General features: G+C 34.5%; 1 long non-coding RNA gene across 1 annotated transcript; it reads right to left on the reverse strand.

The window, feature by feature from the left end:
* Window positions 1-257,388: 257,388 nt before the first annotated feature.
* LOC139701708 (uncharacterized) lies at window positions 257,389-260,031 on the reverse strand. The gene is made up of 3 exons (XR_011704239.1): window positions 259,943-260,031; window positions 258,114-258,139; window positions 257,389-257,452 (listed from the first exon to the last, which is right to left on the reverse strand). It is a non-coding gene; the product is annotated as an uncharacterized lncRNA (long non-coding RNA).
* Window positions 260,032-288,358: the final 28,327 nt, after the last annotated feature.

Below are 288,358 nucleotides of genomic sequence, written 5' to 3' on the forward strand. Positions count from 1 at the left end.
CCATATGTATTTCTTCTTTTGGAAAATGTCTATTTAGATCACTTGAAGGTTTATTTGGGGGGTTATTTGGGGTTTTTTTGTTATTGTTGTTAAGGTTTTTAGTTGTTTATATATTCTGAATATTTCCCTTATGAAAAGAGCTGCTAGAAAAGATTTTGCACATTCTGTAGACCCTCTTTTCATGCTCTTCATTCCTTTGCTGTGCAGAAACTTTTTAATTTGATGCTGTCCCACTTATTGATTCTTTTATTCCTTGAGATTTTAGAAGTCTTATTAAGGAAGTCAGAACTAACATACGGCTCAGCTACCTCATTTCTTGGTATTTATCCAAAAGAACTAAACTCAGCATACTGTAATGATACATGCATACCCATGTTTATAGCAGCAGGATTCATAATAGCCAAGGTTTGGAACCAGTTTAGGTGTCCCTCAACAGAAAAATGGATTAAGAAAATGGTGGTATATAAACACAATGGAGTTTTACTCAGCCATAAAGAAGAATGAAATTATGCCATTTGCTGGCAAATGGATGGAACTAGAGAACACTATGCTAAGTGACATAAGCTAGACCCAGAAAGTTAAGAGTTGAATGTTTGCTTTCAAATGTGGAAGATAGAGAGTAAAAGAGGAATTTAAAGAAAAGGATCTTCTTATGAAAAGAGAAGGGATACTATTAGAGTAAAGGAAGGGGATTAGCATAGGGAAGTCCAGAAGGGAAAATATCTACAAATTATGTCCATGTACAGATATACTACATGGACACACACACACACATATGCACACACATATATTTATAATATGTATATATACACATGTAATTGTGTTTATACATAATTATGTATATAATTATAATGCACTAATTAAAATAATAATAGAAGGGGATTGGTAGAGTAGAGCAAGTATATTAGAGGAAAAGAGGAAGGCAGAAAAAGGGAAGATACTACACAATGAGACTGATGAAATGATGCTTTGTGCATGCACAAATATGGCATAATATATTCACTGTGGTGTAGAATTATAAGGCACCGATAAAAATAATTTTAAAAATGCAAAAACTAAAAGGCAAAACCTGAAAAAGAAAAGAAATTCACTATGGGAAAGATGATGAAAAACTACATCGAAAGTATAAACAATTAGGCTGGAATTCACTGTTTTTTTTTCTTGGTTCTTTTTAGATATAAATGACAGTAGGATGCATTTTGACATCATTGTAAAAGCGTGGAATATAATTTGTTCTAATTCAGTCCCAAGTACTTCCCATTTCCCTCTCCTCCTCCTTCCCCCTGTTCCCTTACCTCTACTCTGCGGATCTTTCTGCGATTTACTCATAGTTTTTTTTTTTTTTTTAATTTAGTGTCTTTTTTATGTACATGATGGTGAGATTCATGGTGGTATATTTATGTGTGTACATAAAAATATTAGGTCAGATTCATTCCACAGTCTTTCCTTATTCCATCCCTCCTCCCTTCCCTTCATTACCCTTTGATCTTTCTTCTATTATTTTTTAATCCCTTCCCCCTTTTTGATTAGCTTCTACATATCAGAGAAAACTTCTATATATGAGAGATTTTGTGATTGGCTTATTTCACTTAGCATGATACTGTCTAGTTCTATCCTTTTACCTGCAAATGCAATAAAGCTGTTCTTCTTTATGGCTGAGTAATACCCTATTGTGAATATATACCACAATTTCTTCATCCATTCATCTGTTGAAGGGCATCTAGGTTGGTTTAGTAGCTTATCTACTATGTACTGAGCTGCTATAAACATTGATGTGGCTGCATCTCTGTAGTGAGCTAATTTAAAATTCTTTGGATATATACTGAGGAGTGAGACTGCTGGGTCATAAGGTGGTTCTATTGCTAGTTTTTTGAGGAATCTTCATACTGCTTTCCAGAGTGGTTGAACCAATTTGCAGTCTTACCAACAATGTATGATTGTATCCTTTTCCCCATATCCTTGCCAGCATTTTTTATTACTTGTATTTTTGATAATTGCCATTCTGACCGGAGTCAGATGAATTCTCATGTAGTTTTAATTTGCATTGCTCTAGTTGCTAGAGGTGTTAAACATTTTTTTCATATATTTGTTGACCATTTGTATTTCTTCTTTTGAGAAGTGTCTGTTTAGTTCTTTGCCCTTTTAATAACTGGGTTATTTTGTTTGTTTATTTGTTTTGGTGTTAATTTTGTTGAGTTCTTTTTATATTTTGGATATTAATGCCCTATCTAAGGAGCAGGTGGTGATGATTTTCTCCCATTCTGTTGGCTCTCTCTTCACACTCTTAACTATTTCCCATGCTGTGAAGAAGCTTTTATACATTTCTGAATAAAATGTATGACAAAGGAATTCTGGGTAAATATGAGGACCAGCTGGTTTTCCACCTGCCAAGAGAACATATTATGAGAATATATATAGTTTTAATACTAGCTCATTCACTACTGTTACCCAAATTCCCATTTGACTGGCTCAAAGAATAAACTTGATTTTTTAAAAAGTATAGATGAATGCTTTCTGTTTAATTGCAGCACTGTTACATTGTCTGATTCTTTAATTAAGAATTGGTTATTTGTAATTTATACAACTAAGGAAGAAAGCTGTCTCCAGTTTCTGTACTTGAGAAGTGAAAAGACTAGAAAATGTGTGAAACAGAACCAGAATACACACACACACACACACACACACACACACACATGTTTTGAAGAGTATAACAATTTCTATTAGGCATCTTTATGAAAATATTGAATTAAATAAAATATTTATGAATTTTAATATCAAACTTAATTATATAAAATCATTTGGAATATTTAATATGAAAATAGAGAAAATTACTCAAAGACTAACAGGCTTAACTATTATTGTAAATGCTTAGTGTTCTATAAAGGTCAAAGCACAATATTTTATTTCTGAGGTAGCTGCAGTATGCATGAAACAGCACAGATCATTAAGTTTTGAAGGAATGAAACTCATGTAATAAATGGAAAAAAAATACTGAGGAATATATCTGCTTACCCAGTGGACCCATTTATAGTGCTATAGTTTTATTTCTGAGTGGAGGGTGGTTGGAACAAAATACATTATTTCACTTTGCTTTTTTCCCCAGATCCTAGAGGGACCATTACTTTTTGACCAATTTTAAAGACGGTTTCCTGAACTGGGTAGATATATATTTTTATGTCTCTTTGAAAGGGCACCGTGTATAAAATTTGCATCTAATGGTGGTGCCAGCTACATGTCAGTGCTGACTGATCTTGATTGAGAACAATTACAGATGTTGGTCCGTTCTCAACAAACTGTGAATTCACCTTCTTCAGAGTTGGTGCCCCTCCAGTGCAGAGGCTTCTCCAGAGCACGTTGTCCTCTGAGGACCAGATTCTGTTTGTCATTTTCATTTCAGAGTTGTTATTCTCAGAAATTGATAAACATATAAGTTTTAAAAGTTATTTGAAAAGCTTGTGTTGGCAAATTCTTACATAGTGCCTACTTTTCCTATCTTCACTGGCTCCAAAAGTAATTTGAAGCTAACAATATGCCTCAGTGTATTTGCACACTGTATGAACACAATCTTACAAATTGCAATACTCAAGTGATTCTTTCAAATTGTGACAAAAATCAGAAATAGCAAAATGAGTCACATGCTCAGATTGGGTCACTTTCTCTTCCTCCACAATAATGTTACTCTCAATTTTTTTTAAAAAAATAGACTTCTTGGTTAATATTTTAAAAACTTGCAAAACTACTTTCTACAAATATTTTTTTATTTTACCTTTCTATAAAAACATTTGTCATGGATGATTGAATCAATATAAAGAGAAAAATGGCATATATAAATTCAGCTAAGTCAATATCAAATCATTGCAATTTTAGTGTGTCAATCAATCTTAGGATGTCTTTGGATTAACATGAACAAAATACTGATGATCCACAGTTCTCAAGGATATTAAAGTGGAGCAAGAGCTATCAAATTAAATCCAAAATTATTTTTTTCATACCCCAATTACCTGACTTAGATGTTTAAAATTAATGACATAAATTATTTAATAAGGGAACTAGATTCTGGGAAAGTTTTGGTTAGCCACATACCATCCAAATAATTACCTTTTTATTTGATTGCATTTTAAAATAAAAATGAAAAAAATTATGTCTGGATATGACAAAATTATGCAAACAAAATGAAGAAATGTTGTTTAGTGAGAAATCATCTTTTTGATAATATGTTGATAATATGTTGTTATTATTTCTTAATAAGCTGTTCATTGGGATTTTGATTAGGATTGCATGGAATCTGTGTAGTTCTTTTGGTAGTATAGTCATTTTGATAATATGAATTCTGCCTATCCAAGAACAAAGTATTTCTTTCCATCTTCTAAGGTCTTCTTTAATTTCTTTTTTTAGCATTCTGTAGTTTTCATTATACAGGTCTTTCACCTCTTTCATTAAGTTACTATGCAGCCTCAATACAATCCCAATCAAAATCCCAAATGGCATTCCTCATAGAAATAGAAAAAGCAATCATGAATTTCATCTGGAAAAATAAGAGACCCAGAAGAGCCAAAGAAGTCCTTAACAAGAAGAATAAAGCTGGTGGTATCACTATTCCAGACCTTAAACTATACAACAGAGCAATAGTAACAAAAGCACCATAATATTGGCACCAAAATAGACCTGTAGACCAATGGTACAGAATAGAGGACACAGAGACAAACCCACATAATTATAGTTATCTCATATTAGACAAATGTGCCAAAAACATATATTGGAGAAAGGATAGTCTCTTCAACAAATGGTGCTGGGAAAACTGGAAATCCACATGGAAATAAAATTAAAACTATCTCCCACCATGCACAAAACTCAACTCAATGTGGGTAAAGGACTTAGGAATTAAACCAGAGACCTACACCTAATGGAAGAAAAAGCAGGCCCAAATCTCTATCATGTAAGATTAGGCCCCAAATTCCTTAATAAGACTCCTGTAGCACAATTATTAAAACCAAGAGTCAATAAATGGGATGGATTCAAACTAAAAAGCTTCTTCTCAGGAAGAGAAACAATCATAATAAAGAGCCTACAGAATGGGAACAAATCTTTACCACAAGCACATCAGATAGAGCACTAATCTCTAGGATATATAAAGCACTCAAAAACCTTAACACCAAAAAAAAAAAAAAATCAATAAATGGGCTAAGGAGCTGAACAGACACTTCTCAGAAGAAGATATACAATATATAATCAATCAACAAATATGTGAAAAAATTTTCAACATCTCTAGCAATTAGAGAAATGCAAATCAAAACTACTCTAAGATTGCATCTCACTCCAGTCAGAATGGCAGCTATGAAGAATATAAGCAACAATAAGTGTTTGTGTGGATGTGGGGGAAAAGGTACACTCATTCATTGCTGGTGGGACTGCAAATTGGTGCAGCCAATCTGGAAAGCAGTATGGAGATTCCTTGGAAAACTGGGAATGGAACCACCATTTGACGCAACTGGTCTACAGGTCTATTTTGGTGCCAATATTATGGTGCATTCCCAGTTTTCCCAGTCTATACAAAAAGACTTAAAAACAGCATACTACAGGGATGCAGCCATGTGAATGTTTATAGCAGCATAATTCACAATAGCTAAACTGTGAAACCAAACTAGATGCCTTTCAGTGGATGAAAGGATAAAGAAACTGTGGTACATATACAAAATGGAATATTACTCAGAAATAAAAGAGAGTAAAATCATGGCCTTTACAAGTAAATGGATGGATTTGGAGAATATAATGCTGACTAAAGTTAGCCAATCCTAAAATACCAAATGTCGAATGTTTCTCTGATATTAGGAGGCTAATTCATAGTTGGGTTGGGAGGGAAAGCATGGCAGGATTAGATGAACTCTAGATAGGGCAAAGGGATGGCAGGGGAAAGGAGGGAGATAGGACTAGAAAAGATGGTAAAATGAGATGGACATCATTACCCTAAGTACATGTATGAAGACATGAATAGTGTGAATATACTTTGTATACAACCAGAAATATGAAAAATTGTGCTCTATTGTGTAATATGAATTGTAATGTATTCTACTATCATATATAACAAATTGGAATAATTAATTAATTAATTTAAAATAAGCTCTTCATATTCCCAATATTAGCTATAGCAATAATTATGTTTATTTCAAAATATGAAAAGATTAAATAAAATACTGAAAATGAACCATTATATAAGATAGAGAACTCAACCTATTTTATATCTTTTGTTCTCAGTGATAGATAGTAATCTTTAAAGGCCTTAGAGATTTAAGGAAGTTTTTCACCAATTTGAAGAATGTTAACCCTTTAAATTTTATCATCTATGTTAAAAGCAGAGCGTAGTAGAAAAAGCAAATGTTTGGGAATTAAAAAGACAATTTTCATGGCCTAATTACCTAGACAATTAACTTCTTTTAGCTTCAATTTTCCTATGTTCAAAGAAGAGAGAATATCTCCCTTATGAGATTCTGAAGTTTGAAAAAATAATGTTATGGTTTAGATGTGGTATTCCCCGAAACTCACATGTGAGACAATGCAAGAAGTTTCAGAGGAGAAAGGATTGGGTTGTAAGAGTCTTAACCTAATGAGTGAATTAATCTCTGATGGGATGAACTGAGTGGTAACTGGAAGCAGGTGGGGTGTGGCTGGAGGAAAAGGTTCATTGGGGGCGTGGCTATAGGGTATATATTTGTATTTGGCAAGTGGAGTCTTTCTCTGCTTCCTGATGTGAGCTGCTTTCTGATGATGTGAGCTTCTTCCCTCAGCCACACTCTTCTGCCATGATGTTCTGGCCTCACCTTGAGCCAGTAATGGAGCCAACTGTCTATGGATGAAGACCTCTGAAACCGTGAGCCCTCAAATAAACTTTTCTTTCCCTAAAATTGTTCTGGTCAGATCCTTTACTCACAGCAGCAAAGAAAGCTGACTAAAACAAATCATATATGTAAAACTCCTAGGACAGAAGTTGGGGCATAATCAATATTAACTAGATTTACTATTTTGTCGATGTTTTGTATACGTGTGTTCTGCATCGTCAATTTACTCTGTAGGCAACAGTTCCTGAGACTGCTAATAATTTTCCAAGTGTTAATATTATCCCTTTTATAAAATAAAAACATTAACTTTGAAAACTAATATTTATTTTCATCTTTGTATATCAATAAATATATTTTGAGTTCCCAGCTGATATAAAATGCTGTATTAGGCACTGAGGCAGCCACAGATGTGAGTCAGACACAAAATCTACCTTGTTAGAACTTGGAGTGTGAGTAAAGGCAGAATATATGTACAAATATAATTGTCATAACACATGTGAGAGAATAAGCCTACCTATTCGAAAGCAGAGAGTATATTGCATATTTAGTGACCAGGAGGAGTTCTTGCCATCTGGAGAAGGGTTTAGAGGTATCTGGTATGTGATTGAAGGTTTGCATTTGACCTTCCAGCAAAGCTAATATATCATCCTGAGACATTAGAGAGATGGGGATTCCAGAGAGTGGGCATGGCATAAGTAAAAGCAAAGTAATTTTTGCTCTGTGGGGACTAATAAGTATGCTTATCAATTTGCTCCAATGTTAGGAGACAATGAAAAGGTTAAGAGGTTGAACAAAGAGACTGAGATCAAATAGTCTATTTCAAATAGAAAATTTTGAATATCTTGTAAGGATTGTGGACTTTTTTGTTTTGATTGACCAAATACAGTGCTTCTTTGTTGTTGTTGTTTTTATTGACCTCTTTAGATATTTAAAATGACTCATGAAGCCAGCTGTGGTGGTGCATGCCTATAATCCCAGTGGCTTGGGAAGCTAAAGCAGGTGGATCACGAGTTCAAAGCCAGCCGCAGCAAAAGTGAAGCACTAAGCAATTCAGTGAGAGCCTATCTCTAAATAAAATACAAAATAGGGCTGGGGATGTGGTTTGTTGGTGAGTGTCCCTGAGTTCAATCTCTGGTACCTTTAAAAAAAAAAGATTCATGCAAAATAACTCAGGCTCTCCCCTGGGCCATCTTACCAATTATATATCACAATTCTAACTTAGTCTCATGCTTTCCTTTTCTTTGTCTTTCCTTATTCCCCAGTTTCAGTTCATAGGCTTATTCTCTAGGTACAGAACCAAGGTTAGAGATAAAGATCAACCAACACTCTGGTATCTGAGTCATCACCACTTTATCTTTTCTCAGGACATCTAATTCATAAATACCATGTCCATGGAATTCATTGGTCCAGTGAAAGTAGAAGGACAGAGATTCTGAAAGGTGTCCAGGAGCATGCTGTTCTCAGCGTGGCGAAAGATGGGAAAATATGTGTTTGGAGAAATCAGAACAAAACACATTTGATATGGTTCGCGTTAGTACTTTTGTTTTGCTTCCCAGAAGTGACTGATATGATATTTTGCCAGGCTCAAATGCCTCCAATCAGACTTCTAGTTAAAGCAAAAGACATATATATTTTTTTTAATCAGAAACAATGATGCAATGTGAAAAAAACACTTAACTGTTCCATGTGTGCATAGAAGGTCTAATAAATGTCATTCTTTGCACTTGAAAAGTCTGGTCACAGAGGATAGATTGAGAACACCAAGAGTTCATAATCATCTTTGCCTGTTGCAAAGGATTTCAACCTGGCTGCTCATGAAAAGCACTTGGAAGGACCTTGAACCTACTGAGCTGAGGCCTCACATTCATAACAGGCTAGTGAGTTTTAACCCACATCTAATAGAAAAGTCCAGTCAGGGTTAAGGTACATTCAACCATTCCAAAGCCTCTTGTTTTCTTGCTGAGAACCCTCAGAGCTAGAGGCATTAAAAGATGTGCTCAAACTGCAGATTAATTAAACAAACAAAAAAACTTGGGCTTACAACACAGTACTCCTGAATCCCAGTGTTTTTCGGCCAGAGTTTGTTTCTTTGTACATCATGGAAATTTGAAATTTATTATCTACTGATTTCTAGCATTAAAATTTTAACTGAGGTAGTAAGGCAACACATTTATGTCATCTATTGTTCTAAGTAAAGGGAATCAAGTAAAAAACAAAATCCCTGCATTCAGTGAGCTAACATTTGGTAATAGAAAGGAGGAAGGAACGTGAATAAGAAAGTAAGAAAATAAAGCAAGAGTGACATGAGGTGGATGTGTGGGAGGTGAGTTTGGGCACTTTTGTACAGACCTGTGCTGGATGCTTAAGGCTTACTAGCCACTGATAGCATAGAGATTCAAAATGATTTATCAATGCTAAATGATTGAATTGAGGAATGAATAAATATCAGGAAATAAATGTGGAAAGAAATCTCATGCCGAAGGTTACATTTGTACAAAAAAATAAATTTGTGAGAGAAATGGTCTCTATTAATCACTTCACTAATCCTGGAACAAATAATGGAAAATACTAGAAAAAAATAAACTTAATAGATAACAAAGGGCAATGTATAAATACTTTGCAACTGCATGAGTAGCTTTCTTCCTATGATGTGTGTGTTCTGTGCTATACCTTGAGAATTTATCCAATTGAAGATTCCCAGATTATCTCTACCATTTCTAATCTAGGGATTCTAATGATGATGATCTGTTCTACTTTGAGACATTCTACCTGGATGACAGGGAAGTACAGGAGAAATTTAATGAGGTAAAAAGATGATTGGATTTTCATGTTGTAAAGAAGAAGCATAGACAATATATTGGAGGCAGAATGATATATTTTTTGATAGGGAAATTATAGCAGTGCTCTAAGAAGGAGGTAATAAAGGTCTTTACTAGTGTGGCAGAGGAAATGAATAGAAAGTAGGAAATGAGAATTCAAAATTTTAAAGAGCTAGAAGTGTCAGATGACAGGACTTTGGAGCAACATTTATATTAGTATGTAAGGAAGAGGGTGGAATAAAATTGTTTGCAGCACTCTGACTTGGAAAATTGGATGCAAGGTATCATCAGTGAAAAGATGAGTTCAGGTTTGGACACACTCATTTCTAAATGAGTTTCAGCTTCACCTTAGCAGTCAATTGTATGTATCAATCTATGCCTCAGTAGAAAAGGGAGGCCAAAGGCATTGATTGGAAAAAAAATCAATATATATGTATCACTTGTAGCTCATAAAGAAGATCAAGAAAAGTTGATGAGAAGAATAGAAGGCATGAAAACTCAAAGGAGATATTTCATGAGATAAGTGCACAACTGTGATAAATAAGCAAAGGAGTGAAGTAATATAGTTTAAAATTACTTTTGAAATCATTGATGAACTCAGTGAGAGGAGGAAGGGTAATAAACTGAATGTTGTGAATTGGCACAAAAAAGATTAGAGGCTGTGTCAACAAATACGTGTGTAGATAAGAAGGTGGGCTTTTCCTACACACACTTTTCTGTTGCCATTATAAAAGTTGGTCTTTGTGTATACATGAACTGACATATGAATAATATGAAGAATGCAAGTAATAAGAAAGAAAATGAGAATCATGGAACTCATAATCTAATAGAATAGTCTATATTTGTATACAAAATTAATGGGCTCATGGGTTTGACATACTTTAAAAGAAAGGCACAAACAAATTATAAAGCTTATTTTCAAAACTTATAAATCCAGTTTCCATTTGTGATCAATAAAGACAAAAAATACCCTTACTGATTTCAGATATGTAAGCATATACATAACGTATTTTACAGAATCATCAAAAACTTTAGAAAAGAAAAAAATAGGGACTGATGCATTTCAAATATCTCAAGAAGAAAAAAACATAAATATTCAGAAAGTTTTGAAAACATGAAGGCCTAAGCCTCCATAAACTTTAGCACAACATTTTCACATCTTAACTCTGGTATACTGTGACATGTTTCAACAAGCTTTCCTCTTCTCTGTAAATCCCTCCAATCTCTGCTTCAGGATAGGAACAAATTCAGCTCTCATATTTCACAACATATTCCTATCTTTTAATAATGAATTATATCCTAAAACGACTCATGATGGTAGTATTGTTCAGTAAAAAAGTCAATGCTAAACACAGTTTTAATTTTAAATTGTCTAGTAAATTTGGTCAACAGGCAAAGCACATTAAAAAACAGGCAACACTAATTTTAATAATATTTTGTTTATCATCATTGTATCCAAAATATTATTTCAAGGAAGACTCAATACAAATAGCATTAGTGAGATATTTTGTATTCTTTTCCCCTAAACCTCTAAACTCTGTTTCGTATTTCACTTTTACAGCCCACCTTGATTTAGATTATCCACATTTCAGGTACTCAATAGTCACTTGTGAATAATGGCTGCCATATTAGATGGTGAAAATTTAAAATATTTGCTGTACAAACTATGTCTCTTCCGTACAATCCAAACTGAATCTTAAAATTGCATAATTTTTACCCAAGTCAAATAGATTTTTCTGATTATTTTGCTGTAAATTGCCCTGAGTAGATGTTTTGAGAAGATTAGTCTTTAAGAAAACAATAATTTCAACATGGTTACTTAGCATGGCATATTCTAGGTACAGGTCTAGGATATAGGGATAAATAACCTACTTCTGCCTACATAATACCATTTATTACATCCAAGAAGATAAAGCCTATGTATAACATTTGATTTGCATGGAAGAAATTTATGATGGTACCTACTAAACCATTACTTCCAAAATGAAAAAAAATCAGCAATTTAAACACAAGTGTTCAGAATATCTGGAAAAAAATGGCACAAATTTGGCAAGATTTTCTGAAAATGATAGGTCTTGAGCCAGGTTTCAAAACATGGAAGAGATATGGTTTGGCATAAAATAGAAAGAAGAAAATTTAGATTCAGGGTAAAAAACTTATAAAATCACGGAGATGAGGATGAGAATGCATGAAAGAACAGGAAGACAATCAGTGCCTGTAGTGGACTTAATGAAGGAAAAATGATATAAAAAATGACAGAGATTTAGACAAAGTAGGCATTTTTCCTTGCCTTGAATGGAAACGTAGTACTGTTCATGAAAGACTATTTAGAAGATTAAAATATGGAAATTTTCCTGCACTGTTGCCTTGAATAAACCCTTGGTGGAAAAATCTCATGCCAAAAGCAATATACTTTAAAACAAATAAATATCTTTCAGGACTTCTGGAGTACAGCAGGAGGCATCTCCATATTTGTCCCACCTCCTTTGGTTTTGTATTATTGTACAAAGATAACCTAGAGATATGAGAATAATCTTTCACAGCATATGAATAATCTTTCACAGCATCAACTAGATGCTAGTGGGCAATCTGTTCATCCAAATCAGAAAAATTATTAACCATTTGTTAAACATTTCTGCTTCTAGGATTTTATAAGAACATAACCAGACAGATCCACATGGAAGTGTGTATAGGGATGTTCACTGTTTTTATAGCAATAATGAATACCCAACATTTAGTTATTAAATAGATTGGTCCATTGATACTCTATGTGCTTTTATAAAAATAAACACCATATTTTCAAAGATCATTGGATAATATAGCGATTTACTTAGAATTCAATTCTTAACTTTTATTGAAATATAGTCACATAAATTGCATAAGCATTAAAGACACACTGGATGGATATTTTTGAAGCATTGAGACACCTTTGAGTCAATACTAATGTCAATAAATAATATAAACCTGCTCACCAGAAGGTCCACCTGTGCTTCCTTTACCTTTGTTTTTAACATCATAATTTAGGGAGTTTTTTTTGTCATTTTCACATTGTTATAAATGCAGTTATGTGGAATGTGTTCTTTTCTGCCTGGATGTTTGCTATTATGTTGTGCATATTTAATTCATGTTTTTGCCGGTGGCTTACTTTCTTATCAGTGCTTAGTATACAAATACATGAACATTCAAACTTTTACCTCTCCATCCTATTAAAGGGCATTCAGGATGTTTTCAGTATGAACTATTATGGATAGTGTTGTAAGTAACTTCTTTTTTTTGAAAATTTAAATTAAATTTATTTTAATGGATACATAAAATCATTAAAACTTTACATATTAATAGGGTACCAGTTATATGTATGTTTCTATATTTTCATTGTGTGAAGTTCAAATGAGGTTAAACATTTCTCAAACATTTATTGTTTCTTTATGTTAAAACTCAAAATCAATATTTCTTCTAGCTTTTTGAAATATACCCCACATTATTACCTATAGTCTACCTTTTGTGCAATAACAGCAGAATTTCTTTTTTTTTTTAATTTATTTTTTATTGGTTGTTCAAAACATTATAAAGCTCTTGACATATCATATTTCATACATTAGATTCAAGTTGGTTATGAACTCCCAATTTTACCCCAAATACAGATTGCAGAATCACATCGGTTACACATCCACATTTTTACATAATGCCCTATTAGTAACTGTTGTATTCTGCTACCTTTCCTATCCTCTACTATCCCCCCTCCCTCCCCTCCCATCTTCTCTCTCTACCCCATCCACTGTAATTCATTTCTCTCCTTGTTTATTTTCCCATTCCCCTCACAACCTCTTATATGTAATTTTGTATAACAATGAGGGTCTCCCTCCATTACCTTGCAATTTCCCTTTTCTCTCCCTTTCCATCCAAAGACCTGAACAGACACTTCTCAGAGGAGGACATACAATCAATCAACAAGTACATGAAAAAATGCTCACCATCTCTAGCAGAGAAATGCAAATCAAAACCACCCTAAGATACCATCTCACTCCAGTAAGATTGGCAGCCATTATGAAGTCAAACAACAACAAGTGCTGGAGAGGATGTGGGGAAAAGGGTACTCTTGTACATTGCTGGTGGGACTGCAAACTGGTGCGGCCAATCTGGAAAGCAGTATGGAGATTCCTGGGAAAGCTGGGAATGGAACCACCATTTGACCCAGCTATTGCCCTTCTTGGACTATTCCCTGAAGACCTTAAAAGAGCGTACTACAGGGATACTGCTACATCGATGTTCATAGCAGCACAATTCACAATTGCTAGACTGTGGAATCAACCCAGATGCCCTTCAATAGATGAATGGATAAAAAAAATGTGGCATTTATACACCATGGAGTATTATGCAGCACTAAAAAATGACAAAATCATAGAATTTGCAGGGAAATGGATGGCACTAGAGCAGATTATGCTTAGTGAAGCTAGCCAATCCCTAAAAAACAAATACCAAATGTCTTCTTTGATATAATGAGAGCAACTAAGAACAGAGCAGGGAGGAAGAGCAGGAAGAAAAGATTAACATTAAACAGATACATGAGGTGGGATGGAAAGGAACAGCAGAATTTCTTATTGGTAAATGTAACTTAGTACTCATTAATCAACCTTTCCTCACCCTTCCCCTTCTTCTTCATGCTTTTCCATGAATTTTTGTGTGGGGGTTCTGTTTCACTACTTACTGGCCATATGAGACAGAATGAAATTGCTAGGTAAAAGAATATGACCAGCTGGTGCACTGGCACATGCCTGCAATCCCATTGGCTCAGGAGGATAGGGCAGGAGGTTTGTGAGTTCAGAGCCAGGGTTGGCAAAAAGCAACTCATTGAGACCCTGTCTCTAAATAAAATGCAAAATAGGGTTGGGGATGTGGTTCAGTGGTCGAGTGCTCCTGAGTTCAATCCCCAGTACTGGCCCCACCCAAAAAAAGAATATGACCAGATTCAGATTTTATAGCTACTGACAATGGTTCTTGAGTGATTATACCAATGTTTTGCCTGCCAGCCATCAATGAGAATCCTGGTTACTCCATATCCTTAATATACATTTGGTCTTTTCTGAAATTTCATTGAAATGATGTTGGTGGGTAGGAAATTGCATTTTTTGTATCTTGAATTTCCCTAATAGCTATTGGAGGTGACCATGTTTTAAATGACTTATTAGCCATTGTGTAATCAGTCATGAAAAATTCCTGATCAAGTCCTTTGCCAATTTTTCTACTGAAGTATTTACTTTTTCCTTGTAGATTTATGCATTCTGAATATGAGCCTTTTGTTGAAAATGATGTATTATATATTTTTTTCTTTTTTTATTTCTGGCTTTTTCTGTTTAGTGGCATTCTTTTGCATCAACCACAGGCTAGGCAATTAGAAATGGTCACAAAACTTCTAGGGGGCTACTCATTTAACGCTTTCAGAGGGGTATAAGTTATGGTAAAATAGGAAAAAGCAAGTATAGGTAAGCACTAGAGTCTCAAGAAACTTCCAGATGCAGCTCCTCAGCATCCCTTCTGAGTCACACAGATACATTGTCTTCAGATCATAAACTACTAATGAATGGGTATGAAAATTTGTGAAGTGCCAGGTTCTGAATTCAGAGCTAAACATATAGCATTGATTAAAATAGACAAATTCCTTATCCCCGTGGAGCTTATTTATATTCTAGTTGATGAAAGAGAAACAAATATCTGAACAAATAAATAAAACAAATTGTCAGAGAGCCATATATAAAATGGACAGAAATGAATTGGTATAATGGGGATAGGGCGTATTTGCTGTGGTGGGAGGGAAAGGAAAAAGTAAAAGAAGCCTCTTTAATAACATGACATTGAATAGAAACCTTAAGAAAATGACAGAACCAACAATATAGTTACATGTGGGAAGACTTTTCATGGAAGCATAAATGGAAAATGCAAATAACTGCAAGAGCATGCAAGGAAATTTTGAAGGAAGGCAAGTGTGGTTGGAATAAAATGATCTGGGGTGAGAGGGGTGAGAATCACAAGAGGTAAGTATGGAGGAAGAGCAATCTACTATGTAAGACATAGTAGTCATGGTTACAGCTAACTGAGGTGGAAAAACCATTGCGAATTTAGTAGAAGAGTGACATGATAGGAGATAATGTTTTCCAAAGGAACTCTGGCTGCTCTTTTGAGAACAAATTTCAGGAGGGCAATGGTGAAAGTAAGATATTCACCTGGACTCTTCAGAGAAAATTTAGGAGAGAGATAATGTTGCTTTAGATTCAGTGGTCATGGTATAAAATGCCTTAAAGGGAAAATAGTTGCATGTTAGCAAGGAATTGGAATCACCTAAGAAGGCAGTAAATGATGACTTCTAGGTTGTTAGAAGCATAGAATCACTGTTTCTTGATGTGAGAACCATTGTGGGATGAAGCTGTTTTAGGAAGAGGGTTGATTGGTGGGATTGAGATTGGTTTGGAATCTGTCAATTTTTAACCATGGATGACCAATAGGTTTAATTATTTGTGAAATACTTCATTTTGAAAGGATTATAAGGCCTTTTATAAATAATATATGCTTTCAACTGAGACTTCCATATGTATACTGGAGCCATGTTGAAAATTGTTTTTCTGGTAAAAATGTCTTGAACTTTAGTTTACGTAAGAGTTAGGAAAGTTAAAGTAGTTAAGGAGTGGAGTATTTTTGTCACATTCTCAGAAAGGAGAATTTTCACTAAGTGTTCTCTAGCTGACACAAGTGATCTTTTCTGCTTTGAATTCACGAAAAAAAAAATAGAAAGAGGAATAGTAGAGAATTAGGGGGATTAATTTGAGGGTAAGAAAAATCCCACCACTTCAGTTTATCAGGTAACTGAATTTAAAAGTGTAACCAATGATCTGGAATATCTTTCAATAACCAAAATTCAGTGATTTTCTAAGAATCATTTATATAATATATCAATTTAGTGTAAATTAGAGCTGTATTTTTCTGACATTTTTTTTCTTAAAATTGTATTTGTATATATTTGAAAGTGATTCTAAAACCATGCTTTTTTTCTTTTTCTCTTCAAGATTCAGTGACTGTAACTTGTACCCATTTTGGTTCATTCCCTATTCCTGGTGAATATACAGGATTTTTCTCACCTGTCATGTATTATGTTTCAGAATAGTTAATATTTCACAAGAACATAGGTGTTTCTTCCTTTTTTTGTTCTTGAGTTTTATGTGTATTCTTTTACAGTGAATGTTTTTAGTTTCACTATATGTATTACTTTAAAGAAAGCATTTTGTTTAAAGTGTAACATATGTTTCAATGGCTCTGATCTCTCAAACTTATATTTTTGGCAGAAACATAGTCACTCATCTACAAGGTGCTAATCATCTGCATTTATTGAGTTGTTAATTCTAATTGTAGATAGAGTACTAGAAGATAAATAAGTGAATAAATACATTTATAATTATGAAGATACAGATCTCAAAAATTATAACATTATCCCCAGTCATCAATATATATGCTGCCTAAATAAAATAGGTATTTATGTCCTGTATTATTTTTAGCATTTTCTGGTCATCATTGTTTTTAAGTTCCTCATTTGAATGTAAATATAAAAAGTATATATATATATATATATATATATAAATTAATGGAGTAGCATGTGATGTTTTGATACATGTATGCATTGTGTAATGTCCAAGAAAGATAGACATAGTTGTCTCCTCAAACATCTATCATTTCTCTGTAAAAATGTTCAAAATCTTTTCTTCTGATTTTTTAAAAATTTATTCTAATTTGTTATATATGACAGCAGAATGCATTTCTGTCATGGACCAGCCATGGGCTGTGTGTGTGAACTATGAGTATTTGAGTACATGGGAGGACTGACCTGATGTTGTGTGCTCTTTGGGCCATGCAACACACATGGGCACTTTACTCTCACTCTGCCTTTGATCCCACCCAGCACCTGAGATGGGTGTGACTTGCCAAGGGGTCAGTCAATCTACTGACCCCGAGACATCAGGAAGCTAGACTCAACCCCCTGAAACCTGACCCTTTGCCTTATTTGGAAAGAACATTTCATCAAACCTCCCTTTGTGTGCCCCCCCTCCCGCTCCATATAAGAATAAAGAATTCAGGTGGCTCTCTCTCTTTCTCATGGACCCCTAAGGTCGAGAGCTATCACTGGACCCTAAGAAAAAGGTATTTTCTGTCTGTGTAATTATTTCATTATAACACAAATTCACCTGGAGTGACACTGAATATAGAGCACAGTTTTTCATGTCTCTGATCATACACAAAGTATAGTCACACCATTTGTGTCTTCTTACATGTACTTAGGGAACTAATGTCCATCTCATTGCACTGTCTTTCCTTCCTCACCCTCCCCTTTGCCCTATCTAAAGTTCCTCCTTTCCTTCCATGCTCCCCATTATGGATCAGCATCCTTATATCAGGGAAAACATTCAAAATTTGTTTTGGGGGGATTGGCTTACTTCACTTAGCATAATATTCTCGAACTCCATCCATTTACCTGCAAATGCCATGATTTTACTCTCATTTATTGTTGAGTAATATTCCATTGTGTATACATACCACATTTTTTATCTATCCATTCATCTACTGAAGGGCATCTAGGTTGGTTCCACAATTTAACTATTGTGAATTGTGCTGCTATAAATATTCATATGGCTGCATCCCTGTAGTATGCTATTTTTCAGTCGTTTTGGTATAAACTGAGGAGTGGGATAGCTGGGTCGATTGATGGCTCCATTCCAACTTTTCCAACGAATCTCCATACTGCTTTCTATATTGGCTTAACCAATTTGTAGTTTCACCAGCAATGTATATGTGTGCCTTTTACCCACATCCTTGCCAACGCTTATTGCTGTCTGTAATCTTAATGGGTGCCATTCTGACTGGAATGAGATGAAATCTTAGAGTAGTTTTGATTTGCATTTTTCTAATTGCTAGAGATGTTGAACATTTTTTCATATATTTGTTGATTGATTGTATATCATCTTCTGAGAAGTGTCTGTTCAGTTCCTTGGCCAATTTGCTGATTGAGTTATTTGTATTTTTGGTGTTAAGATTTTTGAGTTCTTTAAATGTCCTAGAGATTAGTGCTCTATCTGATGTGCATGTGGTAAAAATTTGCTCCCATTCTATAGGCTATCTATTCCCCTCACTATTGTTTCTTTTGCTGAGAAGAAACAATCAATGAGGGGGATAGTTTGAATCCATCCCATTTATTGATTCTTAATTTTAAATCTTATGCTATAGGAGTCTTATTAAGGAAGTCAGGGCCGAATCTCACATGATGGAGATTTGGGCCTACTCTTTTTCTGTTAGGTGCAGGGTCTCTGGTTTAATTCCTAGGTCCTTGATCCATTTTGAGTTGAGTTTTGTGCATGGTGAGAGATAGGGGTTTAATTTCATTTTGTTGCATATGGATTTCCAGTTCTCCCAGCACCATTTGTTGAAGAGGCTTTCATTCCTCCAATATAAGTTTTTGGTGCCTTTGTCTAATATGATAACTGTAGTTATGTGGATTTATCTTTGTGTCATCTATTCTGTACCATTGGTCTACTGGTCTATTTTTGTGCCAATACCATACTGTTTTGGTACTATTGCACAGTACTGTAGTTTAAGGTATGGTATAGTAATGCCACCTGCTTCACTCTTCGTACTAAGGATTGCTTTAGCTATTCTGGGTCTCTTATTTTTCCAAATGAATTTCATTACTGCTTTTTCTATTTCTATAAGGAGTGTCATTGGGATTTTGATTGGAATTGCATTAAATCTGTATACTGCTTTTGGTAGTATGGGCATTTTGACAATATGAATTCTGCCTCTGTACAAATTTCAAAATAATTTTTAATTATCTTCTGTATTTCTATAGTGTCCATTGTGATATTTCCTTTTTCATCATGTATGTTAGTAATTTGAATTTTTGCTCCTTCTCTTCATTTGCATCACTAAGGTTTTATTATTATTATAATTTTTTTCAAAGAAGCAACTTTTTGTTTTGACAATTTTTCTAATTGTTTCTTTTGTTTCAATTTCATTGATTTCAGCTCTGATTTTAATTATTTCCTGTCTTCTACTGCTTTGGTGTTGATTTGTTATTCTCTTTCTAGGGCTTTGAGATATAATGGTCAGTCATTTATTTGTTGACTTTTTCTTCTTTTAAGCAATCAACTCCATGCAGTGAACTTTCCTCCTAGTACTGCCTTTATAGTGTCCCAGAAATTTCAATATATTGTATCAGTGTTCTCATTTACGTCTAAGTATTTTTTAATCTCTTCTTTGATGTCTTTTGCAACCCATTGTTCATTCAATAACATATTTATTTAGTCTCCAGTTATTGGAATAGCTTTAATTTTTATTTTATTTTATCATTGATTTCTAATTTTATTCCATTATGATCTAATAGAATATAGTATAGTAGCTCTACATTTTTGTATTTGCAAAGAGTTGCTTTGTGGTATAATCTATGGTCTATTTTAGAGAGGGATCCATGTGCTGCTGAGAAGAAAGTGTATTCACTCACTGAGGGATGAAATATTTTATATATGTCAGTTAAGACCATGTTATTGATTGCATTATTGAGTTATATAGTTTCTTTGTTTAGTTTTTGTTTGGAAGATCAATCTAGGGGTGAAAGAGGTGTGTTAAAGTCACCAGAATTCTTGTGTTGTGGTCTATTTGACTCTTGAACATTAAAAGAGTTTGTTTGATGAATGTAGTGCTCCATTGTTTGGGAGCATCTGTGTGTATATGTGTATACACACACACACACACACACACACACACACACATATATATATATATTTATAATTGTTATCTCTTGTTGATATGTGGTTTTCTTAATCAGTATGAAATGTCCTTCTTTATTCCTTTTGATTAACTTTGGCTTGAAATCTACTTTATTTGATATGAGGATGAAATCACTGCTTGTTTCCACAGTTCATGTGAGTGGTATGTTTTTTACCATCATTTTACCTTCAGTCTGTGGATGTCTAGTCCTATGAGATGAGTCTCTTGAAGGCAGCATATTGATAGGTCTTTTTTTTTTTTTTTAAATGCAATCTGCCAGTCTGTCTTTGATTGATGAGTGTAGGCCATTAGCATTCAGGGTTATTATTGAGACATGATTTGTATTCCTGGTCACTTTTGTTTATTTTTGGTATTTAACTTGACTTGGTTTTTCCTTTGATTGATTTTTTCTTTAGTGTAATCCCTCCCATTTCTGCTTTCCATTGTTGTTCTTCATTTCCTCCTCATGGAATATTTTGCTGAGGATATTCTGTAGTGCAGGCTTTCTATTTGTAAATTCTTCTAACTTTTGTTTATCATGAAAGGTTTTTAGTTCATCATCAAATCTAAAGCTTAATTTTTCTGGATATAAGATTCTTGGTTGGCATTTATTTTCTTTCAGCAGTTGGTATATGTTCCAGGATCTTCTAGTTTTCAGGGTCTGGGATGAAAAGTCTGCAGAGATCCTAATTGGTTTCCCACTATATGTAATTTAATTCCTTTGTCATGTGGCTTTTAAAATTCTCTCCTTATTCTGTATGCTAGGATTCTAATATTGTAGTATTTTGATTTGTTTGGGGCACTTTCTTCCCTTATTTTATCATGTTGTTCATGTGTGATCCCTTCTAGCACTGTGGATCTGAGGTGTTACAGTTTTTACCCCACAGGCTTATAGTGTTCTTGTGGGGTTCAAGTAATCCTCCTTGATAATGTTTCTAGGTCCCAGCAAGTGTCCCAATCTAGGATTGTCCCAACTAAAGATGGCAACAAAGGTGTCCCAAGATGAAGGCGGCTGCTTGCAGAGATAGGGTGTTGGGTGGGGTTGGGCCAGGTGGTGGCTTTGTGTGGCACTTGGTGACATGTTCAGAGATGTAGCTCTGTGGCATGCCATGTTGTGGCTGGCAGCTGTCTCCAGACTCTGTCCTGTATCCCCAAGGGTATACTACTGTGTGTAGGGGAGTACATTAGTGGTTGCAATGTCTCAAGATGGAGGTGATGGGGGCGGGGATCCCCATGTTGTTGGTAGATAGGTGTCCACACAGGAGTGGTTGCTAGAGTCATGCATGTGGGTAGTGGCCAGGTATCCTGTGTGGGAACAATGGCCAGGATTCTTATCCAGGTTGGTGGTCTGGGGGGTCCTGTGAGAGAGTGGATGCTGGTGGTCTTGCTTGGACACAGAGGCCGGTGGTCCTGCATAGGTGAGCCCTGCACTGATGCTGAGGTCTGGAGACCTGCACTGATATGGCGGCTGGGCTTCCTGAGTGGGAGCAGCTGTCAGAATCCTCTAATAACTCACAGAGAAACAGTATTCCCAATACTAGAATCCCAGGTCTCAGAGTGACACAGAATGCAGCCTCCCACTAGCCCACCATCTTGGATCCCTTGCACTTCATCTTTATAATTCTTTTCTATTCACTATCATCTGTTCAATGTGTGTAGAAGAGTTCATATCTTCCCTGAATTTGACTAACAACAAGAGCTCTAGGGGCATGTGAGCCCTTAGTGCCTTAGGTAAAATATATTCAATGCAATCAAAATGCCCAGGTTAAAATCTCTAAGGGAGAAATTTATACTTGTTACTGGAGAAAGGCAAAAGCATTCAGAAAACCATCAATAGCATTTATGCAATGGCCCATGCAGTTTGAAAAGGCAAGTAGAAAGGTCTTCATTGTTTCTAGGCTAGGGCATCTATCCTCAGCTCAAGAACCTTGACATATCTCTTTCCTTCCTCACAGAACCTGATAGTATTTAAGATGTTAAACTAGTCCTAAGTTGTAAGTTAGCAGAGACCTCAGCTAACCAACAATTAACCCTGTTCATACTGACTGCTACATAGCCTACTCATCTGCTTCCTTGCATGTATTCCCTAACTATTGAGATATGCTAACTTTATTATCCAGTGAAAATTTCCAATCATTGTTATATTATATAACAATTGTTATATTGTGGATTTATTTATGGAAAAATCATTCCACATAGGAAAATCCTACAAGAAAATAATTCAAATAATTATTCTATTCTCTCTTTCTTGAAGCTAAGCAGAGAAAAATTATTTGGGACAGTATTTATTTTTCCCTGAATAGACAAACCATCTCAAGCAGAATTTATCTTTATTAAATTTTATTTGTTCTCTTGGCATTGCTATATTCCTGTCAATATTTTATAATTTATTTTCCTTCTCATGTTTCCAGTTTATTTTATCTATTTAGGTTTACTTAGCACAAGAATCAATTTTTACTGTTTTATATTTCAAGTTAGTATCTGAACTTTATATACACTATAAATGACAGGGAAGTTACTTCAGGTTTACATTTAAAGGTCATTTTGCCAAACAAGAAGAAAAAACTCATGTTTTTAAAACCACTTTTTATGTTGTAAATATTTAATTTCAGAGGAGAGAAGTGTTCAATAATCTTTCCTTCCCATATTTTTACAGCTGAGTTTTTTGCACAGGATTGATTAAAATTCTCTAAGTAGAAGGGAAGCATTCATTAGAATTGGATTTTTTTTAAAGAAAATCTTAATTTTGTGATATCTTAAAATTTTAATCCTTAGACCAGAGGTGAGAAATTAACAAGTAAACCATGACTTTAAATCCCAAACAAAGTAGGACATGTCATTAGCAAATGCTCTATGTTCATGTAGATTAGATAAGCATGGTAGAAATAGAAACTGAATTACAAGGTTGTAGAATTAGAATTTATGTAAAGCAATCTTTTCACCCAAATTATGCATTCTTTTAATAGTTTTTGTGATTGATGATCATCTAGGGCCCTCATGAATTCTCATGAGGTCAAATGACCAGAAATGGCTCATTTCACATGTGGATAGTTCTAGGTCTTAGATAGTGTATTCACAGAAGATCTCCATTGTTGTCAGCTTATACCCACATGTACTATTTTCAATATTTCTATTGACATATAACAACTGTCTCTCAACATCTGAAATGACCAACCAATGCTTTGTCTATATGGTCACAACAGGTGTTTACTATGAACTGCAACACTCATGAGGACGAGCATACTGAGTGATTCTAATGTGAGAATAATCAAGACATAATAATCACCACACAAGTCAAGCCATGAAGTCCTTATATAACCCAAAAGATGCTCACATATCCCTTCCAGTCACCCTCCTCTAGAGGTAGTTACTATTGTGACAGGGTATGGAAGAATTAATTCCCTTGCCTTTCTTTGTAATTTTACCACTTACCCATGCTTCCCTAAACATTATGTATTGTTTTGCTTATTTTTAAAGTTTATTTAAGTAGAATAATTCTATTTGTATTATTTGCAACTTGATTATTTCACTTAACATTATAGTTGTAAGGTCTGACAATGTTATAGATTAGTACTTTGTTCATTTTGGCTGCTTTTTACTATGCCTTTGTGTGAATATACCACATTTTGTTTGGTTTGGTTTTTCCCTGGAAGCCAATAAACATCTTTGAACCTTGCTCTTGAACTTTTAAGGGTATTCCTTTCTATAGGATACAAACTCAGTAGAGCAATTTCTCTATCATAGGTCAAATGCACCATAAATTTTGCTTGATAATGCCAACGTATTCTTTATGGTAATTATTCCAACCTACCATCCCACTAGCAATGTGTAAAAGTTCCATTGGCTCCACATCCTCCTCAAATTTTGCTAATCATTTAGATTTTTTCCCCATATATGAGTATGATTTTAATTTGCATATCCTTGGTGATTATTGAAGTTGAGCATATTTTCATCTATTTTGGCTGTTTTAGACTTCTTTTTTATGATATACCTCATTCTTCTATATGATTCTTTTTTATAATTACAGCATTTTAAAATGAGGACAATTCTCATTTTCCTGCACAGTTCTTTAATGTTTGTTAAATTATGTAGTTTTCTAGGTCACATCTTCCATATGTACTATATAATTGGTTCCTTCCTTAGCATTATACAGAACTGAGGATGAAACTTGATAGTCTTTATGTGACCTAAATAATGTAAAATAAATCCACGTTGTTGGGTCTAGATACTGTGGAAAAGAAATTCAACATGGAATTTAGGCACAGGCAAAGCTTTATTGGGGGTGGGTAGTGGAGTGGGTTTCTGTTCAAACATGGAGAATGCAGCATAGACCAAGAGTCAGCCTTGCTCAAGCAAAGGACAAAGGCATAGAACTCTTTTGGCATTCACAGGGGAGGCAGAGTCCCATGCTCCATCATCACTTGCAGAGATGGGGTATCGGCTGTGCCTGCTTTTTGCTTCCTCATGCTTCTTTCTGCATTAATGTCTCATTAATTTCTTTGGTATCTACCTAGGATACTGAAATTTTCTGTGCTAGTATGGTAAATGTGACTGTGGGGTACTTGGATAACTATTCTGGGCATGTGTTTGCCCCTAACACTGTGGAATTTGTCCCTTATCCTTTAGGGAAGTCTCTGCTATTATTTTCAGAACAGGGCAGACTATTATTTCAATGTATTTGATATTAGTGACCTTGTCTGTCTGATTTTCACCCCCTTTTTAACACATTTTTGCTGACCACATAGTCTCAAAAGCTGAGCTGACTTCTCAGCCTCCCATTTCCAGATGTGTTATCTTAATTTATGACCCTGAAGACTAGTTCTCTTCATTTAATTCCTAAGTTTCTAGTGTGTCTGTTAACCCTAGAAGGCTGAGAGCTATTTTGATTTTCTCATTTCATTCTGAAATATCTAAGAGATTTTACTTCCTTGAATTGTTTTAATTTTTATTTTTCAAAATTTGTTTTAATTAATTATATATAACAGTAAAATGCACTTTTATACATCATCTATTATGGAGTATAATTTCTCATCCTTCTTGTTGTACATGATGTAAAATCACACCAGTCCTATATTTATATATGTAATAGGATAATAATGTCTGATTCATTCTACTATTCTTCCTCCCCGCCCAGATACCCTTCCCCTCCATTACTCCCCTCTACCTAATATAAAGTAACTCTGTTCTTCCCTAGCTCCCCCACACCCCAATGTGAAAACATTTGGCTTTTATTGTTTTGTGATTGGCTTATTTTGCTTAGCATGATATTCTCCAGCTCTTGAAGAAAAATTTGGCAAATGCCATAATTTCATTCTTCCTTAAAGCTGAGCAATGTTCCATCAAATATATATATACCATATTTTTTATATTCATTCACCTCTTCAAGGGCACCTAGGTTTGTTCCATAGTTTAGCTATTGTGAATTGAGCTGCTATAAACATTGATGTGGCTGCATCACTATAATATGCTGATTTTAAGTCCTAAACTGAGAAGTGGGATAGCTGGGTCAAATGATGATTCCATTCCAAGTTTTCTGAGGAATCTCCACATAGCCTTTCATAATGGTTGCACCAATTTGCAGTCCCACCAGCAATGTATGAGTGTACCTTTTCCCCTACATCCTTGCCAACACTTTTTGTTTGTATTCTTGATAATTGCCATTCTGATTGGAGTGAGATAAAACCTTAAGAGAAGTTTTGATTTGCATTTCTCTAATTGCTAAAGATAATTAACATTTTTTCATATATTTGTTGGTCAATTGTATTTCTTCTTCAGTGAAGTGTCTGTTCAGTTCCTTAGCCCATTTATTGATTAGATTATTTTTTATTTTTATTTTTTTTTGGTGTTAAGTTTTTTGAATTCTTTATGTGTCCTGGAGATTAAGGCTCTATCTGAGATGCATGTGGTAAAGATTTTCTCCCATTCTGTAGGCTCTCTCTTCATGTTCTTGATTGTTACTTTCTTCAGTCTTAATGGGTGCTGTTCCCCCCACCCATCAGGAGGGCCCCCTGACTGCTTTAGTTCTAGTCCTCTTAATCTAAAGAGTATACTTCTATTATTAAGCTTAGAATGGCATTAGCACTTTAAGCTGCTTCATTAGAATGTTATAATTTGTTGCACAAGACTGAAAGCCAGTGTTCTTACAGTGATTTGAATAGGTGAGTTAATTTCTCCAATTCACTAGGATCAATTAATGGTTGTTGTATCCACCCTAAATAAACATTGAGCAAAATTCTTTTATCCTTTATTGAAAGAATATATTTGAGGCATGATGTGTTAAGTCAACTTTTCATTACTTTAGCAAAAATACCTGACAAGAACAACTTAAAGGAGGAAAAGTTTATTTGGGATCACCGTTCCGGAGGTTTAGTCAGTGGTTGGCCATTTCCAATGCTCTGGCCAGAGGTCAGGCAGAACATGTAGAAGGGTCTGGTGTAGAAAAACTGTTCAGCTCCTGACAGATGGGAAGTGTGTGTGTTGAGGGGAGCATGCGCAAGAGCCACAGACAAAACATAACCATAAGGCATGCCCCCAGTGATCCACTTCCTCACTTTCATGCCTACTACTCAGTGATATGTTCAAATTATTAATCAATCAAATGGATTACTCCACTAATTAGGTTATAATCCTCATCATTCAAACATTTTACCTCCAGCATTAACACAAGAGCTTTTGCAGGGGACTCCTTATATTTAAATCATAACTCATGGGTATTTCTTTTCTCTTTGGTCAAGAAGAAAAGTCAGGAGAATTAACAATTTTGTGGCATGTAAAATTTGAACAAATATTAATATGAAGGTAACTGAGTCCCACTGTAAAATTTTTCATGTTATGGCCAAAAAGGCAAGCATTTTAGGCAAAAGTGATCATACTGATTGGGGACATAACTCTATATTCTCTCCAAATATGAATTAATAGCTTGAAGAAATATGTTCCATGGGATGTAATTACAAGTTAATTTCAATTCTCATCCTCACAGTAAGATTACTCTGTAGGTTAATATCAGCCTCAACAATTAAAAAGAAATTTAGTAATTCATTAGAAGCCCGTCATTTCTGTGTCATTTTCTAGATTTAACAGTGATTTGTGTAATTAATATGTCACTTAATACAGTAATCAAACTCTAAACTTCTTGACTATTGCTTGTTATAAGACCCAGTCTGATCCTGCCACCCCTGAAAAGGGAGTGCAGATGGCAGATTCTTTCTTTCCCCACCTTATGAATTAGCTCTTCCTCTGTATCTTTCCAGTAGTGATTATTTTACCCCTTTCAGGATCAATAAGTAAGAAGAAGTGAGAGATTAAAATGAACAGGAATTTCTTACTTGGCTTGTAACATTGTGAATGGTTGTAATTCTCTGAGTTTTGAATATTCTTAGCTGATATTGTCTTATGCAACACTTTTTGTGAGTTCTTTGAAGACTCATCATATCAGGCAGCCCTCCCCTCTGACTCCTTTGATCCCTATGATACATTCTCCACTGGTGGATTACCCAGTGGTCCACTTTCCAGTTTTTCTCTTGGTTTCTAGTTGACCTCCTTGGACAAAGTTATTTTAAGAAGTTTTCGGTTGGACTTTCTTTTTTATGCGCAAAAATTCTCTGGAATGTTCACCTTCAGCTCACCATTAGAACTACAGGGGCCAAAGTGTTATCTCAGGAGTGGGGGTGAAAATATTCCTCAGTCAAACTTTAAGCTTCAGGGGCATAAATGAAACCACTGTACTGTGTTCATCAAACTTTCCATCTGGTACAAATGAACTAAATAGACATTTCTCAAAATAAGAAATTTAAATAGTCAAGTACATGAAAAATGTTCACCATATTTAGCAATACAAATCAAAACAACAGTCCAATTAGAAAGGAAATCATCAAGCATGCAAATAATAATAAATGCTGGTAAGAATGTGAGGAAAAAGGAGTACATACCTTCTTGCAGGATTGTAAATTCGTACAACCACTATTAAAATCAGTATGGAGGTTCCTCAAAGGCTAGGATGAAAACATCATATGACCCAGCTATACCACTCCTCTGTATTTTTCCAAAAGAATTGAAGTCAGCACAAGATAGTAATATATGCATACGCAAGTTTATAGCAACACATTTCATAATAACAAAGTCATGGAACTAGCCTAGGTGTTTGTCAACAGAAGAATGGATATAGAAAATGTGTATATATACCAAGTAGAGTTTTATTCAATCATAAAGAAGAGCAAAATTTTGTCATTTGCAAGAGAATGGATGGAACTGAAGAGCATCATATTGAACAAAATAAGCCAGACTCAGAAGATCAAGGGTTGTATTTTCTGTCTCATATTTGGAAACTAGAGAGAGAGAAAAAAAAAAGATGTCATGAAATGAGAAGGAAGATTAGGGATGGGGGTGGGAGAAGGAAAGCAGAAGTACTGGGAAATTAAATTGATCCAATTATGTTATGTGCACGTACACACGTCACAATGAATTCCACTGTTACATGTGATCACAATACACCAAAAAAGTAAGTAAATGAATGAATAAATACCTCTTCGTGTGTCCCAGTGAATCTCTTCCTTGAATTTTGAGGTAGAATGTCTTAAGAGTTCAAACACAAATATGATTAAATAATTTTATTTAAACAGTCAGAAATAAAAACACATTGTATACTTCAGCCTATTATCCAACAAATATTTTGTGACCACTTGTTAAGTAAGACAATATTTTAGGATCTGGAGTCACACTTGGAAATAAAACAAAACAAAATTCATGTTATCATCAAGCTGTTTCTAATATGGATAGCAAAAAACTGATAAATTAGTAATTCATATAGCATGTTAGAGGATGATAACTGCTAAGAAAAGTGAATGCTCATTTTTAAAAATTAAGGGAAATAGTAGGTGGAGTGACCCAAAAGATCTCATGAGAGACTGATATTTGAAAAAACAAAACAAAACAAAAAAACTTGCAGCAGATGAAGGAGTAAACCATGCAGTTCTATTCATGAGAAGAGAATCTCAGAAAAAGTAGTCAGACAGGGCAACTTCCCTACAGTGAGAGCATATCTGACTTTTGTGAGGGAGGCAGGGAGAACTCTGTGGTTGGAAGGGAAAGAACCCAGGAAAAGTAGATGGAGATGAGATCAGCAAGAAAAGGCTTTTAAGGTCTGAGGTCTTCATTGATGGGTTCTGAGAGGAAAAAATGGATCATCTGGTTATAGGATTTTCTGCAGGATGTTTCTGCCTCCATGTGGAGACTTGTCTATGAGTAGGGAGAGGGTAAAGGCAGAAGCTGGACACCATGTCTCTGTAGTCTAATGGCCAAGAGATGATAGTCTTGAAAAGAGGAGGTAATGGTAGAAGTGGTAAAAGATGGTGAGAATTTAGGTGTCAATTGAAGAAAATCTGACAATAATCACTGATGAATAAAGATTTGAAGAGCAGAAAGAAGTCTAGGATGAATATAGGTTTTTAGCCTGAGAAATTGCAAGAAAAGATTTGTCTTTTTCTGAGGTTAGAAGACCAAGGGAGAAGCACATTTGGAAGGAAAGAACAGGGGTTTAGTTCTGAACATGCTAAGTTTGTGATGTTTAATTTTTATTTATTAATTTTATTTATTTTTTATTTTATATTTATTTATTTATTTTATTAATTTTATTAGAGCTATCAATTGTGCACTTCCACATTCATGATACTAAAATATGAATATTTAAAGAGCAAAAATAATCCTGAAAGGACAATCCAGAAATAAAAAAAAAAAAATTAAAGGAAATTCCAGAAGCACACAGTAGTTCGAAGACTAAAAACAATGAGTATTCCTTATTGATTTCTTCTGTAATTCTTTCATAATTTAGTGTCAACCAAATTACAAGCTGTATGCTGTTTAGTGTAATTCAAAGATGGATAATGTGGTTCATGTCTGAAGGGAATTCATACTCTAGGAAATGTAAGAATAATTATGTATACTGTAATTTATAAGGGTTATAGTAGGATGAGTGTTTCAAGTGCTATCTAAGCCTGACAGGGGGGGGCTATCATCTCTGGTTGAGTGTCCATGGAAGAATCACAAAAGAAACAACCTTTTAGTTTAGTCTGACAGACCATTGTTTTTTCAGCAAATAAAGACAAGAATTATATTGTCTTTTGCAGAAAGCAGTTGAGTTAGGGTATGTAAGACTTGCTATTCAGAGAACAGAGTGCATCATGGTGGATTAGAGCACAGCCTGTGAGCAGGGAAGACAAGAGGGGAGCTGTTAGAGTATCCTGGAGGCAGATGGTAAATCACACTTTCTCCTAAAGAAATGTACTGAACACTGAAATTTCAAAATGCTCCAGAATTGCTAGGAGCCGGGATGATGGGGGAGACCTGGTCTCCTGTGGTCTCAGCTCTCCAGTAGCTCTTATAAAATCCCTAAGTTAAGGACCAAACTAAAGCTCAATGACACTACAGTAGATAATATGGGAGAAAACTTGCTGTGACCAACTCAACTTTAACCACAGAATCAGGAAAGTCACTGCTTCTGTCCTTATGAAAGCAAATTCTGTGGGACTCACTGCTGTTCTTGGCCTTCCAAGGCTGAAAGGATGGCTGAATGCCCAGTAATAATCATTAAATAAAGCATACATGCTAGTAAATCCTCAAAACAAGTATTTGTTTGGTTTCTGGAACAAACTCCTTCCTTCCTGGCTTTGGCCATTAGCTTCATTGGCTGAAAAAGTAACTTTGAGAAAAAAAAATGTTGTAGGAGAACATAGCAGCCAGACTACTCTGTTTACCAGCTAGTTAGCTATTCAGTAGCTGTGCAAATTTCCATAAATTAATTATCCTATGTGGGCATTCTACAATATTTAAATGAGTTGTCTAATTTAAGTAGTAACCACATCAAAGGTTTTCTGTGAAGTCGAAATCAGGAAATTCACACACATACATATTGGCCTGGAACACAGTAAATAGGAAATAAACGTGGGCTATGACCTGCTTGCTCCTCAAAGTACATTGCCTGACTCTCATGTTGAGGAAAAGAGGAAGATCCTTTTGTCCTGTGTCCTCTGTTTCTTTGATTGCTTTAAAGAGGATTTATTCAAGGGGCATTCATGACTCCCTCATGATGCTAGTTCAGGAATGGCTGAGTTGACATATCTCCTCCTTGTGGAATTGGCTTGCTAAGCAATGGAGAGGCTGTATGTAGAACATTTCCTTTACGTAACACACCCCTACGAGCCACAAGGGCTTCCAGATCTTATAACTTAGTTCTGCGTAAAAGGAAAGACATAAAAAAGACAAAGGAGATTGGAGCCAAAGAAGAGGAGAAAATTCCAGGCAGTGGTATGGTTCAAGGAAATTTTTTCATTTTGCTTTCTGAAAATATGGACTGATGAATAATGATCAAGTAAAAAGCCTCTGAGGTTCCAGGCAAAGTGCCACCCAGTGTGAGGGGGGACTAAGCAAGCAAACACAAACAATCAGAGCAGCAATCTCATGCTTTATATTTTTAATTCAGTTTTAGTGTGGTTTATTTATTTATACATATAAATAAATAAACAATATTTATACGTATAAACATATATTTATACATATAAATAAACAACATTTATTTATTTATATGTATAATTAATAAATATACATATAGGAAATACAGTAAGCATCTTGTAATCTCCATCATGCCATTTTGGTCGAAAAATATTTATGTAAAATGTATTGTTTTATGAGGAATGCCATTGGGATTCTGATTGGAATTCATTGAACCTGTATAGTGCTTTGGGTAATATGGTCATTTTAATAATATTAATTTTGCCTATCCATGAGCAAGGTAGATCTTTCCATCTTCTAAAGTCTTTTTCTATTTCTCTCTTTAGGGGTCTATAGTTTTCATTGTATAGGTCTTTTACCTCTTTTGTTAAGTTGATTCCCAAGTATTTTATTTTATGAGGATATTGTGAATGGGGTAGTTTTCCTCATTTCCTTTTCAGAGGATTAGTCACTGATATACAGGAATACCTTTGATATATAGCAGCACAATTCACAATAGCTAAACTGTGGAGCCAACCTAGATGTCCTTCAATGGATGAATGGATTTTAAAAAATGTGGCATTTATACACAATGGAATATTACTCAACACTAAAAAATAATAAGATCATGGCATTTGCAGGGAAATGAATGGCATTAGAGCAGATTATGCTAAGATAGCCAATCCCAAAATATCAAATGTCGAATGTCTTCTCTGATATAAGGGGGATGACTCAAAATGGGGTAGGGAGGAAGAGCATGGGAAGAAGATTACCTCTAGATAGGGAAGAGAGGTGGGAGGGAAAGGGAGGGAGAAGGGGAATTGCATGGATGGTGGAAGGAAACCCTCTTCGTTATACAAAATACATGTATGAAGATGTGAGGAAAAAAAAGAAAAGCGTTACCTTAGATTAGGTAGAGAGAAGTGATAGGAGGAGAGGTGAGGGCATGAGGGATAGGAAGGATAGTAGAATGAAACAGACATTATTATTACTGTGTGTATATATGTGACTGCATGGCCAATATGATTCTGCAACCTGGATACTCAGAAAAATGAGAAATTATATCCCATCTGATTCAAATGTATGATATGTCAAGGTCATTGTACTGTCATGCGTAACTAATTAAAACAAATAATTTTTTTTTAAAAAAGGAATGCAGTACTGATACATGCTACATGATGGATGAATATTGAAAATATTATGCTACAGTGAAAGAAGCCAGGCATGAAAGATCAGATAGTCAATCATTCCATTTATATACAATTTTAAGGATAAGCAAATTTATACTGAAGCAGAATGTAAATTTGTGGCTGCCGAGATCTGGGGAGGTGAGGGAGAAGTGAGGACTACTAATTGGGAGTTCTTTTGGGGCCTATGAAAATATCCTAAAACTGACTGCAGTGATGGTTCCATGATATTGTTCATATACTAAAAACTATTGAATTCTTCCCTTGTAATGAGTACACTACATGATTAAGTGAATTGTATCCCAATAAAGCTGTTGGAAAAAAAATAAACATTTATTTATATGTATAACTAATAAATAAATAATTTAAATATTTTAATATAGATCTAAATAAATAACTAATTATATATATATATATATATATATATATATATATATATATATATATATATACACACACACACACACACACACACACACACACACATATACATACATATATTAGTTGTTGATGGACCTTTAAGGACCAAACTAAAGCTCAATGAAAATGCTTATTTTATATGCAGTGCTAAGAATTGAACCCAGTGCCTCACACATGCTAGGCAACTGCTCTACCACTGAGCCACAACCCCAGCTCAGTGTTTGTTTTTTTTTTAATTTAAGTTTGGATGTGGTACTTCTGGAAGTGAGAGATTGATCCAGGATTTATGCAAGCTGTATTTTAATTTAACAAAAAATATTTCAGTCACTACATTACATTAATTTGATTGCCTGATTTTAAAATTATTTTTTAATTTTCTTCAGTTTATTTATAAGATGGAGTTTAATAAGCCATATATTCAAATTATTCTGAAAAGAAATTACTGTCATTCTGGGTTTTTTTTTTTTTTTTTTGCTTCTTTTAAGTTATCAGATTGCTTTACTTTTCTAATTGTAGGAAGTCTGTATCTGCCAATAATAAGAAACAGATTCAATTTACTATATCTCTTTGAATTTGATGGTGCATAAATATCAGTGTCATTATCATTCCTAAAATGTTACTAGATTTTATATATTTATATTTTTATTTAGATATTTTAAAGGAACACTCATTAAATCTGAATATACACATAAGTATACATAAGTGGAGGCTGAACACTAATGTTTGGCCTCTGCTGGACTGTGTTAGCACATACAGAGACAAAAGGAAATAGAAAATATAGGGAAGAGAAAAAGTAAAAAATCTAACAAAGATTCCAAAGGGAATTGAAAAAACTGAAAAACAGAAAAATGTTAAAAATATACAGTAATGTTTTCTAGAACAGTGGAACTAAATAATATTTCTTCACAATGGAGAAAGGTCATAAATGAATGAACAAAAATATGTGTGTAGATGTACCAAGATACAATTTCAGAATACAAAGGTTGAAGCAAAGCTTTCAATAAAAATAATCAGGCCACCTACAAAAGACTGCAAATCCAACTGGTAACAGACTTCTGACCCTCTAAGTTCTAGAAGACAACAGAGCAGTGTAGTCAACATTTTGAGGAGATTAGTTTTTCAACCTACAATTATATGCCTAAAATATGTAGCAAACTACCAATATAGTAAAATTTTAGATAGAAAACAAATTTTTCAGAGAAAATCCAACAAGTTTATCTGCCTCAAGACCTTTCTTCAAAAGCTATTTCAGGATATACCCTGTAACATGAGGAAATACAGTGAGGAAGAAAGCATACATTTCATAAACCTGTTGATGTGACTCAGGAGACTAAGGAAAATTAATTAGGTCAAAGGAACTTTAATGAGAGTTTCAGGGGGAAAGGAATAATGGCAAGCCTTAGTGAAGAGTATTAAAGGTATTTAAATGTGTGACATCTGGGGGAATTATAAAGCAGATGATATAAACTTCAGCAATCTAAAGCTACAGCATAATAGAAAGTCAAGCAAGATGGCAAAATTTCATCATCTTTTATTTGTGTGACATAATTAATAATATCTAAAATAAAATACTGTGTTATAAAGGAAACATAAACTCAAGTTCGGGATATTTTAAATGTGTGTGTGTGTATACACATACAAAAATATGCAAACAGATGCATACAGATGCATACATTTTTCCTTTTTTAGAAAGATCAGTTAGTCAATGACAAGTATGTAGTGAATAATTAGTGGTAAGTTAATTAAGTTTCAGTCAAGATTATTTTCTCAAGTACAAATAAAATTAAATGAAACAATTATATTATCTAGACCTAGGAATCTTTCAAAAAAAAGACAGGATATCAAAAATGAAAAGAAAAGTGAGGCCAGAAAATAAATAGTGTGTGTTGGCCCCAAATCTTCAAGAAAACACAGTTGATTACATGCATGCACAGAAGATTCTTGAGAAGTCACGGAAGCTTTGGAACTGTGTAAAAGGAGGAAAAGTATGGAAGATCCCTGGATTCTTCTTGTTGTAGCCCCTCATTGGTCAAATTTTGTTCCATGGGGTATTTATCTCCCTGTACTTCCATGTCTGTTGGGTCAGACCTGGACACCGGCAGAGCTATGGATACTGCTTCTGTAGGTGTGGTGCATGCAGCGCTGTAGCCAGGCTTCACCTGTGGGGAAGGTTGAACTAATCAGTGAAATAGGAGATGAGGATACAGTAATGGCAGTGGCAATTGAAACTCTCCAGTGAGCAGGCAGCTTGTGGCTAGGAGCTTGTGGAAATACTGTCAGCAGAGAAGACATGTCAAAATAGGAAATATATACACATTTGGAAAACATCAACCACTACCTCCTCCGTGGTGTAAAGTGACTATTACTGTAATTGACATACCTCAGCTGTGATATTGTCCTGGCGAATTGTGCCATAGGGAGAGTTCAGCATCTGAACATGCTGCTGGGAGGTTGAGTATTCTGAAGTTGTAGTTGCCATCTCAGACTTGGTGAGAGAAAGTCCAGGTTACGAATTCATGTACGGTCTCCATTCCTGTACCATAACCATTCTTTTCAGATGCACCTAGGTTGACAAAGAGAAAGGCTTGCTGATGACCAAAGAATAGGTCATCTTGCCCATCTGGCTGTTGAAAGCCTTTGCTGTGATAAATGTTCTCCAGTGTGCATTAATAGGAGACAGAAAGTTTGTATCATTCACATAGATCCATCTATAGACTTGTTTTTCAGATTGCCTTGCCCTTGATTTGGGGGTCATGTGCCACACTCTGACTAAACAGACAAGTTATTTACTAATGTTCAGAAGTCAGAATATGTCTTTGCCTTTGGCTACTTCTTATATACAAAGTGGATGACCAAGTTTACTCTTTGTATTCCTACCCCTGTGGAGAATTTCTCTTTATTGCTTGCCTTTAGGGCCATCCCAAATTGAAGGGTTGTGCAATAGCAGTCCAGGTGTGGCAAGTTTCAACATGACATCTGATTTGCAATGTCAACTTATTCAGATCTCTTCTTTGACTTTGGATGTTATTGACTTCATCCAATGAGGCTCTTATAGAGGTCAATTGGAGGAGGAGCACTAATACCACAGAGGTAAGTAACATGGAGCCTGGACTACTTGCCCATGTAATTTGCCTCTGTCTTTTAATATTTGCTTGAGTCTGATATTCAAGAAATGTCATGAGCTGCCACATAGGAGCTGAGGGTCCCTAGCTTCCAGCGATGGAGATGTGGAGACTGATTTCCCTGCACTTGGAAGCAGGTGGATCCCCATCTTGGCTCAGCAGGGGAGTAAGGCTTTGGGAGTGGGCGTTATCCAATGGGAGTAGGCTGCCTTCCTGTACCCCTGTAAATACTACCCCTTACCCTTTTTTGGATGGAACGTTCTATTGAATGGCTTCCCTCAATAAATAGGGCTTCAGAACTGCTCCTCTCTCTATTTTATCTGTCTCTCTTGCTTCCCTTATGGGAGCTGGGGCTGAGGAGCTGTCACTGAATCCCAAGAAAAAGGTATTTTCTCTGTCTTTTTGTGATTATTTCATGCCAACCCACTTCACCTGGAGTGACCTTGACTGATTTAGTCACCTATCGCAACAAAGAAACACTTCCATTTTACTGTGAATTGCTACTACACTTGACCTTATGTCATGGGGAATTTCTCCCCCACTGTTTGTCCTTCACAAAATTTAGTTCCATAAGACATTGACACCCCCAGAAACATTCTCCCTGGATGATGGGAAAGAGAAAACATTAATGTGACTAGTCAGGACATACATGATTGTGTAGGCATGATGGAGGGCCAGTCCAAACCAGGTTCTCAGCATCATTCTGGAGACTGAGGCTGATAGTGGTATCAGGAGATGAGACAATAGTAGCTTCAGCTAAAGTTATTCACTGAGCTAGAAGTTGAGATTTGGTGGAGATGAGTGGATATGGAAAGACAAAAAAAAAAAAAGAGTTGGATTTGGTCTAAACTAGTAAGAAATTATGCACATTGTATTTCCATTTAAAAAAAAAACTATAATCTACTCACAAACACACTTGCTCATCCATCCCACTCATCCATCCATCCGTCACCATTTATTAATCATAATTTTATTTGTAATTATCCATAGAAAAATGTCTACAATGATTATTATTGGTATTTATTTGCTTCTTGAGATAACTTTACAAAGGGCAAATGGGCTTGGGGCAGTAGGAGGGAAAGTTTATTCTCATTTTATATGTTGTATTGGTTAAATTGCTCTAAACTTTTACAATTATAAAATTCATTTAAAAATTTCATCAGAATAAAGTATTGGGCAGAGAGATTTGGTTCCTCTTTTCTTTTATGGAATTAAGAATTTAAAATAACAAATGCTATGCAATCTTTAAACATTAAAAAGAAATATGCTACATTAAGGAAAATTATATATTTTCTTTCTTTATCTTTTCCATCAAAATGTTGTCTGTGAGGCAAAGTTGCCGCAGTCTGGCTGGGCACAAAATCACGAGCCACTCACAGCCTTGTAGATTCAAACAGCAATTCTTTATTCCCGAACTGTCACCGGCACTCTACACACACGTTCTGGGCAAAATCCACACTCTCCACCGGGCTCTGAATCCCAAATACTCTCCTAATCCCACGAGAACTCAAAGGGAACTCAAGGCGCCTGAGGCAGCAGGATACGCCCTATTTCCAGCAGGAATCACCTTAAACCTGGAACCGCCCTAAACCCTGATCCACCCTAAACCCTGATCCACCCTAAACCCAGATCCGCCCTGGTCCTTGAGGAAGGTCACTTTCATGCAAAGTCACTGCAAATGACCTGGGTCCACAATGGAGAGTCCTTCCTCTAAGCAACATGGGGTAGGCTGACAAGGAAATTGCCATGTGTCGTACCTACTTAGCTATGGCTCTCAGCACAAAGTGTTGATTGACTGTCTTCTCAACGCATGCTACAGTATCAATTAACTAAAATCAATATACAGAATTTTAAAACAACAATTAGTAATGGTGCTGCATATATTCGTTATTATTATTTCTATGCTCAAGTTTAAAAGGACAATTAGGTAAGTGAATATACTTGGTTTCTTATAAAATGATTAAATAGTGATCTTTAACAAACTTAAACTTAATTAGCAAGGTCTGTTTTCATTATAAAACTTATGTGTTTTGATTTTAGACAACTAGACTATTTTGTCACATCAAATACTCTTGTTCTTACCAAATATATTTACTTGCATCTATGTGATGATATTTTGCAAAAGAGTACAACTATAATCCTCAGACTTTTGCACGTGAAGGTCACTTTGAAGGTTTCTGTAGCCATTTTCTACATTTTGGGATGCATAAACTTGCTTTTTTTGTCTGATAATTTTCCTAGTCATCATTAATGAAAATAGCAATTAGATGGTACTTTTAGGCTAACCATCATTATCATTCTAATAATTGTCATTATGGTTATTATCACAATTATCTTGTCATCAAATAGATATGTTGTCAATCACATTTTCATAAGTTTTCCTGGGTTTTTGCAGAGTCAAGTTCCTCACTATAATATTTCACTAAATTTCACTTCTCCTTCTCCTAGGACTTAAGAAAGTTATAGGCATAGAAGTTTTCTTAGACATTAAATTCATGCTTTATTTCCCTAAAAGCTTATAATGAAAAAGAGAAAACAACACTAGGCTGGTTGTAAAACATAAAAGTTTTGAAAGTAATATTAACAGTACAGAATAGATGAAGTCCTTGTTAGGCAATACATAATTTCACAAAGAGTAATACTAGATGAATTATTTTTGAAAGAAAGTAAGTAAAAATAGAGATGAAAAATCAGGTAACATTTCTCTTTAAGGAACTGTATTGCCAATTTTTCCAATAAATTCTAAGAGAGGAGTAAAGACCAATAATTTCTTTTGTTTCCTTTGTTTTTTGGGGGTGAGGCCACATTTGTCCCCAAATTATTATATTGTATGACATATTTGCCTAGGAAATAAAATGATTCGTATAGCAAGCATTTATTTGTCCTTAAGTTATTTTTCAAATAGTGTGTGTATGTGTGTGGGAGTGTGTGTGTGTCTTTAACAGGGCAAAAAATTGAGAATTTTTACTGAGAGGCAGAGGTATAATAGCCATCCAATACTAAAGTGTGGTTCCTGCAGCTTATGGCAGTAGAGAAGAAAGTTGTGTTCCTTCCCTCTGATTGTGAATCAAAGCTGCATGAAATACAGAGACCAGACTCCTGGAAACAGTATTGATCTGATAGCATTTAAAATCTTGCTCAAACAATTATTGAAGAGATTGAAGAGCCACCAACAAAGAGAGTGTCTGACCCGGACTTCGGAAATACTGTAGCAAAAAGAAGAAAGAGAAAGCAGAAATTGCTTGCCCTCTCAATAGAGGTGCAGTTGGTGGGGACAACAAGGGAGTTTCCCAAGTCTAACAATGCTGCCTACAAAAGAAACAGTCTACTTGAAAAATCTACTATCCCTAGGAATTAAACGACATTCTTTAATTGCACCAGTCACATTTAATCTTTATTTTTTTTCCTTTGCCACTTTTGACCCTCTTTCTACTCTCTCTTCCATAATACCTGGGTAGAAATTCTGGTCTGTCAGCTTCAGGAGGAGAAGAGAAACAACCTGGGAGGAGTGAAGGACACCACATTACCTTCTCTCACTGTAGCCAGCTCAGCAGACCCCAGCCAGAGAGGGGAGGAAAATGAATGAGTTCAGAATTTTTATTATTTTTTGGCACTGGAAATTCTCTTTACTGAATTTAGATTGCGGTTAGTAATGCTAATTGAGTTTAGAATTCTTATTACCTGTGAGCAGCCAAAAAATGAGACTGCTAGGGCTGGCAAAAACCTTTCCTCTCCATTCTTTACCTATTAGAAGTGTTAAAGGAACATTAGGGGACAGCCATAATTCACTTTTTATGATTGCATCACTTGAAACTGATTTGTGAACATGCTGCTGTAAATACACACAAACACAGAATTGGAATTAACTTGCCCTTTGATATTAGCTTGAATTCTGTATCTTACTGTATCTTCCTGGGAGAATTGGTTGGTTTCACCAGCTGGCTGGTAACCCACACTTTATATCTTCATGATACTTCTGATGAAAATTAAAATTGTAACAAGGACTAAGACTTTTAACTTTTGTCTGCATCTCTACCTGCATTTTGCTCTGAGTGTCCTTGTAATCCAGAAACAACAAGTTATTGTCAGCCCCTCAAAGAAGACAGGGCTATGGATGCAGGTCCCACTTGTGTTCCTGGGCTATGGATGCAGGTCCCCCTTGTGTTCCTCGTGTAGCCATGATCATTAAAGATCCTTTCCTGATTTTCACCATTACTTTCTCTGGTTTTGATTGGGGTGATGGCTACAACTGATTCACTAGACCTCCAGGGTTCAGCACTCTGGTCTAGCATTCTGGTAATAAAATTTGTAGCTGTTACAGCATATCACTATAAAAAGACCTGCATTTAAATATAAATGGAGTTTTACTATTCAAAAAATGTATGGATAAATTCCAATAAAGTTTCTAGCATGACAATTCCAGAAGAAGAAATTTATTATTCATTGGGATGAATCTAAGAGTAGACAAGGGAATATCATGTTTTGCAGGGTAACCTATAGACCATCATTTGTCACTGTGGATTGGTCACAGGGTCTCTCCCCTTACCTTATAAGGAGGTGCTTATCAAGCTTGCCTGGGATGCTCATATATACTTAGCAGTTCAAAACTATGGCATTACTAGAAAACTCTGCTGCTTTCATCAATCTCCAGACCACACAAATGAAAAATAACACGTGTAGAAATTTGTTGAGCAGGAAAGGATAGCAGTGCAGCCCTTCTGTGCTCTGTCCTAATTCTTCAGAAAAGCAACTTTTGATATGAATCTTTTCTACCTTTGTTGCTCTTTTTTATTGTGAATCCATTTTCAGTATAAACCCTCACTACATCAAAGATAAAAGCATGTCATTAGAGGCATGATTTCCTTGGTTTCCCTAGCAATTCCATACAAAGGGCTGGAAAATGATCTTTGCAGGTAGGTCATCGGTCACAGGCAAACACAGAGATCATGTTGAGCAATGGGTCTTGATATGGAGTTGAACACCATCCTACAACCTGAGGGCTTCTAAAGTTCTAGGTCACCACATTAGTCCACAGAATCTGAGTTACTTTGAAACTTCATATATAATTACTGTTCAATAAAGTGTTTCTTGATCTTCATAGTTCCATATGTTGTATTTTATCCAGGGTTCTAAAAATACAAAGAGAATCAAAAGATTGTTGATTTTCATTGGCTATAGTTTTCTCAATTCTGCTGCGTGTTTCAAACAAACAAACAAACAGAAAATGGCCAAGGGATAACATAAAAAAAAGAAAATGACTGGACTTTCAGAAAGGCAATTAATGTATTATTTTTCTTTACTTTTTAAAAATTAAATATCATTTATTTGTTATACTTTCTATTGAATCTCCTTTTCCATCCTGGGAAGAGACAAAATTAAGAGTCAAGTGTTACAAAAGGCAGCAGTGATGGAGGTGGGAGTGAGAATCTGTTAGTGCTGTAGTATTGCATTTTCTCTTCACCCAGAGTGTGCTAAGGAGAGCAGAGAGGACTAGCAACCATAGTTTGAGATCAGGAAGAAACTCTAACACCTCATTGTCAAGAGTCAAAAAAACTCAATAACAACTTTATGCATTATATTTCTTTTTAAGCATTTTAAAAAATTCTGATTATACCTAAGTATAATACTACTTCAGTTGACTGGATATTTCATTGTGCTGGTACTTGAGTTAATAAATGTTCACAAGAATTGAGATTTTGAATTCCCCAATAGCAAAGGGACACTATATTTTCAAGCTTACATGATTACTAATACTGTTCCTACTAATGATAAGCTTACTATAAACTCCTCAACTATTGTATAGATATTCCAATAGCCTTGAGAAATGCCAGTACATTTAAAGGAATAATTGGGTGATGCAAGTCAAGAGAAAAAACACTCGATGTTGGGTAAAGAAAGTACGACCAAGTGCAAGAGTAAAACAAATATTCTTAGTGTAGGCTCTAGCCATGAAAAATAATGACTTGCAAAATATTAAGCAATATGAGAAACACTCAGTATGTGATTACGTACATTACATGATATTACATATAGATACTATAGAATACACTTTATAATAATGTAGTTTATGTTAATAATATATAGTTACATAACAGGGTTATATAATCTATATTACTAAAATTATTAAAATAATATTTTGAATATATTATACATTTTATAGTACATAATGTAGTATAATACATATATACTATACATATAACTTATATACCAAATATAGTATATTTATGTTAGTGAATATTGTACATTACTTGACATATATATTTAATGTTCACATTGTACTACTTATTTTTCATCACATAATATGTGACCTTAGACAAAGTTGTGCTGTACAACTTCTCAGTTGTTTTTGTGTATGTGTATACATGTGTACTATACTTATAAATGTGATTTTTTTGCTGTATGGTGGAATGGCAGATGATTTTCATTTTAATATTTCCACTATGTCAGCTTTTTGATGATATGCTTTATTGCTCTTATAATTATCAAACAGAATTCTAGCAACAATGTTAAGGGGATGGGGCAAGAAAACAAGGAAATGGAAAGAATTAGTGAAATTATTCAAATGAACTTGACTCCAGAGATGACACAGTTGCTTTGCTCCATTAATCATGATTTACCCAACACACACACACACACAAATGCATATATAGAATGTATGTGACCTATATATCACACGTATGTAATATGTAAACTATCACCACACATTTAACCATAAGAACTAAAACACTATTTGTTCTCCATCATCTATCTGTGTACTTCTTCCCTAGCTTTTTCCTTGGCCTATACTAAATAATTAAATGCTAATTTGATATGTGTTAAAAATACTATACATGAGTAATTTTTATTCTGAAATTGTGTTCTGGTGTTTGTGTTCTCCAGTTTATGTTCGGTTCTACTGTGCATCTGTACTGGGGCAGAGAGCTCTCACTTACTTCCATCACTATATGCTACTCCATTTATGAGAATGTTATAAAGCTTTGATCTGCTCTTCTTGGCTTTGGTTGGTTTATGTGGGCAGGCGGTTCTCTAGAGTGTAGACTTAGATGTATATAAGTGTGCTTGTTTAATTAAATGCATTTTAAATGATACATAGAAATATAGCACTGTACATATTGATGAGGTACCATGTGATGTTTTGATACATGTATACATTGTGCAATGTTAAAACAGGTTAAAAACATCTTCCTTAACATTTGTTATTTTTTTATAGTGAAAACTTACAAAAATCCTCTCCTATCATTGTTAACTATAATTATCCTGCTGTGAAATAACACATCAGAACCTCTTGATCTACAGAATTACTTTTGATTTTTGGTATTTATCTTTCTTAGGAAAAGTTTCTTTCCTCATTTTTATTTGAAATCATGAGTAGGCATTGAATGTTATTAAAAGCTTTTTTTTCATTCTATTGAAATAATTTTTTTCCTTATTTAATCTGCTAATGTAATGAGTAAGAATGTAAGATCTTAACAATGTTTAACCATCCTTGAATATTCTGGAAAAAAAACAACTTGATGTGTTTTGTTTTTTTTCTTTTATCCATAGTTGACTTCAGTTTCTAAGATTATGTTTGAGAATTGTTGTATGCATTTCGTGGAGGAGGTGGTTAGGATGCACATTTTATTCTTTGAATGTTATAGTCATGTTTTTACATAATGCATGGAATTTGGTAAAGAACATTTCCTATATTTCTCTTGTCTGAAAAGAATCATAAGATTAACTAATGATGGATTGTTTGAGAAGGATTACAATTCAGCTATAAAACTATGCAAACTTGGTGTTTTGTTAGTGTAAAGGGTTTAATCAGATTAAATTGCTTTAATAGATATAAAATTATGGCCTTAATTTTTATTTTTAGTCAATTTTCTGTCATATTTCAAACATTGTTATTATATTATTATACTTTTTGTATTCATTAGGATTCTTCAGAGGAAGAAGGGGGGAGATTTTAAGGAATTGGCTCCTGTGATTATGGGGGATAGCAATTCCAAAATTTATAGGGCAGGCCCAGCCAATAGGAAACTCAGCCAACAGGAAACTCACAGTAGCAGATTTGAACCCCAAAGGTATAGATCAAGCCAGCAGCCTGGGAACTCAGGCAGGATTTCTATGCTACAGTCTTGAAACAGAATTCCTACTTTTCTGGGAAACAGTTTCTATGTTTAAGGCCTTCAACAGACAGTATGACACACAGCCAGGTCGTCATTTATTATTAGAAGTCATCTGATAATAAATGGCAGTCACATCAGCAAAACACCTGTGTAGCAACTTCTGGACTACTGTTCAGGGAAACAACAAGATACCATACCAGAGCCAAGCAAACATATGTAATCAAGCATCGAGGTAGTCTATTATATTTTTAGGCAGGGGAGAGGAAGAGTGGCTCTGTGCATTGTATCATAATATCACTTCCTGTGCTTTTTCTTGTTCTTCTTGATTTTTGTCATTAGAAGTTTGTCTATTTTATTTATCTTATATTAAGTAAATAATATTCTTTCTCTCGTTGCCTTCCTCCCTTCCTTCCTTCCCTGGGTATTGAATCCAGAGACACTCAAACACTGAGCTATATATCCAGCCATTTTAAATTTTTTTTATTTTGAGACAAGGTCTCACTAAGTTACTTAGGAACTTGCTAAGTTGTGAACCTCCTGCCTTAGTCTCCTGAGTTGCTGGGATTACAGGTGTGTGCTACCATGCCCAACTAAAGAAGCAGTATCTAAAGAAATATTATCCTAAAGAATATTTTTTGGCCTTCTAAGTACTGTTCAATATTTCTAAGTGGTTTTTTTTCGATATCTAAAATTATCTCTATTTCTATTTTTGTTGATTTAATTCTATTATTCTTCAAAATTTCAGATAGATATGTTAATAACACTTTAACCTTTCTGTTTTTTGTAGTATAAATATTCAATACTATGAATTTCCTTCTAAGTTTTACTTCTTCTGTATCTTACAAATGATAATGTATAGTGTTTTTATTATAAAATTATTTCAGAATAAATTAATTTTTAATTTGACATTTTAAATACCATTAGTGTTATTTCATTAGTATTATCTTGCTTGATTATATCAAATATGATCTTCAAAATAAATATCATTGATATGATTTGAATACAATGCTCCTTCAAATTCATATGCTGAAAATCTCACCCACTAGGTAGGATATTAGAAAGTAAGTTCTCTGGGATATAATTAGGTCAGCAGGGCAGAGCCCTCATGTCTGGGATTGGTTCTCACTCTAAACATTCCTTCATTTAAATTAGCCTTTGTTAGAGTAAGGAGAAAGCTCTCTATTACGAATTGGGCCCTTGCCAGACATTGAACCTTCCGGTGCCTTGATTTTTGGACTTCCCAGCTTCCAGAACAGTAAGGAATAAATTTCTGTTGTTTTCAAGCCAGCTGATTATGGCCTAAATATACTAAGGTGATAATCTTGCCAAAATGTAAGGTTGCTATTATAAAGTGGCAATTGGGCTCAGCATGTATTGTGTGTCTATTTCCTGCATACTGCAATCTTCAGGCTGGGACTATGGTGATGACAGACCCATCTGGTGAGCTGTACCCTTGGGAATGACTGTGGTTCTGGTGTTGCTGCTAAAACAGCCTTCGCTATCTCTTCTAATCTAGAGAATGAGGGCATGGTTCCATCCTCCAAAGATGAGTAGTACTACCAAAATAAAACTGACGTGGACTAAAAATAAAAGTTGCTTAAGAGGGCCTACATGAAAAGAGACCATGACCTGTTCTCCTTCTCCTCTATTATTTCATTTTGAAAAAAAAAATTTTTGAAAAAAAAATTTTTTCTGTGAAAATGGTAGGTAGATATCTACCAATAGATGGTTTTAAAATTTAAAAATTTCCAAGGGCTCATAAAGAGATAACCAGAGGTATATATTATGGTATGGATATGGGTTGTCTCCCCCAATGTAGCAATGTTTGGAGGTGAAATGATTAGATTATGAAAGTTGTAATATAATCAATGGGTTGATCCATTTGATGGGCTAATAATTTGAATGGATTACTGAGTGTTAACTTTAGGCAGATGGGGCATAACTGAAGGAAGTAGGTCACTGGGGACATTCCTTAGGGATTTTATTTTGTCCCTTGTCACTGTCTCTTTCTCTTTTATTCCTGGCTGCCATGAGCAGAGAAGCTTTCTTATACCAAGCTTTTCCACCATGATGGTTTGCCTCACCCCGGACCCAGAGCAAAAGAATCAGTTGATCATGGATTAAGACCTCTGAAAATGTGAGCCAAATATCTTTTCTTTGTCTACTCAGTTATTCTTCTCAGATATTTTGATCACCACCACAAAAAAACAGACCATCTCAGTACATATTAGGATAGTGTAATTTTAGTAGCAAAAAGCTTTATTCTGCTTCCCCATGTCATGGTCCATCCAACTACCTCCAACCCCAGCTCTGTGTCCTTATGAAATCATGTTGATGTCTAGAACAACAATGGGCTATGTTCTAACCTATGTAAGTCTACTTTAAAAAAATGTATACCTTGTGTATTTGAGGATTGTATTGTGGATTTCTATGTGGTGGGAGAAGGGAAAAATCCCCCATGTTACTGGAAGCCGAACAGTATTGTTATTTTCTTTTTTAATACCAAGACTTAAATGAGCCTTGGAAAAAAGATCCTTATAATTATGTTAAATAAGAAAAGCCATTTTTATTTCTCTCCCCTAATCTTGAAATATATATAATCATGAGCTGCCAACACATACACACACACACACACACACACACACACCCAGTATTTTTATTGACTAAACATCCATTGCAGTGGATCACTGTTCAGTACTGCACAATCACCCTCCTCTACTCCACTGATCTTTCTTTTATTTGCTTATTCATTTATACACTGGTGCTTTACGGATGTACTGTAGCATTCATATACATACATAATATAGTGTGATCAATATGATTCCACATTTTCTCCTTTTTCAGTCTCTCTTTCCTCCTCCTCAATCTCTTTCCTCTACTCCACTGATTCCCCTGCTATTTTCATGGGAATCCCCTTTTTTATTTACTTATTTCTCTCCAGAAAGCATTCAACCTCAGACTTTCTGTGTCTGGTTTACTCTACTTACCTTTTGTTTTTTTCAACTGATCACCAATCTCTCCAAAAATATTTCATACATGTCAAACAGAAACATTATAAGCATCTGTACCAGTTAGCATTGTTTTCAGCAGCATATAATGCAAAACTCAAATTAAAGAGGTTTTAAAATGTTAGAAATTTATGTTGTCTTATAGAAATTATGGAAAAAATAATTCCAAAGTTTGACTGGCAGTTTCAATTACACTATGGAATATAATCTTTCTTTTTACTCCTTCTATTCTGCCTTAACATATTTCTATGTCAAGGATACCTCATGGTATGAGAAGACAATTGTGGCTGCAGAAAATGTATCTGTATTCCAGGAAGAAAGAATGTGGAAATAGGAACAATTAAGGAGGAGCATACTCTCTTTAAAATAAGTTTCCTATATCCCCTGTCTGATAGATTCTACTTATATTTCATTGGATGGGAAATGTATTCCTTTATTTAATTATTTTTTTGCATTGGATTAAATCAGGTACTGTTTGTAAGAGGTGGATAATTGATATTGGGCTTGTGTTACGTAGCTTTTCATTATTGATAAAAACAACTTCAAGAAGTAATGATTTATTTTGGCTCATGGTTTCAGAGGCCTCTGTCCATGATATTTTGGCTCCATTACTTTAAGGCAGAACATCATGGAGGAAGGGTGTGGCACAGGAAGTCTGATCAGTTCATAGCAGCTAGGAAGGAGGGGGAGGGAGGAAGCCAGAGGTAAGGAATACCTAATTGGGGCATGGCCCCTGTAACCTATCTTCTCCACCATGCCGCTGTCCCCAATGGTGTCCACCACCTCCCAGTGGTCCTTGCAGCTATGATTAGATGAATTCACCAATGAGGTCAGAGCTCTCAGTTTCCAATCACATTCCCTAAGATCCCCCCTGTACATTGCTGTATTGGGGACCCAGCCTTTAACACATGAACTTTTGGGGGACACTCCAGATCCAAACCATAATAGTGAGTAACGAGAAGTGTCCACCTGTGCATCAGTGTATTGCTGTAGTAATAATTATTCAGACCATTTTTATATGATATTTTGCTAGTCCCTAAATCTCAGTAGTTTCCAGAGACAGCCATGGTAATAGAACTTGGACTTCACAATGAGGAAACCAATAGAGCAGTCGAGGGCCTGCTGGGCTCATGGTCCAGATACATGTTTTACAACTCCAGGATGTGTGCACAATCATCATCTCCATTCTGCAGATGAGGGAAATAAGGACAGAGAGATTTACTTCTCTTTTTCAATATGATGACTTCTCTTTTCCGCCCTCAACCTTCTCCTCACTAGTGTGTTGATTGTTTACTTGAAATCTTGAGTTTTGTGGAGCGCCTGTAGAACTGATCAATACATTTACTTCTTGGTATTTTCCTTACCATGACACTTTTAAAGTTTGAACCTTCTTCTCTTTGACAAGTCATCTATTTTTATTCTATCCTTTATCTATCTTGATGGATTTTGGTTACATCGAACAGACTGCTTACAGGTAGAATTTGTGATAGGTTTTGAGTTGGGTTTACCCTGTTGTTTTTTGAGCAAACTTTGAAAGAATGGTGGAGAAAATATACCTGCTTTTATTATCCTCCTTTGGAAAGCCTATTTCGGTTCCAGTTAAAAGATTCTCAAGAAAGGACCATTTCCCTCCTCCTCCAGCCTTTGACCTTTAAAAGCACTCATTGCCAACCTGTTTTGTGTGGGATGAAGAGTGCCAGAAACGAAGACTCAGTTGGCCATTTAAGACTGCAGTAGTGCCAAGACCCAGTTCTACATATCACAGTGTCATGGTATCAGAAAGCTATATATATTTTTTGCCACCCACAAAGGATTCAAATTTATTAAGGTGCTGTCTTTCTTAAGTTTAATCACTTAGTATTTGCAAAACTGCACTGAAAGAGATTATTTGGGAGAAAACGAAAAATTTACATTCTTCTTTAGAGTCATCAAAGGCTACTTTAGAGTGGAAATTGTTAGGAGCAGTGAGTTCTGCCTCAAACCCTTTTGATTCTAAGAGGTAATACAATTTTCTTTGGTGTCTCTGTATCTGCTGTAGGTTCTTGTCTCCTCTTTTAACTTCTCTCTTCACGCAAAAATGTTCTTTCTTGCTGCTAAAGAAAATAGCTAATAAATTTACTTAGAATTAGGTTGTTTGAGCTAGTTATTTTTCCTAAAGCTATTTGCATTTTAAAGATAATCTGGAGAGAGAAAGCAATGGTTAAATGAGACTACATATTAAACTTGAAGCACAGAGAAAGATAACATGAGGTAGGGGCGGGTCTTTGTGTTCTGGCAGGCTGCTCACTGCAAAGCTCTTGCAGAGGGCAATCATAATGTCCTCAGGGTGTCACATCCTAGGAAATGAACACAGCTGAGCCAGTACCTGGAGATGCCATGTAAAGTGGGTAAGAGTTGCAACATAATATCTTTAAAATTCTTTCAGAATTTTTTTCAGAGCAAGTTTATTTTTAATAGGAGTTATTAGAAATCAAAAGAAAAAAAAAAGAAACACAACTTTAGGGACTGCTTATAATTCAGCCTGTGATTCCCCATAATTCATTCCCGAATTTCTCTGAAACAGACTGTATATCCTCGAAGGAAGCAGTAAAACATTCAAAAGTAGGACTTGAAAAGCTCACCCATTTTCTGAGTTTGTGTTCAGTAGCATACAGATGAACACAAAGTTTAAAATTAGATTCTGTGCATTTCTTTAATCCCACAATAACCATTCCATTGACCTGTTTCTTGGCAGAAGTGTATAGTTATGAAAAAATATCTATCCTTAAGATATAACTTTATTACAGGATGCTTTTACGTATATTATGGTACTGAGTGAGATCATTGGAAACCCATTTATGTTATCTTCTTCTGTGATTTTGATTAGTATTTTCACATATAACAAAAGTGATAACAAGTGTGATCCTTGCAATTTTAAGTGGTTAAGCATTTTAGATATTTTCAAACCTAAAGTTAAGAGGTTTTGTTTTGGTTTAGTTTGGTTTGTACACAGGCAAACTATTTAAGTGGAATTATGGTAATTCCTGTAATTTCTGTTTTGAGGTAATGCTTTAAAACTACTGTGCTCTACCTGCAGGGCTAACTCTAAATTTTGACCAAACTCTATTTTTTATGGATAAATAAGACAACTAACAACTAACAACTAACAACTAACCCAGTTGGCCATATAAGACTGGGGCAGTGTCCATACTCTTTCCTAGACATATCATATTATCAAAAAATTAGAATGCTTATACTGTTTCATGCCTGCTTTTCTAGCTTTACATTTCATAAGTATTTTATTTTTGACAATAAACAATGTGGTCATCCTGTTAATAAATGTCATGGTAAACCAGGTACTCTTTGTTTATCAAGATCTAAGTTGATTAAACAGGTCAGTAATTGTCCATTCATTTTAGTCCAATAGCTCCATAGGAGTGAGCCGCTATCAAAGGTCCCAGTGGGTCAAACTGTGCCACTTCCACTCTAGCTCTGTTAGCTAGTAACACTTAGCTCATCCCTGGCTTTCCAGTGGGTGTTAACAACAGATACAAGATGTCAGCATCTACAAGGCAATCAGAGAGTTTATTTCAATTGCAGGATTTCTCACTTTCATCTGTAGTCACTACAAGATTTCTTTTCAAGAATGCTTGTGCTGTACCTGTAAAGGAGGTGTTTAGGCCACCTTGCGAGATGTTATTATGACCCCAGCAAGCAGGTGGTAGGTGGGAAGTCTAATGTCCTCATCTCTCCGAATTTTTGTTTCTATCTTAATCTTATTTTCCATAGACCTCTGATGAGTTCAATGAACAATGAGACTTCCATATATTTGAGTTAAGAAGGGGAGTTTTTGATAAAATTAACAATATTGACTAATAAGATTTAATTTAAAATTATATTCTTCTTCCCTTAATCAAGTTTTACTGCTATAAATATATAAATATTTAAATTTTCTTAAGGTCAAACTAAGTTATGCTGTGGTGAAAAAGTCCTATATACATATGCATGTATATTCACAAACATCCATATATAGACATAGATGTACACACACACACACACACACACACACACACACAGATGTATATGGCCCACCTGAAGGATTATGACTTTTTCTGGAAATTGTTGGTTTTGTGGCAGAGAGAGAGAGAGAGAAACAGACAGACAGACATGGATCAGATCACACAATTGCTCTCTGAGCTTCTTCTGGGAAGCTGTACAACTCCAGTTCTGCTCATATTCCACCTACCAAATTAAACCAAATGACCAAGTCTTAGATCAGTGGGTCTGGGGTGTTCTCATTCATTGCTAGAGGGCAAGGAAATATTTTAAACAAATATACAACCTACCACTATCCTGTCATTATTTTGGCATACAAGTTTTCTTTTCCTTGGATTGACATTGTAGTTGGCCTCTGTGACATGCTGGGATCTGAATACTAAATATAGCTCTAGAGGAAATTAGATAGTAGTGGTCTAGCAAGAAGATAATTGGTGTTTTATTCCAAGGTGATCTGTGAGGTCATTTCAGTGCTCCAATAAAGCAAGCCCCCTACTGAGAATATGAGGGGATATTGCAGTTTGGGTATTTAGAATTTATTAACCTAATAAAATTATTCAAATATCAAATTCTACTTTTGTGGGTAACATTTTTTTTTTAAACCATCACTTTCACAGAGGAATCTAGTGGGCATGTAGATTTAATCTACTTCGCAATTTATCTTCTCACTGGATAAGATTTTGCCTGATCTTTGCCTTTGATCTGTTAGTCCTCTAGCTAATGCAAGAAAAACATGCATTTAGAAGAATCACAGACATTTCTTGGTTCTCTGTGCCTTGAGCCAAGAATTTAAAGTCACGACTCTGTTTTGTTTAAAATTTTTATGCTATTCCATATCATTGAAAATAATGCTATGTAATCTTTCAATTTGGTTTAGTTATCACAGTGTGCTATGGAAGCTGGCATCTAATTGGTTAGAGTTGAATAATTTTTAATAAATGTTGTAGTAATACTTTCAACACTGGGCAACATGAACTAATCATACATCGCTCTATACTGGAAAAAGAGACTTGCTTTTAGGCCAGCCATGTCAGTGGACCAATCAATTTCCCATCCTTGAGAGTCTGTTACCTACAACCAATTTTGGTACCAAGTACTTTTTCAGGAAGGTAAAGATAAAAAAAAATTTTTTTGATTTCAGATAACAGAACCCACCAGCAACTTTAAGCAGAAGAATGTTTAATATGGAGAAATAAATATAAAATTATTGAACATCCTAGACAAGCAAGCCCTAGATGGGCCCTTGAACATTATTTCTAGAATTATACTTCAGACCAGGGACACAAAGTGAAATTTCGCCTTTGCTGGAATCAGGAAATTTTCATCCTAACCTTTGGTTCTAGGATCATAATATCTTAGTTGCACGCAAGGATCAGGAAACCACCTCTGGAACTGTTGACTCAGCTGTGTTGCTGGAACATTCTAATGGCCTTCTACTCCACTCAGTGGGATTAAATCCAAATATAATATGAGGCCACCATCTGCAATTCTGTAAGGAAGTCTGAGAAACCTTATGCTTTAAATTCTAATAAAGAAAAACTATATAATTAATTAATAAAATCCAATTTTCAGTCTTCACAGTGTTACCTATTGCCTTTTCCTTTTTTTGTTTCTTTTGGAAAGATTATTTTTGACTTATTGGTCTTCCTTTCTAGATAATTAAAATTGCTCTCTTGTTGTTCTTAATGTATTTTATTTTTTATGATATGTTGTAACACTATTGTGTCCTATCTAGGTGTGAGTTAACTTTTATTCACTCTACATAAAGCTCATTATGACTCCTGAATATAAGGATTTATATACTTCAACAGTTCTTAAAATTTTTCATTGAATTACAATCATATTTCATTATACATATGTGTGCATGTTACCTCTCTTCTTACCCACTCAGTTATTTCCTTCTGAAACTCCTATTAAATATATATGCATATATATATATATAACATTTCATAACCTTTATATCTCTTAACCTTTCAATCTCTGAATAATTTATAAGAAGTTATTAGTAGTTTGTAAACTACTGATCTCAGTAGTGTTTAATTTGCTATGTAACTCATCCATCTTTAAATAATGAAAGGGAGTAACTTACGTTACTTATAATTTGAATTTCTGTTTTGGTGGTTTGCAAAACCTTCAGGCATTTTTCCATAGTTTCATAGTAATACCTCTTTGTAAAAAGAATGTAGTTGTTTTAAATAAACAAATAATAACCCTATGCTGGTTCTATTTTCTGGAATTCCATAGAGAGCATAGTGGGTCAAATGGTGGGTGACAAAAAAGATACTTGTTCCCTAACCCCAGAACCTGTCAATGTTACTTTCTTTGGATAAAAGAGTTATTGCAGATTTAATTAAGTATCTGAATTATTTTGGTTGACCCAAAAATACACATAGAAGGGAGGGAGGGAGGGAGAGAGAGAGAGTGAGTGAGTGAGAGAGATAAGAAGAAGAAAGAGGAGGAAGAGGAGGAGGAGAGGGAGGGGAAGGGGAGGGGGAGGGGGGAAGAGATGGGGAGGACAGAGAGTAGGTTGATCTGGCTTCTTTTGAAGTTGAAAAAAAGCAAAACAGACTTTCCTTAAGAGTCTTTTAGAGGGAGCACAGCCCTGCCTACAACTTCAGACTTCTGGCCTTCAAAACTGAGAGAGAACAAATTTCTCTTGTTTTAAGCCACCATCCTAGTGGTAATTTATTACAGTAGCCCTTAGAAATTAAAAATGAAGAGAATCTCACCTTGGTTGATTTGTTTCTGCCTCTTCTTGCTCATGGCTGATTCCTCATATACTTTGTTCTTTTGAAATTGTGACCTGTTGTTTGGGAAGAATTTCATATGTCCTGGCTTGAGAATATGCTCCTTGTGAAAGGACCCAAGTAACTATTCTGAAAGCCTCAGTAGTATCACTATCCTGAACCAATTTTTTAATGTGAATATTTTATACTTTGGATGTATGGTGGATCCAAATAGTAAAAATGTGAACCTCAGACAGGATAAGTAGCGGAGTTAATTATGTATTTGCACAGGAATATTTCTTTTCTGTCCTGGGTATCACTCCTGCATTAGTTAATTGTGATTATCTTTCACCCAGGTAGAGCTGCTCTCCAGTTTTTGAAGTCCAGAGGCCACATCTTCAGCTCTGACTTGGCCATAAACCTCCCTTTCATTATTTAAAGAGATTGGCACATTCCCACCTCCACCCCAGGCCTGTTCTGCTTTAGTCACGGAATTTAATATCCTGATTTTAGGTTTTCTTTGCTTTTATCAGTTACAGAGCTTAACATCCTAGTTTTGTGTTCCCTCTTTGCTTTTAATCTGTGGTGGTTCTGGACAGTTATACAGAAACAATTATGCTTTTAAAGGACTAAATTATACATTATACACCATTTCTAAGTAATTTGTACTAGGAAGTATAACAACTGGAACTTAAGTTGAAGTTCAAAATAGAGACCCAAATTTTGTGTATGCCAAATAAATATTAATTCATTAGAAAAGTTTGTAACAGAGACCTATAACAAAGTTGCAATTTCCTTCTTGTGATTTTGTGCTATTGCTTTGCAAGATGTCCCACTAAGGAAAAATGGCTGGAGGGTTTATGAAATTTCTCTGTATTAACTTGTGCAATGCATGCAACTCCAAAATCAACTCAAATGTCAATTTAAAACATAAAAATAAATAAAAAGAACATTCATTGAGTCACATATGAGTTTATTTCTTTTCATGTAAAATAAAAAGTAAGACCAGATGGAGGCAGCTTAGAGCTTTATACTTATCTAGGACTTAGATTGTTTTCAGCTTTCTCTCCATAATTTAGGTATTATAACCTTTGGCCTCAAGTTCCAAATTTTACTTCAAATAACATATTCATTTTCCCAGAGCAGATTAGAGGTAAAGAGGAAAATGGCACACCTTTTTCTTTTCAAGGCTATATCCTAAATGTTGCATATATTATTCTCTGTCCCTTTATATGTCTGAGGTTAGTTATATGACTATACTTCTTGGTAATTACCTGAGAACTGTAGCTTTTAATTGAACAGCCAATTTCCTATCTTTAAATCAATGTTTCAGTTCTGCAGGAGAAGGGAGACTTTTGGTGCTTCCTAGAAGATTTGGCCATGAGAATTTCTAGATTATGCAATTTACATATCATCTAAATTTAAAAATTTTAATGCTTATGGAACAATGTAATTAAAATTTTAATACATTTTATTTAACATCTGAGACTGTGAGGTCTTTCAGAGCAGGTTTTTCAGATTACATTGTTCTACAAGCATGAATATGTCCATAAATACAGGACAAAGCACAACATGAAATCCTGAGTATGTGTCCTCATTTGTATTATCAAACAAATTCTTCTTCATTGTCATTTTATGCAGCTCAGGAGTAAATCTTATTGGTTGATTATATTTTCTGTGAAAATGAAAAAGTATAATTTAATGAAAAATGACAAGAATTAATATTCTGTTAATACATTATTTTATTATCTGGCTTGGAAATATTGAAAGCAATAATTTTTTTATTTGTTAAATTCTCATTTTGTATATTTTTTCTAATGATTTTACCAATAACTCTAAAGGAGAAATCTCAAAAGTGGTAAGTGGTATAAAGGGTATTATTATCTGTTCTTTAAACTTCTGAAATTTTGTTAAAGGGAGGCAGAACAAAGAGAAAAAAGTAATCTGACTATGAGTTAAAAAAATGTATGTTTAAAAGATGTTTAAAAGTGTGTTAAAAGATGTTCTGTTTTGTGATTTAAAAAGGATCATACTTTATTTCACACTTATTTGATATATACTTTTTAAAAACTTGTGAAAATTTCAAGTTAAATAAGACAGAGTCCTTTCTTTATGAAAGAGGAGTAGTGTTTTGGTAAAATTGGCATCATCGTGACCAAAAGACCTGATGAGAACAACTTAGAGGAGGAAAATCTTATTTTGACTCATGTTTTTAGAGCTTCAGTCCATGTCAGCTGACTCCATAGCTCTGGACACAAAGTGGAGCAGAACATCATGGCAGAAAGGTGTGGCAGAAGAAAGCAGCTCAGGACATGACAACCAGGAAGCAGAGAGAAGCTCCACCCACAGGGACAAAATATAAACCCAAAGCCATGCTCCCAGTGACTGACTTTCTCCAGTCCCTCCCTGTCTACAACTACCACCCAGTTAATCCATACCAGTGGATTGAACCATTGCTTAGATTAGGGTTACAGCTTTCCTGATCAGATCATCTCACTGCTGAACATTCTTGCACTGTGTCACACATGAGCTTCTGAGGTGCACCTCACATCTAACCCATACAAAGAGATAAATAATGCAGACAAATTAACATGCTATCATACAGGAAGCAATTGGAGTCTTATTAGAGGTGCAGATTAAATACTGCGGTAGCTATATTTTTCAAAATAAAAACCACTCCATAGAAGATGAGGCATTATGGCTGGAGCTTGCGGGATGGGAAAAACCTGATGTGATTTTACCATTAGAAATAAAATTTCTGCAATTTGTTATGTAAAGTACTAAATCAGCCAGTATAAAAACAATTACAGAGTTTGGGGGGAAAAAAATCCTTCAGTTAAAGAGCTTTGCATATATGTTCCAAGAAATCATAATGATCCAAATCCTGAAAGCTTCAAATTACCATATTGTGCACGTAGCATTGTTCTTCAGAAATAGAGATTTGTTTAAAAAAGAAATCTTTTTTATTCCTTGAGACTTTAGCAACCTATGTGATCATTCTCTATGGCAACTGAAGGGAAACAATAGTCAAAGCAAAATTTGCATCCTGGGAGAAGTGGAGGAGTAGTAGGTGTATTTTCTTTCTCTATTGGAGTAGATCACTCCCAACAAGTAATTCAGGTATTGTGCCCTTTCAAATGAACTTTCTACACATGTTCTTTATTTTAAGTTGGAGTATAATGTTCAAAGATTTAGCAGATTCTCGAAAGTTAACTCAGTCACAGGAGCTGCTACTTAATCTACCTTGGCCTCCAACATGACTTTTACTCAGAGAAACATCATCTCACTCTCCCAAACGTGGATACATATTTTCTGATTGATGAATGGGAAGGAGTAGCATCCACAAATCTCTTTCTTCATTAGCTGACTTTTAATATCAGAAATGAATGTGCTTTGCAATTGGAAATATTTTGTTTAAAAGAATACTGTATTTAATATATTCTATACATTTAATGTATGAAAGTAAGTTTGCATGAAAATAATGCTGCTGGAACAGAACAAAATCTCAGAAACAAATTCTCGAGAATGACCATTTCTTATTTTAATACATACTTTACCCAGTGTTATTAAAATACATTTTATTTCATTAATTTAAATTTTATTGGATTGATTTGATGCATAATTTGATGCAATATTCTCAATGGAGTAGTCTAAATTATTACTCCTTAGGCTCCTAGAAATTGTACATGTATTTTTATCACTTGTAAAAATAAAGATGTAAGTCATTATATTTTCATCAAGATATATTCTAGCTATGATGTTCTAAATTCTATGAAAACAGTTCCATAATAGCACTTTTATATAATATTCTTGGTCTAGTTTCTTAATAAAAATAATTTGTAATTTTCATGATGCTTTAAAAGATTTCACAGTACAGCATTTTGTATATTGTTTAGAGTTAAATAAAACATTAAAAATCTGAAGAATTTAGTGAAATTAAAATAAACTTTATATCTTAGGAAGCATACAAAGTATAAATGGTTAAGTAGGAATTATGTGTGTAGCCTTCGCAAATGGCAAATAAAATAATATATATATAATTTACATAGATATAAATATATACATGTACATATTATAGACTAATAAAACCATTGTGGCAAAACGTTAAAAATGGTGAATGAGAGTAAAAGCATATGGGAGATATTTTTACTATTCTGTATAATTGCTCTAAGACTAAAATTAATTTAAAATCAAATTAATAAATAAATACTAAAGAGCAATGAGATATCTTGGTTCAGCCGCCCATTTACAGGTGATCAAACTGAGGAAGAGGTCAGGGAAGGGATGTATTTAAGATTCTGAAAACATCAATGACAAAGCTGGAAATGAAATATGATTTATAGTGAAGGGCTTTTGTTCTACGTCAAGCTTTATCTAAACAATGACCATGACAGTCAGGTAGGGGAGGCACTATTGTTCCCTTACAGAAGGAAAATGGAGGCTGGGATGGTTTAAATCACTCATTTTAGGTCATTTAGTTAGTGATAGAGCTGGAATTTTCACCTAGTATTCCAAATTCAGTATATTTTACATTATGCAATTGATCAGTGTATGCATATACAATATAACATGCTTCTACTGAAAATCAGGATAAAATAAATAGTTAAAATTTTCAAGAGATTTGTTTGTTATTTCTTCAGAATGTATCAATACATACAGACATAGCAGAACACAATACCATACCTTAATATTCATTGAGGTTAATCAGTGATAGAATTAGGGTCAGATTTTGGGGGGTTTTGCATTCTATTCCACACTTATTAGGAACTCATGCTATTTAGATTATGAAGAAAAGTAAAAAAAATAAATAAATAAAAGTGAAGCTACCCAATTACAAATTCTAATTTTTAGCTTATTGGAATTAATTCCAGTCCAATAACTTGTTTTGACTTTAGTGATTCAGAGGGAAAACTCAAAGAACTGGATCAAAAACTTTGTAATACATATATAGGATTTTCTCATTGTTTTGAGTTTAAAGAGAACAAACTTATTTTCATTTTGTGTCAGAAGAGTAGTCATCATTTTGGAAACAAATACCATTAGAGCCAATGTATATTTTCTCTGTTTAACATAAGTTTCCCCATCATTGTATTTTCAGGTCCTTCTAGATTTTAACCATATTGAATTAAATAAACTCTATTAAAGATCTCTAAGAACAATTATATTTCAATGTCTTATACCTAGCATATCAGAGATACTTAATAAGTGCTTGTGAAATTGCAAACATTATAGGTATACACAAATATGTATGTATATACACATAGATGCCTACATCATCAGTACATCAGATTCAGGGTAAGGTAACAATTAAAATAACCAACATTTTTTTTTTAAGAAAAAATTGTATTAGCACTGGAAAGTAGGCAGAGATAGAGGAAATTCTAAATTCTGGTAAATATAAATTCAACCAATTAAGATATCTAAAGCTAACTGACATATTTGGCTCCTATGAAAAGTCAAGCTTTCAGAAAGTAGACAAAAATCACTCAAAATTCCACTGAATTGAGGTAGAGAATAAAGGGAGGCATTTACAAATATTTTTGTCTTACCAAAGGCAGATTTGCTGGAAAACAAGAGGATGTGTAAATGATGGATAAAAATAAATTAGGCAAATGGTAACTGAAAATAAGGGGACAGGAAGGATTGTGGGTCTGCCTTATATAGTGAAAATTAAAATTATTATTATTCCTACACCAACAATAAGAAAAAAAGACAGAGAAACTTCCAACTTATGTGTTTCTTGAACCTGTCAGGGAACTGAGGTTGCAAAGTGACCAAATAGGATGAAATCTAAGAAAAGATAGTTCCTCAAGTTCAGCAGAAGAGGAAGAAGAAGCTGGGAGTCATATGAATGGGTAAGGAGAATTCAGATTAAATAATTGAATAAATTGCTAATTATTCTACGTAGTAGTTTGAGAGTATACAATTTCTGGGAGCAGAAGAAAAAAAAAGGGATTTCATACCCCAAATAAATAAAAGGATAAAAACAATTAGAAAAAATAAAAAATCTAAAAGTAAAAACAGAAAAATAATACACAAAACAAAACAAAACAAAAAACAAAAGTTGTTTTTTTTAAAATGATAGTCTAGTAAACAAGAATAAAAAGACATAAATTATAAATATTAGGAATGAAAGGGGTGACAAAATTATACCCATTGGAAACACAAGAATATAGAGAAATACTGCAAAGAACTCTTTGCTCACAGATTTGACAAGTAGATAAAATAATGACATTCTTTGAAAGACATACACTACCCAACGTCTCTCAAGAAGAAATAGTTGGCCTGAATAATTTATTCCAGCCAAAGAAATTTAATTCATAGTATAAGATGTCCAATAAATAACACTGAAGTCTATTTGGCTCCTCTGGAAAATTCTACCACATATTTAGGAAATACAATATTAATTCCATACAATCTCCTGCAAACATAGGCAAATGTATAACAGATGAGAAGTTGATTGTGTGGGTGGCATCTGCAAGGTATCTGTTTCTGTTTTCTTCCTGAAGAACTTGGGAGAAGTTATTTTGAGAACCTGACACAGTGTTTACTATGGAATTTGGGAAAGAAAAAATTAATGGATATATAATATAATTAAACCTTTATATTGATGGGAAAAACAATACTTGCCAAATCCATTCAGTTTTTTATCATCTTTTCCTACCTTCTCCTCAGAACTCCTGAGAATAAATTAGCACACACATAAGTAAATGTGCATTTAATAACCAATAGCATCTGAGCCCTGGATATAATTTTTGCCAGTATTGTTCTTCTGATGTCTAAATATCTTACTTCCTAATTATTACACACACACACACACACACACACACACACAAAATCTTTAACTTTTTTGGTTGAATGGATGAATTTTTTGAACAGTTCAAATTTTCTCATTTTGAAATTACATAAAAAAAATTAACTATTTTGCTGTCTACATATCAATCAGGCTACATGGTCATTTGTAGTTTTTAGTATGCAGTAATACTTTTGTAGATAGGAATTCTATTTTTATCAGCAATCCAAAATGAAGCAATCAAAATTCTACATTTGCAATTCCCACATTTCCCCACATTTGTTCATATTTAAAAATATGAATATATTTTCAAAAAATATATTATGATTAACCCAAATGAAGTTTGAAAAAACACTTCAATCCACATGTCTCTCATTAACAGGCAGTACAGAGAACTTCTCTTCTGAATATATGATATATTTTCTTCTTAGTTACATAAAATGTAAAAGCTTTTATAAATACAAAGATTCAAGTGAATTAACACTCTTGCTATTTGGCTGTGGTTGCTTTGTTTCCAGAAAATGATTGAACTGTTTTGAACTTTTTTTTTTTTTGTATAAAGAATCAGGATTGCTAGCTTAAACATGTACATAGAGCTATTTGTACATTCAGTTGGGAAACAAATAATCTCACTTCATAGAGGTCAGATTACTAATTGCAGAATATTTTAAAATATATCTTGATAGTGCTATATGCTTATCTACTTAATGATTTTGATGATTATAACAGTCAACTTCACTTTTTCAGTGGTTATAATTAATGTAATTTTCCAAAACACATTACCAAAAAAGTGAGTAGAGTTATGGATTGTGAGTGTTAATATTTTATATTAGTTATTTGATCACTTTTTAAGTGATTTTTGGAACCAATTTCATATTATTAGTGGAATTTGTACTGAGTCAGATCAAAGCCTGAAGCATAGCCCTATTAGATTTTGAGACACACAAAGATGATCCTCTGTTTTATCCAGTATTTAGGATAATACCAGGGTATTAATGATACAAAAAAAAATAGTTCTCTAATAAAATATACCACTGTTTTATTTTTGGAGAATTAAGTTTGATTTTTAAAATTATCCTTTATATTATAAGCACTGCTTTTGTTTAAAATTTAATGGTTACCACACTTTTGTCATCTTTTCTGTTATGGAAATAGGTGGTTATCTAAAATGATATATAGTGGTCAAAGTATGAAGAATGGATTTTTTTCAGAGAAAAGTCAATGGATTTTGAAGGAGAAGACTGAACACTGTAATATAATGCTGAATATGAAACAGATTTGATGGTGAAGTTGAGTACACCCTTCCTAAACTTCAAAACTCCTTTAAAATTTCTACTTAATATCTGATGAATTTTTATTGGGCAAAAGAGTTACTGAGTATCTAGATATAGGTGAGTTATTTATACCGCTGAGACTTTCTTGCTATCAAAGCTACTTCAAAATAATAAATAAATTTCAAATGCCCACATGAATAGCAAGGTTATGACATGTAGTTCTTCATATTTTCTTTGCCTGATATATGAGATAACCTGTAATCTAAATATTTAATATTTTTCCTGATAATTAAGCCATTTAGACTCATAGGAAAGTAAGAGTTGCCAAATCCATCACTCATTTTAGTACCCTTTCCTATCATCTCTTCAGCACTCCTGGAAATAAACCAACACATGCATTTGAATGTACATATAACTGAAAGTATTGAATACTCAGATTAGTTCTTCTAACCTTCTACCATAACCACAGTAAGACTAAAATTATTTAGTGTTTATGTTTATGAGCATTTGCCTCAAATATTCTTTTGTATGCCAGTCTCTGGTTCAAAATCTTCCTTGGATTTTTCATTACATATTTCTGTTTACAAAATCTGGCAAGTACAAGCATGGAATTTGGTGTATTATGATACTGTTTCAACATCACAGTTTTCCTCTCACTTTGGTCAGCTTAGGCCTCCTCAGATCTTCCATGTGATATGTATAGATTCTATAGAAGTCATAAGCACATGATCTTGTTCCCCATAGTTTACTACATATTAACACATGCTCTAGATATTCTAATTTTTCATGTTTTCTGCAGATACTAGACATACTAATTCTGTCTCATTAATATAGCTGAAACGCATCTAGTAGTCATGTTATTACAAACATTGCATTGCTGCTTGGTACTCTTGCCAGAAAAAAAAAAAAAGAGAGAGAGAGAGAGAGAGAGAAAAGAAAAAGAAAGAAAAAATGTAAATAATATCTACTAACTTCTCCCCTGAAGAGTATCATGAGAGTTCATAAATAGAACTTCCAGAGAAAGATGTAGTGCTTAGAATTATACAGGGAAAAAAACAACCCTTGTATATAAATGCAATATATCATTTTTATAAGATGCGGCAGCCTAATGAAATAAATGCAATGCATTGTACCAACACATTTCTTACTTGGACTGCATCCAACTCACCAAACACAATTAGGACTTGAAATTATTATTTTTTTGTTACTGTAAAATACAACAGCTCGGAACTCTGCACAACCCGGACCCATTTTGAACTCTGTCCAGTTAGATACGGAAAGTGCGAGACAGTCCTCATAATAGTATGATTCCACAGGGATGATTTTCGCACAGGGTTCCAATGTGTTATTTGGGGTTCTAAACACAAAGCACTTTGTGCTTCTGCTTTGGTATTGGCTGTGGTTATTTCTACAACAAATTCAAGGTTAATTTTTTTCAAGTTTTTATCACACATCTTACCAATGAACAAATCCAAGTTTCATAAATGTTCTCTTTCTCTTCTGAAAATGTCATTCCTTCTTTAGTCTTATTTATCTCTTTCCTTTCCATGTCAAACTTGTGAAAGAGTAAGTCTTCCCCTACTACTTTCATTTTCTTGCCTTCTAACATCTGATTGAAGGAGAAATACCCTTGTTTTTGCCCTAATTTACTAATTCAATTTTCTGGAATGTCACCAACAATATTAAAGATAAATCCAGAATTTTCTTACATTTTGTTTGTTTGTTTGGGTACTTGGGATTGAACTCAGGGGTACTAAACCACTGAGCCACATCCCAAGTCCATTTTTGTATTTTATTTTGAGACAGGTTCTCACTGAGTTACTTAGGGCCTTGCTAAGTTGCTGAGGATAGCTTTGAACTCACCATCCTCCTGCCTCAGCCTTCTTTGCTGTTGGGATTACAACATTTTGTTTGTTTCACTGGCCTAACTTTCCTCTTCATATCTTGGATGGGTTTTATATAATACTGGTTCTGGTCTGCTTTCAGATACATACTATTTTCCATTATACTTTACTTCTTTTCATGAAGGTTTTTATTGTCCCTTTCTATCCTTCCTATATCTGTTAAGCATTAATATTTTGAGTAACAGTTTCACAGAAGGCTTAAAATTCTACCCTGTTCAAATTAGAACTAAAAGTATTTGTAGGCCACGTCTTTACATCCATGAGCATTTGCCTTTACTATTTCTTTTTCTTATTCCACTTCTGTGTTCAAACTTTGAACTTCATTATATCTTCCTATTTCCAAAGTCAAGCTGAATACATAGTGTGTAACAGGCATTCAAGAAATGTTTATTTGTTGGCTGGTCTTAGTACAGTGGTGTTTATAATTAATCGACCACCCCCCCACACACATGTTTGTTATTTGTTATGTAGATCAACATTCCTCTGATTACCAAGCCCTTATGTTTCCATTTTTCTACATTGCTTGTTCATTCAGCATCTCAAACTTCCTACCAGTATCACAATACACCAGAGGACTACATTCTAATCCTCTTTTGTGGAAAGCACTTAAGTATTTTTTTTTCTGTAATTAAGTGGGAACCTAGCTCAGGGGTGAAATAACTGACCACAGAATCTTCTGAATGAATAGCTGTTCTAAATTGTCAATGCAAGAGGTACCACTGCATCTGCTCCTGGCTCTCTGCTGTCCTCCAGTGGCTATATGTTGTATTCCCCTTCCTGGAGTATGTGTGTGTGTGTGAGAGAGAGATGGGGGTGGGTAGTACTGGGGCTGCAATCCAGGGCAGCTCTACCACCCCCGGCACTTTTCATTTATTTTATTTTGGCACAGGGTCTCACCAAGTTGCCCAGGTTGTTTTCCAACTTGTAAACTCCCTGCCTCAGACTCCTGAGTTGCTGAGATCACAGGGGTGTGCCCTCATGCCACACCTACCTGGAGTGTTTTGAGAGAACCCAGGCTAGAGAAAAACCTAGAATGTTCTGTTTCCACAGACTGGATTAGCATTGACTGAGCTAAGTGGTAAGAAGAACTCATGTGGCCTGTGATTGAAAGAAAAATCTAGAAAATATGAGTTTGTCACCAATTAATGGTCCTGTCGTTGCCATTTGAGGCAAGCTGCCTGGAAACCCCAATCTCCTCCTCACTCCTTGGTCTTTGAGCAGATAGTCCCTCAGTGTGGTTCAGGATGTCAGTCAACCTTCTTCCAATTACAGCTTGTGAACAAAATCTCTTTTCAATGTCCTACTACATTCAAATATCCTCTAAGGGTGGCATCAGGGAAGAAACTGCAGGGCCCAGGATAGTGGGAGTGGCAAGGAAAATTCTGGAGCCAATACTTTTTCATCTCAAAATCTCTTGAACTGTGATACTGTAAAATTCTTACGTGTTAGGGACTACAGATCAATTAAAAATGATTTCTATCTTAAATTGTGCCATAATATTAAGAAATCAGCCTATTCTGTTACAACTCAAGAAATATAAACATGAATATAAGTGTGTGTGTTTTCTGGACAAATGGTTTGATGATTGAAGGATCTCTTTTGTTTTGTTTTGTTGGTTTTGTTTTAGCAACCAGGCCTTTCACATGAAGTGGGGAAAGTTAAATCATGGAAATGACTGCCATCACTAAGGAGCTAAACAAAACTTGATGTCTCCTGGAGTAAGTGGAGTATTGCCCAAATTCAATCTTTCTTTTCTTTTCACGTGCCCAAATAGTCTCACAGATTCCATTCTGGGGGTAATATAGCTATAAGATTCAATGTTAGGTTTGGAATTTATCAAGACATTCAGGAAAATGGCTTAATTTCTCACAGTTGATAATTTCTTACTTGATAATTTAACATAAACATCCTTTAATAGACTGTTGGAGAGTGGAAGTAAGAATCTCAAAAATATTTTGCAAAAATAACAGAAGTTTTAAGCAATATTTTGAGTGTGGATAAAGGTTATATGTATGTGCATGTGTGTGTGCATATGTGTGTGTTTGTGTGTGTCTGTGTCTGTTTAAAAATACTCTGTATTGGACAAAAGAAAACTACTTTGGGGACAAATCTCTCATTATCATGGAAAGAAAATTTTAATTTTATATCACATGAACTATGCACTGGAAATCTCTCTGCTCCCTAGAAGGAAATACTAATCTGGATGCCTTCATACTTGTACTTTAAGACACCTTAAGTTCTTTCCAGATGGGAAAAAAGATGCATGAGCTGGAGGATTGAGGTTGCTAAGTCTAAGGTAGCTGCCACTTGGAAAGGTGATAAGAAGTCAGGAAGTCTGGATACTGGGTATTTGATGAATATCTGACTACATAATCCACATGCTAACATTGGCAGCAATATAAAATCTTAGACCATTGACAATGAGACCATGTGCCTTTGAGAAAATAATCTCTGGAGAAAAAATATTTTCCATTAAATCAAGGTGATGGATGCCAGTGAACTAAGATTTGATATATTTTTGGATATTAAATCTTGTCTGTAACTACCAATTATTTTTATTAGCTTATCTGCTAACTAAATATGCTACAACTTATCATAATCCCGTGGGATCATTTATTTAAAAAGGGAAGAGGATCAAGCCAGTGATTGCTACAATAGAAAAAAAAAATCAACCAAATGACTGTTTTACAAAGATTCAATTATTAATTTTGTCAGCCTATATGCAAACCTATTTACCGAACATGCTTTATTCTACAATTCCTTTGTGACAGGTTTTACAGTCTTTGTTATTCTGTTTTCAAACAACAAAATGTAAGATGTCATTTCTGTCTTTCTCACTTCAGTCTCCCATCAATATATCTTTCTCTTCTCACCCACAAGCCCAATTGTGTTTAGAATGTAAAATAAATCAGGTTTTATTTTTTTTTAAGTTGATGAGGCTTTCATACAAATCAGTAACTGAAGAAAAGAATAAGCAAGAAACTTACATGGCTGCTGAATTTCCAAGGGCCTCCAGGAGCCTGGGAGTGTAGGAGTAATGTTTTTGAAATGATTAAATGCTAGAATGTCCTCATGCATATAATAAACAATATTATTATATAAATCAATGTTCTATAGCAGAGATAATCTTTTTGTTAGCTGACCTTTGAAGAAGTGGGAACAGGATTGTGAGTCATTCAGCTTGAATGACATATAATTTCTCTTGTTCTTTAAATTATAAAAGTGATTAGAACAAAAATGACTTGAATTTTCTGTTTTCTGATGTATTAATAAAATAATTTATCTGTTTTCAGTGTTATAATCTAATTATATGCAATAAACTTCCCCAAGGATTAGAAATAGCTGCTATATGCAATAAATAATTTGCCCTTATTTATAAAAACAAGAACATAGGACCTTTTTACTTATCTCTTATTTCAAGTACAGAACTTAACTGCAGTGAACATTGGTTCAGAAAAACTTTGAATACTAGTGTGTCCAAACTAGCATTAATTTTAAAAACACAAATTCTTCACTTTATCCTTGGGTACAAGAAAGTAAAGATGGTGGAGTCCAGTAGAAATCTGTTCTCATTTAGAGTGCAAATTGAATAAGGAAATTTAAGACTCTATTATTGCTATAATGTAATGCTGAATTTGAAAAATTAAGTGAAGTTGCAATGAAATAAAAAGTGTAAAGGAAGCCAGGCTCTCCTTTAGTTACTGTCTCTCAGGAAACATTAAGAATTATAATAAATATGGACACTGTGCATACATAGGTATAGAACAGATTTCAGTAGATAGAGTGAAGAGAGTTTTCATTTCAAAATGCATCCAAGGTCAAAAAGGGCATAATAAACCAACACTCTAGTTATAACTTTTCCTCAGCATTCCTTTCTCCACTTACTTTTGTCACATTAATAATTGCCCTTTGTTTTGCTGATATGATTAATCTTTATCATCTGCTTCTATTATGTGGTGAAATCCCTGTGACTAAATCAAATGTCAGAAAAATAGGATGCAAATTGTCAGTATTATGCAAGATAATGGAGACTCACAAATATGAGTGTGTGTGTGTGTGTGTGTGTGTGTGTGGACAAAATAGGCCCCTAACTTGTAAGATTGTGTTGTAAGATTAAAACACAACTTGGTTACTTGGGAATTTTATATCACATACAGACTCCTACAAAAACAAAATAAAACAAAATAGTATTCAGACTGGTTTCAGCTGTTTTAATTTTAACACTAGATCATTTGTGATATTTCTAGCCATCCCCCTACCTACATGCTTTCCTCTTCCCTAAACTTAGTTCACAAGTCCTGATACCAGCTTGGGCATCAGAATTGAAAGAGTCCATTTCACGTGGTTGCAATTGCTGATGTGTGAGTTGAAAAATCAGCCTACATACCATAGAATAGTTCTCAACTGTAATTGTACATAATTTTTGGAGGAAATTGTGCCAAACATCAAAAGCTCCTACTTTATTCATTTTTAAATCCCCATGCTCTCGTCTCAGAAGGCATCAACATTATTCTCCTTTGCTCTCAGTTCTGCTGTTGACATTTCTTGTTTAAATTTTAAGCCTACCAGGTCACCTTGAGAACTGCTCACCAGCAGAGATTTTTTTTTTCCCAAAGAAATTTATCCCATGGTGACAGCAAAATGCCACAATCCTCAAAGCCAAATTCTTTAAACTAAGCAAAACAAAGCAATCTCTGTGATTTCTTTTCTTACTGTGAGTTTGATGGACTTGGTCTCCAGACACCAAACTGATTCTCCTCTGCCTTTCATCCTCTTTTTAACTACATTGCACATGTCACTAGATCGACTGCCATGAAAGACGGACAAAAGTCATGCTTCTCCCAAACTAATTTTCAAGTACTCATAGAAACTTTAGGCAAAATAATGGTCTCTTAATTCATCATCTAGATTGTGGATCACAAACCAAAAATATGCAGCAAGCCAATATACCATATTCCCAAACTAGTAGAAAATATTATGGTCATGGGAGGGAAGGAAAGTGATGCTTTATCTGTGATTTTACTGTTCCTCTTCCTACTCCTTTCACCGTGCTTTCTTTTCTTCCCCTTTTCCTCACCACCAAGTGGACAGCAGATGGGAGGAATGTTTCAGTGGCTGTGCACAAACATGGAGGTTACAAGAGGGCCCTAAAAACTGTTGTCTTCCCTCTTTCATACATTCTGTATTCTTTCTGTCCAACTTCAGCCCAAACCTCTCCTGAGCCAAATGATATTCAGAGGGACTGGTTGGAACAGGTACATTCAAATTAGGTGCTATATTAGGTGTTCTATGTGTATCAGGGAAAAGACACAGGACTTTCTACTATGGCACAGCTCCCTGAAGGAATGATGGTACTCTATGATTAGCCAAACAAAAAGCAATTACTTCTATACCAGAACAAAATAGAGTTTATAATGGCATTACAGAGAATTCAAGTGGCCTTTGAAGGGAACATTATTTTGTACAGAGGCCTCAAGAGTGTCAATAATAGGTGTTGTTAGAAGTTCAGACTCTGATGTCAGATAAATCTTGCTCTATTGTTTAATTACTGCTTCATCTTGGGCACTTCACTGAATCTTTGTGTGTGTGTGTGTGTGTGTGTGTGTGTGTGGTACTGGGGATTGAACCCAGGGCCCTGTGCATGTGAAGCAAGAACTCTTCCAATTGAGCTATGTACCCAGCCCTGATTTTTTTTAATGAGCTACATCTTTCTTCCATATGCAAGGTGCAAATAAAAATAATATCTACTTCATAAACCTTTCATCGGGATAAAATGAGATTATGAAACCTTGCATATAGTAAGCACACAAAAAATTTTAATAAGTGTTCAATCTTCCCTCAGGTGCCTGCTCCCAAGTTATTACTCTCTTCTCCACGGAGGTTGCTACTTTTTAGGGAGATAAGTTGAAGACACTGTTCATGGGTTGACCTTTTGGAAACTGTGGAACCAAAACCAGTGAGTATGTTAACTTTGTGTATAAAAGCAAATTATATAATCACTTACTGCTAAGTACTGAATACAAGAGTGGAGGAATACAATAAAAAGCCAACTGAAACAAAAAAAAAAGTTTGACATGGTGATTAGTAGAGGTAGTATATATCTGTTTTGAGAGAAAAATAAAATTTATTAATATAACTTACTACTACTTTTTGCATAAATTGAATTTTTATGAATTGTATGGAATATAAGTATTAACTTAGATTTTATTTTAAATTTTCAGCCTTGTGGCAAATAAATCATCCCCATTCTTCATGGTCCCTAATGAAACAAAAACAAGAAAACAAAACCTAAAACTTGGAGTCAGACTCCATCTAGGTGAAGCTCTTTTTATTGTACTACTGTGTAACCATTAGGCAAACTATGAATGTTGTTTCAGTTTCCTCATGTATGAACTGTAGTTCCTAGGTTTTGTAAGGGAACAAGGGTAGGACCTAAGACCAAACAGAGATATAGAGCTAAAGAATACAATAACTGAAGGAAAAATTTCAATTGATGGGGGTCAATAGCAAACTAGATCAAGCAGAACAAAGGAGTAGTGAATTGCAATAGAGGTCACTGGAAACAATCCAATCAGATGAACAAAATAAAAAATAGTGAGGGAAGCTCAAAGGAATTATGGAACATCATTAAATGAACCAATATATGCATTGTAGAATTACCTAAAGAAGAACAGGGAGAGAAATGAGTTAAAAGCTTATTTAAAGAATATGAAGGAGGTCCTGGAATTTGAAACAACATGTATCAAACTGCAAGAATGCTATGTGAAATAAGTCACACAGAGAAAAAAAATGATCTCATAATATGTGGAATATCAAAAATACCAAATGCACAGAAGCATAGGGTAGAATGATGATGACCAAGGGTAAAGAGGTAAGAGAAATGATACATTGATCAAAGGATGCAAAATTAAACTTATGTGGGTTATGGCTAGAGGTGATGCACAGCATGAAAGTGTAATTTCTAGTATATACACTTTATGAATCGTGCAATAGGTAACCTTTAGGTAAAGTTGACTTCTATGAATATTCTTACAAAATCTACATATTAAATAATAATAACTAACAGTAACAATGAATTTTGTAGATAGCACTATGAAATGCTTTCTACAAAAAGCATTATTTCATATTTGTTATCTTCACTATCTTAACAATGTCTTATAAATTTTACACAATCAATCATGCTTCCTGACTTTTAAACTCCCATAAAAAGCACTTTTTTTTCCAGATCTTATGGGAGAGGGATTTTTGCATCATTCTGTCTGTCTGTCTCTATTTTTCTCACTTTTGCTTGTCCGTGTGTGTGTGTGTGTGTGTGTGTGTGTGTGTAAGAGAGAGAGAGAGAGAGAGAGAGAGAGAGAAATATTTTGCCCCTGTAGGCCAATACCAACACCATTACAAATGAAAGCAATTTACACTGGTAATTAGACAATTCTCAAACTACTTTCAAATGATTTATCTTGTTGGATGCATCTGAAAATGTTAAATAGCTCATATCCCATCTAGAGTCAAACAAGTATACCATTTGCAATGTTCCAGGAGGCAAGAAAACATGATGTGTATGTGATTCTAGTCATGGTCAACATTGGTCATTTGGCTGGGGATTGGGGTAGAAACTAAAGGAGAGAAAACCTCAAGGTGCTTTTTGCCACTCAGAAATTTGAGTCATATCTAGTTTAATGCTATTACATTTTAGGTAGTTTCAAAAATCCAATCTAAATGCAGTCTCCTGTACCTTGTTAATGTTTTCTTATCTGTTTATAGGCTTATTGAAATGCTGGAACTATTGTTGATGCCTGATAAATTTTCAAACTAAGAGGCCCATGAAGTTAAGGTCTAGTAAAACACTGTAAGGAAACTCTTATGCCTGTGAAATTTACATTCCAAAGTGCTGATTACATTCCTTCACTTAATGAAGGAACATTTCCACTCAAAGTTTCCCACAAGAACTGCACTATAAATTCAATAAGCACAAACTTTAAAATATCACTTCTTGAAACTGGTAACATAAAATATATCAGTTGATGTTTGCATATAATAGGGTTAATTCTGCATTACCCTTTCTAATGGAGAGGAGAAGGGACAAGAAAATATAGAACTGAGGATATTTAAAACACGTTAAATTCCATGCTAAAATTTTTTGAATGAGCCATATTGAATTAATTAGATTTGAATCAAATCCTAAGAACTCACTGTGAAAGTTCTGGTCCATTAGAATATACCTTTAGCCAGGTTTTGTTTATGTGTCTGTTTCTTCAAGCTCACAATTATTCCCATAGCACTATTAAAAAAAAAAAAAAAACTCAGAAAGAAAGAAAAAAGTAAATCAGCCCTCCCATCTCCCTTCCTAGTCATATGTACTTGTTTGCATATTTCTAACAGATATTATTGTAACCCAAAATGGATCTCTATCAACAAGTTAATGGAGCAAATAAGCATTTGTGTTTGTCACAGAGTTTATCTTCTGTTTAGGGCCTTCCATTTTATGCTGCGTTTGAGTATGTATGATTTCAGGTTATCCTCAAGACAATATAAAAATATGATGGGAAATTTTTGCTTTTCTTTGTTTTTTCCCACCACAAATATTGACAGGAAGAACAGAAGCCATAGCCAGTCACGTGCAGCTAAAAGAATCCAAAGGGTCTAACTTCTAGTGTTCTACTCTTTCCTTCACCTTATGCTTCTTTCAACTATATTATCAGACCTATGTATAAATAATAATATCCAAGTTTACATGTATCATCCAAAATATTTTTCAATCAAGCTCAATCATTGTTTTAACTTTATTTCTCAACATTATTTGAATCATCCACTTCAACCCAAATGGTGTAGCATCCTGCCCTCTGCTCCTCTCTGTGTTGACCTGCACATGAAGCAAGCCATATATCCCTTCTCCCTCCTGTCCCCAAACCCAGTAGTGTATTCCCATTCCTCCTATGCCCAGCTGTTACCAGGTACCTACTTACTGCCACAGAACCTGTATACGAACCTCTCAGCAACAAATTTCTTCTCTGAACTTTCATTCAGTACCATTTGTACTGCTCATTCTTCATTTAGAAGACACTTTTTAAGATTTCTCCTGCCATGGCTTATGATAGTATTTGCATGCATGTATCCTAACGTGGATAACTTCTTTTTTTCCCAAACCTTTCTTTGCTGAGGAGAGTATATGTTCTACCTATTCTTTTTAATGTGGTGATTTCCCCATGGTAAGTAATTCTCATATTTTTTTTCTTATTTATCTGGTTCCTCAAACTTAGGGATAATATTTTCACTGAGTTATGAAAAGAAAAAAATAAATGAGCCTCTCATCTTCCTTTCTGTTCATATGCACTTGAAGAATTCATTAAAGAATGAATGCAAATGTCAACAAAGTAGGTAAATCAAAGTCTAAAGCAAGATTAGGTGAAGATTCTAGCAAGTCAACTAACCTTCCTGATTTAATAGCATATTTTATAGTATTTCAGTTAAATATATATAATTACAGAGATTTATAATATTTATAGTATTAATTTATAATATAGTTTATTAATATAATTTATGGAAAGTTGTTTAAATAAGCTGTAAGATATATAAGCATAGTGATTGACAACTTTTTCCATAAAAATTACCTGTTAAGCACTAAACCTGTGTTAATCATGCTCTTGCACTGTTCCCAAGATTGACCACACCCTAATCCCCCAAAACCAATAAATTTGTTACCTCCCATGGTGAAAATGACTTTGCAGATGTGAGTAAGTTAAGGATCTGCAAATGGGGAAATTATCCTGGATGACCCAGTTTGGCCCAGTGAGGTCCCTTATAGTCTTCATAAGAATGAGGCAAGAGGGTCAGAGTTTGTAAAAGGATAAATGTTATAGTTTGGATGTGAGGTGTCCCCCCAAATCTCACATTTGAGACAATCAAGAAGGTTCAGAGGAGAAGATTGGGTTGTGAATATCTTAATTCAATTAGTGAATTAATTCCAATTGGGATTAATTTAGTGGTAATTGAAATGGTAGGATGTGGCTGGTGGAACTGGGACTTGGACATATGGCTTTGGGGTATATATTTGTATGTGGCAAGTGAAGACCTCTCTCTGCTCGCTGATCATCATGTGAGCTGCTTTCCTCTGCCATACTCTTCTGCCATGCTGTTCTGCCTCACCTCAAGCCCCAAGAAATGGAGCCAGCCTTCTGTGGACTAAGACCTCTGAAACTATGAGGACACAAATAAACTTCCTCCTCTACAATTGTGCTGGTTGGGTCTTTTAGTAGCAGCATCTAAAAAGCTGACTAAAACAATATATGATAATGAAACCAGAAGTTTGAGATGGAGGAAGAGTTCACTTATCAAATAATACAGGTGTCCTCTAGAAAAGAGAAAAGACAAGAAAATAGATTGCCATCTATTTGTCTGGAGGAAACATCTAACATGTTGATCCTGAACTCTAGAATTGTTAAAGAGAATAACTATGTTATTTGAATCCATCATATTGGTGGTAATTTGTTGAGGTAGAATTAGCAAGCTGATGCAAAGATTATGAAGACATTTTCTTTAAAGTCAAGACAAAATTCAGATTATTAACATAGACATGCTTTCTCTCCATATGATTAGGTTGTTACTATGTGGGTCACTGACATTGAGATTCCAGTACTTTGTGCATGAGTTAATCTCTGCTCACACATAAAATGTGCAAACATAGATAGAACTTAAAAGACTTGGGGGTTTCTAGATTAAATTCAGCATCACTGAATAATACTCATAACTAAGCTGCAATTTGGGTTCTCTTTTTCTTCATTCATTTCATAAGTTCTATGAAACATAAAGTAACTCTTGTTACTTATTAAATGTACAGTGACTAGGTGCTCATGGGCTTAGGAGCAATTATGTTTGGTATTTCCCACTGGCTTCTCTCCTCATAGCTATTATTGTTACACAAGTTCTGTTAAAGCTGATAAGAAAATGCCTAATTAATGACTGGCTTTTATTTTCCTTGCATGATTTTATGATTGTCAAATTTGCTCAGGGAATTGACACAGTGATAAAAATCCCAAACAAAATAAAACAAATTGAACATACTTAACAGTGGATGTCCTACTGAAAAATAACCTCACAATTTAAGTAAACTCCCCTCCCTTCCCAAGGAAAATATGAGCTCATATGTGTTTTCTCCCATTGAAGATTTACTACTGTTTGAGTTAAATAAATTGTGCAAATACAGATAGCAGGATGTTACTCAGCCATATAGAAATGGAATTGTAGATGGGAATATATTGACCTCACTGGATAAATGCTCCTCATAGAAGACTATGTGCTGAAAAGCTCATTGCAAAGCTGGTGATAGAGCATCGGATACTAATTGTTTTAGTTTTCAGACTGCTTTACATGGAGAACACCAACAATATTTAGTTCATGTGGATTATTATCTATTGATAGCCATTATAGATTAAAACAAAAATATTTAATATATTTATTAAATCATTTAAAATACCAACCAGGAAGCTATTGTTTCTTTCTATTAATAACATATTTTATAAAAGTAATTATATTTTTAAGATGGATTTAGCGAGAATATGATATTTTATTTTGAAGATCTCTTTAACTAATCTTTTTTTTTTTTTATAGAGGGCATCTGGATTCATAAACCTGTGTCTGCTTACTGGTCTTAGATACTTTATACCTGTGGAGGATGAGAATGAAAAAGGAATTGATATCTGAGTATTGTGGTGAAAATAGTCTTGACATCGCAAACTCCCTATGAGGATCTTGGAAATACTCAGAGGTTCCCAGACACTTTCTAAGAACTGTGTGCTGAGTCTATTTCTCTCCTCACCACCACCTCTATTTCCTTAGAAAATTTTTGAAAAAAGTTTTTACTCCACTAAAATATAATTAAAATATCACAATGTAATTACAGCAATATTCATAGTTTACATTTTGAGTAATTACTGTGATCCAGGTGCTGGGTTAAACACTTAAAATCAGTAATTGTTCAGTTCTCACTGAAGTTCTATGAAGCATGTAATATCATCGCAGGTGAGGAAACCTATTTCACAGAGGAGAATAAATACCTTGCCATTCAGTATGTAGTAGATTTTACTCTGGCAGGATTTGACTACAGCAAGTCACACACTGAAACTCATGTTTTATGTAATATTTATGAAATCTAAGCAAAAATTAGATAACAGAACAATTGAGTGTGTGTGTGTGCGCACATATGCTTGTCTGGGAATGGGTGGTATGTATTACTTCATGAATGTGGGTGTTTTTCTCTTTGCATATATAAGACTTTTGATGGCAGAAAAATGCCCAAATAACTAAAGATATTCCAAATTCTGATCAAATACATATTAGTGTTTTAGTGTAGTCCCTTTTAGTGTAGTCCCTTTTTTTCATTAATATAAAAACATTTTCCCCTTTTACATTGTGAATGAAAAGGCTTCATACTTAACAAAGTAGAAACACAATACAAGTAGTTATTTACTTTTCTGGAAGAGTTTTTAAAGTCCTATAGCCAAAGGATATAAATACACTAATAAACACCTTTTTAATTATTCATTATACAGTGTTATTTCTATCTGTTTTTTCCAGTGAAAGTTTTTATTTGGGAAATATTTTTTAAGAAACTTTTTCCAGGAAATTGATTAATTAAATAATTTTGAATACATTGTTTATACACTTTTGAATATATCTAAATATACTATCAAGTTAGAATGGCAATGATTAAGTTTTATAATTACAACAGAAAAGGGTTGACTCTACTGCAGGCCTAAATATGGGGTCTAAGTCAACAATTCGTGTATCCTCTAATTAATAGTTCTTGTGCCACGTGTTGATGTGTATTTTCCTTTTTCTGAAATAAACATATGCATGAATTATCAGACTTATGAAGGCATTAGTGAATAAGAAAGGTGAAAATCAGTCTTGATAAAAATTTAATATATCATAAGAAAGAAATATATCTAAATACTTTAAGTAGTATAACTACTTACTTTACCTTAATTAAAGTAAACTATTCTCTCGTATTTAAAAAAAAATACTTACATGTATCTATAATAGTTACCCTGTTCATTTGTACAGAAAATTGTTTATTAGAGCAGGTCAAAAAATTAAAAGCAGTGAAAATGAAAAAGAAAAAATAATCTAAACATCAGGTTTAAAAAAGCAACAATATCAAAACTTTGTATTGATGGCTAGATATACAAGGATATTTGAAATAAATTTCTATTTCAACTTGAAACAAATTATAATTCAACTTTAGTATTGAAATTCTGAATTTTCCTCTCAGGAAATCAATATTTTACAATTCTTTGCTCATAATATATAAGAATAAAATTAGTTTAAAGGTTTTTATAAATTCTTTTATTTTGTTGCTAGAATGAATTATAAGTTTCATGTTTATCAATAATCTGACAAAATATTGAAAGTAAATGATCTTTCTGGGTCTTTATAAAATCATCTTGTCATTAAAAAATATTTCTGTTACTAAGCCTGCAAGATGAAGTTGGAGATAAATGTTTAACTTTTTTTTATGATTCAGTTTAACCTTTGTGATAATGAGTACAGCATTTGCCTGTTTTATTAAGGATTGCTTAAGAAAGGAGAATGAAAAATTTAGAGACCTACAATTTTATCTTCACTTTGACTAGTATCTAGCACATTTGCTCCCACTGATGACTTTCACCATTATTAGTCATATAGAAGCAAAGATACCCAATTACAATTTCTCCCCAGTCTCCTTCTGTCTTTCCTGCATGCCTCCAACTAATGAACTAATGCCAATGTCAGTACTCAGTCACACTCCAGATTATATGTGATGCAAGTCATGAGAAATAGGAGAGTATGGCTTGATGAATTACACATCTATTGTCTGCTACAAAATCACCTAAAACTAGACAAAATTCAGATGTTTTCATCCAAATAAATTTTGTGTCTCGAGTTAGTATCTTAGTGTTCTATTCACTAATATAGTTACAGAATTGTGTTCTAGTAAGAGAAAACAATCTGGAAATTATTACTGAAAGATATTTCAATAACTATTTCAAGGCTACAGAAGTTACAGACTTCATAATCTCATTTCCTTGCTTTCAATGAATAGAATTATTATGGCATAACCCAGATCTCAGTTTTTATTGAACTGTATTTCATTGATAAGTGTTACACAGAAGGCATTCCATGAATCTTTACACTTAAAAAATGTGAAAGTATTGACATTTATCCTAGAACTTGATCACCTCCTGTCCATTTGAAGACAACATTGTAGAATTGTCCATTTGGTGACAACACTGTAGAAATGACACACCATTAGTCATTTTTTCCTAAGAATTTTGGTTTTAAAAATGAATGCAATGTACATTTATATATAATAATCTTTTCATTCTAAAGGACAGATGTTTTGAGGCTCTTGTTTGCTATCAAAAGAAATTGAACTTATACTAGTTTCAGAAGCGGAAGGTAAAGATATTGATTAAGGTCTGAAATGTCTAGGAACAGAGTTGGCAACAAAGACTCCTAGACTCTGAATCTCTCTTTTGCAGACTTGTGTGTTTGTGTGTTGGCCATTTTCTCTCTTTTTGTCAAGGTGAGGAAGGGGGAGGGAGAAAATCTCATGCTGATAATTCCAGGCTTATAAAACTCAATGTTCTCCATCACAGAAGATGAGAGTTTCTCTCATGCAGATTTCATACAGAAAGCACTGTGGTGGGCCTCACAGTGTCTTATGTCCACTGCTGAATGATTATTGCAGCCAGAGGGAAAATGCTTTGGCTGGCAGCCCACCAAATCCACGTGGTCATAGAAGGCTAAACTGGTCAAGAATAAACAACAGATTCTACTACAGCAACCTTGTATTGAAATGGTGCCTTTCTCCTGAGCAAGCTCTAGCTTGTTCAGGCTTTCCTGGTACTGTGCTCTTTCCCACCCACTTTCCCCCTGTGTTTGTAGGAAGCCAATTGTGTTAGCTTGAAAAGCTTTTTCAAAGGAGCTCTCCACAATGTCTGCACTTCATCAGCACTTCCTGTTCCTGTTTCAAGTGCTTTTCCTACACAGGCTTAGTAACAAATGGGGTGGGGGTGGGGGAACAGTTCTTAAGTGTATTGTAATTCTCAATTATTCTGTGAAGATTGAAGAATGTTTGAAAAGTTAGAAGTGCTGCATTCCTCAAAATGTTTCTGTTAAATGAAGAAGGAGTCCTCAAGAGTATGAAAATCATACTTTCAGATAAAAAGTCTTTCTCAGGAGATGTTTTAGCTTTCTGTACATGATATAATTACAGGTTTAGTAGTTTTATATTTTTTTCCTGTGTTGGTATGGTCCAATTCAATCTATCATTAATTAGTACATACATTTGTTATGTAATAATAACAACAACAACAATAATTTGAGTGTTACATCTAGGAAAAACCCTGTTATAAGACTTGGTTCGTGAAATTATGGAAGGTGGAAAGTCCCAAGGTCTATAGGATCATTTGGCAAGCTGGTGGCCCAGGAAGGCCAATGGGCTTCAGCTTGAATCTAAAGCAGGAAAAATCCAATGTACATATTTGAAGGCAGCCAGGCAGAAGGAATTCTCTCTTGTTCTCAGAAGGATCAGACTTTTTGTTCTATTCAAGTTCTTAACTGATGGTTGAGACCCACACACATTATGGAGGGCAATTTTCTTTACTCAGTTTACAGATTTAAATGTATATCTCATCCAAAAATACCCTCATAAAATAACCAAAATAACATTTGAGCAACTATCTGGGCACCATGTGGCCTAATCAAGTTAACACATAAAATTAATTATCACAGTATACATGCCCACTGTCTCTGATTTCCTTTCTATGAAGTGGGAATGATTCCTCACTTCCAATATTCCAAGTTTCCCAGATGGTTTGCCAGAAAAGTGGAAAAAATAATATAAAAAGTACTAAATATTTTCCAAGGAAAGCAGCAGCCTAAAACATTCCAAAGCACATCTGTTGTAGATTCCTTGCATTCAATAAATCCATCAGTCTCATACCTACTTAAATGGAAAATAGCTCCCTTGGCCTTGTAACTCATATCACTTAGTACAAAGATTTTAGCTAGGTTACTAGCACTATAAGTTTTGAGATTTCTTTTCCAGCAATAAGTTTAATATTTCTGGTGGAGCTGAGTTCTCTGTTTTTACCACCCCAACATCTTCTTTCATCTTTATTGATAAGTGTATAAAATTCAAGGTCACAGGAGAAATTCAGAGGCCCCTGCATAGCTCTTTTAAACATATGCTTAGTTTTAAACATATGGCAATTTGCTACTTCTCCTCATTAACCATGTTAATTTGTGTCTAATGGCATATGTGTGTGTGTATGTGTGTGTGTGTGTGTGTGTGTGCACACGTGCTCTGTAACCTGTCATCCCATGTAACAGTCAATAGAAATGAATTCTTACTTTGGAGTCAGGAGATCTGTGGCTCTTCTTTGGCTCTACTGGTGAAGCTGCTTAGAAATCACGATGATGCTTTTTTTTTTTTGTACTGAAGATTAAACCCAGGGGTGCTTAATCACTGAGTCATATCCTCAAACCTTTTTATTTTGTTTTTTATTTTGAGACATGGTATCACTAAGTTGTTTAGAGTCTCAATATATTACCGAGGCAAGCCTTGAACTTATGATCTTCCTGTCTTAGTTTTCTGAGTCACTCGAATTACAGGTGTTCACTACCACACCCAGCTATGATGCTTTTTTTAAAGGTAGGTGTTTGCCTCTATCAGTCTTTCAAGTGAAGTTTTATTATGAAAAAAATAAGATTTGTTTCATTTGATGACAAAGATAAATCAGAATATTTTCTTTTACTACAGCCAATTAATCCATTGAGTTTTTAGATTGTCCTTAAATAATTTATTAAATGCAATACTTTGCTGAATCATGCTACAGTTTAAAGATTTGCTTTTCACTAATATTTACCAGTTTAGCTTCAAAGTTAGTGTATGACTTTAATTGAATATAATAGGTTTATTCTAATGCCACACATATATTGTAGGATTCTCCAGAGCTCCATTTTCATTTCTAAATAAAACATGCTTTTGATAAGTCATGGTTCTGCTCTATAAATCATTTTCCCAAGAGATTTGGACTCGTTTTATGTGTCAAAAAATAGACTTTTCACATAGTTTTTTTTATATGTGTAATTGCTTTATAAACAATGAGATATCAGAGATGAAGAATTCAAAAGATGTGGTTTATAGAAGACAAACATATGAGTGGATCAAGAGAGAGAGGTATGAGCTTGATTCAGGGATCCATGGAGCTGTTCATTCCAAACATCTGAGAACAAATGTCTACTTCTTCCTAGAAGCATCACAATGAATGCTGTTGTCTTATATTCCATATCTTTAATCTAATAATCTAGTAAATGATTTGCCCTCACTTTTTGTTGCTTTATCCTAAGTGTAATTTATCCTTCAAATTCTATTTCCCAGAATAAATTGCTGAATAATAGTTCAGCCTGGCTTGAGTTATGTGAGCTACTAATCCATTTATAGTTATCATATAAGGGAAATTTACTGACTTTTCAGAAACAAATTTATAAGAAAATTGTACTGGGAAAGAAATTATTAAACACATGTCCCAGAATAAGGATTCAAAATGAATTGGACAAGCTGGATTTTTAGTTGAAATTAATTTGGGACTTGATTGCCCAGAAACTCATATGAAAATCTGATTGTCGTTTGCACATTTCCTGTTGCTATGACTTAAGAAACTAAGTGGCCCTTCGATTTGGGCAAAAATGGGGTGATATGTCAGGTTGAGGCTTCTTTAATAAATATTTCCTTTAAAAACATATGGTCCTCTATTGCTTTTGTGAGTTACAACTTCTTCTCATACTCTGAGCCTAGGGCAAAGCCTAGGAAGTTATTTGCTGGTGGTTGATCTGGCCTTAGTTGCACTGCTTAGTATCTGGCTTTCAGATTGACATCCACCAAAATGGCAATATAAACTCAGGGTAGGTGGCGAGGAAAGGATAATCTACTCTGCCCTAGGGTGAACCCAGCTGCGTCCAAGTCTGTAATGAATCATGACACCTTTTTTGCATGCATATATGCATATACATCAATATGTGTAAGCCATATGTATGATTTTGTTTTAATATTTTACTTGAAAAATAATGTATAAAACATTTTCACTATAAGAATTCTAGTAATTATACTAAATAAGCAAAGCTCATTTTATCTTCACAATATAATTTCTGTCCTTAGAGGTATACTTCATATATCTATTTTTGTAATTATGTTTATTTTGTAAATTTTATATCATAAAAGTTTTCAAATATATAGAAAAAGAAGATTAATTTAAATATTTTTAGTAAACTTACATACATTTTACATATACTACTTATGCAATCACTACAAAGTTTAAATAATATTTTTCAAAGACTTTTCAGAGATTTATTGTTATTGTGGTAGAATATCAGTCACATGACATTAACCATTTTAACCTTTTAAAGGGCACTGCTCAGTGGTATTAAGGACATTTGCATTGTTGTTCACCATCCTTGCCATCCATCTTTAGAATTTTCATCTTCTCAAATGCAAACATGGTACACATTGAACAATAACTCTCTCTTCCTCACTCCTCCCCAAAGCATATTTTAAAAGGCATTTAAAAACGCTAGATATACTTGCAAACCTCATTCTATAACTCTCCTGATACTAATTGCTTGTCTATTTCCTAAGATAACTTCATCCAGATGTTGATATGTATCTTTTCCTAAATGATTTAATGGTTTTGCAAAGAATTTACATGAATCTTTTAAGACTTAAATACATATTTTTACTCAACACAATTTTGCAGATTTATTAAAATTAACACATTTAACTCTCCCTTAACTTTAACTGTTGTAGCATCTTCATCTACGTGATTACATAGTCTTTCTCATTCTCAATGGATGCTTAGATTTTTTTTTTTTATTTTCACTGTTACAAATAATTCAATTTACTTGATAATTAAAAATTGATCTCAGAGTTAGTATACCAATTTTCAATCATACTGGTGGCAAATGAAAATTAATGTTTACTCACTTCTGCTAACTTTTGACATGTATTTTGCAGCTCTGATGTGTATAATTTTAATTAATTAGATTTTATGTTGCTTTTTTAAGAGTAATGTTGAGCACCTTTTCTTGGTCATTTGAATTTCATGGCCATCAATTAAAAAACTCTTCAAACAGCAAGAATGCCAGGACAGGAAGGTATGATAAAAGAAATCAATGATATTTATCCTTTAAAAAATAGATGAGTTGAAGTCAGTGAGAAATGATAGTTGCTGTCATATTAAAGAGGGAGAATAGCTTCTCTATGTATCCTTTGAGTATTTTAGACAGAATGGATCAATAATCAGAATTAGAATGAAGGTAGCTTCCAATACAATTTAAGAAAAATCATCCATGCCATAAAATCCAAATGAATGTGGGTGAGTCCAAAAATAATCACCAGAAATGTTAAATCAAAAACTAGATGACCCTTTCTTCTAGAGGATTATAGATGGAGAATTTGAATGGAAGATCATACTGTATTTTTTCACTTTAGAATTACAGAAAAGAATCCAGGCCTGTAATCCCAGCAGCTCAGGAGACTGAGACAGGAGGATCTTGAGTTCAAAGCCAGCCTCAGCAAAAAGCAAGGCACTAAGCAACTCAGTGAGACCCTGTCTCTAAATACAATACAAAATAGAGCTGGGGATGTGGCTCAGTGGTTGAGTGCCCCTGAGTTCAATCCCTGTTACCACCCCTTCCTACCCCCAAAAAAAGAATTACAGAAAAGAAAAAGAGTTACAATGTTCAACAACCGAGTAGATTAGAATAATTATGCCAAGGCAAAAGTCCAATATGGTTTTTCATCTGAAAAGGATCATCAGTTTCTCCAGCTTGACCTTTCACGTGTGGCACTGTGCAATATAGACTAACAAAGTCCACAAGAACATTTTACAATGATGAAAATATTCTTTAATTGTGATATCCAGTATAGTGACCTCTGGCCAATACACCTGTGAAATGTGGACAGTGTGACTGAGAAACTGTAACTGAGCAATAGTATTTAGTTTTTTTTTTTATTAATTTAAATCGAAACATGGTTAACTACACATTTAGTGACTATTACATTTGACTAAGCATGCCTAAATATTTTCTATAGGTTCTTTCAGAGAAAAACTCCAACTTTTAGAGGTACCACGTCTGAAACTTACCTACAATCACAGAGTTTTTACTTGACTCCCTAATGTTCTAAATCTGGAATTACAAAGCAAAGAAAGCAAGGAAAACTTCCTAGTCCCTATCATCTTCCATATTTCAATGACAGTCTTGTAGATGATAGCACATGTATTTGGATGAATACACGAATATAAAATTACTGCCTTTTATGTTACAGTGTATATGTTCCCTATCCCATTTTGTTATAACAAAAAACATTGTAAGGTGGGCAAAGCAATAATTTGGCCTTTACAACAAATGAGAAAATAGAACATTTTACAATGATGAAAATATTCACTTGCTCTCTTGAGATCACATAGCTAAAGGTAGAGGCAATCTTGTTTCTGTTTCTCCATTAGTTCTTCCAGAAAATATTTATGGAGAATTTGCAGTGTGGTAGATTCTATCTAGCTTTCCATATACAACACCTAGTGACAACTTTACTAACTTCGTGGCTAGATACATTAAAGTTTGTCCAAATAATACTTGGAGAGTTAGTATGATCTCGGAACAGTTCTTCCAATTAGCTTAAGTACGTCATGAATAGAACATGGGACTGCATTATCCTCTTCTCAAGAAAATGGAACAAGTAACAGTTTTTAATAGGAAAACTAAAATTATCTAAGCATTTCTGTCCTTCTGCTGGGTGCAAAAGAATAAGGAATAAATGAGAGAACTCTATAGTGCTTCAGATTCTTAAGGGCCTTGAATGTTTCTTAGTCTCATCAGAGTGCTTGGGAAATAGTGGGAACTTAATAAAAATGTTAAATGAATGAGTAATTTTTGCTTCAAAGAGATAACAATCCAGTGTGAAAGACGTACTTTAGCCATAATAGCTTTCAATGAGAAAGCCACAAGTAGCTAGGAGAATCGGTATGCTGCACTGTCCACTTAAGTTTTCGGTACTCATTAGGGATTACATCTGACAAATCCTAGGAGCACATACATATACAGTTTCTCTGACCACTATTCTTTAATGAACTATGCTGTTTCCAACTCTAAAATCTTCTTCCTTCATTCCTCAATATGGTAAGGGCCTCATACCATTCCAACATCTCACCGAGAAGCTCTTCACAACACAGTAGGTATTTGTAACCTGTTTTTTTTTTCATGCCTTACCTTTGTCAGGTAGCTAAGAGGAAGTAACTGCTGTAATTAATAAACATTTCCGTGGTGAGGGATTAATTCTCAGTGGTATTTTTATTGGATGCATTTGGTCATCAATTACTTTGAAGACACTTTTGACATTTTTTTGATGGGAACACTAGAAGTCCTTCTCAGAGCCCCTTGCACCTCAGGATCAACTGCCTATCTTGCTTTGAGGCCAGCTCTGGGGAGGTATTAGGAATGGCATGTTTTTGTTGAGCTCCATCTAATTCATAAGAATATCAATGACTTTTTGTCCTATGATTTCTCACTATGAAATGAGAATCTTATCTGAATTTAACTTCCCAGAGCATGATTCAGATTAATTAGATAATGGACTATTCCTTCAAAGGCTTATGATTAGTGAAGGTCTGTGTGGGAAACCCACACTCTTCTATCACCAAATGCTCAATTCACAGATAATCGCAATTGTTCTCAGTTAAGACTTTGAAGTCTTTGATTGATTTCATCAAGGACTTAATCAAACAATAGTTGTTGATATCTTTGTGTTAAATTGAATTAGTCTTTAATTGAGAACTTATCTTCTTATAGTCACACACATTATAATTTCTTACTTCATGAGTATCTCCAAAGTTTATTTCCCAAGAAAGTAGAAGATTTTGTCAGTATCTAAATTCTCCAGATGTGTGCCTATTAACATTAACTCACTCAACATATTCTTTCTGTTTAAACATGAACACGGTTTTAATAGTTATTTTATTTTGTAGCTTGTCTAATCTGTTTGCAATGCTATATCTCTTATAGAATATTCTCTAATTATTTCATAGTTTCTATATGGCTATCATTCTTTCTATAGAAATTTTTAAGAGATGGGGGTCTAGTTAATTTAACCATTTCATTATTTCATGTATACAAATCTCCTTACTGGGGAAAAAAATCTCCCATTGAATACATTTTGGTGGAACACAATGTTCAAGGGGGTCACATAGTCCCAATCCATACCCTCTTATAACTATAAGCAAAAAAACCCAATGTTTTGCCAGTCAGATCCTTGCCTGGAACACTGAAACTGGGATGGAATTAGGAAATAATTTAAAAAGTTATTACAGTGTTGGTTGCATTTCATGACCATAAACAGTGGTAGAATTAAAACTTCAGAGGAAGTAGCAGGCATTCAGGTGTAGTGGGGTCATCACCAGATTATTTTTGTGGTGATTCTGAACATATACTGACTGCCCTCATCTTCTTTTTTATTCCTGAGCCTGATTCTCTAGTATGCATGTAAATTTTATGAGCTACTTTATATTCTTCCAATGTATAATATTTCTGCTTAATTCAAACTTGGGTTTTGTTGCTTGAAACCAAGACCAAGCCTGAGTCACCAAGTGATTCTTATCAGATACACACTATAGATCTTGAAGACACAGATTTGGATACACACTATGTATCTTTTGACCATGTGGAGTTTAAGATACTTCTTACATTTATGTTTAATTTATATTTAAAGTAAGACTTTCCATAGATTAAAAAAATAAATAATATTTAGTTTTAGTTAAGTAGGTTATATTCTAGACAGTTAAAGGCACATGATTTCTCTGTGTTCGGAATGCTCAGAAGCAGCCTTATGACCTCAAATTGATAACTAGAGGATATATAGAAGTGTCTAGGCTGTGAAGACAAGATAATCCCTTCAGTATGTATCAGCAAAAGCCCTAAATATGAATGGAATTCTGCTAGTTCCAACAAATAGTTAATGTCTCTCTAAACTGAAGCCATCTATAAAGAAAAATCCTGATGTGCATTTGAAATATTTACTTTTTTCTAGGATAGAGATGGTTTGAATATGTTCAACAATGGGAAAAGTAATTACTTGACCAAGGAGTAAAAAGTAATTTCTGCCCCTGATAAATACTTTCCTTGACAGTATTTACACAAGGAATATAGTAGTTTCTATTGAAAATATCATTTCAATAAATCCCTCTTAGAATTTTCTCCAGAGACTATTGCAGATAATTACTTAAGGGTAGTCTAATTGTCTGTATTTAGATTTGAAAATTTGAGGTTAGAAAGAGCTTCCCTGATTAGTTTATGTCTTTCAGTTTCAAAATGTAGAATAACTCTAATATAATAGAATATATTTTTCAATGTCTTTAAAAGTGATTTACTATGTGGCGTGGTGGTGTGCACCTGTAATTCCAGTGACTCTGGAGGTGGAGGCAGGAGGATCACAAGCTCAAGGCCAGCCTCACCAACTTAGTGAGACCCTTTCTCAAAATTTAAAAGGTGTCTGAGATGTAGTTCAGAGATAAAGTGCCTCTGGGTTCAATTCCTAGTACCACCCCCCAATTTTTTTTTCTTAGTAATGGACATAACTCTGAAGATATACAGACAGGCTTATAGCTTATACAGAAGTCTTTCTCAAAATGCACAAAATTTAAAAATTAGATGCATCTGCTTTGTTATCCAAGTTTTGGAAAACACTCAGGGCCACTGCTTTAGCATAAGGACAGGTAGCAGGCCCTGATAACTGAACATGTACAGAATAATCCTACATTCTTTGTTGAAATTTGAAGCCAATTTTTTTTGCTAGTTCAGTCAATTACAGATGGAGCTTCTGAAATAGTTCACAATTAATTTAAATCAATGATTTAAACTTTATGATGAACCATAAAACACGTAAATGTATATTTGTTGTTCTTTTCCTTGACTTCGCCTACACTGATTGGAGTCTTTACCCTAGACTTTTACATTTGGCTCATTCATATCAAATTCAACATCATCATTCTAGACAACAATAGCAACAAAAAAATCAACATTTAAAGTGTTAAAAAAGTATATAATTTATTTACATGGAAATAACAACTCCATTTCTTTTTACACTTACGGTGTATTGTTCTGTATGGTATTTAATTGAATAATGCAATTATAGGATCAGGTACAATAGAATAGATTGATTTAATAATAATGCAATTGATTATTAGAAAACATTCATCTGGAATTACAGTAACAGTAGGGTGGAGTGTTTTTAATTTACAACTACAAGAATACAGTGTGCCACAGATAACTGTCAGTGTGTTTTGTAGATGAAACTGTCACTCCACTGAGCAAAACAGAGGTGGTTAATAGAGATTAATCTGCATCAAAATAGTTAATCAGTATACTAGTTAATCATTGGGTGGAGGAACGTTAGATTTGAGTAACATATATACTGTTGAAATAAAATATTAAATTTTATTTTGCATTTTTTAGTTATTGAAAGTTAATTACAATACAATGGGAAAACTACCTTGTGTTCTTCATTACCAATTCTTTGAACCCAATATGTGCCTCAGTTTTCTTACCTGTGAACTGGAATCAATACTAATACCTACTTTCCAGGGTAGGGTTACTAGGAGGATGAAATGAGTGTATATGTATGTATGTATGTGTATATATATATATAAAATATGGTGAGCAGGGCCTGGCAGTAGTGATTACCAAAGCTGCCCTGTGGTATTTTGCAGTGCATGGCGCATGAGGCTGTGTGCATTGGCCTTGGAAAGTGCTATATAATTGTTACGTATTCCAATTTTTACAGTTATGAAAACTAGAATTATGAGCTAAAGTAACTTGCTCATGGTCACATAGCTCTTCAGTGGGAGATTAGATTCCAACTCATATGAATCATGCTTTATCACCTGCCATTGTAGCTAGTAATGATGTGCACCAGTCTCATGACCAGACTCTTGCTAAATGTCTGTCTTCTCTCCCCAGAAAGGATAGGATTGTTCACTCTGCCATCATGAGAGAATAACAAATCTATAGGACATCACAGGAAATTTTTAAAAGCATAAAGGTAGATTTTTCTGTATAAAGGTAGATTGCAGAACATTTTCTGTAAAGTATCCAAATGGTTCTGAGGAGTATTTAATACTATAGTTTGATTTTCTATAGTGGATCTATATATTGCAGAAAACTATTTTGCAAGTTAACCACCCCTGTCATAGTTTTATAATTTAAAGGTGAGAATATTTTCTTAACATTTTTAAAATAGTTCATCTTTGTTTAGATAATGCTACTTTTATTAAATTTCATTGTCCTTTCAGAATATTACAATTTATTTTTGATTTTTCTTGAAATTGATGTAAAGAAGAATGCCTTCTCTCTTATCTCCAGGAATTTAATGCTCAATACTTATAACCATTTCTTATCATATATTCTTCCACAAATTTAGTCTTTTCTGCTTCTCTCTTTACCAATTTACTCTAGAGCTTCAACTTTCTTCCTTCCTATGTCCTCTTTGGTAACATAAGTCACTGTTTCTTTACTTACATAATCTTCCATTCAATAAAGCATTGCCCAATCACAAAAATACTGTCTGGTGGTAGAGGGTTCTTGCCCCTACAAATGGCCCCTGGGCATCTCAAAGCTACATTTAGTCTTTGCTCATATGGTGCTACAGTAATTTTTAAGGACTTTCCCCCCACTTTTTAAGGTTCCTTTTCTTTAAGTTTCTCTGTAGTCACTTGGCTTCACTTGTAAGTGGAGCCAAATCAGTGGGTGAGTTTCTAATTATTTCTCTTCTGAGCTTCACCTCCTGAAGAGATCCTAATGAACAGTGAGCTGACTCAATCAGACAGCAGAAAAAAAGAGAGAGGCAGAACAAATTTCTTGGCTAATCCAATTACTGGAGGATTCTGAAGACCAGTGCATTCAAAATGTCACTATGGAGATTCATAAAAGGAAATGATTTCAAAAGAACATTGCAGTATTTTGTGTAGGGAGTGAATGCTTCATATGGTGATACTTGTAAGTTAGCAATGCAACCTAAAGTGGTGACTTGAGACCTTTTAGTCCTAGTTCATTGAGATGTGGTAGAATAAGACTTGGGCAAGTCAGGCTAACTACCAAAGGGACCTCTCCACACACTGAAATTATAATTCCCTGGGTGCATATTGTTTCCTGAGAGGATAATAACTTGGAGATAAGGTCCCTTCTCCCATCAGTGGCCTTCTTAAAGAGTCCCTGGAGTCTCCAGATCCTAGTAACTACTCCTGCATGCAGCCCTTTCAGGTTTGGAGGTCAGCCAGTCATGGGGAAGGGCATAGTCCTGTGTGGTTTCCCTACATGATGCCAATATTTTAATAAGCTCTACTTTAAACTCCCCTTCAGATTATTCATTTTGAATGTGTTCTACCTGCCAAGAACTTGACTAATATGGCTGGGTTTGGAGTAAGACTCACCTAGAATTCTGGCTTCAAAATTCTTTGATCAAGTTGTTTAGCATTTTTGTCAACTGCTTCATCTGAAAGCAAAAATAGCAAAACCTTCCTCACTGTAATGAAATGAGAATAAATGAGGTTATGTAGGTAAGATGCTTGACATATTGTTTGGGCATAAATACTTAGTACATTTAATTTGTCTCTCTTTCCTACCTGCATGTAAGATGAGTGTACTACAAAGAAGTGATGGGCCAAAGATGATTTTTGTCAAGGAAAGGAAAGTGTCAGAAATCTTCTTACTCTTCAATATAATTATGGATGTTATTAATGAAGTCTTTGATTTTTTACTGCAAATAAATCATTCTATTATTTATAATCTCAGTCTTTAAGGTTGTATGTTTGTGAGTGCAATAATAAAGAGAATATGAATCTGTAAGTTTTGAGTGTATGATAGATGTTTAAATTACAAAAAGAAAGCAAACTTTTGTTCAAACAAAAAGAAAACACAGAGCAAAAAGCTACAGCTTCTCATTGGTACAAATTATTCTACTCTCTTCACCATAGGTACATGTTCTCTCTCTCTCTCTCTCTCTCTCTCTGTTTCTCACAGTCACAAAAGTAAAAGTTATTGTTTGGTGGTAAAGGAATACATGAATAAGATCCTATCATATAAATTGTGTCCTGCTTTGTTCACCAGATAATTATCTTTTTCATTTCATAAACATAAAGATATGATCTTTTAAAAATTGGCATAGCATTCCAAAATATAGATGTATTTAAATATACATTTATTCCTCTATATATACATATTTTCTCAGATGTTCACTGATAAAGACTGATGTATACTATAGTTTTGTATGAAAATATCATTTTCTGTAGTATAAATTACTAGAAATTCTTGGGCAAAGGTACAAATGTACTTTAATTTTTTGATTGACACTTCCAAATTGTGTCCTTAAAATCCTGTGAAATTATGCTTCTAATATTAGGGTACAAATGTGATCGTGTCCTGTACTTTTTTAATCATAAATATAATCAGTATTTTAATTCGTGGCTATTTGAGGGAGCAATTGTATCTTTTTGTTTTAAATTCCATTTGATTATTTTGAAGTATTTATGAACTATGTTTAGTCTCTTTCTTAAATGCATATCCATGCCCTTTTCCTCTCATATTTGTATTGATTTATAGGAGAATTCTTTTTCCATTATTTATGCGGAAAATTTTTCTAGTCTATTGCTCACTTAGCTTTTGACTTTGGTCATGGAATATTTTGATACAAAATTTTTATATCCAGACTTGCCCAGTATTTTTTAGAATTCTACATTGCATGATTTTTTTTTAGGAAATCATTTCCTGAACAGATTTATTTAATTGTTTTAAAACTTTTCCTACATTAATACACTTTGAAGCCCTAAATAATTTCCTAAAATCAATTCTGTAACCTTTACTATTGTTCTTATACCTGATGGCAGAGTGGCACAGTAAGAAAGCAGTAGACTAAGAGTCTTTGTGTTGTTTCATAGCAGATCTTTGTAAATATTGATTAGGTGATTTGAATCTGATGTGCTCTAGTGCAAACAGTCAAGAGTGTGTTTTAACCTTAAATTTGAATGATCTTGATAAATTGTTCCATGTTTCTGCTATTTTTAAATTATTCATAACTTGATTTTAAAATGTGATTTTCCAATTAAGCTTTTTGCTCAAAAACAGTGTTTCACAGAGTAATAATAGAGGTTATCTGGAGCACATGGGCAGCATATGGAAAACATCATAGTTGTTGCTGTCATGCTCTTTTTTTAACCTCTAGGCAGTCTCTAAGGCATCTTTGTTCAAATCTCTAAATTCTCAGAGCCTGTTTTAAAATGACCTATAATATCCAAAATCAGTGCTAGGGGGCTTTGGGAAGAAGGTATTTGAGTTCCATTTATATCAAACACCAAAATGAGATTTTAATCTTTTTGCATGTTTTATGATTACGTAAAATAGTGCAGAATATAGAAATGTAGTGTATATGAATAAAATATATTGTAATATGTACTTTTGGAGGTCAATTTTAGGTCAGAGTTGTAGACTGTATATATTTGATGAATTACTCTATGCCCATTTCTGTATTAAGTACTATAAAATTAAAGAAAGAAAGAAAATATATAACATGTGTACTCTGCAATGAAGGATAATTTTTGCCTCACTAAAAAGTAATCAGAGACTCCAGGGTACATAAGTCAACAGAGTTGTTCCAAATATCTTTAAAATGTCTTTTTAGATGCGGACCATTTCAGAACACAACAGTATAGGAGATTTAAACAGGAGTTTGTAGGTGGTCTGCATCTTATAATCTCAAGAAGGTTCCAGAAGGAAGGAAGAACTAGGAAAGGTAAAGAAACTGTCAGGAGCAGGGAGGTATGCATACACCTGAAAATTGACATTGTACATGCTTTGTCTTCAGGGTGAGGACAGATATAACAAATAGCAGAGAATAAAGGTAGTTCCTCAACTTGGATTCTTTCACATCCCTTCACTGAAAAGGAAAATCACTTTACTTGAAACTCAAATTCAATTGCATGGAAAGAGGTTTACTTTTTCCTTGAATTCACATGTTGTTTAGCTCCTAAGAAAGACATTTAAGGACACAGTCTGTATGTAATCAGCATCACTTTTCTCTCTTAGAGGTAGAGATTCATAGGGTCTAATTTAAGGAACTAGATTGGAGAAGAAAGATAAGATACATAATACCAAGAATCAGAATAAGTGTTTCTAATTTGGTTTTCGAAGACAAAATTTTACTGAGGCTTTGAACTAAGTATAAAATTTCATCTGACTTAGCTTTGATAATATGGGGTAAAGTTGATAAAGCCAAAACTAGGGTTATGCTATAAGAAGCAAATTATTTTTCTCTATAATTGTCTTATAAGATGTTCAGGATTTAATTCACTAAATGAAGCAGTACTTGATGGATCTCATAGAGGAAAAGAAGATACCATGGATGATTACATAGAGGTCTCTGCACTAATCTGCCTTAAACCTGACCTCACCAGCACTATCATCTCTACAAATACTTTTTTAGCAATTTCAGTAAATAAAAAATGTTTTTTCCTTCTCTGCCTGTAGCATTTAACTATTTTTTTTTCATTGCCATAGTACAGCATTGGTTTCCTGTTTTAAAACATGTGAGAAGTTTCATCATAAAATCGATCTGGTGCTCTGTGGGAGCAGGAACTGAGTGGGTCACAATGGCACTCCAGTGTGCTGACTCTCCTTTATCCCCCATTGGAGAATTTCATCTCTTAGCTTGTGAACTCTTTCTATATAGCCTAAATAAACCTGGGGGAAAACATGTGGATACCTGAACCCTTGTGTATTTTGTTGAAAACAGCTTTGGCTTTTCTAATCTAAGAAACCCAGGGATCCCTAAAAAATGCCAATTAAGAGTTAAACAATTTGAATAATGATTTCTGAAAACTGCACCTCAAAATTATTAGGAATAAAAATACTTGTAGTTTGGAACAGAAGCAGCAATAGATAATCTTAAAATATAGATTTGCCCTAAACAAAATGTATAGGATCTATACATTCTTTTCAGAAAATGATAAGGCGACCTTTATTCATCAAGGTGAATAATGTTTGGGCATTTTTCATCATGAAAAGAATATAAGTTTTAGGGAAACTTTTGGGGAATCACAAACCTGTGATATATTCTAAGAAAGGTGAACATTAAATATGAGAGTGGCGATTATTGAAGAAAAGAGCTGTCAAAAAATTAGGGTACAACATATCCTTTCCAGAGGTGAAGGAAAAGGAACCTCTTGGTTCAGAAAAAGACATGCTTTTTCAGCGGCAGAAAAACACATGTAAACAATTATTTTTGAATCTACCATGTAAGCATATTAAGGAAACAAACAAAAAGCTTTAAAATCAATTGCTCTATAAGCACTTGAGCACCTCCCTTAATTCTATCATCAGCTTGTTAGAATTGGATTTATCAAATGTTCAGCTCAAATAGACATCTTAAAATGGTGCTTTGAAAAAAAAAAAAGGTAACATCTACCCTTAAGTATCATTTAAGTCTGAGCAAATTTTGGATATATTTATATGTGTTGGAGGGTAAAGAACATGTCAGATCATAAATGTTAATGGAAGAGATGAGCATTTCATGTTTCTCCCATGGAGGTGCCCTACTGAGAAAGCTCCTATTAATACATGGCTTACCAAACCTGGCTGCATATAAATCACCTGTAAAGATGGGAGTTTAGAAGACCATTCCTGGGATCCACAGAGGAAATCATAATTACTAGGGTGTAATTCTGAGATATCTATTTTAAAAGTTTCCCAGGTGGTTCCATTGAAGCTGGACAGCAGGCCAGCACTCATGAACCACCTTAACTAATATTCCAAGAGGCAGGTGCCCCATGGAGACCCTCTAGCCATACATTGTCAAAGCCAGACCACTATTCACCTAGATCTTAAATCTTCTTATGGGCCTTCTTCTCTCTATAAAGTTTATAACCCCCTCAACCTAGGAAAGAGAGATGTCTGACAGGATTCTCCGAGTTCTCTGGGTTTCTGTAGATATATTACTAAAACTGAGAGTAACCAATCTTTTAATTCCTAGTTTTTTCTGTTTGGCAGATGAAGAAATTGAGGCACACATATCTAGAAATACGTCTGAGGTCAGTTATCAAATTATCAATCAATTGGGAGGTAAAATTCAAATTTTTGCCTCACCAGACTGTGCTCTTTCAACATCAATATAATGACAATCAATTTGTACAGAATGTTACATTAGATTTTGAGTGCAGCATGGAGGGAATCATACAAGGTTTAATAATATGACATTGAAATAAAGTCATAACAAAATAATAACATAATATACAAACTGCAGACTACATTAAGTATTATTCTACTTGGCAGATTTCTTCTCCCATCTTTGGGATGGCTTCATGGAATGATACCACTTTCACATTTTTGTTCTAGGAAATTCTTTCTTTCAATGTCAGTTCATGTGGTCACTCCCCTTATCTTAATATAAGTCCTTTTCAGAAGCAGATGCTACATTATATACTTTCCCTCCACCAGTAGATCACATGGAATTTGTGCCACCAACCCATCTGTTTTCTCTTTTAATTAATGACTAAATTAATGAAAATGGAATTGTTTCATTACGGTTACAGTGCTGACTGCCCACAAATTTAAAAGCTGTATTATGATGTAGCTCAAAGAGATCCCTACATACATCAATTAAATACCTCCTACTTTATGTTTACATGTTTGTATTTTACATATAAAAGGAACTTACAACCATTAGCATTTTTTTCTCCTTAGGCAGTCACCAGTAGCTATGTTGACTTTGGATAAATAGTTAAACCCCAGCATCATATAATTCTCTAAGTCCTCTTTCAATACTGTGAGGAGTGCCATTTCCCTCTGTCTAGGTCTGGTAGCAGTGTACAGAAGGTGAGTTGATCTGCATTATTGTTTTTTGAAAAGACTAGCTAATAGTTATGTTAGTAATTGGTAAATGCATCCATACCTTTACACTGTGGCCACAAAATTTTGTAAAAATGCTAATATTTTATATGACACACAACTGCTAAAACTTCTCCAATAACATAAAATTGAAAAAGACATTCAAAAGACACACTGAGCTTCCCTAACCACCAGGATTGTAGACTTAATGGTAAAAGGCAGTAGCAAGAACATCTAAAGAATGAGGTTTACAGTGGAAAATGCCCTGTTACAAAGAGCTTGACTTCATCTTCAATGTGCCTCCCTAATCAAACAATCAGAGGAGTTTCTGTTTCTGTTCCCAGTTTCTGTAGCAACAATTGAAATCTATTGGTAGGCTCCTTCATTTACATCTATTGGAGATGAAGTGATAAAGTCATGTGGCATGCAAACCCAATAATTCATAGTGTCAGCTGGGCTATCTCATTTTGTGTAGGAAGGCAGGGTAGAATATAAATTATCTTCTTTTAGTTTGAATTTTGCCTTTTTTTATTGAACTTTTAAAAAAATAAATGACAGCGGAATGCATTACAATTCTTATTACATATATACAGCACAATTTTTCATATCTCTGGTTGTATATAAAGTATGTTGACAATTCATGTCTTCATACATGTACTTTGGATAATTATGTCCATCACATTCCACCATCCTTGCTAACCCTCTGTCCCCTCCCTTTCCCTCCCACCCCTCTGCCCTATCTAGAGTTCATCTATTCCTCCCATGCTCCCCCTCCCTACCCCACTATGAATCAGCCTCCTTATATCAGAGAAAACATTTGGCATTTGTTTTTTGGGGATTGGCTAATTTCACTTAGTATTATCTTCTCCAACGCCATCCATTTACCTGCAAATGCCATGATTTTATTCTCTTTTATTGCTGAGTAAAATTCCATTGTGTTTGACTTGAAGTGAGAAATAGCTGTTGCTATCCCTCCTTCTCTCTATAATTTTCCACTTGTCTACTTGATTTAAATTTGATTTCACATTGAAGATTTACTTGCCACCAACTTATCCCATTTATAATATGATTAAAATATCAGATATTACTTGCTTTCTTCTTAAAAGTGGTAGATGTTTAAGGTCAGCTTGATTCTTAAGGACACTCTGGTGTGAGCGACATACTCTACAAGAACACTATTTTTATGTTCTTATTACCAGTTCTAACTCAGTTGCACAACTAAATTTCCCTATAATTTTTGAGTGAGCTCTACCATTAAAGAAACTCATATATCAAGATAATGTCACTTGAGAGTTCATAGACAAAACCGATTTACTTGAGAGCAAATCCTAGATAATGGCTTTTATGGAGTTCATTAAACACAGCAGTAATATACATGTGCTGAATGTGCACAGACACTGCACTAAAAACACAAATACCCAGGCAGAAGAAAGGAATGTTCATTAAGTACCTTCAAACTGAGCTACACACACTTCTCACTAAATTGTTACAATTACTAATTATAGGTGTGTATGTGGCATATATAACATGATATTTGCATTATTTATCAATCCTTTATCTCAAGGATTTTGATAAATATCAAAATATCAGAAGGAACAAATTATTGCCTCAACCCTGTCTTTTCTATTAAAAGAAATAGGCTTTCAGTTTGCTCCCAGGGGAGAACTCACTCCACTCCAGTGGCCACCTCCCATTACCTATTAGTAGTAAATCAAAGCCTGACCTTATGGATAATATGGGTTAGAGGCTGGGGAGACTACACTGAGGTGGGCAGCAGGCCTGAGGCATAGCTAGATGGTGAAGGCAACAGCAAATGGGCTATCTACCTCAGTAAACTGAAATTGTTTTCAGCATTTATAATTTTCCTAATAAGTATATGAATATAATGTAATTGCATTCTTTATAAGATAGTTAAAAATATATTCTTAAAAGGTTTTTAATGGGGTACCAAAAGCTGCAATGAGTTTCAAGTTGTTGGATACCCCTCCCCTTATTTTACTGTTGTGAGCATATCTGTGTGACTGCTGGGAAAGTCCCACATTGAGGTCCTTTAGGAGAATGTGGCTTGGGATGCACAGTGCTCCTATTTGCTGTACTGGGACTGAGACCTTATTTTCACAGACCTATTTTCACTTGGTGAAGAGTCAGGAAAGCCAAGGAAGTATCTATTTTGTCTGCCTGGTGTTTCTGTTGTCCTTTCATTATGCTATTTGACATCTGTCTAGTGATTTTCTTGAATTGGTTTTGATGGCTAATTACAGAGACTATTCAGTTGTTTGAAATCTTATCTTAAAATAGATCTGCTCATTTCTACTGCTCCACTGTTTATTCATTTCTCTACTGACCTATCAATCATGATGTGCCTGGGAATTATAACACACTGGCTTTTCCAGTGGTAAGATATATGGGTAATGCAGTCTGAAAACATGTCTGATGCTTGTTGTGGTGAAACAGGTTTTATAGCCAGCTCTAGCTCTTGAGGAAAGAGAACAATCTAGTTGGATTGAGTGTTAATTGAAAAATCTTCCTACTGTTATGAGTACCATACAAGTTCCTTACACAACACTTCTGAGTTGCCACACTCTCTTGCTCCTTTTCTTTCTGAACTCTCTTAGCTCCCTCCCTCTCCTAACCACTGATCTTTGTTTTAACCTTATATTGCTACTTCCAAAGGGTATTACTTTTTATCAGTCTTTGCTTCTTAACATGGGCTCCATTGGAAACTGGAATCTTCAAACATTCAACTGCCATTGGACGTGAAGTTCTGTTAAAATGTTAATTTGTTACTGAATAATTACAGAACATCATTTGGCTATTTTTAACATATATTGACTATCTAAATGTGTATTTGCTGTGGATCTATTTATCTGCATGCTTAATCTTCACAATATGCAATATGGTTGTTGAATATTTTTAGAAAGAAAAAATGCAATTTATAGAAAATGCGAAATTACAAGTTGTATAACTCATTTTTAACTGATTTAAGTTCATATTTTTACAGTTTCTTAGATGCTATCAACTTTTATTAACTCTTGACAGTATTAACAAAAAACAGATTTTTGATAGTATGGTTCCTGATTTAACTGGCAATAATAATGGTAGCATGTGCTATTTTATTAAAATTAAAACCCTGAGAAAATATTAATGGCTGCTACATGGCATTATATGGATTAAATCTTAAGGCAAGTTATTCTCCTGAGGAATGTGTTGGAAGGAATCATTTGAAGGTGACTAAAACGGCATTGTAAACCTCTCATGAGCAAGAATTGTTCATATGTGGTAGTATTTAAATGTTATTGGAAACTGCCACTTTGCACAGTTCTAAACTGGAGTTAATGACATAATAATGGAAATATTTGGGTCATTGACATATGAAGGACTGGTTGTAAATGACTGAATACACATTTAATTTGCCAGGTTCTTTTTTATGATTAACATTTTTTTTAGGACCTCACACGTAGTGTAACATAGTGTAACATGGCACCATAGGTGCTTCCTACCAATGAAATACTGGGATTCTGGTTATCAGATTATTTGAAGATATTTACATACCATATGCGTAGTCAAATGAGCAGCTTCTGGAACTAATGGAAAACATGCCATAAGTAATTCTTTCTTCAGAATGAAGACTGTTATTCCCTTCTAAGGAATTTAATTATTAGTATGACACCAAAGATCAAAAATAAATTTAAAAAAATAACAATGGAAAATTGAGGATCAAGGAAATCATATATATATATATATATATATATATATATATATATATTTTTTTTTTTTTTTCTTTTAAACAAAATCCACCTAATAAAATACTTAACTCTATAGTATATAATAAACTACAGATATTATTACTTTTAGTTTTGTTCTCTTCTGGGTAGAGTTGTTTTTTTTTTAATTTCATAATAAGTATACTCCATAGACAACTGTGCTATCAGGACCCAAATTTTCTACAAATACTAAGGAGTACATGATATTAACTAGTACTTTGAAAGAGATGGACAGAGTAGAAAAATATTCAGGGATATGATTAGCACAGAGTAGCAGGAATGTTAGAGGAAAGAAAGAAAGAATCCAACTGCATAGTAGTTGAATGAATTCAAGAGGTTGAATCCAAGAAAATTTTGAGGCAGGGAAGGGTCACAAAGGAATCAGCAATAGGGTTCCAGGGAGTTGCCCAACATCTGGCCTGGTACAACAGTCAGGTAACCTGTGTACTACTCCATTGTTGACTCCCATCCCATATTTGAGAGGTGAATTAGGTGGAAAGACACAGTGCTAATGGTCTAACTTTGTGTACTCCTTGATTAGGGGGATGAAGAAGATTATTAAGTCTCAGAAGAAATGCCAACAAATGAAGGTAACATGTAAGAAAGGAGCAGGAAACAAAATAAAAGTAAAATAGAAGCAAACTTGATAGGATAATCTCATGAACAAAAGGGGTAGTCAGCAATTCCTAGTGTCAAATGCTACCAAGATCCAGTAAAATGAGAATCTTTAAAAGGATAGTAAGTTAGCACCTAGGTAGAATACCAATGAAATTAAAATTCATATTAGGGGTTTAATGATACATGGAAGAAAAAAGAAGCAGTGTATTTCTCACTGTTTTTCCTGGAAGTAGATTTGCAGAACTTATGATAAATGGCCCAAATTGTTGGAAATCTATTCCTTATGTAAGCGGTAAACAAGGATGAATAAGTCAGAAAAATTCCAGAAAGCTTAATGACAACAAATTTGATGATGAGGTACAAAGTACTTCCTCCACCCAACACATAGGTCTTGGAGTGACATGTTCATTCACCCATAACCCACAAAACACACTTAATTTTTTTAAAAAACAAACAGAAATACACATCCCAGGATGTGATTTACTTGCAACTAATACTATATCAGCAACTCTTCAAATCCATTATGAAATAAGTGAGAGTTCTATAATATCTGATTGAAAACCTTTAGAATGAGATTATATTTAAGGATTCAATTTTTGAAGGGGAATTTTAGAAAGATAGTGTGATATATGATAATATTCACATGTAATAACACCAGGAAAGGCTAAGCATGACTTTAACTAACCACATTATCATTTCTGCAATGGCATATTGTCATTGGGTGGGATAAAGTCTTTTTTTACCAGCCTCATTTCAACTTCAATTAGTTTTTTTTTTTTTTTGTCCCCAAAAGAGTTTGGGTGCTACATGAACAAAAAATTTAGGTTTCAGAACTTTCTTTGTCAGTTGGGTAACAAGGAAGTACAATATTACCTGCACATTGTACATGAGTAAACTGATCCCCAGGAAGGAGTGCAACTTGTTCAGAGCTGACAGGAAGGGTTTTGAGCCCCAGCCTCTCATCTCTTTACTATACTAGGTACAGTGGATATGGTTCCACACATGCATGTGCTTATAGCGTAATGGCCAAAATTATTATGTTTCTCAAGATTGTAACTTCACCTGCATTACCATTACTGTATGCCTCTTAAAAATGCAGATTTCATTACCATTATGTATTTTGCCTCTTAAAATGCAGATCACAAACTCAACTGAATCATAATATTTTATATTCCAGACATTTAAAACACATTATAGGTTGAAAACCAGGACTTCCAGTTTCTAGACTTTCACATAAAAAGATTGGAATTCTTAACTTCCATGTTCACAGTAAGAAAAATGGATACTGACAGTAGACAATAAAAACATTTGTAGCCAACAAATATAAAAGAAATTGATACTCAAAATATCTTTTAACATACTTTGAAGTGATAATCTCAGTAGGAAGAGAAATAAGTCCAGAAGAATGCTGCAGTGAAAATAAAAGTAAGGGTGCAGAAATATTTTAGTGAAGTTAGTTGTTTCATAAAATAGAAAATAACAAAGAGAGAGAGGGTACTTCACCCATAAAACTCAGAACAAAATTTAATATACATTATTGGGGGATTTTATGTCCCTCACCCCCTTTAGATAGTCATAGTAATTTTACAAGAAATTCGTAGTCACCATCCAGCAGCCTTCCAAATCACTGACAGGATCACCAAGAGCATTTCCATTCACTGAACCACAATTTCTTTAAGGCTTTTCCTCTTATGTTTTTCTCTTTAAAAGTGGCTTTTAACAAAACCCATTATTAATGTTTTCCCACAAGTTCTTCGGGGAAGATGAAATAGAATACTTTCTCCTATTCTTCCCACTAAGTACACATAAAATTCCTGGACATTTTATGAAAACCAATATAAGTAGACTAAAAGTTGAAAAGAAAAAAACAGATGGGTCAGGACCTTATGGCCTGAGAAATGGTGCAGTAAGTTCCCCAGTATCTCTGGTTTGGTATGGAAAATATAGCAATGTCAAAGGACACAATAAAAACAAAACCCCTGCTCTCTCTAGCCAAAGGGCTGGAGGAAAGGCAGCATAACGAAACAAAACACTTAAATAATATTTGTTCCATTCCATCCAGACACCAGAAAACCAAAACAAAACAGAAAACAAACAAACAAAAGCAACCTATAAACCTGTACCTCCATCCTATCTCACCAATGGACGCAGGACAGAAACTTCAATTTCTCCCCTTCTCAGGCAGTAATGCTGTTCCCTGCCATCTTACAAGGGTAGAGCTATGTGTGGCAAACAAGAGAGCCAGACAGGCCTTTCATCCCTGCAGATCAGCAATAAACTTGTGATACCAGTGGAGACCATGTGTAGGAGGCTGAACTTAGACTCCCACCAGGTGGCAACAACATACCTCTCCTCATCCTTGTTGGGGTGACCTAACATGAGGCTTAGTGGAGAGTCAGCAGTTTTACCACCTGCAATTAGTAGAGAACATCCTCTCCATTTTCAGAGCCCACATTAGGAGTGTATGCTCCACATTATGATTTTAGGAGCCCACGTGAGAAGTGCCTTCTTCCAGTGAAGGTGGTATAAGTGGAAGCCGGTGTTATTCATACCAATAACAAAGATCCCACCACAGCCCAGGTGTCAGTGGAGCCCAAGTGGAGAACCTGCACCCCCCATCCCTTAGCCCCACACAAGAATGAAGCAGCAATCCCATTCTCCTGGTCCAGATGTGTCAGAAAAAGCAGCCAAAATGCCACATTAAAATTAGATTCAATCACAATGTAACAACTGAAAATTCAGATCTCAGCAGAGAAATTACCTATCATGCCAAGAACAAGGAAGACCTGAGTAATCCACAGATATAAATGTTGAAATAACAGAGGTGTTATAATTATCTGACAAAGTTCTGTAAATAGCCATAATAATAATGTTTCCAAATGAGAAGTTAGGAACATGCTTGAAACAAATTAAAAAATAAGAAGTCTAAGTAGACTCATCAAAGAAATGGAATCTATGAAGAAGAATGGAATTAATGAAAAATATAGGGAAAAAAGTTAAGAACTAAAGTAAAAACAAACAAACAAAAAACCCTCAATGGAGGTACTCAATAGCAAATTGGAAAGGAGATAAAAAGATTCAATGAACTTAAATTAAAAAAATAGAAATTGCTTATTATTAATAACAGCAAGGAATAGACTGTAAAAAAGTAAAATAGTTCCTGGGACAAGTGAGACTATAACAAAAATATAACACTTGTGTCCTTAGGACCACAGAAAGGAGCAATGAAAAGGTGAGACTGAAAAATATTAGAACAAACAGTGACAGAGAATTTCTAAACCATTGCACAAAATTGAAACCAGCTGAATAATAAAGTTGAGTGAATGAACCCTAAACTATGTAAACCTAGAGATATCCACACCAAGACACATCTTAGTCAAAATTCGAAGGACCAAACACTAAGAAAGTTTTGAGAAGAGCCAGAGAGAAATAATTCCTGTCACTGAAGGGGAAAGCATTTGGAATGACAGTTGACCTCTAAAAAGAAACCATGGAAACCAGAAGGTGCAATGTTTTCACTGCAGAAAAGAAGCACGGGTCTGGGGGGGTGGGGGGGAGAGCGGACGGAGGGGCGGGTGCAGGGGATAAAAGAACTACCAACACAGAATTCTATGCTATTCAAAAATTAAGAACAAATTCTACTTTTTTTTTTCAAGAACACATACATCATCCTGGTATCAAATATCTGGTTTTGATGTAGCATTATATAGCTCAGAGACAACAATTTAGGTAGGGATCCCAGGTAGCATGTGAATGAGATCTGTCTGCACTATCATGCAACTTCCTATGAGCCTATCATAATATCAAATGTTTCAAAAGTTTCTTAAAAGTTTAATCAATTAGATCAGCCATACATTTAGTTTTAGAGGTACTATTACCATGTCTCATGGATTCAAAGACTCTAATTTATAGAAGTTAGGTTATAAATCCATGCATCTGATGAACATTCTTTAGCACTCCAACCCCAGGAAGATATGTAAGGAAAAAATGAGTGCTTCATTATTGAGAAGGATTAAAAAGATTCATCTCCTAGAAATTCATATCAGGACTTATATTCAAAAGTCTATCTTATGAGATTGCTTTTGGAAGAAACTGATTTTTTTATTGTTTAAATGTATATTTTTGAAAGCAAGTGCTAATCAACACATGGTCCTTTTGATTGTATTTCTAAGATAAAATAACTTTGAAATAGCTAAAGCTATTCCCACCTTGATGATTTTAGAAAATAGTAATATTTAGTATGTTTACTGCTATAAACATGCAAGTTTCTTTGTAAATAATGGATTATTTAATACCTTAGTGGTACAATATTGATATATCAATTTGCAGTTTGCAGCAAACCTGTGGTTTAGATGCTGCATTGCTGTGGGTGGCCTCTCCATAGACCAGAAGAACTCTTCTTAAAACCACTTTACATTGAGAAGTGGTCCTCCAGGCTCCCATAAAAGAAAAAAAAAATTAGAGCATTTCTTGGAAAAAGAATACATCATGTAAAAAACCAGAGAGAACACAAAATCACAGAAAAGATTTTAAAGAGAAAATGGTTCCTTGAATGTCAGGGGGGAAAAGAAAAACTCAGTTGTGAAACTGGAACATGTAGACAAATGCTTTCCTGGCCTTATATTTTCTTTGTAAATTCAAAAGCTGGAGTATTTAGTTGATCCTCACCATAAAGAAGCAATTGCCTTATAAAGCTATAACTGAATTAAAAACCTAAGGAGCATAATTTATGAATCAAGTATACTTACCTTCTCCACCCCAATCTATGTGAGTTTATCTAATGAAGATGTTGGTACATTTGCTGCTATTGTGGCAGAGCACAATAGAAGAATGTGTAATTCAGATTGCATTCTGATTCAATGAAGTAGAGGAAACAATTGGTGCATCTATTTTAAAATACATTTTACTATTGCTATATATTCTCATCATCACTTGGAAGTCAATAGCAAATAGTTTATATGAGCCTATTGAACTGAAATGGTCCATGAGTAAAACATTTTTGACTCATATAGATTTATGTTAGTAAACACATTGAGAGAGGCATTTAAAGCCCGTGGATCCAAGGACCCACCACTGAGATTTATCAGCATTAAGAGAGTGCTTGAAGGGTTTCAAACACTGCGAGAAATAAGTTATTTTATGGGATTCCACAGCCTCCACCTTGGCCACTCTGTTTGACCGTGGAAAGTAAAATTGTTGTTAGAAGAACTCTAGTCTTTCTCAAAGGAGATAATGGACCGTGATAATTCCAGCAGTCTTTCCTATGCTTTTTGATAATCTAGCAGCTTGATAGGAAAAAAGTAGACTTTTAACACACAATTTTAAAAATATGAAATATAAATTGTTATGTTCAGAAAATTCTTAAAATCTTTTCTTTGCTCTTTGTCCCAAATCATTATGCTTATTTCCCCAAATATAAATTCTGTATTTGTAATAATGCTGACTACGTACATAATATCATTTCAGACTGATATTCTAATCACAATTATCATCACTAGTTTTACATTTCAAAGAACCACTTTTAAGAGAACCAGTCATTTATGTGATTGAGGAATAGTATAAAATATCAGAAAAATAATGATGAATTAAATTGAACAAATCTAAATAAAATCATGCAAATAAAATGAAAATGTGTATGCCCTGAGATAAAATGTATCCTATAAGTAAATGTCATGAGAGGACAAGTTAGTCAATGAAGCTGCAGCAATAAATGAGTAGATGTAAAGAATATAAAAGACATATTAAGTAGGATATGCCCCAAAGAGAAAGAGAAACCATGATATTTTGGATGGCTTTGCGTTTAACCTTGATTCCAATTAAAGTCCTTTTTATGAAATGCTATCAAAGACTAAGTCAATATATCAGAGTGCACTAACAAACATGCTTACATTTGCCAATGAAATATGTGGTTGTCTCTGGTAAATCAAGTTTTTATTTTAATAGTATGTGATAAAACTTTTCAGTACAAAGTAGATTAATTAAATGCTAAAGATGAGAAGAGACTAAAACCAAATAATTTCCTTAGAAAGGTTAAAAATAAAAAAGAACTATAGCATAGAGTACATTTAACAAGTTTAAATTAGATGCAAACACAGTGATCAATATTATGCTTGGAAGAAATGTAGAATATATACTTAAAATTATTTTATCAATTAATTTTATAGTCATCTGCATTTATGGAATGCTATCCTTGGGATCAGATTATATACAATTAAGATAGGTGACACTTTATATGCTAACTTATAACTAAGATAGATGACACTTTTATGCTAACTCATTTCTTCACAGAGAATGGTTTGTGTCAATGATTAATTTTGAAAGAAAAGTGAAAACAGTCAACATGATCAAAATTGAGCCACTGTGTAAATAAATAAGTATTATGGTCAAAGAATTGAGCAATGAATGTGTGGCAAAATTGTCACCCAAAATATTCATGTCTGAATCCTTGTTACATATCAATGGGTTCCCACATATGCAAAAAGGGACTTCTTAGATGTGAGTTGAGCTGGAGATAGCTTACCCTGATTTCCCCATTCTCTTATCAGCTCAGTGTTATCATAAGGATCCTGGCAAGAGGGAGGCAAGGGGCTGAGTCAGAAAACAATATGTGGCAAAAACAGAATTCAGAGTAATATTTTGGAAGGGGCCATGAGCCAAGGACTGTAAGCAGCCCCCTCAAGTAGGAAAACTTCTCTTCTAGAACCCCCAGAAGAAATGTGTCCCTGCATATATCTTGATTTTAAGTTCAATAAGATTTGTTTTCAGATTTCTGGCCTCCAGAACTGTGAGATAATAAATAAGTATTGTTTTAACCACTGCATTTCTTCAAATAAGTTACAGGAGCAATCAGACAATAATTTGTATGTAAGAAAAATTTCTGTGCTAGCTACTTAGGGAGCAAGGCTTACATTACCTTTTGAAATAATGAGAACATTGAAATCCATCTGCATGGCACTGCCATTGCCATTATCCAAGGGACACATCATAACATATATTTTGCAGAGCTCAAGCCTGACACTTCAAGTGTAAAATACCAACATTTTAAATGTTGAGGATAGAATATTAAGATTTATAAAGACTAAATTATAGAGAAAGTAGCACAGACAGTGAACCAGTCTCTTTTAAGATATTTGATATTCGTTATCATTCATAGAAAAACAAAATCACCTACGTGATTAGGATACATTGTAAAAAACCACATCCAAATGCAGTGACAGAGTTGAAACACATTGAAAAGCCAAATGACAAACTACAGAAGGACTGGGAAATAAATTGACACTACCTATTGTGTTAAAATATTGTGCTATATAGCGCTCATGAATATTGTATTCTCTGAGCAATGTCTGTATTATATCTGGGTATATATTGGAGAGAAACATGTATAGAAATATCTGTAGAATATTCTGAGATACTTCCAGGCAAGCCATAACACCAACACTGAGGCTTTCCTTCTCATGGGAATCAGGTAGTATTAACACTCAAATTATTTCCTCTATTAATTTATTTATCAGTACTGGGAATTGAAGCCAGGAATACTCTAGCACTGAGCTACATTCCAGTCCTTTACATATTTTGAGACAGGGTCTAATTAAGTTGTTGAGACTGGCCTCAAAATTGTGACTCCTGAAATTATCAGGTTGTGCAACTCTGCCTGGCTCAAGTTAATATTTTAGTCAGTGAAAATTTCACTTCATTTAGCAAGACATTGACATATTTTAAAAATCAAACAATAGAATTAATAATGCAAAACATAAATTTTCCAACTTTTTGAGAGTGCTCCAAAAGTACTTTCTTTTGGGAAAGGCGGGCAGGTACCAGGGATTAAACTCAGGGTCACTGAACCACTGAGCCTCATCCCCAGCCCTATATTGTATTTTATTTAGAGACAGGGTCTCATTGAGTTGATTAGCACCTAGCTTTTGCTGAGGCTGGCTTTGAACCTGTGATTCTCCTGCCTCAGCCTCCCTTAGCTGCTGGGATTACAGGCGTGCGCCACCGTACCCGGCTTTGAATGTACTTTCAAATTTTAAAAATCATAAGAGCATTACACACAATTTGAAAAAAATGTAAGAAATAAAACTACAAAATCTCTAGAAAAAAAATGGAAGTAAATGTCCATGACCTTGAATGTAGAAGTGATTTCTGAGATATGACACTGAAAGTATAAATGACAAAAGAGAAAAATAGATAAATTAGATCTCATCTAAATTATTTTACATGAATGGACACCATAAATAAAATAAAATAAAGTGAATGGGAGAAAATATTTACATATAATATCTATGTCAAGGGACTTGGTTTTAGAATGACTATAAAAAGACACATAGTGTAATTTTAAAAATGGACAAAGTATGTAAAATGCTATGCTCTAAAGAGATACATATATTTTCAAGAAGTGCACAAAAATATGCTCAATATCACTAGTCATCAGGGAAATGCAAATCGAAATCACATTGAAACACCATTTCACATCCTCTATGATGACTATAATAAAAAAAGACAGAGGATGGTAAATATGGGTGAGGATACAGAAAAATTCGAACACTTAATACTGATGAAATATAAAATAGTGCAGTCACAACAGGAAATGATCTTGCAGTTCCTCAAAAGTTAATATGAAATAAACACTTGACCCAGCAGATACACTCCTAACTGCAAACCAAAGACATATGAAATATAAATGCATGGGAATTTATACACAGCTATACATAATAGCCTTATCAATAATAGCTAAAAGTGGAAACTATCCAAGTCTTCATAACTGATGGATGGATAAAACAAATGTGTAATATCTGCACAATGGAATGTTATTCAGCCATAAAAAATGAAATTCTGATAATTCTAATAGATACTATGACAGATGAGCATTAAAAGCATTTTACTGAAATCATGTAATCACAGAGAACATATGTTGCATGATTAATTCTATCTGAAAAACTTGGAATGGGCAAATTCATGGATTAAAAAAAGTAGATTTTTGATAGGGATAGCATAGGTGGAGGGATTGTGGTAAAAGAGTGGGTTTTTTTTTTTTTTTTGCAAAGATAAAAATATTCTAATATTGACTCTAATGATAATTGCACAATGAAGTATGGGTGTGTGGATTGTGTTGAATGTGAATTATGTATTGATAAAGCTATTACAAAAAATGCATTGGAATCATGTTTTCTGGAGATATATGCTCCAATCTGCAATGAAGATTTCTAGGCCTGGTGCTCAGCTATCTTTCTGAACTTCCCTTTGCTGTTCCACTGAGCATTTCCTTCTCCCAGTGGACCTCCTACATCATGGGCCCCAGCTCTCCAGTGGACTGCTGAGAATGAGTTCATAGATCTACATTTTTAAAACATTTGTATATTTTTAAAATGTGCTAATTTCATTCTGATACTTAATGGATAGTTTAGCTGAGAATCCGTAAGTTTTCATGTCATTTTTTATTTAAGATTTTGAGACAATTTCTCCATCAGATTTCAGTTTTCAGCAACATAGTAAAAATATAATTTTGTTTGGGTTCTCATCTCTATTGTTCTTTTTTCCTTCTCCAGAATCTTTCAGAATCTTCTCTTCATTCCTCATGGAAAAATAGGCTTTTTGTGTGCGAGTGTGTGTGTGTGTGTGGGTGTGTGTGCATGTACTTGTGTTTGATCATTCATTGTTCTGACTGTTTTGTCTCTTTATTGGCTTTTTCTATACAGAAACTTATGTCTTTCAACTCTGGGAAATACACTTTAATTTTTCTTTGATGGTTATTCTCAGTAATGACCTATCACTGTTAGTTAGGAAGTAGAAGTGAAATGCAATAAGGAAAATTAATTGGAACTTGGACAATACCTCAAGCTATCTACTGGGCAGAGTGGATAGGGAGAGAAGTCAGATAATAGGTACCAAAATAAAGTTAGCTAAGAGGAATTATCTCTGATGTCCTACAGCACAATAGAATAACTATGGCCTACAATAATTTATGACATATTTCAAAATACCTAGCAGAGTCTGAAGTTTCCTGACTTGTAGAAATAATATTTGAGAGGACGGAAATGCTGGTCACCCTGATTTGATCAGGTACATACATGTATTGAATTGTCATTCTGTGCTTCATAAATATGTAAACATTATTTATCAATTTAAATGAATGTAAAATAGAGGAAAAAAATCTAGATATAAATTCCTTAGTGACACAAATAATTTCATCTCTTTCATCAATGAGAAAAAGAGTGTTATTTTAAGAAATATTATCATTTTTAAGAGTATTCAATAAATCAATGGTTTCTGACTGTTCTGAACCTGTCTGTGGAGGGTTTGAGTTTGAGAAGCGTGGATAACTAGGGTTTCACTGTTTTCCAGGGCTTACAATGACCTTTACATAAAACACAAGGTGTAGCCTTGCCTTTGACTAATGGCAAGAATTAAGACTGAATTTTAATAGTGACTATTCTTTATTGAGAGTATTCTGAGCAGCTAAAATTAACATGTGTGATGGACATAACCTCAGATGTAAATTAAATTTTTATCTAATTCTTAACAAGACCAGCAAGTACATGCCATGGTTACTGAATTTCAGCAAGGGATTCTAGAGATGTCAGTGGCTGAACCTGTATTTTGTGTTGCTTAATCAGAGGATTAAGGCCTCTCTCTTGGGGTCACATCTGATAATAGCTCACCTGGCTTGCTGACATTCTGTTAAATCACAAAAGTTCACTGACTTCTTTTGTCTCGTTGACCTCCTTTGTACTGTGTAAGAAGCAAAATTTCAAATGTTATTTACCTCATGGTTGAAAAGAAACTTAAAATTCAACTAATTTAGGAACTCAAATAGCCCACAGAAAATGTGAGACTTAGAAATTATTCTGTTTGTCATCATTGATATACATGTGCCAGATCTTACAGGCCACATTTAAACCCTTCAAGAGCCTTGTACTGTGATAGTATCTCAAAATATTTGAAGGTCCTTCTGTAAATTGGGACTACTCCCTCTTGGTCCCAGAATTTCAAGCAAAGGAGAGAAAGCAGAAGGAAGCTGGGATGCTGTCATGTACTTCCAGTTTCCCGGAGAGGGCAAGTCATATGGAAAAATGATTTCAGAGCATTTGGAATGATTTGCTTTAATCTCAGTACTGGACCAAGTTAAAGCATCGGTTGCAAAATTTAACAAACTGTGGCCTCAGAAAGTAATACGTGGAGTTGTGCTTTCCCCTAGTAGCTATTTTTGCTCTTTTTTTTTTCCTTAAACAATACAGTGTGGTATTCTGATCCTATTTTTGCTTGTGAGTGAATCCCATTTCTAATAACCAAATAGAAATCAATGGGACCTTTCCCACTTGATGGCAATGCCTAATGAAGCTTCTGACTTGATTTAACTACAGGTCAAGCTGCAGTGTGTTGGGAATACACTTTATATAAACTTTATCTTTGTATGATAAAGTATACACTTTGCACTAGCTTTTGTAGCCACCAAAAATGTTGACAATAAAAAATACTTGTGACATATACACGTGTTACATAAGACCTTGCTTCTGGTCTGTACCAACTGGGCCCAGGTTCCTTCCAGATGACAAGCACAGCTTGCTGTTTAAATATTGAATCAATAACTTAGAATGTAGTCAGTGCATGTTCTCTTTAGAAATATGGAATTTGTATTGCTTCAGATGACAATAGGCTGTTAAGACTGAGAAAGCAAAAATGTGACAAAAATACACAGTGACTCTTCATTCTCCCAATTCGTTGGCAGAGATACAAAGATGATAGAGGCCTGTCTCTAAGTCTCTTCATTCCCTTCTGACAAGATGGCTAAGGAAGTGGTAGTATGAGGGTAAAAATCTTTTGGAGGCCAAGGACCTCAGTTCATTTTTAAAAAATTTAGGCCAGTTCCTTAGCTTCTCTAAGCCTATTCATTTAGTTATAAAATTGAAATTTCAATAAACATGAAATTATTGTTAGAGCAGCATAAGATAATACAGCACATTAGATACTTGGGAAGGATCAACAAATACTGGATTTTAAAAGGCAAGGAAACCAGAAAAACTGATGCAAAAGACACCATCCCAGGAATCACAGGATGCCTACCTTTGGCACTGACCTATTCTGATACTTTTTGTAGGTCACTTCACACCCCTGAGCTTTATTTCCATTATAATTAAGGAATTTGGTGGCAACTAAGAGAGATCCATCTAAACTAGTTCCAATCAAAAGAAATAATTATTATGCCACCCTTTGGAAGGATGATACTATTACAAACTCAAATTGATATCATGTTAAATAAAAGGCTACAGTGTATGTGACTCACAATAATGGATAGAAATTCTTTCTGTCAATCCAGGGCAAGAAATGTACCCCTCCTTTATGGGGCTGGGCCTAGAAATTCAGGACATGGGATAATTTGTCTTAGGATTTCAACATCTTTCCTCCACTTCTCTTATACTTTTGCTACATTTTCCCCCTTCCCCTCTCTTGACTATTTTTTGCTTACTCTTCATAGGCATGTTTATTCCACCATAAAGGGATCTCACAAAAAAGAAGAGCAGTAGAGTATTATGGTTTAGATATGAGGTGTCCTCCAAAAGCTCATGTGTAAGACAATGCAAGAATTTTCAAAGGTGAAATGATTAGACTATAAGAATTTAAACCTAATCATTGGGTTAATCCACTGGTGTGAATTAACTAGGTGGTAACTATAGTCAGGTAGCATGTGACTGGAGGAAGTAGGTCACTGGAGGCAGAATTTTAGGGTTTATATTTTTGTCCCTAGTGAATGGAGCTTTCTCTCTGCCTCCTGATTGCCACATCCTGAGCTGCTTTCCTCTGCCATCCCCTTCCCCATGATGTTTTGCGTCAGCTCAGGCTCAGACCTACGGAGTCAACCATCTATGGACTGAGACCTCAGAAACTATGCGCCCCATATAAACTTTCTCTCCTCCATGTTGTTCTTGTCAGGTCTTTAGGTCACAGTAATAAAAAAGTTGACTAAAACTCAGAGTAAGTAGAAAAGTAGAAGGCAAGGAGATGAGGAAAGGGGGGTGGTACTGGGGAATGAAGTCAAACAAATTACGCTATGTGCATGTAAGACTATATCACAATCAATTTCACTTTCATGCATAATTATAATGCACTATTTTAAAAAATAAATAGATCAAAGACCTGTAGAGAAGGGGGCGGGTTTCACAGGGAGGAAGGATAGGAGGGAAAGAGGAAGTATTGGGAAAGGAAATAAAGCAAATAATGTTGTGTGCAGGTATTAAGATGTCACAGTGAACCTCACTATTACGTGTAATTATAATGCACTCAAAACCAGCAAACAAAATCCCTTGCTACTCCATTACAACCACAACATTTCAATTGCATCACCCAGCATGGAATGACCAGTGTCAGTCACTTTTGTCAAATTATTGAAGAAGAAAAATTATTTTATTTTACCATATGGACTTGTTTTCTTTGATTGAGTGGTCCATCTTTAACAGCAGTTATTGACAAAACATAGAGTTGCATGGAGATGATTTATAGTATAGAGGTTTGCCTTGTAGGTGAATGAGTTAAGTTACACAGAAAATCTTAACATACTTGTATATCTAGAACATTCTCTTTATACATCTCGTGAATGAGATAGCACTGTGAATGTTTAACATTATTTATTGGGTCATGAACCCAATTAGACTCCACTGATTTTGTTATTTGTGAGACTTTATGTTCATAAGCTGAATATTAGATAAATGCAATCACCTTGAGAAAATAAACCATAACAAATAAGCTTAAGTTTAGCTTTGACCACCACCACCCTAATTTTTCTTCTCTAAGTAAGGAAAACATTATCATTTGGTGTTTCCTTCCTGAACTTTTTCAATAAGTTTTCATACATATATCTGTATTCAGGAGGAAAATGTATAAAACTTAAATTATTTAAAATGATGTAATACATCGTTTTTTTGTGTTTTTCACGTCTTCAAAATTTTCCCTTTCAATATACATATTTGTCAATCTTAAACTATACATGTAGTACAGTGTTTTGTTTATATGACAAATTTCTGGAATAATAAACTTATAAAAAATAAAAAGAATTTCTTTTTGGATCATCGTTTCAAAGGTGCCAGACAATGATTAATTGATTAGCCCCATTATTTTGGAGGCTGTGGTAAGGTGACATGGTGGAGGAGAAAGCCTCTTACTTCATGGCCAGAGAAAAAAAGAGGAAGGGTCTGGGATCCTCTTACCCACTTAACCGGCATGGCCCCAATAGCCTGAAAACTTATTACCAGGCTCTACCTTTTCAAGACTCCACCACCTCTTAATAGGGGCTCAAAACTTTAAAACATGGAACTTTGGGGGACACTTACCCAAACCATAACAATACTATTCAGATGTAAGTTTGTACTATAACTTGTTTAACCTTCATCATATTGATAAACATATCATTTTAAATGTTGCTGAAAATAATCTTCCATAGAAAGCATCTTTATGAGTATGGAGTATATAACTTTGGACAGAAATGGCTCCAATGCAGTGGTATCAGTTTCCAGTCTCAACAGCACTATATGGAAGTTTCTGTTGCTTCACCTCTTCACCAGTACCTGGTGTTGTCTAATTTATCAGTTTCTTGCCTTTTTAAATTGGCTTACAATAGCTTCCCATTGTTTAACATGTGTTTGCATAGTCACCACTGAGATTGAAATTCTCGCCATGTTTGTTAGCCATCTCAGAATTGCCTGTTTGTGTCCTTTGCCAATTTTGCCATTGAATTGTTTGGTCTTTACTAATTTATTGTTTTGTGAATAGTCTCTGTATGTTCTGAAAAAAAAATCGTAAAGCCATAATATTTGGGGAAGATAGTTTCTCCCAGTCATTACTTGAACTAGAACTTGAAGTTTCCATTGCAAAGCTTTGAAAAGTTCTTATATATTTAAATATATTTATTTTTCTTTCAGTATGGCCTTTTCTTTTTGTTAAAAATTACTCACTATTGCATCACACTTAAGTGACTTTAATAATGCATGAACATTCCAACCTCTTTCTAGTATAGCTCCTGGTACTATAGAGATTGGAAAGATAAAAGTGCCATTCCCTTGGTCGCTAGAGTGTCAGTGCAGATTAACTTCTCTTTATTAAATACACTTGTGCAAAATCTGAATTAGAACTGAGTTAAGCAGGGTGAAAGGCAGGGCAGGGGGCATCAAAAGTGAGAAGGTTCTGAACCAGCTGCTTACTTTCTTAATTAGGCAAGAAATCTATGCATTGTGACAAAAGTTATCTTTGTACCTGCCCCACAGGATGGTTTTATGAGTCATCTGGAAGTTTTTCCTATAGTCTTTCTATTGTGAGTCAGTTATTATCCTCTGTAAACTCCTTTCTATTTAAAGTGGTATGTGTAAATTTTGCTCTCTGCATACTAATACAGAACAATGCAGTTTATAAAGCTGCGTGTGCAGAAAAAACACTTTCAGCATCTTATGTCTCATCTATTAACCTGTTCTGTCTGCTCATTTAGTTGACTTCTGGAGCAAAGCTGGACAGGCTACCCTGGAACACTTGGAGAACTGAAATTAAAGGAAGCATGGAAGAATAAGTAATGATTCTAAGGGGAGGAGAGATGGATGCCACAATAGATATCACCCACTAGCTCTGTTAGGACTCTGTTCATTGCTTACTATTGGTCTGGTTTCCTGAGCTTTCTAGATTTAATATTTTCAATTTGTTTCTTAGACATTTTGAGACAGAATATTAATTAATAAATAATAAAAAGCGAGTTCTTTCTTTTGAAAGTTTTTACTTCGTTTCCTTTTATGGTATTGCTGCTTGGTCTAGGATCTGTAGAAAAATGTTAAATGGCAATAATATCAAGTTATAATATCTACTGATAATTTTAATTGGAAAGCTATTTATAATTAATTAATAACTTCAATATTTGCTATAATTCTTTTGTAAACCCCTTTATTAAAATAAGAAAATACCCTTAGGTTTTGAATTTGCTGAAAGATTTTGTTTACCAATGAAAGTTTAATTAAATCTATTTAATCAAATGTGTTTTTTTCTAGTCATATTAAAATCATGTTTTTCTGCCTAAAATGTGAAACAATGAAGTGTTACCAGACTGCTAAAATAATTCTTAACTTCCTGTCAGTTTTTTTTAAATATAACATTGCAAATGTAGTTAAAATTCTGGTATAATTCTTCCCATCTGTGGTTATCTTCAGCTGATCATCAATACAATGAGTTGGTTATAAAGGGAAGAAATTTAGTGACTTTCTAAGCAGAGGGACTTGCCCCTTTGACTGCTACAGTGAGGATCTGACTATATCAGTGTAACTGAATATGCTTTGAACAACTGCAGAGGTCAAGTGACAATGACATCTCAAACTGAACTACAATTTATTTTATATTTACAAAAGCCACATACCATTTTGCCCCCAAAAGTTAAAACCTACTTGTTTTGTAGTAATTTGTCATTAAGACTCTTTTTAAAAAAATAAATTTAGTGAATTCATGTCTTTTTGTACTCTCATGTTGATTGGATTGCTAGTCTGTGTTTATTCTCTTCTGGAGTCCAATATATCACAATGTTTATCTTCACAAATGTAATAAGTAATAGATATCGTTATGTAACCAGAACCACACATAGAATCTTTAAAATAGCAGTTCATTTAGACTTTATATTATCTGGAAATCAAATAATAATGTTATTATTTATGGGAAAAGGAAGCATTTTAAAATACATTAATTTTTAAACTGTAATGATTTGTAGGTGAAGGAAGGCTAAGCTGATGTTTTTTCCTGGGGATGAACTATTTTTATTTTATTTTCCTAATCTCACTCATTGATTCACTGCTTGCAGTTTACAATCAGCATAGATGCTCTAAATGCTCAGTGAAGTACTGCCGCAGTCTGGCTGGGCACAAAATCACGAGCCACTCAAGCAGGAACAAACTTGATTTCCAAAACTCCCGTGAATGCCACGCACGCGGCCTTCTCCTGGGACACACTACACCAACAGGAAATCCCTCCTCCGGAATTCCCTCCTACCGCACTTCCCCAACCATTGGGAACTCTCCAGTCCCGCAAGAGCTCCAAAGTAGCAGGCAGAGGTGGACAGCAGGCGTCTAATCTCCAATTGAATGCACATCTTAACATAATCATTATCATCTCAATTTCTTTTTTTTTTTTTTTTATTACACAAAGCCCATAGTTTTTATTAGGCTTCACTGTTGGTGTTATACATTCTCTGGGTTTTGACAAATATACAATGATGAATATCCACACAGTTCTGGTGTCACCTTTCAACCAAAAATGCCATGCGTCATTCCTACTTGGCTATGGCTCTCAGCAAAGTACTATACATGTGAAGTAAAGGTAAAAATCTTATAGTTAGATTTTGCAAGTTAAAAAAGAAAAAAAAGAAGAAAAAGGCCAGAAACACTTTAGTGCCTGCATTAAGCTTGCAATTCCAGTAAATGTCATTTGAGCTATGGTATGAAAAAGAACAAGATGTCCATGTCAAAATAGCTTCTTGGCTTACATGGGTAAGGCAGAATTTTTTCCAGAGCATTTGCTTTATTCCTATGAAAACTTAACAGAAAGTTATAGCATTCTAAAAAGTTTCCTCCATTGGTTAATGTCTCTGTTAATATGACATGCAAAGGAACACATTATGGTTAGCTGCCCAAAAGGTAGAAGACACCATGAAAATCTTTTGTGCTTTTGTGAATGTACCTGCTTTAAAGTCTGAAGAACCTGAGTTCCCACTAGGATTTGCTTAAATTTGGGAAAAGTTGCCTAATATTTATTAGACTTAGTTTTCTGATCATTAAAGTGAAAAAATTAATACTACTTCACATACTACATATTGGCATCCAAATTAGAAAGACTATATTGGGACAGTGTTTAATATAGCATGTCACAAAGTAGTTATTCAAAATTGTGTTCTTATTTTTAATTGTTCCTAGGGCCATTCTGTCACAATCTTACCTTAAAATATCACAACATACTACTACTACAGTAACTCAAAAAGAACATAAACATTAACAATATAACATAGCATAGTCTGCATTTCACTTTTGTTCCTTCAAATTAGCTATTAAGACCTATCATTTTTTAATCATGTACTGTGATTTAAGTGTTTATTAAGCACTTTATAGTAGTATATCATGAAAGCTTCTTGATAGTACTGTGAGATGCTTGCTATTATGACAGGTTCACAACTAAGAAAACTGAGGTGTAGGAAATTAGATAAACATTTTCATGTCATATAGCTTAGGTGATGTATCCTTATTTATGCCCAATCTGGCTACTCCCAAAGTTCATGTCCTTAACCAGTATGCTCCCATGGTGAATGATCTTTTCTGGTGAATGATCCTCTGCTTGATGTGAATTTTTTTAAAGGTTGTCTCAGTGCTAAACTAATGGCATCTCTGTCTGTCACTATTTCATATGGTGAGTTTTCTCCTAAACAAGACCTTTTCAATCAGAAGACACATTATTTGAGATAACAGGGAGGGAAGTGCTGAATGAAAAGTAGAGAATATGGGCAAATGGAGTGTGCCACTCAACCCTTTTTCCAGACACTTTCTGTACTCATGTGACCAAGCAGGCTCTATCCTCACTATTCCATGATAGCCCTCAAATTTCAATTCACATTAACATAGTTTCTGTACTTCATTTCTCTTTCTGAATCTACAATTAATATTTTTTCACAATATTGCCTAATACTGAAATTTTATTTCTGATTTCATTAACTTTTTTGAAGAAAACTCACAGTTAATAAAATTATGTGTATTTACCTTAAACCTCCTCCTGTTTCATCTATTCCCAGCCTCATGTGTAGCAGAAACCAGCCTCAACTTATTCCTTAGCTGCTGCCAGTTCTACTCCACCTCTGGGCTTGAACTTTCCATAATAATTATTCACAATTTTGAGTCATCCAGTAAAATAATATACATTTTCTTTTATCACAGTAAAACTTAGCAGAAGTTTATACAGATCAGTAAACTATTTGTGGTTTGCCTTCTCAGTGCCTTTTAACCATGTAAACAGGAGATCACTGGCTCTGAAGTCAGAGAATTCTTATGAATAGTTTGTTTTATGAAATTATATGCACCCATGTTTGGGGCATAAGTATTTACAATCATTATATCTTATTGTTGGATTCCCTTTATGTACAGGTAATGACCTCCTCTGGTCATTAATAAATTAGGGCTTGAAGTTTGCTTTGTCAGATAGAGAGTACAATCAATATTAATATTAGAAAGTGTGAAAAAATTGTGTGTATAATAATGAGAAAGAAAATCTGCCAACCATGTACTGAGATATGAAGAACTGATAATTGGATATAACAGAAATGCAGTCATGGAAATTATTAAAGACATTCATCAAATAGTTTAAATGGAACGATAGAACATAAGTTACAGTACAATGATTTGTGGTATTAAAGAGAAAAATTGGAGGAAGTTATAGTCTATAGATTAGATTAGCCATCATTAAGATTGACTAAGAATAAAAAGAGAAATATAAACTACAACAGGTAGAAATGAAGTTAAGTATTTTAAAACTATGGTAATATAGTTTTCATATTTTCAATATACCAAATATGTACCCGTGTAAAATTTAAGAAGTATAAAAGATGATGTAGTGAAAATTAAATAGATCACTTACCTAAAATTCATCCATTAATTTATTCTACCCAGAGTTAATCTTATTACTAGTTTCTTTCTTGTGTATCCTCCAGAATGTTTTAATGTTATACATTTATGTATTTGTGTATTGATGTTTATTTTAACACAAATAATAGCATGCCACACATACTCTCCTGTACGTTTTACAATTAGCAGTACATCTTAAATGTGGTTCTGTATTAGCTCATATTGATTGTAAAATGTTTAATGCATACTTGATTTTCAATTGATAAATGTTTAAATAATTTAGATAGCTTATGTCTTTATAACTTCCATTTGAATTTCTCTTGTTATTATTCAATGCAACCATCTTTTTAGGCCTATAAACCACATATTTAATTTTGTTTGAACTTCTATAGATTGTTGGCACTTTTAAAACTATTTTGTATGGCATAGATATATTAAGAAAATTATTCTTCTGTAATAAAATTTTTGAAGTTCATAACTAACTAAATTGAATCTTTGTAATCCTTTATTTTTTAGGCAAAGTCTCTTAACTCATTACTATGGTTAAATTTGTATAATTTCACTACTTCACTGCCTCATCCAGTTTTAGTTGATATTATTTTTCTTAGTACATAACCTTTTGTTTTATGAAAACTTCACCTCCAATATGTTACTGATCAATTTTAAATGATATATTAACTTCAGATTTAAAAGAAAATTTTGTCTCTGATGAAGCCTGTGTGTTGGAATTATCTGAAACTTGGTGATCAGCCCAGGCTAGGGGGCTGGTGCATCGTAAGACATAGCAGGCTGTTGCTATTGACCATGGTTTGATCCTCCTTTAGCAGTTGATTCTCAGAAAAAGCCAGTAGCTGTGTGGTTTCTTGTGGCTCTCTGCATTGTTGTGCACCATCTGTGGTTCTTCACTTTAACTTGGTATAATGCTCTCTTTTTTAAAAATAACATTTATTCATGATTGACATAACCTACAAGAGTCAATGATTTAAACATATGCCCCAATGATTAAAGGTAATGTAAACAAAATAGTATTTTTAAAGGCTAAATAGTTTTCCTTTAAAAAAAATCAGGTCGATGTACCAACGGTATTCTTATCTTCTCCCTATTTTTCCTTTATGAATAGATTATTTTAAGTTGGAAGATCCTGAAGCGCTTTTATATTTAGGGGGTAAAAATAATATGGAGGCATAAGTAATTAAAGAAAAATTTAAAAAGAGGAAGAGGAAGATTGATGGGGTATCTTCCCTTTGGTGGCAGAAAGGGAAAGAATCCAAGGCAAAGGCAGAGGCTGGCTTGAGCAGGATGCATAGTACTTCAACTTCTGAGACAGTAGGGGGAAATGTATAAAGATGGGATTAAGGTAAAGATGACCTCTGAACTGGATGGGCAAGTGAGTGGGTATTTCTTGCCTAATGACTATATTTTATGAATGGAATAATATTATCTGTTGAAAGAAAACATGGGGGATATAAAAAAATTAAGAAAAACAACAGTATTTATAGTAGGTGCAGTTTTGAACTATTTAACTACCCCTAGCAAAGATAATAGATCTTGACTAAAAATACTATTATGTGGATGGTTACAATTGCATTTATAAATGAAATAAATAATATCAAAATTTATTTATCAATTTTTAAAAATTTATGACATTTTAATAAGTGTGTTTTTTGATTAATACATTAAATTCCAAGCACTAGTAGTGGGTCAAATAACTAACATCATTTCCAAGAAGAGGTAAGAAAATTATATTTAAACTATCTGAAAAACTTAAGTAAAAATGGCTATAATTTTTATTGGTGATAGTGTCACATGACTCTCAAAAAATATCATTATACATTGTACTTTCTTAATTAAAGGAAAATGCTAAATGTAAAAGTTGTTGAAAGGAAGATGTAATATTTTTCCCATTCAATTATTAGTTCCAAGAATTCTGGTTGGGAAAGATGCAGAGGATTTCTAATAATTAAAAATATTAGAGACAATAAATTTGGAATGGTGCTAATTCTTGAAGTTGCATAATTTCTATATGTATAGTGATCTATATAATGGATTTGGAATTTCAAATGTTGGATTAACCTGAAGTTCAGGTTTCAGTTGAGAGTACAGTGGGATCTAATTTGCAAGTGAGTGAAGTGTAATAGGGAGAGAATAAGTAAATTGAATACTTATGGATTCTTTGTTGGATGACGGAAAAGGATATCAGTAGAAAAATTATAAATTAGAGAAAATTTAGTTGTAAAAAGGCTAAGAGACTCAGTGAGTCTGAAGTAAATCAACAGAGTTCAAAAGTTTGAATGATATGAAGTTAAAGTTGCATTTTTAGTATTTCAATCTTAAGTGTCAATAGTCACACATGCTGATTAATGATTTGGTGAGGGAGATCAGTTGAGTGAGAAAGTTCAGTAATTTGATTGTTGGATGCATTGCCTGCATGGATATGTAAGAGTCTAAGTATGGAAAAATTATAATCCGCCAGGTATGAAAATTATCATATGTCAGAGGCAGTAGATATCAAGGACAAGATGGAGCACACATGGGTTTCATGAAATCTCAAGAAGGTATCTCTTTTCAGTTTTGAGATATCACTGTTTGAAACATGAGCTGTACTTGCTCACTTTTATTTATACTGTAGCACATAGGAAATAAGAAAATTAAGTAATGCACTATGAAATGAGGCAAAATAGTAATGAAACTCTTTTACCTTGGGGTGCTCACAATATGATGAAGGATGAAGACTGATAATCAGAAAAATGGCTTTAAAAAGTGGAGAGTGCAATGAGGACCCAGAACAGGATTGCTTAAACCTAGTAATCTTATGAAAATATAATGACTCAGATGTCTGATTACTCCAAATTTCTGGTGGGTTTGGGACTCATACAAATCTAATCTCACTTTTTCTTAGGAAGAGAAGAGTTTATATTCACCCTAACTGAAAACAAACTCCAGATGTGAATCATTCCTTGCAAAAAATATTTCAAAATATGGCAGTTTTGATTCTGTATCTTTATTCTTGAAGCAACATGTCCTTTAACACATTTCAAATTTAAGTAATACCCAGATATAAGTAAAGACAAAGGTGACAAGGAAGTGAAGAACAAACATTTAATTAGTATTGGGGTAAGATAATCCAGACTTAGAAAAACAAAGGAAAAAAAAATGGTAGGCCTATGATTGTTACAGGAATATATGGCTGAAACACCTTGGTGTGAACATTTGCACACTTTGGGTGGGAATGTAAGCTAGTCCAGCCATTATGAAACGAATATGGGTGTCCCTCAAAAACTTGATAATAGAACTACCATGCAATCCAGCAATTCCACTACTGGGTATAAACTCAAAGAAAATAAAATCAGTATGTCAAAGAGGCATCTACTGGCTCCCCATGCTTATTGCACCACTATTCACAATAGTCAAGAAATGGAAACAACCTACATGTCCATCAACTGATAAATGGATAAAGAAAATGTAGTATGTATACAGGTTGGAATACTAGTTAGCCATAGAAAGAAAGATACATTTGACATGTTTTCACGCACATGTGGGATCGAAAAAATTGATCTTATAAAAGTTGAGAGTAGACTGGTGATTCCAGAGACGGAGTGAAGTAATTGAGGAGGGAGGGATAGGGAGCAGTTGATCCATGGATACTACATTACAGTTAGATAGGAATAAGAGGTTTTGGTGCTATTTTATAGACAATGTACTTTTTCAAAAAGCAAGTCTTGGCAAGGCGTGGTGGCACACACCTGTAATCTCAGCAGCTCGGGAGGTGGAGGCAAGAGTTCAAAGCCAGCCTGAGCAATTTATCAAGGCCCTAAGCAACTTAGCTTGTCTCAAAAAAATAAAAATAAAAAGGGGCCGGTGATGTAGCTCAATGCTTGGGAGCCCCTGGATTCAATCCCAGTTAACAAAAAAAAAAAAAAAAAAAGAAAGAAACAAGTCTTGTTGTTGCAAGTATATATATGTGTGTGTATATATATATATATATATATATATATATATAGTAATATATATATATATATATATATATATTACTTATTTGTATGTGCATATCATTTAATTTTTTATATCTTTTATTGTATTCCAATTCTGACCATATGGTAATTACTCAAACATTTTCTTGATTTAATTATGTACTTTTCATTTAAAAATAAAATTGAATCATGGCTTACTGCATGCATAATTGAGCATAATCCTTAATCATTTTTATTTCCTGACATACTTCTAAAGTGATAATACACAGGAAGGAGGCCTTGGCTCTGTGGTGGTTACTAACCCTAGTCAGGAAAGGAGGTAGAACCAAAACCAGGCTTCCGACTCCATTCCGACTCCATTACCTCTTTCATGTAGTATTTTTTATTACACAAAGCTAACACAGTTGCTCACTTATAATAGCCATTTCATTGTTAAGGGGAAGCATCTGAGAATGTAGAAAACATTAATCTCAGAACCAGAAAATAATAAATGTCACTGGCTTTGTGAAGAACCAACCATGCAAAAAACCATTTAAAAAATACTACAAACTAGATGTTGATAACAAAAAGCTAGATGACTCTATTAAAACTTGCCATATGCTTTCCAAATACACAATGAATAATCCCTCTCTTTTTGGCATTGATTTATTTGGAGCAGTTTAATATTTATGCATGCTTAAATGCATACCCACATAAATATGTACATGTATATATAAATGAGTATGTGGTCTTATATATGGAATTTCTTACAACTAAGTTAAATTGATCTCCATTCTTATTTTCTTTCTTCCTTTCCTTTCTTCATCCTCCTCTCTCTATAATATATATAACTCACAGACTCGCCTTATATGAGCTATTTAAAATGGATAGCAAAGCTTGACTTGTAATTTTATTTTTCCTAAATTCCATTATTATAGTTGGTAGTTTGTATATTATATTATGCATGGAATGTTTGTCTCCCACAAAATGCAAATGCTGAAACTTAGTCCCTAAAGTGATGGCATCTGGAGGTAGGACATTGGGAGATAATTAAATCCTGAAGTCGTTAGCCCTCATGAATAGGATTAATGCTTGTTCTTTACTCCTAATCCTTAAAGGTTGAAACAGGAAAGTTTGCTTCCTCTTTCCTCTCTCTTTTATGTGAGGACACAATGGGAAGATGACCAAATGGCAACCAGGAAGCAGACCTCAGGAGACACAGAATCTACAGGCACATTGATCTTGAGCTTCTCATTCTCCAGAATTTTGAGAAATAAATATTGTTATTTAAGCCACTCAGCATTTAGAATACTTTTATAGTGTTTGTGTGCATGTATGTTTACATGAGTTTATATTGAAAATAGAACTTGGAAGAAAAATAGAGTGATAAATGACACTTAAGATGTGCTGCTCATCTAATATGAGACCCCCATTTGAACCTAAACTTCCACCTAAACAAAACCCTGTCAAATGCAGCTAAACACTATTTTACTGGTAGTTGTTCTTATTATTATTAGTTTGGGATTTTGTATTGGTTTTTACCCAGAGACCCAAACCATCCATTATCTAATGTTTCAATGAAACTTAAATGACACATTCTAAGTTCTTATATCCACCCCAAACTGAAAAGGACACCCTAGTCCTACATCCCAGACATCATCTTGACCTCAAATTTCATCCCTGGATATGACATCACCTTAGATGACTCACCCTAACCCAGTGTTGGAGATGACTTCAACCTTTGTGCCAGAGATGACTTCACCCCAGACACTGAAACGTCTACTCAGTAACACCCATGGATTGATTGTATCTCCTAAGGCAGAAAATGGAACCAGGATATTTTTTTTTTTACTTTTCTTCCTGAACTCACTATTTACTTAGTCCATGGTCCTGGTATGCTTCTTGTTCTCTTCAACCCCCTCACTTCTATCTCCAACAAAAACTCTGGTACAGCTCACTAAAACTAATGGAAATTACTGCTTTTCATCTTGTGTAACCATATTTTCCCTTCCAGTCAATAGATTTCCACCATCCACAGAATTACCTTACGTTTGAAGCATAATACTGAAGCAGCAAGGCATGGTGAATTCTTATAATTTTATGTTGATATCCACTTTAAATACAACTTTAATTTTCTCATGGCACAAGAGGGGCTTTGACACATTTGAGATAGTTTCCACTCCCTACTCCCCAGGTCCTCCATATGGTCCAACCAGATATATGCATTGTACAATTTTTACCTGTTGACACCTTCCTATGAGACAGCTAGATACAATCTATTTGGTCCCACTGATCCCCACATCTGTCTTGAACTGTGAAGCTACATTACAGTTATCACATCTTAGTCACAGCACAACCTCCTGGAACTCCTGTCTGCTTGCTTTAAATTCACTATTTAAAACTCCCCCGTGGAAATTTGTTTGGAAAATGCTCTGGACCCAATAAAGATGCTGGTCCACACGTCCCTGTCTTTCTCCATGCATACCTTGACCTCCATGTGTCCTCTGAGTTTGCCATTCTAGGACTTGTAAGTTATAAAATATTTGTGTACATCTCGTGTCTCTCCTAATCATTGAAAGAGGGCTCATCAATTTAAAGATTGTAGATTAGGATATTCTTGATAAAAATAATATCATTATGCAATATCCAATTGCATTGCAAAAGCGCTAACAACAAAAAAATTTAAATCCAGTAAAATATATGCTTTTCACAATACAATAAAATTCTGATTTACCTAGAAGTAAATCTGAGAGGAGGAAAAAACTTTGAAATAAAAAATTCTGACAGCTGCTTGACAATTTTTTGAAAATCCAAATAAATTGATTTACTGTGTATCTTCACTGTAACATTTAATACTGTAAACATATAAATGCACATTAAGTGGAAAATTTGAAGACATTTGAACATATGAATATTCAAATACAATCCTAATTTAATTCAGAGCAGATTCATTTCCCTGTTCCTTGACAAAGCAATCTTAAAATGTATTTGGGAATATAAAGATCTATTAAAAGGCAAGGAAACTCCCAAAACTCTCAGAAAATAAGTTGTCCCAAGAGCTTTCAAGAATTATTACAAAGCTAAATTAAGGCAGTGTGCAATGGTGACAATTAAATAAACTAACAGCACCCATTAGAGAGTTTAGACATAGACCCTTCCACATGCAGTTGTGTGATTTATGACATGGTTAGAAAATTAATGGGAACAAGACATTAATATAAATAATGCTGAGTCCATTAGACATTCACATTTTTTTAAGAAAGAAAAGAAATTTTATTAGCCCTTCACTCTATTTCCCAGCCCTCATCCCCATGCAGAATGTAGATATGTAAATATGGACGATGATAGAGACTGCTCTTAGTGACAACATAGGAAGAAAGCATTTTCTAATTTAGACAAATAGAAAGCTTACTCTAACAGAAAATCTTATAAATGTGAGTACACTGAATTTAAAATTAAATATGTCCACTAAAAATTACTAATGTAGCAAAACAGCAAGCCGCAAACCAGAACACTGTGACAGACTTTTATAAATATGATTCCACATTTTATTAATTTGTCTACATTCTCTCACAAAGCTTCCTCATCCAGCCCCCTGGGTTTAATGCTATCCCTCTGTTGATTCACCCCCAACTTTGCATTTCTACCCCAACTCTTTCACTGAGGTCCAGATTTGTAACAAGTTGCCTATTTGCTGTCCATTCTTAGGAGTTTAATAACCATCTCAAACTTAATAAGGAAAGAGCAAAATAAAAAAAAAATGTTTCTCCATAAAATCTGTTCTTCTCCCACATTCCAGTGTCAGTGAAATATGTCACTTCCCAGATCTTTCGGAAAGTCATCTTTTGTTCCCCTCATAAATTCATCCATCCACAATCCATCAACACTTCCCAAATATATTCTAAATTTGCCTACTTTCTTGCATCTGAACATTTCTGTGGGGTGATTACCATACTACTAGAAGTTGCCAAGATATCTTGCCTGGACCACCATGACAGTGTAATAAATCTTCTACTTTCTTCCCTTGCACTGTTCTGCACATAACTGTCAGAATGGTATGTTAAACAAGAAAACAAGGCCTCCCCTTTCTTATTAATTCCTTGTAATGGCTTCCCATTGCATTTAAAATATTAGCCAGACTTCTAACATTGGTCCAGAAGAATCTGCATCGGCCCCTGTCTTCTCCTAATTGATCTCCTTCACCCTCACTGTGCTCTAACAATTCTGTCCTATCTATCTCTATTTCTGCCATATTTATGCCTAACTCGGGAACTGTTTGCCTATTAATTTCACTGCCTGAAATATTTTACTTTGTGTCTTTGCTTATAAACTTATATTTACCAATAACATAAGCATATATAAATAAGGAAAAAATAATAACAAGCAGTCAGTTCTGGACAAGTGCTTGTAAGCTATGCTGCAGTTTGTTTCAACTAGTCTTCACGCCTATATAATCCTCCTTATTGTTCAAGGGTGAACTGCTTCCTAAGTTCTTCCTAATGCCTAAATTATGGTACCTCTTATACTTTCTTCTCCATTTATAATGTATTAATATAATGCATTATAATTTAATATATTTATAATGTATTAATATAATGCATTGTAAACCATCCCAGCAGATTTTATAAGCAATGTGAGCAGGTACTCCATATTCTTCACTCTCCTGACACTGTTCTAAAAGTTGTCAAATTTCTTCAGTTGAGGCCATGACTTCAAAGTACCTTGTTAAAATACACAAATAAGTATTTATTAAGTTGGGAATAAGACACCTTGGGTCATCAAATAGTTACCACATTAAAAATGAAGAAATTGACTTGGATGATCTTACCATTCCATTTCTGCTCACCCCAAGAATTATAGTTGCCTTTAATTGCACCCCTTCCGGACTTGTTCTCATCAGCAGAAACCCTTCTTTTCAGGCTGGTTGATAATATTTGGAAAAATTTCTTGCTACTGTGACATATTGCTTTCCCTTCTTCCTCATTTAAAACCACTGATTAGCAAGAAATTAAACATCAGCTGATTCAGCTATACGTACAAAGATGCTGAGAGTGCGGTACATGGAGGAGGTAGAGTTTTATAAGCTAAAGACAGAGGCCTGGAAGGCCTGAAGGTAGACTAATTGTGATAATCATTTCACAGAACACATGTCTATCAAACCATTACATTGTACCACTTAAGATCATACCATTTTAATTTTCATTTATACCCCAATAATGCCTCAATAAAGTCAGAGAAAAGCAACAAAATAATAAATAAATGAAGCAAGTCAACAAACTCTCTTCCTCCATACACACACACACACACACACACACACACATACACACACATACCTCTCTTTATCTATGTTTCAAAAGAGGGCTAAACAAGAAGCTTCTTGAAACAACTGGGGGTCAGAGTTGAAAGAAAATAATGCTTTGTGATTTGGGGTAGGGAAAATTAGTAAATGGTGAGTTTTAAAGAACTTGGGGAGCCTCAGTGTGCGATGGAGAGAATAGCTCTACTTACGATCTATTTTTCATTATCTAGCTCAGGCTCTGGCTTTTTCCACCATCCTTCCGTCTTCTGTATTTTCTGTTTCCTTCTAGATTGTGTTAATAATGGAGGAAAACGGCCCCCTTAATGAGCACACACGTCTCTCTTCCTATTTTGTTTACTATAGTCTCTGCTTCCATGCTGAGTCAAATGGCAAACTACTGAGTTTCCTGGTAACTTCTATCATTATTCATGAAATCCTCCTCCTTGGTTTCAAAGATAGGTTGTCCAAATAAAGCTTCCTTGTTTTTATAATCATGATTTGGCATATAATCTGTTCAAATGCAGTTTAACTTATAATTTGAATTATCACCCAAAGGGAACCTTCAGCCACTAAAATGTGTGTATTTTAAACATGTGGTCACAGATGCATGTGAACCACTTCTCCAAACAACTGTATTTAAAGCATTCTTCTTCACCAGGTGTATAGAGTCTTTCCTGTTTCCTGAACCTCTGCATGCACTACTCTTTTACATGTGTCTGAAGCTAAATTTCAGGCTCCTCCTTACAACAAAGTCTGGGATTGATTATCTCTTGTTGAAGAGAAATTAAGAATCCTTCTTAAAGGGTGAGTAATTAAGCATCCTTGTCTCTAGCATAACAAGTTTCAAGGCAATTTACTTTGCTTGATTTTTTTTTAAGTCTGGGAATCTACCTAGAATACTGCTTCTAGCAGTGGGCTGGGAATGGGGGAGCCTGTTTTAATGACTAGAGTTGTTAGAAAGATTAAATGTATCAAGTCATGTGTTTCACAACAGTATTTTTTTAGATAGAGAGTGCTCCTGAATATTAGTTCATATGATAGCATATGATAGCATATGCTCCTGAATATTAGTTCATATGATAGGCTTGGTGGTTGGCTATCCTTGGTGTTATGAATAATTTTCTAATTATTTTGCTTTTGGACCTAAAGTAAGTTAAGTGAGCATAAGTCTTTGTTCTTCAGTGTTTTAAGGGACTAAAGATTATACATTAAAAATATACATAGTAACATGAATTTTAAAAACACAAGAAACAATCAATTTATACTTACTAATCACATAAGCATATATAAATAAGAAAAAAAATGATAATAAACAAGCAGTCATTTCTGGACAAGTACCTTCAAGCAAGACTGCAGTTGAACTATTTTATACACCTACGTATTTCGTGACTTTTTTAATAACATCTAGTACCTTCCAAGATGCTCTAGGAGCATCCTGTCCACTATCTCAGCATTAGTAGCCCCTGAAGTAGAAGGAAAGATCCTTAGTTATTTAATATTGTTCTAACTGGAGTGCATGAATATCAGCTGATGCACCTGAGGTCAGGTGAGGCTGGATGCCCATAATGTTTGAGTGATGACATGAACCATTGTAGAGGCTCTTAGATTGCTAGATAAGGGGTCCAAATGGTGAGGACCATGTACATGTCCACTGTATATTAACTAGGGATCTACTTCTTGATATTCTGAGTATGGAAATATATATGATTTAGGCAAACTACTAGGACAGATGTATCTTAAATTCCATAATTTCCTGTGCCCCTTTACTATGCTTTCCAAGCCTCATACCCTACACTTTCATAATATCTGCTTACTTGCAAGTAACACCTTGATTCAGAGGCTATTAGAACTGTAGAGAGTCATAAAAGTATGTGTGTTAGTTATATGTTACTATAACAAACATATGAGATAATCAGCATATAAAGAGTAAAGGTTTATTTTAGCTCACAGTTTTAGAAGTTTCAGTCCATGATTGTTGTCCTGGTTACTTTAGACTGTGATGGCTCATCAAGACAGTAAAACCTGTGACCTCGTGAGTAGGTAGCAAAAGAGAGAGGAGTGGGGACTGGGGTCCCAGGACATGCCCCTAGTGACTTAAAGATATCATATTAGGTCCCACCTCTTAAAGTTTCTACCACCTCCTAATAGCACCATGCTGGAGACCAAGGCCCCAGGGACCTTTGAGATACACTTAAGATGCAAACTATAACAGCATTCAATACAATTTCCACATGTTGTGTATGAAAAAATTTCCCAATGCTTATATTACTAAAAAATAACCTCTAAATCCACCTTCTTCTCTTCATTTCTTTCATGAAGCACTCATTATTTTAACAAACAACTACCATGATGTTTTAAGTATTATCTCTGCACCAGACTGTAGCCAATTACTGTCACTAGAATTTCCTTACAAAGAATTCCTCATTTCCCTACCAGATCATATTATAGTAGCTCTGGTTCCCCAAATCCTTGAGTGAATCAAAGAAGATAGTGTCATACTTAGCTTTGATTATCCTGGGAAAATTTATTAATTTCATAAAGTCCTTGAGATCATGAAAGCAGTCAGTGCCTCAAATGAGTTCTCTTGCTGGGACCATGGATAAGCCTTTAATAGGCCCCTCCCTTCCCCCACTGTGAAGGGCCATGTAACATTCCAAGAAGTGAAGTGTTATTTAGAGAAGCAATTCTGAAAGTGTGACCCATTCTCAGCTCTGGTTTTATTTTTGGTCTCATCTATTGACCTCTAGAACTCTTCTTTCCTAAGTATCATTTGAATGCCCTTCTCTGACTCCTGGTATCCCTTGGACTTTGGACACCAGACCACCAATTCAGGATCATAAAAATTGTCTCTTACAGACATAAATAAAATACCCAATTTTCAGAACATTCTTTATGCATTCTAGAATTGAGATAATTTTAAGAGTAAATGAGTGAAGGAAAAGAAAAAAAAAGAAAGAAAGGGTAAACTATTCCAGACTGAAATGTAGAACAGGTCCAAATAGGGCTAGAATATAGAAAACGAATATTCATAAAATTCATTGTCCCAATTAATACTGATTGAGTCTTAAAATATGATTTCTTCAAGTTCATATAACTGACCTTTACAAACTTCAGTTTTAAAGTGAGAATCTTTGTTAGTTGATGTTCAAGTTTATTATTAACATTTTTTTTAAACCAGGGCATTATTGAATTTATTTTGTGATTTAATATCCTAAAATAATGTCTCTCATTAAAATGTATTATTAAAAAGCCAACTAAAAATAATATGCCTAGTATTTCTGGAAAAGAAAATAATGCTATTTTGAAGCTTGGATTCACTTGAATAAAATCTATTTGTTTTAATTTCTCTTTTTCTTTCTCTATAAAAGAAGAACACAGTTCATAACAATATATTTAGTAAATAGTACACACTGATGTAGATAGTCTGTCCTTATATCCTCCTGTATCCCCCTTTGATTTCACCTGCTGTCATAAAAATTTATTTTTTCCTGATTTCTTCAGGAGTTTCTTACCTCTATGGAAATGCCATTGCCATTATAGAACCAATTCCCAAATTTTATATAACTAATATCCCTCTTAGTATTCTGTTTCCAGATTAGTTTTCTGAAACATAATTCCTTTATTCTGCTTAAAAATATTTTCTCCAAAATGACTTCTACTTGGTCAAGAAATAGAGGTGAAATATGGTGGCTATGTGCTCCATAGTAAGGAAGCACAGGTTCAGTGTGGTTGCATAATCATATTACCCCTCATTCTTACTGCATGCTTTGGCCAACTTGCCTTCCCTCAAATACTCAGGGTCATTTCCCATTTGTGTTCAGTGGTTTACAGCATCTTTGTGCCTGACAGGCATTAACTCATCAATAAGATAAAGATTGTCTCCACGATCAATCAAATGCAATGCTGCTAGGAATCTCACTGAAGTTGGCATTGTTTTAGAATTATACTAGTCAGGATTATAGTTTCTTTGCAGAGCAGGACTTGATATAAAAGCTCTCTGATTTACAAATCAAACCTAGTAACTTCCAGCTATAAATGAGGGAACATTACTTTGCAGGGCCACATGCAGGTGATTGCAACCAAGAACAGCCTAAAGCAAGATGGAGGTGGCTTTAATTTGCCAAGTCAAGTGGGGTTAGGTAGATATTGCAAGCTCCCTGTGGATAGGCTAAATGGCATACTTTTGTGGGCTTTGGGGCAGGGTACAGGGCTGTCCCTCATTGTGTCTAGCTCTGGGATGCTCAGAAAGGGCACATAGAAGCCAGAGCATGACAAAGTCTGATAAAATAATTAGTGTGCACAAAATCAGCTGCTCAATAAGGAAAATGAAAGTGTCTATAACCAGGGCCTCAAAATTGGATCAAACAGTGTTAATACAACAGCAAACAGAAACAAAGCAAAAACTAAATCCCTTATATCAAGTAAACCTGACTTCAGAGATGGTTTGATAGTACTGTTAGAGTTCCAAAGGCATGCTATGTAATGTCCTAATTTTATGAAATATTGCTAGATGGCATATTTGCCTGTCATCTTTCACCCAGTAAAAATCTAAAATACTGGAAGTCTCTTTCTGCCCTGTTGAAACTGGCCCTGTCACCCTGCTTCAGTTACTGGTCTCCAAAATGCTATTTAGACTATTCTCAGGAGAAGCCTCTGAATGACAGGAGAGTTACAAGGACTTTCTTCCTATTTCCCTACACTTTTGTGTGTGTGTGTGTGTGTGTGCGTGCGTGTGTGGTGGGGTGTCACTATGATGTTTTTTCTTTTCTCTTTTTCCTTCTTGGCCACCATCATTTTTCCATCTCACTGAATTCCTCCTGGGACCTCCATGCTCCTCAGCTTGTCAAAGACTCTTTTTAGTATACTCTTAAATTAGGATCTTATGCCAAAGGAAAGAAGGAAGAAGGACAAGAAAAAGTCTGGCAAGGAAGGAAGTGCTCAGTATTCACAGAGTATTTATTGAGGATTCTGGACAATTTAGGAGATTTTATCAGATGTTCCCCTGGCTGGATTTTGCACTGATTGAAATTGTAGTATGCAAAATTACTAGGACCATTACCAAAATGATGATTTTAAGAGTAAATGATTTAATACTGAATTTTCTAAATATTTAATTCTTTTTATAAATTAGATTTCATTGGTAAATTTAATTTTACAGATACTCTAAAGAAGTGTTAATATGATCCAAATGGGTTTTGGTCTAATATATACTGGAATATGCTATGATGAAAAAATTTCCAGCAGACTTAATAAATTTTTTTTAAATTAGTTATATTGGAATATAAAAATCAAATCTTACTCAATTTTTCAGTTCTATGGAGCTGGTATATTTATTCTCTTTTTTCCTTCACCTCACTTTCGGGTTTCCAAAGATTAGCAACTAATCCTTAGTAAATTTCAACTCATAATTTCCCCACCGTCATCCAAAAGAAGTTTTGAAATGATTTTTTCCTACTTGATACCTAATTCAGAATGAGTTGGAATAGTATGAATAATTTTCTGGGATTGACTCGGTCTTATTATTTAATAATTTGTCAAGTCCCATGTTAACTCATTTTATTCTCATCACCTCTCTGTGGCCATGTTTGGCAGATGAGGAAACTGAGACTTAGAGTCTAAGTCAAGTAATTGCTTCAAATTTTATGCCTACCAAATGATGAATCTCCCATTCAATCATGGATAGTCTGACCCTGGGATCCATAAACTGAACTTTTATCTATACTTTATTCTTTTCTTCACAAATACGCTAATAACTCATTGCATTTTTGAGTTGGACTAAATGTATAAATAGCCATGAGAAATTGATGTATAGTTATTATATTCTCCTACAAATTTTTATATATTTTGGAACCTGATCCATTTGCACAGGAACATTTTTTTTTTCTCTAAATTTTTTCCTACCGTGTTCTGATTATTATCTTACCCTAACCTCTCTTTTCCTTAAACTCATCACTTCTACAAAGCCTGTTCTGTTAAAATATCTCTTGCATATCTAAACTCTCTTCTTTCTCTATAAAACACAATTGCATTTTTAATATAATTTTAACCGAGTTCCCCAGCATAATGATTTACACAGTGGCCAAAAGAGGAAATAAAATAAATACACATGAGACCAAAATACACAATCAAGGTTACTCTAGCTCAGGAAACTTGGATCTACTTGATCATCTCCAGTATCTTTAGTCCATGTATACAGGACACCACTGAGGCCTCCAGCCTACTGATGTGCCTGCCATAAATTTGTTAGACAAAAGGTATTTTTTCATTTTCTCTGTCTAAAATCCAAAGTTATGCATTTAAAACTCCCAGAAATAGAATCTGTATGTGCTATCCTTTTATATTTAACTCCATTAAATTAAAAGCACCTACTAGCTAGCTAGTTCTATATTTCTCACAGTTAGCTCTAAGAAAGGGTTCTCCAAAATCTGCAAATATATTTTGATTATGAACATAGGTAAAATGTTCAGGCAATTCTCATAATTCAAGTGGAGAGACAGGTGCATTAGCAAGTACTAAATTTAGAAACACTAGTTCTAATGATATGAAATATAGAAAGTTATGTTTATTCATTAATTTTGGGTGTTCTATGAATGTGATACACTTAACTGGACAACCCAAGAAAAAAGGGAGTCACACCATTATTGACTTATGTGATCATGCATCTTGCAACTGATAGCTGGTAAAACGAATGTAATATATCAGAGAGTATATTTCAGTTAAAAAATTACATGGGAAATAAGTAGACTTCTTCGCTGCTTTCTCTATTTACTCAAGTTTTTATATTCTAAAGTTAATAACTATTTATTGAACTTACTTGATAAAAAGTGGAAATGACTAAAAGTAGAGATGTTTCTCCCTATAACATGTATAATGTAATATTAAACATCAAACTTCTTGTGTAAGTCATATTTTCATTTCTGTGACTAAAATATCTGACAAGAACAACTAAGAGAAGGAAAAGATTGTTTTGACTCATGGCTTTAGAGGTTCAGTCTATAGCTCTCTAGCATCAGGCAGAGCATCATGGTGGAAAGGCATGGTGAAGGAAAGCTACTCAGCTCATGTTATCTGGGTAGCAGAGAGAGAAAGGCGGAGAGGCCACAAGGATAACCTTTCCAGACATGTCCCCAGTGACTTACTCTTCTAGCCATGCAATACCTGCCTGTAGTTACCATCAAGTTAATTCATTCAAACTAGGGTGGACTAATTATGTTATCACTCTCATAATCTAATCATTTTACCTCTAAATATTCCTGTATTAACACAGGAGCTTTTGGGGGACACCTCATATCCAAATCATAGCATTAGTCAACCAAAGAAATAAGTAATGCATCTATTTTCACTCTGAATATTTATATTAATAGGATGAACCCACACTTTTAAGTTCTTACCTATTCACATAGACTTATTTGCTTAAGAGCACATTCATGCACATCACATCATATACATCACCATATATAATCATTCTTCCAGTTGTCTTATATTTAACTTCATATAGTAATTGTGAATTTTTAAAATTTACTTTAAATTTACTTATTGTAAAGTTAACTCTGGGTGTCCTGGTTCTTCTTTGTCTCTATCACTGACTATAACACTAAAATGTGGACAGCATACATGCACTAGCACTTTGTACTCTATAATGTAAATCATAGAATGATGTTTGGTGAATAGAACCTGAATTTGAAACTCCACAGGGCAAGGAGTGAATTTGTGATTCCTTTTCCTCTGTTATTTTAGTCTGAGCTTAACATAGCAGATAAAGGAAGTGAAGCATAAGGAGAGCTGAGAAGAATCCCATTTGTTCTGTCTTGAGTAGCAGAAAAGTGAGCACCTGACAATCAAAGGGAGTGTGGAAACCATTTGGAGGTTGCTGTTCCTCCTTTTCTCTGTTCTCTTATACCTACTCCCCAAGAAATTCCATGGTGTTGATCAAGCAGTGGCAATACAATCATCCAGGTGCCTAAACTCTATTTGTTCCATGAAGCTCTAGGTCCAAGAGGACTGGATGTTCTTTATTTCTTTTCTGTATTTGTCTTCTTACCTCTTAACCCCCAGACACTGAAACAGCTGTAGAAATCCATAGCAAAGTAGGACAACAATACTCCAGCCTTTCCCTTAGAGGAACAATAAAAGAGCTCCAGAGAACTCAAAAATACTGGGTTAGTCATGGAGTGAGAGGAAGGAACTTCAGAAGGTGCATCTCCAACCTGCCCCTGCATGGATCTGATTCTATGAAGCCTATCAAAGGCATTGAGAAGTGAATTAACAGACAATCAGCTATGTGCTGTTGGATATAAACAAGATCTCAGATTTTCATTGCATGCTATTGGAAATATCCAGATACAAGACAAAATTACTTGGCATATAAAAAAATTAGGAAAATCTCAACTTGCATGAAAAAAGGCAATAAATAGACTCTGGCATCAAGTGGCACAGATATCGGATTTTTACTACAAAAGACCATAAAGTTAATACAAAAAAAATGATTAAATAAGTAGTTGTGAACACTATCAAAGCCAATAGAAAAATTTAAAATTTTATCCAATAAATACAAAATGTTCAGAAAGACCAAATGAAAATTTCAGAACCAAAAAATACAATGACTAAAACAAAACTTGAAATAGATGATCTTCAGAGCAGAAAAGTGATGATAAAAGAATCAGTGAACTTGAAGACAGATTAGTAAAGGGAAATTATCCCAGCTGAAAAAAAAAACTGATTACAACATGGAAAATAACCCTGATGTTCCATTGTCTGGTCCTCTTGGGAAATGTAATCTCAATTACTTCTTATTCCAAGACCAATTTAAGGATTTGGGAGGTTTATAGTGTTCCTATCAAATAAAAAGTGGGCCTCTAGACTTGTTTATTTGCTTAGTGGTAACCTGGCCTTGTCCCTTCTACCCTAGTAACCTTCCCTTTGCCTGGGCTGTTAGCCAAGGGTGACCTCATCTACAGCCCTTGTTTATGATGGTTTTAAACAATGAGGATCCTACCCCTCTATTTATGCCTCTAGCTCTCAGACTCCTAACTTCCATAGCTGTTTTCAGAATCTTAGGTTTTTGAATGGAATAGATATGAGTATCCTTGTTTTGTATCTTTCTGTGTCCCATTCAGCTTTCAGGTTTGCATGCTCCACTGATGTCTCAGAGGATGAAGTCCATCTTGAGGCTGAGGCTTCATAATCCCACAGGCTAAATTTATGGTTTAGTAGCAAGAAGCAAATATGCTCAATCATGAGGTGGAGTTTCCTTAGGCCAAGACTCAGAGGGTGTATGCAGAGTCTCACGTGGGCTGTGGCATCTTTGAATGTGCCTGTTTAGCTGGACAAGGTATTATGAAGATGATAGTAGAGAAATTTTCATTTTCTTTGCTGATTTTCTTTTAATTTCATAAATTCATCATTTAACCATTTCACCTAGTAGTATCTCATTTCTAGCTGGAAGGGATCATATGTCATCATAAATCCCCACAGGATGACAAAATAGAAGTACTTTAATCTTTTAAGCAGATAACCTTGCCTACAAGAATTATCTTATTACTCTCTTTAGTTAAAGCTCCTTTTAAAATCTCTGGCAAGCATTTCCCATTGATCCTTTCCGTACCTCAGCCTTGAATTTTAGGTCTACCTTTTCTGCTTTCCTCTTCTTTGTTGATCCAGAGGTCTTCAAAGACGTTTGTAATGCATGTTTATATGATGACAGCCTCAAAAGGGAACTGAAGGAGGAGCTATAAATTCTGTTGGCAGAGAAATAGCATGCCACATAAAACAGGCTTGTTTTGTTTTTCTGATCATTTTTATTCTCTGCATTTTTTTTGTCAAGAAAAAACTGTTCAGATAAAAACTGAAAGCCTGCATTTACCACATAAAAATCATTAGTGATTTCATGGCTAGAGTGTTACAGTGGTACTTAAAGAACTTCTAATATTTTCCAGTTGCAAAACACATATAAAAATCGATGTGCATCACTGGGTATACATTCTTGCTTCTGTGAATAATGTAACATATCACAGTGATAGTTGCTGATGGAAAGTGCTACAATTGCAAAAATCTTTCCCATGTTCTGTAATGATAGGTGATGTCAGCATGAGAAATGGTACAAGCACTTGCCAAATCATAGTCTTATGCAGGAATTAGATTTGAATTTCAATTTTGCACTTATTTTACTATGAAAAAAATAATTTGTGTTGTTTATGTTCTAAAAAACAACAACACATGCCATCTTTGTTACAGTTTCTGCTATTCTTGAATACAGGATACCTTATTAATATTATTTCTCTACTGCTGTATTTCTCAAACTGTGGTCTTTTGACCACATGCATCAGAGTCATCTACACTCAACCACTAATCTACTGAATTAGAATGTTTCTGATTAGGTTCATAAATCTACACATTATCAAAGTGAGAACTGCTCCTGGTGGGTAAGAAAAACACTGTTTAGAACTTATAAATATGATTACCAGTATCATCAAAATTAGATAATTAATGTCTAAGGAATAAGAACTTCCACCAAAGACTAAGAGAAAGGAAAAAATGACCTAAAATTTGGTAAATATTGATGACCACAATTAAAACTCACCTGTTAGAGCCAACAGGACCTCACTTATAATACAAATTAAACTTTACATCATGTGACTGAGGAGACTGACAGAGGTGTCTGCCATTTATTGAGCATCTACTGTGTGCTACACCATGCACTCAACCCTTTATATAAAATATTTTACTTAAACCTCTATTTCTTATAGAGTTGAAGGGGATGTAAGGTTGTTGAGTATATTATCTGTCTACTTTTGATCAGACTCTGGACCTCAGCTCATAGCCACAGTCTTTCTTTTACCTCACAGATTCTCGTTGTCTTCATGGAGGAAAGGTGGATCCCATTCAGTTATATGCACCCCTTGAAATGGGCTGCAAGTACTTACATCAAAGTTGCATTTTAACAAATGCTTGCCATCTACTTTCATTTTTCCCTAGGAAGAAAGATACAGAATTCTCTAAAATGTCATAGGATGACCTTATAGACAGACCAAGTACAAAGTATACTGTATTAAAATGAAAAGGCCTAGAAAAGTCTAGATGTTAAGCTTTGCGTGAAGAGCATGAAAAATATTGAAATCCATTTTTGTTTTCCAAGACTTATGTTTAATTTTGTGATGAAGAATTATGCATTGTGGTCTTTCTGCAGTAATTTAATTGTACATTCAGCACCGTGTAGAATTCTGGAGCAGGGAATTTGCTTGCTCATTGTCTACAGGGTTCTATTTGTGAGTGGGCTGTGTACATATGCTTCACCCAGTCATCTGTCAAACGTCCTTATATTTTCTATTTCCTACAAACCTTGTCATTTATTTAAGTTTCTATGACATTTCTAAGATCGAAAAGTTGTATCCTTCGTTTTGTATTCATGTGGCAGATTTAACCATGGAGGCTAGGTAGTTCAATCTTAGCTCATCTTAGCTTCTCCTCCCTTTCAGAAAAAAAACCCACCACCAACAACAACAAAGCCAAAACCTCTTTATTTAGTATGGCTAATCTCACATGATCCAGTCCTGGCCTACTTTTTCAGCAGCATTTCTTGCCACATTCTCAGTTCTTTATACAACAACAATACTTGAAATTCTATGAGCACATAACTCCTTCTCATTCACTCATGCATGTGTAAATCCTGTTGTATCTGCCTGAAAGTATTTTATTTATCTGTCTTAAAATTTCCAAGCACCAACTCGAATGTTAACTTCTCTACAACATCATTTCTTAACTCAGCTTCCACCTTTCAGCAGGATTGATTTCTTCCTTCTTGGTGTCATCTGTGGTCCTCTTCCTGCTCTGTCACTGACTTGCTGCTCTGCACGTGAATTGCTTGGTTTATAGTGATTTATAGTGACTTATTTGAAGAAGATACTTTGTCTGACTCTGTGTTTTTTTTTCAGAACCCATATTAATACTTCCCAATGTAAGTACCTACTGAACAAATCTCCTTTTATAAATGTTCATAAAAACTTGTACCTTTTCAATGCAGTTTTATACACTGTGGAAATCTGTTAACTGAGAAAGCACCCATCTAGTGGGAACTAGCATGGGGAATGGTTGGCAGAACATTATTCATGACTATGCCAACTTCTTGATAAAATGAGAATCAACATTGCCATGGAATTGCACAATGTCTGGGGAATGGTCATATATACTTGAATTTATTTTCATACTACCAACAGAGATATTCATTTCTTATTGCAGGCAAGGAAAGGAAGATTCCACATTTGGAAGTGATTTGCCCATTATGACTCCTGCATTTAAAATGTTTTTGCTTTCAATGTCAAATTTCATGCTCATTCCAGTTGCAAAGTATGGTTTGAATATGAAGTGTCTCCTTGAAAAGCTTATGTGTTAGGCAGTGCAGAAATGTTCAGAAGTGAAATGATTAGATTGTGAGAGATATAACTTAAACAGTGGATTGATCCATTTGGTGGATTTATAAATTGAATGGATTACTGGGTGGTAACTGTAGGCAGCTGGGCTGTGGCTGGAGAAAGTAGGTTACAGGGGGGATTGAATCTATGAAACTGTGAGCCCAAAATAAACTCTTCCTCCTCTAAGTTGTTCTTGTCAGGTATTTTGGTCACAGTGACAAAAAGCTGACTAACATACAAAGAGAGGAATTATGAATGAAGAGTTTACTGAGTGAGCTTTAAGGAACATGGATAATTTATCCCTTTTATAGTAGTTCTCAAATTGAAAATTGATTTGTGATTTTACAGGGCTATTTTTCATAAATAGCTTTTGTTTCCAAAAGCATTTTTTAAAAATGTATAACATTTCTCAGATACTGAAAGATTAGGCATAAGATAGGTATTGCCCAATGCTGCTGCAAAATATTGAAAAGACTTGTGGGAGAGAAAGGTTTGCAGTCATTTTTAAAACAACAATGATTTTCCTTTTTTATGAAGAAAAGAAAAAGGGAATGTGATAATAGATCTATTTTTTAAAATATATCCCCAATACTTATACAAAAAGATGATTAGATGATTTATTTGCAGTTGATAAAATTTTTATAGATCTGTAAGTAAAATATTATTTATATAATGAAATGGCCATCAATAAAAGACAAAGTATTTTGGAAATGTTTATATTATTGTAACTGAACATTTTTCTATGGCTATTTTAACAATAAAAGAAGGCTTATTCCTTACTACTAATTTACTCTATATGTCATTTAAACCAAAATGCCTTGTTAAATTATGAAAACTTTTGCAGCAGAAATACGCTACTTTTTCTCTACTCATTGCCTCATTTTTTCCATAAATATTCTGAATTTCAGATGCTTGAATGCATTTAAGAGGCTCTAATCACTAACCCACTTTGCAACCATGCAAAGGTTCTGGCCAGAGCTGCAGTTTCTAATACTCAGGCTCTTAAATTAAAATCATTTAATACAATTATTTTAATTTTTATTACTAAATCTATATAAAGAAGTACTGACCAAGCCAAAATGAATATGACAAATAATTGCTGCATCTTTGGTGATATACATACAATTCATTCAGCTCTAAATGAGGAAAGGCCAGCTTTCTCATGGATCTGTTTGGTATTCCAGGGGATTTCACTGATGCAATAATTTCTGTTGTCCATTTTTCTTCTGGAACATTATTTTTCTATGTCTGGATAATAATGGCTTTCAAATCCCTTGAAGAATAGAAGGCAGACATGCAAAGGAAGATGGTCTAGCCATACCTTCCTGTGTTTTCCCTCACCTCTCTCACTGTCTCCTAGTGGTGGGATGAAGTCAACAGAATGAAAATGGCTCATTTGTTGTGAAGATAATTCAGTTTTTGTTGTTGTTTTCTTTGGTTTTGAGTTTTATGCCATTTTTTTCTAACCCATTTAAATAGACTTTGCTTTTTAGAACAGCTTTAGGTTCACAGAAAGATTAAGCAGAAGGTACAGAGTCCCCAACTATTCCCTGATCCCGTACACACTGCTGCTGTCGACTCCTACTATCAACCTCCCATCCTAAATCTTTTGTTAAAAATGAACTACCTACTTTGTGACTTTATTGTCACCCAAAGCCCATAAATTACATTCTCGATGCCGTGCATTCCATAGGTTATAGCAAGTGAATAATCACGTATATCCACCATTATAACCTTATACAGAATAGTTGCACTGCTTTAAGTCTTCTCTCTACGTCACCTATTCATCCATCCCACTCCTTCATTGCTGGCAATCACTGATCTTTTTGTCTATGACCATAGTTTTGCCTTTTACAGAATGTCATTTCATTGTAATCACACAGTATATCTTTTTTTATAACTGGATAGCCCATGTTTTTAGCACTGAATAATATTCCATTGTATGGATGTACACTACTTTATTTATCCATTTATGTACTGAAGGAAATTTCATTTCCTTCCAAGTTCTGGCAAATATGAATAATGTGCTATAAACATCCATGCATAGGATTGTGTGAACATATGCTACTTGGTAAATACCAAGGAGCACGATACTGGATCATATGGTAAGAGTATGTTTAGTTTTTTAAGAAACTGCCACATTGCCTTCCAAAGTGACTGTACCATTTTGCATTCCCACCAGCAATGAGTAAGGACCTCTCTTGTTCCATATTTCACCAACATTTGATATTGCCAGTGTTATGAATTTTGGGGGCATTCTAACAGATGTGCCATAGTATCTCCTTATTATAACTTTTATTTCCCTAATAATGCATAATGTAGATCATCTGCTCATATGATTACATGCCATCTATATATCTTTCTTGATGACCCGTCCATTCAGATAGCTTCATGTTACCACCCTAGTTCGGGCCCTTAGCTTATTGCATTTGAAGTCTTATGGTTATATAAATATAGTAGTTCTGATCTCTTTTTAGGATTATTAAATTAATAAGTTGGTACTACAGAAAATTTGCTGAAAGTCCTAAAATCTCACTCATAATCTCACCATGCACAGTGATATATTTTAGCCTTGTCCATACTATCTCTGTATATAGGTAACTAGTTGACATCTCCAGCCTATCTCAGAATTTACCAACCCACGTCTACTAATTATATCACAGTGCTTTCAAAAGGTTACATGGCTCAGGCCCCATCATCCCATTTTTGGATATCAACTTCCACCCAGTGTTACGCAGACATTTTTTAATGAGATTGCCACTTGGTGGGGAAGTCTCTGTCCCCTGTTGATGACACTGGGCCTGTGTGAGAAAACAATGTTGTCCCCTGTGCTATTCTCCTAGTGCCTTCTTCCCCCTTCCTTCATGTCCAAAGCAGATATTCAAACAACTGAGAACAAATAATGCATATGGAAAGAGGTTTCACGAAAGTCTAGGGAACAATGCTAGGGGAATGTTGCTTAACATGACTCAGAGCTCCTCTTTTCTATTGAGCTTTTCTATATTCTCTTTTCTATTCTTGCACAGATCTCATCTGTACTACCCCCAGGTTCCCTCTATTCTCCAACATGAGAACTAGTCCTTACCTCTCTACATCTCAGAATATGATTCTCAACAATTTTAAAATTAATTGTTTACGATGATGTGATATTAAATGTATTTTTCTTCTGATGTTCTATTCAGGTTACATCATAAATAAATATTTTCTGAACAATTGAATATAAAATAGTAGTGGAATTATCTTAAAGATGTCCATCTCAAGTTTTTATCAAGGATAGAATTTTGGTTTTTCAGTCCTCTCTATAATTTAGTTGTTAACAAGACACCAAGAAACTACAAGTAAATTAACCTGGCTTTTTGTACTGATATGATTTTCCTGTGAAATTCTTATGTATTTTTAGAGTACTAGAAGTGGTAGTGGAGCATTGTAGCTATAGAAAAATCAACCCCTAATTAAAAAATATGCAGAAAGATAGGATTGGAGAGATTCAAAGTCAGTGTAATGAGATCTTTGGGATTATCTAAAGGGAGAACAACTACTGCTTTTTTATTTTTATTTTTTATTTTTTGCCTATTTGGAAGAAAATACGAGGTTCTCTTCTGAATGATCAAATGCATGAGTCACAAAGCTAATGAGACACTGAAGACATTTTAAAAAACAATTTAAAAAAGATTCCTAAAAGTGCTCTCTGATCTTAAATGAATGCCAACTCTTCCATTTAGGGACAGAGAGATCAGATTTAAAAAGCAACAACCTTTTTTTAAAATCTTAGTAACAAACATATCTTACTTCAGTGGCTTTCACTTTCAGTGTTGTTTGTTTTTATCAAGTTGTGTATATATGTAAATGATCCAAGTGGCTCAGTGAGTTGGTAAGTAGAAGCTTGACTGATAAGAAAAGGACCTCACAGAAGACAATGTAATACATCCTAAAGGCAGAGTTGCTGTTAGGTCTTCTCCCCCACCCCTTGTACACAAAATGAAATTGTCTGCAGTGCAATATCCAAGTGATGACTATACATCCAATTACTTCCCAAAAGCCTCTGCGTAAGTGGAGACTTATCATTTCATGAGTTCAGAGATTCACTAAACAAAAGTAAATTCAGTCAGATCATATTGTGTTCAGGAAGAGAAAACCAATTTAGCAAAATAATGCAAGGGAGAAAGGGAGCTAGGAGAAAAGGATAAAGAAGAGCAAATAAGATCAACTGGATTAACACTGTCACTTCCTTTAAACAACATCTTTCAAAAGTACAAATGAATCTTCCTGGGGAAGAAAGGCAATAGCAGCTCCCTACTACAGTTTGGTCTCTGAGAATAGATTTATATATTTAAATGCATATGATGCCCTTATTTTCAAGTGCTTTCATTTTTAACACTACTTCTGTTCTCTAGTGATACTGAAACTGTCCTATGTATTTATTATTCATCTTTTCTACAACAGTTATTATCAACAATAAAATAAAATATTCAATATATATGTATATATAAAGAAAGGTCATAGCCCTTGGAGGTTTAAATAGCAAAAACAATGATATTACTATTGATGTGGGTTGTAGGAAGTAAATATGGGTGCAGGGTGAATATTGAACTGTGCTCTGCCTCTCCATATGCAAGCTTTAATTTCTGAATACAAGACACTGACACACTCCTAAACATCAAAGGACTGATGCAGAGTCCCCTAGGAGTGGAAAGCAGGTCAAGTGTGGCTTTCTCATCATTCTGCAGGGAAGAAGTTATAAGGAGGAGAAAATACCTGCTTTGATAACTGAGAACACTGGGGATCTTCAGCCCTCTCTGCTGAAGGAAATGGAGAACAGTGGATTCCGGCTGCTGATTCATGAAGAAAAGAACTTTATGTTTTGGAAATAACTGAGAACAATGACAATACCATTTTATCTTAACATCTACTCTGCTTCTAGCAGAGAGTTTTGCTTACAGGAAATCAATAAATATGTGTTGACCTCCATGGTCACTATGCTTGAGTTATAGGTGTTCATTTATGCACGATCACTCATGGTTTTGGCCATTAGCTTGCCATGTTTCTAGAGTGCTTTGGCTTCCATCTCTTCCTCCAACTTTCATTTCTCATTCTCCTTTTCCTCCTTCTTGTATTTGATCCTTACGTTAATTATGTCAGCTAATCAGTTTGACTCAGAATCTACTGTCAGTAACTGATACCAGATGAACACTGACTGTTCTTACTGTGGCAATGAGTTCCTATGTATCATGAGACTAAATACACACATGGATGATGATGAGTCCATATAAGAAAATAAAACTATGGCCCACAAACTTTGCAACAACCAATCTAGAAAGCCAGGTCACATCCTTCATACCAATCAAGGCTTATTCAACAATGCCACCTTCCTTAATTTTTCTCTCTACTTCCTGCTTCTAATTTAGGATAACCAAAGAAAACCAAATATGCCACTAAACTGTTCATCAGTTTCCATCACTGTGACAGAATTTCTGAGATAATCAACATAAAAGAAAAAATGATTTCCGTTGACTTACAGTTTTAGGGGTTTCAGTCCAAGGTCACATGGTTTGGTTCTCTAGCCCTGGTGTACGTGGCAGTAGGAGTATGTGGGAGAGGAACTCCATTGCAATCATGGCTTGCAAGAGATCTAGAAATATTCATAAGAGAGGGATTAAGATGGTAAAGAAACACAAAACTTTATAGAATGGAAATGTGGAAGTGTTCATCATAAAGCATGTTTAAAAGAACAAAATACCCCAAACTGTACATCCTAGTGCATCTCAGTGAGAAACTTTTGTGATGGCAAAGTAGTAAGCTGATTGTCTATAGACATATTACACTCATTCCCAATTCAGAATACATTAGAAGAATTCAATCATTATTATACCATTGATTGTTATCAAGAATAGTGAGTTGAGGCACCTAGTTAATGTCCTTAACACTAGGTAAAAGTGGGAGAAAATTTTAGAAAAAGAACAGGAAAAACACCTGGTTGACTCAAGAGGCACAACATTTTATTCTATAACACCTAAAAAGAAAAGGGGACATATACAAGAAAAAAATGAAATACAAAAGCAAACAAGCCATAGAAAGCATTACAATGGTGTTGGCTTTTTTAAAAATTTCCCACTGTGCATCTTGAAATAAATTGAAATTGCATGTACTAAAGAGCATAGAAGACCTTCACCTGATTACTTGCTCAAAGTGTCATGACCAACCACAGCATTATTAAATGACAAGTGCACTTGGTTCTTAGATTGGTCTCATCAGTACAAAAGCCTTAGGTTTGATTACATTACTCCTCTTCCCTGAGGACTCAATTGGACCAACAGGCATTTTATGAATAAATAGTTGTATATATTTCCAACTGTTTCAAAGCCAGGACAGAATGGATGTATTTAACAACATACAACCTTCAGTGGTCCATAATCTTTCTTAAGTAAAGGATGTGTATAAGATGACACATGCTCATTTAATATTTCTATTAAATGAAAAGAAACTGGAAAATTTTAATTTTAATGAGTTGATTATGACTTACCTAATATCTAGAAATGTTATTGCTAGTTCTTAATGATCATAACCTTGAATTTATATGGGTTTTATCCCAGTACAAATCTATTTACATCCTATTTAATTTTACCCTCTAAAACTTCTATGAAATATATACAAAATATTTTTATCTGTTTTTTTTAATAGATTAAGAAGTGGAGGATGGGAGAAAATTAGTGTGACCTTGGACTGAAACCCCTAAAACTATAAGTCAATGGAAATCATTCCTTCTTTTATGTTGATTATCTCAGAAATTCTGTCACAGTGATGGAGAACCAATGAACAGTTTAGTGGCATATTTGGCTTTCTTTTGTTATCCTAAATTGGAAGCAGGAAGTAGAGAGAAAAATTAAGGAAGGTGGCATTGTTGAACAAGCCTTGATTGGTGTGAAGGATGTGACCTGGCTTTCTAGGTTGTTTGTTGCAAAGTTTGTGGGCCATAGTTTTGTTTTCTAATATGGATGTATCATCATCCAAGGTTACAAAGCCAGTCAGTGACAAGATCAGATAAGTCTTTTGATTATCCACGGCCTTGGCCCTCTATGCCACTGAGTTAGATTACAAAGTGGTCGCTCTGAAATATTCTAAGATTGCATTAATTTAAATTCCACACATTTATATATAAAATCCATGAAGGAATTTAAGTGTGTAGGATAATTATAACTGATGATTATAATTTGTAAAATTGTATTTATAAAAATATACTATTATTTTCCAAATTCTTTGAAGAATAGAATCAAGAATAAAAATTGAGAATCTATTTCAATTTTCAAAAAAAAAAAAGAAAAGAAAAAGAAAGCAGGATTCCCAGTTCAGATATGACTAATATCCAAGGTTGACATTTCATGATCTATATACTAGTACGTTTCCCAAGAGATTCTTAGTTCCAGGGAAATTTGGGGATCAATGGTTCAAATCATTACAAAATATCTATTAGTCTCCATATATGTATTTTTTAGCATGGAAAGATCAAACACATTTTTAAGGTAATGTTCTATATGACAAGATAGAATATAAAAAAGAAAGAACTTTCAATTGAAATCATATCTTGCAAGCAATATAAAAATATTCAAGGGCTGAGGATATAGCTCAGTGGGTAAAGTGCTCACCTCACATGCATAAGGCCCTGGGTTCAATCCCTAGCACCACACAAAAAAAAAAAATTTCAAAAGAGGAATTAAGGTGGTAAAGAAGCACAGAACTTTATAGAGTAAAGTAGGATTGTGATGCCTCAGAAGGAAAATTAGAAATTTCATAGCTGCCCTGAAGGTCTTTGAGTATTATCCTGAGTAAAAGGGAGATAAATATGATAAGGGCAGGCACATATTAGATGCTCATTAGATATTAGAGGAATGGAGGAATGAGTAAATGAATGCTGAATGAATTGACAGAACCAGTGAATTGGAAGAGTGAATCAAAGGATAGAATTTATAGGGAAATAAAATATGGTCTCAATGTCAAGATTAAAACTCTTGTGGTCAGAGCTGTCAATAGAATTTGGAACATTGACAAATTTGCTTGAATTGATTTAAAAATCAAATGACAGTTAATTTTTTAATATCATTGAAAAGAGAGGTGATGCTTCTTACTAAATGTATGCATCCTACTACTAGGAATAATAGAAAAGCTAGCCTTCAAACTAATAGTCTTTTACATTGATAAAAGAGTAAAAACCAATTTTCAACATATGTGAACAACCTGGGATGCAAATTGTTCTGGGAAAGAAAAACGCAAAAATTTTACAATTAAATATTTTTCCAAGTTCTTTGAATATGATCAAACCAATATTCACAAAGATGCTAATAATCATTATTTAATATCTGTCAATTCTCATATAAGCACTGTGATTAAGAGTTTCTTTCATATATCTCTGACACAAATACCAACCACGTCTAGAACAACTGAGGCATGTGGAGCTAGGAAGGTGAGGCCGCTTACCCACTGTCATTCATATGTTAACTTGTGGAGCAGGGATTTAAATCTCTGTCTGCTTTTTTTTTTTCATGTGTTTTTCAATTTAAGTATTTTTCCCCCAAAAGATCTTTCTTCTGCTGTTGCTGTTCTAAATCCAGTTAGTGTCATACCTCCATATTGCCCAATCTGTATCCTCTAGTAGTAAAGTGATATGCAATTTTTATCAAAATACATTTCAATGGTTTCATTTGAGTTAAATGACAACTGAAGATGGTAGAAATTGAACGAACACCATATTAGAAAAACACTTTACTAAAGTATTGTCAATTCTGGAAAATGAATACTGGCATGAAGACTTAAAATTCAATAGCAGACATCCTTGGAGTAGATGGCTTTATTGAAAGTAAGAATAGGAACTCATAATGGAATCCATGCAAGAAAGAATCAGTGAAGCCCTAGATTTGGTGTAATGGACAGATCTGTGGATGGTTAACTAGCTTTGTAAAGTAACAGTTCATCCAATAATTTGTAAAATCACTGAAATTGAAAAGAAGACATATAACTTGTTATAAAACATGGAAAATCTGATGAAGACAGAAATCATTTAAGGATTTGATTTTTAAAATAAGAATGAGATGTACTCACATATGAACATCACACCCTCCGTTCCCTGAAGCAACTGAAGCAACTAAAGAGAATTTTCTTTCACCAAGTAAATTGTCCTAAATGTTTGAAAAATCTTCTGTCATGTGAGGACACAACAACCTGTTCCTCCACTCCAGAAGATGCAGCTCATATCAGACATCAGATGCTGGTGCCTTGATCTTTGACCTTCAGCCTCCAGCACTGGGGGAAACAAATTCTTGTTCTCCATAAATCATGGTGCCAGCGGTATTCCCTTTAAACGACACAGATGGACTAAGACAATCTCATATAAATGGATCCCGAATAGTTTCACTTTTTATGAAATTCATATAAAGTATAAAATATGCATATTATTTAGTGACCAGATTGTTTTCCTCAGAATATTATTTGACACCCATCTATGTTGATGTGTATTGCTATAGTAACTCACGTTTATTGCTGTGCAGTGACTGATTATATATCATCAAATTGAATGGGATGCTACCAATTGAAAACAACCCTACCAAGAGCATACAGGAACTTATTATGCCTTTACTCTCTAAAATCTTTGAAGTCAAACTTTTCATAATCAATATGGTAGTTGTGAAAGAATCTCTAACTTTTTTTTTCAAATTGCATTTCCCTAATGATTAATGAAATTGAAGTTCTTAAATAAATTTCCTCCTCTGTAAAATATCTTTAAATGTCATTTACCTACTTCTCTATTTTATTACATGAAAATTTCTTTTAGAATTTTAGACTTTCCTTATCTAAACTCTAAACTTGGTCTATATCTTTGGTAACAATAAATGTCCAAAAAATATTATAATATTTTTTGCCCTAAGATTTGTATAGTAGAACTCAAGGCTCAAAATAAAAAAAGGAAGACATTGATAAATGTTGACCAAGCACATCATGTGTACTACACACTGGACAGGATACTCTGAGCACATTAATAACACTAGCACCTATAAGATACACTCTGCTATTCCTATCACAAAATAGTGAAACCAAAGCTTCAGAAATGAAATCTCTGCTGGTAGAGATATTGGCTTTTACTTGCGTATGTTTGATTTATTTCCAGTACATGATGCTACTTCAAATGATTGTCAAGAGCCAGTATAGATCCTCAAGAAACTTATGACTTGAAGTTTAGTTGCAGTGTTATCAATTAACATGATGTGCATCTTTTACCTCAAAGAACCTCCGTATGCACATCACATCTTCATGCTGAGTATCCATCTGTGTAATTATACCATGCTTATCCCAAAGGAGGGGAAGCACAATGTACTTCTGCATTCTTGATCCCTCTGTTAATGTCCAGTAATGATGATGGTATTTCATTCAGTTTCAGTTCTCTTTACATATATCTTAGGAACTACTTTCCTAGATTAAAATTTGATAACCAAGGACTTGAACATACTAAATTATTAAATTCAAAAACCTATATAAATTTCACATTTAGTTTCTTCTCATATCTTTTCCCCAAAAGATATATCTATTAGATTTTTCTACTCTCAAGAACAAAATTTGTGATACTGATAATGCTATCAAGTCACCTCAAAATGATAGCAATTATAAGAGCATTAAATGAACATGATTCAGTTAAAAGAACACAATAAAAAAAAGGAAACACAATGTCTTACATTCTTTTTGTCAGTGTGCCCGAGAAAGTTCTTTGACTCCTTTTAGCTTATTGTGTTAGAAATACAGCTTCAGAGTTTAGGAATTTGGTTCTTTACTTTACATTTCACTAAAGATGTGGCAGATTTTATAGATAATAAGAAATACAGCATACTTGAGATTTTGGAAAAGAAAACTTCCTCAAGCACGTATCAGGCATCAGACACAAATACCACCAAGACCACAGTCATATCGAGATTCAAATAGAAAGTACACATGTTATTATTAGGCAACTCTAGATCAGAAAAGTCACAAAGATAAATGACTTTAAAGTCATACATAATGACTTTAAAGTCCCCTCTTAAATTTTCCTAAATAGAAATGTAGCATTCCTAAAATTATGCCCTGTATTTCTGAGTGATTCCAGAGAGGGCATACATCTTATAAACCAGTTCCTAGGTGCAGTCACTTGTTTACATGGCGTTCCCCTCTCTCTCTTATTTGACTTCCTACTTCTCAGAGAGATTATTTTTGGACCTTCAGTGCTGCCATCCTTGACATTCAAACTTGTGCAAATGGGGGCATTTCAAGTGTATTACTTAGGAGAGTGTCTAAAGTTACCAACTTCCAAAGTACCAGAACAACCTGGATTCCAGGCAGAAGCAGGATAAAACACCTTTCCCATTTCTGCACCTTCTTTATTGCCTTTGCCAGCCAGGAATCATGGGCAAATCCCTATTTGCTCCGGACTTTATAAAGTCACTCTTGGGCAATTTCAACATTCCCTACCTATAAATCTTTCAATAGTACACATTTAATTCAATCCAAGGGGATGGATGGTAAATAAATTCTATTTGCACATCTCATTCTGTTTACAATCAATAATAGTCACCTTCTTCCTTCCAAATTATAAGCTACCCTTCCATGTATATGGACAAATAGAAAATAATTAGAGTTGTTTATACTAGGATGTTCTGATTATTAGCTCACTCAAAAAGCTCCATTGTATATATATTTCCCTGAAGCCTTGCAAATTGTGTGAGCCTACTTTATTTTTCTAGTTGAGAATGACAGTTGCTTGCTTTGGACAGGTGCTGGCGAAGTAAGGTAGTTACAGGCAAGTGTGTGTTGTAGTTTGTTTCTTCAGTGATAGCCATATTTCCCCATCATCATCTGTAACATTTTGAGAGTATTTAGGATGCTGGGCTACTCAAAGCCTCCTGGTTTGCTTTCAGCTACAATGTAGTTTTAGAGGTAAAACAGCTTCTTTCATATGTGATTTTCATGGGTGACAGAAATGTCATACAAACTGACCAAATGCCAGTAGCCTAGACCTACGACACCAGCAAATCAAGGGCTGGAGAGGCCTCATTAACTCCTCAGGGCCTCAAGATGAAACATATTTTAGGGTAAAAGTTACCTCAAGGATGAAATGAGGGAGTGAAATGTACAAATTCATATAGTATTGGTTACATAATTGTGAGTAGGGTGGTGGGTTCATGTGGGGAGAGCTAGCATTTTGAAAGGCTGGAAAAGAAAGTAATAATTTTATGACATACAGAAACTAAGCCTGATGTTCCCACATAATGTCCTTAAAATGTTCCACAATCCTCCTGTCCATCCTACCCATCCCAAACACACACATTTGGGTAGTAGAAAGCCCTAATAAAGTCAAAGGAGATGTTAGGAAAACAGTACACATGAAAGGTACTTAGCAAGAAAGGCAGAAAGATACTGACTCTTTTTATTTAACTGATTAGTTAATTAATGGTGCTGGGGATGGAACCCAGGCCCCACACATGCCAAGTGTGCACTCCACCATGAGCTATACCCAGCCTTGCTGCCTGCTTTTAGACTCGTTTTTGGTTAATCCTATTCGAGTCTTCCTTAATTAAATGAACACACAAACATATGAAAATGCTAAACATAGTATTAAAAGAGGAAAAAATGTCAACAGCTGAAAACATAAGAAGGTTGTAATAATTTCTGTAATCTCAGAAATAGGAGAAGAAGCTTTTTTTGTCTGATCACCCAGAAAGGATCCCTGATTTTCCTCCTCTCACTTGCCTATTATTAAAGAACTGACTCTACAGAGAAGAAAAACCAAATACTGGAGAATTCATAAAGAAACAAAAAAATTTAAATTGATTATAATTAGTTATATATGAAAGCACAATGCATTTTGATTCATTGTATATAATTTTAGCACAACTTTTCATTTATCTGGTTGTGCATGAAGTAGCATCACACCCTATATGCAGTCTTACATGTACCTAGGGTAATGATGTCCATCTCATTCCACCATCTGTCCTGCCCCCCTGCACCCTCTCCATCCACCCTCCCCTTTGCCCAATCAAAGATCCTCCATTTTTTTCCATGCCTCCCCCACCTCCATTATGGATCAGCATCCACTTATGAAAGAGAACATTTGGCCTTTGGTTTTGGGGGGACTAGCTTACTTCACTTAACATGATATTCTCCAACTCCTGCGAATGCCATGATTTTATTATGTTTTAATACTTAGTAATATTCCATTGTGTATATATACCACAGTTTCTTTATCCATTCATCTATTGAAGGGCATCTAGGTTGGTTTCACAGTTTGGCTATGGTGAATTGAGCTGCTATAAACATTGATGTGGCTGCATTATTATAGAATGCTGATTTTAAGTCCTCTCGGTATAGATTGAGGAGTAGGATAGTTGGATCAAATGGTGGTTCCATTCCAAGTTTTCTAAGAAATCTCCATATTGCTTTTCCAGATTGGTTGCACTTATTTGCAGTTCCACCAGCAATGTATGAGTGTGCCTTTTCCCCCACATCCTCACCAACATTTATTGTTGTCTGTATTCTTGATAACTGCCATTATGACTGGGTTGAGATGAAATCTTAGAGTAGTTTTGATTTGCATTTCTCTAATTACTAGAGATAAAAAATTGAACATTTTTGCATATATTTATTGATCGAATGTATATCTTCTGAGAAGTGTATGTTTGGCTCCTTAGCCCATTTATTGATTGTTTGTTATTTTGATGTTAATATTTTTGTGTTCTTTAAATATCCTGGGGATTAGTGCTCTATCTGACATGTGTGTGGCAAAAATTTGCTTACAAAATGTAGACTATCTGTAAAGAAAAAAAAAATTTAAACAAATAATTGTGTTAGTTGTTTGCTGCTGGGTAATGAGTAAATTATCCCAACATTTAGTATCTTGAATCAACAAAAATCTCATAGAGGTTCTATAGATGAGGGAACTGGGGTTTTAGCCCTAGCTGGGTGGTTCTGGATAAGGGGGTCTCATGAATTTTTATTCAGACTTTCTCCAAAGACTTTAACTGAACATGGAGGATGCAGTTTAATACTAATTTCTGTGATTGTTGGCAGGAGTCTTTCGTTTATCTTTCTTGTATTTTACTACATGTAGCAATAAAACAAATGAGTAACACTCTTAACATGTCACATAGAAATCTCCTTAGGCACATTACCTAATCACTATAGGCAGCAGTGCTGCTCACAATCTCTGCTGCTACAGAGCGAGGATGGCCTCACCTACAAGCTCTTGCTGGGAATCTTATTATAAGACCACAAGGCTTTAACATTAACAGCTCCTTCAAGGGCAGTCTTGATGGCAGGAAGGAGGTAAGAGAGAGAACCCTGCAGCTATTCAGGAGGACATTTCAGTTAGAAGCAGAATGCAGAAATGCACTAATGTGGGAGGGCTCAGCACAGCTAAGAAATAGCACAAGTGTCGCAATGTGAATGAAGCAAGAGTGTTATGAGCAGGAAATAAGAACTGGAGTAAGTAGTCAGATCAGTTAGGGGCTTATGAAGACTGTGACTTCACTCTGGTGGAGGTATACAGTGTAGTTTAATTTATAAAAGATTTACCCTGGCTGCTATGCAGAGTGTGACTGTGTGTGAGAAAGAGGACAGTGGTGGTGGTGATCAAGATAGTTAAGCAACTGAGTTTAAGAAGTCCCAGGGATGATGGCATATATGCATATTAAAAGACATTCCACATTGTATGTCATTAGGCAAGTGCACTACACACCTAACACAATAGCCCAAATCCAGAATACTGGAAACACCAAATGTTGTTGATTAAGTGGAGCAGCATTCTTTGCTGGTGGGAATACAGTGGGCACAGCTACTTTGGAAGACAGTTTAGCAGTTTGTCACAAAACTAAACATGCTCTTACCATATGATCAAACATTCATGCTCCTTGGTATTTAACCAAATGAGTTTAAAGCTTATGTACATAAGTTTCAATAACATAGAAGCTTTATTCATAATTGCCAAAACTCAGAAGCGACCAAATTCTCCTTATGTGCTGAATGGTAAACTGTGGTACATCCACAGACAATGGCATGTTATTCAGTGTCAAAAAGAAATGAGCTATCAAGCTCTGGAAAGACATGGAAGAAACTTCATACATACTATAAAATTAAAGAAGCCAACAAGAAAATCCTACATAATATGTGATTCCAAAATGATGACATTCTAGAAATGTATAACTATGGAAACAGTAAAAAGATCAATGGTTGCCAGGGAATAGTGGAGAGGGAAGGCCAGATAAGCAAATTAAAATGTCACACATTAAAGAAATTTTTCAAGAATATAATTAGTAGTTTATCATAGGGTTGTTTATAAATTTTAAAAAAACTAGAAAAAAGCTAAATGCTCAGCAATATAGAATTAAGTAAATAAATTTTGGTTTAAAAATATATTTGAAGCAGCTACTTTAAAATACATAAGTGCAAAGAATCTGGAATCTGAGAGATTCTGATTTTAAAACCTCCCAGTTTGAGAATGGTATTTCAAAGTCAAAGGTACACAGTAGTATAGTTCCTATCCCTTCAACAGTTATTGTACTGAATATCCAATACAGGTAATTTACATTTTATTCTGTGGTAAAGTAGCATAGGACAGATCCCAGATATAGAGAGGCTCTCAATTTCTTGTAGGTGTTACCTAGGATCAATGAACCTCAACTGTCCCTTGATTGATTCTGCAAGTATTTATGCCCTAACCTCTTGCAAGAAAAGGCTCTCCTATGCAGTCCCTGAAGACTACTCCCAGCACCTCCAGTCATCTGTCACCATAAGCAGTCCTCTCATTAGTCCTTTTGAAAATTCTTATCATATCTCTCACTGGGGTCAATCCTCTTTGCCTACAATGAACTATCAGCTGCATCATCAAACTATTTATTAGCTAATCATTATGTTTGCAAGGAAATATTGTCCTTGAAATTGTATATACAATTTGAGTGACACTGGAATAATTCCCGGAATGGAATTACCTATTTTTAATGATAGGCATGATCATATTATGAACTATGTCTTCATTAAAACTCTTTCTCCAATATCCAAATTAGCTTCTACATTTTAAAAATAATGTATTTATTTAACTTGGCCGGGTTTTTTGTTTGTTTGCTCTTTTCAAGTCCAGAAATATTGTTGTAGTGTCTGTTTGAAGAATAGCAAGATGCTAAGCATATTTGAGGTACTATATAGCTTGGAGGCTAAAGATAATATTTAAACTAGGAATTTGAGGCATTTTTTCTACCTTTATTTAAATAAATCAATCCTAAGTCATTGAATTCACATTCACTCATAGGGATACATTTTTAAAGGCTATTGTGATAGTTGATTGTGGGTGTCAATTTGATTGAATTAAAGGATACCCAGATAGCTCTCAAAAGCATTATTTCTCCCCCATCATTGCATTATTTACTCCAATGCCTGGGATTGTCTATGTTATGGTTTGGATGTGAGGATGTCCCCCAAAAGCTCACAGGTAAGACAATGCAAGAAGGTATGGAAGAGAACTGATTGGGTTACAGCCTTAAACTAATCAGTGAATTAATCTGTGATGTGATTAACTAGGTGGTAACTGGAGGCAGATGTGGTGTGGCCATGGGAAATGGTTCATAGTGGGAATCACTATGGGGTATATATTTGTATCTGGTGAGTGGAGTCTCTTTCTGCTTCCTGATCATGGTGAGAGTTGCTTCCCTCTGCCACACTCTTCCGCCATGTTGAGCCCAGAGGAATGGAGCTGGCCTTCCATGAACTAAGACCTCTGAAACCCTGAGTCCTCAAATAAACTTTTCCTCCTCTAAAATTGTTCTGGTTGGATCCTTTAGTTGCAGCAGTCTCTAAAACAGTCTTTTAGCATATACTTTGCTGAAGGAATACCTAGGTGGTTTGTCATTTAGTTAGAATTATTAGACTGCTCTGTGTGTGTGTGTGTGTGTGTGTGTGTGTGCGCGCGCGCGCGCGAGTGCATGTGTGCTAGTGCTATATGAGTCACATATGCACTCTCTCCCTGGAGAACCCAGACTAAAACACATTTTGGTGCCAAAGATGGGCTTTTTGTCTGATTACATTTAAAATACTAAAGACAACAATTCCAGTAATACAAACAGCACTAAAAGACTATGGCATGATTGTTTATGGAGATATTCAGAGTATCTGCATTGGGTTCTCCTAATGAACCATTGTAAGAGGCTAGGAAATTAGTGACTTTGTATATTCTTTCAAACTTTATCCGGACATGAAGAATATCATGATGTTGGCAATATCCCCTATTGTCTGTGGACAAAGCTTTGAAAGAAACAGATGACTTCAGGGCCAAGTATTCAAAAATATCCTAAAAATTTCTAAGTTTGGCCTGAAGGAGAATATTCTTTCCTATAGCAACAGGGATAAAATCATTGAAAATCAAACACAAATTCTCATCATGCAATTGCTGAAATTATAATGAAATTTGAACTCCCTGCCTTACAGGGTGAATAATATTAAAGTAAAGGTATTTATTTTGGAAGATCAGTCCCTGAAAGTTGGAATGGGAAGATATGGGAAAACCCCAATAAAACTAGAAACACATGGGTTGGGGTTGTGGCTCTTTGGTAGAGCGCTCACCTGGCATGCACGAGGCACTGGGTTTGATCCTCAGCACCACATAAATGTAAAATAAAGATATTGTGTTCACCTAAAACTAAAAAATAAATATTAAAAAATACTAGAGATACAACTCTTCAATTCTGAGGCGCCTCTTCGCAAACAGAGGTCCAGGCAAAAGGCATCCTTATCCACAGTGCTGTTAACCCTTTCACCTCTCTCTGAAGGGACTAACCCTGCATTGCCTGAGGAAATGGTGATAGTTTTCCCTGAGGCAATTGCCAAACACAAAAATACAAACTCTCCTCAGAAGCCACCCACTACTCCACTCTTGGTACCAGTCTGTCTTAGTCCATGTTGTGCTGCTGTAACAAAACACTGAAGACAGGATAGTCTGTAAAGAATAGAAATCTATTTGTCCCAGCTTAAAGGCTGGAAAGTCCAAGATCACAGTCCCAGAAGGTTCAGTGTCTGGTGAGGAATTAGTCTCTGTTGCTAAGATGCTTCCTTGAGTGCTATGACCTTCAGAGAGGAAGAATATTATGTGCTAACATGACAGAAGGCTGAGGGGCATAAAAGAGAATGAGTTCCTTCTTCAAAGCCCCTTCATAAGGGATCTAATTTCATTCACAAGGGGATGGGTGTCTTCATGTCCTAACCACCTCTTAAAGGCCCCATGTCTTTACACTGCCAACATTGACAACTCCCGAATTTTGAAGGGGACAGATTCAAACCTTAGCAGATCTTTTGGGTAGAATGATAGTGCAGTGGAAGTTTCAGATTCATATTTAATTGGTATTAATGATAATTTAATTATTCTCCAGGCACTGTGCTAGGTGTTTTGACATGGTACCTAGTTTAATCCAAACTAGCAAGCGTGATTTAGTACCTTTATTCAATGAGGAAGCCCAAAACTTAGAGAGAGAAAATAACTTTCTTGAAGCATCACAATCTCTGTGTTTAGATCCAGTTTATATTATCAACCCCAAATCTACTGCCATACCATACAGACTCACTTATTCTATGAGGATGATTCAAGCCCTTGACCTTTGCCCTTAGCATCTGTGATAGTTACCCCAGAGATAACCTGTTAATCCTATTGTGATTGGGGTTATTATTTTAGAGTGTCATTTTAGCCTTAGAATCAGGGGGACAAAAGTAAGCAACCATGTACATTTCAAAATTAATGATTCAAATCTTTCACATTCTTACAGACTGAGCTCCTTTTTTAAACAATGGATTTTTGTTGGATTTCTTAGAGTTTGAACAAAAGCCAAGACTGGAGTTTGGTTTTCTCCAAATTGAGCTATATTAAATTATATCTGTCTTCATTCTGCCATGTAATGACCTGGAATTATAAATAGTACTAATATGATTGCCCTTGTTCACTTTGATACACATATGACTACTAAAACCAACTTAAATTAATTAAACAAGTTTTAATTTGATTTTTAACCTTTTAAGCAGCACAAAACAAGAGAGAAAATCTAATTTTGAAAGCAGAGATTCCTAGGATGCCAAATCAAATCTAACCCATGTAACAAGTCAGATTTTAACTTGACTGGAGACACATTTCTATGGACCAACTTATGCCCTAAACATAGATCAAAAATGTTACTACTGTGCCTTATAGATTTGGAATTAGGAAACATTTATTGATAGGCCAAGGAATCTGGATTCAGGCTCAGGGGTAATTGCTCTGCTCCAGAATGAGCACTTATTTCCTTCACAAGCCACCTAGCTTTCCTCCCTCCTTCCTTTCATCTTTCCTTCTCTCCCTCTCTCTTTCTCCCTTTTTCATTTGTCTTTTTCTATACCCTCTGTGGCAGGAAAATTTTATAATAGGTCATGCTGTAGGTGTAGTAAGATTTGGCAAAACAGTTTAAATGATTTAAGAAGAAGATAGGTGGTCTATTAGTAAAAGTACTAATGTCAATAACAACAATGATAGTAACTCCAATAATTGTTGAATTACTACTACTTATAAGACCCTTGTACTATGTATAAGTGCTTTTAATCTAGTAAGTTATTTAGGATTTCAGCAACCCTGTGACTAAGTTATGATTATCGCCCTTATTTTAACCATGAGGAAACTAAGAGACCAGGAACTTCAGCATCTTTACCAAGGGCACCCAGGTGGATCCTGGCAGAATGAGGATTTAAAACCAAGTTCTCTGGCTCAGGAAATGCTAAACATTCTCATTGTTTAGATATAGTTTTCTAAGCCAATTAATAAAGGTGTTGTTAAACACCTTTGAAAACCAAAAGGGATCTGTTATCTTGACTCTTTCCCTGAACCCACTTACTGGTAGAGGCAGTGTCTTCCTTTCTTGTTGGCTTACTATCATCTAGCAGTTCCATGTATTAAAAAAATGCCTGTTGATGGTTGATTCTGGAGGTGCAAAGATGGTGCTTATAATGAATTAGACAGCAAACATAGGAGGTGACAAGTTCTGCCTAAGGGCAGACTGAAGATACCATAAGATCCCATAGGAGGCTCATAATCTGGTCTTGATGAGGACACACAAAGGCTCCCCAGAGCACTTCAACAGCAGTGACTTAATGAACATTTGCCACTCACTCTCCATTAGGACACTGACCACATTCACTCAATCAGCAAGAATGTACTGTGGTTCTGCTGTGTGCCCAGCACTCCCCTGGGGACCAATGCAACTGAGCATTCATAAGGAGGGAGATGCACATAAATTAATTTTTGAAAAAAAAGGTTATATATCAGGTAGTAATAAGTGATATGCAGTAAGCTAAGTGCTATGAGAAAGAGACAGAGAGATCCTGGGTGTGAATTGGTGGGGGCAATTTTACATAGGAAGCCTGGGCTGGAGTATAACTCAGTGGTAGAGCACTTGCTTAACATGTTGGAGGCCCTGGATTTAATCCCCAGCACCAATAAATAATTAATAGGGAAAACTCATATTTGAGTAAAGACCAAATTCTGAGAGGGAGGTATTCAAATATAGTGGAAAAATAGTTTCATCAAAGAGCAATGAGAACAAAAACAAAGGCCCTGAGTCAGAATTTCTGCTGTAATGTCAATCATCAGGGCCATTGGTGTAAGGGATGGGCAAGAGTGGAGGAGTGATAGGAGATGAGCTGAACCAGTAACTGGGGTCAGACCTTGGTAGTGATTTATAGAATATTTCTATTATCTATTTTATTGTTGGTTTATGTTGTTCAAAAACAAGATGAGGGATCATTAGAAGGCTGTGAGCAGAGGAATTAAATGACTTGTGTTCCATTTTAGATAACTTTACTTGTACACTGATTCCAGACTGTAGAAAGGGAAGAAGCTGGGACTCCAGTTTCACCAAAAGTAACTTGGTGAGATAAGGAATGGGGGTGGGTCAGAAATGAAGGATTTATAATTTTGAGAGTGACAAGATGAAAATAAATTCAAAGACCTTTTTATTTTACAATTAGTGAGAAAGTGATTAAATCAAATGGCAGACAATATCCTTCTATTGCCTTATGACTGCACATTTCCATAGCTACTAAACTCAGTTAATATTCACTAGGATAAGGTCATTCATTTCTCTGCCTTATTAACTCAATATTCTTGTTAACACTATTGATCCTAACCGTATTTCCTATCCCAGGAAACTACTTTTAAAAATTTTGCTCATGATTATATATTCAACTGAAAAAAAATGAGCTTATACCCTTACCACATGCTATACAGAAAAATTAAGTCAAAATGGATCATAGATCCAAATGTCAAGTTGAAATAATAAGATCTGCAGAGGAAGTGATAAGAGGAAACTTCTTCACGATCTTGAGATAAGTGGAAATTTCTTAGATAAGACTCAAAAAGCAAAAACCAATTTGAAACTTGATCAACTTTTCTGAAATGAAAAAGACTTCAAGAGATAGCATTAAAAAATGAAGACAGTCATGTTGGAAGAACACTTGAAAATTATCATAGATTATGATATGAAGTGATATGAAGAGAGAAATATATATATAATTTTACACAGAATACATAAACAATCCTTAGGCCATTTATTAAAAAACCATAACCTATTATTAAAAGAGTAAAATGCTTGAAAAGTCATCTCATGAAAGAACATATACAAATGACAAATAAGCACCATAAAAAGATGTTCAGCACCATTAGTTGCATGAAAAATACAAATTAAAACCATAGTGAGAGAACACTACATAACTGGGCAGCTATTAGAATTATTTAACTTAAAAAGACAACACCAATTTTTGGTAATAATATGGCCAGGTGGAACTTCCATATATTGCTGGTAGTGATATAAAATAATAAAATCCTTTTGAAAAATAGTCTTAAAATCTTTTATAAATTAAACATACAATTATCATAAAATTCATAATTCTACTTTTAGTTAAAACTACAGGAGAAAAGAAAAACATGTGCCCACTCAGAGAGTTGGTACATTAAAATTCATTACAGCCATATTCATAGTAACTGAAACTATAAACAATCCAATGCTCACCAATAGCTGGTAGTTGATCACAGTATATTTATACAACGAAACATAATTCATAAATACATAGACATGAAATAGTAATATACATAAAAACAGATGAAGCCTGAAAACATTATTCAGAGTTTAAAAAGTCAAACATGAAAGATAACATATTGCAAGATTCTGTGACCATGACTCTCTAAAAGAGATTAATCTATAATGGCAGACAGCAGATTAATTTTCACCTGGGTGTGGGAGTGGGGGAAGGGATCAACTGGGAAGGAGACAAATTAGGTTGCTAGACTCACAAAGAAACTATAGGATGCCCCATTAAATTTGAATTTCATGTTTTAAAAGTGGATGTTTTCTTTATTATACTTGAATCTTGAATATTCTATGAGATAAACCTATAGAAATGGATTTTAAATACAATTGGCCATGCTGACATCCTGTTGTGGGATGAAAATGTTCTAAATTTTGAGTATGGTGGTAGTTACATGATATATGATTCTTCTAAATACATTCTTATTATTTGTAAATTATTTCTGAATAAAGTATTTTTAAGTAGGCTTGTTGCTACAAAAGCTGATAGATAAATGATGACAGATGAAATCAATCACCATAACCAGAAAACATTCTCCAAAATGATTGTTATCATACTATAAATGCCAGATCTGTATACCATTGGCAGAAATTCATGCTGTCTGAAGATTACTGAAGCTCAATCCTAAAATTCTAATAACAAAGCTGACTGCACGATGTTGTTACTAATTGGGGTTCACATAGATTTTAGTTGTACTTGCAGGGTAGACTGGATTGTTGGAATTTTTTTTTTTTTTGGTAAAGACTCCAACATTTCCGATTTAAATTTATATTTTGAACTCTGACTCAATCTGCAAGAAGAAAGGGGAATCTCCATAAATCAGAAATAAAAATACAATAAAATAAAATCCCTGAATCCTAGGAGAAAAGAAAAAAGTTTTGAGTTTGGAATATATCCTGTAAGCACCTGCCATATCCTTGAATTTGATTTCACCTGGTCTTGACTTTGATTTTAGTTTTCTAGGTTAATGAAATGTTGAGAGAGATAACTAGAGCCTGCCCAGGTTGGGAGCTTGGATAATAAAACCAAATACAAGGTCAGGGACGGAGAAGGAATCCTAGAGAATTAACATCCATAGTGAATCGACTAGAATAACAAATGAGTAAATGAAACTGAATCTCAGACATACTGAGAATATGTTTAAACTTTCAACATGGGATCTGGGAGAAAGAAAACAAAGATTATCCAGGAATTTCCTAATTGTGAGTCGACTTTCACCTAGGGAGTTGAGACCAGAATCCTACTAGCTCATTGACCTTGAAAATCCTTTCCAAACTTTCAGTTTATAAAAGTGGTGCCTTGTTGAAGCAAAGGCATGAGCTCTTTGGAAAAGCATCCTGAGACCTCAACACAGACCTCAAATATTACCAGAATAAATGTGTCAGACAACATGGCTTTAGTTTAAAAACACAATACTTGTGTGAAAACATACCACCTTAAGCAATACAGAGCACAAGAAATAAATAGCCAAATAGACAAAGCCTGTAAATTTGGAGTTACCAGATGTTTATATAAAAATGGCATACTTAATATATTTTAACCCAGAACTTAATGAAGTTAAAATTTAAGAGAAAATAATATTTTTTAAAAAACGAAAAAATAACTACTAGATTTTCTAGAAATTAAAAAATAATCATAGTAATTATAAACTCAACAAATTGGATGAATGGCAGAATACACAAAACTAATTAGAAAATTGGCAAATTAGATGAAGATACAGAAATTACCAGAACGGCCAAAGATAATTTTTAAAAAAGAAAGCAGAACAGTAAAGATGTCAAAGAAATATCAAAAGCATAAAGATAAAATGAGAATACTGAACATTTTATTTTGTCAGAATTCCAAAAGGAGAAGGAAAAGAAGTCAAGAATTGTTAAAAAAAAATATTCTCAGTTTCTGGTAGCTCCAGAAATTCAAAGAAGGATTATTTTTAATTACATTTCTATCTTGCAATTGAAATTACAGTTAGGCAAAATTTTAAGATATTGAAAGAAACTACAGAGAAATTATTTAATTCATGTAAAAGTATGGTAATTAGATTAAGTGACTGTTCAAAGACTGTCATGGCAGTCAGCAAACTTTGGAATAACTTTAAAGTGATGAAAGAAACATAATAAACCTAGAACTAAAGATAAACAGTCTTGAGAATAAAGGCAAACCAAAGATACTTCTACAAAAACAAAATCTGAGAGAATTTATTACCAATGGATATTCTGTAAAGAGATTTTTTTTATAGATGTAACTCTAGAAGAATAATTTTATATGCATTTTGATCAAACTAAGAACTACATATAACTAGTACCAACTAATAAGGAAAGTACTACATACCCCCAAACATAACACACTTAACAGAAAATATACACACTTAAATGCTTGTATTAGAAAAGGAAAAAGCATAAAATGTAATTAGCAAACTACTCATGATATGAAATGAAAAATATATAGAGAGATTAAAATAACAATAACAAATGAATATAAAGAGTAAATTAAGGAAATAGAAAAATAAAACAAAAGAGCAGCACCATTAGAGGCAAGCAGAGAACCAAAAAATAAAAGAGAAAGTTAGAGGCATAAGTAACTAATAAGAGTTTTAAAAAGTTGGACAACTCTACAAACAAAGCAAGTATTATAAACATAAATAAAATTAATAAAGTATTTATGTCTGAAATGTTTAAATTTAGGTGAAATCGATGACCATAAAGTAAAAAATCACTAAATTTACTCAAAGATTTTAGAATATCTGAATTACTCTATAATCTTAGAATAATTTAGTAATGTTCTACCAATATAATAGATTTTAAGAATGAGTTCTACCAAAGTCAATGTGATAAAATCTCATTTTACATATGATCTTTCACAGACTGAAGTGGCAATATAAGAAAAGATTCTCATGATCTCAAAGTAGGTACAGACTTCTAAAAAAGTTAAATTCTGAAATATTTTAGTGAAATATTTAAACATTTACAAAATAAAAAATTAAATAAGAATGTACTAGCATTCTTTAGGAGCTGTTTTCTCCACCAATAACTGGCAAAGGATTAGCATCCAGAATGCACAAAACTCATAATAACCACTGAAATGAGAAAACAACCCAAGAGAAAAATAAAAATTCAGTAACAGAACATCCACAGAGGATAAAAACTATTATTATTTTGTAAGTCAACATATTAATCACATTAGCGATTGCCAGCATAAAAAATTATAAACATGAGGAGTAAAAATATTGTACCCACCACTCTGGCAAAAATTGAGATACCTAATTCTTTCCAATGATTAGAATGTTGAAAGCTTTGGGAATACTTCTATATTATTAATGGGAGTATGTATGATTGCATTCTTCTTGGGAAGAGCTCACATTAGAAAACTTAGAATTATCTTGTAAAGCTGAAAATAAATCTATTCTAATCCTAATATTTCACTTTTAGGTACATATCAAGGAGAAATTCTTACAATATGCCATATAACAAATACAGCATTCAAATAAGTATGGTTTTAAACCAAAAAGCTGAATTAGCTCAAAAGTTTTTAAATAATCAAACATATAAACAAAACATAATATGTTCATATATTATAATACTGTATAACATTTAACAATGAATTCTAGCATAACTCAACCTGGATGAGTGTCAAAAGCAAAAAGTAATATCAAATGCACCATAATAAAAGAATACATATTGTTTTCTTTTATATTTAAAGTCAAAGTCAAACAACAGTGGAATATTATACAATTGGGAGATTTATAAATGTAAGACAAAAATATATAGAAAAGCAAAGACGTGGCATATACTGGAATCCTCAGAAGTGCTAATAAAGCTGATTTTTGCTGGATGTTGGATACAAAGATGTTCATACATTATTCTTGATCTTGCATTTATACATTATATTCATATACACATGTATTTATAATGTATAAATGAGGAGAGTTGGGAAATTCAAGATCTGGGGTATATTTTTCCCAGGGGAAAAAGACAACAGTATGTTGGCACAGTTCCTCATTGCTCGGAGAATGTCAGTGTTTGTTCTGTTAAGAACTTCAACTGGATGATGCTCACTCACATTGTAGAGGATAATATGTTTTATTCGAAGTCCACCTATTAAATGGTAATATCATGCAAAGATCATTTTCACAGAGACATCCAGAATAATATTTGACCAAATGTCTGAGCACCATGACTCAGGGAAATTGACACATAAAATAACCATGACAATTTTGAATGCCTTGGACTCCAACTTTTGCATTTGCAGATTTTATGATTGTACTAATTTCTCTAAAATATAAACCTAATGATATTTACTTTAATATTCTACTGAGACAATTAGAAAAGCTCTAAAATTATTATTTTTTTAATGTTTGAAATAGTAAAGGGATAACAAGGTAGGGCCTTAGGAAGATCTTGAGGAGGATAGAGTTCTATCTACAGAGTGAGTCATAGATCTAGAAGAGACCACCAATATAATGAGAGACCACCTCAGAGCAGTGATAGTCAACAAAGACTGACATCATGATGAAGCAAGTGAAAATTCACTTCGTATTATTACCTTCTAACACATTGGAGTTAGGATTTTAACCTATGAACTTTGAAGAGGTGCAAAAATTCAGATAATACTGGAGACTATTTTTATAGGCTCATAAAAGAAGCAGCATGGGTATTACCTAATAAAGCCAACATATCTTATTTGATAATCAATTTAAACATTTCTAGGACCTATATGGCATTCTTGCTGCTTTAAATAATTCTATGATAAATCAAGTGCAAGAGTACGTGTATGAGAGAGATGATAAATCAAGTGGAAGCATGTGTGTGTGTGTGTGTGTGTGTGTGTGTGTGTGTGTGTGTGTCTATGTGCATGCTTGTTATATTGCCCAAAGTCTGTTTTTCTTTGGGGGTCATGTTAAAGGCAGATGATTGTAACTAATATGGGGGTCAGTGACTATATAAGTTTTCAACATTGTTATATTATGAAAAATGAGCACCCTTTTGGGTTGATTTAATAATGTGTTACTCTTTGAAGAAGAGATGGGGAAATTATTTATAGAATATTTATGAATTTATTCATCTACCTATTTATATATTCACTTTATTTACGTTTAGTTCTCCCAGAGTTAGAATAGGACTTAGAACCTAGAAAGGGTAGAAGGAATGCTTACTTTGATGATCTTAAAATATCCATTAAAACCTCACAGTGCAGGGCTACTGTTCAAAAACAATAGTTGCTATCAGTTTCCAACTGAGGCCACTTGAATTCAGCAGTAGAAATTGCAAATTGCATATTAAAGACTGTGATTTCTAATCACACTTTCCAAGATTAGAATTGGAATGGAAGGAGGTCATCTAATCCCTGCCCCTGCCATTAAAAGAGATTTACCTTAATCTTTTAAAGCAGAAAACCAATCATGTAATTCTTAAAAGAGAGTTAACTGCTGAGTTTTAAAGGTGCTTTTCTTTGATGCACCATAAGAAAGTTACTTGTTATACTGAACAAAACACTTAGCTGCAATTTACCCTCTTTTTACTTTTTTCTTTATCCTTTTTGTAGAAAACTATCATTTCCAACCTACATGTATTCCAAGGTAATTATTAAGTTATCGTTTTTACTTCTGCTACCTTTTTAACATAAATTTACTAACTTCTACATTTTCCTGCTGATTTCTTGGAATTGATCGTTCATTCACTTTAATCCTGGTGTTATTCTATTTACTGTGTACTTTATAGTGGAGAGGGAGAGACCACATAGCAAGACAGGAAACCAGAAGGATTCAGATGTTGGGCTTGCTCATTGCTCTTCTTATAACAATCCAATCTCAAGGAAGCTAACTGGGCTACTGTGAGTGATAACAACATTAGTGTTTTCTGAGGGTGCCTCTGCCAAAGACCTAATCACCTCCCATCAGGCTCCACCTCTATAAGGTTCTACCACATCAACATGTCTGTGCTGAGGACCAAGCTTTCAATGCTTCAAGGTTTGAAAGATATATTCAAATAATCAAGTCTGGATTGGTTTTTGTTGTTGAGAACTGGGAAATCCCTCCACTCCATTTTTTTTGTGCCTGAACAGCCTCTGCTCCTATAGCTTCTTCTGTAATCATGATCCTTGCTCTTATTCAGAGAGTGAAAGAATTCAAAATGTTTGTCCTTTTTCACTGACAAAATCCACACTGTAAGATGCTTTACAGACTGCTCAATATTTTTATTCTGTTAATTATACATTACCTATTGAGAGGGTTTTTCTTTTTAATCTTTTACAATAAAAAGATATTCAAGTAATCACTCAGAGGACTAGCATTTCCCATGGTATGATAAGAGATTTAGCTCTGTAATTTACAGTACTCAGAACAAAACAAAACAAAACAAAAAGCAGACTTATATTCCCAAGGAGGAAACAATCATTCTTAGAGAAACTTTATTCTCTACCTAAACTCAGGCCAAGACATGCTTTTCTTAATTGTCCCACATTTGCTAAAGGTGGAGAATTTTGATGGTTCCAATTTTATTTAGGAGATCTAAAAAAGCATGTCTTTTTGTATTTATCCATATGAAGTCAGCATACTATAGTGATGCATGCACACCCATCTTAGCAGCACAGTTCACAATACCCAAGTTATGGAACCAGCCTGGGTGTCTGTCAACAGATAAATGGATAAAGAAAATGGGGTATATATGCACAATGGAGTTTAACTTAGCCATTAAAAAGAACAAAATTATGTCATTTGCAGGAATATAGATGGAACTGTAGAACATCATGTTAAGTGAAATAGTCAGATTGAAAAAGAAAAGAGTCATGTGTTTTCTCTCATATGTGGAAGCCAGAGAGAAAAGGGGTGGGGGAGGGGGGAGACATTTTTTACAAATAGAAGAAAGGCCAATAAAGTTGAGGAAGGGAATCAGGAAGAAAATGGAGAAGAGGGCAAGGGAAGGTACTAAGGAATGAAACTGGCCAAATTATGTGAAGTGCAAGTAGAAATATGTTACAATGAATCATAGTATTATGTATAATTTTAGTGCACCAATAAAAATTTTTATGTGAGTGCAGGTTCAAAATAAAATGCAAGAATTTTTCTTTAAAAACATTAAATTAATACCCATGGTGAAAGAGAAAATTTAGAATTGTTAACCTTAGTGTTTTGAATCCAAAAACTAATTTACAATTTGTGTATTCTTTTTTACAAATGTGATTATCTTAAGCATGGTTCTTTCTCTTCTTTTCTACATTACTTATATTTTCCTTCAATTCATAAATGGAAGAAATTCTTTCTTGTGCTTATTAGCAAACAAGGGAGAATATGTATAAAATGTAGAGTTGTCATTTCTTGAGCCATAGTTTAAAATCTTAACAAAATTTCTTGTGATAGATTTTTATTCAAAATACCATTTTATAAATTACTTTAGAAAAATAAAAACAATATTTTAAATTATGGTGATAATTGAAATCTATAGAAGAATAAAATATAGGACATGATTTCAAAAGTATGATAGTATGTTTATTTCTTTATTGTGACAAGATTTATTCTATTCTAATTTTGCATTTTAATTTTTTAATCTTGTCTCTCTGATATGTCAAGTAAGGAAAATAAAGATGTTACTCACTTTAACTTCATTCCTCCATTGGACACTTCTATGAAATTCAAGAATATGTTTTAAAGCATCAGAGTAAGCAGATATAAAAAGTGGCCTCAATAATGAATCCCTGAAAAAAAAATTACCCTTTTCAGATTTTCATTGATTCTCCCTGTACACAAAATGAACCTACTTCCTATTCTTTTCACTTCAAATTCTATCAGATTTATAAATAAACAATTTTTATATATTAAATTTGTTACAGTATTTATTTTTAGGAACTTACAAGTAACACTTGTAAGAATGGAACAAAAAGTAAAGTTTGGAAAATATTAATTTTCTGTTGAAGTAAGTAAAGTGATCTCTGAAGCAGGTGCTTAATAATTCATACATTTAACCCAGCAACTATAATAGGACTATAATCCCAGCAACTCAGGAGGCTAAGGCAGGAAGATCACAAGCAATTTCAAGGCCAGCCTCAGTTACTTAGTGAGACCCTGTGTCAAAGTAAAAACTTAAAAAAAAAAAAAGAGTTGGGGATATAGTTTAGTGTTACCAGGAATTTGGGGAGGGGAATGAAACACTTTAAAACTTTGCAAAACTAAATGAGGTAATTTGTATGGAAGCAATAATGGTGGATACTCAATACATTGCAATGCTTTTTTCACTAAGTTTTCAAAATTTAATTTACTTTCAATCATAGGAACAAAGGACTATAGTTAAAAAATAATTCCAGTGCTGAAACACTCTAAGGAGGTTGCTATCCCTTTCAGTGAGTTAATTATATATCAGAGGATTTCTTGACTACTTGAAATTGGCCCAGACATCTTAGCAAGCAGGTAAAACCTCCTTCTTTTTTTTTTAATATTTATTTTTTAGTTTTTGGCGGGCACAACATCTTCGTTTGTATGTGGTGCTGAGGATCGAACCGCACGCATGCCAGGCGAGCGCACTACCGCTTGAGCCACATCCCCAGCCCAGAAATCAGGCATTTTTGATGCATTCCAGCACTTTTAAATCAAATGTTTATAAGGCAAATTAAACAGGCTCTTTGCAATAAAGCATCTGGAATATACATCAAGAAAATATCAAGAAGAGATCACTTGCATCTACCTTTGATATCTTCCAAGCTAGAAACCAAGGAATAGATTTCTTGATTTCTCCCAAGCTAAAGAGGAATAGGAAAAGGAACAGAAAGAACCTCTGATTATTCAGAATCATTGTCATCTCTTAGCAAATGAAAATTCCTTTGATGAGTCAGCAGTGACGTGTGCATTTTAATTTGTTTATATGATTGTCCCATTATATCCACACACTGGCCCAGGAATAACCACCTACTTCATCCAAGATGTAGGTGAATGTGATAGGGATATCCATACTAACATGGTTCTAGCTTGGCCTTTCTGTGTCATTTAGTCCAAATTGAATTATTCTTTTTTAAATATTTATTAGTTGTAGATGGACACAATACCTTTATTTATTTATCTTTATGTGGTGCTGAGGATCAAACCCAGTGCCTCACCCATGCTAGGTGAGTGCTCTACCACTGAGCCAAAACCTCAGCCCCCAAAACTGATTTATTCTGAGCATGCTCATGAACAAAGTAACTGAGAAGGGAGAGTTGAGTTAGGATCAGATTTCAACTGATAAAATCTCTCTGAAGATATTTAGCAATTCATATTCATATCAAGACATCTGGAAGTATGAGATATAATTAGTTTAAGCAATATATTTAAAATTTCACTATCATTCATATTCCTTACTCAACGGAATGAGAGAAGTGTACAACATGGCAATCTGGTTCAAAAAATTGCTGTGCTTAGTTTTTCCCCTGTTTCAATAAAATGGGTAAGAAGCCATGCTTTTATAATAACAGCAGAAGAGACTATCCATCTAGCTGAAAAAGAAAAAGAGAAAAAGTACTCTCAGAAGCATTACTGGAAAACTTTATAGAAAATTGGTTTTCTCTCTATTTCAGAGAAAGAAACAATAAACTTCCTTTTTTAATAAAAGAGCTACCAAAAATCTAGAGTCACTTCTTCAACAAAAAGCAATTTTTTAAAATTTTTTTCTGTATAGGTGTTAGAGGCTATGTCAAATTTTCCATGAATTTTTCAAATTTCTTTAAAATATTCTAACACAGAATCACAGAATAAAACAAAATAAGAAGATGTCTATTAAAAGACACTCATGTATACATATGTACACACAACTCATACATTAAGCAAAAATTAAATAAAAACTGCTCTGTTTTAAAGAGAAAATAGGGGACCATGGAGTATAAATGAGAACACTGTTGTTTATCTACTCTTCATCTCCCTTTCTCTCTCTTTAACTTTCTGCATTAGAAGAATCTAAAGACACTATAAGGAATGCTGTCTAAAAAAAAAACACTGGCATATCAAAATGGCTAACGAATTGGGAGAAAACCTTGTCTCCAGTGATCCTGTACAGACACACCTATGGTTTCCAAAGCTAAGACAGCATTTTGGAAAAGCAAAGGCAAATAAGTATTACTCAGTGGCAGAATTCTATAAAAGAGTTGACTAGGACTAAATTCGCAGATAGTCATAACTCATGTATAACCCATTTATATTTATTCCTAATAAATGTGGCTTATGTACAGATGGCAAAAATATTAAGAGGAAAGGACAATTGTTCTAACAGAATAAAAAAGCCTAAGAGACATGAAAAGAACATGAAATGGGAAGAAAATTACAGAAAAGCACATGATAATCAAATTGTTTGAAATCAGTGAGGAAGACAAAAAAAAAAAAAACTAAAAGTGGCAAAAGTGAAAAATCACAATGATGAACGCAGGTAACCATGGCAAAAGATTTTTCATTAGAAGTCATTAAGGCCACTTTTTCACATAGCTGTTGAGTTTTCTAAGTTTCTTCTATAGTCCAAATATTAGCCCCTTGTCAGGTGTCTAATTTTCAGGATTGTCTTCCATTCTGTAGGTTGTTTTTTCACTCTGATGCTTATTCTCTTTGCTGTGCACAGGCTCTTTATGAAGTTTGATGTAATCATAGATGATTTTGCTTTTTTGTTTCTTGTGCTTTTAGGGTCTTGTCCATGTCCATTCCAATGTCCTACAGTGTCTCTCCTGTCTTCTTCTAGTACCTTCATAATCTCCAGTCTTACATTTAAGACTTTAACCTATTTTGAGTTCATTCTTTTACCTGGTGTGAAAGGGCTCTCCTTCCATTCTTCAGCAGGCAGATACCCAAATCTCCAGGCATCATTTATTGAAAGGATGGCCCTTCAATGTGTGTTCTTAGCACTTTTTTCAAAAATAAGTTGACTGAAGATATAGGGTTATTTCTGGGCATTCAGTCCTATTCTACTGTACTTTGTGTTTGTACTTGTGCCCAAACGATGTGGTTTTGATTAGTCTTGCTTTGTAGCCTGTTTTGAAGACAGGAAATAGGAATATCTCCAGATTTGTCCTTTTTGTTCAAGATTGCTTTCACTATTTGTGGTCTTTTTGCTTGAATGTCAGTATTGTTTTTTTCTAGTTCTGTGAAGAATAGCATTGATATTTTGATGGTGATTGTATTGAATCTGTGCTTAACTTGAGGTAGTATCAACACTTTAATAATATTAATTCTTCCAATCCATGAACATGGGAAATCTTTATTTCTCTTTTTCTTTTTGTTTTATCATTGTTGTTTTGTCTTGTTGTCTTCTTCAATTTCTTTCATCAGGGTTTTGTGAATTTTATTGTAGAAGTCTTTCAACTTCTTGGTTAAATTTGTTTCTTAGTTTTTTGTCTTTTCTTTTTGTTATTGTTGTTTTGTAACTAATGTGAATGGGATTCCTTTCATGATTCTTTTGTCAGCAATCACATTACTGATATATTTTTAAAAACTTGATTTTTAAACTTTGATTTTATATATTACAACTTTACTGAATTTGTTCATTATATCTAATATTCTTCAACTTGAATATTTAGTTTTTTTTAATATTTAGAAGGACATTATCTGCAAACAGAGATAATTTTACTTTCTTCCTATTTGCACACCTGTTGAAGACTATGCAGTGGTATAATTAAAGCAGTAGAATAACATAACTATCACATTAGAATTTTACAGTCAGTTCAACTATCTTTTGTGAGGAAAAAGAAAAATAGTTTGTCAGATGCACAAGGGCTAAAAAAACATATTAATAATTGCCCTGTACTACATTATATGTTAAGGAAATTCTCCAGGAAGAAGTGAAATAATAACAGATGAAAATTTATGTCTACACAAAGAAATGAAGAGCACCAGAAATGGTAAATGTGTGCATAAGTAGAAAAATCTTTTTTTTTCCTATGTTGAATGTATTTGCTGCATAATTAAAGTAAAAACAGAGGTAAAGCGAAGGAAGATGGCCGCTGCGTACGGGGGTTGCTGAAGTGCTGAGCGTGGTGCTCAAAGCAGCGGCTTTAATAGAGATTTTGCACAGTCTGTTAGAGCTCATTTCACCGTTAATCCGTAGCGGACCACTTTGCCAAGGAGCAGGAAGAACAAAGAAATCGAAAAAGAGACGCTTGGCTGCTCAGAGCCGCCGGCGCTTTGCTCCCATCTGCTTCCTCTTTCGCTTCGCTCCGGGCGGAGAAGCTGAATGTGTAATCAGCAGTGGATTGTAAGTACCCGAGGCAAAGAAAGCTCAGTGCGCCCCGCCTTTTTTTTCTTTTTTTTTTTTGAATATTTTTTATACAGGGAGAGTTTGTGGATTGGGATTGTTGGCGGGGCTGTGGTTTCTGTGCCGAAAATCCACTCCGCGGGAGCCACCATTTGCTTTCTGCTTGCTGTCTTGATGGCTCTGTATACACTGTCCGGCAGCCGCACCTAGAGGTTGGAGCTGGGCTGCGTGCCGAGCCCTGTCCTCCGAAGGCTGGACTGCAGCCTCGAGCGTCTCGGTGGACTGTTCGCCGCTGCACCTTCGGGCAGAGCCTGCTCTGGGGTCGTTCTGCACCCCCCTGCCAGGGGACCCGTGCTCCAGAGGAAGGGGACGGAGAGCCGCGGCGGCAGCTGCTTGGGCCCCTGGGGCCGGACACCGGGCTGAAGAGCTGCGGAGGCCAGGGCGGCTCTGCTATGGTCGCAGACAAGCACGGCGTTCGTGAGCGCGGCCCAGAGACGGAGGCGACGGCGGCAGGGTTTCATTTATAGAAATCTGGACTGGAAACAGAAGCAGCAGTTTGTATAATCCCAAGAACTTGCTTATACCAGGAAGCTGTAAGGGCAACATGAATAGCATTGAGGAGATGTAACATGGTGGCAGGCGCAGAGAGATCAAGTCTCTGACATCTTCAACTGCGCGGGCATAGGGAGCCATAAACTGTCTAAATGCTGTTTGCTCAGGATCACTAGGCAATGCTGAGCTGACGTGGATCTGGGGTGTACAGGCTGGGCCCCTCAGAACACACACACAGAGCCCGAATCGGAAGCAATTAACCTCCAGTTCGCCTGCTTCGTGTGACTCAGCACTAACGATCCCGCTGAAATAATTGGCCGGCCCTTAGGAACTTACAGAGGTAAAAGCCAACCGAGCCTTCATAGGCAGTGGCCACAGGACTGAAATGGGGATTGGGAGAGACAGTCAGGACCCACCCGTTGCATTGGTCACCCGGCAAAGGGAACAAACAGTCACCATTTGCATGGGATATCACCATGGCAGAGAAATGGCGTCACGGGCGGAGGAGATAACTGCATTGAAACCAGAGCGACAGGTGTGTAATCCCCTAGTCATCTCTCTCCACACAGCAGGGAAAACTTAAGGGCCACTCCCAGCTCTCCTGTGAACGCAATAACCAGACCAAGGGAATCAGGAGTGGCGCGGGACTCGTGGCGCGGAACTCCCGGCTACCGCTCCCACCAGTGCTGACAACTGAGGTCTCTTGCACCAGCTACCGGGGGCGTGGCTACAGGAGGGCAAGCAAATTCACTGGGGGATCTCAGCCCCAAGCTCTACAAACTTAGTGTCTGAGGGAGGCAAACAGGGAGAGTGAGCCCAGGTGTTCATGAATACAGGGCTCCCAGGAGCAGCAGACCTGGCGTGTAGCCAGTATTGTGGTGAGCGCCACAGGTGAGCACGGCCTGGCTTGAGGAAACACAAGACAAGGCCCTAGACACTCAGGATTGGAGACCCGCCCAGTCTAGGAGAAAGAACTGCTGCACAGTGAATGGTTCCCACCTATTGAGAGGAGAAGCTTGGCCCAGTGGGCACAGCTCCACCTACTGGAAGAGAAGTTAATAGAACTCTAGGACTGCATTTATTATTATTATTATTATCATTTTTTTTTCTTTTCTTTTTCTTTTTTTTTCTCCTTTTTCTTTCATTTTCAATTTTTATTTGTTGTTGTTCTTTAACTTTTTTAAATGTTTCTATTTTTTTTAATTTTTTTTATTTTATTATTATTATTTTTTTTAAATTTTAATTTTCATTTTTTATTATCACTATTATTTTTGTTACAAATTTTTTTTTAATCTTTTCTTTCTTTCTTTATTATCTAATCTTTGTTATTCTTGTTTCTTTTGTCTTTTCATTTCTTTTCAATTTTCTTATTCCCCCTTCCTTGAATTCTACCTGCCTACTCTCATTCTCTTTAGTGACTTCTTCCCTTCCCTTCTAATATCTTTCCTCTCAAGCATCAAATAAATCTATAAGAGTAAACAGTAACTCAGCAGTCAAACAGAACAAGAAGAAACATGAGCAGCATTAAAAAGCAAGGAAGAAAAGGAGTACAAACAATGAAGGACAGCCTAAATATTCAGGAGGACCTAGAGTCAGCAGAAAAATGGTCATATAAAGAACTCAAGGAATACCTTAGACAGATGGAATGGAAACTTAAAGAAGATACGAGACAGCAAATTCAAACAGTGAAAGAACACTTTGAAAATGAATTACATAGACAGATAAAAGAAGAAGTTAAGCATCTTTATCAGGAGATTGAGATTATTAAAAAAAAACCAAACAATAATTCTAGAAATGAAGGAAACGATAAACCAAATTAAAAACTCAATTGAGAGTATCACTAACAGAGTGGAGCAAGTAGAAGCCAGAACATCAGATAATGAAGACAAAATATATCATCTTGAAAAGAGCCTAGCCAACTCAGAAAGGCTGGTTAAAAACCACGAGAAAAACATCCAAGAGATATGGGATAACATAAAGAAACCAAACCTACGAGTCATCGGGATAGAAGAAGGTACAGAGATTCAAACCAAGGGAATGAGTAACCTGCTGAAAGAAATAATTACAGAAAACTTTCCAGAAATAAAAAAGGAAACGGATATACAAATTGTAGATGCATACAGGACACCGAGCACACAAAATCACAGTAGACCAACGCCAAGACACATTGTTATGAAGATATCCAATATACAGAACAAAGAGAAAATACTAAAAGCTACAAGAGAAAGGAGGCAGATTACATTCAGGGGTAAACCAATAATGTTAACAACGGATTTTTCATCACAGATGCTGAAAGCGAGAAGATCCTGGAACAACGTATTTCAAACACTGAAAGACAATGGATGCCAACCAAGAATTCTGTATCCAGCAAAATTAAGCTTCAGGTACGATAACGAAATAAAAATCTTTCATGATAAACAAAAGCTAAAAGAATTTGCAGCCAGAAAACCAGCATTGCAAAGCATCTTGAGCAAAACACTACACGAGGAAGAAATGAAAAACAATAACCAAAACCATCAGTGGGAAGTGCCTCTATAAAGACAGAGGGCGGGGGGAAAGCTAACCATGGAGAAACAAACTAAATTAAAAAAAAAAAAAAAAGAAGAAGATAAATAATCAAACATGGCTGGAAGTACAAACCATATATCAATAGTAACTCTAAACATTAATGGCTTAAACTCTCCAATAAAGCGACATAGGCTGGTAACATGGATTAAAAAAACAAATCCAACAATATGCTGCCTCCAGGAGACACATCTGATTGCAAAAGACATACACAGGCTGAAGGTGAAAGGTTGGGAAAAAATATACCACGCACATGGTCCTCGTAAGCAAGCAGGGGTGGCCATCCTCATATCGAATAAAATTGACTTCAAGACTAAATTAATCAAAAGGGATAAGGAAGGACATTATATACTGTTAAAAGGAAACATTCACCAACAAGACATAACAATTATCAATATTTATGCACCAAATAATGGTGCTGCGACGTTCATAAAACAAATTCTCCTCAAGTTCAAGAATCAAATAGACCACAACACAATAATTATGGGTGACTTCAACACACCTCTCTCACAATTGGACAGATCCTCCAAACAAAAGCTGAATAAAGAAACTATAGAACTCAATATCACAATCAACAACCTAGACTTAACTGACATATATAGAATATATCAACCATCATCAAGTGGATATACTTTTTTCTCAGCAGCACATGGATCCTCCTCAAAAATAGACCATATATTATGCCACAGGGCAACCCTCAGTAAATATACAGGGGTGGAGATAATACCATGCATTTTATCTGATCATAATGGAATGAAACTGGAAATCAATGATAAAAGAAGGAAGGAAAAATCCTACATCACATGGAAAATGAAAAATATGTTACTGAATGATAAATGGGTTACAGAAGACATAAAGGAAGAAATCAGAAAATTCTTAGAGATAAATGAAAATACAGACACAACATATCGGAATCTATGGGACACAATGAAAGCAGTTTTAAGAGGGAAATTCATCGCTTGGAGGTCATTCCTCAAAAAAAGGAAAAACCAACAAATAAATGAGCTCACACTTCACCTCAAAGCCCTAGAAAAGGAAGAGCAAAACAACAGCAAATGTAGCAGAAGGCAAGAAATAATCAAAATCAGAGCGGAAATCAACGAAATTGAAAGAAAAGAAACTATTGAAAAAATTAACAAAAATAAAAGTTGGTTCTTTGAAAAAATAAATAAGATCGACAGACCCTTAGCCATGCTAATGAAGAGAAGAAGAGAGAGAACTCAAATCACTAACATACGGGATGAAAAAGGCAATATCACAACAGACACTACAGAAATACAGAAGACAATTAGAAATTATTTTGAAAACCTATATTCCAATAAAATAGAAGATAGTGAAGACATCGATAAATTCCTTAAGTCATATGATTTGCCCAGACTGAGTCAGGAGGATACTCACAACTTAAACAGACCAATAACAATAGATGAAATAGAAGAAGCAATCAAAAGACTTCCAACCAAGAAAAGCCCAGGACCGGATGCGTATATAGCGGAGTTTTACAAAACCTTTAAGGAAGAATTAATACCAATACTTTTCAAGTTATTTCAGGAAATAGAAAAAGAAGGAGCTCTGCCAAATTCATTCTATGAGGCCAACATCACCCTGATTCAGAAACCAGACAAAGACACCTCAAAGAAAGAAAACTACAGACCAATATCTCTGATGAACCTAGATGCAAAAATTCTCAATAAAATTCTGGCGAATCAGATACAAAGGCACATCAAAAAAATTGTGCACCATGATCAAGTAGGATTCATCCCTGGGATGCAAGGATGGTTCAATATACGGAAATCAATAAATGTTATTCACCACATCAATAGACTTAAAAATAAGAACCATATGATCATCTCAATAGACGCAGAAAAAGCATTCGACAAAGTACAGCATCCCTTTATGTTCAAAACATTAGAAAAACTAGGGATAACAGGAACTTACCTCGACATTGTAAAAGCTATCTATGCTAAGCCTCAGGCTAGCATCATTCTCAATGGAGAAAAATTGAAGGCATTCCCCCTAAAATCTGGAACAAGACAGGGATGCCCTCTATCACCACTTCTATTCAATATAGTTCTCGAAACACTGGCCAGAGCAATTAGACAGACGAAAGAAATTAAAGGCATAAAAATAGGAAAGGAAGAACTTAAATTATCACTATTTGCAGATGACATGATTCTATACCTAGAAGACCCAAAAGGGTCTACAAAAAAAAAATACTAGAACTAATAAATGAATTCAGCAAAGTGGCAGGATATAAAATCAACACGCATAAATCAAAGGCATTTCTGTATATCAGCGACAAAACTTCTGAAACGGAAATGAGGAAAAACACTCCATTCACAATATCCTCAAAAAAAATAAAATACTTGGGAATCAACCTAACAAAAGAGGTGAAAGATTTATATAATGAAAACTACAAAACCCTAAAAAGAGAAGTAGAAGAAGATCTTAGAAGATGGAAAAATATACCCTGTTCATGGATAGGCAGAACTAACATCATCAAAATGGCGATATTACCAAAAGTTCTCTATAGGTTTAATGCAATGCCAATCAAAATCCCAAAGGCATTTCTTGTAGAAATGGATAAAGCAATCATGAAATTCATATGGAAGAATAAAAGACCCAGAATAGCAAAAGCAATTCTAAGTAGGAAGTGCGAATCAGGCGGTATAGCGATACCAGACTTAAAACTATATTACAGAGCAATAGTAACAAAAACAGCATGGTACTGGTACCAAAACAGGAGGGTGGACCAATGGTACAGAATAGAGGACACAGAGACTAATCCACAAAGCTACAACTATCTTATATTTGATAAAGGAGCTAAAAGCATGCAATGGAGGGAGGATAGCATCTTCAACAAATGGTGCTGGGAAAACTGGAAATCCATATGCAACAAAATGAAACTGAATCCCCTCCTCTCGCCATGCACAAAAGTTAACTCAAAGTGGATCAAGGAGCTAGATATCAAATCAGAGACTCTGCGTCTGATAGAAGAAAAAGTTGGCTCCGATCTACATATTGTAGGGTCGGGCTCCAAATTCCTTAATAGGACACCCATAGCACAAAAGTTGATAACAAAAATCAACAAATGGGACTTACTTAAACTGAAAAGTTTTCTCTCAGCAAGAGAAACAATAAAAGAGGTAAATAGGGAGCCTACATCATGGGAACAAATTTTTACTCCTCACACTTCAGATAGAGCCCTAATATCCAGAGTATACAAAGAACTCAAAAAATTAAACAATAAGAAAACAAATAACCCAATCAACAAATGGGCCAAAGACCTGAACAGACACTTCTCAGAGGAGGACATACAATCAATCAACAAGTACATGAAAAAATACTCACCATCTCTAGCAGTCAGAGAAATGCAAATCAAAACCACCCTAAGATACCATCTCACTCCAGTAAGATTGGCAGCCACTATGAAGTCAAACAACAACAAGTGCTGGAGAGGATGTGGGGAAAAGGGTACTCTTGTACATTGCTGGTGGGACTGCAAACTGGTGCGGCCAATCTGGAAAGCAGTATGGAGATTCCTGGGAAAGCTGGGAAAGGAACCACCATTTGACCCAGCTATTGCCCTTCTTGGACTTTTCCCTGAAGACCTTAAAAGAGCGTACTACAGGGATACTGCTACATCGATGTTCATAGCAGCACAATTCACAATTGCTAGACTGTGGAAGCAACCCAGATGCCCTTCAATAGATGAATGGATTAAAAAAATGTGGCATTTATACACCATGGAGTATTACGCAGCACTAAAAAATGACAAAATCATAGAATTTGCAGGGAAATGGATGGCACTAGAGCAGATTATGCTTAGTGAAGCTAGCCAATCGCTAAAAAACAAATACCAAATGTCTTCTTTGATATAATGAGAGCAACTAAGAACAGAGCAGGGAGGAAGAGCAGGAAGAAAAGAATAACATTAAAGAGATAGATGAGGTGTGGGATGGAAAGGGAGAGAAAAGGGAAATTGCATGGTAATGGAGGGAGACCCTCATTGTTATACAAAATTACATATAAGAGGTTGTGAGGGGAATGGGAAAATAAACAAGGAGAGATATGAATTACAGTGGATGGGGTAGAGAGAGAAGATGGGAGGGGAGGGAGGGGGGATGGTAGAGGATAGGAAAGGTAGCAGAATACAACAGTTACTAATAGGGCATTATGTAAAAATGTGGATGTGTAACCGATGTGATTCTGCAATCTGTATTTGGGGTAAAATTGGGAGTTCATAACCAACTTGAATCTAATGTATGAAATATGATATGTCAAGAGCTTTATAATGTTTTTAACAACCAATAAAAAAAATTAAAAAAATAAATAAATAAATAAAGTAAAAACAATAGCAAGGTATTGTAATACTTAGAACATACGTAAAAGTGAAATGTGCGAAAGCATAGCACCAAGACTGAGAGGGGTTTAGGGAAGTATATTGTTGCAAATTCCTTAAGTGTGAAAGGATTACTTGAAGTTCATTTGTAACAAATTAAATACATGTAGTATTTTACACTAAAGAAAACAGTAGAAGTAAAATAATGTTATGTTTAGTAAACAAATCACACAAAAATAGCAAAATGAAAATAATAATGAATTTTAAGGGAAGAAAATTTTAGAACAAAGAACAAATGGTAGAAATACAAAGTTAATTTTTAAAATATGAGATTTAAACCTGACCATATCAGTAATATTAATATTAATTCAAAAGGAAACAACAAATTTAAAGAATTTGTCAGACCAGTGCTAAAAGTTATTTCAAAGAAACTGCTTCTGAAAAATGAAAATGACAAAAATTTTGGATATTCTATACTTTGAATGTGTCTCCTCTAAATTTTGTACGTAAAAACTATAGTGATGGCATTAGAGGTGTGACTCTCAGGAGGTAATTAGGCCATGGGCTTCTGCCCTCATGAGTGGACTAGCACCTTCCCAAGGGCTGCAGGAGTGAGCTCCCCTCACTTTGCTCTTCTGCTACGTGAATTCATTCAGTCCTTCTGCCCTTCTTCCTTTCACCATGTGCAGATGCCACAGTGAGAAAACACCACCATTGGAATAGGACCTCAAGATCCAGACCTTCTGGATCCTTGATATTGGACTTCCCATCTTCTAGAACTGTGAAAGAATGAATTTCTATTGTTTATACATTACCCAGTCTTGTGTATTCTGTAACAGCAGCACAAAGGGACCAGGACAGAGCTACACAAACTGTAAAGATGTGAATATGTAAAAACCTCTTACTTATTAATTTCAAAATATTTTTAAATGTAACTTATTTAAAATAAGAATAGTAACCTTTGAAGGGTTTAAAATATAAGTCAAAACAAAATAAATGAAAATAACACCAAAAATGCTATAAAGGGGAACATAGAAGTTGTAAGGTTTGTACTGTTTGAGAAGTGAGATAGTATTGTTTGGAGCTAGACTACAAGACTTTTAAAAGCATATACCATAAATCCAAATAAGCATAATCCATATACCATAATCCAAATAAGAACCAAAGGGCTTTAGCTTATAAGTAAATAAGGAGGTAAAAATAAAATGAGTAAATCCAAAAGAAAAAGAACCAAGAACAGAATAGAAAAATAAGTTGTAGGTGGAAATATGGTACATTTGAACAAAATCATAAAAATTGTCACAGCCAAATTGATACATACTGCAGTTTGGATATTCTATACCCTTGTTTTCTCCTCCCTCAAGTATCTGTTATTCATAAGGTTGTGTGTGTGCCTATTATTAAATAGCTTCTATCATTTCTCATTTTATAATCTGCAAAACTTCTTTGTAATATTTTAAAAGTTTAATATTTTTAATAAATGATATTTTGTCTTATTGAATTCTGCTATATGATGTTGATGTCTTCTTATTTTAAAAAATAATTTATCTTGTTATTATAAAATGTGGTTTTAATTCTATTGCATCTTATAAAAGATTTTTTGTTTATGCATTATATAAAGTATGTTTTATACACATCATGTATGCATTATTATAAATTATATTATTTATTTATATGTGATAATTAAATTATCATATATATAAAATAACCATTTCCTTCTGCCAATTATAGATCCCACTAACTTAGTTTAACAGATTTTCTATAATTTTCTAGGTCTATTGTCATAATCATGGTGAATGGAATTGTATTTACCTCATATTTTTCCTAATCATTTCTTTTATCTTTTTTATCTCCATTTAATAATAGTGGAAGTGATGGAAATTCTTAATTTGTCTGTGATTTCAGAGGATCTATCTCTAGTGTTTCCCTATGTTATGTTTTCATTTTTACAATGAGGTCTGCACATTTATCATGCTAAGGGGTATGCATCAGTTTCTATTTCCTTGAGAAATTGGAAATAGCAACCAATTTTGTCAAATGCTTTTTAGGTTGTGAGAACATAATCATATGCATGTTCTTTTCACTTCTATTAATAAGGTATATTATAGAAACTTATTTCTAATGCTAAACTTAGCTTTGCACTCCTGAAATAAATCCCATCTGATCATGTTGCATTATTTTCTTATTGTGATGTTGGACTCTTTCTTCTAATTTTCATCTTTTATTGTTATATCTCTATTCATTAATGAAGACATTGAGAATATATATGGAACATTACTGAATATAAATAATGGTTCTAGTACTTATTATGGAGCAATTTCTTTATAACTTTCTCATTATTGGAAATTGTCCATTGAGATTTTTTTTCGTTTTTCTTTTTTATCTCTACTGTGGTAAATTTTAGAAAACTCTAATTTCTTATGACATCATCCATTTAACCTAGTTTTGAAACTTACTTTTGAGGAGATATGCAAAGAAATTGTTCTGTATACATATTTTTAAGTTTTGAGTTAATAGTCACTTCTCATTCCAAGATATATTTTGCTTATTTATGATTTATTTCTGCCTGGGATTGGAATGGAGTCAATACAGGGGAAGCAGAGCTCAGAGGTAAAGCATTGCCACATATTTGGGGACCTCCAATTGGTCTATGCCTGGAACATGCATAAAATTGAAATGTTCACCACGATCAATTAATTCCCTTTTTGCCTAACCCAATTAAAATTGGGTCTTCTCTCACTTTTTAACTGAACACAGTCATATAAGAGATCTTACCACCCTCTTCTGAGTTTTTCTCATACCCCTAAAAGTGATTACACAATCTCAGCCCCTGTCCCTGTTACAGAGCTGGGGCCTTCCAAGAAACAAGGGAATAAGAAGACCCCCCTCTTTAAACCCCGATTCTTGTGAACAAGTCTGAAAGATTTCAGGCATGTTGCTCAGAGTAACAGGAATGAGTTTACTGAAAGGATAGAGAAAAGGTGATACTGATCTTGAAAGCCAAGAACAGTCCTCTCGTTCCCCTGATATTGAAGATAAAATGCTCAAGAAACACCAAGGCATGTGTAGAAAGCAGAATTTATTTAAGAGTCAGGAGAGAAGGGCAGGAGAAAGAGAGAGAGAACCTCAGAGACAGAATCTTCCAAAGAGGACCTGCACGAACCCAGAGCTGGTGCCCAGTGGGAGAGGGTGTGCCGTTTTCCTTTATAGAGTTTAGGTTTCCTTTCTTCCATGCTCCCTCCTCCTCCTAGCTTGCCTGTGTGACCAGAATGCAGGAAAAGAGCCTCCCAGGGCACATTTACTAGCAACTCCTTGTGCTGGAACCAGTGATTCCCAGGAGGTGTTGGTAACCTTGGTAAACTGTTTAGGGACAACATGCGTCTCCTGCACTCGAGTTTTATTGGGGACTCCAAAGAAGTTTCCAGAGAGTCCTGTCCAGGTCCACTTCTTGACTTTTGACTGAAGGCAAGGTGACATCAGACTTTCAAGTCCCCACTGTTATGGCAACTCTCGGTTACCCTGGTCCATGCTGACTGGTTCTAATTGGATTTTAAACCATGCATTCTTACAGATTTTATAGTTAGATTTAATCGTGCATTCTTACAGATTTTATTCTTATCTCCCAGAGTTTCAGGATCTGATTACAAAAATCTCCTTCTTCAGGGTAACTTAGGTCCCTCTTATCAACATTATTTTGGGTCTGCATTTCTCCTGAAGTTAACAGGTACTTTGATGAGGAATGTGACATGCCCTGTTCACGTAGGCCATTGCTTCTTGGGAAAGAAAGCATGTGGGGGTCAGCACAATGGGCTTATTTTATAGAATTATTCTCTTAACCTTGTTTTTGTTCTCTAGGATCCTCATATTTTAGAAGCCTATACATTAACTAAATGAGACATTATGCACTTCTAGACCATCTGTGAGTGTTCTCTGAAGACATTTATCACACTGTTAATTACTTGCTCATGGTTTATTTTTCCTTCTATACTGTGAGAGTTTTCTAAAAAACATATTTTATCTATTTTTTATTATCATATTCCAGGCTCATAGAATTACTGATAAATATGCATTTAATTAATGATTTAAAAACTTAGCAAAGATTATAATTATCTGCTTAAAGAACTTTTATAGCAAGATTTAAACTTTTTTTCTTTACATTTAATTGAGTCTTAGATTGAGATGGTGTGCAAAGGTTCAGAATCCAACAAATCTGTTCTTCCACCCTCTTGATCTGTAACTGGGAAGACACATCTTAAACTTTCTGATACTCAGTCTATACAATGAAAATAATATCTCTTTAAGGATTGCTCTGAAAAACAAATGAGATGCTGCATGTGAAATTTCTTGAAGATATTAGATGGTCACCATTTTTTGATTCTTCCTTTTCTCTTCTAACATAGGTTCTCCAGGTGAACACTGGGGCATGCTATGGTATTCTATCCTCCACCAGATTTGATTGTTGGTCTTTTGTCAGTGTTTCAGAAAACTCAACCCCTGTATCTCATCCTTTCTGATGATGACAGTTCCTCTTTCCTCTTTTTCTGACTATGCAATTCAGATATTTCCTCTAATGCATAGCTATAATTGTCAGACTTGAATTTCTATCTATTCTTCACTCCTACTTTTATTTGTTAAGGACAGTATGAACAAGAAGTATTTCATAACAAAATAAAAAAGGAAAGATATAAGAATTATTTCACTATAATTAATTTAGCCTAAATTTCGCCATTTGAAGTTCAAAAAGGAATCTCAAGATTAATATTTATCCATTTTTTGGGGAATGATGAATGACTAATGTGACAAAACAACAATAACAACAACAACAACAAACAAACAAAAACAAAACAAAACAAAAATGGCATCTTGACTTACAGACAATGCTGTCAGTTACCAGATATTTTAATATCCTGAGATATTTATTTTCCATTTTAACAAGGATTAAAACAGAAAATATGGGAAAACAATGCTAATGTAATCACATTTCCATAGGCTTGCTCTGGGGGGATGACATCCCATCTCATGTGGCACTTTCCACCTAACTTCTCATCCAGATCTGATCCACATGCTAATCAACATGATAACAGTTTCTTTATTGGAGGCATTTCTACTTATTGTTACAAATTGCTCTTTGAGATTTAGAAATAGCAACCCTACTACCATCCCTCAAAGACTGAACATAAAACCGTGAGTTGATTTAAGAGAGGTCTGGCTACATGAAAGTCTGAGAAATATAATACGGTCATCCTTCCTCTCAGCAAATTGCTCAGGGAAACTTGTATGGGGTGGGAGGTGATGTTTCCAGGCTACGATAATTAGATACCATGGTTTGGAGAACCTACCGGAAAGCTATGATGAAAGGCTGAGAGCTTTGTGGCTTTATTAGAAAAATGCCAAACCGTGCTAACAATGTCTGGAAAATAAGATTAACATTCTTATTCTGGGCTCCAGAGGATGAAAGTAGCCAATTAAAATATTGAGTATGGGAGTACCATGCTGGGCATTTAGTTAAAAGACATGCTTGGAGGTTATTTCATTATTCACTACATTGTCTTTGTTCTAATAACCAGAAGGGAGAAAAAAAATAAACCCTTATTTCTTTTTTCTTATGAAGAAGGGACTTACCTATGTTTTGAATGAGAGCCAGAATAAATAGTCTAATATTTTTATAGCTTATAGTTTAAGTTCAGTATGTTTTCTTTTAAGGTCAATCAGCAGGAAAGAAATTATGAAAAGAAATAGCAGAAGGTGATATGTTAGGAAGAAGAAGGATGGGTGGGAGGGAGGAGGATGGAGAGAGGAACATGCCCAGGAGAGTTCATTCAGGAAATCAGTGCTGTGACGTTTCGTCAGCTTGCCTTTGAACCAAGGCTAAGTGGATTTTTCTTTGGATTCCTCCCATATAATCTTCTGCAAAAATGTCAAAACTCTTCCTGTCATTATCCAATCTTTAGAGACACTCAATAAAGAGCGCAACACAGTTTTCTTTTGCATCTTTCTTTGTTTTCCTGTGTTCTGCATCAGGCAGACTGTTACGTGAGGGAAGATAATACAGGAAATTAAGAGAGCTGGTTTCTGTTCCTGGTGAGTAAATGACCTTTCTGTTTTCCTCTTTCTTCAGAAGGAAATTTCAATAATAACATTAGCTGTGAAGACTTGCCCCAAGAACTCTGCTGCTTCCCTATCTTCCTTCCCTTGCAAGTGTGCGCCCAGCACGTCTAAGTTCTTTGTTTAGTTGTGTTCATTTTTCTTCACTCCCTATCATCTCAGTCACTAAAATCTGCTCCTACCTTGCCATGTTATAAATGCAAACAATTGATGAGTTTCACAGTAAGCCCTTCATAAAGTTATTGATCCCTAACATAATGATATCCTGCAAGCACGGATGAGGCATATTACCTGAGATGCACTATTTCAGGTGAACTAATGAATCTCCTCAGAGTTTCTACTTCCACTATCAGATTAAAATTTCAGGTCCTAGCATTTCCCAAACCTCACAGGGGGAAAAAAAGCACCTAAATATGTTGTGCTTATCTATAAGTTAGATATCAGGCAACCCAAAGCATGCTTTGCTTCTGATGATGAACAAGAAAAGCAAAAGACCAATTTGAATGAATATTTGAAAACAAAGGAGGAAGAAGAGGAACAGAAAGAGGAGCAGAAGGAGGAGCAGGAGGAGGAGAGATGAAGATCTGAAACAGAAGTAAACCCAGATCCTGATCTGTAGGAAGGCAGGGAAAAAAAAAAAAAAAAAAAAAATATATATATATATATATATATATATATATATATATATATATATAAAATTTCTTTCTGAGTTAGTTTATAGTTTTATTTTTATATCAATAAAATACCAACATTTAATTTTTAAAAAATTACTCAAGGTGCTTTTGAAGTTCAAATGGAAAATAAAATGCCTAAGATACTATGAAATGGAAGTCAGAGATGAGATTAGTGTCATCATTTATTAAAATAATTATGAAACCTCAAACATAAGATTTTATGGTTATGTCTGATCTTATGTACAGAAGCAAAAACCCAACAAATAGAATAGAAATGCTAGAATTAGATCTAGGTTCATTTAGGACACTTGGTTATGAAAAGCAGGATATATAATCAGTGAAGTTGACAGTTCAGTACAAGGGGTTAAGGGACACTAAATAGTCATCCAGACATGGTCAAAGTCACACCTTCACCTTTCACCAAAATAAATTTCTAGGGGAATAAAGAGGCAAATGTAAAATATAAAATCATCCAATAGGACCATAAAGTAATTCATTACTTACTCTGGAGGAGGAATAATATGTTCAATTTTGACTAAACATTCAGCAACCATTAAAATGGATACATTCAAATAATTTTAAACAGAAGATCTTCATGCCTTGAATGAAGGAAAATCAAAACAACAGAAATAACATGAGCATAGAAAAACATAAATTAACATTTTCAGTTCATATTACCTATAAAGGGATAATTTTTAGATAAATGATAGATAATCTAGAAAGCTTTAAGCGAAAGATTATAATCACAATAAAAAAAAAGACAGCAAGTGAATGGCAAATTCAAAGGGGAAAGATAAATAAAAAGAGACTGTAAAAATGATTCAAGTAAATGGCAATTCTTTCTTTCCAGTTGCTAAGGCCAGAAAACCTGGACTTAAACTTACTTTTTAATTGCTCTTACTCCACATTTCCAATCTTTCATTAGGTCCGATTCACTGTATCTTCAACATTTATCCAGAACCTGACAAGGACTTCTACCACCACTACCTTTGCCCAAGCTGCCATAACCTCTTGATGGGATTGCTGCATTAGCCTTCTAAATGGGCTTGCTGCTTTTACCCTTGCTCTGTATGACTTAATCTAAATAGCAACTACAGGAAATTTAAAAAAAAAAAAAGTGTATGACAGATTATGTTCACCTTTTGATCCAATTACTCAGCGGTCTTCCTTTTTTTTATCAGAAATGAAAGCCAAAGTCTTTAAGTCATCTGTAAGGGCCTGTGCATTCTGGCTTCTCTGGACCTCACTGACAACTTCTATCATCCCCTCCCAGTTCTGCTGCAGCAAAACTGAACCCCTTACTATTCCTCCAAAATGTCCAGTTTCTCCACCTTGAGAATTCTGCACTAGTTCTTCCTTCTGCCTGGAACTTACCTTCCCCATATCTCTCTTGAGTCTACTTCCTCATCTTCAGAATTTTACACAAAAATTACCTCATCAAGGAAGCTTATCCTGACTGTCATTTCCCCTCCATGTTACTCTGTTTTGTTTCTTCAAACAATTATTATCACCTGAAATATAATTTACTATGCATATATAATAATATGTATATCAGGTACACATACTAAATTCTTTTCTATTTGTTCACTATTATATACCCCAAACATAGATTAATACTGGTATGCTGTAGTTAATAAATATTTGTTCAGTGAAAACTTTAATTGTACTCTTAATCTTTTAAATTCCAATGAGATACTAAATTCTATTTAATAAATCAGCAAATAAGGGAAGTAGGTTATAAACTCAGGCAAAACATACTTTTATAAATTACTGGCAAAAATATAAAATGGTACAAAACACATGAACAAATTTGGTAATATCTGTTAAAACAAATGGTATGTGTACCTTAGTATGGCAAATCCATTAGTATTTACACATGGATTAAATGATATATCTTCAAATTATTCATTGTATTTTTGTAAAAGTTAAGAATAGAAAAACCTATAAACATTAATTAATAAAGAACTGGTTGAAAGTATCATGGTATACTAATTATTGGAATACTATAAACCAGTACAAATAATGCAATTTTCTATGTACCAATTTGGAAAGTTTTCTAAATAGCTTTTCTATATTTAAAAGGCAAGCTGCAGAGTAGTGTGAGCATTTACCTAGCAATTCTATAATTATGGGAAACTAGGAAAATATCTATTCATATTTGCATATTCATATGGAAACTCAAAAAGAATGTAGTAAAAATTAATTGGTGTTCATAGGATGGAGAGAGTGGATAAAGGAAAAAAGAAAGAAGAGTTAGGGACATATTTTTCTTCATTCCCTTTTTTCTTTTTTACTTTTGGATTTTGAACGATGTAAAAGATGACCTAATTAAAACCTTATATAAATCTGAATATAAAATTAACCACAAGACAGTTAATGATAAATGAACTAATCTCAATCACATTCAAAAGATTGAGATAAGCCAACATACATGTTTTCCTAAGAACTTAGAAATCTGTTAACTTTTGAGAATAGATTGCAGAAAATCAATATGTAAATGGATGAAGTCAGCCACATGGAAAAACACCCACCTAAGAAATAATTTCTTAGAAATGGGTGGTCCTAATCAAAGAAGGAGGGTATTATTTCTATCAAAATATAACTACATTACCATTTTCAAATTGTGACTAACATAATGCTTAATAAATTAGAAATAAAAGAATATGCATTGAAAGTGGACAGATGATTAAAGAAATACAGAAATGCTAATTCAGAAAAAAGAAGCTAACACCTTTTTTCCTTTATTTCCTATGGTGAGAGTCCTGTGGACTATGGTCATTAACATAAGAGTCTGCTTAGCATACATACCCAGTGCGGAGATGGATGCAATGGAATATTAGAGGCTGATGCCAGGATCCACCAAAATTACCCAACTCCATCACTCTAGTTAAATGACTTTCTAATTATAATAGCAGGCAGCTTTCTGAGAGTGAATAAAAGAATTAGTGTTTGGACAATCGCATGTTATATGATCACTAAATTTTGTAGTGAAGTTTAATATGTTTACATTTTGTTTTCTTGAGATATTGGTTAATGTGAGTCCATATCCCTGAGTCTGGCCATCTCAGCAATAGTGGCAGATACCCAAACCTACGAAACGGAAAACTAGATTCAGAATTGATATCCTATTCCCAAATTATTTCCAGATCTACCACCTGGATGACCCTGTAGGGATATTCCTTATGTTCCTTTGTATTACTGTGCTCCTCCTACTACAATAATGAATGAAGGGAAAAAATGCTGTGGGAAAACAGTGTGCAAAGATTGAGGTGACTAAGTTAACTCCCAGTGTATCCCAGTTTTTAAAATTCTACTAGGATTCAAATGTGAAAAAAATTTTTATTTGATTACCGAGGATAACTAATCATCAAGGTATAAATAGAAAAATAAAACTAGAGATCAGATCATCTCCTATTTTATTAATACAATGTAACCAGGAAACGCACTGTTAGTGAGCTACTGAACAGAGAAATCTTCCTACAAAAGCTGAAGAAATTGGATTTATTCCTTCTTAATTTCTATACCCCCCAATATTGATAAGAACCTCCATGTCTTTTTCAGTTGATGACCACTTAAGCAAAGAGAAGATTCCATTAGAAAAAAAACAGTGCCTCCCACATAGCATCACATTGTTCAAACTACTGCTAAGGTGACTAAGGCATTTCTTTTAAGTGTGGAATTATAACGGTAAAAATTTTACAACAACATGGTTCTAGAAGTTTCAAGTCCCCAATTAATCCAAATGATTTTCTTTGGGGGCTTCTGTTTCAATTTTCTTAAGTCATTTCCACTTAAGCTATTGCTTATGATGGAAATTTTTCTTTCTGCCTCATATGATGAATTTTTAAGTTAATCAAGTATTTATTGAATAGTAGGGCTTAGAGGGTGGTAAGAGCCCCCAGGAGACCCCTGTTCTAGTTCCTGCTCGTCCCTGAAAGCTACTTATCCTTCTGTGTCATCGGATCTCTTCTTCCTTCCAAAATATGACCTACCAACAATTTCATGACTCTTTCATTTCTTTTACTTCACTACTTTCTACCACTTTGATGTTAATTACTTACTTATCCTTGTTAAAAAAAAAAGGATGCCTTATATAATTATGTGGAAAGTTAAATGAAGTAACATTTGCAGAAATATAAGGAGATGGTTATTTTTTCTTTTACAGTCACTGTGCTCTTCACAAATTTTCTCACATAATATTAAAGAGGAAAAAAATCAGCAATCACAGAAGTCACTTTATAGTATGCATAGTTAACAAAAAGCAAAATCATGTTTAGAATTCGAATTTTGGGAATCCAAGTCATCTTTGCATTCAAGCAGTGAGCAAGATTGATGGGCTCTCCTTTTTCCTAGTAGTTCTCTAAACATACACCGTTCCAGTACTTCTGAGATGGAAATTCCAGGGATGATCTGGGATTCCCAAGAAGCACCACATATCTATGGAATCCCTTTTGCCTGGACTCTCCCTTTGCAACATTTACTATTACATTCTTCTGACCCACAATAGAACTGGAACCCAAACCTCTGTCTTAGCTTGTGTTCCCCAGGAAACAACTTGAAACAGAAATTAGCATACAGAGTGGCTTTCAGTGACAATATCTGCAGTGGGAGGAGTAAAGAATGCAGGATTGGGTAAGAGGAGAAGCTCCTATTGCAGCTGCAATAGAAGCCTCCTCCATCCCACAGTGACTCTGGAACATTAAAATTTTCATATTGTTCCACATAAAACAAGGGGCTGGGTTTGTATACCCCCAAATCAACAGTCATTAGATGAGGCTACCTGGGAGGAAGCCTACACTTGCAGATGGCATATCTCTTCATCTTGAGACACTTCCCAGGAAGGAATGCAGTTGTAAGCCATGAGCAGGCATTGCATATGGTGGCTGGGGAGAATGAGTACCTCTCAAAGAGGGCATCTGGATGGCATGCAAGAACTTCCATGACACCTCCTGCCCCTCTTGCCCTTCATTGTAGTAGCCCTGAATTCATGTCCAGATTTTGTCTCTTTGCTTGGGACTGTGCAGAGCGATGACAGTGACTAGGAGACCAGTGTCTGAGATTGGGGTCCCTGATGACTTCATGGCTATGCATACTTGGTGGCTGGGAAAGTTTCTGAGCTAAGGCATAGGATGCCTGGTTGCTATGGAAATGTCCTCCATGTTAGAGTCTTATCAGCTTCGACCTTATTCTTAGGCACAGCAGCTCCTGGGAATGAAGGAACGTCCTTCCTATGATAACTACAATGTTTCACCAGTTCTGCTGCTCCTAAATCTGCCCAGAATTAGTAGCTTTAAACAAATGGACTTTCTTGAGAACTACACAATGCTCCTAACATTTCACACTGCAACTGTGGATTGTAACTGAGGAAATAGCTGCATACTATTGCTAACTCTAACTTTCATGAATATAAAGAATAATGCTTGCATAGTCTTTAATCTGATTCAAAGACATATATAATAAAGATTGCTGGTGTAATTCTTTACACCTGCTTCTCCATCAGAGAGCAGCACTCCATCTGATCCCAGCTTTATCTTCAATATCTGCATGTGTTGGCTCTTTATTTCTTCCAATCTCCTATCACCCTTTGCTGGAACCTGTTAGTTTGGCTGCACTGTTCGCAGCATGCAACAGTCTTCTTGAATATTTCATCTAACTGAATCATGTTTTGTGTGTTGCTGGTATGTTTTTTGGAAGGGCATCTATGAGGCCTTTATCCAGAATGGTCATATACTTTGGATTTTTCAGAGGAAATCTCCCAACTACAAATATATTAATAAAAGTTGACCAGGTATTCTGAATTTTATTAATAAAACTCACTCATTATTATTGTGGTTTGATCTGGAATGCCCCCCAAAGGCTCACGTATTGAAGGCTTGGTCCTGAATACAAACAATGTTCAGAGGTGGGGCTTTGGGGTTATTGGATCACTACACTCATTCATGGATGAATCCCCTGATGGATTCATAGCAGAATGGATTATTGAGAGGTAACAGACAATGTAGGAGACAGAACCTAGTTGAAGGGAAGTGTCTTTGAAGGCATGCTCTTGGGGACAACATCTTGCCCTCAGTTCCTTTCTCTCTCTCTCTCTCTCTCTCTCTCTCTCTCTCTCTCTCTCTCTCTCTCTCTCTCTCCTAGTTGCTTGAGACAAGCAGCTTTCCTTCACTGTGACTTTTCCACCATGATGTTTCTGCCTTGCTGTGGGCCTAAAGGCAATGGAGCCAGCCAACCAAAGACTGAGAAACTATAAGCCAAAATAAATATTTCTTTCTTTAAGTTATTTTTTTCTCAGGTATTTTTTAAGAGTGACAGAAAGCTGACTTACATAATAACAATCTAAAAATTATGAATGTTAAATTCTGTCTCATGTCTTCATTGAGATTTGGCCCATCCTAAATTTCTATAAACTTTGTGGATATAAAGTTCCACTTTGGTTACGAAACTAATGAATCAGCCTCTCTCCTCCTGACACTCACATGCTCACTCTACCATGGGAGTAAAGAAGAAGTATTAGAATCACCAGAATTTTTTGGTGTTAGGCAAGTGTCATTTGAAATTCTTTATTGTCAGGGACTAGAAGGAAATTCTCCTTCAAAGATTAGCCTGACAGCCCCCTGGGAGACATCCTGCCTGGGAGGCATCCTGCAGCTACTTATCTCACCTGAGACATCCTGCGGCCACCTATCTTCCTGAAACCTATCTTCCTGAAACATCCTGCGGTTATCTCACCTTGTGCAGACATCCAGCAACTGCCGATAAGAGAGCTTCCCCATCCCCACCATATAAATACCCCTGTGTGAACAATAAAAGTTTGCAGCTTGATCAGAACTCTTGTCTTGCTGTCATCCTTTCGTGTCTCTTGTCCCTTCATTCCTCCCCATCTAGGTTCGCTGCCCACGTTGATGTGTCCTGCCGGACGGGACACTTTATTAAATATTGATTACTACTTTCTTTAATGCTTGGGGAAAATTTTTAAGATGTTTTCTCAACAAAAGCTAAGAGACTACAAAAGTTATCTTGACCACTAGACCATGAACCATAAGCCTAAGAATGCTGTTGAGGTTACGGTATTCATCTGGGGCAGTGGACGCTGCCACATTCAACTCGAAAGTTTCAGGTCAGGATGCAAGTTGCAAATTTCTTATTTGCCTTTTTTCCTACTTATACTTATAAAATACTTACAGTTTTCTCTTGGTAATTTTTTTCCTTGAAAAATCAAACTTCCCTCTTTTAAATCTGAAATTTGGCAGAGTATTTTAGATATGAGTACTGACATTTTAGGGAATGGTTTAATTGGTTGGATTTTATCATCACTGATAGGAGAGTGGAGTTGATTAAGGAGGACAAAAAAAAGATGAGTCATGTACTGTAAATAGCTGTGAAGAATGTGACCATGGGCATGGTAGAAGTGTTGAAGCGTTGTTTCTAAACATATTTTTGGCTTTAATAATTAGGTCTTTTGAGTAGAAAATTGCTGGGGAGGAAATCAGATTGTAGGGGCTAAGGACAAAGTCAGTAGAGAGAAAATGGTAACAGCTGGCAGAGATCACTTAACAAATGAACCCACTCTTCCAAGATTCCAAGTGAGGATTAAAGGCGAAGAGCAAGAAATGTGTTGAGGTAGAGGGCAAAACATATAAGACATAAAAGACAAGGAACATATAAGCACTATGTGGAATAGCACAAAGGAAGATGTAAATTCAGCTCTCAAGGCTGAAAGATGAATGAAAAATGGTTATGGGAAGAAGAGACAATGAATATTTTTCCCAAAAGGGAAAAGTAATATTTTTTTTTTTACTTCAAATACTTAAAACCATCTTAACAAAGACTGAATTTTGGCCTCGTAAATCTCAACAAATAAAAAGATAATATGTCCTGTGGTACAAAAGAGGACATTCTGTCATCTAAGAACAGATTCTTCAATTTTATTCTTAAGTGCTGTGTTGCTGCCATCCTCTACCAACCCTCTGCCTAGGATGGTAGACTTCTTGTAGCAGCTGGTAACGCTTTCACCACTGGTATCTTTCCAGCAATAGGTGACCAGATTCCTCCTCCTGTGTGATCACCCACCTTCCCTTACTTTTGAGTTTTCTAACTGGCAATGAACACACTAAAACATAATTTAAAATGTGGTGCTAAGCTCATGGGGCTTCCAAACGTGTGTGATAGTTGATGGGCAGTACTTGCAGTCACCACTCCACATCTCTTCATGCCAGTGTATCTTTCCAGAGCTCCTGTACATCCACAAAACACGAGTATATGTCAACTATTCAGAAAAATATCAGTTATATTTGAGTATTGGACCTATCTAGATTATTGTTTTCAGAATAGCTAGTGACTTATGAATTGACCTTTTCGTTTCTTTTTTCTCTCCAGTAAGCAAGGCATTTGTTTTATCAAGTTCTAGAAAATAGATCAATTAACCCACTGAGTTAAAATCCAATTTTACTAAGCATTAAATGAGCATGTAGGTCTATTTAGGTCTATTTTGAGAATTAATTTCTTTCAGTTATTAAATGTTTAATGATAAAAATTGCTTATTTAATTATAGGAATTTATGCTATATTTTAACTTGACAAGACAGGCTGTTCCTCATTATTCCTCTTTCCAATTTTGGCAATTCTACTGTATTTGTTTTTTTCAGATAATTAGCAAGGGAAATCTTAAATTCTGTGAAAACTTCTACCTGGGTCTCTGACTGAGCCCCATCACACATGTGTGGGGCAGGTATTAAACTGCATTGCTAATGGGGAAAAAAATAACAAAAAGTGAGATTTTAATTGCTATCCAAGAGACAGAAATTACAATTAGAGTCCAATAGAGTTAATTGCATGCTAAAACAAACCAAAACCTCAACACTCTGGAATAATAAATATAAACTAATTCAGAATCTCCATGAGATTACATTAACAAAGGATACAAAAATAAGAATTACTTGATGTAAATAAAGCAGGAGAAGACAACACATTTTCAAGATAAAAAAAAAAAAAAAAAACAATCAACAGAGGCCAATTCTGAGCTGACAGATGTTGAAATGATCAGAAAAAAAAGACTCCAAGGCTTCCAGTAGCTATTCTAAGCACTTTCAAAGTGGTAAAGGATGATGGAGTTGTAAGAAAACTCGGCATAGGACTAAAATAGAATAATGACATACAATATCTAGAGCTAAAACTATGCTTGATATCTGATGCTAAAAATTCACACGGAATGGACTTACCAGAAGAATATGGATGACAGCCAATGAACCTGAAGATAGTTCGAAAAATGAAAAATAAAAAAAAGTCCAATCTCAAAAACAGATAAAAATGTTTTTTAATCTACAGAAAGTTAAGGACCTGTGGGATAATATTGAAATGCCAAATAGATGGAGGCCTTTAAGGAGACATTAAATGGAGCATAAACATGTATTTGAAGAAATAATGACTGAAAAATTTCACAATTCGGTGAAAGATATAAATTTTGAGGTTCTGGAAACTCAACAGGTCCCAAGAAGCATAAAAGGAAGCAAAGCAATGAAGTACTTGATGACCAAACAGCTGAAATCCACAGGTGCTTAAAACCATTGGAGAAAGAGAGCAATCAGTTAAATAGCATGTGATACATCCACTACGCAGGAAGGTTTTGGAAATTCTGAGTTGTTTTTAAAGTATAAGTGAAGATTTCTGGTAAGGTTCTAGAAATTATGTTCCAGCTGACCTTTAATATAATATTGAGCAAGTGAAAGAAGTGGGGACTTCTTTTCCTTGGGTCACTGGAGTAAATGAAGCCATTTGAAATAAGAACTATAAGCTGTCCATCTCTCCTTGAGCAGGTTGAGAGGAAATGTTCACTCAGGGAAAACAGCTAGAGATGACTGGTACGGGCCATCCATTTTTAGCTCAGGTTAGACATACCATTTGTCTATCATTGTTTCACACGTTTGCCAGCGGATTAAAGTCTTTAGAGCACATGAGCCCTAAGGGAAGAAGAAACCCAAAGTTTGAGATGGCTGCTCCCACCAGAGGAGGGGGGGACTATGAACAGGATTTCACACCAGAATCATGTAAATAATGATATATAGCTTTTTGACACTCTAGGCTTCAACATTACACACATATCCAATGAGCCTTTGTTAAGTCATCATGGATTGGTAAATGCAGTAAATTAAATAAAATCTCTCATAATTTTAGCAGCACTTAGAGAAGAGGTTCATGGAGTTTAAAGGAAAACCATTCTGGATTTATTCAAAATGTTTATTCATATTTGGTTGAATTATCAGTTTATAGTATGAACATTATCATTTCAAGAGAGTTTTCCTCAAGGAATAATTCATTTTCTAATACTATAAAGTTATAGTATTATAAAATTCATTTTATAATAAATACATTATTATCAAATATACAAATAGTACAGAATAATACGCCTACATGGTTTTTAAGATCTTCAAGTAACTTTCAATTTTTGTAATGTTTACTTTATAATTAGTAACTTACTGGCTTGTATTTAAATTTCTGTTGAAATCACTTTTTAATTTAATTCAAGGTTGAAATTATTTTGTGCTGAAATTTCTTGTCCATTTCAGCTCTATTCTCCTGATGTGCTGTCCATGGAGCCCAATGAAAGGCAACCAATGATTAGTCCAATATTTCTCTGGCATATTTTCTCATATGCCTTTGCCTCTAATTCGTAACTGCCAACTGTAAAAATTAAACTAAATAAACAAAACTACTGTGGAAATGAGGAGAGATGATCGCTGTCTCATTACTCCATTTTCACAGCTATTTTAATGTTACCTCCAAGGATAAATTATATGTCTTTGGAGGTTTTGTTCCCCTTTCTAAAGGTTCATAAGCTGATAATTTGTTGAAACTGACTCAAAGCTAAAATGAAGAAGTCTATTCTGTAGCTATAATTTCCACTGATATTCATCTGGTTTTCTACAGACAGAAAACTTGTTTTAATAAATCATCTTAACCAACAGCAGCTTTTGACAGGTTTCAACATAGGCATGAATCTCTTCCCCTGTAAAGGATGAACCATCTGAGAGCCATCAACAAAATAGTATAAGGCTTCAAAACAGGGTGAGGACTAGGGACTAAGAAAGTTTAATAAGGATATGAATTTGAAATTATTTCTAAAATATGATAGGCAGTCGATTTAGTATCTCTATAAGGAGGGAGATTTGAAATCTGTCACGGTGAGTGTACACCAACAGAACTGTAGAGGCAGGAAGTCTCCAGTACTACAAAAATGATAGCCAACCTGACTGTAGGAAATATATTTTTGTCCAAAAGATGTCTGAATTAAAGTTGAAGACCCTTGATTTTATTCTGAAATCAACATGGAGCTATTCAACGTTTTATGCAGAACAGGGAAAAACAAACAAACAAACAAACAACAACAAAAAAGGTAGAAAGAAAATTTGTCAAATTTTTTGGAATTTTTAACTAAAAATAAAACTTAAGTAATGCTATTTGAATCATAGAACTAGTTTCATCTTTCATAGTTGCCAGGTGATCTTCAAAAAGATGGCGTTATCAAGAGTGGTGAAAATTACCATAACAGCTGGGTAGTGCCAGAATGCAACCAGTTTCAAAACTTCTTTCCAGGGGAGGGTCTGTCGTTTAATATTTTGGTTTCCTTGTATGTTTGTCCTATGAGAATGCCGCTGAAGTGATACTGTTGGAAACGGATCACATTTTACCATTACTATTTAAGATGCAATAGAGTTCAATTTGGGAATGAGATATAGTAGTTTCTAAAGCATTCTGTGAAGTAGTGCCATAAAATTTGAAAGTTGAACCTGTTTATAACACTGTATTTTTCTTTAAATATGCTTTGAAGCATGGATATTCAAGAGCTGACTTTAAGCAATCACCAAATCAGAATGCATCATGAGGGGATTTTCAGATACATTAAACCTTGCCTTTCAGAGTTGGGCATGACTTAGGACTGTTGTTTTCTGATTGTGTCAGGAAAACCCTCAAGATTCTGATGAGGTCTCTGTTTCCTTTGAGGGATGTGGAGTGAGCTGCAAAATCCTTGATTTTCCCTTCTGTCACTTTTGGCTATTGAGACATTTTACATTGGGTCTCTATTTCAAATTTCTTTTGAAGAAATAGTAATTCTGCCTTAAAAAGAAAAGACACTTGGTTTTTCTGCCTCATAATGTTTTTTTTTTTGTTGTTGTTGTTGTTTGTTTGTTTAACTAGTAAGCCAGAATCTTTGCCGTAGTGTGCTTTTTTGAAAAATACCTTATTTAAATTTCATGGATTATCTGGAGAATCAGTAAAAAGGAAGTCTGGGATGTTTCTTTTCTCTTGTTCTTCACCACACTATTAGGCAATTCATCTTCCCAGACCTGTCAGGAATGCTTACAGAGAATAATGTTCTTCTTAGAGAGGACAGACAGGATAAAATGGTGGCTGGTCTAAATAGAAGTTCCTGTGACTAGCTACAACTCAGATCTTAAAACCCTGCTTTTGCTATTTGAATTAAGGAGAAGGACTTTTCATGCCGCAGTCTTGTCCTATTGATGGAAATGGCAATGTTTCTAAGAGGCAAATAAGTTCTTAAACGACATTAGGTGAACAGGGTAATTTGTATAAGAAGGAAGGAAGGGAGGGAGGGAGAGAGATAGGGAGGGATGAAGGAAGAGAGAAAGAAAATTTATGAAATTGATCTTTAAAGACCAAAATATGAACTCAAGAAGACAGTCAATGAGAAGTTGAAATCTTATGAACATTTAGCAAGAGAGGAAATTGAGACCTTGATAAAAGATGCTAATGAGAGTTTTGTCCTACTGTGTGTGTGTATGTGTGTGTGTGTATCTGAGACTTCTTAAAGTGTTACAATTCCAATACAACTTGTTTTATATAGTTGGCAAGATATCCAACTCTTAAAATATGAAGAGGAGAAAACTGAATGCCATCCAAAACTGCAATTTAATTTTTTAAAAAAATTCAATTGATCTATGAAGAAAAGACAAATATTCAGAATTTTCGTTATATTTGGCATCTGTTCTTCTCTCAAGTAATAACTTTGAAGAAGACATAATTCTTTGATAAGCATACCATTCCAGAGCAAAGCAGAGATAGTCCTTTGAAACTGAGTTTCTAAATGAGTTTAGGGAATAAGAGAGTATCGAAGGTCATAAACCAGGCAAAATAGACTCATGTTTTCTTTACCTCAATAGACTCAACTTTGTCTCTCCATCTAAGAAACTTCAGGATCCTATCAGTAGACATCTGCACATCTATACTGGTGTGTAAGGACTATGTGCACATATTGCATGTGTACATACAATTATGCATATCTACATACATGCATCATACAAAAGCAATAGCCTAGATCATTCAAATATTCAATTGGAAACTATATGCATTGCCAATAATGCATAAGTAATTGTTCTGAATTCCACAGATGTCTTTGAGGATACTTAGAACCAGTTTTTCACAGTCATCCATTTCAAAGATTACCCTAGGCCTGCTTTCATATAATAATCTCTCTCTTATTCTTTCTCTTCTTCCACACATCTTCTCTATCCTACTCATTAGAATGTTCTGTATTCTCTGGAAGCACATTCATACAGTAACAGATGCTTCCCTTGAGATCCCTTAGTGAAAACTGTGGTGCCCTGCATGTGGCTGGTGCATCACCAGGGGTTCTGAATGACAGGCTGCTGTCCAAGCTAGCAGTGCTGCCCAGGTGATGCTGCATGGAGCAGAAGCTTGCCTACTGAACAGAACCTGGCACAACTTTTCTAAGGAGGTCTGTATTGCTGCAAGATGATGCCTATCATACTAAAATTGCTAAATCGTCCCTCTGAGAGTCGTTTTCCTGTAAGATTTATTTTTGTTTTGGTTTGTTTTTGTTATTGCTGGGGGGGGGTGGGAGAGAAATGAAGATGGAGGAATATATTTTGTAACAATATTCTGGGAACTCATTTTGCTATGCGTAAATTTAGGCATATATATATATATTTCCCCCAAAGGAAGTTTCAACATGTAATATGTTTATTTTATCTTTTGGCTTTAAAAAGTCCTCTGAGTTGACAAACAGACAAAAAATCTCATCAAAAGCTGCATGTATTGCATTTAATTCATCAGATTTCATGACATGCTTTGGGATAGGGAAATCATAATTAAAGCCTTAAGTGCTAGGAAAAACACTGAGTTTGTAGCTATAGAAAATAACAATTATTAATGATAGCCTTTTGGTGTTGGTCTTTTAAAGCTTATGACAAATTAAAATTAAAAAAATTTAAGTAAGTTAGTATTGGCTTTTTGTGGAAATAGTTTTGCTAATACCTATGGGTCCACCAAAAAGCCGTATTGGAAGAAGAGATGGTTCTTTCAATAAATCAATGATTAAACATAACCTACAGTGTTCATTTTGGGGGGGCAGGGGGAAGGATAAGACACAATTAAGAAAAGCAAAGAAGAAGAAAAGCATTCTTAGGTCAAATTTCTTTGTAAACTATATTAATGTATCCATAAAAAAAACATATTTATGTCTCTCATTTTCATATAACTTGTTCAAAAAGAATGAAGTAATTTGCTTGAGTTGTTGTAGACAGGTCCATGCAACAGGTTCTTAAAGTTTCACAGAATGCCGGAGACTTTTCTATGTGTTCTCATATATGGAGAAACAGCATTGCCTGCACCTGTGTTAAATCTATAGGTATTTGTTCCCAAGACCAGTTAGGCTGTGTCAGCCAAATTAGAAAGATTGCCTTTAAAAAAAAAAAAAAAAAGGTGTCACTCAGGCAGTCCAGGAAAGGGAGAGAGGTAAAATGAGTTGTCAAGTTTAAGTGAAGGATCCTGCATGATCAAATTATCTTGTCTACTGTGTGCTCCATATTAGCGGCACCATTATCTGTCTTGTTAGCAATTTCTCAACAGCATCTTTGCATCGCCTGAGGCTGGATTCATGTTTGCTAAATATATAAACGAATAAAAATCTATTAGGTATGCACAGCTTCAAAGAAAGTACTATGAGCAGTTTAAAAGGACATAAATACCATGATTTCTAAACTCAGCAATCAATTGACAAGACAAGCCCAGGGTGGGCTAAGAGTAGTGTTCTTTTTTTGAGTAGTGTTAGAGTCTGTAAACAAGTCAGGATGGCGCCTGGCATTTTGCCAGAGAAATGTTAGAGTCTGTAAACAAGTCTGGATGTGGCCTGGCAAAATGCCAGAGGGAGTGGTTTGTGAAGTAACACTAGCGAGCCATTAAGTGTGGAGATTCCTTATTGGTTGACTGCTGTATCTAGTTTATGTAAATTAAGATAAGCTGTGTGGAATGTATAAATACCTCTGTTGTCCTACAATAAAGGGCTTCCACTCCTGCTGTATCAATGTACAGAAGTTGTTCGTCACCCCCCGGTTATTTTGCTGCAGCCAGACTGCGGCAGAGTAGCAGAAATGGACATTTTTAGGCAGAAGGGGTAAGTTAATCCCTGAGAGTATGTAGTCTTATTATACAGTTTTAAATACTTCCACTAATTTATTTCTATTTGGCATTCCTCGTGTAGCCTGAGTCAAAAAAAACTTAGAATGATCTGTGGCTCCTCTCTTTATTTTCCCATCTACGTCTGATCCATAAATAAATTCTCTTGTCTCTAATTTCAGAATATATCCAGGATCTTGACACCAGATATCCTGCTGCCACCTTAATCTGAACAATCATTCCTTCTTTCATTATTTCTGCCAAAATTCTTCTGACAAAATTCTTCTGCTTTTGATTCAGCCAGCAACTAAAGTAATTTTAAAAAGTAAACCATATTATACCATTTTAATGACTTCCCATTTTCCCGTGCATGGTATGGTTTGTATATGAAGTATCCTTCAAAGACTTGTTTTGTTGAAGACTTGTTCTCCAATGCAACAATGTTCAGAGATGGGGCTTTTGGGGTATGATTGGATCATGAGGGCCCTGACCTCATCAGTGAATTAATCCCTTTGATGGATTAATAATTTAAACAGACTATTGGGAGGTGATAGAAACTGGGAGGCAGGTAGAGGAAGTAAGTCACTGGGGATGTGCGTGGAAGAGTGTTTCTCGTGACTGGTCTCTTCCTCCCTGTCCCCTGTCTGTTTCCTGGTTACCATGAACTGGCAGCTTTCCTCTACCACACCTCTGCCATGAAGTTCTGCCTCACCTGACGCCCAAAACATTGTAGCCAGCTGATCATGGATGGAAACCTCTGAAACTGTGAACCAAAATAAATCTGTCCTGAATGGGAGAAAATCCTTTGCCATTTGCACCTTGGATAAAGAATTAATCTCCAGGATATATTTAAAAAATTTTTAAAAAACCTTAGCACCAAAAATAATAATAATAATAATAGTAACAATAAGCCAATCAATAAATGGGAAAAGGAACTGAATAGGCACTTCACAGAATAAATATAATTAATCAACAAATATATGAAAAAAAATGTTCAACATCTAGCAATTACAGAATTTTTTTTTAAAGAGAGAGTGAGAGAGAGAGAGGGGGAGAGAGAGAGAGAGAATTTTTAATATTTATTTTTTAGTTTTCGGCGGACACAACATCTTTGTATGTGGTGCTGAGGATCAAACCCAGGCCGCACACATGCCAGGCGAGCGCGCTACCGCTTGAGCCACATCCCCAGCCCCAACATCCCCAGCCCCAGAAATTAAAATTAAAACTACACTGAGATTTTATCTCACTCTAGTCAGAATGTCAATTATTAAGAATGTAAATAACAATAAAATGTTGGCAAGGTTGTGAGGGAAAACGTTCACTCATACATTGATGGTGGGACTGTAAATTGATGCAACTACTCCGGAAAGCAGTATAGAGATTCTTCAGACAACTTGGAATGGAACCATCATTTAACCCAGTTATCCCACTCTTCAATATATGCCCAAAGGACTAAAATCAACATACTGTAGTAATGCCTCCACATCAATGTTTATAGCAGCTCAATTTACAATAGCTAAACTATGGAACTAATCTAGATGCCCTTCAACAGATGCATGTATAAAGAAAATGTGGTATATATACACAATGGTGTATTACTCAGACATAAAGAAGAATGAAATTACGGCATTTTCCAGTAAATGATGGAATTAGAGACTATCATACTGTGTGAAATAAGCTAATCTCAAAAAAACCAAAGGCTGAATGTCCTTTCTGATATGCAGATGCTAACACACAATAAGAGGGGGGGTAAACATAGATATACTTTAGATTAAACAAAGGGGAATGAAGGGAAGGGAGGGAGGATGGGAATAGGAAAGACAGTAGAATGAACTGGACATGTCTTTCCTATGTTCATATATGAAAACATGAGCAGTGTAACTCCCTATCACGCACAACCACAAGAATGGGATGTTATACTCCATGTAAGTATACGATGTCAAAATACATTCTATTGTCAAGTATAACTAAAAGAAAAAACAAATTTTTTTAAATAAATGAAAATAAATCTGTCCTCTTTAAAGTTGGTCATTTCAGGTATATTGATCACAGAAACAAAAAGCTGACTAGCACAGAAAACAGCAGAAGTCAAAACCTTTCATAGTGCCCACAAGGCCCTCTACTCTGTGACTCTTTGTATCCTCTTGGGCCTCCTCTCTGCTCTCCCCAACTTGCTTACAATATCCTGCCATGCTGGCCACCATGATGGTCCACAAACCTTCCAGGAACATCCTGCCTTAGAGACTTTGTGTTCTCAGTTTCCTCTCTCTAGACAGTTCTTCATGCAGACACCTGCTTAGCTCACCCCCTCTCTTCATTCCAGTCATCGTTCAAGTCTTTCTCTGAGAGTCATATTATCTGCTCTACATTGCAAATGGCATACACCCTCCCATCTCTGCCATTCTGATTCTCTTTACTATTTCTACTTATTATTTTTCCTTAATATGCATGACTCTTCAAATATGTCATTTTTGCTTTTATATTTAATGCTTGTTTTCTGACTCCATCACAAAGAGGTACTCTCTTCTTGTCTTTTTTTTTTTTTTTTTGAGACAGGATCTCATTAAGTTGCTTATAGCCTTGCTAATTTGCTGAGGCTGGCTTTGAACTTGTGATCCTCCTGCCTCAGCCTTCCATTTGTTGGGATTATAGGCATGCACCACTGTGCCTGGCTGATTCTAGTCTGTTTTGCCCACCAAAGTATCCCAACAAATGTCGGCTAGGATTTGGCACTGAGCCACAGACATGGTGAATAATTGTTGAATATCTGAATGGCAAGGTTTTTATCTGTCTTTATTCACCTCAGTAACAGAGGAAAATAAAACACACTGGAAGCAAAGGACTTGGTACGGGATGAACATAATCAGTGTCTTACTTAGCCAGCTCAGATTACTGTAACCAATACCACAGACTGGGTGGCTTAAACAATAAACAATTTTTTCTCACAGATCTGAAGGATGGGAATTCAGATCAACATGCTGGCAGGTTTGGCGTTGTTTTGCAGATGGATGAACTCGTATGGGAAAGTGGGTGCACACATCTCTTTGTCCCCTTAAAAAGAATATCCTGGCTGCACATAAATATTTATAGATACTGGCCACGATGGCACTTGGCTGTAATACCAGTTACTTGGGAGGCTAAGGCAGGAGGACCACAGGTTTGAGTCTAGCCTGGCTAACTCATTGAGACCCCATATTGATATAGAATTTTTTAAAAAGGCTCTCTAGTTGGTGGTAGAGAACTTGCCTAGCATACACAGGCACTGGATTTAATCCCTAGTACCAAAAATAAATAAATAAGGATGACCAAGCTTCAGATTCAGAGATTTATATTTCATTAGTGTGTGGGGGACATAGTCAGTTTGATAATAATGTTCATCTCTTGAAGAATTATTGTTCTGTTATGTATGCTCAGGGTTGTGTTTTTCATAATAATCTGCTGAGTACAGAAATGCTACTCAAGGACGGTGGTGCACGCCTATAATCCCAGCAGCTCAGGAGGCTGAGACAGAAGAATCTCAGAAAAAGTGAGATACTAAGCAACTCAGTGAGACCCAGTCTCTAAATAAAATACAAAATAGGGCTGGGGATGTGGCTCAGTGGTCGAGTGTCCCTGAGTCCAATCCCTGGTACCAAAAAAAAAAGAAAAGAAATGCTATTCAAGATAAGAAGATGTTTTATAGTAAATGGACACACAGTATGAATGAACTGATCTTGTTTTCTTCTAGCATGACTTTTAGACTTTAATTTGAGGAAATCAAGTGGGACATCATTTCGTTTACAATTTCCTATCTTTACGTCATTACTCTAACTTGTGTTAGACAAGACTGCAAAGAAAAATGCACATCTACCAATTCAGGTATACTCCCTGTTGGATTCAGTGATCTTTGGAGCAAATTTTGCTCTTATTTCTTTTTGAATAATAGTAATTCTGATATATCCCAGGAAGATGACCATCTCAAGCTTACAAATTTGGATTCCACTGGAAAGCTCAAACACTTTCCTTAGAATGGAACTGCTTTGTGAATGGGGTGCATCAAGTCGGGATTTCAAAATAAACAGCATGCCCTACTGGAACCAGCCCTCACATGAGAACATGTAAGTTCCAACATTACTTTCCAGGCTGAATTTCAGCAGAAAATTTCAGACTATTACAGAGACTGAAATAAAGATAAATCCTCAAAGAGGCAAAAAAAAAAAAATCCAGATTATTTCTTCTCAAGCTGTCCCATGACCTCTAATGCAAACGTTTTCTTCTGTGCCCCAGTTATTACCTTTGTCAACAAAGGAAATTTCCAAATAAGAGCTATGTGAGCCTCAAACATTTCTGCCATGTCCTAATTTTTCCCAGGGAAATTAGTCCTAATAAAATAGTGTTGATTACATTACTAAATGGGATCATTCAAAGCATCATTTTTTTACTAATGATAATCTGCTCTAGTTTAGATGACCATTCATAGTCATAAAAGGGCTGCCATGTGTATATTTTAAATTCTTAAAGAAAAAAAAAATGAGCTGGAACTTTTTCTCTAAACATCCTGAGGAAAGAGACAATGTTTTATTCATTTGATATTCACATTCACCCTCCCAGTCTAGCATGCCATGTGGAAAGTACTGACTGAATGCTGAATTAAATTCCTCCCATTCATCCTATTTCTACATTCACAACATTTGTTTCTCTCATGTTCCTGTTTTTCTCATTGGAGATCCAGAGAATAAATATAACTTTTGAACATGAAAAATCTTTAGACATTTCATGACAGCTATTTTGTTTCCATCCTCCCAGTCTTCCTAACTCCAGACTAAACATTTCCAATTCCTTTAAATGTTTTCACATCTTAGGGCATCAGCCACCTTAACACCCTCTCCACTTGGTCTTAGATCAGAGATTTTGAAGCTGAAGTCCATTGACACGTAGGGAATTTATAGATAAGTTCAAGGAAAGTGGCAAAACTTCTGAAAGTGTATGTAATGTTTTGTGTGCATGTAATCAAACACATTTCACTGAAGAATTATCAATGGCTCCATTGACATTTCCCAGTGGGAGATCACCTGTGATCGCTCAAAGAGATGGAAACGTTATTCAGTCTCCTATTGTTGATTGTAAAACGTGATCCCCAACTTGTACAACCTTAAGCTTGCACAAATAATCTGATATTTTCCTTGATGGAAACACTATTTTTCTATTAGTTACAAATCAAGCTTCCAGGTACCTCTGTCATGTGATATTCTGCGTTCAGATTAAATTTATTTGCAAATAAAACCACTAAGTCTTTTATCACCACAAACATAAAGGCTCCTGCATAGACACATGCACACTCACATACCCCCTCACACACATTTATTAACAAGCTGGTTTCATCTGCTACTTTTATATATATATTTAGTTTGTAATCTATATTTTACATTAATACCTGTCAAATTTCATCCTGTTGACTTGAGCCCTTCATAATCATAGACATTTTCATGCATCTTGCTTCTTATGCTAATCAACTTTTCCAGTTTCCAGTCATTTATAAATTTGATAACTGTGACTTTTCTCTCATCTTTCTAAGTTGTTGATAAAGTCTTGATAGCTCTGTATCAGCCTTAAGAGACCAGCCTTCAAGGTGCTGTGAATTCATTAATCCACAAGATCTTTGGGGGCTTCTAAGTGTATATATCATATAATGCAAATCTCTCCAATATTCTAGAAGCGTTATCATGAAAGGCTTTTGGTAATGCCTAAATGAAATTAGGGCTTCTTATATCAACAACATAAAATGTGCTTATCCTTTCACCTCAGAAGGTAAGTTTAGTTTGGAAAAAGCTATACTTAGTACACTAGAGTCAGTTAGCATCAAGATACTGGCTTTTCCTTTCCTAAATTTTGTTTGCTAATTCGAGAACATTGGCATATTGAGATAATCATTGAAAAAAGAGCATTAATGCAAGATAACACATTAATTCATAATAAATACATGACTAAAAATATAAATAACTACTATGTACTATATATTTCAAAAAACAAAAAGAAAAGACTTTGAATGATTTTACTATAGGGATATGACAAATGATTGATGAGATATGATTTAAATGTTTCACAATATATATGTGTATCAAAACTTTACTTGGCATGCATTAATAAGTATACTTTTATGTTTTATGTATTAGTTAAAAACCAAATTTTGAATAAAGTAAGCATTCTCTAATAATCTTAAAGTCTATGAATTTTTAATGTTTAAAATAGATTATTTGTAAATTCATTTTTAAAGCAATGAATTTGCTCTGTGATACACAAACATGCAGCTTAAGAAGAAAGGGAAAAATTTAGCCACCTTGGGTACAATAATATTTATTAAACTTTAAGCATGATCATAAATAATATCCAGATGTCTTATTAATTTTAATAAGATACAATTTATAATATGATTTCTCATGTGAACAACTTTAATATATATATTAAATATACATGTATATATATATATGCATATCTACATATATATACACATATATATTTACACACACACTTTTATATTTATATTTTGGAGGGAATGGCTCAAATGAAGTAAGAGCAAATAAACAATTCAATATATAAGAGAAAATATGTGGCAAACAGAATGCTTACAATTGAAAATGAAAGTTATGAATTTCAAAATCAATATTTTACCTTGAGAATACATATTGCCATTTTAGAAACAGAAAAACACACAAAAACCAAAATTTTAAGAAAGAAAGTTAACATTTTAGAATGTTTTATTCTATCATACTTTTAAAGGTTTATAAAATGTATTTTTGTTTGTTTGTTGTGGTGCTAGGAATTGAAACCAGGAATTTGTGTATGCAAGGCAAGCACTCTATCACCTGAGCTATATCCCCAGCCCATTAAAATGTATTTATAATCAAAGCACATTTAATTACTGTAGAAAAGAAAATGTGAACTACCTTGGTGCTGCATAGTATATAATTTTATTTGCTGAGATAGTAACCATAGATCAGAGTGAAAGGATTGCCATCTGGTTCATAAGTGAAAATCTGAATGTTTTTATATAATGTAAAATAAACTATGATAAGCTAATTTCATAGAATAATGTGTCACATATTTGTAGTTTGAAAAATTACTAGAACTACTGGAAAAGTCAAGAATATGTCTTCAAATCAAATGACATACAAAATCTATTGGACACAAGTAATTTGGGGGTTGGGGTTGTAGCTCAGTGGCAGAACACTTGCCTAGCATGTGTGAGGCCCTAGGTTCAATCCCTAGCACCACATAAAACTAAATAAACAAAATAAAGGTATCACATACATCTACAACTAAAAATATTTTTAAAAAGTAACTTTTGAACCTGAAATTGTTAAGTTCCTTGAAGATATCAAGTCAAATAACACCTAAGAGGCATCCTCGAATCACATTCATCATGACTGCCTGCGTGTATGATCCCAAAGACTTGTGACCTTCTACCTGAAAAAGGGCTGAAATATTTGTTAACATATCTCTCTTTTGTTCACAGCTGCCAGAGGTGACTTGTGTGTTGTTGGATCCTGCCACTCTATTTAGGGCGGAAGGAAAGTGGCTCCCTGTGTTTTTTAAATTCTGAGCTCAATGGTTTATTTATTCATAATTGAAATATTGAGAACAATGAGAAAACATATAATCCTACTGCATAAGAATAGGAATTTTCCAGTTGAGTATCACCACTGTCTCTTCTCCTTTGGAGATGAGAGGTAGCAAAAAAAATTATTGGTGACATGCTTGAATAAAGAGAGAGAGAGACAGAGAGAGAGAGAGAGAGAGAGAGAGAGAGAGAGAGAGAGAGAGAGAGTGTGTGTGTGTGTCTTAAATGGCAACATGGTATCAGGTCATCCTCTTGCTCTGGGAGAGCTCTGCTGCTTTTCTTCTTATTTAAACAAATTCTACTCCTTTCACCCTCAAAAATAAATAAACTGTGGGAACATATTATTACCACTAATATGCTCATGTAAATAATCTATGATCTCCCTATAAGAATATTACTTAGAAAGGAGGAATGAACTATTGTTATGTTCAACAGCATGAATAAATATCTCATTAATATAATAAAGATGAAAGCCAGGTACGGTGGCACAGACCTGTCATCCCAGTGGCTCAGGAGGTTGAAGCAGGAGGATCACGAGTTCAAAGCCACCCTCAGCAACTTAGCAAGGTACTAAACAACTCAGTGAGAACTTGTCTTTAAATAAAATATTTTTAAAAAGTGTTGGAGGTATGGCTCAGTGGTTAAGCACCCTGGATCAATCCCTAGTACCAAGAAAAAAAAAAAAAGATGAGACAAGAGTCCCCAATCGATTCTGCCTCAGGTACCTGGGCTTTAAGTTTTTTGAAGTCATTGTTTTTAAATGATTGAGAAAACCAACTAAGAATTGAGAAAGTCTAAAGTGTATCTTACATAATAATAATAAACAGACAATTAGTGGAAACACATGTATTATATAAGTATAATTTTAAGATTGGTATTTATATTTTAACTTTATATTGAATAATTACTTTGGTTAGGTGTAGAATTCTCTATACAATTAGGAGGAGAAAATGAACCAAGAAAGCAAGGAGATTCAAATATCTGCTGAAGACCCCTGTAATCTACAATATATTTCTCTCTTCCACCCAATCACTTTTAGCTTTTACACAGAGAGAAAGAATATATAGAAAGAAGACAAGATCCAAGTAAATGCTGACATTGTTGAAAGACCATGCCGACATTTTGATAAGCAATGTCATTCTTGGCTTTTTGGTTTTGCTTTCCCAGAATGTGGAATCACTTTTCTTTCCTTTTGAAATTTATGTTTCTAAGATACTGCGTCTTTCCTGAAATTAAAAATAAATAAATAAAAATTTTTAAAAATTGTAAGCTATTATTTTCATATGCTACATGCATATATATTTACTTTTGGTAATGTTTATCTCCTTCAAACAACATAGAATTATATTATGTGATATATCAATCATACTCACATCAAAATGGCACCTCCACCTGGAAAAGTACATAACACCTTTCTAAAAATAAGTGCCTAAGAAGTTTATTTCCTCTAACATTTAAAATCTTGTGGTTATGTACTCAATCTTGAATTTTCTTGTTCTTGAAATTTTTTGAGACAGGGTCTCGCTAAATTGTACAGGGTCTTGCTAAGTTGCTGAGGCTGACTTTGAAATTGGGATCTTCCTGCCTCAGCCTCCTGAGTCACTGGGATGACAGGCATGCACCACCATGCCCGGCTGTGATGATCACTTTTGAAGTGTTTCATTGATTCATTACACCGAAAGATGCACTAGTAAACTGGATTCTGAACCATCTTTGTCAAGTGTAATGATTAGTTGGAAATTATTTCAGCATAAATGAAAGAAATTTTATGTTAAGTATTAAGAATTATTCTCAAATATTATACTTAAAGTAGAACTAATAGTATGCATAAAAGTTATACAGTAGTCCTATAGAATAAATTATTTAGATTCTCTTAAATTGTTTTTCTATATCTCCCTTTACTGATCTTCTTCACTTTTCAACTTTGAATCAAAGGGAAAATTTGAAAACATATAAGCAATATATCAGTCTTAATAAAGCTAGTTCCTGAGTTAACAACATCTTCAGACTAAAACATTCTACATATTTATACAGAGGCAGGAATAGACGGTGAAAGCTTTTTCTGAAAATTTTAATACAAGTTCTTTCAGTTTACTTTGGAAAGAGATATAAGGATTAAGGAGGGTTGAGTAAATCTCTTGTTCTGAGTAAAGTTAAGTGAGTACTGTTTTTTGTTTTCAATTTTATATTTGAAAATTTTTTCACCATGCCAACCTCATTAAAGAGCCATCTTTTCCTCATATCTCTTTAGATAACTTCTGAAACCAAAGAAGATAACGGAATAAATATTTTTGTCTCTAAAATAATTTGTCTTCAAATGTTAATTATAAAGTTTTGAAAACAATATGTGAGAGTGATTTGTTACTAAATTTTAATTATACCTTTTGTGAGAATAGTTTTCCCACTCTAATTTACTGAAAACAGGTTTTTCTATGACAGTTAATTTTGTTTTGTTAAGCTTTTTTTTTTTTCTTTCATCAAGTCTAACCACTTCATCTTAAAAACTGTTTCTGTGAGAAAACGTTTTCCATTTCTCTAGAAAACAATTTATGAACAAATGTTTGCCTCAAACCTGGTATTATGTGGAGAACTTATTATATTGAAAATGTCTGTCATTGGGTGACATGGTGGTGTCATTATTAACAGTAATAACAAGTTCTGGACACCAATTTCCATTGCCAGTAGGCTTAATTATAGATGTTAAAAGGCACCATAGAAATAATCCATTCTAATAATACAAGCACTCAAAAAACAGATCTATAGGTCCATTTTCCTTTAAAAACAGCAGCAAAAATAACCACACTGAAACAAGTATATAAATTTGTAATAGCTGTATTTTACAATTTAATGGGGATGGGGGATAGGAAGATAAACACCTGCTCAGCCCAATCCCTGGGGGCCCCTGAGGCATCTACATCAAAGTTTTAATTTGAAAATGTCAGATCTAGTCCACCCATTTAAAGACATGAAACAGATTTAGAAAGGTAAAAATAACTTGGAAAAGCCAATCCAGAATTCAGTGTATTTAAATAAAGTTGGGGGTCTCTTCTTGCTACTGAAATCAAATATCAGCACTGCTGCCCCGTGACCAAAAATTTAGGATATAGGTTGATGAAAAATCAAAAATTGGTCTTTTCACTTCAAAGTTCTATCATAGGTTATAAATTTAGAAACAGATTTGTGGGATATGAAGGACTTTTAGGAGGAGGAATAGGAGGTACAGTGAACCGGAAGGCTATATGTACTGCGTGGAGTCTTCAACATCCAGAGGTGAGTCTCTTTTCTTCTGTGGCTGGAACATTGCAAGGGACTTGAACCTTCTGAAGTGAGTTGGTTAACTAAAACTTAAGGAAGGGCTTCTTTTCAGAAAAAAAAGAATTAGGGAGGGTCAGAAGGCAGGAGGGGTGGCAAAAGCAAAGGACAGTTCACAAGAGCTGCTATTACAATCCCCTGTATCATTAAACTAACTTGCCTTAGGTGATACAGTATGTAGTCATACAATTAATCTCTAGTGTGGCACATTTACATGTAATGTATGAGCCCTGTTCCTGCAAAATCAGAGAGATTTTAGTTTGTAAAACTATCTGACCACGCTAAAAATATTAAAGAAACCCAGTTGTGGGCTGGGGTTGTAGCTCAGTGGTTGAGCACTTGCCTTGCATGTGTGAGGCACTGAGTTCTATCCTCAGCACCACATTAAAAAAATTAATAAATCAAAGATTAAAGAAGAAGAAGAAGAAGCAGCAGCAGCAGCAGCACAATTGCAGGTTTACATAGCTTTTGTTAGCTTTCCCATTTAAAAAAAAATTTCAAAACCTCTCTTCACTAAGCCCATATAAGACCCAAAAGAAAACAAAAGTAGCTATTCTCTTTTCCAACAAAGTGACCCCAAAATAAAATTAGTTAACAAAGACAAAGAAGGTCCCTACATATTGGTAAAGAAAAAAATTAAGCACGAATATATGATGGTGAATATTTATGGACCAAACATTCATGTACCTAACTACATAGAGCAAATACTACTTGACATAAAGTCTCAAAGGAGCCCCTAGATGATAATACTGGGCGATTTCTATACACCTCTCTTACTAAGAGATAGATTATCCAGATGTAAAATCAACACAGACACTGTAATTTATATTATAAATCAACTAGTCTTAACAGACATTTTAACAACAGTTGAATACACTTTTTCCATCAGTTGGTCATGAATATTTCTCCAAAATGGATCATGTTTCGTGCCACAAGGGAAGTCTCAGCAGATACAAAATGTTGAAATAATTCCTTGCATTTTATCAGAACATACTGGAATGAAATTAATGACCAATAGCATAAAAAATTACAGAAACTATAAACACAAATGGAAATTGAAAAATACACTTTTGAATGATGAATAGATTATTTAAAAAATCAGGGAAGAAAGTTAAAATTTTTGCGAATCAAGAAAAGAAATGCAATGTACCAGAATCATGTGATATAGCAAAGGCAGTTCTAAAGGGAAAGTTTATAGCTATGAATGCTTACATTAAAAAAAATTGGAAAGATCCAAAAAAAAAAAAAAAAATAACAATGAAGCATCTCAAGGTCTTAGGAAAACAAGAATAAACTGTTCTAACAATGAATACAAGGAGATAAATAATAAAGATCAGAGCTAAAATGAATGAAATAGAGAATGAGAGAACAATTAAAAAGATCAATGATAAAAAAAAGTTGATTCTTTGAAAAAATAAATAAGATGGATAAACCTTTAGATAAACCAAAAGAAAAAAACATGAAGACTCAAATGAATAAAATTAATAATGAGAAAGGAGATATTACAACAGATACCACTGAAATGCAGAGGATCATTAGGGATTATTTTGAAAACTTATATTTCAACAAATTGGAAATGAAAACATTTTTAAAGGAAAAATGACTTAAATATTTGTCATTTTAACAATATTTAACTTGTGTGCATAAAAATATATGCACATGACATAAAGTGATATCTTCATATCTTCAAGATAATATGCAAAATCAAAAAGTAAAATTAAAATTTAAAGAATAATTTTTACCTTATTAAAGAAGCATAGCAAGAACATTTGAGTTGAGATGTTAACAGCATAACTTTTTGTGTAGATTTAATGACTTTTTGTTTTTCTGAGTTTTTAAACTCGTCGGTTGGTTAATATAGATTAATATTCACTCAATGGAAATTTTAATTCACATATAAAATATATACCTCTTCATTTCTGCTCATACTTCAGTGATTAAAATATCATACTATTTCTGTATAGCACCAAATGAACTTGTGGTCCAAGAGCAAATGGGACAAGATGAGGAAGCTATCATCTGTGAAAAGTGCTCAAACTCATTTTCTCTAGGTTTTCATTGTGATTGAGAACATAAAAATAAAAAAATGGAGAAAACTTATAAAATTCAAAGAATACATCTTATTACCTCCAGGGTTTGACACACTCCAGTTGGAACTTGCTCAAATCTTAATTAAATCTGTCTAATTTTAATGTCTTTGCTATGATTCTAATTTACAGCCAATAAACTGCACCCATAGAAGTGGTACATTTCAATGAATTTAGACAGATGCACATACCTGAGAACCACAGACACAATTAAGGTGCAAACATTTCTACTAGCTCCACAGGTTTCCTTGTGCATCACTGAGGTCCATCGCTCCCTGTACCCAATGTCCCAGACAATTGCTGACCTGCTTTTTACCACTATATCAGTTTGACTGTTCACTTAGAATCTCATGTAAATAGAATAATTCAATGATTTGAATGTATCTGCCTTCTTTCATCAAGAATAAGACTTTGAGATTCATCTAGGTTGTGTGTATCACTAGTTGGTTACTTTCACTGGGCTGCGTGGTTTGAATTGCTGTGATTATATCTAATAACATCAGAACATAAGATTCTCTACTTTTGAAATTCTTTAAGAATCTTTACTTTTGATGGCCCTTTCATTGGCAGATGACTAGAAGAAACAGGATTCTCAAGCTGTTAAAAATGGCCATGAGTTGCTGTGTTATAGACAAAGGTACAAAGAAAACCTTCATTTTAATCTTGCTAAGTCACCAGATGGCATTGAGGACTTTTCCCAGTATCTGTCTTTAAGGAAGCATTTCCCTTTTGATATTGTTTCTTACCCAGAACTTAATACTAGAATCAGAATGGTAAGCCCGTTTCTTCTCAGTTTAGTAAAGGAAAAAAAGAAATGAACCTGCATAAGAAATGTATTTTTTAATTGTTATTGTAGGTTGGTTGAGGTCTTCAGTGATGACATGACCATGAAATTGGAAACTGCGCAAAGTACACTTCATGATAGATAAAAAAGATATGATTTTTCATTATCTTTAAAATTTTTGTCAAAACATTCCAAGTTCTCTTATCATCAGTTATAAATAGGGAAGACAATAAAAAAAAAAACAGTAAAACTAATAACTCTCTCTGCTGCTAGAATGGTGCCTGGTTGCTGCATCTTCACATAGTAGAAGACCAAAGAGTAAAATGAACAAAACTGTGAGTGGTCTATTTATAAGGACCTTATTCCCATTCACTGGGGAGGATCCCTCATGATTTTATCACCTCCCAATGCCCTACTCTTCATACTGTTGCTTTGAGGAGTATGTTTCAACATGGACTTTGGAGAGCATTCAAACATTCAAACCACAGCATTCTGTCATTTGCAGTATTCAAACCACTGAGAATTAATGTATTTTTTTTCTTGGCAAAACCATTATCAGGGGTGGTTTGAACAGTGTGTCCCTTGTTCTTCTCATCATATAAATAACCATATTGAGCAAGTACTTTTTCTATGCCTTAGTAAATTGTCACACTCTTTGCTAAGTTTAGATAGTCTTCCAAAATTTCAGTCTTGTTTCTTAATAAATGTTGTAAAATGTCATCAAGAGTTCATTTTATGTGGAATATTTCCCTCACACCATATCTTCTGGGTCATGTTCATCTATATTTTTTTCACAATCACTTTTCCCATCTATTTCAATAAACTTGAGTTGATTAAGTTCTTCTGCCTGCATATATATAGTCTTTTGAATAAAACCAGTGATTACATTCGTAAGGCCATCCATTTCTTTATAAGTCCATTGTATATCATTCAAATTTCACTTTTAGTTTCTTTGCTGCTTTTCCAACTCTGTTGGGTAATTTTCTTTCAGAGGTCTATTTTTGTACAATGTTCTATGGTGTATCCCTGGGAAACAAGGAGACAACACTTCTACATGCTTTGACGTCAGCATAGGAACTGAATAACAAATGGGCAATGACTACCCATGAACAGACCTGGAAAAAAGTGACAGCATTGTTCATTGATCATAATGAGCATCTGTTATTTATGCAATGATTTGTGGACCAAAGGATCATAGTAAAATTTGTGCTTTATACAATTTTCTTAAAATTAATAAACTGTGGTAGCTAAAGTTTGAGCTGTTTTTCTGGGGACTGGTATTATCTAACCATATCATGGTAACTAAACTTGATACATACTGGAACTGTGCTTAAAAATAATGTATGTGTGAGTATGTGTATAAAATTTTCCTGTAGTTATGTAACAATAAAAATTAAGTCTTCAAATCTCTGTGCATTTGGTAAACAAGTCAGTACAAGATAACTGCTTCATGTAAAATATGTATCTAAGGTATACTAAGGTAAATATTTATTAGTTGAGTTAGTTTGCATTTTTTTTACCTTAAGATTAAATATGTAGTCCTCGACATATTATTGGTATATATATTTGAGATAACTTAAAATTGAAGTTGTCCTATATGGATTTAATTAAAAATTCCATAAAGTCAAGCTTAATAAAATAAACCAAGTAACAAAATTCAGAATAAAACACTTCTTTGTAATTAAGCTAATTCACAGCCAGGCTCATAATAGTGCATGCACTATTAATTTTTTTTTAATTTTATTGGTACATTATAATTATAATATTAGTAACATTTCTTGTTACCTATTGGTACATGCACACAATATAATTTTATGCAGCCCATTTAGACACCCCTTTACCTTGAAATAGCCACAGAAAAATGATGAAGCCTTGGAGTCCATGAAATGAGAGAAGTGTGTGCTGGTATGCTAGGAGGCGCAATGACCAACTACATTTACTTTATTAAAAACATGGGTTAGTTTTAATTTTCACTCAGTATAAATCTATTTTATTTTTTTTAATTTTTCCAAAAAAGGTGCCAATAGAATCTATATTTTGTAATATTTTCCAGGTATTGAGCAAAAAGTGAAATATTTCCACTTAAAAATTTTCTGGATAAAAAAAAAAAAACTTTCCAAAGAAAAATGAAATTTTTGCATGAATTTAATCCCAGAATTCTTAATTTTGTAAGAATAACAACAAGTTAATAAATATCCAAAGTGTTCATCTTAGGTAACAGAATTCTATATATTCTGAACAAGTAAAACTCCTTAAGTTTTCAGTATGGTTTAGGAAGCATTGATTTTCTCTCCCTCTTTTTATTTATAGATTGAGTTTTATACCATAGAACTCTATAAAATCTGAGGATGATGAATAGGTAAAACATAAAGTCTCAGGGCAAAACAAGAATGTACATTTCTGAACTACTGTTTCGACGAGATTTTTTACTTTCAATTCAAAATCCATGTCTGAGGAGTCCCTTCATGACAGCTTTATACCACTTTATTGTAGAGTTTTCTTGGAAGTATTCAAGAACAGGAAAATTGAGAATTCACCAATAACCAGAACAAACCTTTCATTCTGAAATTTAGGAATTACATATCTTCCCCACTTCTAATCCTCTGGTCAGTAATAATCCATGACAAGATCTTTGAAACTTCTAATTATGTACCAAAAGGTAAAAATATGAAGTCCCATCTTTTAAAATTAGAATCATTTTTAATTTCATTGCATATTAGATTACAAAATTATTTACAGCATTGGCTTTCAGTTCTTTGCATGTGGTTCACTTCCTGATATCTGAATTCTAATGCATAGAATATAGAAATAGTTTAATTCTGTTTAAAATTGAAACTACATGAAAAAGGAAGGTACAAACCCTCAATACTGTTGAGCTACAATTAGTAAAGTTAAATGTATTTAAAAACAGATTCCAAACATTACTATTTTAAATGGATACAATTCTGATTCACAAGGAATCAGTGGAAAGTGAATAGTTTCTTCATTTTTAATCATAGCAATCCTTAATTAAAGGTGATACATATATAGATCATAAAAAGATTGTCCTTAACTAGCAAAGTCTTCATCCTTGAGATGCCTTTTGTTCTGTATTCTATTTTCCAATGCTTCAGATACATTTTGGCCTACTGCTACATTTAACCTTTATTCTGCAACCAGTATACTCAGAAAAATGAGATATTATATCTCATCTGATTCAAATGCATGATATGTCAAGGTCATTGTACTGTCATGTGTAACTAATTAAAACAAAAAAAATCAAGAGAACAAATTTTAAAGAAATGCAACATCTTAGGCACAATTTAAGTAATTTTTTTTTCTCATTAGAACCATAATTGGTTTTTATAAATCTGTTTGCTCTCTATATATTAAACAAAACTTACCATTTAAAAAAAAGAGATAGCCTGATTTCAAATTGATATTAATAATTTTTTAAGTCTTCAGTATGAATTAAAAGTTTTCTTTACTTGCTCTCAATGCATCTTCTGTGTTAGCACAGTTACAAAGTTAGAAAATCTCTTGGGGGAAGAAGAATCTAAAATAGGTAACACTTTGCTTTTAGAATGTTGAGTTAGATGAGATAATTAGTATCATCATTAAGCACGTGAACTCCACAACCTAAATGCATGGATCTCAATTCCAGCTCCACCATGTAGTTATCTGTGAGCACATGGACAGTTATTTACCCTGCTGATGCTTGAATCTTTTCATTTGCAAATTATAGGTGATAGAAGTATCTACACATGGCATGTATAGAGTTGATGAGAAACTGTTCCTCATAGATCATGCTTAATTCATGATGGCTATTATGCTTATGAAACATTTTACACTTGTGTCTCATTTTAAATCTTTCAGACAATCCAAGACTGTAGGTTTTCTCACTTCTGAACAAAACTGATTTTAAAACATGCATTTGACAACAAATATAGCTCCTCCCAGAGTTTGAGATTTTATCTAATCAATATGGATATGGTTGGAAAGAACTTAACAAAACATTAGAAAACTTCTTCCAATACTTGGAGGACACTGGTTTTCTATACATACATTACCTCCATGTAACTCTTCTACCAAAGATAGAAGTTGTTTTAGAAATATCTTCATATTTCCTCTGAAATGGAGTCTCAAGAAAGATTGCTCTCAATTTCAAATAATTACTTCATATTAGTCAATTTAAATTCTCTGAAAGAATATAAAAAGAACTCTTATAAAAATAAGTAGTTCTAAAGTAGGATAGAAAAAATAAGGATAGGTAGAGAGGATACTAAGAGGGCAGGAAAAAAAGACTGTAAATCTAAGAAGCCCTGAACACCCTCACCTTTATTCCCCAAGCCTAAATTCTTCAAAAGCTCATGAATTTTAGAGCATTGCCTACACACATTGCTACCTGACACATCATATTTTCTTTACATGAAATAAAGCCAAGGGAAAATACAGTTAGAGACTTGTGGTATAAGGTATATTTTAAACATTATCTATTGACTGGATGGTATCAAATTAGAGATTATGAACAGAACTAGAGCACTATGACCCACCCTGTGTGCAGGAGTGAGAGAATCCTGCTTGCCAGGCTGACATCACTCCTATAGTTCTCAGGTTTACTTTTTAAGAAGTTTCCCTTAAAAGAAGAGCCTAAGATTCCAAAGGGGCATTTCACTCTCTAGTGCCCAAACCTCTCCTTTGAAGGTGCAACCTGCTCTATTGCTTGCTTTCCTGAAAATAATCTTTGCTTGTACCTCTTTTAATGTATCCTGAGATTCCTTTCTGAGACAAAAGTTATGAACCCACAAGGGCTGCTTTGAGGTCTCCAACTCTCTCCTGGGGAACCTCCTCACACTCCTATCTGGAGACCTTTCTGTAGTGAGCCAGTCAGGGGGTGAACTGAAGCACCAATCTTGGCAAGTTTAGCCAAACTTCTTTTTCTACTTTGTGCTTTGACTTTGGTTTCCAATGTGTAAGCTTCTGTACTTTAATTACAGGGAAAACCTGAAGGCTTTTGGCTGCCTCTGTTTTTCTCTTCGGCTCTCCTTGCTCTTATACTGACATAATTTTCTTATTCAAGGTTTGGCTTGGAAATTTATTGTTTTAGTCAGTCCTAGCCAGAAAGTACCACCTGTGAAGGCAAGTACCTGACAAGGCCCATTGAAGTCCCCTTATCCATCTTAGGGAAATCTCCTTGGACCCCTGCTCATTTACATTTGTACTAACTGGAACATTTTTTTTTTTATATTGAGAAATACTTCACCATTTCACCCAATAATCCTAAATCACTATGTAGAAAGCAGTGTTCTTAAGTAGAAGACAACATGGGACATAAGGCCCAGCCACTTCAAGTAACTATCAGTTTTTTCTCCCAAAACTGAAGCCATAAAGGTTTATACCCGTTTCCCACTCCATCATGTTGGTTATATATGGCTGCCTCCTCTCCTCACATTCATATTGGTAAAAAGAAGAATCATATCAGATAAAGATAAAACAGAAAGTCATTTAAAGATAAAACTGAGCAATTTTTTATGGTAAAGACAATGTTGTTTTTGGTATATTTGCAAAAGTGAGCTATAATTTTAGATCACTCTTCATTTGATATTTAGAGTGAGAACAGTTAGAACACAATAATGAGAATTAGTCACCGTGTGTTTTTTGCTTAAACATGTGTTTTTCCAAAACAACCCTTGTGATGTCACTCTCAACTGAGTAATTAAAGTCACAGAAGTTGATCTCTCCTCTGGGTTGTAAAATGGGTAATAATGGACTAAATACATAATTTCCAATAAAACATCAATCTATTAAATATTATATACTTTATTCAGCTTCTAATGTAATAAAAACTTTATCAGGCTTTAAGAAATTAAAGAATGAATGAAACATGTAACTCTCAGGTTAATATTCTGGACATACAGTCTCACTCAAAATAAGAAATTGTAATGTGTGCTATTGAGATTGATGCTTAGGTGGTAGTTTTGTTTTTTTATAGATCACCTGTGATGATTAGTGCCACCTATCTGACTCCCAGCAGAGGTGTTACCCTGCAGTCATCTGAGAGTAAACTTTGCTTCACTTTGATTTGTCCAGACATGCTCTAAAGTTGATCAATGAAGCATTTCTTGTTTCGTTTGATGACCTCCATATTTTTCTCACCTACTTGATCATACTTACTGCAAAGCTTTTAATTCTCCTTACTTTCCAGCAATACTTTACATAAAGTAATAAGATACATATGTAACCTTATAAAATATAATGTGTATAAAAATTGCCTTTTGTTTTGATATGATAATAAGCACAGAAACTGAGGTCATGCTAGTGGGTCGATAAATGATGTGGAGCATGTGGAATGAACAGACAAGAAATTTTTCAAATGACTTCTTTGGATATTCCTATATTATTATTAAGCCAACTCTGAGGCAATTCTGCTTTGCAAATCTTACAGGATATTCAGAGCTTTTTTTTAGATGATTAAAATAAAGAAGAATAAAATAATTTCATTTTGTGAACATGGAAAAGGCTCAAGAAGACTCCTTTTGACTTTCAAAAATCTTTAATAGTTAGTTAGGGCACAATAGTTTTTCTAACGCTAGTATTATATAGAAAGTAGTCTGTGGTCCATGTAGTCAAAAGGCTAGAACTAAAAGCATGTTCGATGCAAATTGATGAAAATTAGGTTTATACAAGTCCATTTTTTTTCCTGTCTTCTGTCTTTGTCTCTTAAAACTCAATTTTCATCCTATAAGTACCTGTAGTTTTAAAAAAAAAGTGGTATGCAATCCTTGATGTTGAATAGAGTGATTCCAATAAATACTGACTAAAATTAGGCTTTGGTCCATTTGCCTCTTTTCACATGGAGATTGGAAGGAAAAAGAAAACATCCTTATTCCAATTCTCCACTACAAGAAAGTCAAAACTGAGAGGAAGCCATCACATAAATGTGGTTTTTTTGTTTGTTTTTTGGTTTGGTTTTTTGGTTCTAGGGATTGAACCCAGTGACACTTACGCACTGAGCCACATTCCCAGCTCTTTTTATTTCCTATTTTGAGACAGGGTCTCACTAAGTTGATCAGGGCCTTGCTAAATTGCTTAGATCGGCTTTGAACTTGTCTTCTCCTGCTGCAGCCACCTAAGCTGCTGGGATTACAGGAGTGCGCCGCTGCACCTGGCTAAATGCTGTTATTCTTAAGAAAGTGTGGATGTCCATTGATATCTGCTTTCAAATTCAGTCCTAAAGGAAATTACTAGTTTCTCCCAGAGGTTGGTTGTCTCATGCCCTGTCATAAAAGCAATACTTTTGTTTGGTTTTCAAGAATTTTAATTACTTTCCCTTTTCCTTTTATAAAGAAAAGATTAATTGCTGTGTAACTTTTCTGTATACTTTCATTATAAGTATAGATGAGAATGTAACTAAGGAAACGCCTTCCTGAAATTTGGTTTTTGGTTGGTATTATTTCAGTGCTTAATAATATATATCTTTATAGTAGAAGAAAGAGGAAAATTCCAAGTCAGTCCAAACCCAAACTTATAATTTCTTGGATGAGTTTATTTGAATAGTAGTATCAGTTGTAGTGTCTTCTGGTCTATCTATCTATCTATCTTTTATCTTTTCTTTCCCTTAGTCTAGCTAGTACTTTGTCAGTTTTGTTTATCTTTTCTAAAAAACAATTTTCAGTTTCACTTATATTTTATTGTTTTTATAATCTCTATTTAATTTTATGTCTGCACTGATCTTGCTTTTTCCTTCATTCTACTGTTGTTGGACTTTGTTCTTCTTTGTGAAGTTAGGTTTCAGCTTGCCCTTTTCTTCCTCCTCCTCTTCCTCCTCCTTCTCCTCCTCCTCCTTCTTCTTCTCCTCCTCCTACTCTTCCTCCTTCTCCTCCTCCTCCTCTTCTTCATTCTCCTCCTCTTATTCATTTTTCTCCTTCTCTTCTTCTTCCTCATCTCCTCTCCTTCTCCTTCCTCCTGTTGGATTTTATCACTATTATCTTTCCTATTAGAAAGTGCTTTTGCTGCATCCCATAAGTTTTGGTAGTTCATGTTTTTATTTTCATTTCCTTCATGGTAATTTTCCCTTTCAATTTCTTCTTGACCCTTTGATTGCTCAGAATGTGTTATTTAATTTGAACATACTTTTGAAATTTCCAATTTTCCTTTTATTATTAATTTCTACTTTCATGGCACATACTCATAATACATGTTTTATATGATCAATCTTCTTAAACTTGTTAAGCCTTTTTTATTGCTTAGCATGTGATCTATCTGCAGAATATCCATGTACAATTGACAAGAATTTGTATTGTGCTGCCATTCAATAGAATGTTCTGTAAACATCTGCTAGGTCCATTTGGCTTAAAGTATAATGTGACTTTGGTGTTAATTGATTTTCTGTCTAAATTTTGTCCATTACTGAAAGGGGGATATTAAAGTCTCCTACTATTACTGTATTAAAGTTTATCTCTCCCTCTAGATCTACCCATTTTTGTTTCATATACCTTGGCATTCTAATGCATATTTATTTACAATGGTAAATCATCTTAATGAATCGTCTACATTTACATTTTTGCCTCTTGTGATAGATTTTTTTTAAATTATGATTTTAAATGTATTATGTTCTTATATTTTGATCTTCACTTCAGGTCTATTTTGTCTGATGTGAGTATAGCTACCCTTTCTTTTTTAGAATTCCATTCATAGTAGAGAGTATGGGATTGGTTTCTTTGTCTTATGAATTCAAAGAATGAAATTCATGGACACAAAGCAGGAGAGCAAAGTAACAAGGTTTATTAGAGTAATAAAAAGAAAGAAAGCACACCTTCTGAAAGGGGAGGGGTCCCAAGGGAGGGTTGCCAATGAATGGCTATTGTCCAGGGGTTATATGAACCTACAGAGGTAAGGAAGCTAGCCCCTGACTCAATCCTGAGTAAGGAATTCCACATCTACAAGCTCCTCACACACCTTTTGGTCCAATCAAGCTACCGTGCATTTTTTGGAGAGGGTTTGGGCACCAGGCAACAAGTGTCTCACTGTCAGTGAGTCTTTCTACCCTCTCAGGAATTGGTCTGAACTTGGTGGGGCCTAGCTTTTTGCATCTGTGCTCTCTCGGCCTTATTATACAGAAGCCTTACCTTGAAGGGACCCAAGTTTCTTATCTGACTATCCCAGCTCTTTTTCCTGTCTCACATTTGCATGGAATATATCTTTTTAAAAAAATCCTTTCAAATTCATGCTTTGTGTCCTTAAAGCTAATATAAGGTTTTTGTGGGTTTGTGGGTAATACGAGGCAAGTTTTTTTTTTTTTTAAATTGTTGGTTTTTGTTGTTGTTTTGATTTTGGTTCCAGGAGTTGAACTCAGGGGCACTCAACCACTGAGCCATACCCCCAGCCCTTTTTATATTTTGAGACAGGGTCTCTTTGAGCTGCTTAGGGCCTTGCTAAGTTGCCAGGCTTCCTTTGAACTTGCAATCCTCCTGCCTCAGTCTCCTTAGTTGGATTACAAGTGTGTACCATAGTGCCTGGTTTGTATTTTTTTAAATTCATTTTATTACTCTTTGTCTTGATTGGAGAATTTAATTCATTCACATTTACAGTGACTGATAATAGGCAAAGACTTACTATCACCAATTTATTAATTGTTTTCTGACAATTATGCTGATAAAGTTTGCTTTCTTTCTTTCTGTCTTGCTTTGTGATTCAATAATTTCTTATAATGATATGTTTTGATTATTTGCTCTTTATCTTTTATGTATCTTCAAAAAGTGTCTGTTTTGTAGTTATAATAAAACTTACACACAGTATCTTGTAAGTCTATTTTAAACTTTAACAAATTAATGTTGCATGCAAAACTTTGTGCTTTTACTCCCTGATCACCACATTTTATGTTTTTAATATTATGATAAACACCTTTCTAAACTGTGTATCCACTAACAAGTTACTTTAACTATAGATATCTTTAATACATTCATCCTTTTACCTATATGCTAAAGTTATAAATGACTTACACAGCATCATTACAACATTAGAATATTCTGAATTTGACAATATATTTACCTTTGCTAGTGAATTTTAAACTTTCATGTGTCATGTTACTAGTTAGTGGCCTTGAATTTCAGCTTAGGGAATTCTTTTTTTGCATTTCTTCCAAGGTAGTTCTGTGGGTGATGGACTTCACTGGGTTTTATTTGTCTGAGAAACGCTCTGTCTGTCTTTTGTTTCTGGAGGACACTTTTCTAGGCTGGCAATTTTTTCTTTCAGCACTTTGAGTATTTCATTCCAGTCTCTCTTGGCCTTCAAGATTTCTATTAAGAAATCCACAGATATCTTCCTGGAAATGCAAATTAGATGCAACCTTGACTTGCTGAACAGGAAATCTAGGTTGTTCTTAGTTTTTATTCCTAGTAGAATGTTTTTTTCCACAATTGAGCAAACTTTTGAGGAAGTGACTTTTATTTATATTTTTTTTGAAAAGAACGTCTGAAGTCTCAAGTGAGTGTCATAAATTGATATCCACCATGAAATTATATTTCCTAACTGAGTTTTGCTATAATAGTTAATATTTATTGAGAAGTTAGCATACTCCAGTTAGAAAATAGTAAGAAAACATAGGAAAATTAATGATATATGTAATAAAAAATTAAAAGAAATTAAAAGCTTAGATTCATGAAAATGATGTAAATATTTGTCAATTATTCTCTGGAACTATAAATATTGATTTTTTAAATTCTTTTCTTTAAAAGCACTGGTTTGGAGGTCAAAAGACCTAAAGGTATTCATTAACCTACAGATCATCACCTTTTCTCAGACTTCACTATAGGTATAATGCTCAGTCTATGATATTTAATAATATGTGTTTTTAAGGGCAATAGATACATAGTAAAAACCCCAATAGAAATAATCAAAGAGAATGTCCATGTCCTCTTAAGATCACATCTACCAATCTACCTAACATCTCTTACTTTGGACAAAGTATATTTATATGATGACATTAATCCCCTCTTGTCTCCTCGACTACCAACTCTACCACATTAACAGTTTTTCTGTTTCTGCTAGATTTTTTCAGTTGGAAAAAGAACTTGTTATGATTCATGGCTCATTTAAAAGATATATTTGCAGTGACTTTCTGCTGCAGTTAATGCTCTATTTCTTTATACCCTTAAATAATAAAACTCTTTATAACCATAGCTTCCCTTTAGTCCCCTTCATTTTCTCTTTAATCCAATGTAATCAGAACTAATTTTCCACCACTTTGGAAAACACCCATTGTCATGTTCAGTTCTGACTTGTATACTGGTAAATCCAATGATCATCATTAAGAGGGTAAATTTTTTTGATCTGAACTTAAAAACAGAACTGAAGTTTAAACACTGTAAGAATTTCTATCACTACAAGTAAACTTCAAACCACCAATATCTCTTCATTGAATTATTGCAATAGTTTAAAAATTCTATCACTGTTTTGGTCCTTGTCCCTACTCATTAATGATCCTTTCAAAGTGTATGGAAAACCATGTCTGTCATATATAAAAACTTCAAGAAATTCCCTTCTCTCTAAGGATATGCCAAACTCAATGTCTTACAAGATCCTACATGTTCTAGCCTCTCCGTAGCTACTTGCAGACACTCATCCCTGGAACGTCACTTCCTTCTCTCTTATACTCCATCCCATCACATACTCTGAGAACAACTGGAGTGCTTTTGCACTTCAGGAACATTTTGGCAAATCAGTTTGCACTTGTTCTTGTCTTAAAATGGTAGCTGGATAAGCTTCCAACTCACTTCCTCATTCCTTTCAGGTCTTTCTGTTTGCAACACAAAGCCCAACTTCAAGCTTCATCTTCCTTTCACCCATTGTGTTGCATTTGTTAAGAATTTGGCTATTTTTGTTGTTGTTGTCACCTTCTCAGCTCACCAAGGTTATGTATTATCTTCACTGCTGTGCACACATATATCTGTTGACTACTAGAGAAAACTCCAAGTTTCCTTCTACCTCAAAACATAAACCTCAACTTTTCTATAAACATTGTCCATCTACAGACTTCTATTTTCTCCCTCAGGGATATCTGAGCATTATAGGGAAATTTTTACTTTTTACCATGAAGGAGATTTAAAATTTTAGTTATAAGGAAAACTTGTACAGAAATTAGTTTCACTTTATATTACATAAACTTATTTCAAAATAAAACAACTATAATATATTTCAGTTAAGCAATTTTTGGAAAGAATGCTATGTTAGAGAATGTGTTCCCCCTGGAATAAACTAAGAAAATTCACAAATTCAGCTCATAATTTTGTTTGGGTTACCCTTGTAGTCAAAATATTTGATGGGTCCCTCACTCCATGCAGTATAAAATGCCAATCCTTATATTGATATTTACGATTTCTTTTAAGCCAGAGAGTGAAATTACAGACAGCCATGTTGATCCAAATCCAAATTACTTTATAATCCAGATTCCTGCCACATGTCCATTATCTAAATACAAAATGATATTTCATATATCCCTATGGCTTTGCTCATATGATTCCATCAGGTATAGGAAAAGAAGAATAGGTATTGAAGCCACATGTGAATGTGTAAAATGGCAAGGTCCTTTGAATATCCCAAGAAGGCCTTATTCAACTATTTCAACAGGGACACTACAAGTAACTGGATATAGAACGTATAAACTGTGTGGCCTTGGCTAAAAAAAAAAAACCTGTTCACAGTGTCCTCAACTGCAAAACATATAAGAAATTTATTTACTTTATCATTCTGTAACTATGATAAAGAATAGAGGGTATGTTTAAAAATGCCTGACACATATAGATGCTCAATTCAAGCTCTTTTACCTTCCTACACCCCAAAGCATTCAGCCCACTTAACTTGGTCTACACTATTATTTTCTATCATATTACTCCTGATTTGTGTTTTCAGGCCAAAAACTTGTTGCTGAAGTTATTTTTCCCTATTTACTATATTATTACATCTGTAACCAAATAACATATTCCACTACTATTTGTAAGTTTCAGACATATGGCTAGAAATTTCAAAAATTCATATTAGTGAGAAATTGTTAAGGATGTGATATATTCCTATGAGCCTAGTCTATAAAAACTGAATTTAAATTAAATCTTTAAATACATGAGTTTAGAATAACATTCAATGATTATTTAATTTTCTGATTAACATTACTCAAAATGATATGGGATCTAAAGATGGGATGTTAAAAGTTTTAGTGCAATTTAGTGGTTGATCTTATTTACAAAAATGTTGAACAGCTTACATATTATTTTCTTTATAAGGTTGTTTTAAATAACATAATTTTACTTCAAAATAAGTATACTTTTTATTTAATCAGAGTTGCGTATGTTATATGATGAAGAAGCTTTCCTATCAAGTGATCTAGATAAACAACTTGCTGAGATTAAGGGAGGGCTCTATGTTAAAATTGCAAGATTTTCTCTGAAGAAGTAAAATTCGTCAATTTGGAAAAGATTAGCTTTGATTAGGTAAAAAGAGTTTCTTCTCCGTGATGTTACCTCTGTCACATTAATCTAAAATTGCAAATTTTTTTTTCAGTTTATAAATGTGCTTTTCATCCCTCTTGAGGCATATTGTCCATTGAGCACTTTCCTTCAACTTACTGAGTTATTGCTTTTAAACACAATAAAGCAAATTTCTTATCTAACATCCTGATTGTTTCTTATATATATATATTTTTTTCTAGGCACTAGATTATTTTTATAGCAATTGAATTTGTAATCACAACCATTCATTCAGGAGAAAAATAGTCTTCAGATTGAAAATAGACCAATTTAAAGGAAAGTGCATTTTGACATTTAAACCTCATGGAAAAAACTAAACTTTATCAAGAGTATTGAATTAGAAGTATGATTTTTTTTTTTTTACCAAAAAGTTAATGTTAGTGGGCTATAAACAACTGTGAAACAAATTTGTATTCTTTTTAAATTTTATCTTTATTTTAATATTGTTTTAAATATACACTGTTACAACTAATCTGAATGCTATACTGTTAAGACCAACTTCAACTGTGCCTGAGGTTTAAAAGCAATATTATTTTGAATATTCTGAATACCTCCAGAGATTTCTTGTAAATTTTTCTATTTTCATTACAACTATTCTGCCAAAATTCTTTTCTACAAAAGATAATTTTCTTGAGAACTTCACATGTTTAAAAATACTATCAAATATACTCTTATAATAAAAGAGCCTTTGGGAAATGTTAGAAAATGTTAAAATGACTAATAAAATTATGTTATTAAAATTAAGCCTTAAGTATAATTTTAAGATTAAAATCTCTTTATATAGATAACTATTTATTTATATGCATATATATTATGTATTCATATTTATTTCTCTTTCTATGTATGTATACCATATATATCCATATGCATATCCATATACACACAAGTATATATTCTAGAGTAATTCCAGTGGTGCCAAATTGTAGCATTTTTTAAAATTCGAATTTAATAGGAGAAGAAATAGCATTCATTTGTAGGTAAAGCTATTGGTCATAAAACAACCTGCTCATATCAGGTTTATAAGCACTTTCTTTGATAAATATTTCACAAGAAACTTGCAATAGGATGACATAATTCTTTTCAAATGGAACTTATTGAAAGCTGAGTAGAGTTTTTTGTTGTTTTTGGTACCAGGGATTGAACATATGATGCTTAACCACTGAGCCAAATCTATCTATCTATCTATCTATATCTATCTATCTATCTATCTATCTATCTATCTATCTATCTATATCTATCTGTCTATATCTATATATCTATCTATATCTATCTATATCTATCTATCTATCTATCTATCTATATATATATATATATATATATTTTTTTTTTTTTTTTTTTACTTTGAGAAAGGGTCTCTCTAAGTTGCTTGGGGTCTTGCTAAGTTGCTGAGGCTGTCTTTGAACTTGTGATCCTCCTGTGTAATCCTCCACTGGGATTACAAGCATGTGCCACCATGCCTGGCTGAGGATACTTTTTTTTTTTAATTCTCTTTTTTACTCAAAACAACCATACATTTTTAGGGATACTCTTTAATTTCATGCATGTATACAATGTACAATGATTAAATCAGAGTAATTAGCTCTCTCATCTCCTTAAATGTTTATTTTTGGTGAGATATAGTTCACAGCAATTTATTATGTATTCTTGGAAAACCTAGACAGATATTAAAGTCTCTTCCAAGATATAGCTGTTCAGGAAAATACACAACACTTTTTTTCAACAGTCCCACCTCTGAACTTCTCTTTATTCCCTACCCATTTACTATGAGGAAACATTTAGCAGAGAACTTCCTATCTTATTACAAGAACTATGCCAACAGGAGGCACTTAGAAGTGCCTCTTAAATTAGAACTTAAGACCTTGAAAACCAAGAGGGCATCTAGCAGATCCATCCCAATATGCATCCCAGGGGACACTTCAGCAGGTCACTTGATTGCAATGACAATATTTTCCTATTCATAGATCTCATTTTCAGAAAGCAATTTACCATAATCAAAGGGTCTACTGCTATGATTTTAAATTCAGAACCAAATTCTGTGGAAACAATGAATATAATCATAACCCAATGAATATAAATAAACACAATACATAAAAATAGACAATTCACTTTCTTGCATTTTCTCCCTAAATAGTCAAATGTATCTGGTAAAGTTTATGCATGCTTCAAGTTGACCATTTTGGGCATATAACCACAGGGATGGATAGTTTCCATTGCAGCCTCCTGGAGTGAAAGGGAGAAGAATTTAAATATGAAGTATTTTCATCTCTCTGAATGTCCTACAAATTATAATAGCCCAATAAAAATCCAGTCACATGTTCTCCATAAGGCTTTTTGACATACAGAAAGGTTTTCATAGTGTGATTAAGAATTTATTCAATATTTTTTAACATAGGCTAATTTCTCATTTCTTTATCTGTTAAGAGCTCTATTTATTTTTGGATGGAAATTTCAATTAAAAAGTCTGTTTTTAAGTGAAGGGATGCCCATATGACTTATATTAATTTAATTTATTATTGATTCTTTTTTGTAATTAAAGAAAAGTAATAGTTTATGCAGATGTCTATGTTGATCTATCCATTTAAAAAAAAGTATTCTTTTACTAGATCATTATCCATTGAAACTAATATTCTATATTTTTAAAGAAAATATTATTATAATATAATGAGAAGTAAAAGTACCAAAAGGGTGAGATGATGACTCTTTTCTCTAAACCAGTGGTTTCAATATAGTCACTTAGAGAACAGAATGGAATCTGGAAAATTAATGCTATATCATTGCAAATTATGCTTGTAATAAATTAGAAGATTCGTTAAGCCACAAATCTATCTGCTTTATTATCAATGAATAATAACTAACAAATACTCTAAAACCTATAGGCTTAAAGCAAAAACATTTATTATGTTAGTCTCCATGGATCATGAATAGGGCATTTAGTTGAGTGTTTCAGGTCAGAGTCTTAACAATGTTATATTCAAGGTGTTGGTCAGGTCTTATAGATCTTACATGTCTCTTGACTGGCTCCATGTCCTCATTGGCTATTTCATTTAATTATCAGTTCATTTAATGTGCACCTCCTCACCATGCAGCACAGAACATGACAGCTGACTTCTCACAGAGGAAATGAGTCAGAGGGGCATCCCACAAGTTTTAAGAAAATAACAACGTTTTTGTAACCCAACCTCATACTTTAAAACCAGAAATGTTCATATATTGAACCCCAACTTGTGGCACTATTGGAAAGTGGTGGAAACTTAAGGACGAGGGACCTAGTAGGAGACTGTGAGTTACTGGGGCCACGGAAAGAAGGATATTTCTGCCCTCTAGCCCTTCCTAACTCTCTCTGTCTCTGCTTCCTAGGCACTATTAAGTGAGCCAGTCTGCTCCACCACAGGTTCTCCACCATGATTGCCTGCCTCACCACAGAATCAGAATCAATGGAGTCAGATGACCATGGACTGAAACCTCTGAAACCATGAGCCAAAATGAACCTTTCTATTCTTTAAGTTGTTTTTCTCAAGTACTTTTTCACAGCAATGAAAAGCTAATATCCAATTACAAATGTGGTATCTCATTAAATTTGTTTTATACTTTTTAAATTTAAATTTATTTTTAACTGATTTCATTCATCAGAAGCCAGCCTTTGGGAAAAGCCATACTGAATGGAAGGCATTGAGACAAGAGGCAGGTATCTTTTGGGGCTATTTTAGAAGCTATTTACAGGGCTGTCTAAACAAAAATTAAGGTGAATATTGACCAGCAAATAAATGTTACAAGGGCATAAATAGCCTCAATTTAGTTGTTATAAATATTGCTAGTTGTGTGAGATAATAAGAACACTTCAGTAGTGGTATATATAGCTACTTGATCCCATTAAATAAAAAATAAAATTAAATGCAGGAGTGAAAAGAAAGTATTGAGAACTATTGCTTACAAAAATTAGTCATTTTGATCCAAAGTTGAAAAATGAAAGAATTATTAAATTGATTTTTGCATGATATGTTGCAACAATTCACCCATTTTAGGAGAAGTCATTTTGAATTTTGATTTTTTTATCTTAATCTTCTGTTATTTTCATATATATATATATATATATATATATATATATATATATATATATATATATATATATACATACATTTGATGAATTAAAGAAATGAGAATATTGTGGTTTTTTTCCTCTTGGTATCAGATCTTCTTGTAAAATATTGGTTAGTTATAATTAGTTCTAATGATTTACCTAACTAAAAGAAAATATGAGTGGAGGTTACTATTAGTTCACATTGTATGATTTTAAATTCCCATGATAAATCTACATACAAGAACATATACATACTGAAATAATGTTAAGAGTAGATGGTACTGAGATCTGAGACAAACTTCAGGGCAACTACCCCCCCTGGAAAATAACAAAAATCAAGAAAGCAAACAAGAGAGGAAAACTAGCCATATCTTCTTATCATCTTTAAGCTAGAGGACTGAAAGAAAATGTTGTTACTGATATTGTTTGTTCAGGTGGGAGGGAACAGGATATGGACATCTGACGAATGGAAAGGAGACCGGGCAAGCATTAATCTTTGAGAATTTAATAAAAAATCCTCTGCATGACTAGAGAACATCTTTCAAGAAATTAGTACTAACATAAGTAATGTAAAATTCTGATCCACATTTGTAAGCTTTTTCTCCTCTCTCTCTCTCTCTCTCTCACACACACACACACACACACACACACACACTCACACACACACACACACACATTACTTTAAACTCAATTACTAAAATGGGAGCTATCATGAAATCTTACAACCTCCAGGAACTTAAGTCATCCACATTAGAAAGGGATCTCAGTTTTAACATCCCTGTAGTATCTTTACCAAATCAATGAAGTTGTTTAAAAATTATGTATAGCTGTTCTCTTTCATAAAACAAAAATGGAAAAATAGGTAATTTCTTACTGAAGGATTAAGTGGTTGATCTTAACTAGAGTTACTGGGTACTATGGAAAATAAAATGATGGGAGAAATTACATCTTTTATCCAAATGAAACCCTGTTAAAATTACCGAAGTTAAGATTGGTATGCAAAGGAATGTGAAGGCATAGGCTGAAATAGGGAAATTAAGGAGTCACCATGAAAGATGCTGGAGAGATTGTATAGAAGGCAAAGAGGTTACTGAGTGTGAGGAGGGACACACACAGAAAAATGCATGCTTGTCTAATACGAATCTACTCTAATGGAGTATAGCTCTGCTCCCATCAACAAGGGACCCAGGGTCAAAAAGACTGCTATCTATGAGAAATTAATAATGACCTCTCAGTACATTACTTTTGCAGCTTTGGGGAATTCTTGCATTTGGGAAGGATTAGAAAGAAGAACTTTCTTGGAAGGGGAAAACCTTCCAAAAGTCTAAAGCAAATGACAACTAAACTTTATTAAACATTGAATACATTTCAAGGACACTATAAACACTAGGAAGTAAGGACTGCTATTTTGCACTTTTTCAAGATAAAGAAACAGAGACACAGGAAACTAAATAACTTGCCTAAAGAAAAATAAACACAAACAAAACAATAGAGAAGCCAGGGTGTGAATGCAGGCAGTGGGAACTCTGAATTTAGCTCAGTGCAAGGAGCTACCTCTTCTTCCTCTCAGGTAGCTAACTGCCTTTCTGGGGGGATCAAACATACAGCTGAACTACACAAAATTTTGGATTCTTTAATATCAATGCCGTTCCTACAGTACAAAATGTTCTGAAATTATTAAATGTAAGAGTAATGTATAAATGTACCCAAGGGTAATGGAAGTTATTTCAACTGCTATTTAAGATATATCAATAGTTGAGAAACCGAAGCTTATGTAATTACTGCTTTTTCTTTCTATTTAAAATGTCCAGTGATATAATGCTGCCATCTCATGCTACCCCATCAGAGCCAACCGTTAATTTTTTAGAAATCTGATGAGCCAGTTGTTGAACACTAATATTATTTAAAAATAAAATATATTAATGTGCAGTTAAATATGTTACAATAAAAACAGATTAATGTATACACAAACAAAACAATAGAGAAGCCAGGGTGTGAATGCAGGCAGTGGGAACTCTGAATTTAGCTCAGTGCAAGGAGCTACCTCTTCTTCCTCTCAGGTAGCTAACTGCCTTTCTGGGGGGATCAAACATACAGCTGAACTACACAAAATTTTGGATTCTTTAATATCAATGCCGTTCCTACAGTACAAAATGTTCTGAAATTATTAAATGTAAGAGTAATGTATAAATGTACCCAAGGGTAATGGAAGTTATTTCAACTGCTATTTAAGATATATCAATAGTTGGGAAACCGAAGCTTATGTAATTACTGCTTTTTCTTTCTATTTAAAATGTCCAGTGATATAATGCTGCCATCTCATGCTACCCCATCAGAGCCAACCGTTAATTTTTTAGAAATCTGATGAGCCAGTTGTTGAACACTAATATTATTTAAAAATAAAATATATTAATGTGCAGTTAAATATGTTACAATAAAAACAGATTAATGTATCACTTCCTGCATTTTACCATTTTTGCTTTTGAAATTATTTGCATCAATTAGAGCTTTTATGAGAATGGTGGAAATATTGAAGAATGGTATCTCTTCCAACTACTTATTCAACCAGTAACTAGATAACATATCAGTAACTAGAAATTAGCCAACATGAACAAACTATAGCTAGAAGGGATTTTTAAAAAAATCTATCTATCTGTTTATCATCTATCTTTTTTTTTAAATTGAGGTTTGGTTTTCCTCAGTTTTATTGAGGTATGATCAACAAATGAAGTTACATAGATTTAAGAAAGGTATGTTTCTTTTTAAGGAAAAGTTACTCTGAGGTTGGATAGAAAAATAAAATAAAATAAAAACAAATAGGTAGTAGGAAGGAGACATAAAGAAAGGACAAGGAAATAAGATTTTAATTTAGAAGTTCTTCATAGTTTTCCAGGCCTGTCACTCCCTAAGCCAGTCTCTCTGCTTTTAGGTCTGTCACTTCCAAATTCCTAGGAAATCTGTGAATCTACCTATGAACTTTTAATTAAGTCCTCAATAAATATAGTACAGAGAGAGGTGATATTTTGAGAAATCTCTTGGGGGATTTTCCAGCACTATCTGCTGATCAGATAATGAAGACCACATCAGACTAAAAATCTGGAGACTGACCATACCACCAGAACCTGCCTTAAGCTCACCAGACTGATATCATTCCTTAATAACTTTCCATTCCCACCCCTCACCAAGTTTCCTTTGAAAAGAAGAGCTAGAAACCCCCAAATGCACCTCACACTCTTGTGATGGCCCCATTTTCTTTTTAATGGGCATCCCTTGCTTTATCCCCACAGGTATCTCTCTCTAAAGACTGCCCTCATTCTCCCTTGAATGTATATCTACTTTCCTAAACAAACCTCTGTTTATGCCTTTGACTGGTGAATGCTGAGATTTTCTATCATGTAAACCAAGGACCCCACTGGCCCTGAGTCAGATTCCCCTTCTCTCTGAGAACTCTCTGGACTCTTCTTAGGAGATTCTTCCCATGACAATCTCTGAGATCCTCATGGATTTCAAGGCATCTATTTTAAAAGTAACAGCAATCCAGGGAAAGAACAGGGAGATAGTGTTAACAGCAGCAAGTTCAAAGATCATTATTATATTATGACCTCGTTTCAATTGGAAAAGGAAGAAAATTGTTAGAAAAAAAACGTGGAGTGTTTATGTTTTACATATCTATTTGGTTAGATACTGCTTAAGGAAATGGAAGGTCTTAGAATTCACACTGCCTTTAAAACGACTTTCCTTCAGCTAAAATCCTTTAATTTTCAATGCAATTGCCCAAAGTTAAGCTGCATTTGTAAAACATATGACTTGGAAGAAGATTAAATTTATTTTTGTGTAATCAGTTCCACCATGCCGTCAGAGAAAGGTAGGAATTAAGACTCCAAAGAGTAATCATTTCAAGTAGCACCAATAACTATATAAAATAATCAACAGCATATATTCCTCACATTAGAACTTCAAGTCAAATTATTTTTTAATTTTATAATGTGCTTCTTTTTGAGCCTCCAGGTGCAGGCACCCAATTTAACATTCTTGCAAATGGAGCTTTTCTCCATATGATATTATTTTGATTCAATGGCATGTGATGTTTTTTCCTCCCATGGAAGAAAATTCCCAGGCTACATGGAGTATAGACCACATTCTGATCACATAAGCATATGAAACTCTTTTCTGGATGTTGAAAAGTTTGTTGACTAGAAAAAGTGGTGCATTCAGGATTAAATCATTAGATATGCTCGTTTATCTTCCCAAATCAATTTTATAATCCTGCTTTTTACCTTTTGATACAGGGAGAGATCCAGCCACATTTATGTTAGTGCCCCCAAATGTATGTGTGTTGGTGGGGGTGGTTAACAAATAAGCAAACTGCTTTAGTTCTGTGAGTTAAAAAAAATATTCATTTTTGCATATTAAATTGTTAATAATTCTCTCATTTTAAACTAGGGGTTTATACCTCCAAACAGTTATGTTTCTCTTTCACACATAAGTCAGCAATGAGTAATAAGCACAGAAGCACACTGACCTTGAAAATGACAAAAAAAAAAAAAAGTGAATAAAGCTGAATGCCTAGAAGAAAATAAACATTTTCTTAAAATCTTAAAGAACATGGCTTTTGTACAGGTTAATATTTTTTATCATCCTTTAATTTTTAATTTTTCATGTGGGTCAGTGTTAGACGGGAAACCTATTCAAAATTTCTGTAGATTTAAAAAATACAATTACAAGCACTTTGTATTGAAATTGCATTCATGAAAAATATTCTGAATGCAATTACTTACTGGTATATTGTAGCTTAAAAGAGAAGACAAATCTTCCTTCAGAAATTCGTTTTTACCTGATTATAATCTGTGGTGTTTAAATTTAGCCAATGAATGCTGCAGTAATATCTAAAACATTTTCAGTCTCTAAATTCCCTTCTATTTATCTCCCCTGATCACTTCCCATCCCACTAGCTCCACAAAACCTGCATGCACTAGCTGAAGCCTCTACTCTTACAGGCTTTATTTTTCTGGGTTAAAGCCTTTACATCCTTGCAGAGGCAATCTGATTAGTAACAAACCTCAGGTGAATGAATGACAGATTTTCTTATTAAAGCAGGAATTAATCAGGGATGATGGTGAGCATTAATCACCACAAGAGAGCAGCTGAGAAAGGGACACTGGTGGGTGACAAAGATAAACCCCTCCCTTTTCATTTTTGGGTAAGATCAGGACTGACTTCACACCATTGCTTCCAAAAGTCCCAATTTACTTTGGAATTCATTCTTTCAAGAGTGATCTGTATTTTGAGTACCTACTATGTGACAGTCCCGTTCTTTTATATACATTTCAATTTAATTTTCATAAGCTTTTGAACACATAGTTTCCATACTCATTATACAAAGGAAAAGCTCTAAGATACTGTTCTACTAAAAAATGGCAAAACCAAGAAATAAAACTCAGTCTGTCTCAAAATCTTTTATTCTTTACCTGCCATCCCATTGTATGGGTTGTATAAATGTGAATTATATTAATCAGGCAGTAGAAATGAATTTTGCTGTCACTCTTGATATAGTCTTGTAACAAGTTTAAAGAATGCACTAGGGGGTTGATTCACTTCAGTAGAGTTGTACTGAACTAGACTGCCTCAATTTCTTACGGGCTAAGTAGACTTCATGCCTTATTAATACCATTTCTTTGGTTGAAGCATTTGTTCCTTCTCCTAGGCAGTAATACTATTTGTCTCCTGGTCTCTGGATCATTGAGCATGAAGCCAGCACACTGTGGATCATTCCTTCCTCAGTGGAGGTGGTCATTTACACTGTGGAACTTATGCCCACAGCTGTCTGTTACCTTCAAACTCAACTACATGATCCATGAATTATATGTGGAACGTGTGGGACATGGAAATGAATGAATAATCAGTAGACACTCATAGGATTATTCATATAGCTATGACCTCAAATCCAAGTAACATTGGCCATTTTATGAATAAATTGGTTTTTGTGTTTAAAGCTTTGAAAATTATTTTGCATACATGATAAACATAAATATCATATGCTGAAGTCAATTTACTTTTTATTTCATTTGATTAATTTTAAGATTATATACAATCTAGATTTTTTTGGTTTTGGTTCTTTTATTTGGTGTTGGGGACCAACCCAAATAAAATAAAGGGACACATTACCACTGGGCCACATTTTATTTAGAAATAAGTCTCACTAAATTTCTTAGGGCCTTGCTAAGTTGCTGAGGCTGGCTTTGAACTTGTGACCCTCCTGCCTCAGCCTCCCAAATAGCTGGGACTATAGGCATGTGCCATCATATCCGGCTACAATCTAGATTTTTAAAAGCTGTGATAGGATGTGCCTCCATTATTTCTCGTTAATGATCTATTAGAAATTCTACTTGGCCTTTACAAAATCTGAGCATTAAAAAAATAAAAAATAAAAAATAAAAACCAGCATGCTAAACCACAGGTGAGCAGAATGCAATTTAACAGTGTGTGTTCAGCTTTTATGTTCTTTGTAAGCTAGAATTGATTTCAGTAATTATCCCAATTTTCTAGGATCCCTGGCTTGTGGGCTATTTCTGCTTCACAACTGGCTTTTCTTTTGGTGTTCTTGGAACCTCAGTTATAAAATGTCAACAATCTTCCCTTTACTTCAAAGCAATGTTGCCTAGATACAGAAGTTTATGTCCATAAGTATCATGTTTTTCTAGGACATTCTTTTATGAAATAAAAACAAGAGCCTGGATTCCATTTTGCTTCTAAAAAGATCTCAGAAAGATGCTTGCTTTTGAGCATAAACATCATTTGGACCCATTTTAATCCGTGATTTGATCAAACTTATTAAACAAAAACAACTTGAAATCAGAAAGTGATTAATTAAAATTATTAATGCCTCACTTCAGTCAAGTAATTTCACAGGGGAACAAATATTTCCAAATACTCTGCTGCAGTCTTCATTCATTACCTTCTTCCAAAAGATTTTCAAATTCTTCACCCAACAAGTGCACCCCATTTCTCTAAACACAGTGGTGTCTGCTCTCCCATACAGCCTTTTCCTGTGTAGTGCCAACAATATCGGTTATTCTCACAGCTACTTCCCCACTTGATTTTGCCTAGTTTTGCACTAGTTACATATTATGTCTGATTGCTTCCTTTTTGATCTCTTATAGGAATGATCAAGTCTCCAATTTAAGAGGTCTAAATTCCTTTATGGCAAGGGCTGTAAAAAGCATAGTTTTTATTAATATGTAGGTGTGGAAAGGCCAACAGAACAGGACATATCTGCCATTGAAGAGATAATTTGCCGTACTCACAGATTCGAAGAGAAGAGGGCTGTTTTAGTCAGCTTTTGCTGCTGTGACCAAAAGCCATGATGAGAAAAATTGTAGAGGAGGAAAAGTTTATTTGGGGCCTCACAGTTTCAGCAGTCTCAATCCATAAACAGCAGACTTCCTTCCTCAGGGCTTGAGATGAGGCAGAGCAACATAGTGGAAGAGTGTGGCAGAAGAAAGCTGCTCACATGATGATCAGGTCGCAGAAAGAAAAGATTCCTCTCACCAGATACAAAATATATACCCAAAGGCACCTCCCCCCACCAATGACCCACCTCCTCCAGCCACAACCTACCAGCCTTCACAGGATTAATGCACTGATTGGATGAAGGCTCTCAGAACCCGATCATTTCTCCTCTAAACCTTCTTGCATTGTCTCACACATGAGTTTTATGGAGACACCTCACATTCAAATGATAATAACAAGGGCCCACTAGATCATGGGGTGGCCACATGGGAAATGCTGAGATCAGGCAGGACACAGAGGAAACAGGGAAGAGGTGGGGTGAACTGTGGGCAAGTCTTTGTTGTGGTTTCCATGGAAAGGTAGGATAAACACAGGCCTAACATCAGCTTGTTAAAAAAAAAAAAAAAAATTTACTGGCTCTCGAGTTTAAGAACAGTCCCTAGTTGTCTGTCCTGACCCTAAAGTGTTAGGACAGGAAAATAGAGATCTAGAGTATAGAAGAGGTAGTTGGGCCTATAGATCTGGGTTGGTTGATCTGCATATGAAAGGCAAGCCCAAGAGGGAGTTGCTGGCTCTCTCTAGGAGTTAGATAACCTCTGGACAGCAGTCACTCCAGGATTGGCAAAGTCCCAAGTCAAAGCAGCAGAAAATATGTGGTTAATAAACTAAAGTTTCATACTTTAATTCTTTGAAGTACCATGCAACACAACACATACACTGCAACATCCCTGGGGCAATAAAATTAACTTTCTTTGAGAGAATTAAACTCTGGCTATTGTTCCCATTCTGTGACTGTTTATCTCAGTAAGTCTTGATCTATGAAGAGAGCAGACTAGAGTAATAAGTGAATCGGGAGAAAAGTAGCAGTCGTGCATATTAATTGTGAGAGGGAAGTGTTTGGTGTGGTGTCTGGTGGTTTGTACAATGTTCATGTTGTGTCTATGTACAGGTAAAATTACAGTGTAGTATTGTGTTTGTCCCAAGCCATCATGGTCACAGAGGCCCCTTTTCTGTGAAATTATTTAAGCTCAGCAGGAGAACTACAAGACCTTACTATGAGTGACAGCCCAGGCTAGACTTCTAGATGTCCAGGCTTGCTTCTTTGTCACTATAATGTATGCAACATTAAATTTGTTTATGCAGACAACAGAGAAACACAAATAAAATCAGTTCTCATTATTAGTAAATATTGACATATTCATAAAATCACCATGAACATTGAATTTATGAATATGGGAAAATACCTCTTGAGGGAAATACAGGGTTAGTTTTCCATATTTAATTCCAGTATTTTTGTCAATCATTCGATATATAAGCTTGTTTTTCATCTGTTTCTGTTTCAAGACACACCTTATTTAAACAGACTTTTGATCCTTTAATTTGAATTCATGGTTAAGGAAGGCACAAAAGCATGAAAACTGTGAGATTAAATGTACATAGGAGAGCTGAAGCAGCAGATGGAGCAAAGAATTGTCTAAACCCATCTGGGGACATGCACTTTGGGTGACCTAAAGTTTTGCTGCTTTGTGCATACCCATAAACTTCTGTAAAAATGCCACAGCAGTTAATTTGGTTATTACCAATAAATATTAGCGAGTAGGTAAATTTGCCAATATAGAATGTATACTCATGAGGACTGACTGTATACATTATCTCTAGTTCTCTGAAGAATTGTTCAAAGTGGCATTACAGAGTCATAGTACTGAAAAAAAAAAAAAGAAAGAAAGAAAATCTGAGGGAAAAGAAGATATGTCATTTGCTTGTGATCATAGAACTGTTTTCTGGCCGAGTCAAAATTTGAACCCAGGTATGTTTGATCTTAAGTCTTCTTCTTTCCTACAAACCACACCTCTTCTCTTTAAAATAAGGGTATATTCCATTCAAATGCATAAAATTAAGAAGATTATAGATAATATTTCTAACATATTACCATTGTACTCATGAAATCAAGGAGTTGAATGGTGAATATGTTACTTTCTTAGTAATTACTAACTAAATGTGAATTGTTGTCGTTCAATCAGTGTATAATAGAATGAATGCCTACATTATCTGATAATGTTCTGCAATTAAAGGATACTGCAATTAAGGGAGTGACTAAGAGACTTCCTTTTAAAAACTGCAGAAGGTCACACCACTAATTCATTTAAGGGTTTATTAAATCTAGAAGCAATGTTAAGACCCTGAATGATGCAACTGTCAAGTCAGAACTCCATAGCTCTCAGCTGCTATTTGCCTAACAATAGTTGAAAACTAGTCCAGAAATTTACCTAGGGTCTGACAATGTTGCATTTTACCCTGTGATCCTGAAAAACACAAAGAACCACCCTTTCCCATATGATTTAGGTAAAACTCCAGTTGTTCCCTTGTTTACCTATGACAAAGCCAGGCACGGTTTCCAAATTCTTTATTTTCCTATATAACAGATTACCTGAACTGTTTGTCTCTACAGATCAAGCCAAACAAAAGGCTTGCTAACTTGACTTAAAACTTCAGTTAAGCTTTTCTCCTTCATACAGCATCCTGAGTTTGGAGATCCACCTTCCTCTGAGCTAAAATCAGAATGAGAATCAACAACCCCACCCCACCACCCCCCAAAGCCAGCCCTCCCCAGATCACTGACCATAAAGAGGACATTCCATGATCACCTGTCTGACACCAGTTTTTTCAACCTTGTTTTTACTCCTCCCAGTGAAAGAAAGGCCTTTCCTGTGTGACCTTTGAAATGCTTGGAGATGCTGTTTGAAGCCTATTGTCATGGCTCTTCTTTCCCCTGTAATTACCATTTTGAATAAATCCTCTCCTTACCTCAACTGAATTTGTTTTTCATTTGACAGTTTCTCTGTCATAACATTCTGGTGATAAAATAAGATTAAAAACAAAAATTCAGATTGCAGTCTTTGAAATACACCCTTTTCCAGACATAATCATATATAATCATAAGACAAATGACATTTTCTTCAAGGTGCTTTTATTCACCCTAGTGAATTTAAATTTGAAAACTAACCACATTCTCTGAAGTAAACTTACATAAATCTAAGGAGGTTTTTAGCTTTGGATTATATACTCAAATTTAATTACAAGTAATTGCAGAGACATAGATATGTTTCAGCTTCTAAATCTCTTAAAGAGAAATACAGGATACCAAACAAATTGTTACAAATCTTTGAGTGAAAAACTCAACCTGAAGGCTTTTAATGTAGATATTAATTATGAATTGTTTGACATAAAATGAGTCTATATATAAACTTATTCTAAGTTATTAAAGTGACCTAAAGATTGGCATTATTCCTGCAAGTAGTTTATGTTTGATATAAATGAAGCCTTGGTTTGTTCATGAATTGCTTTCATCTTTGTTAGACAAAAGGAAGATAGTGTTTATGACGTAGTCTACCGAGTTCTAGATACCATGCTGATTAATTTCATGTAGATTATTTAAGTCTCAGAGTCTTATTAAGAGAAAAAATTATATCTCAATTCCTGAAACACTGAGTCTAAGACCTTGCAACTGGACTTTCTAGCTGCAAACTATCAGAGGCAGACCAAGAACACAAGACGTACGTGCTCTGTTAGAACTTTTGCCATATCTCCAATGAAAACAGACTTAAAATTTTCCACAGCAATTCATGACTAGAAAAGCTAATACTTTACTCACTCAAAAATGGATTTCAAGGTAGAAAATTTGCAAACAAGAGGGTTCTATGGTCAACAATTAAAATTGGATTTTTGTTTGCTTTGAGAAATGACTGTTGTGAGCACAGATACTCTGTAATCAAAAGTTCCCTCAAATATTAATGGAATGAAAACATGGCTGTCTCTTGAAGTCCAGGAAACAATATTACCAGGACCTTCTTTCTTGACATTTATTTGGTTCAAGATTCTAAATTAGCTCCACGATGAAGACTCTAGTTCAAGAAAGGAGTGTTGCCTTTTTGAATTGTGAAGGAAAGTTTTCTGTTGGAGTATCATGAGAGTTGTTACTTTATTTAAAAGAAATTCCTACTTAGAGGAATTCTTCATAAAAACAAAAAAACCTTACAAAAACGTTCTTATAAAATAGCAATTGTAAAATAAAAATATTAAAGTCAATCTTAAAAGAATATAAAAATTTCTGAGGTAAAGTTGATAAGCTCTTAAGAAACCTAAAGATCATACATATATTTACCTACGTGAAAATGTATAGTTTTAAGTACTTGAAATCTTTCTGCAATGCCCTTAAAATTGACATTTTCTTTCTTATTCCCCAACTTTTTCTCTGGTAAGGACTATCTGTTGTAGAAATCTGAATTACATTGTCATCTTATTAAGAAATTATGAGTAATAAAGAGAGAATGCTTGCTGATAGGAATAAAGGAAGTTGAAAAAGCATGCTTCATTGAGGAAAGGAAAGAATTTGTGATTTGTAAACCAGCCTTTTGGTAAGGATGGACTCTAATAGAGAAGTTGATGAAATATGGTTCATTCTAGTCATCTAAACTTCAGAAATGACAATTCATTTTTATAAAGAGAGTTTAAAGAACTATGCTAGGAGGGCTATTCTAGCTCAGTTGGTAGAGTGCTTGCCTCACATGCACAAAAAGACCTGGGTTCAATCCCCAGAGCCACTAAAAGAAAAAGAACTATGCTAGTAATTAACTATTACAGGATAATGAACTATTGCAATACAACATGTATAAATTATTTGCTGCTTTAAAAATACTTAAAGTAAAATGTCAAGGATGCCTTGTAATCTTATAATTTTTAAAAATCAACATATATCCTATTGTTCTTTTTTCAAATCATAATCAACTTTAGCATAGTCCAGGTCACCACTAACTTTAAAAATCCTTTTGTTCATAATTCTAAGAAATATGGGAATTGTGTAGTTCAAAAGAACTTTGGTTGCTTTTTGTTCTCCCTTCCTCACAATCTAGAATTCTGATTTTTTTCTTTTCAGATAGCCTATCTTTTTTCTTTAGTTGGATACTTAATATTTCCAGTGTTGGAATCTTAGAACACTTTAAACTGACTTTTGTGCCTTTGAGTTATTGTTGCCATTCACTTTCTTCTCTCTCCTTTTATTCTTGTGCCAAAATGCAAGCCAAATGTGACTTTATAGAATAACACAATAAACTATAGGTGAAACTGGGTGAGCAATATTTGCATGGTGTCATAAGAAGTATAACAATATTTTCTAAGGATGTTTTTTAATGTTATGCCATTATATGCATCATGCTTAAGACAAGGCCATTCAGTTCTGATAAGTATTCATTTTTGGAAATCTTGCCTTGTAAAAAGCATTCTGATATTCCAAGGAAAAATGACATTTCTTGTCAATATTCAATGTTCATGTAATTGGTAAAGTGTCATTGGTATTTCTCCTCATATTAGACGTGATACAGTTTGCAAGTGATCCTAGAAACATTTCTGGAAAACATTTACTTGCATGTGTGTTTTCTGTAAAAATATGTAATATATTGGCAATTTAATTATATTAATCACAAATAATAAATCCAGTCTGTCCTCACAGCAAATGAACCAACACCTATCTTTTAACCTTGCAGATAAATTGCATCAAAAAGCAAACAGCACTCAGAATCACATTTAGCAAGCAGAAAATCAAATGAAGAAGAATTAAATAGGTAACAAAATATTTAATAACATGAATTCCTTATTACTTATTTTTTTAATATGGATTTTAATTTTATTTATTTATTTATATGTGGTTCTTAGGATCAAACTTAGGACCCCACACATACCAGGCAAGTACTCTACCACTGAGCCACAACTCCAGCCCCCCGCCCCTTATTACGTATTGTAAAATGCTTTTAAGAGTGCATTTTTATGTTTATTAACCATGAATACAAAATCTTACTATGCTGATCATCAAAATTTCTTGTTTCTTAAAAATTTTAGTTACATGATATCATTGCATATAAAGTTGGATTAAAAGCTATAGTTTGATCATAAATAATGTAATGTCTATTTATGGTCAAACAAAGATAAAATGTCTATGTATTTAAAGTACTTATTTGTGAATAATAAAGTTTTGATTGATTCTTTCTTCCCCATAAATTTCTGAATTTTCAAAAATTTCTGACAGAAAATATGCTAACTTAAATGAGAAAATAAATATTAATGTTTCAAAAACAAAATATTCCTTATCCTACAGTACAATAAAGTGTAGAAATATCTATTTCTACATTTTAAAGTCATGGGTCCATTAGGTAAATATACTAGAAATGCTACTGGGAGCAAAAGAAAGGAAAATGGATCCTTATAAAGAATGGCTTATTAAGGGAGATTTTCCTGAGAATAAGACATTTTGAGAAAAGAAAAAAAATGAAAGGCTTTTAATAAAATAAGAAATTCATCTTTAATAGAGAAAATATAGGAAGTGAAGGTACCGAGTCATAAGAGTATGGAATACCTAGGGAGATTATAAGCAGCTAGATTCTCAGGCAATGGAAATATATTACAAGCTAGTTTGGACTTGACAGCCTGTGGTTTTGGATAATGTTCCAAGGAGGCAGCAATAAAGAAAGCAAGGGTTTAGTGATGTCATTATTGATTGATAATTGAATCTCAGAGATAATAAGTGTGACCTGTGTTTTTATCAATGACACTCTTTATATCACACAAATGTACACTGATATTTGTGATGATGCAGTAAGTAGCATGCCTGCCACACAGCAGTCCTCTTCAGGGGTAACTGTCATTCACTGTTGGTTTTGCTATTAAAGCAGGAAGACATTGCAGAAACAATGGTAAAAAGACTAGGAATATGTGAGAAAGGCAGACACTAGGTCTGAATACTAATTTACACACTAACTGTGTTACTATGACCAGTTATTTAACTATTCTCAGCTTCCCTTTTCTTAATTTGTAGTACAGAAACAATAATACCTAATAGTTTTTAAAATAATAGAGATAATTAATATAAAACAAATAACACGGAAATCAACATGTTGATTTTTTTTTGTTTTAATAGAAATACAAATACTTTGTCTTCTACTTTACTTTCCATGAGACCATCAGAGGCCAGCAGATAATTTTCTGCAATGGAGAGAAAATAAAAATAAAAATAAGTGACAGGTAGATATTTTACATAATCAAGAGAAAATAACTGGGAGGAAAGAGCTTAGGGACAATACAAATGGTTAATTCTGTCTTGTTAATACCATTTCTAGCAGATACTATTCAGTATGACTAAAGGACAAAACAAAAAAGGAGCTTTCATATCAGGAAATGAAGAGAGTCAGCATCTTTCAGAAAGAGAGAGAGAGAGAGAGAGAGAGAGAGAGAGAGAGAGAGAGAGAGAAGGTATGCTTCACGATGTTAGAGCTTCTGGGTTGTTCAAGTTCTTTTTACAGTTCTGGAATTTTCAGTACCAATATGGAACTCACAGCCTTTAAGGATATATACATTTTCAGAAATTCTCAGAGGCCTAACTTATTAATTACTAGCATTATAATACCTTCTATTCTTAAATGAATATACATTATCATTAATCACAAAATTGACTTTCTATAAAAATGTAGAATTTGAATAAAAAGATTAGCAAAAACCACTGCAGCTCTGAGATTCTATGATTCTTTTTCATTATATCCAGTTGTTTGCTACTAATGAAAAAATTCTAATTTCAGCCTTCAGGTGGATAGTTTTTCTTCTTCTTCTTTTTTCCTTTTTACTGCTCCAGGGCTAGCTAGCAAAAGGATTACATCTTGAGACTGCTCACCTGCAAAAACTAATTAGGTCATGGAACTATACTGATTGATCATGATAGGAAAATTTTAGAGGTATCTGAATTTATCTTAAGAAAATCCTTCTTAGCTAATAGACCAACTTAAAATACATTTTTTGGGGAAAAAAAACAGCCAATAACTTTTTTGAAGGGTGGAGGGATACTGAAGATTGAACCTAGGAGCACTTAATTAATGAACCACATCCCCAGTCTTTTTAATTTTTTTTTTATTATTTTGAGGCAGGGTCTTGCTAAGTTGCTAAGGCTGATCTCAAACTTGAGATACTCATGTCTCAGCCTACCAAGTTGCCGGGTTTACAGGCATGTACCACAGCACCCAGTGCCTTAATAAATTTTATGTAGGAGAGTTTGGTGAGACTTCATATGTGTATGTGAATTCCAACTGGATGAGCTTCAGTACTCTTGTTGGTTTTCCTAAGGTAAATGGCAGGGTCTAATCTTTCGAAAATTGAAATATCATCTTCAGAAGATTGAATGTTTTGTTGCTGTTGTTATTTTAAGTTATTTTTTAATTTTTATTCTTGTTAGTTATACATGACAGCAGAGTATAATTGGACTTATTTATACAAACATAGAGTACAGCTCATTCTAATTAGGATCCCAGTCTTGTGGTTGTACATGATGTTGAGATTCACAGTGGTGTATCCATTTATGTACATAAGAAATTTATGTCAGAATAATTCCCTGAGAGGAGGGGGGAGATTCAACCTTCTGCAGATGGATATCCAGTTTTCCCGGCACCATTGGAAAGAGGTTGCCCAATATATGTTTTGGGTGCCTTTGTGGAGAATCAGATGGCTATAAATCAATGGCTTTATTTTGGAGATCACTGCACTGTTTTGTTGATAGGTATGTCTATTTTTTACCAGTACTATGTTGTTTTGGTTACTATAGCTCTTTAGTATGCATTGAAACAAGGTATTATAATGCTTTGTTCTTTTGTTAAATATTACTTTGCTTATTTAGGATCTTCTATGATTCCACATGAATTTTAGGATTATTTTTTTTCTATTCCCGAAAGAATAACAGTGGTCTTTTGATAGGGATTACATTGAAAATGTAAATCGTTTGGGTAGTATAGCCATTTTAACAGCATTAATCCTTGAACATGGAAGGTTTTTCATTTTTAATGTCTTCTTCATTTTTTTTATCTTTTTTTTGCAATTTTTATTGCAAACTTTTTACAACTTTTTGGTTAAATTTCTCCCTAGTGCTTTCTTTTTTTCTTTTTCCTGGAGCTGTTGTAAATGAGATTGCTTTCTTTATTTTATTTTATTGATTTTATTTAAATGTCAATACATGACAGTGGAATGCATTACAATTCTTATTACACATATAGAGCACAATTTTTCATATTTTTGTATATAAAGTGTCTTCACGCCAATTCATGTCTTTATACGTGCACTTTTTTTGCATTACAATTCTTATTAAACATATATACCACAATTTTTCATATCATTGTTTGTATATAAAGTAGGTTGATACCCAATTTGTGCCTTCATACATGTACTTTGGATAGTGATGTCATCACATTCCACCATCCATGCTAATTCCCTGCCTCCTCCCTTCTCCTCCCACCCCTCTTCCCTATCTATAATTCAAATATTCCTCCCATGCTCCCCCTCCCTACCCCACTATAATTCAGCCTCCTTATATCAGAGAAAACATTCAGCATTTATTTTGGGGGGATTGGCTAACTTCACTTAGCATTATCTTCTTCAATATCATCCAATTACCTGCAAATGCCATGATTTTATTCTCTTTTATTGCTGAGTAAAATTCCATTGTGTATATGTGCCACATTTTGTATCCATTCATCCACTGAAGGGCATCTAGGTTGGCTCCACAGTTTAGCTATTGTGAATTGTGCTGCTATAAACATTGATGTGGCTGTCTCCCTGTAGTATGCTGTTTTTAAGTCCTGTAAACTTTTTTATGAAACTACTGATTATGTTTTAAATAATAATTGAATCCAACATTTCTGGACATTGAGACTAAACTGTAAATATCTTAATAAAACAATTTGTTCATAGGTGATGTATTGTTGATATAGGGATCTGTTAACATTGTCCTTCCCAACAAAGGAGATTTCTTGGAACCTTACAATAGCACCACAAATCTATAGGGTAAAAACAATAACACATCAGATTCACAGAGCTGGAAAGTAAGACACATGAGCAACATGAAAAGACAAGGGAAGAAAGTACCACAAATAAATCAGGACAACACATTATTAGAAGCATTGGCAGCTACAGCAGAAAAAAAGACAAGAGAAAGATTTCAGGATATACATGGTTAAAATGTTTTGGGATTTCAAAGAAGACATAATATAAAAAATACAGGCAGTGAAATATCACTTTGACAATGAGCTACATAAACAAATCCAAGAAGCAAAAGTTCACCTCAAAAAGGAGATAGAGGTTATACAAAAAACAAACCAATGAAAAAACCCCAAAATCCTTAAAATAAAAAAAAAAAAATTAAAAACTCAAATGAAACCATCATCAACAGAGTAGACCACTTAGAAGATAGGACATCAGATAATGAAGATCAAATAAATAATCTTGAAAAGAACATAGACCACACAGAGAAAATGATAAGAAACCATGAGCAGAACATTCAAGAAATATGGGATAGCATAAAAAGACCAAATTTAAGAGTTATTGAGATTGCTTTCATGATTTCTTTTTTAATATGTTTATTATTATGTATATAAAGGTTACTGTTTTGTATGTTGATATCATATCCTATGATGTTATTGAATTCAAATCTTTAAAGAAAGATTGAAGAAGATTCATAATTGGATAGAATAAGAACCATTTAAATGCTTAATACTGAAAATATGCATTGGCACTAGTAATGACCTGCCCATAAGGTGATTCTGACATTCTTGATTATACTACTAAGGCTTTTGCAAGGATGACATTGGATCTATCTATCTATCTATTTTTTCTTCTATTTGTTTCATCCTTTTGGAGAATACTAATATAACTAAATCCTTTTAGGATCAAATATATGAAATCTAGGTATTTCTCAAAAATAAGAAATGAAAGAAAGATTAAAAGGAGAGAAAGAAAAAAACTTTGCAAAGAAGTGAAAGACATTTGTCTGTCTTCCAACAAGACAGAAAAGTGGCCATCAGCTAAGGGAAGGCGGACAGCAAGACTTTTTATCCAACAGAAATTTCAGAAAATGTTTAAATTGAAGTTAAGGTTTTGCATTCATGTGGTAAAACTCAGAGCACCATGGGAAGACTGGCCACTCAAGGCTGCTATAGATAGCTACTTGGGCAGAGTCCTAGGGACTCTGAAGGTAGAATACCTGGAATAATGTCAGTCTGCTCAGGCTCCCATAACAGAAAAATATGGACTTAATGGAAATTGATTCTTCAACCATAAAGGAAGTTAGAAGTCCAAGATCAAGATTCTAGGAAATCAACTAAACAAAATGAAGTTTCTCAGAGGGGGACTTTTCCTGGCTTGCAGACAACTGCCTCTGCTGTGTTCTTGCCTTTCCTTGGTGCAGCCATATACAAAGAGAAAAAGAGTAAGCTCTCAGGTGCCTTGTCTTACAAGGACACTAACCCTATCATATCAGTGCCTCACCCTATAATCTTGTTAACCCCAGTTACATACTTGGGGACCCAAGTTCAAGGATAGCTATGGTAGCAATTAGGGAATTGACATATGAGTTGTGAATGGACATTTTCAGTCTATACTAGCCAGGAGATTATCAAGCACATCCAGAGTCAAAGAAAAAACAGGCAAAAAAAAAAAAAAAAACATGAAAAGACAGCAAATGATGCACCCAGGGCAAACTACCTCTGATGACCTTAGACTTTTCCCTCAGCCACTAGAAGCAATGAGATCAACTCTGTTCTTGTCAAGGAGGGCAATTGATCTAGGTTATCTACAGAAACCTCCTTATAAGACTTAAAGACGACTTGCATAGCAGGTAGGGTTTCATATAAAATGTGATTTACAAACTGATTTAAAAAAATGGACTGGAGAGACTAAGTGACTTGTTAAATGTGACATGGGTTATTAGTGACGAAACAGCACCAGGCATAAAATTATATATGTGTGTGTCACACATATGTACACACATATATATGTATATATATATGATATACACATAAATTTATACACATATGTGTATATTTATATATATATACACACATATGCTGATACATACGTGTGTGTGGTGGGTTATTTAACATCTTTACACAAAATGTTATACATAAAGATGAAGCACATCTAATATTTCTAAGATTTAGTTTTCTATATTCTCAACTTTTCCATTACTCTTTTCCTTATTTCTATTCTCATTATGCTTTACCTCCAACCACTATCACTAGAATAGTTGTAATAACTAAAGGAGAGGTCAAATAACCTTGTAAAACTCATTGGAAATTACTCCCTATGTATTACATTGGCTTTCTAAATTCAGCAGTTCTTGAAATTCTATACTAACATGTGAGACAGAAATATCATACCCTGATTATACAACTTCAATTTTAAAAAATTATGCTCTCAGTTCTGAGTATATCATGCTTCAGAGACTCACATCTTATCATACAGTAAAGTCCAGAGCAGACTTGTTGCCAGACAAACAGGTGCTCAGTGAGATCATCTTGGACTTCTGGCAATTCTGCTTTCTCTTCCACCATCTTTGCATTTGCTTCCTGGTGATATCCAGATGGCTGCTCAATTCCAGGTTTCATGTCTGCTTTCAAGGAGAGAGACAGGGGAAAAGGAAGAAACCATACACTGCTATGCAAGTCTGCCTTCTTCAGGAGAGCAAAACCCTAAATTTGTATTCATTGTATTTTTCTTCTCCAGCTACAATCAGGATTCTATTAACAGGGGACATAATGAGAGGCATTAATGGGTGCCATAAACCCCGATGACAGGACAGATACTGTGCTCCATCACATGCGGATTCTTTGCAAGGATCATTGGCATCAATGCTAAATAGGGGTGTACCTTTTGTTCACCATCTCACTGACTTGGTTTGCTCTTCTCACTCTTTATTGGCATTGCATTTGCACATTCAGGCACTAACTTGAAGGGAAATTTATTGTGGATTTGCAGACACTGGAGCCATGTGAAGCAATTATGGACATCAATGACTTCTGATGGCAACCGCTCTTAGAGAACATATGTCCCTTCTAATTGTTTTAGCTTCATCTCTACTACCTATGTCAAGATTTGTCAGAGCTTGGGTTGCCAATGATTTTTCCAAGTCTTAAGTATGTCATGTAAGATGCATTGTAATGTCATTTAGATATATTCATAACTGCAGTTCTAAAGGATGTCTCAAGGACATAGAGGTGCTCATAACCCTAGAAAACAATGCAATAGACAGATGGAAACTTCCTACTTACCTGATCCAGGACAGGAGAGTCCATCTCTGAAATCAGTGAGGGGAAAAAAAAAGTATGCTTAGGTTGTTTTTCACAGGAGCAAAATGGGAAAACAGTATTTTTATGGAGTGATTGTACATACAGAGGAAATAGCTTTACTGAATATTTTCCTTTGTACGATTCTCAAATTGGCACATTTTCTCTGAGCAAGCAATAAATAAGGTACTGCTAAAGAGGAAATTTCCAAAGATAGATGCATTACTGCTCACGTTTCCCAGTCCTTTGATTTATGTACATTACTTCTCAGAATACAAAGCATTTTTGGTGAGCAAGAAGGGCTGAATGTGTTCAAATGAAACCTCTGCATGCTCTTAAAAAGAGCTTCGACATGAGTACAGAACTGAAAATGAAAAATATCAAGGTGTAGCTGTATTCCACAGGATTACCACAGTGTCCTAGAACAGAGACCCAGTGCCAGTGGTTTTTCATGGACCCATCTTGGTCTCACCACATTCCTCCATTCTGCAGAGTACTCGACAGTCTGTTGGCAAACTCCCTCCTAATTACTTATAGGAACTGAATGTTGCCCTCCATAACTTTACTTCTATATCCCCTTCCAAGGCTGCTACTTGGTGTTGATAAAAATTCCATTGATGCAAATATTTTTACTTGCTAAAATTCTGTGGAAATTATAACTTATGAAATTGAGCATTTTCATCTAAAAATTCTAGTTCTAGGTTTGGTGATACAGCTCAATGGTAGGGCACTAGCCTGGTAGGAGACCCTGGTTTAAGTCCCTGGCACCACAGAAACAAATAAAAACACCAATTCTAAAAATTTTACATATTACAGTGGACAGGGAAACATTCAAAATTAAAGTTATATTTGGATTTTTAAAGTCTCATTATAATAGGTTTTTCATTGTGTATTTATGATCAAAATTTAGTCTTGATATTGTTTCTACAGAGACAATTTTCTCTACAATTATCTCTACAAAATCCAATTTTGTTGGATTGTTCTTAGGCCCAAATAAGGTTTATTATCTTCAGAAAAATAGGTGAAAAGTTATGTAATAATGATAAAATGGATAGGCTATACTTCCCAGATAGCAATATGTATCTTCTAATCTTTCTTCTAGCAGCTATGTGACCCCATCTCCACATCTACTGGAAATTTTCCCCCAGAAATTGCAAATTGTAGAGTATGTAGGAAAACTAGAAACTCCATAGATTAACTCCATAATTACCTACAAACTTTTATCTAGACACATCCTACCTGAATCCAGTCTTAGAACTACACAACTTGGGGCTGAATAATTCCTTGCAGTATGTGTGTGGAGGTGGGCTGGGAGCTTTCCTGTGCGTTGTGGGATGTTTTTTGGCATCTTATTACCAACCCTCATTCTACAACAACCACTGTCTCCAGACATTGCCAAATGTCTCCTGGGGGCAAAAATCTCCCTGGTTCTGTTTATTGCTGTGAATGATTAGGTTTGCACTTTGGTTAGGTTTATACTGTTAACTATATAATGACCTTAGGCAAGTCACTGAAACTCTTGCTTATGTCCTTTTCTTTAAAAAATGAGTATATTACCTTTGTTGCCTACACTTTAGTGTGGAAATGAGAATTAAAAATAAATGTCTTTAGGCAAGTCATTGAAACTCTTGCTTATGTTCTTTTCTTTAAAAAAATGAGTATATTACCTTTGTTACCTACACTTTAGTGTGGGAGAATTAAAAATAAATGTCACACTAGAAATACTTGTGGCCATAAAAAATCCTTATTCATATTTTTTTCTATAATAAAAGAAACATTTAAAACAGATGAATCAAGCCAGAGGGTCATTTTACCTCACACATGAGTGGCATTGAAGGGTTCTTCCTTGAGTCTTCTGGCCCCATGATGCTATGTGCTGGCCTCCTGCCCCCATGAAGTGAATGGACCTCCACAGCACAGCATCTCACAGCTGCAGCTGCTCTCATTTCACAGCAGGGAAAGGAGAAGTGGCACATGTCCTGAGGTTGCTTCTGGCAACATGTAGAAAGCCACTTGGGTACCGCCTGGAAGAACTCCAAGTTTCCCGCCTATCATTCAGGGTACCAAGTTCCCCTTCACCTCCTATTCCTAGCATGCTTGGCAGTCACTGATGAAATTAACAAATCAATTTCAAGCTACGAATGCTCCTGGTAAACAGAATGCACTCCTGCCAGTTGACTGTCTCTATGACGCACCACAACATGACAGGCGTGGAAATTGTGCCATCGGTGAGACAGGACAGAGTTCACACAATCAAACCACTGGCTGGATCTGACCTCAACTGTGGAAAATTTCTCTGCCATGCATTATGATAGCTCCTCTGACCATCCAAAAAGCAAGCAAGAAACAATCAAAAACAACTTCAAGTCTTTCCACCCAATCTTTCAAGTTGTCATGTTATCTTTTGAAAAAAAAATAAATAGTTCTATGGTTAAACTCATAAACCTCATTAAATAAAAATCTCCACTCTCAATTGCTCATGACACCATCATCCCCATCCTGGAGGCCCATGTAAGAAATCCAGGCACCCTCACCAAACCATCTTTTCCCTCACTCCACTCATCAATCAATCCAACAGCCATTGCCATTAAGAGTCTGTTATATTTAAATATCTACCAAATCCAGCCTTTCCTCCCATCACTAATGCCATTCCTCCTTCTACTACTCATCACTGTCATCTGAATTATTATAACAGTATCCTAAGCAATCACTCGGCTATACACCAAGTTATCCGCCCCCCTGTGGTCTAAATAGCACACATGATTCACTTTGTGTAATACAAATCTAATATCTCTGCATACTCAAGACCCTTCTCAAGTGAGAAACTGAAAGAGATAGGGTTCCTTTCTTTCCTCTAATACTAACGTACAAGGTAAAAAGCTGATAAGTAGCTGCTAAATGAATGTCCTCTTGGAACATTTGCCATATATGAATGCATTCCAGCAGGGGGCAGATTCTTACCCAGAAACTTCTCCCAACTGAGGAATGGTTGTCTGAACTTAAATGCTGGCTCTGCTTACTTGGTCCATTATTCAAAGAAGACATAGCCTAAAAGAAAATGATCATAAATAACATTAAAATCTATACAGGAATGTGTTTTAGATGGCTGAGATTTTTTTTTCAGTGTCTTTGAAATTACAATAGCATACATTCAAGGAGAATTCTGGTTCTATAACTGTGAGAGAATGTCTAGGATAGTGGAAAGAAGAGAGAATTAGAATCAAGAAAACCTGATTCTGAGAACCAGAATCCATTTCACATAATGTGTTATCTGCCCTTTGTTTCCTCATCTAAATGGAAAAGGATAACCCCTACTTGTGTTTACTAAAGGAAATACTGATACAAAAAAAAAAAGCACCATTTAAATATGAGGCATTACAAATGCACATCCACAAACAACATTTCCATAGAAATCTAAAATTTGTCCATGAACTCTAATAGCTTGAATAGTGTCAGTTTGCTCTTGAATACCCAGGTCATATCCAGGTTAACAACATTTTCTTTAGGTTTCTCCATAATTTCCCATTCACTATACCATTTAATCCTCTGAAAAACCCTGGGGCAATACACACACACACACACATTTTATTCTAATTACATAAGAAATAAACATGAAAAAAGGACTTAAACTTATTTACTATATCATTTCACTTTTTATTATTATTTAAAAAGAAAAGACAGTTACAAACAAACCACAGTAAATTTTTTTTCTTTCCTCAACATATCCAAAAAATACTAGGATTGAAAAATGGCTTACCATAAATTGGAGGAGGAAATCATTTATTCTTTTTTATTCTATTGACACAATTATCTCAAATCACCACTGCATTGCAGCAAATCTTGGTAGAGATCAGTGTGTTTATTTGAACACAACAGAGAATCTGCTGTCCAGGGTTAAGTGCAGAAAGTGTAGCATTTACCTTGGCACTGTGCAAATCACACTGGCACAGACATTGAATCTGAGAAATAGAAAAATCTTTAAAATCAGTCCACTAATACGAAGTGAAGTTTTACACTCTGGTTGTTCTGACATTTTATTTCTTATATTCTATGTAGCAGGACATGCAATAAGGAACTATCAGATTAACCATTGTCTCTCCTTGAGTATTTGGATAGCATTTTGGGATACATGCTGCACTTTAAGCATCATGGACCTAAATTGATTGAATTCGGAGATCCCACCACAGTATTTAGAAGAGCTGGACAATGCACATTGGCATTGTTTGGAGCCTACCTTAATATATTCAGCATGTATTTGTGCTGGATATTTATGCTACTCTGCTTTTGCATACACTATGTCTGTATATTCCATATCTGCATATGCTCTTTGACAGCAAATAAATATTAAAGGTAGAAAAGTCAGATAGCTAAGGTTTTGCTGAATTTAAGAAAACAAGCTGTTTCTTTGATTACTTGAACATTTGGTCCTTTTTTTCCCCCTCCCTTAAACAAGACACTGAAATTACATTGGCCCAACTTCTAAAATTATTTAATGTATCAGAAAGAAGGACAGAATTTAAATTTCTACATAAAATGCAAGGTAAAATTTTTATTATTATTTTGTTTCACAGAAAATAGAGCAAAGACAAGAGTTACAGAAAGCATTTCAGATGAGCAGACATAGGGTCTGGGGTAGAGAATAAGCTATTTGCTTGGATGAGGTAAAGATACTTAAGTGTGACACAGTTATGACAGATGATTCCAGGAAGGCCTTAACCTAAGCAGGATGCAGGGATTAATACTGCATTGTATCTGCCGCTATGCATTGACGTCTATTACCTGTCCTGACATAAGCCTGTCACTTTTTAGGCATCTTAAGCATATGAACTGCAGTTGTTTGTCTCTTGATAATATATGTCTGGAGGAAGTATAGAAGCAATAAAAAAGGGTGGGGGGGGGGGCTGCTTTCCTAAAGCTGTGCTTAGGGACTAGGAATCTCTTAAAGCCATAGTCAAGGAATGACCAAAATGTATTATGAAGGTCACCACTCTCAACCTATGCACATTTAGTGACACTTACATAAAGCCCAACCAAGGACTGTTAGTCCTGCACATCATGGATATCCAGGCAGTCATCAGTAAGCAACTGGGAATTGACATGCAAACAAAACATGTTTGTCATTCCATGTGAACACTACATGTGACATTTCTTCAGAGGCACATATAACTTCTTTGTATTAGAGCAGAAATATTACCACCATCATTCTGTCTCTTGAGTCATGTCGAATATAAAATTTTTAAGTTTGACCTCTTACCAAACTACTTTGTATGTAGACTTGCTTTAATGATTATTCAATATACACCACTGATTTGATAATCTAAATGTGATAGATTGTAGTTATCATTCTTTTATATTACTCTTTGGAATAACTTTTGTTTTACAGTTTTACTTGTCAGTTAAGATTGCATCTTTTCCCTCCTATGTGCAATTTTATTTTTGTTTTACAAGGTAGTATTCTTATTGCTTCACTATTACCTAAACAGGCTAACAAGGATCATTGGGAGATTGATGAAAAAAGTCAAGAAAATTCTGGTATAGAAACATAAATTCAAGATATGGTTTGTGGCAGCCATACTTAGGAAGAACAGACAATGTGCAATTCATATTAGCAAAGCTTTAGAGTCAGAAGATGCTATGTGCTAAACGTTTATGTCTCCCCAGAATTCATATGTGAAAGCCTAAATCTCCAATCTATTTGGAGTTGCCTTTGGAACATAATTAGTTCATGAGGGTAGAGCCTCATGAATAGTATAATGCTCGTACAAAAAGTACAATGAGAAAGATAATCTCTCTCCCCACTATGCGGGATATAAAGAGAAAACAACTTCTGCAATCCAGGAAGAAAGCCCTCACCAGGAACCAAAAACTGCCAGTACCTTGATCTTGAAATTCCCAGCCACAATCCAGTGGGAAATAAATTTCTATTCTTTAAGTCACCTGGTCTATGGTGTGCTGTGTTAGCAGCCCAAACTAAGACCCAAGAAAAGTACTTAAGTTCCATGTCTGCCTGTTACTAACTTCTTTCCACTTTTAATTTTTTTACCAGCAAAATGAATTATGTGGCTATGTCTTACAGGTATATTGAAGATTAAATGAGAAAGTAAATGTAGGTGTTTACTAAGACTCAGAACATAATACAAATATAAGTTGATTAAATGGTTTTAGGAAAGTTTCCTTCCCACTACCTACATAAATGGGGTTGGCATATGAGAACATGTCAGGCCATAAAATAGACTAATGTTAAAATTAGCAAGTGAATGGCCTTGACGCATAGACAGTATAGTTACTTCCTGAATAATTTGGTGGCTCACTGGAAATCAGAACATTTTGCAAGGCAAATGATTGTGGCTTTGTTGGTATTTGAAGGGGGCGGGGATTTATATGTGCCTCTGTACCACTCAAAACAGAATTAGAACTTTCCTTTCTATATTTTAGTCTATATACCCTCTTTAGCACGGGAAATGATTTCTAATTTATATCACCACAGATTGTTCTGTTCTCTATTTATGAGTTTAAAGTACTCTTTTATTTCTGTTTTTTTGGCTCAATGAAAGGTTTTAGAGATTCAATTTATCTATGTTGTGGACACTAGGCATTTGTGTTTTGTATTTTCATTTAAATTACAAAGTAGTATTCCAGTGTATGAATATAACATGCCAAAAATTTTATTTGTATTTTCTTTTCTTGTGTGTGTGTGTGTGTGTGTGTGTGTGTGTGAGACTAGGGTTTAAACCCAGATGTCCTTTACCACCACACTTCATCTTCAGTCCTTTTTATTTTCTATTTTGAGACAGGGTCTCACTAAGTTGCTGAGGCTGGCCTCAAACTTTCCATCCTCCTGCCTCAGACTGTCAAGTTGCTGGGATTTCAGGCATGCACTACTGGACCTGGTCTTATTTTCTCCTTTAAAGGAGAGTAAGCTTGTTTTCAGTTTTGGGTTATAATAAATGAGTTTGTTATCAACTTTTCTACACTTTACTTGTGGACATATGTTTGCATTTATCTTGAGAGTAGAACCTCCTTTGGGAAAATAGTTAGTTCCCCTGGGGGTGTTATTCCCCTGGGACTGGAAATGCTGATACCGCCAGCCTGCTCTTCAGGTCAGTGGTGTGGGTGGTATTAGAAATCCTGGGAAGTGGCCCTTCTCACAGAACAAAGAGAAGTGGTCAAACTGACTAGGAAAGCCCTCCCAGTTGTGGGTTTACGTTCCTAACTAACACAACCCCTTTCTATTCTGTGGTGTGTTCTCACTCTCTGTTTTACTTCTTTCATCTCTTTCCCAGTCAGGAGAAAGGACAGATTTTCTTTTTGCTTCTGCTAAGTCTTATTTCCCTATTCCCATAGGTTGGAGAGTTTGCTAACATGATATGAGAGTGATTATGCAGCAAGCACTGCTGGTAAGACTTTTTAAGTCATCATAAAATATAATTAATACCAACCAGACTTCAGAAGCATCTATAATGGAGGTTGGGACTGAGGTTGGCTAAATCATCTTACTTTACTCAAGCTGATAATAACTAGACTAGCCTCGCATTCGCTGCATGCTTATACCATAAAACCCACAAGGATGAACAGTACCCACACAAGTGTCAGTGTGGGTCTCATCCCACCAACCAGATCAGAGGCCACTCTGGATGGGCACTGGATCCCTGTCCTGTCACTTTGCTACTTCTTTGTTAAACACTGACCCCCAACTTAGGGAAAGAAGAGGAAGAGGAAATGACCCTGAGACCCCAAAAGCTGTTACTAAGTGTAATCCAAACTAAGATTAATTAGTTTATAGATTTTCCCCCAGATGATTTCTATTTTCATTGTACATCTGAGATACATTATGAACTTTGAATTACCACCTCAAAGAGAAATCTGCCGTAGAGCAGTAGAGTCTCTTTATGTAAAAATTGTGACATATTAACAAGCATTAGAAATAAGGCTCATTTCTTATTCTGGCTCTGGTACTTACTAGCTGTCTGAGTTTGTCAGACAATTGACTTAACCTTTCTGATATTTAACAAAATAAACTACTGAAAATTGAAATAAACTATTGAAAATTGAATATAACTTATGCAAAAATACATGGTAATATGGTATTTTTTTCAAGATAAATAACCAACTAATATGAGTTGACTATAATGATGGAAACAATACAGAGTTCAACTTCTAGTCATATTGTTGATTTATTTTTAAATATTCTAGGTGTTTAAGATGTTTCATACTTCACCAGTAAAAGTTCTGAAGTAATACTGCAGAGACAACAGATAATTATGAAAGTTGCAAATGCATTTTGCCTAAGATGTAATAAATCCGCTTCTGTTTCATAATTAATCTCTTTTCTGTGAAAACTAATCATTTTTGTTTAAATGAAGTATTTTGAAAATCATTAAGAGAAATACAAGCTTGATTTGCCTATATAACACATTATTACATAGGCTTTAATGTGAAACACTTTGCTGATCCACATATTTTTGGTATAGTGTAACTCTTCTTTGAGAAATGGAAACAATTACTTACACTTCCCTTTCAGGACTACAAGGTACAATAAATATAAAACCCTTCATATAGTAAATGACTGGCAACAGCCTCTGGAAATTTTATCAGCTGAACTTCTTGGGAGGTTTCTGTTCCAAATCTCCAACCCTTCTCCCAAATATTGAGCAGGATGAGATCTCTAGATCCCAGTGGAGACATGGTTTTCTGAGCTGAGCATATGCTGTTCAGAATTCTAAAGCAATCATAAGTTAAATTCACCCAGCTTTGTTAATCTTCCTTCCATTAAAGATAAATTATGAAATAATAACAGTACCTATAAAGCAGTTAGTTTCAACAACTCTTTTTAAACTAGATTGCATGCTGTGGAAAGAATCAATGTAACTGAAATGAGAAGGGGGAAAATCATTTATTTTAAATTTGAAAAGAGAGCGAGCGAGCTGGGGATTTGTCTCTGAGTTAACTCCTTTCTTTTCACTTTTCACTCGTTTTTCTTTTCACTTTTGCAGAATTTCCTTACTAGATGCTTTTCAATGACACCAACAATTACCTGATGGAGCCCTGGGTACCAAAGAAGAAATACAATGAACAACAGTTTCCTTAAAACTCCTTACATGGAGGTTGAAAAGCACTGAATATTTTTAGGTAAAATCTTTTCCTAGTCTCAAAAATATGGAACTGAACTTTTCCTGAGTTTACAATGTGGAGGTCTTTGAATTGCTCTCTCCCCATCCTGTGTTTAGAAGATCAAATGGTGGTACTGATTTTAAACTACATTAAGGTGAGTGTGATGATGATGAATAGTCCTCTCTCTTCTCTTCCCAGCTTGAGACCACTTAATACACTCCCACATTGACCACAGGAGACCAAAAACCTTTGGGATCCAAAGGTGGCCTTAAGCTGGTGGTGGGAAACTTGGTGAGGCATTCTCATTGGGCAGCCAAATAACATGGCATTTGACACCTGAAGCTATGAATGAGGGTTTTTCCATTTGTATGAAAAATGTATGAGTCACAGATCAACTTTCTGATCTCAACCAATATTTGTCTTCAATTATGATCAGCCAAAGATAAGCTAAATTTTCACATTAAAATTAGTTACATTTTTATTTTTGGTAACCATATTTTATGGCTTTATGGTGGTAAAAAAAAAGATGTGAATTGACATATCAAGAGATTATCTAGCTATTCCATTTCACAGGTTACCCAAGTCTCTAATCAGAACTAAAAATGTATTGGAAAGTAGTGACTCTTAGCGTTAAAACATAACCATATATTTTGTACTTTGTTGTAATTGAGGAAACTGAGGTTCAGTGAGGTTATATGTCCAAGGTCATACTACAACAAATAAACAACTCATCCAGAATTCAAATTCAATTTCTCTGATTTAAAACCCTTTCTTCAACCACTATTCCTGAAGTTATCCAGATTCTTCAAGCATGACTGCTTCATGACTTACTAGTCTCATGCCTCACTATATCATTATTGCCTAAAAAAATTAACATAAACCTACATACAACCCTGTCGAATTTGCCAAAAGCTACTTTTAAGAAAAAAGAAATTTTCCATGTATGAAGCCTATTGTTGTTAAAATTAAAAGAGGAAAAATTGCCTGATAGTGATCATCAATATGACTGAGTCACTGTCGTTAAAGCCAGGTATGTACTATGATATATTATTGCAGATATCTCAGCCTTGTTCTGCAAGCCTGTACCCTTGATCCTCAGTTCCTCTAAAGCTATTGTTAAGAGAGGTCTGGAGTGCTCAGTTTCTGATTCATTTGAAGAGAACAGCTGGAGTCAACAACTTGAGGCTGTTTCTTTTTTTTCTTCTAGAATTACTTCTGTAATTATTGCTGTCTACTGTGGGCTGCAGAATGTGTCTTTTTACTCAGAATTGTAGGAGAATTTGCACAAGGTCACCATGCTCCTAATTTAAGAAGTAATTACTAACCTCATTTTCTTCCTTTGTCCATACTCCGTAAGAAAATGTGTTCAAATAAAGTCATGTAATTGGTTTTACCAGATTCAATCCTGTTTCTCAGCCATATTTTACGCTCAGATTTTCTATACTATGGATTCTTTTAAATTTCCCAGTTGGGCAAGGGTTAGAAGAAAAATAAATATGAAATATTTAATCAATGAGACCTAGTTCCCCCATCCTATTGCTCTGTGAATACCTCGGAAACAATTAAGACATTAATTATAACATTTAATTATAACAACATTCCTTGGAAATAAGACCACACATTCAAATTTGAATGCATTGACATGAAATATAATTGGCTGTGGTGTTGCCATCATAAATCTCACACTGAGTTGAACTAAAGATTAAATTGTACTGCTCAGATTTCACATTACACTTCAGAGTGCAAATAGTCTCATGAAGCCTTAATGTTTCCTCCCTACTTAATAAAATTGTGAAAATTTAGAAAAACTTAGACCAAGCATTTCTGTTCCAATGTAATACATTTCTTAAAAGTCTTAGGTTGGCACTATTACAGAGTTTACAGGGGGAAAAAATAGGGTTGGGGAATACCATTTAAAAACCTATGGGAGTTACAGTGGTATTCCAACACTCCCCGCCACAGGTCAGGTTGAGATAGGAGGATCACTTGAGCCCAAGAATTTGAGGTCGACCTAGGCAACCATAGTAAGACCTCATCTCAAAACCAAACAAATCTCTCTTTGTAACCAGAACATTGACAGAAACTATGATAATCTTGATAAAAGTTCTAACATGTGAAACATTAATTTTTTTATATCTGTTTAGGATTTTTTTTTCCCCTCAGAGAACACAAAGTTACAAAATCTCCTTGCAATTCTCTTTGAGAAGAGGTGAAACATATTTTCCTTCCTCTATCTTCATCATGCCATGCCTGAGTGGCACAGATGATCTCTGTCCTGGGAATATTTGTTTTGAAACTTAAATTTTTGAGTAATGTTTTAAAAGAATAGAATTTAGAAGATAAATGCTATCAGACATACTATCTCTGTAATCTGTGAAAATGAGTTTCTTTGTGTGTGTGTTTGTGTGTGTGTGTGTGAGAGAGAGAGACAGAGACAGAGACAGAGACAGAGGGAGGAGATGTGTTATTTGCAGCAAGATAAGTAATGATGAATCACTTTTAGGAAGAACATAAAAATAGCAATTAAATAAGAATTTGGGGCAATCACTTATAAATAAGGTACTTTAGTAGGAAAAACATCTTACCAATAAATTGCTTCACTTGTTTTGGAGGATTTATATACACAGGGCATGATGGGGATTGGGAATTAAATACTTTTTAAGTTTCAATTGAGCTTTCTTGTTTATATAAATCCATTTACTTGCTGAATTATACAGAATTCTCACTTTCTAAATTTTAAATCAATGCTTATTAAAATAATCAGGGTGCTTTCTTTTTTCTCATTCAGCTTGCTTAGTGCGTATGAAAGAGAGATAAAGCTGACAATGTTTTAATTTATGCCACCACCTCTCATCACTTTTCTAAAGCTACATAGAAGTAGAATAATTCTAGTATGTCAACGGAATACCTGCCATTTGGAAGGCAATCTCCTCTTAATCAGAGGTGGATTAGCTGAAAAACCTGATAGATCCTGAGAGGAGAACAGGAACAGAGCTGTCCTGTGGGACATGTGAGGAGGAGAGGTGGGGCCACTGCAGAGAAGAGAAGGGAGAGGAGCATCACACTGTTGGAGGGAGACTGAAGAGGGCCTGGGTGTGTGAACCAATCAGGAGGTCTCTGTCTGCTCCAGAAAGAGGAATGAATGGCTCTAGCAGCAGTGGGACAGAATCAGCTGTGATGCCTATGTAATTGTTGCCTGTGAGCAAGTCTGGCCAGAGTATAAACTGGGGTTCAAGGGTCAGTAAATGCCAACCCACAAAATGCTGGGTATGGTGAAGTCATGTGATTAAAAGACCTCAACCTTTCATTCATTATGAGAAGCTTACAGTGGTGATCTACATTAAGGTCCCTGGCTGTCCTAACGGGCATTCAGAGCAGGCTACTCTTCAGCTCTATGAATACTTTGGGTCTGGACCACATAGAAGTTCACCCTACTTTGGTAAATTTTACCTCGACGTCAACTGAGTTATCTGCTCTTCATTTTTAGATGTTCCGTCAACCACTGGTACTGGGACTGTTATCTCTTTTCTTTTTTCAGAGAGCACACACTTCTTATCGCAGGTTTTACCTTTACTCCTAGTCCCTGAAGACCTGGCTTGCCACATGGCTCAGATTTTGCACTGTTCTCCTGAAACTGTCATTCTCACTTGCCCCTCAGAATCTACCACAGACAGGGGCTGAGGTCTGAATGCTTGCCCATGAACATATCAAGTTTCTAAAGCCAATGCCATTCCACCATTCTTTTCCAAAAAGCTGTATGAATTCACCCCTTTGCCTCAAGAGCAAGCAACAGCAAACCCTCTGGTCGACCATAGAACTCCCAACCCCATCCTCTCTTCCCACGAGGGTTATTCTGCTTCACACTTTGGCCCTTAACAAGTATTTGGAGATAAACTTTTTTCAGACTCTCAGAGACAAGACATCAGGACATCTGAAGGGTTAGCTTCTTAAAATATATGACCCTAGGAAATGAGCAGATGCAAATTTTCCCAACTGAGCATCCACATATACATTATACTTCATACATTATTGTATATATCTAAATATATATAAATTTAATTGTATACTATGTATTTTACATATAAAAATAATAGGGACAGGGCTGTAATTGTGGCTCAGTGGCAGAGTGCTTGCCTCACATGTATGAGAAACTGGGTTCAATCCTCAGCATCATTAAAAATAAATCAATAAAATAAAGGTACCGTGTCCATCAAAACTAAATATATATATATGACAATAATAATAAGAGCAATTATTTTGTGGTAGGCACTCTGACTCCACATGTAATTAGCAATTTAATTTGTGCAAGAACACTATGAGAAAGTGAAGTCACCGTAATTAAATATGTTGTCTAAAGTTGCATAGTTAGTGATCCACATAAGGAATTAAGACTGAAACTTTGGCTGTTAAACACCTCATTTAATATAGGATTCTGATGAGAAAATCATCCATTGATTAAAGGAGAAAAATGAAAGAGGAGGAACAGCTTATAGGTACAGGTATAAATGTGATTTGCATACTGGTCCTCAGAAAGATAAAATCAAACTTGAGGGAAAAAAATAAATGTAAGCTAAGGTTGTTTATTTGGAATATTAATGCAACTAAAATCCAAAGATATTATTTGATTTTGAGTTTCTATTAAAAATAAAACTGAAAATTAATTATAGATCTATGAAAATTTTTCTCTCATGAAGAGGAAATAAAAATCTGGGGAGATTTTATGGTCCTATCAATAATTAATTTATACAGTGTTGGTGAATATGATCTTAAATATGTATCAGTTTCCCCTATATAACTAAATGATATTTGCATGATATTAATGCTATATTAGATTCTTCATGTCCCTAACATTCAACAACTCAATTTAATTTCTAAAATTGCAGATCATTTTGGATTATCAATTTAACAAAATCTTTAGACTTACATACAAGATTCAAATGATCATGTGAATACATGGATTTTAAACAAAACTTATAACCCTCTTTCTGTAAGGATAAACATAACTGATAACCCTCTTTTTAGAAGATAAAGAAAGCTTTCTCTTAGATTATAGGAAATCACATATAAATCCCAGCTTGTAATAAAGTGCTCAGTGGCCTGCTAATACTCCCTAAGTGTTTGTTGTTATTAACTGAATTTAAAAATCTTGTGAAAAAGTTACTGATTATAATTGATTATCTCCTCCTTATAATTGATTATCTCAGGTATTTTGTCACAGTGATGGAAAGCTGAATCACACTTTCCATTAAAGTCTAGCTATGAATGCACATCCTAGGAGTATCTTCAATACAAATGTTAAGTGATTTCCCTACCTTTATAATTAATTGTTTTCCAATAGTACTGAAGCAGGCCAGAGATCCCCACCCAGAAGACCCTGGTCTTAACTTAGCTTCTCCAGAGACCCTCAAAAATTCTGTTTAGCATAATTGTTCTTAGACTGTCAGCAAGAATTTCTACAACAGAGTTTTCAGGTGGAAAGTGTGTTTGCAGAGACAGAGTGTGATCACTCAAGACCTCCAGCCACAGTCTGGAACCTCCATAGAGGCATATGCATCTCAAAGGACTGTAGTCATATCCTGTTAGCCAGCTGGTGGGAAGAAAGGGAAGGGGAACTCTTCCTTTCCCAGACACTGATTTTCACAGAGTGTCCTTGGCCTGAATTTGGTGCCCAGAACAGTGAAAAAATACGCTTTTGTGTGAACTTCTACAGATTGTGAGCCTCTGAGCCCCTCCCTTACACACTGGATATATAAAGTTCTAAAACTTTCTGAACTCTGGGTTTAGAGGGGTGATTTGATGGAGGCAAACCCCACTTTTTGAACCTGGATGCAGTCAGTAAACCTGCTTCCGGCTATCCCTCGGTGTCCAGCCTCATCTGTCCCACTATGCAAAGAACAGGAAAATCTAGCAAATTAAATTCTCCCAAGTTTCCACCATTAAAAATACTTTTATGTTGAAATGGGAGTAAGCAAGGTAGTCACACCCACTGTACAGTATTAATGAAGAAATGAATAACAAAACAAATGCCCAGATAATAGAGAACTTAGGCAAATGTCAAAAGTAAAAAACACAGGTCTTTATTTTGGATGATCTTGAATTTGAGATTTCAAATAAAAACTTGAAATTACAGCATTATTCTCTAAAAAACAACTTTTAATTTTAAAATAGTCTATGGGAAAGATAGAGTTTAATTATTGGGGTCTAAAAGCTTTATTCTACTTAGGTATGTACTTTTATTATAACATAGGTAATACATATTTATTTATTCCCTTTAGAAAATTTGCCAAAAAATTTAACCTTCTCTTATAAAGTTTTGAAAAATATTGTTTTTTAAGAGAACAACTGATACAGCCAACAGGAATAAAACCACATTCTTTGCAGTATATATGGTTTGCCATTGTGCTTATCGTAACTAAAAATATTTTTTAGTTCTTTCAGTTCCAAAAGGCACTATTTTTAACAAAAGATTCTGGTAAATAGTTCAAAGAGCTGATGAAATTTCACTGCAAGATTTTCCAGCCAGAGAATAGATTACAGAATGCTTTCTGAGCTACAAATGACCAGAGGATAATGTTTATGTTCAAGACAACAGTTTAATCTTCATTGTTAGGAAACCTGGCCTAAGAGATCCCAGTTAAAAGATGAATCCATTTTCTAGGGTTTAGATTGTTTTCCAAATCTTAATTGACAGATCTTAAAAGGTCTTTTTTGGCAACATAAAAAGTCCACATGACTAGATCCATCATGTCAATATAGAAAAATTTGCACTTGTCTAAACAGCTAGATGAAGATGGATCGATGAAGAGGTAGCCTATGGATTTTAATAAGAATTCTCTGGCAAGAAAGACAAGTAGTATTCAAATAAATGACTAAAATCTACTCCTCCACATGAAACACCACCTGAAAACCATCTGTTTTGCATAGCTCACCTGTAGTCATGTCCCTAAGTGCCTCTAGGTTGAGTACCTCCTATCTTCTTAGAGAGTCAAAGAAAGAAAGGCAGCTTATCAAAGGGAAAGTGTGTAGTTTTGAGTTTAAGGCAAATAATAAAAATTACAAAAAAACAAAAACTGGTCACTACTTGCTTACCCACCTTGTTAAAGTCACTTAACTGACTTTCCTCTTCTGATCTGACCTTTTCTGAATGTCTTTGCTTCCGCTACCTCAGGTTTCAGCTGCAGTAATTCTCTGTCTGAATGCCCATTCCTTCATTTCTACTTACCCAAAGCCACTGCATCTTCAATTATTTGCTTCTCTGGATCAAGTAAGAAAAGACAGATTTCTTCCTATTCTCATTTCTCATACCTCTAAATTTGTTCCTGTCACATAAACTTTACAAGGGAAATCATATTAAATATATTCTTATCTCCTTAACTAAATTCCAGTTTTCTTGGAGGCAGGAACCATGGTTCTACCATCTTTCTATTATCATAGAGATAGAAGTATTACAGTATTTAAAGTAAGAAGTCAATAATAAGTTGTTTTTTTTCAGTTACTGCTGAAAAAACACTCATGGAGGAGGTGATTATATAGTTAGAAGCATCAGCAGTGGATTGGCTAAAAAATTAACTGATGTCTAAGTCTAAATAATATGATATATGGAAGTTTAAGAATCTTTTCCTATTCAATTTTTAAAGTTATCTTTTCTTTTTTTTTTTTTTGGTGCTGGGGATTGAACCCAGGGACTTGTGCATGCTAGGCAAGCACTCTACCAATTGATCCATATCTCCAGCCCCTAAAGTTATCTTGAGCAAAAACATAAATGGAATATTCCTTATATCTAGTGATAGCACAGAGTGGAAAGACTATAGAATACACTGGAAGACAAAGGCAGAAACTTGTTCAATGCCAAGGCTTTCAAACTCACATGCAAATCTATTGTATTAAGAATGCTTTCCACATAATCACTTAGTTACTTAGCATAAGTTGTATATTTTTTATTGCATCCAGAGTAAATTCATATAACATTGACAAACTCTTTAAAAATAAAATAAAAGCTAAAGAATGAAGAAACTAAAACAGTCCATACTGGACTGCATTTTTCCTCCTCAATGTCCAAAATTAATACCTCTTCATCATTTCCACCAAGTGTGATGCTTAGAGCTCTCCCTTCCTTCTTTTCTCTTCCATTGTGTTTTCTTTCAAAACACACACACACACACACACACACACACACACACACACACACACCAGGAGAAGAAGCCAGAAGAGCCAACCTAGGGCAGACAGGACACCCCCATTTCTTGACCTCACCAGCCACAACACAGAGCGTATCTTATTCCCCTCAAAGCTTCTCTGGGATCACATTTCTGTTTTGTTTGTTTGTTTTTTAAATAACACTTTTGAATAGAACAACTACCACAGGCTGAGTTGTCTAGTACTGAAAGTCTCTCCCACTAGATCTGGATTATCTTTGATTTGCTTTCTGTCTGTTCACTTGCCTTTTCTTATTTTCCCACTCAGAATCCTCAAATGCAACGTGACATTCTTTACAATTAAAACCAACTTAGAAAAGCATTAAGATAGAAGTAAATGATATGTCTTTGATCTGTACAAAAGTATTTCCATAATAAAGCATTTTGCGTTTCATAAAATATTATGTATTCCCTGATAGTTTCCAAAGAATGATCAATTTGAGATGACACAGGAAACACAAAATAACAAAGCAAACAAATTTGTAAATTAAAATGTGATAAGAGAGATTTGAGGTCATATAGAATAAATTCCTTTTGTTTTCTTTTATTTTAAAAGTACAACTACTCAAATTATTGAATATGAGTAAAAAAAGAAAAGCATACCTATTATCCCATCATTCAAACACAATTTGTATTCACATTTGCTGATTCCCTGTAGTTCTTTTCTGAGTATCTTTTTTTTTTATTGTAATTATGTAGAATATATAAGTATGTTTTTTTTTTACTGAGCATTGTCATATGAATTTTAAAAACAAAATCCCTCAAAGGACCCAAAAATAACAGTTAACTTCACTTAGTGTTTTGCTTAGTTTTGAGTTTTCTATAAGAAAGGAGGGGGGAATGAGGCACAACCGGCTGTGCTCTATTTTTTGCTCATGTTTGATAAAAAGGATCATATGATGTCAAGAGGCACAGTCAAGTCTCCCTGGCACTAATCTAATGGAAAGTGATACTTTTTATGAGGCTAAATATGAAAAGGCACTGAGTAGTCATGCTGATTTCTGTGTTGTAATGATTTCTCCTGGAAAAAAAGAAAAAGAAAGAACAACTTCATAGCTTAACCTGACCACAGTTCAAATATAGCTGATTAGTCACCTTCCCTCCTAGACTCCAATTGTGGCAGTGATCTGCTCACTCACAAGGGTGCCCAAATGCACAGGAGCCTAACTGACCGTGATTCTCCTGAAGAGATGACATTTCCATAGGTGCCAGACTTCACCTTCACACCACTGTACACTAGGCCACCTTCTAAGACAGCAAATCAGAAGCCTAATAATCATGGTTGGTCTTGAGAAGCATTTCTGAGGACTTACATTCTTCCTTAGCAGATGCTTCAGAAGGGGGTCGGTAGAGACAGGTAACGCTGATAAGACTCCAGAGAGTTGAAAGGAGATCCAAGAGCCTTTTCCCCCCTGTTCTGAGTTCTCTTCAGGGTAATGATCTCACTGCTATGGAATTCCTTTATGGTTTTACTTAAAAAGACAAATACAATCTAGACCTTTGGCTGCGTGTAACATTTCCCTCATCTCTAGATTCCCTTACCTCTAAATTTCCTCACAGATCAACATTTTCAAGACTTCTTTCTTTTCCTCTCTGCTCTGTCTTTTGACTTCAAGAGAGTCCATTGTTTTTCACCATTTAAATCCTCTAGAGCTAATGATATATTTACCAATGAAATATTAATGAACTATTATTGCCCCTGATTTTTAGATGGGAAATTATAGCTCAAGCAGGCTAATTAAATGACCAAAGTTATGGCTACTAAATTGTAGAATCAAGGTTCAAGATTATTTCTTTTTATTTGCATTCTCAGTCAGTCAGCATTCCATCATTATAACAAAACGCCTGAATAATTAGTTTAAAAATAGAAAAGGTTTATTTTGGCTCACAGTTTCGTGGTTTCAGTCCAAAATTAGACAGATCTATTACTATGAGCTTCTAGTTGGGGTGACAAATGGCCATGGTAGGGACCGTGCGGCAGAATAAACTGCTTACCTCATGGCTAAGAAGTAAAAGAAGAAAACAGGGCCAGGGTCCCAATCCACTTTGAGGGGATACTTCCAACAACATAAGAACCTCCCACTAGGACCCACCTCCTAAAGATCTGACCACTTTCCAATAACCCCATCCTGGGACCAGTTCTTTCACCCATGGATCTTTGGGAGACATTTAACATGAAAACTATAACATATAGCACCAGCAGATGTTTTTCTTCCAATCTTCTATTGCTGTCTATTCTTTCCTTTATTTTCAACACTGAATTATTTTATCTCTTTCTGTATTTCCTAACACTCTTAAACTCTTCATTTGTCGTCCAGCCTATCACCATGCCAGTACCCCACTCTCCTTGTAAGTGGATCAAGGCTAATCAAGTAGTCTTCTTGTAATCTCTAATAATTCCCCATCCCTGCCACAAATGCAATGTTGAACACCCACTTCTCAAGACTTGCATTGTCTTTACCAATATGACATTGCTCTTATTTTACTTCTCCCCTTCACTGCAGTTATATTTTTTTCCTTAGCTTTTGCTATACTGAATTTTTAGTTTGGTAATTATGCCAAACAGAATCAATTTTTAATATCAATATCACATTATAATGACTGTATGTGACCTTTTCCAAAGTTTTCTAATATCTCTGAGCCTCAATAGGATCATCTATGGAAGATTGTTTAGAGCCAGGCATGCAGTCCCAGCTACTTAGGAGGCTGAGACAGAAAGAGCAGTTGAACTCACAAGTTTGAGGCCCATCTGGAAAACATAGCAAGACCCCATCTCAAAAAACTTAGTAATTTTAAAAAATAACAGAAAAGTGGTTTCAAGGGACAGATGAAATTTACTTATTTGTATACAATGGAACTCAAGACATGTCAATTCACAAGCCCAAGTTAAAACAAACAAACAAAAAAGATTTCAATGCTTTTTTGTATTCCATGGAATAATGATGAATTCTTGAGAGTACCAGATTATAACTAGTGTCTATATAATGAGGTTACATGCCACATCACTTAGGAGGATCCCTAAGAGAAAGCAGCCTGCCAAGTGATAGTTCCTTTTAGCTCTCAACACCTGAAACATGCCCCCCAAATATTGGCATTACTACAACATTGAATAGAAGATACTTCAAACAGAATATAAAAGATCCACTTAATGTGTTTATTTTATATACTTTTTGTTAACTTTAATAAATTAAAATGATAATAATAATTAGTATGTTAATGCTCTGAAAAGCTGTGACCTTGAAACAGGGATTCACATATGAAATAGAACATCCAACTCCAATTCCCCTTAGGTATAAGAGTAACATCAAGGAATGGGCAGAGCTCTGAGAATTTGCATGTGAGAAGTCTCTGGAAATAACCATTTTAGGAATGTTTTGTTAAGTAGCTCTTGTAGTGGGGAGAATAATGCTTCCCTCCATCTCCCAAACCCAAAGATACTCACATCCTGATACCTGGAAATTGAATATATTACTGTACTGAAGATAGGAGAAGGGGCTATGAGCCAAGGAGTGCATGTACCTCTACAAAATGGAAAAATCAAGGCTATAGATTATCTTCTATAGCTCTGTTATGGCTTGGATATGAAGAATCCCCTGAAAGCTCATGTATGAGAGAATGCAGGGATGTTCAGAGGTAAATTGATTAAATTAGGAGAGTTCCAACCTAATTAGTAGATTAATTAATGGATTGACCCATTTGATGGATTAATAAAAAGGACTTCTGTGCTGGATGGTAACTGTGGGCAGGTAAGGCATGGCTGGAGAAGGTAGATCATTGGGGATTGCCACTTGACCCCTGACTTCTCCTCTCTCTGTTTCTTGACCACACTGATGTAAGCATCTTTCCGCTACCACACCCTTCCACCATGATGTTATGCCTCACCTTGGGCCCAGCGTGATGGAAACTGCTGACTATGGATGGAATCTCTTAAACCATGAGCCAAAATAAACTTTCCTCCTCTAAGTTGTTCTTGTCCATTATTTTGGTCACAGCAATGAAAAGCTGAATAACACAAGCCTCTAGAATGGAACTTGACCCTGAGCACACTAATTCAGACTGACTCCCATCACTGTCAAAAATGTTTGTATTAAGTCATGAAGTTTGTCCTACATTTTAATTGCAGCAGCAGAAAAGTGACACCACATCCATTTCAAGTTATCCTTGTGATCATTCTCTTGGTAAAATAAATAAACAGAAGAGTAGTGGCTGAATTTTCTCCAGGGAATGATGATGGATTTTTGAGAGTTCCAGATTATAAACAAATAAACACCAACAGAAAACTATTTAAAGTTGGAGTTTTTCATTTACCTTTACAGGGAGGTAAAATCAAGTTTGAGCGGATATATTTCTGAAAAAATATAATTTTCTTAAAACAGAAACAATTCTCAGCACACACACACACACACACACACATACAGTTGTGAATGGGTCCTAATGCAATGACACCTCCTGATATTTTAAAACAAGAGAAAGCCATGCCTTTATATCTTTGTTCCTTATTATCAGCCTACATCTCCATGAAGGGAAAATCTTAGAAATGTGTATCTTCATAAAAAAATAATATATCAGGGTTGGGGTTGTGGCTTGGTGGTAGAGCATTTGCCTGGCATGTGTGGGGTACTGGGTTTGATTCTCAGCACCACATATAAACAAATAAAAAAACAAACAAACAAATAAATAACAAAGGTCCATAAACAATTTAAAAGAAAAAGGAATATGTCATGTTAATTTATGTTGTAATTTATGACAATGTCTATGCTTTTATGATTGCCAGCTCCTCAATATAAACAAAAAAATATTAAGCTTGTTTCTAACATTCAGAATTTTCATGAAACAGTAGATACTTTACTACATTTGATAACTTAAAATAACTGCATCATTTTACCCAGCTCCACCTCAACACAGATTGCTTAGAGAGCAGGACATTACAGAATTCCATAAAGCAGAGACTGATTGAACATGTACTGCTAAGGAGATCCCATCTGTCATATAATTTAAATATTACCTTATATTTAATTTGACCACCCTTCACTGAAGTTTGGGACAAGAGCTGCTCAAGTGGTTTCCTTAGCCAGACAGCATATTGCAATGGTTTATGAATTAGTTTCATGTTGTGGTTCCAGGAAGTTACATCCCTTTAATCCTGTCGGATTCAAAGTTTCAGGGAGAAGAGTATGATTCTATATCCAAATATCCATCTTTGAGAAAATTCTCTAAAATAAAATGTTATTTTCTGGTTAGAACTGCTATAAACAATTAACTTGAAGGCCACATGAAAACATGAGAAAAGGAAATGTGCACACCATCTGAACATCTGGAGACTGTTTTTTTTTTTTTTTTTTCCCCTCCTGGCTTGGGGAAAGTTCTATGTCAAAACCTCAAGCAATAGTTTACTATCATTCTTCATCTAGCCTCAATTAAATAGGACGTGGTTTTGTACCTTTGGTGGTTTTGAGGTTTGGCACTAGTTGAACAATTGGGATTGGAGCCTTTTCTAATGTTACAGCTGTTTTCAATTTAGACATTGAAAACTAGAGGAAATGTACTAACTTTACTGCTTTATTGAGTGTTGTTGATTTATGACTTTTTTTTAGCACTTGCTTTAGGTGACCTGCTCTAGTTTAATCCAAAATCATTCTTTCAATGCATTGAGTTTCCTGTCAAAATACATTAATTATGAGTTGCTCATGCATCTAAAAGTTCTACTCATGCAGAAATTTATTTGACTCTTCATATGCAGATAAGTGACTTTTGTCTTGGTGACCTTCAAAGAATGAGAGTGACAAATTTTAATGGACCCATCAAAATGGTGATATCTATGTGTATGATGCACACATTATCAAATCTTAAAGTTTTGATCTCTCACACCTTTTCCAATCTCAGTATGATATCAGAGGACATTTTTCTGTGTATGTAAAAGTCAATATTTTCACATAATCACAGCAAATCTTAAACAAAAAATTTCAAGAAATTTAGAACATTGTTTTTAAAACTTCACTGATAAAATCTTAGAATACCTAAACTACAATATCCCACAGTAAGATTTCAATAAAAAACATGAGGAATGATGATAACTTAAAAAAATGATTTAATCTTTTATTAAAATTTCAAACTACTTTTATGCATGGTACTTATTGTGTAATCTGTGAAGCAGACTGGGCAGGATTATTAAACATTTTGGAAAACAAGAAAAACGAAGTCCGAGGAGATTAAATATCTTGTGTGAGATGACACTTTCATGAAGTGGAAAATCCAGATTTCTTGGACTTAGCCCTGCAGTCTTTACTGTCAGCAATTTTCTTTAACTAGTTTCTCTTGTGACTAAAGGAATGATCTGGACACTTTTTTTTTAACCAAAATTTTCTGGAAAATACATTAATAAACTTGTAAGGAATTTCTGAACACACTGTTGCTCAGGGACTCAATTAGAATGTTATATTCTGCAGCTCCTGCCATTGAAGGAACAAAGCTATGCTTGGCAAAAGGACCTGATATTGTGCACTAGTCATTGTGAAAACTCAGCTTGAATTTGATTCTGCTACTCTGCCCATGCAAAACCCGAAAAACATGATGAAATTATTGTGAGACACAATAGAGGCGATTGTTTAAAAGCGAGAAATATCCTGGGGATTTAATGCTCCCAAATTCACTAGGACCCAGGAATCTTATTTCTTAGAAGTTTTTACTTAGCATATCTCTAACTCTGCTCAGTCTCTGAAAAGCAATGAGAATATGGAACAAGTAGAAGAATACTAGCAAAAAGTTCTGTAATTATATATTGTAGTAAAATCCATGTTGGTATTCTTTATTTTTGAGATCACAGTTACAACTGAAGAGGATAAGAAAAATAACATTGTACCCTATATGTTTTTGTCAGCTGAATTTTCTAGCCAAAAGTGAGATTAATCTGATAAATTTTTTCAGTAATGACCTTGCAAATAAAATTAGTTATGACCAAGTAGTCTCCTTATTGTCTCCAAATAGACAATCGACATTAACATAGCACAATGTCTGTAACATGGCAGCTATGGTTGACGTACCATGATAATATAGTACCACATTCCAAAGACAGGTGAAAAGCCATGATTCCAAGAGTATTTATCATCCAGTTATGACTTCCAAACTCCTCATTTCTTTTTGAGGAATAAGAGGGTTAGTATTGAGGATATGATTTTGGCCTAGAGACATTGGCGTGACATCTATGACAACTCCTGTAGAGAAGGGTTATAGGTAGTCCTTCCTAATGCACCTCAGGCCTAAGAAAAGGGGCTTTAATTGGGAACTCTAGGAACAACCTGCATGGTTCCATTCTGGCTTATCAAACGCCATGGACAAATCTTACATGTCACAAAGAAATCTGAAAGCACTCAGTGATTTATCTGTTGCTCTAATGGTAAAGAGAAACAACTGTTACTTCTAAGAATTGGCCAGCACTGGCTATTTTTACAGGGTTTTCAGGGTAGTAGGCACAGGAAAATCTCCTTTGGCATCCATGCATGAGGAAACAAAAAAGCAAATAAATAATTAAAGCCAACATGAGGTGTCTTTGAACACATCCAAGTTCTCAGCAGAAAGAAGCTAGACATCTCATCAGGTACCTGGGGACTGTGAAAGAAATCAAAAGAGAAAAGTAAAAATGAGAGGAATTTAACACTTATGGGATTTCAATCCAGTGATGGGAAGTTTTCTGAGAAAGAGCTTACACCTCTACCAAGTTCAGAAGGTGTCAGTACCCTCCACAATGGCCCAGTCAGCAGAAATTCCCTGTTTCCATTCTCTCCTGCCTCCCACTGCTCCAACCACAGGGGGCCAGAAACTGTCATAAACAAGATGGATAAGGAAGAAGAGAGGCCGGTGGAAGAAATGGGATAAGGAATCACCTGTCCCCTTTCCCATCTTCCAGATTCTCATTTATATGAAGCAAATCAAGCAAGAAGTTTTAACTTGAAACCAAGATTGAAGTTACCTCTTAGAGCTAAATAATTGGTTACTAAACTGAGACTATGTTGTGTGAATGGAAGGGAAGGGAAAATAGCCTGTACTAGTTAGGGTTACTGTTCAGGCTGTGCTCCATTTTCCATCCAGGAGCAGGGGAAACTTGGTCCCAAAGAGTAGATTTAACGGGTTTATGGAAACAGCTTGTTCTCTGATGACATTCCTTTGAGTTCTGCATGTTCAGTCGATGACAGTAGACTATTGTAAAACTAGTAATAATCATTACTGAGTGTATATAGTGGCTTGAATGGCCTATCACATCATCAATAATATTTTTCTCTTTCCTTCCAGCATTTCTCTTTCTCACTCTCACTCTCATCTAGTTTCCACTTTTGTTCTCAAATTTCCATTCTGTTTCTGAACTGATTTTAACATGAAGATAGTATTTCAGTTCTGTCTCCTAGGCTGAGAACATTATAAACTTCAATACAAGAAAATAGTAATGGAACAGCTTTTAAGCTATAGCACTAAATATCTGCATTTCCTTGTCTTTTAAGAACAAGCAGGTAGTGACAGAACCACTCATGAGAAATTATTAGAATAGTTGCTGGGCTAGTTTATACATGCCATACTTTTCTCTGGCTTTTTTTTTCTTTTTCTTTACTTTGAAATAACGATGAAAGAACTGCTCTAGAAGGCAGTAATGGCTCCCCTACTTTCATTGTTTTTTTCCCCCCTAAAACTGTGCTCATTAAACCACAGCTTTCCTATAATCCTCTAATAATCAGCTATACAGTTAGCAGCAATGTAAAAGCACTTCCATATTTTATAGTAACTGAGAATCCCTGCTATCTATAATTACAGTCAACACTTGGACAAAAAGGGAAAGACTTAATTTTCTCAATGTTTTCATGCATGGAAAAACAATCGAGTTTTCCCTTTTATTTGTAATTGCATTGATTGGCCTTAGCTGGGTTTACTTTTCCAAATTATAGGCAAGCCAGACCATTGAAGTGTCAAAGTCTTTAAACAGCTTGTTATTATTTTATTTTCTATACTCCTAAAGGCAGTGATAAAAATCTTCTCAAGTTACATTTATCTTTTGCTATCAATCTCTCAAGGGCCAGACCGACTCTCTATTCATTGACCTGAAATCTTTAGATTAAGTTTTGACTGGAAACTAATAAAGCTGAAAACTAGAAAATGGAATAGTCCATTATTGATGGAATCTTGCCCTAAGAAGCAGTAGGAGAAGGAATAACAAATGTTCTTTTATTAAGGACTGTGCTAAGCTAATGACTCTAACTTTGGCAAGTTACTAATAGAAACCAGGGAAGTTGAACACAGAGTTTAGAGAATGATCAAAAGTACTGAAAGAATGGAGAGTGATTCTCGGAGCATTCCATTTCTAGGTATTGTTAACTAATCTTACTGAATGATGCATCCTACTCCAAACTCAGGATTGATGTTTCATGTGTAATAGTACTGAATCTTGAGTATTTTATCCTAAAACTTTAAATGCAAGAAAATACCTTATAAAGTAAATAATAAAATACTTTCTTTTTCATAGACATTTATCACACAGGGAATTTTTGAGGGAACTCTATCCACTAGTAATATCAAATTTTCTTGTATATTATGCTCATACTATACTGACTTTTCTATCTTCCTTTATTAAATATTGAAGGAGACTGCTTCAAACTTCCCATGCAATTATAGGGCAGATAATTTCATCTCATAGATCATTTTAATTTTTTTTTGCTTTCTACATTTTGTGATTATGTTCCTGGGTATATATAGATTTTAAATGGTTGTACTTCCCTGGTGAAACATTAACATTAGGAATGTGTCTACTTACCTCTAGTATTATTTCTTTATTAAAACTCAGCATGCATGATATTGCCATAGCAACACAACTTTTCTTTTGGATACAGTTTATAAAGTGTTTCTTTTTCTACTGATTTTTTTCTAATATTTTCATATCAGTATGTGCCTTTTGCAAACAGTTCATAATTAGATTTTAAAGAATTAAATCTAGTCTGAAATATTTATATTTTAATTAAAATATAAAGTACATTTAAAACTGTGTTTACTAAGCTATTTATATCTACTATTGAAACTTCAGGTTCCCAATTCAGCATTAGGAGTGTGAAAATAAAATATTAGTCCATATTCTGTGAGTTTCAAGAGGTCCTCGCAGGTCCACATTTTAAAGGAAACTATTTGGAAAGCCACAATGGTGAACTAAGTTACCTTTCAAACTATCACTCCATAATATAAAAGCAACACAAAGATTCAGTATCATTAATTTCCAGTGACCCTATGTAAGGCTCTTTGAATAAAAGCAAGCTAATGAGGAATCAAAAGAATCTTTTGTATATTGCCATAAATCTCTGAATCAAGATTTTTTAAAGAAAATTTCAAGAACTCTTTTGATCCTAGCTTTACTAAACACTTTAATTGAGTTTCTTATTTTAGATATAAAAGAGGGATACAAAAGGTTGCAAAGCAATATCATAAAACATAGTCATGAAACCCAGAGCATTGGTACATCTGTAGTCCAAACTACTAAGGGTGCTGAGGCAGCAGTATCACTTGAATCCAGCATTGCAGTTCAGTCTGGGCAACAGAGCAAAACCCTGTCTGAAAAAAAAAATAAGATAGAAAGAATGAAAAAAAGAGAGTCATGTAGACCTCCATTTGGTTGCCATAAATAATAATAAAAATGTTTTAATTTCATGCAGTGCATATTTTATATCACTTCTGCATTTTAAACAGATTGGCTAATTATAATGCCATATCAGGATAATTTGACTGAATTGCCTGTCTAATATTTATAGTTCATATTTCATTAGGCTTTTCTCCTTGGTGAAGCTAATTTTCCTTAACTTTTCAAGTCGTTTATTTATGAGCAGTCATAAAATTTGCTTTGGAGAGCTTAGCTTCTCAAACAAAACTGTAAACAGAGTACTGAGAAAACTCTCTAGAATCAAAGAATGACATATGTTCACTATAACTTGCATATAAAATCAAATATAGCATAGTCAATTAATGTAAGAGGTGTGTGTGTGTGTGTGTGTGTGTGTGTGTGTGTGTGTGTGTGATTATTTCCCCATAGGGAGACTAAAAAGAAACAGCTCAATCTTAAGATAGTATTGATTGTTTTATTATTATTGGTTTTTTTGTGTCTATTTTCTTTGTAAATTAGGATATGAAGTAGCCTTAATATGGAACAAAACACAAGTATTGAAAGGAGAACCTTTGAGGCAAACTGGCTTTCCAATCACTCTATTTGTACAAAACATATGCAATATAACCAAAGTCTTCTACATCTTTGGATTCCTTCCTGAGAGTTATGTATACTGTCAACTCAGTTTGGTTTGGATTTTTAACTCAACGAGTCTCAGCATTTTCTCATTGGTTCAATGATATCAGAAGATACTCTCCTGAAAGAGCTGGCTTTGTGGTTCTTATTGTACAATCTGGAAGCAATTCCAATGCTATTAAGTAAGCTCTCAAAAAGATGAAAGAGGGACAAGGGAGATGACAAGTACATAATAAAAAGTGATTCTGACATCAAATCTTTTATTGAAGTGAGAAATAATTTATTACTTAAGGTTTTTAGACTTCTCAAAATATTCCTAGAAATGCTATTTTTTTGGTATTTCTAAAAAATCAATTTACAAAACATAAAAAACTTTAACACTATAACCACATATCGATTTGGCCAAGTATATTATGATATATATTGGTCACTCCTTCTTTTTGTCAGACCAAGTTCTTTTCTCATCCTCATCAGACAGATGGTCCACACAGATAATACTGAAACTAATGGAAGACTGAGGTTTGCCTCTCTATTCACTAGAGGTTCCAAGAAAAAAAATTAAATAGGCTCAGATTGTTACTACTTTCTGACAGTATGATAGTCACTTCTAAATTTTGATGGGAGATTCTATACTGTAGCTTGGATTGCTCGGGTGCATTATAAGGCTCTTCTCTGGCTAGAGTACTCTGGATGCCTTTCCTTCACAGCATGATTCATGCTGCACTTTTTCCTTTTCTTTTTTCTTTTGGGCTCACCTCATGACTTTCCTGTCTCTCCACTGTTATAGTCCTGTGCGAATTGTGTACCATGTCTGAACATTATAGTTTAATATATTTTTCCAGTTTTTGAAGGTGGGGAAGAATAAGCCCAGTTACTCCATAATGGTCAGACATATAATTTATGCTCCTTCCCCTTGACCCCCTTAGTCTTGAGTATAAAATATAACAGAAGTGTACTGCAATTTTCTCATTTAAGCTTCCTGAAAACATACATCTCTAATGGAAAATATTAGCTCTACATCTAAACTTGTATTATAATGTTACTGTTTTTTTAAGAGACAACATATCATTAATGTAGAAAGCACAGAAGATAATGAAGATGATATAAACACATGTAAAGATGGACTGATATTTTTCTACTTTGGAGTCCTTCAATTATATTCTAATTGCAATAGAGATCTTATGACATTGCTAAGGGATGACAGAGTTCATTTCACCTTATCACTAAACTCAAATCTCCTTAGTTGGGAATATGTATTTCTACTTTCTATTTTACTTAATAGGAAAATGAAATCTTAAACTGTGAAGCTGTTTTAAAAAGACTTCAAATTAATGAAAATTACTAAGGGCAATTTTGGAGTTTTCTCAAAAAAAAAAAAAAAAAGCTTACCTCCAATAAAGAAAAAAAAATGAGGTCATGTCCAGTTTGTATTATATTATTTCTAGATAATATTCCCACAATATTATTTCTATCCCTAAATAGGCAACAAAATGCTAGATGTGACTATATGTATTCATTTGTTTAATTTATGGAAGCCTGAATGGACATCAATATATGCTTATACGTAAGAACTATTACGGATGCCAAGTGCCCCAGTATCTACTCCACTGCTGAACTCACACCTACTTCATGTGTACAAAAGAAAATTATAGCTAACTGTGAAA

This window comes from Marmota flaviventris, chromosome 14, assembly GCF_047511675.1.
Source record: "Marmota flaviventris isolate mMarFla1 chromosome 14, mMarFla1.hap1, whole genome shotgun sequence".
In the NCBI taxonomy this organism is placed as follows: Eukaryota; Metazoa; Chordata; class Mammalia; order Rodentia; family Sciuridae; genus Marmota; species Marmota flaviventris.